Here is a 236,190-nt window from a genome sequence, read left to right as displayed (position 1 = left end):
TTATTTTTCCATTTTTTCTTTTATTTTCTCCTTTTTTCTTCGATTTTTCCTTTTTCTTTTAATTTTTTTCTTATTTTTTCTTTTTTTCTTCTAATTTTCATCTGTTTTTCTCTTTATTCTTTTTTTTTTCTTGATCTTTTTTCTCAGAATTTTTCCTTTTAATTTTTCTTGGGTTTTTTTCCTGTTCCTATTCTTCTGTTTCCCTTTATTTTTCTTTTTTCTTTGTTTTTCCTTTCCATTTTATTTATTTTTTTTCTTATCCATTGTTATTTTTCTTTTTGCTCTGCTTTTTCCACTTTTCTTCACTTGACTTCATTTATTTTAATTTTTAAATTTTTTCTTTTATTTATTTTAATCTTTCCCATTTTTCTTCATTTTTTTCATTTTTCTTCCTCTTTTTTCTCCATTTTTCTTTTCTCATTTTTCTTATTTTTCCATTTTTTTTCTCCCTATTCTTTTCTTTCCATTACTTCAAATTTTTTCCCTTTTTTCATTTATTTCAATTTTTTCAAATTCTCTTCATTTTCTCCCTTTATTTATTTCAATTTTTTCCAGTTTTTCTTCATTTTTTTTCCTTTTTCCACATATTTCAATTTTTTCATTTTATTCCTTTTTTTCATTTATTTCAATTTTTTTTTCAAATTTTCTTCATTTTTTCCTTTTTCATTTATTTCATTTTTTTCCCATTCTTTTTTTTTCCATTCTTCATTTTTTCCATTTTTCTTCATTTTTTTCCATTTTTCCTCATTTTTTTCCATTTTTCTTCATTTTTTCCCTGTTTTTCTTCATTTTTTCCATTCTTCATTTTTTTTCCATTTTTCTTTATTCTTTTTCCATTTTTCTTCATTTTTTTCCCATTTAACTTCATTTTTTTTTCCATTTTTCTTCATTTTTTTCCCCATTTTTCTTCATTTTTTCCATTTTTCTTCTTCTTTTTCCATTCTTCATTCTTCTTCCATTTTTCTTTATTCTTTTTCCATTCTTCTTCATTTTTTTCCATTTTTCTTCATTCTTTTTCCATTTTTCTTCATTTTTTCCCCATTTTTCTTCATTTTTTCCCCATTTTTCTTCATTTTTCCCCCCGTTTTTCCTCATTTTTCCCATTTTTCTTCATTTTTTCCCTTTCCCCTTCAACATTTTCCCATTTCCCCCAACCCTTCCCACTCCTTTTTTTCTTCCCCCACCACATCTCTCCATTTCCCTGGGGTTTTTTTGCTTTTTTTTTTGCTTTTCCCCCCATTTTCCCTGCTCCCCTTCCCTTTTCGTTCCCTTTTCCCCGCTCCCGGCGCTGCCCAGCTCCTACAGGGTATCAGACATGAATGTGCCTTCAGCGCTCTGCCCGCCGCGCAGAACCCACGAAACCACCCAAAAACACCCCAAAAAAACCCCAAAAAAACCCAAAACACCCCAAAAAACCCCAAACAAGCTGGGCTCCCCCTCCCAGCGAGCCCTTTGCTTTCCCCTCGGGGCGGGGGCGGCGCTTCCCGGAGGTGGAACCACATGGGAGAAAATTCAAGGAAAAAAAATTGCAAAAAAGAGTACAAAATGGAATAATAATGATAATAATGATAATAATGATAATAATAATTAATAAAAGCAGCCGCTGGCGGGCGGGAGCAGCCGAGCGGCGCCGGGGCCGTTCGCCGGCGGCGGCGCAGAATAAACTGAGAGCAGTGCAGACTGGGCTCGGACTGCTTCTTGGGGTCTGGGGCGCGTCCGGCCTCCCTGGAGCGCGTTTCTGGGGCCGCTTCCAGGGCCTGCGGCCTTTCGGGGGGGTTTTCAGGGTTTGGGGCCTTTTTGGGGTTTTTTTGAGTGGTTTGGGGTTTTTTTGAGGGGTTTGGGGCCTTTTTTGGGGGTTTTTTTGAGGGGTTTTGAGCCTTTTTTGGGGTTTTTTTTCAGGGTTTGGGGCCTTTTTTGGGGGTTTTTTTGAGGGGTTTGGGGCCATTTTTGGGGGTTTTTTGAGGGGTTTTGAGCCATTTTTGGGGTTTTTTTCAGGGTTTGGGGCCTTTTTTGGGAGTTTTTTTGAGTGGTTTGGGGCCATTTTTGGGGTTTTTTTTGAGTGGTTTGGGGCCATTTTTGGGGGTTTTTTTGAGGGGTTTGGGGCCTTTTTGGGGGTTTTTTTGAGGGGTTTGGGGCCTTTTTGGGGTTTTTTTTTGAGTGGTTGGGGGCCATTTTTGGGGTTTTTTTCAGGGTTTGGGGCCTTTTTTGGGGTTTTTTTTTTGAGGGGTTTGGGTCATTTTTGGGGTTTTTTTTTGAGGGGTTTGGGGCCTCTTGGGGGTGTTGAGGGCTTTTTTGGGGGAGGGTTTTAGGGCTGGTTTTGGGGTTTGAGGGTTTTTTGAGGGGTTTGGGGGCTTTTTTGGGTTTCTTTTTTGAGGGGTTTGGGGCCTTTATTGGGGGTGTTGAGGGCTTTTTTTGGTTTTATGGGGTTTTTTAGGGCTGGTATGGGGGTTTGAGGGCTGTTTTGGTTTTTTTGGGGGGGTTTTGGGCTGGTTTTGGGGGTTTGAGGGCTGTTTTGAGGTTTTTTTGTGTATTTTAGGGCTGGTTTTGGGGGTTTGAGGGCTGGTTTGGGGGTTTTGGGGCTGGTTTTGGGGGTTTGAGGGCTGGTTTGGGGGTTTTGGGGCTGGTTTTGGGGGTTTGAGGGCTGGTTTGGGGTTTTTGGTGTATTTTAGGGCTGGTTTTGGGGGTTTGAGGGCTGGTTTTGGGGGTTTTGGGGCTGGTTTTGGGGGTTTGAGGGCTGGTTTGGGGTTTTGGGGGTTTGAGGGCTGGTTTGGGGTTCCGTGGCCGGTGCTGGGTCCGCTCCCGCCTGTGGCAGCGCAGAATAAAAACTCAGAGTAGTGCAAAAAACCGGCTCCGGACTCCTTTTCTGGGGATTTTTAAGGGTTTTTAGGGCAGTTTTGAGGGCTTTTTTGGGTTTTTTTTTTTTTTTTTACTTTTTGAAGGGTTTTCTTGGGCAGTTTTCGGGGGGTTTGAGGGCTTTTGGTGGCTTTTTGAAGGGTATTTCAGTGGCTTTTTGGGGCCCTTTTTGGGAGCTTTTTCTTTGGCTTTTAGGGGGTTTTGTTCACCTTCTAAGGGGCTTTTTTTGGTCACTGGGAACCTTTTTTGGGTGGTTTTTTGGAAGGTTTTCTTGGGCCTTTTTGGAGGTTTTGGGGGTTATTTTGGCGGGTGGACAGGTTTTTTGGGACCTATTTGAGGTTGGGCTGGGCGTTTTGTCCTTTTGGAGCCTTTCCTGGGGTGTTTTTGGGGCCTGTTTTGGGGTTTTTTGGAGGGCTTTTTGGGGTGGTTTTGGTCTGTAGCTCAAGGAATTTCTTCCTCAAATCTGCCCCTCCTCGATCCCATTGCTGCCTGAGCATGGATTGAACTCTTCCAGCATCTTTTGGGAATTTTGGGGGGCTCTGCTGGACTGCATCACGAGGAATTTGGTGGTGCTGGAGATCCCAAAGTGCCGGAGATTCCCAAATTCCTGCGGGATCCCACATTCCCAGAGATCCCAGACTCCTGGAGATTTGGGAATCCCCGCTGGAGATTCCCAAATTCCGGAAGATTCGGCTCCATTTGGTGCCGTCAGCAGCACGAGGCCCCTGCTCCCACCCCGAACCCTTTCCCTCGGGATGAATCCCCCACAACCCCAAAACTGCAGCTCCACCTTCATTAATTAACCCATCAATCAACTCTATCAATTAATCAGCAAAGAAACCACCCTGGACGCTCCTCCAGCTCCACAAAAACCCTGGGAAAACCCCGGGCAGGATCCATTCGTTCGCCTCCCAAATCAGACATTAAAAACCCACTTTTATTTTGATTTTCCCCTAATTTTTTTTTTTTTTTTTTTTAATTTTTTTTTTTCCCTGCTGCTTCATTTCCCGGGAGCCTCTGCCAGGCTCCTGCCCCCGCTCGGAGACGCCGTGGGAGGGGAGTGCCGAGCTCGCGTTTCCTCTCCGGGGGAGCCGGGGGTGACAGCGCTGTGTCACCAGTGCCATCTGTGCCACCACCCCGGCCCGGGGACACGCCGTTATTCCCGGGATTATTCCCGGGGTTTATGCAGGAGTGGCCTGACGGTCTCTACCCTCCAAAAGAGGAGGAAAAGCTGGTTTTCTTCGGAAAAACTGGGGGAAAGAATCCACAAGTGGATTTTGGAGCCTTGGAGGTGACAGCGCTGTCACCAGTGCCATCTGTGCCACCACCCGGCCCGGGGACACGCCGTTATGCCCGGGATTATTCCCGGCATCAGCAGCTCCAGGAGTGGCCTGATGTTCTCAGATACCCCCTAAAAGAGGAGGAAAAGCTGATTTTCCTTGGAAAAGGTGGCAAAAATGAGCCACGAGTGCATTGTGGAGCCTCGGAGGTGACATCAGCCATCCGTGCCACACCCGGCCCGGTGACACCGCGATTATTCCCGGGATCAGCAGCTCCTGGTGTGGATTTATCCAGGAGCCTTTTCTGAGCGCTGTCCCAGCTGGAGGGGACAGGACAGCCTGGAGCCGGTGCCACCCTCGGGAATGTGATTTTCCAGCTGAGGGAATCCCGGTTTTGCCGTTTTTCTCTTGGTGGCCGAGGTGGTTTTGATCCTTGTGCTGGGCCCCGGGAAGTGTTGTCCTCATTCCTGTTCCAATTCCTGTCCTAATCCCTGATCCCATCCCTGTCCCCATCCCTGTCCTAATCCCTGTCCCCATCCCTGTCCCCATCCCTGTCCTAATCCCTTGTCCCCATCCCTGTCCCCATCCCTGTCCTCTGGGAAGGGAGGATTTTCCTGGTTTTCCAACATTTCCATGGGATCCGCCTGCAGAGGCAGCTCCGGAGCCGTTCCCGTCCCCTCAGCCCCTGCACCCCAAATGCCCGGGGGTGCTGCAATCCCCCCTTGGCCCTGGGGGGATCCCCTTTGCCGATCCCAAACATTCCAGAGGGTGTCCAAGGGATCCCCACCAGCCAGGGGAACTTCCCTGAGGCTGCCCTCGGCTTCAAACTTCCCAGAAAATGCTGGGAAGAGGGAAAAAGGACACGGGGGACAGAGCGGGGTTCCCGGTGCTCCCCTTTTCCCCCCGATGGGGCTCCACGGAAAACCCAGCCTTGGGAAGAGCAAGGAATCCCATGGGATGCCAGGTTGGGTCCAGCGCTGTCCATGGAGGTTCTGGGAACCCCAAATCCCCCAGATCCCAGGGAATGGCTCAGGTGAGGCAATTCCAGCAGCTTGGATCCGTCCTGCCTCCCTCTGCTCCTCCTCCCCGACCCTGCCACTGCTCCCGCGGTGGCTCCAAGCTTTGTCCCCAACCCCCGGGGACCTCCTGTGCCCCTCGAGGCGGGGGTCCCTGCATCCATCAGGACGCTGCGGGATGTTTTTGCTTCCAAATTAACTTCGGAGCTGCCGGGAATCCTTCATTTGCACTTCAAAGCGCTTCGCAGCGAGCCCTCGGGGGGAGCCGGGAGCGGCCGCTGGGGATTTTTTTGCCGGGGCCCTGTTTGCGGCACATCCCGTCCCTGCGGGTCCCCGCGGGTCCCACCCTAAGGTGACAATTCCAGGAGCTCTTTGCCTTTCCAGGCCACGCACCGAGGGCGACGCGCGATTCCCTGGTGGAAATTGCATCGGTGCCGCCCTGGCATTGGCCTCCCAGAATATTCCCGGCCGCGTGGGGCGTTTTTAGCTCCCTTGGGGTTCTCCTGGAATCTCGGCATCCCTGGGCGGTGCCCCCAGTGCCAGGGGTCTGTCCGTGCCCCCAGCTCAGGGTGCTGGATCCCCTCCAGCCTCTCCAGGATGTCCAAGGGAATCTGGATTGGGAATTTGGTGCTCCCAGTTTGAAGCTTTGCTCCCCTTGAGTTTCCTGGTGGGACCCAAAACCCCGAGCTGGATTTTTCAGCGGTTCCTTTTCCCCCACCGTGACAGAGCCATGGTCAGGGCCAGGACTGCTCCGTGCTGACATCTCCCAGCTCGGCTTTGGGGCCGGATCCCCCTCAGTGCCCATCCCTGGCGCTGCTCTTTCCCCCCCGGTTCCTCCAGAGGCCTTGGCAGGGATGTTTGGAATGTCGGGGTCCTGCAGATCCCCCCTGGGCCCGTCCCTGGGCTTCTGCTTCCCATTCCTGGTGGCTCTGTGGGGGTGGGATGAGGCCCTGGCAGGAATCTTGTGCCACCGGGGTCGCTCAGAGCCGTGGATGTGTCCACGGGTGTGTCTGTCCGTGCCGTGCGACATTCCAGGCTCTGTCCTCGGGCCCTGGGATGGCCGTGCCCCCCCGGGGGTCTGCAGGGGTCTGTCCATGCCGTGGGTCCGTCTGTGCCATTCCAGGGTCTGTCCTGGAGCTCTGTGGGCACTGGGATGGCAGTGGTCCCCACCTGGGGGTCTGTCCATGCCGCGGGTCATTCCGGGGTCTGTCCTGGGGTTCTGCGGGCACTGGGGTGGCAGAGACCCCCCCTGCGGGGGTCTGTCCATGCCGTGGGTCCGTCTGTGCCATTCCAGAGTCTGTCCTCGGGCACCAGGCTGGCAGTGCCCCCTCCTCCGGGGGGGGTTTTTGTCCCCCGGAGCCCCCGGCAGCCGCGGCGAAAGGAGAGCAGCTATTAATAACCCTGCGCACACAGGGAAAAGATGTAATTCCGTAATGGAAGCGGCTCCGAGAACAATTCAGGGAATAAAATGTGCGGGGAGGGGGGAGGGGGGGATTGGGGGGCGGGGGCAGGGGGGGAGCCCAGCCCCCACCGCGCGGGGCTGCGGCTCCGCGATGCCGGAGCCCCCCGGGGATGGAGGGAGAAGCCCCCCGGCCCCGCCGCCGCCCTCGGGGGGGTCCGCTGGGCACGGGGGGGGCCGGGGGTCGGTGGTGCCCCTCCCGGGGCAGGCCCCGGCAGGGGTGTCAGGGTCCGGGCTCCAGCGCGAGTGGCCCCCCCGGAGCATCCCCGGGACCGGCCGTGCCCCGGAGGGGGGGTCACAGCCCCGGGGGCGGCCCTGGCGCGTGGCGGGGGAGGGAGGGGCTGGCGGCCGCCCGGTGCCCACGTGGTTTGTCGGTGTCTCCGGAGCGGAAGAAACGGCGGCGGGGCCGGGGCTGCGGCGGGGACCGGGAACGGGAGCGGCAGCGGCAGCGGGACCCGGCGGGGCGGGGACGGAGCCGCATCCCGGCGGGCGCCGCCGCAGCGCAGCAGCAGCGCCGGTGAGTGCGGGGCCTGGGGACAGCGGGAGGGGCCGGGGGGGCAGAGCGGGCTGCCCCCGCCCCACCGGGCCTGTCCTCTCCCGCCACAGCGCGACCCCATCCCCGGGCCCAGCCCCATCTGCCCCCGCCGCCTTCACCATCCCCGCTTCATCCTCATCCGCGGCTCCATCCTCAGCCCCATCCTCATCCCCATCCTCACCCCCATCCCCATCCTCATCCCCATCCTCATCCTCACCCCCATCCTCATCCCCTTCTCCATCCCCGGCTGGATTCGCATCTTCATCCCCATCCCCGGTTCCGTGCCCATCTCCACCCCGGTTCCATCCCGCTTCCGTTCCCATCTCCTGCTCCATCCTCATCCCCATCCCCGGCTCCATCCTCATCCTCATCCCGTCCCGGCTCCGCCCCAGATCCCTCCTGCGTTTCCGTCCCCGTCCCCCGCCCGGCGACCCCCGGCGCGGTGCGGCCCCGGGCTGGGCGCGGGGGGGGCGGGCGGCACCGGGCCGGGCCGGGGGCGTTCGGGGACGGTTTCCCGGAGGCTCCGCGGCCGCCGCAGGCCGGACCCCCCCGCTCACCCTATTGCGACCCCCGTCCGCGCTCACCCGCGCACCGGGCCTGGCTCCCCAAGTCGGGGGCGCACTCGCCCCGTCCCCCTTTCCCCGCCGGTTCTCCCCCGGTTCCACAGCGGTTCCACAGCGGTTCCACGCCCGCTGCCCTCGCTCGTGGCCATGGCGGTGCCCCCAGCCCCTCCCCGCGGCCCCCCAGCCCCGCAGAACCGGGACAGCGCTCGGGTGGGATCCCAGCAATGAGGAGGGGGCTCGTCCCTGCCGCGGCCACCGAGGGCCGGGGCAGGGGGGCTTTCCTAGGCCGGGTCCTACCGAGTGCATCCTCCCGACCCCCAAAAGGTTTTTTGGGGGGCCAAGCCCTGTCCCTAACCCAGCCTGGTGCCAGCGGCCCGGCAGCACCCACAGCCTGGCACATCCCATCCCCATCCCCATCCCCGTCCCCATCCCCATCCCCATCCCCATCCCCATCCCCATCCCCATCCCTATCCCTGTTCCCATTCCCATTCCCATTCCAATTCCCATCCCCATCCCTGTTCCCATCCCCATTGTCGTTCCCAGTCCTGTCCCCATTCCCACCGGAGCCCTGAGCCGGCCGAGCCCTTCCGCAGTGTCCCAGTCCGGGGAATCTGCAGCCCCATTTCTGCTTTTTTCCAAGCCCCATTTTCGGATTTTTCCAAGCCCCATTTCTGCTTTTTTCCAAGCCCCATTTTCGGATTTTTCCAAGCCCCATTTTCGGTTTTTTCCCCAGGCATTTGCAGGCCTCGAGGAGGGGCCGGGAGCGCGGAGGGAACGTGGGGACCCCGCCTGGAACCCGATGAGAGCAGCTCCGGCTTCCGCCGATCCTCTCGTGGCCGATGTCCGGAGCTCCCGCACCTGAGACACGCCTGTGCCAGCCCCGTGACACGCCGGTGACACGCCTGTGACACGCCTGTGACACGCCTGTGACACGCCTGAGCCCGCGCCGCAGCCCTGCCCAGCCCGCGCCGCTTCGCCCCGCGCCTGGGGCCCGCTGCAAGGCAGGTGTCCCAGCAGGCTGGGGAAACTGAGGCACGGCAATCCAGGGAGCAGCAGGGATGGCCCCTGTTGGGCCCACTGTCCCCGGGTTGGGCACACACAGCTGCCTCCAGGCCCTGACTGCTGGGGACAAAGAGGGTCCTGTCACCTCGGTACCTCTGCTGGCAGGGCCTGGGACCCCCAGGGCTCCGGGGATCTTTATTTGGGGGGGTCAGCAGAACTCGGGGAGTCTCATCATGGCTTTGGGGGTGCCTCAGTTTCCGCAGGGGGGAGATGGCAATGCCCTCCCTGCCCGAGCAGAGGTGTGTCCCCTCTGTCACCACCCCGGGGGTGGATTTAAGACCCCTGGTCCACGATTTATCCTCCGTGTCCACGGGACCCCCGGGCTGGGGGTGCCAGCGGGGCCGGGCTGTTCCCAGGCTCCACCGGCGGCTCGAGGGGGCCGCGCTGTCCCCCCCTCTCCCATCACCCTGCAGATCTCTCCTCCCTCTGCCAGCTGTGTGCCATGAATTATTTGTGCGGCGGTGGCTCCCAGATCTCTGCCAAGCCGCCCCGCCGCCCGCGGGGTCCCCGCCGGGGACAGGGGACAGCGCCAGGCCGGGCCGCGCTGCCTCGAGGCGCTTCTCCGGCCGGGAAACGTCCCGGCAGCCACCGGAGACGGCGGCTTCGGGAGCCCCGGCCACCCCGGAGCCCCGTGCGGGGGTCAGCGCTGCGGCAGGCGGGACGGGCGGGGTGGGGTGCCCCGGGAGGGGTTGGGGACAGTGCCGGGAGCCAGGTGGCTCCCGGGGGGTGAGCGGCAGCGCCGGTATTTAGGGCAGGCTGCGCGAGGCGTGGGAGGCCGGGAAGCAGCTCGCGTGCGGCGCAGGGCGGGAGCCGCGGCACCGGCCGCTATTTCTGGTGCTCGTTCCCCGGGGGGGACGTGAGGAAAGTCACCGTGTGCCCCCCGGGGGGCTCTGCTGGGTGCTCTCTGCTCCCACCCTCGTGCTGATGGAGGCTGGGGGGGTGTGAGCACCTCTGTCCCCTCTTTCCCCGGTGGGGACGGAGGTGATGGCGTGGCCACTGTCCCCTTGTCACCCCAGGGTACAGCGTGGGGCTGGAGCTGCTGGTGGTGGCAGCTCCTGGGACTGTCACTCGGTGCCACTGGGATGGGCTGAGCTCCCGCAGACCCCACTCTGACCCACCTGGGCTGGGTGGGTCACCACCACCCCAGTGTCCCCACAGCCCGAGCGCTGCCCCGGCCGGGGCCTGGCGTCACCGGTGTGTCCCCGCAGGCAGGACATGGACTCCATGTTCGAGGACGACATCAGCATCCTGACGCAGGAGGCGCTGGGGCCGGACGAGGACTGGCTGGACAGCCCCAACACCGACCTGTCGGGCGAGATGTGCTCGGCCTCGCACTTCGCCCTCATCACCGCCTACGACGACATCAAGAACCGGCTCACGGGGCTGGAGAGGGAGAACTCCACGCTCAAGCGCCGCCTCAAGATGTACGAGGTCAAGGTGAGGGGTCAGGGGGAGCTCGGGGGGCGTGGGGCCGGAGGGACCCCGCTGACCGCCTGCCCCGCGGCCGCAGTACCCCCTGATCGGCGAGTTCGGCGAGGAGCACATCTTCTCCCTCTACGAGGCCAAGGAGAACTCGCTGCTCAAGAGCGAGAAGGCGTCGCTGCAGCAGCAGCTTAACCAGTTCCAGCACGAGGTGAGTGGAGACAGGGGGTCTGGGGGGGGCTTTAGGGGGTCCCTGAGCCACCCACCCACCCCACATCCCCTCCACTTTCCCCTGGCAGCTGCAGAAGAGCAAAGAGCGGGAGGAGCAGCTGGAGGAGATGATCCAGGCGTACGAGAAGCTGTGCGTGGAGAAGGCGGACCTGGAGACAGAGCTGGGAGAGATGGTGGGTGACAGCCGCCGGCGGGGGACAGCAGGGTCCCCGTCCCCTCTCCATGACAGCACCGGGGCCCGTGGTGTCCCCATCCTTGGGGATGCAGGGGGGGCCGTGGTGTCCTGGCCACGTTGGGGTTTTGGGGATGCTCAGATTTATCTGTCTTCCCGCTCCCGCCGTGCCAAGTGTCCCGGTGTCCTGGTGCCAGCCGGGCATCCCCGGCTCCCCTTTCCCAGCCAGGGAGCCACTCCTGCCATGCCACTGTCACCGGATCGATCCCGCTCCAAAAAAGCCACCCCAAAATCCGCGTGTGCCGGGCTGGGGAGGTGGGATGAGCCCCGGGGAGGGGGCGCAGCGCGGCCGAGGCTCAGCCCCATCCCCTCCCCGTGCAGCGGGCGCTGGTGGAGACACACCTGAGCCGCATCCGGAGCTTGGAGCAGCAGCTGCGGCAGCGCGACAGCGGCGCCTTCCCCGGGCTGGGCACTCAGGACGTGCCTTTCATCGCCCTGCACCCCAACCCCGGCCTGAGCCACGGTGAGCCGCCCCCTCCCCACCCTGCCGAGCCCCCCGGGACCCCGCGGCGGTGCCGGGGGCTGAGCCGAGCGGTGCCCGCAGTGCTGGAGCGCGCCGGGGGCTGGCAGAGCCGCGGGCTGGAGGCTGAGCTGGAGGCGGCGCGGCAGGAGAACCAGCGCGCCCAGCACCGCGAGGAGCACCTCAAGGCCGAGTGCGAGAGGCTGCAGGCGGAGCTGAAGCACCTGCAGGACACCCGGGAGCAGGTGCGGGGCTGGGCCGGCCCTGGGGACCACCCCCGTCCTGGGTGGGTGCGGTTTGGGTGCCGAGGGGTGTTTGGGAGAAGGAATGGGGCAAAGTCTGACCCCACAAAACTCCCCTATTCCCCCTTCCTGCTGGGAAGTGTCTGGGAGAAGGGTCTGACCCCTCGGGACCCCTCATTCCCGGTATGTGGGCTTTGGGTGCTGGGAAGTGTCTGGAAGCAGGTAATGGGGCAGGGTCTGACCCCACGGGACCCCCCATGCCCGGGGCGGGGGTCCTGGTGCTGAGCGGGGCTCTGCTGTCCCCAGGAGCAGTCGGAGCGGGACATGGCCTGGGTGAAGAAGGTGGGCGACGACCAGTAAGTGCTGGGAGGGGACTGGGCCGGGGGCTGGGGGAGCCCCGCGCTGGCAGGGCGGGGTGGGGACACCCGGGAGCGGCTGTGGGGCACGGCGGTCACCCCACACCTCTGGACGGGGTCCCGGGGGGTTCCCCGCATGGAAGTGCTGCAGTGGGGGGATCCCGCACCCCAAGATCACCAACTGTGCCCCAGGGGCTTGGGGCTGAGCGGGGCTGCGGGCACGGGATGCCCGGTGCCGAGTGTTGTCCCGGTGCCTGGTAGCCGGTTCCCGGTGTCCGTGCGTTGTCCCGGTGCCCGGTGCCCGGTGTCCGTGCGTTGTCCCGGTGCCCGGTTCCCGGTGTCCATGCGTTGTCCCGGTGCCCGGTTCCCGGTGTCCGTGCGTTGTCCCGGTGCCCGGTTCCCGGTGTCCGTGCGTTGTCCCGGTGCCCGGTGTGGGCTCGGCGCTGCCTCCAGAGGGCACTGACGGCTCGCGCCTGCCGAGAGAGCGGCCCCGAGTGGCACCGAGGTGGTGACGGTGTCCCCGGACCCCCCCAAACCCCGAAGGTCTCCCGGTTGCACCGGGTGGGGGGCGTTGTCCCCGCTCTAACTCGGCGCTGGCCTCGTTCCCCCCGCTGTCCCCACGCGGGCGGTGACAGCGGGGCCGAGCTGTGGACAGATCAGAGGTGACACGCGGGCCCGGGAAGGTGCTGGGCTGTTGTTCTGGGGGCTGGATCCATCCCCTCCTGCTCCTGAGGTGTTGGATGTTTCCTGTCGTCCTGGCGCAGATCAGAGCGAGGGGATCCGGGGGAGGCGGATCCCTCCCGGGGGGCTCCCGCCTCTCCCTTCCCCTCCTTAATTCCCTCGATTTCCATTAATTCCCTCGATTTCCATAAAATTCCGTCACCCCAGCTCACCCCCAGATGTCCCCCCACCCCTCTCACCCCCTCCCCACAACATCCACGGAAATTAAAACTCCCAAACATCTCCATTAACATTCCCCGATCACCAAAATCTTTAACTTTTAAGCCGAAATTCACCACGCTGGCGTGGGGAAACTGAGGCAGGGCTGGGTCCTCACCCCCTCCCCGGGCACAGCTTTTCCCTCCTCGCTCTTTTCTTGTCGATTCAGCTCTTTTTTGTCACCTGCTTCTCTCCGCCGCTGGTTTTTTGGGTGTGAAAAGCGCCTCATCGGCGTTTTCCATCTCCGGGTGATTTTCTGGTGCTTCTGCCGCGCTGTGCTTGGGGCGGGGGTCCCCCCGCGTCCCGATCTTCCTCTTTTTTTTCGTTTCTTTTCTGAGGTTTTGACTCTTTTTTTGGCTTTCTGAGCTCGCGGTTGTTCTCTCTTGCGCTGCCTCCCGGGAAAAAACGGGAGTCAAATCTTGAGGAAAGCCCTGGAAAGAGCAGGGTGGGATTCGGGGGGTCAGACCACCCCTCCCACCTCCCCGCCCCGCGTTTTTGGGGTGATGGTGTGGGTTTTAATGGCTCTTGCACCCATGGGTGCCAATGTCGGGCATGTCCCCACCCCTGGCTCCTCCAGCTCTGCAGCAAAAGTGGGTCTGGGGGACACAAAGGTGACATCCTGTGCGTGTCCCCCGCGGTTTTTGTTTTTCTTTTCCTTCTTTTTCTTATTTTCTTCCTTTCCCTCCTTTTCCTCCTTTTACTTCTTTTCCTCGTTTTCCTTCTTTTCCTCCTTTTCATTCTTTTCCTTTCCCCTCCTCTCCCTTTTCTTCTTCACCAATTTTTTTCGGTTTTTTCCCTCTCTCTATTCTTCTCCTCCTTTCCCCCTCCACTCTTTCCCCTCCTTTCCCTCACTCCTTTCCTCACTTTCCCCTTCTCCTCCTCCTTCCCCACCTCTCTCTCGGCCGCTCTGCCCCGGGGGGCTCGGCCGGCCCGGCGCTGTCAGCTGCGGTTACGAGCGGCGGCTCCGGGTCCCCGCGGTGTCACAACGGCTCAGCGGGACCGCGCCGGGACGCGCCGAGCTCCGGCCCCGCGGCTCCTTTCTCCCCTCGCGTCCCCGCCGAGAATCCCGGCTCGGAAAGCGACACCAGCTTGGGGCAGAATTGATGATTTTGGCAGCGCTTCCAAGCGCCGGGAGCTGGGGGGGAGCAGCACCCACCCCGTCCTGGCTGCCCCCGGAGCGCCGTCCGCGGCCACAGCTTTTCTCTTTTGAGTTAAAAAAAGGAATTTGGGTTGGTTTTGAGTTGGTTCTGGGGGGACAGCGGGTCTGTGTCACCCGCAGAGCCACTGTGGCCCCTTTGGGAATTGTCCTCTGGATCTGGTGGTGTTGGCCGGGGTGGAGGGAGGGAACTTCAGACACCCTGAGGTGGCTTTTTGTTCAGCGGGGGTCATGAATTCCTTAGGAATTTCCGGGAGGAATGCTGGAGGCACCATCCAGGCAGCAGCACTAAACCTTTTTTAGCTGTATTTATTAAAAAACCAACCAAAACCAAAACAAAAACCAAACCAACCGCAATTCCAGGGGGGAGGTCAAGCCCTAGTGAAGGATTTCACCCCCACTGGAGGATTTAACCTCCGCTGAAGGATTTAACCCCTCCTGAGGGATTTAATAGGATTTAATCCCTGCTGAAGGGTTTCTGCCTGCTGAATCCCGTGGATCCCGGGTGTGCTTTGCTCCGCAGGGTGAACCTGGCGCTGGCCTACACGGAGCTGACGGAGGAGCTGTGCCGCCTGCGGAACCTCAGCTCCCTGCAGAGCCAGATCCTGCGGGCGCTGCTGCAGGAGAAGAGCCTCAACGGGGGTGAGAGGGGCCCTGGGGGCTGCTGGGCGGGGATGGGGGGCACAAACACCGGGAAAAGGGGGTGGGCGAGCTCGTCCTGTGGATGGGAGTGAGCTCCGGCGGGTATCGGTCCCCAAGGGTGTCCAGCGCTGGGAGTGTCCCACACCAAGGGCATCCCTAGCTGGGAGCATCCATACCATGGAGTGTCCCATCCCAAAATATCCACACCTGGGAATGTCCCATCCCAAAATATCCACACCTGGGAGCATCCCATCCCAGAATGTCCACACCTGGGAGCATCCCATCCCAAAAGTATCCACACCTGGGAGCATCCATACCTGGGAGCATCCATATGTGGGATCATCCACACCTGGGAATGTCCCATTCCAAGGACATCCATACCTGGGACCATCCCATCCCAAAATATCCATACCTGGGAGTATTCACACCTGGGAGCATCCCATCCCAAAAGTATCCACACCTGGGAGCATCCATACCTGGGAGTGTCTGATGGTCCCAGGGATGGATATTTTGGGATGGATACTTGTGGTATTTACAGTCTCTGTTCAGAGATACCCAAAATATCCACCCCTGGGACCATCCATCCCTGGCTGCATCCCCCACAGAATTTCCAGGGGGGTCCCCACAGTCGGGGGGGGATGCCCCTGGATGCCAAGGCACATTTCCCACGTTTCCCACATTTCCCACACTTTCCACGTTGTCCAAGCCGCCGAGCTAACGCGGAGCATTTCCCGTGTGTCCCCCTTGTCCCGTGCCAGGCCAGCGCCACTCCCCGCTGTCCCAGTGCCACTCCCCGGCTCAGCAGCGCCGCTCGCCCGCCCCGCAGTGCCCCTCGCCCGTTCCTCCGGGACGCTCCCAGTGCCAATCTCCCGCCCTCCAACGCCGCTCGCCGGGACCCCCCAGCCAATCTCCGGCCCAGCAGCGCCGCTCGCCGGCCCCCGGCCCTTGCCAGTCGCCGGCCCAGCAGCGCCGCTCCCCGGTGCCACCCCCCAGCCAGTCGCCAGCCCAGCAGCGCCGCTCGCCAGCGCCGCCGCCTCCGCCCTGCCCGTCGCCGACCTCGGCGTCCCCGCACCGCCTGCCCGGCGAGAGGATGGAGCTGGGCTACGCCAAACCCTCGAGCCGCCACATCAAGGCCGGCTTCCAGGGCCGCCGCAGCTACTCGGAGGTGACCAACGTGGCCCTGTACCAGCAGAGCCGCTCGCTCTGGCTGCAGCCCGAGGCCTCCACGCTCCCCAAGCACCGGCCCTATGGCGAGGTCTACCTGGGGGGCGCGGGGGCCCCGCTGAGCGCCCACGAGCCCTTCGAGGAGCATGTCCGCTTCGAGAAGCAGTCCTCGGACGAGGAGGAGTGGGCGCTGCCCAGCCCGCCCAGCCCCGAGGCCGGGGCCATCCGCTGCGCCTCCTTCTGCGCCGGTTTCCCGGTGCCCGACGCCGACGCCGTGCACCGGACGGCGGCCGCCTACGCCCGGGCCGAGCACGCCCAGTCCTGGCCTTCCATCAACGTAAGGAGGACCCCCCCCAATCTCCCCGCAGGGTTTTGGGGTGGGTTTAGCGGTGGGGACCATCGGGGCACCCCGCAGCGAGGTGGCGTGCCTCAGTTTCCCCGTTTGTCACCCAGCCTCCCGGCTGGCTGGGGGCTGCGGGGGGGGGGGTCGGGGTGGGGGAGGTGACAGAGGGGATGTGGCCAGCGCGGGGGTCTCATCGCCCTGTGCCCCCCGCAGCTGCTGCTGGAGACGGTGGACTCGGAGGTGCGGAGCTGCCCGCTGTGCCAGCTGGCCTTCCCCATCGGGTACCCGGACGATGCCCTGGTCAAACACATCGACTCGCACCTGGAGAACAGCAAGATCTGAGCCTTGCCCCCCTTCCCCACCTTTGGATGCTGCATGGAAACACACCGGGAGCGCCCGGCTCCCGAAATACCTCCAAGTCTTCAGTAGCTACGGAAAGACTGAGCCCCCCCAGCCCTCGCCCCGGAGCCCCCCGGAGCCCCCAGCCCGCTCGGAGGGGGCTCAGCCCCGCCCGCCTCGCCCCCCGTGCTCCGGCCGGGTTACCAGGGTCACGCCGTGCCGGGTGGCGGCCGGAGGGGACCCGTCCGTGCCCTTGGCTGTCCTCTGTCCCCTCGAGTGTCGCTGCTCGATCTCAGGGAGGATCCGAGGGGCCGGGTCCCGGATCCGGCCCCCAGGAAGCAGGTGAGGGGAGGGGGCCGCCCTTCCCCGGCCCGTGGGGTCAGAGGTGGGGTCGGGGTTGGGAGTGGGGGGCAGCTGCTTGTTCTGGGTCCCCTTTGCCTTGTCCCGCCGGTTCAAGCATCCTTCCTCTCTTTTACATTAAAAGCACCCCCTACCCCCCAGATGTCCCCCGCTCCCCACAACGATGCTGCCGAGAAACGAACCCGGAGGAGCAGCATGGACCCCCCCACCCCCCCAACATTGCACTGGGCTCCCTGGGGCTCCCCCTGCCCCCCCCCCCCGCGCGGCGTGGGGACAGCGCAGCCCCCCAGCAGCCCCCCCAAATCCCCAGCCCCCTCCCCCTGCTTCAGCCGGGGGCTGCAGGCGGCTGCTCCCCCTGAGCCCCCCCGCCCTGTCACCCCCGTCCCCCCACGTTCGATCTACCTCAAAGCCGCCGGGAGAGGGGGGGTCCGCAGCACTGTCCCCCCTCACCGAGCCGCTCCGCGCTGCATGTCCCCCCCGTGTCACAGCGCACACCCCCACGCCACGCCGGGGGCTCGGCCGGGCGCGGCCCCCCCCGCCCCACGCCGGGACCCCCGGGACGAGGGACCCGCCCTCGCTGCGACGCCACCGACTCCAATAAAACCTTTCCAGCGCCCGAAATGCCTCGGGGGGCGGGGAGGCGTCTCCTCTCTCGGGGTCCCTGCGGAAGGAGGGGGGGGGTCTAGCTGGAGGTGTCCCCCCCCGGGGTGGGGTTGGGGTCTGGAGCGAATTTGGCTCGACAGAGCCAGCTCGCGCCGCCGGGGTGGCCCTGGGGGTGGCAGGCTTCGGGGTATCTTGCAGCTCCCGGTCCCTTTGGGGTTTATTGGCCAGGTGAGTGACCCAAAACGGGACAATCGGGGGCAAACCAGAACTCACCAGGCTCGTGGTGACAGAAGGGACACGGCCAGACCCGGGGGAGCGATGGATGGCGGGGGGCGGGGGGGATTCTCCCGGCTTTCCTGGGGAAGGGTCTGGGCAGGGGGGGCTCTGTCCCGCCCTCCCCTGTGTTTTTGTAGGTCCTACACCCCCTCCTGCGGGCTGGGGGGGCCGGGCCTCGCTGCGGGACCCCCGGGCGGGGGCAGACCCCGGCAGAGCCCGGCCGGGCCCGGAGCAGCCGGGCACGGGCTGAGCTCCGCTCTCCGGCCGGGGGGCTGCGGGGGGGTCCCGGCCCGGCCCGCCGAGCCCATCCCGGCCCCGAGCAGGGTGCGAGGGCGGTTCCCAGTGCCGCGGGGCGATGGTGTGAAGGAGATAAGGCGCGGTGCCGCAGCCTTATCGCCGCCTCATCTCCGCGTCTGCCCGGGCACGGGGCAGGAAGAGCAGCCCCTGCCCACCATCCGCCCCGCCGGGTGGGCACCGGCAGCTCCAGGGGGCCGCAGGGAGCGGGCAGAGCCGGGGGGGGACGCGGCGACGCCCCGTGGGGAGGTGATGCTGCAGGGACGGGTCCCCGAAGGCGCCCGCGTGGGGACGACGCCTGCGCTGCGCCCAGGGTGCGGCGGGGCTGTGCCCCGGTCCGGACTGGGGGCGCCCGGGGATGGAGGCGCAGCGGGGCCGGCCTGCGGTCAGGGGGTGCCCGGCCCCCACCTTCTCCCGGCGCCCGCCTTTCCCCCGGGTTTTGCTCTCTTTTTTTGAAATCACGTGATAAATGCCAAACGGCCGCTGCCGTTACTCATCCCGGCACCCTCCCGGCACCGCTTCCCCCCGGGGGCGGCTGCCGCTGACTCAGGACCTGCCGGGCCCCCCCCGGCACCGCGGGGACCCCTCCGGGCCCCCCAGAACCGCCGTCCCTTCAGGAGCCGTGCAGCAGCGTCCCCGCCGCGCTCGCGTGAGTCTGGGGGGTCCCAGCACCCCAAAGCCGCTGCCTGGGGGCTGTCCCTGCTCTTGGGGGTCCCGGGATGCTCGTGGCGGCCACGGGGCTCGGTGGTCGTCGCTCGGTGCCACGCTGGGCATTTTGTCGCCTCCCGCCAGCAGAGTGGGGGGCGCAGCACCCCCTCTGTCACCCGTGGGGACCACCCGGCCCCGTGAGGTGACTTTGAGCCCACTCCACTGCGAGTGGCAGCGGCTCCCACGGCTGCTCCCGTGCCTCAGTTTCCCTTTCCCACCCCGCCGCCTCTCACTGCCCACTGCGGAGGGAAGTGGGGGTGTCCGGGGAGGGCGTTTGTGGCCCCATTTCCTGTGACCCCCCCCCCCCCCCCGGAGCTGCACCCCGCCGGAGGGAGCTGCCAACCGCGGCGCTGGGCTGTGCCTTTGGTGACAGGACTGTCCCACGGGGTGTCCTCCCCACCCGGCCACCGCGATGCCACCCCCACCGTGTCCCCAAAGCCAGCCCGCAGCCCCCCCTCAGCTGCGCTGCCCCGAGGGGGCTGCGGGGGATGTGGCCCCGCTGTCCCCACGGTGCGGGGCAGGCGACAAGGTGGCGTTTGGTGGCTCTCGGTGGCGTCCCGAGTCCGGCTGGAGCCAGCGGGTCCCCCGTGTGGCCTGGCTGTGCCAGCTGCGGTGACAAGGGACAAGCCAGGCCTGCCTCAGCCATGACAGGGGCGGGCTGCGGGAGCTTCTTGCGGTGACAAGGGCTGGGGTTTGTCGCCTCCCGCCTGTCCCGAGGGCGGTGGGAGCATCCCCGGGGGAGCTGTCCCCTCTAAACACCGGGGATGTCACAGCAGCGGCGCAGGGCACTGTCCCCAGGGCCACCTTGGGGTGTGCAGCACCCTTGCACCCCGGCTGTGCCCCCACCCCTGGTGGGACACACCTGGCTCCGTGTCCCCCGTGTCCCCCGTGTCCCCCGTGTCCCCATGCCAGTGGGTCACACCTCGCCATTTCCTAGGCGACAACTTCATTTTTTTTGTTTTTCCCAGCAAAACCCCCTCTTATTTTGGGCACCTTTAAGGTTTCTTTTTCCAGCTTTCAGTTGGGTTGGTTTTTTTTTTTTTTTTTCCCTTTTCTCAGTGTTTTTATCATTTAGGGGAAAAATGAAATAATTCTCACTGCTCGGGCCCCGCTTTCCCCCGCAGGGGGGAGGGACACGGGGACCGGGGGTGCTCTGGAGGGATGGGACTGTCCCGGTCCCCCAGGCTGCAGGTGTCGCTCAGGGGATTCTCTGATGTCTTCTCAGGTGAGATTCCTCTGGAATCTCATTCCCGGCCGTTCCTTTGTCCTTCCAGGGATCACCTGCAAGCACAAACCCATCCCAACAAAGCAGCGAATCCAGGGGGGCTCCAGGGACCCCGAGCTCGGCTCAGGGCACACGGTGGCATCTCGGCGTCCCCTCCGTCGGGGTTTATAGGAAACGGCTCTGCGAGGAAGTGCCCGGCTCTGGTGCCCGGGTGAGCGTTTTTTTCCTGCCGTGGGCGCCCCGAAAGGCCCCCGGGTGTGGGGGATCCGGTGTGAGTCAAAGCCGGAGCCCTGGGGTTTAACCACAACCCCCAGAGCTGCCGTGTCATGGGAGAGCCGCGCCAGAGGCGTTTATAAGAAATGGAGGGGCTGCCCTCGGCGGGGAGGAACCCCCCCCCAGCTGGCACCGTGGCTGTGCCCACCAGCCCCTGGGCACAGCTCCTCCGGCTCCAGGGCTCGGATCTTAACCCGGGTTTTCTGCAAAGGGGCCGGAGCTGCTGCGCTTCAGCCTCGCAGCTCAGCCCCTCCCCGGGGAGCCTGGATCCCCCCAAAGTGCCCAAAGCACCCGAGGGTGCCCCTATCGCACTGAGGTGACCCCGGGTGCCTCATCCAGCTGGGTGCCTGCTGTCAGCATCACCCCTGGGTGGCTGTGTCCAGGCTGGAAATCCAGTGCCAGCATCACCCCAGGGTCCCCTTCTCACCCCTGGGTGCCTTCATCTAACTGGGGGTCCGGGTGCCAGCATCACCCCAGGGTGGCTGTGTCCGGGGTGGGTACCCACTGCCGCCATCACCCTGGTGTCCACATCACCCCAGGGTCCCCTGGTCACCCCTGGGCACCGGCGTCCCTGCACCATCCCTGTATCCAGCTGCGTTCCAGGTGCCAGCATCCCTCCAGGGTGCCCACATCACTCCCAGGTGCCTCAATCCTGTCCCCGCCTCACCCTGGGGTACCCACACCCCGAGCGGGGCTGCTCCTTGTGTCCCCCCAGTTCTCCTGCCCCCGACCTGTCACTGCCCTGCTGTCCCCACTGTCCCTGTCCCACAGCGGTGCCAGCAGCTCCTGACCTCTCACAGATGCTCTTCCTGGAGGTTTCCACACCTGGGGACGGGGGACAGCGATGGTGGCACCCACAGTGCCCGGGGACCCCCTGCCCTCCCCGCCCGGGACATCCCGGCCTGGGGGAGGCCGCGCCGTGTCCCCTCCTGGCCGAGCCACTGCGGTGTCCCTGATGCCCGCGGTGGGATCGGCTCTTTGCTGTGACCCCCTCCCCGACCCCAGCCATCGCGGGGGGCCGCGGCCTCAAATGACAGCGCCGGGGGGGGGGCACACAAACACAGCCCCGGCTGCCATGTGCCCAGCGCCATCACGGCTGCTGCGGAGAGACAAGTGCCACCGGGCCCCTCGGGGACCCGCGGGCCGCCCCGGACCCGCCGCCTCGCTGCGGGGAGGTGACGGAGCCAACGCGCCGTGACACCGGGCTCGAGGACCCCCCCCCGCCACGGCCAGCGCCTCGCCAGCGCCCGCCGGGGGGGACTTCTCGGCTGTCACAACCCATCTGCGTTGGGGACGGCGTCTGCCGGCGCCGTAAGTGGGGTTAAACTCGGGGTCACCCCGATCGAGCATCCAAAGGGGGGGTCTGCTGGAAAGGAACAGCCCCCTCCCCACATCCCTCCGCGTCCCGGCACCCCCTGCCCCCTGTTGTCACCAGGGTGGGACGCGGGGGGTGGCGCTCCGGGGAGGGACAGTAAATGTGTCCCCTGGTCCCTGCGTGGCTCTCGGGGACAGCAGCGGTGGTGGCCAGGCACGGTTCGGCGGTGGCCCCGTGGCTGACGTGTCCCCAGGGGGCAGCTCCTCAGCTCTCGCTGGGGGTCACCGCGGCCATGGGGACACGCGTGGCCGTGAGGGACATGACCCGCGGCTGGCCCAAACTCCCGGCGGCCACGGACAGCGGCGGCCTGAACTCCCGGCGACCCGCCGGGACCGTGGCTGCGGCCACCGCGGGGCCACCCCAGCACCGGGCCACCCTCCCGGGGTCACAGCCCAGCGGTCCCGGGTGGATCCTGCCCCGATCCCCCACGGGAACAGCGGGGCTGTCCTAGAGCCCTCCAGGGCTGCGACAGCGGCGATCTGGGGACAATCTGGCCCCGCCTGGTCGCAGGAGCCGGGTGCCAGCCAGGTGGGATTTGGGGCTGGGGTCCCACGGCCCTGGCAGAGGCTCATGGTGTGGGTGGCGTGTCCCCTTCCTCTCATCCCCATCGCTGCCCTCCCTCCTTTTCGTCTCCCCCGCCACCGACCGGGCTCTCGCGGTGCCGCCGGACCCGCGGGCGGCTCCTTTTAACCCGCGGCTGAAACGAAACCGGCTCCGGCTCCTTCCCCGTGACCTATTTTTAACATTTGATTGGAATTTGGTTTTTTTTTTGTTTGGTTTTTTATTATTATTATTATTATTATTTTCTCCGCCTTTCCTCCCTCTTCCCGCGCGCCGGCCCCGGGTGCGACCGCGGTGTCAGCCCCGCGTCACATCAATTAACGCGCGCGGGGCTTCATTTGTCACTTTGCATTTGCCCAGGGCCACCTCGCCGTCGCCGCGGCGGTGGCGGGGGGCGCACGCCGGGCTGGGGGTGACCCCCCCGGGGTGACGGGGACGAGGATTCTCCTCCTGCCCCGTGGTTTTGGGAGTTGGTTGGGGGGGGGGGCGGGACCCGGCTGCCGCCGCTGCTGTCGCCCACCTCGGTGGGGTCCCGGTGCTGGGTACGAGGGTCGCTGGCGGGGGCCGGGACACCCGAGTCCGGCCCCCCCCGGGCCCGAGCAGCCGGTGCCGACACCTCCACTTCCGTCGGCAGGGCCCCCACGGGTATTTTTAACTGCCGGCTCTGCCGCTTGGCACGCTCTGAGTGTCCGTCCCTGCCTCCAGCTGCCTGGCCCGGCCCCCGCCGCCCCCCGCGGCAGCACCGCACCCTCCGGAGCCGCAGCGGGCGCTCCGGGACTGCACGGGACAGGACTGGGACTGGTGGGGCAGGAATGGACCCTATCGGGGATGATCAGAGCAGGGTGCGACCCCACAGAGTGCGATGGGGATGTGCAGGACGGGGGGGGTCCCTTGGGCAGGACGGGATCCTATGGGGCAGAACGGGATCCTATGGGGGATATCAGCCCCAAAAAGCAGGGTGAGACCCCACAGAGTCCGATGGGACCCCGCTCCCCAGGGAGTCAGGATGGCAGGACAGGACCCTGCAGCACAGGAGGGGAACCCGTGGAGCAGGACTGGACCCTACAGGGCAGGATAGGGGGCTGGAAAGCAAGAATAGAGCCCATGGGGCAGGATCAGACGCTGTGGGATGGGACATGGGACCCTACAGCTCCTGCAGGGCAGGTCCTTCCAGATCGTGATGGATGCTGTGGGACAGGATGGGATCTGACAGGTGGGGCCGTCCCCTATGGGACAGGACTGGTCCCAGTAGGGCAGGACTGGTCCCAGTGGGTCAGGATTGCTCGCTGTGGGGCAGGACCGGTACCTGTGGGGCAGGATCTACATCTCCACCCCTTCCGCCGGGCAGGACCATCCTCATCCCCACCCCAGAGGGGTCCAGCCCCCCATGTCCCCACGTCACCCATGTCCCCTAGCCCGCGGGACCCCTCCCCTGGCCGGATCCCCGACCGGGGGGGGACTCTGGGGAGGGCGCTGGCAGCGGGGCGGGTGATCCCGCACACGCGCGTGCCCGCGGGGGCCGCGTGTTGTCAGAAGCTGTAGCCCGTGTCTCGCCCGCCGTGCCCCCGCCCGGGCAGCGCACATCACTCCCCGGCCTTCGCCTCCCGCTGACGAAGAGGAAGGGCCGGGGGCGCCAGCCCGGAGCCCCCCGCGCCCCCGTCACGCTAAGCCGGCCGGACAGGGGCTGCAGCCCCCCGGCGCTCCCCAGGGAGCCGCGGCTCTTCGCCGAGGATGCGGCTCCCGCTGAAGAAAATCGCCTCGTACAGGAGCGGGGCGAGGGGCCGGGGACGGCGGCGGGGGGTGAAACGGACTCCCCCCGGACTCCCCCCGGACTCCCCCCGGCCCGGCGGCGGCCTGATGCGCGCACACGGGCACAGCTGCGTCCTCGCACACCCGTGGCTGCCACCCTTGCACACCCACGGCGGTGCCCGGCACACCCCGACATCCACCCGGCCCCCTCTCACACTCGGGGACCCCCTCGCACACCCTGGCAGCCCCTTGCACACCCGAGCCCCCTCAGCCCCCCTTGCACACCCACCCAACCCCCCCCAGCCCGTCACACACCTCTGCACACCCGCGGACACCCCCAGCACGCTCTTGCACACCCACGCAGCCATTGATCCCCCCCGGTGTTCCCGCCCCACGCGCGGGGGGCACCCCGGACGCGGTGACACCCGGACGCGGTGTCACGGAGCGGGGACACGGTGGGAAGCTGCAGCCGCCTCCCACGCAGGCTGCCATGGCCAGGGTGAGGAAGAGGAGGAGGGACCGGAGCCGAAGCGCGGATCGGTCTCCGGGGGAGAGGGGACAGGAGGGACCAGTGTCCCGCCACCGCTGAGTCCCGGCAGCGGGAGCACCCCGGGAGGGGTTTTTGGGGGGATCTCATGGCGGGACCCCCGGTGCCACCCAACGCCAGCGCTCCCCGGGGGGACAGCGCAGTGACAGCGAGGACGGGGGACACGGGGGGCACGGGGGGCACGGGGGCTGCTGGCGGCGCGGGGCTCAGCACCAGGAGGGTTTTGGATGGCAGCGGCTGGAACGATGTTAATGACTTTTCTTCCTGTCGCTCTCCTTTTACACCGAGGGCAGCTCCGTAACCAGAGCCGCTTCCTTCCCCGAGATTAAGGAGCCGTCTGCTCGCCCTCCCCGGGCCGCTGACCCACCCCCCCCGCACGCGGAGCTGTCACCGAATTGTCACCCCCGGCTGGCCCAGGCCTGGCCCTGGTAGCGCTGGCGAAGGGACGCCCGCCCCTGTCACCCTTGGGTGCCCCTTCCCCGCGAGGTCCGGCGGGGCTGAGCATACTCCCAGCGCTGCTCAGGACTTGGCCAGGGGGTTCGAGGGTCCTTAAGGGGACTCGCCACGACCCCCCCGCTCCCCTCCTTCCCTCCGCCCCCGCCGTGGGGCTCCCCCAAAGCGGGGCTGCCCGGGGTGGGGCGCAGCGCCCGCCTGCCAGCGCGGGGTGGTTTGGGGCAGGAAGAGGAGGGTGACAACGCCGCGCTGCAGCATGAGGGGCCGCGGCGTGGGGACTGGGACCCTCCACGGGGGGAGCTGAGCCCCCCCAAACCCACCACTGGCTCTGCCCGTTGCCCACTCGGCACCACCCGTGACTCGATTTCCCCGCTGTGACTCAGAGGAGTTGGGGGACCTGGCCAGCTTCTGCGGGGGGGACAAAGTGCTTGAGGCGGCCTGGCTGTGGGACAGGAGGGGGCTTTGCAAGGTGGGAGCCCGAGGGAGGGTTTTGGGGGGGCTCCCAGCGTCTCTCTGCTCCGGGGGGAAGCGGGGATGCGGCTCCGTCCCTCCCAGCCGGCGCTGGCTGCAGGTGGGCGGCGGATGCGGCCCCGGGCCGGGGGTCCCCCGGGTGGGTGGCAGGTGGCCGGGCCGGCCCGGGGGCCCTGCGGTTTGCAATGCATGCTTCCATGAAGCGCTCGTCACCGCGCTGCCTTCGAGCAGCAGCGAGATGCAAATTCCTCTGGGGTGGGGGCAGTATTTTTGGTTTTCCCTGAGACCAAATTTAGCCCTCGCCAGTGCCCGGTGCCCTCGTGCTCATTTTAATAATGAAAACAGGAACAATGCCACTGACTATGAAAATTACCGCCAAGTTTCCCCTCGTTCCACAGAAGCCAAACTCCTGCCGCGTCCTTCCATGGCAGAGGCAGAACCTGCCTGGGGGCTGGGCTGGAGGAAGGGGACACTTTGAGGACACTTCGGGGACACTTTGGAGACTTCAGAATTGCACCCCCGGCTGGGTGCGACCCTCTGGCCAGTCCCTCTGCGGGGTTTTGGTCCCGGGATCAGCGGGGACATGTAGGATGGTGACATTCCTCAGAGGTGACAGGGGACAGCGGAAATCCGGGATAATGCCCCCGCGAAGGGTCCAACCCCCATCCCGGCGCTGGAGACCCCAAGGATGGGGGAAACCGAGGAACGGGGCGATGCCAGGCTTGGCTCGAGGATGTCTGGGATCCCGGCAATCCTGCCGGGCACGGCCACGGGCTTGGCGCCGCCACTCTGGAAGGGAGGTGGCCCGTGGTGACAAATGTGTCCCCAGCCCCGGGCGTATCCTGCAGCCGAGCCACTTCCTCCTGGCCCCTCTGTGAGGGCGTTCGGCGAGTGCCAAAGCCACCAGGGTGGCCACGAGGGACCGGGCACGGCGACCACAAGGTGCTGGCCTCGGCCACCACCGGCCACCCCGGGGACGCTCGGATGTGCGACGTGCGCGTGGCATCAGCCACCCGCAGAGGGGAAACTGAGGCACGGGGCTGGGGAAGGAGGGGATTTAAGCCCGGGGAGGTCCCGGAGCTCCTGCGCTCCTGGAAGGGCCCTGCGGGGGAGGACGCCCAGCTGCGGGGAGGGTTGGAGCCCCATGCCCGGTGGTCCCTCCTTGTGGAGGGCCGAGCTCAGGCTTGGAGTGCCCCATCCCAAGGGACGCTGTGTCCCAGAGGGGTCCGGGATGTCCCAGAGCATCCCTGTCGCCGTCCAATGGGACAGCTGGTGGCTGTTCAAGGTGACGGTCAGGACACGGCTCCCGGCCCTCCCGGCCCTCCCGGCCCTGCGCGAGTGCTCGCTGCGCGGGGACACTTGTGACAACCATCTCCCCAGGAGTCCTGCCGCGTCTTCCAGTGTCCCTGGTGTCACTTTACCGTGGCAGGGGGAGACTCAAGGGCGTGACATCCTGAGGACAGGGCCACGCTCCTTGTCCCGCCCCTCCGGACCCCGCTCGTCCAGGACCGGGACCCCCAGGGCGAGGGGGACGCGGGGTGGCGGTGGCAGGTCCCCAGCTGTGGCCACGGTGGGGACACTGGCGAGCCCGACACCCTCTGGGTGGCCACGCCGGCTGATCCCTCAGCGGGGGGGTGTCCCTGTGAATTTATCCTCGGCGGCGATGGCAAAACAGGAATGAATTAGCACGTGGTGACGTCAGGAGCACTTGTGCCTCAGCGCTCGCTCCCCCCCCGTTAATGAGTCTCTCCCCCCCATCCTTGACCCCCCTCCGGCCTTAATTTTCCCTCCTAGAAAAAAACAATTCTGGAATTTTCCTTGTTTTCCTTCTTTTTCTCACTTGAGAGCTCGGTTGGTGGGGAGAGGGTGGCAGCGCCCTGGTGGTCTGGGGGTGTCCCGGGAGGGTGGGGACAGCTGAACAGGGAGATGCTGTCCCCGCTGCCAACCTCAGGGAGCGGAAAAGTGTGGGGAGGGGGCGGTGGGGGTCAGCAGCGGGGGCTTTGCATAGGGATTGAAGGCCGGGCCCCCGCTGAACCATGGCAGCGCTGCAAAGCCGGCCCCAGTGGCTGCTAAGCTGCGTCTGCTGGGCCAATACACAACCCCCGGGACGCCCCCGAGCCCCCGCGTCTGCCCCGGCCCCACTCCCCGTGGGCACCCGGCGGTCCGTCCTCCCGTCCGTCCACCCCCCACGGCCTCCCTGCGCATCCTTAACTCCCCATTTCCTCCTGCCCCCAGCTGGGCCGCTCCGGGGAGAAGCAGCGCTGTCCCCATTCCTCGTCCTCATCCCTGACCCTGTGACCGACCCGTCCCCGTCCCGGGCCACATCCTCATCCCCGTCCCCATCCTTATCTGTGTCCCCATCTCCACCTCTGCCATCTTCATCCGTGCTCCTATCCCCAGTCGTGTCCCCACTCCCATCCCTGTCCCTTGTCCCCATCTCTATCCCTGTCTCCAGTCCTGTCCCATCTCCATCCCTATTGCTGTCCCTTGTCCCCATCCCTGTCTGCATTCCTGTCCCTTGTCCCTGTCTCCATCTCCCATCCCATCCCTTGTCCCCATCCCTATCCCTGTCCCTGTTCCTCTCACCACGTCTGTTTTTTGTCCCCATCTCTACCCCCATCGCCATTCTTGTCCCCTTTCCCAGTCCCATCCCTTGTCACCATCCCTGTTCCCTGTCCCCATCCCCATTCCTGTCCCCATCCCTGTCCCTGGGGGATCACCACCCGTGACCCTGATCCCAGGGGGGTCCGGTGCGGGTTCGGTACCGACCCACGGCTCCCCCTTCCCCTCCTCCCCCACCCCAGCTCCAGGGGTCCCGCAGGTGTGGGGAAGGAGCCCAGCTGCCAGGAGCGGGGACAGTGGCAGTGCCGCCCGTCCCCCTGTGCGGTGTGGCAGCGGCGGGGTGTCACCGAGCCACCGGGAATGGAAAGTATTGACGGGAGCCGAGCTGGGCATCTGCCAAGGCGAGCGGCCACCGCAGAGCCCAGTGCCTCGGTGATGGCTCCAGGGGACACCGGGACTTCCCCGGGCACAGCGGGGTCAAGGACGGGTGCCGGGAAGGCCTGGCCTCGGGGTGGGCACGGGGGTGGCACGGGGGGTGGCACGGGGGGTGGCACGGCTTGGCTGAGCTTCGCGGGGATCTCAGACCACCCCAAAACCGAGAAGGGGAGGGGGGACCAGAAGGGGCCGAGCCGTCAGCGCCACCCCTCAGGCGTGTCACCCCCCCACAGTGACTGCAGTGACACCAGAGCAGGGGAGGACCCGAATTGTCCCTTCCCTGTGTCCCCCCAGAGCCCCAAAACACCGGCAGGAGCGTGGCCCCCCTTGTCACTCTGTCCCCACACTGTCCCGTGTCCCCACCCCCGCTCCCACGTCCCCTCCACGTGTCCCCCGTCCCGTCCCTGGCTCCCCGCGTGTCGCGGTCCCCGCGTTGCCCCCTCCCCGCCCCCGGCCCGCCCCGGTTGGGGGTGGGGAGGGGCTGCAGGGCGGAGCTGCGGGCGCGGAGCCGCTTCTTTGGATAAGAGGCGCGGGGCCGCGGGGATGGGCAGGTGGAGCGTGTGAGGCACCGGCGCCAGCACGGGCACGGGCACGGGCACGGGCACAGGGCACGGAACCCCCCCTCGGCACTTCTGGGGGTTTTCCGGCTGTTTTAGGGTATTTTTTGCGGCGTTGGTTTTTTCGCCCCCGCTCCCTCTTTGCTGTCCCCGGGCCGCCTCCGCTCGTGCCCCCGCCCCGGTTCCACCGGGCATGGAGCGGGCGGCGGGAGCCCGGTCAGGCGGGCAGCGCTGACCGGCGCCGCGTCCCGGGGCCGCCGCCGGCGGGGACCCCCATGAGCGGCTGAGCGGGGCCGGTGCCCCCCGCCCGTCCATGGGCGCGCTGGAGCCGGGCACCGGAGCCCCCCGGCCCGCCGCCCCCATGCTCAGCGCCACCAGCTTCGCCAAGGAGCCGCCGGGCCCCCGGGACGCCGCCGCCGCTGCTTTCTTCGGTGATGGAGGGGCACCGGAACCGGGAGCCCCGCCGCTGCCTTACGGCGCTCCCGGCGGCTTCGGCGGCCGGTTCATGGGGCCGTGCCCGCCGTACCGGGCGCCGCCGCCTCCCGCCGCGCCGGTGGAAGGTTACGCGGGCGCCGAGGGCGGCTTCGGCGGCGGGGGGGGCCCGCTGTGCCCCCCGCTCTGTGCCCTGCCCGGGTACAGGGCGGCCGGGAAGGTGCAGGTGATGCTCAACAATTACCCGCTCTGGGCCAAGTTCCACAAGCACCAGACCGAGATGATCATCACCAAGCAGGGCAGGTGAGCCGGGAGAACCGGGGGGGCTCCGGGGGACGAGCGGAGAGCCGGGCAGCACCGGGGGGAAGCGGGACTGGGGGGCGGCGGGGCACTGGGGGGGACTGGAGGGGACTGGGGTGGGCTGGACGGAGCGGGACGGAGCGGGACGGGGGATGGCGGGGACCGGCGTGTGCGGGGACAGGCAACTGTCGCAGGACGCGTGAGGTAACGCAGGGGACGAGGTGGGGACACCGAGGGGAACTGAGAGTACCGGGGAAACGGGGACGGGGGCACCGCGACAGAGATGGGCAGCGCCACCCGGCACCGGGGATGGCGGGGGTCCGGTGTGGACACCGGGGGTGCGGGGGTGCGGACACCGGCAGTGAGGGGGGGGACAGGCCGGGGGGGCTGGCACGGTGAGGGGCTGAGGGGTCCTGCCTCGTCCCCCCAAAGGGCTGGAAGGGTGGGAGGTGTTTGTGGAGCTGGGGGTGCAAGAGGGGACCCCCATCCCCTGCTGGGTTTCAAGAAAAACCTGGGACGGGGAGGCAAATCATCCCAGATGTCCCCTGGTGTTGTTTCCTTGGGGAGTTGAGGCTTGTGGGAAGGAGAAAAGGGTCTGGGGGTGTCCCCACCTGTATCAGGGAGGGACAGGGGGGTCCGGACCCTCGGTGTCAGGAAGGTGGCGCTGCCAAGGGCCTGCAGGCAGCTTTGATCCGGCCTCAACCCACGGGCCGGATCCGGAGCTCGGCGCTGCAACAAGTGGTGAGGAGCTGCTGCCACCCCACAGCGCCGTGGGAGGGTGGGTGACACCCTGTCCGCTCCCTGTCCCCTCTCTGGGGTGGAAACCCCCCTCTCTGTGGGGCAGAGAGAGCCCGGCTGCCCCGCATGTGACCAGGGAAGGGGGAGCGTTTTGGCCACGTCCTGGCTGCCAGAAATGCCCTCGGTGACGCCACAGCCGGGCACTCGCTGTCCCCTCCGTGCCGGGCTGCAGGCTCCGGGGCTGGGAGAGGACTGGGGGATTTTTGGGGTGTCTGCCAAAGCGCCAGTTTGGGGGATCTGGGTGCCATAGAGGCCCTGTGGGGCCGTGGAGTCGCCACGACTTGCAGCAAGGGGAGCCCAGAATGCTAAACCCGTCCTTCAGCCCCACGTTGGGGTGATGAGGATGAGGGGAGCCCCACCTGGGCTGCACTTTGGGGGTCTCAGTAGGAACGGAAGGGATCACACACAGCTCGGCCGCCACCAGATCACCCCGAGGGGCCCCAAAACCCCGTGCCAAGGGGAAACAGGGCTGCCTCCCCCCGCTGTGCCCTCAGCAGCTGGCACAGACCCCCCCCAGCCCCTCCTGCCGCGCTGCCCCCCCTGCCCAGCCCCATCCCCGCGCCCAGGGGGTCCCTTTCTGCCCGGCGCCCCTCGGCTCGCTCGGCCGAGAGACAGATGGTGTCACTTCGATGCTGAGCCCAACCTGCTTAATGTGTTGGAAGTCTAAACACGTTAGGGCCGCTTGGTTTGCCACGGCCGTGCCCGGCCCCACTGCGCCCGGCGATGCTCCGAGCGAAGCAGCGCCGGCACGGGTGGGGTGTCACGTCCTCAGGGGGTGGCGGGGGTGGAGGGCACCCCAATTTGTTGTTTGTCACCCGCCACCCTTCAGGCCTTGGAGGAATGTGCTGAAATTCTGCTTTTCCCCCCGCTTTTCTCCGCTCCTCCCCAGCTGGGTGCTGGGGAAGTGCCCTCCCTGCTGTGTCAGGACCTGCTGCTGAGGGTCTGGAAATTGGGGTGGCCCCACAGATCCCATCCCACCCCACCCCGCCCCGCTGCACCTCTGCTTTCATCTCCCAGCCTGAAACCGCCAATTTTGGGTTTTTTCTCCCAACTCCATCCCCCGCGATGGAGGGGCTGCAGGCTGAGGGGGGTTTTGCTCTGCACAGGGGGGCTCACGGCAAGCCCAGCCCGTGGAGAGCGTCAAACCCAGAGCCACAAAACATCCGTTTCCCCCGACCCTGAGCTGCTTTTGCAGCGTGCAGGGCCGGGCTGCAGCGCTGCTGAGACAGGAAAAACCCCAGCGGGGCTCGAGGGGGACGTGAGCCCCAAACGGGGACCCGAGGGGGGACCTGAACCCCAAAACGGGGACCTGCCAGGCTGGGGGGCTGTGGGGAAGGGCAGGGGACACGTTCCCATCCCGCTGCTGGCTCTGCAGCCCCATCCCGCCGCCCGGGGAGGACTTGAGGCTGGGGGGGACATGGTGGCACTGGGGTGAAGCTGGCCAGGCACTGGGATTCACCCTGCTGGCACCGTTCCTGCTGTCCCGGGCCATCCTGAGCTGTCCCGTGCCATCCTGGGCCATCCCACCCTGTCGTGGGCCACCCCACCCCAACCACCCCGGTCCGGACATTTCCCGGCCGGTTTTCCACGCCTGTCCCCATCCCTGTCGCAGTCCCTGTCCCCGCTGTGTCCCCCGCGGCTCTCGGGGCTCGGCAGGGCAGCATTCCTAGGGAAACCCCCAAGGACTCGCCGGCACCCCGGCAGCGACGGGCACGGGGAATTCCTGCCGTGGGGTTCTGCGGCAGGGCCGGGGCTGGCTCTGCAGTTTTGGGGTGACACAGGGGCTGGTCCTGCCCTTTGGGGTGACACAGGGACTGGTCCTGCCCTTTGGGGTGACACAGGGCTCGTCTTTGCATTTTGAGGGGACGCAGGGGCCGGCTTTGGCTTTTGGGGTTGCGCAAAGGGCCAACACTGTGTTTTGGGGTTACACGAGGGGTTGGCTTTGCATTTCGAGGGGACGCAAGGGGCTGTCCCTGTCATTTGGGGACACAGAAGGGCTGTCCTTGCACTTGGGGGTGGCTCAGGATGGCACGACCTTGCTTCTGGGGGGTGCCAGGGACTCTCTCTGCATTTGGGGACACAAGGGACGGCTTTGCCTTCGGAGAGGACACTGGGGGTGGCTTTGGGGACACAAAGTCCAACGGGTGGCTTTGATTTGAGGGGTGCATGAGGAGGGACACCAGAGCTGGCAGCGCCTTTGGGGGACACTGGGGGATGGCTCTCGCGGGCTGGCAGTGGCTGTCCCCGTGCAGGCTGGGCTGGGGACACGCAGTGCCCGGCTGGCAGCTCGGCGGGGCTGGTGCAGACATGTTGTGACTTGTCACCGTGTCCTGCTGCGCTGTGACATTTAGCTGTGCCCTGTCACCCAGACGGGCAGTGCAGCTGTGCTCTGCAGATGTGCCGTGCCACGCAGCAGTGCCACCGGGTGTCACCGGCACTCGTCCAGCTGTGCCACCGTGCTGTGGCACCACAGCGTGCATTGCCATGTCACCGTGCCATGTCCAGCAGCTGCTCCATGTCACCGTGCCATGCGTTGGTGTGTCACCATGCCGTGTCACCGTGCCATGAATTGGTGTGTCACCACCGTGCCATGTCACCGTGCCACATCCAGCAGCCATGCCGTGTCACCGTGCCATGAATTGGTGTGTCACCACCGTGCCATGTCACCGTGCCACATCCAGCAGCCATGCCGTGTCACCGTGCCATGAATTGGTGTGTCACCACCGTGCCATGTCACCGTGCCATGCATCGCTCTGTCACCACCACCCCCTGTCACCATGCCGTGCACTGCCGTGCCACCCCTGTGCCATGTCACCCAGCCCTGCCCCTGGCCCGCGTCCCACGCGGCCCTGGTGGCTCCTGCGGTCCCCGCGCTGCCGCCGGGGGAGGGGGAGGCTCAGGAAGCCGCAGCCCCCCGCGCCTGCCGGGGGGCTCTGAGCCCCTGCACCTCCTCTCCTCCCACCCGGACACCCTCCCTGTGCCCCCACCGCCGCAGTGTCCCCGTGTCACCAGCTGTCCTCTCGGTGCCGCCGCGAGCCGAGGGGTTCACGCAGGGACAGACGCCGAGAGCGCCGAAACAAAACCCTCCGAGGGTGAAACCAGCCGTGCCCACCCGCCCTTTTGGGGCTGGGGGGCACCTCCCAAACCGCAGGGACCGAGCCGGGGGAGCCGAGTCCTGCCCGAGCCGAGCTCGACCGCCGAGGGGGTTTAAAAATAAAGGCGAGGCGAGCGCGGTTTCGGGTCTTGCCCCCACCCTGCCGTGACGGCCGGGCCCGTGCGGTTTCCCCGCGGCAGCGGCAGCGTGTGAGCGCCGGTGCTCCGCTGGCAGCGCCGGGGAACGCGCTGTGGGAGCGAAGGGCAAAAAAAAAAACACCAAACCAAAAAACCAGCCCAAAGAAACCTGTTTTCTTCCTCTCTGCTCCTTGCAGAGCTCGGGCTGGTGCAGCAGCCGCGCTGGGAGCTCGGCCCGGCCGTAGCCGGCGCCTCGGCTCGGCGCTCCGGCGGCTCCCGGCTGTTTTTAATGTGGTCGCGATTTTTTATCAGCGGCTGGAACCCCCCTGTGCCCGGCGCGGCCGCGTCGTGCTCGCTCCAGAGGAGATGTGAGCCCGCGGGGACGGCTCCTTTGGGGACACAAAGGGGAAAACGGGGTCTGCGAGGGCTCGGGGGGACCCCGGGGCACCCGGGATGCTCAGGGCCAGCGTCGGTCCTGGGCACGTGCAGCTCCTCGCCACGGCTGCTGCTTCGTCCGCTTCTTTCTCTTTTTACTTCTCTTTTTATCTTAATCTTTCTCTTTATCGTTTTCTTTATCTTTCACTTTTTCGTTTTATCTTCCTTTTATTCTTATTTTTACTATTTCATGTTCTTGTTTTTAGTCATTATCTTCTCCTTCTTTCTCTTCTCCACCTGATTATTCTTCATTTTTCCTCTTCTTTTATCCCGTTATTTTTCATTTTTTCTCTTCCTTTTTCTTCTTTTTCTTTTTTCTCTTCCTTTCCCCCTCCTTCTTTTTTCTTAATCTTCATTTTCTTCTCTTGTCTTTTTCTGGCTTTTTTTTTTTTTTTTCTTTTCTTCTCATTTTTTCTTTCTCTTTCTATTTTTTCCTTTTTTCTTCTCTTTCTTTTTCTATTCCTCACCCTCTCGCAAGGGCAATTTTGAGTCAGCCTCCACCCGCTGACTTTTCTTTCCGCTGCTCTTCCCCCGGCGCTGCCCCAGCCCCGCTTCCTGCGGGGGCCCGGACCCCTCCCTCTTTTCCCCTCGCGTCCCCTCTCCCCTCAGGAATTCGGGGCGAATATTCCCCGTGGGGAGGACACCCCCGTGTCCCCGTGCGGCTTTGAGGGGTGCCCGGTGGTGGCTCTGTGCTGGGGGTGACATTACCGGGGCGGCCGGTGTCCAGCTCCGGCCATCGGAGCTCCAGAAAGTTGCCAAAATTCCACGGCTGGGAGCCGCGTGGGGGCTGAACCGGCGCCCGCAGCCGCGGCTGGAGGCCCCGCCGCCAAGCTGAGCTGGCCACTGGGGGCTACTGGGGCTACTGGGGCCACTGGGGCTAGTGGGCGAGCGGCCAGTGCTGGACAGAGCAGGGAGCAGAGATCTCCCAGCGCAGCGCTGCGGTTGGAGGGGACACCCGGGGGGCACGCGGGGTGCAGCCCCCGGGGGGGTGGCAGCTGCCGCCCCGTGGTCCCCCCCGGTCCCACCGTGTCCCCTTCCTGCCCTTGGCGCGGGCTGGCGCCCGGCCCGAAATAGCAGCAGCGGTGTTGGTTTCCGATCCGGAAGGTGCTTGGGGAGGGGGAGGAAGATACCGGGGGGGGGGGGATCGGCCCCGACAGCATCCCCCAGCTGCCGGGGTCACTCAGCTCCTCACGGGCACCCAGCCGGCTGCGGGAGGGTGGGGGGAGTGGGCACCGCGCTGCCTCAGTTTCCCAATCACCCCCCCAAACTGCCCTGTGCGCCAAGGGCCCAGCGGGGAGGGGGGGGTGACAGTGTCTGTGCCTCTGTCCCCTCCCCAGGCGAATGTTCCCCTTCCTCAGCTTCAACCTGTCGGGGCTCAACCCCGTGGCGCACTACAGCGTCTGCGTGGACGTGGTGCTGGTGGACCAACACCACTGGCGCTACCAGGGCGGAAAATGGGTGCAGTGCGGGAAAGCCGAGGGCAGCATGCCAGGTACGGGCCCTTCGTCCCCGTCCTCCCCCTCCTGCTGCTGCCGGGGTGGGGGGTGACGCTGTGGCCGCTGTCCCCTCCCCAGGGAACCGCCTGTACCTGCACCCCGACTCGCCCAACACGGGCGCGCACTGGATGCGGCAGGAGGTTTCCTTCGGGAAGCTGAAGCTCACCAACAACAAAGGAGCCTCCAACAACGTCGGACAGGTGAGGGGAGGGTCCCGCCGCCGTGGCAGGTCCCTGTGACCCCCCCTGACCGCTCGCTGTCCCATTTTACCCCCCCCAGATGATCGTGCTGCAGTCGCTGCACAAGTACCAGCCGCGGCTGCACGTCACGGAGGTGAAGGAGGGCGAGGGGGAGGACGGGTACCCCTCCCCGCACACCCACACCTTCGCCTTCCCCGAGACCCAGTTCATCGCCGTCACCGCCTACCAGAACGCCGACGTGAGTACGAGACCCCCTGCCAGTCCCGAGCATGTACCCCCCCCAAAAAAAAAAGTCCCCCAACAGCACAAAAACTCCAGCAAGCCCCGCAGCGTCCTCCCAGAAACCAGATAGGATATCCCAGTGTCACCACAGCAACCCAAAACCGCGCCCAGAGCAGCCCCGTTAATCCCCCAGCGACATCCGGGGCGTCCTGAGCTTCAGGAAAACCCCACTGGCCTCCCCCCAGGCCAGCCCTGTCTGCCAGCACCTGCAGCATCCCTGCGACCTCAGCATCCCAGGATGTCCCCTGCATCCCTTCAGCATCCCAGCGGCCTCCCAGCGCCGCCCGTGTCCCCTGAGACTTCCAGAGCCTCCCCTTGGACCCCTTCAGCCCGCCCCGATCCCTTTAGCATCCCACCGTCCCTCCCAGGACCGTCCCACAGCATCCTGCAGCATCCCAGGATCTCCCCCTGCATCCCTTCAGCATGCCAGCGGCCTCCCAGTGCCCTCAGATCCTCTCAGATTTCCAGAGCCTCCCCCTGGATCCCTTCAGGCCACCCCTGGATTCCCCGCTACCCCCCCCAGGACCGTCCCACACATCCCAGTGCCCCCCCCCCCGAACCCCTTCAGCATCCCACAGCCCCCCAGCACCCCCCGCCCTGGCAAAGGGCGGGATTCTGGTGGGATGGGGGAAAGGAACAGCGGGGGGACACCCCGGAGGAGGGACAAGCTGCCAGCAGCCCCCCCAAACCCACGTCCCCCCAGATCACCCAGCTGAAGATCGACCACAACCCCTTCGCCAAAGGATTCCGGGACAACTTTGACTCGTGAGTGCCACCCCCTCTCCTCCCTCCCGTCCCCCCCGGTGCCCTCCCGGCCTCATCCGGCAGGAGCAGCCCCCCAAAACCCCACCGCGTTCCCCCCCCCGCAGGATGTACACGGCCTCGGAGAGCGACCGCCTCACGCCGTCGCCGCCGGAGGCTCCGGGCTGCCAGCAGCTGCTGCCGGCCCCGCGCTTCCAGCCCTTCCTGCCCGAGCAGTACCCGCTGCCCCCGGGCCGCTTCTTCGGGGGGGAGCGGGGGGCTGCGCTGCCCCTGCCCCCCAAAGACCCCCCCCACTGGTACTTCCCCCCGCAGCAGCCCCCCGCCCCCGGCGCGCTGGAGTGCGGCGGCTACGACGGGGGGTACGGGGGGGGCAAACTGGTGCCCTATGGGGTGAAGCCCTTCGCGCTGCCGCCCGCCCCACACCCGCCCCTGCCCTATTACCCCGAGGGCCCGGCGGGTTTCGGGGTGACGGGGGGCTGGAGCCCCGGGCAGTACGGCCCCAAGGGCGGCGCCGCGGCTCTGGGCTGGTACCGGGAGCCCCGCGAGGAGAAGGGGAAGGAGACGGAGGGCTGGGCCACCGAGCCGCCCGCCGCTGTGGCCTCGGGGGACTCGTCGGACTCGGGGCTGTACGAGTGCAAGCGGCGGCGAGTGTCCCCGTACCCCTCGAGCACCGAGAGCTCCTCCCCGCCCCGCAACGGCGACATCTACGACAAGGAGCCGGTCACCGACGGGGGCTACTACGGCTTCTACGGCAACTGAGCCACAGCGGGCGGGGGGAGCGAGGGGTCAGAGCCTCCCCGGGCACCCCAAATTTGCTCCTGTGTGCCCCCCCACACCCATATCCTGGGACGACTTGAGCGGAAGGGGGGGCTCAGCGTGACAATCAGCCCCCGGTGCCACCCCGGTGGGGCCGCGGGGGCGAGCGGGGAGGGGACGGGCGGGGAGGGGGGGGGGATGCTGGTGAGGTTATTTTTTTGGGGCCGGTGGTTTTTAAGAGAGGGGGGTTGATGCTGAAGTATTTATTGAGGCCCCCACCCCGCGCCCGGTGTGGGGCGGGGGGCAGCAGCATATCGCAATAAAGGGGACATTGTGGGACACGGCTCTGTGGGCAATTCTGTGCCTGTGGGGAGGGAAACTGAGGCACGGGGGGGTGGGGAGGGACTTGTGCATCCCCAGCTTGATTTGGGAGGAGGGTCCTGAGCCCCCGGCGGTGTTGTTGGTGGGGGGGGGGAGAAGGAATCTCTCTGCACACCCCAACTCTTCACAGCCTTTATTAGAGCAGCCCCTGTGCACAATCTGGGGGGAAGGGGGGGGGCAGTGGGGTCTCCCCGCCCGCGGGCACCCTGCGACCCCCTAAACCCCCCCTTATCATCCTGTGCCCCCAGGGCAGGGGGGCACTGCCAGCCCCTGCCCCAAAGTGCCTCAGCTGTCCCCAAGGCTCTGCCCTGGGCCGGGGGGAGGCATTGCCAGCGCCCCCCTCCCATTTTTGTATCACAGTTTTACTGAAACAGCGGCAAAATGGCTCGGGAAGGGGGGGTGGGATTCTGCACCCCCAGTGCTGGGGGGACCAGCCCCGCTGCTGGGCACTGCTGTGAGGAGCTGGGGGGCCCAGCACCCCCCGGGTTTGGGGGCGGCTACCAGAGCACTGCGCTGTCCAGGTGGGAGAAGCCGGGGTCCAGGCGCAGCTTCCAGTAGGTGTTGTTGGTGACCCACGACTCCTTGCCACTGGCATCTGTCACACGCCTGGGCACGGGGTGGGCACGGCTGGGACTTCCAGGGGGGGGTTTCCCATTCCCTGAGAGCCCCACGCTCCTCTGAACCATGAGGTCTCCAGAGGGCCTCACCATTCCCTTAATTTCCCACATCCCCTTGAGCCATGGGGTGCCCTCAGGACTCTCATGGGGGGTTTTCCCCATTCCCTGAAAGCCCCACATCCCCTTGAGCCATGGGGTGCTCCCAAGACTCCTAGGAAAGGTCTCCCCATCCCATAAGATCCTCACATCCCTCTGAGAGCCCCACATGCCTTGAACCAAGAGCTGCCCTCAGCACCCCCAGAAGGTCTCCCCACCCCAGCAGAACACCACACCCCCCTGCTCCACGGGTCCCCCCAGCCCTGGGAGCCCCCCAGACCTGAAGAAGCGGGCCTGGTGGGTGATGTTGTTCTCCTCCATGACGCGGCGCCGGTCCCGCTGCAGCTGCTCGATCTGGCGCTTCTGCGCCTCGGCCGCCGGCACGTTCCCCTCCTCCAGGTACCTGGGGGACACAGGACACACGGCTGTGACCAGCCGGCCGCCTCAGCCCGCCCCAGCCCGCGCCGCCGGGGCGCCGCTGACCGCTGGTCCGGCCGCAGGCGCGTGTCCGTGGAGGGCAGGACCCGGCGGAGCTCCGGCGTCAGCTCGTTCAGCTCCAGCGCGAACTGCGTGAAGCCGTAACTCCTCTCGTGGTTGCGGGGCATGGGGTCTGCGTGGAGGGGTGTGGGGGCAGTGAGAGCCCCCCCCGGGCTGGGGTAACCCCCCCAGGCCGGGGTAACGCCCAGGCCGGTCTCCCCGGGTGCTTACTGGCTTTCCAGACGCAGTGGCCCGGGGCGGGCCCGCGGTGCAGCCCCTCGTGCCACTTGCCGGCCAGGCGCTCCACGGCCGTCCCGCTGCGGCTCAGCACGGCCCCCTGCACCTCGTTGGCCCCCGCGCCCCAGTACCGAGCCTGCGGCCACCGGCACCTGAGCGGGGCGGCCAGGGCGAAGGGCGGGGCCGGGAGGGTGGGGCGGGGTGAGTGGGAAAGGGTGGGGCCGCTGGGAAGGGGTGGGGCTAGTGGGAGAGGGTGTGGCTAGGATGGGTGGGGTCATTGTGGAAGGGTGGGGCTATGGGGAAAAGGGCGGGGCCAGGAGTGATGGGAGGAGTTTTCTGGAAATTGGTGGAGTCACTGCGAAAGGGTGAGGCCATAGGAAAAGGGTGGGGCCATGGGGAGGAATCTTCTGTAAAGGGTGGAGCAATTGGAAAGGGGCGTGGCCACTGGGAAAGGGTGGAGCCACTGGGCAAGGGCATGGCTATTAAAAAAGGGAGGGGCAATGAGTGATGGGTGGAGACTTCTGGAAAGGGTGGGGCTATTATGGGTGGGGTCATTTGGAAAGGGTGGGGCTACTGGGAAAAGGGCGGGGCCAGGAGTGATGGGCAGAGTAATTGAAAGTGGGTGGGGCACTAAGGGGCGGGGGACTGGGGAAAGGGCGGGGCTGTCAGGAAGGGGTGGAGCCATAACTGAGGGGTGGGGTCAGACAAGGGGTGGGGCAACAACACAGTGTTTAATTACCAATTTGGTGATGGGGTGGGGCCACACCTGAGGGGGCGGGACCAGGCCGTGATAATGCAGAGGGGTGGGGGTCAGGAGCAGTGTGTGGGTGGAGCCTGGGCACAAAGGGGCGGGGCAGGGTGTGGCAGGGTGGGGCACACCTTGCAGAAGGTGAGCTTGCAGTGGTAGGAGGCGTCGCGGGTGTTGCGGATCAGCACCTCCCCGTAGTGCTCGATCCAGCGGGGCCCGCTCAGCACGTTGTGGATGCACGTGGTCACCTTGTTCCACTCGTAGTGGTCCCCGGTCCTGCGGGCACCGCCCTCGTGGGTGGGCACGGAGGGCAGCGGGGCACGGGGGTGGAGATATTGGGGGGCTATCTGTGGGGCTGGGGCCTCACCTGGGCAGCTGGACATTGACGGTGCCCATGGGGACGATCTCCAGGGATTTGCCCCAGAATTTGTTCTTCCACCTCATGTCTGGAGGAGGAGGAGGAGGAGGAGGAGGTGAGACCCCCCAGTCCCTCCACCTTGGGGGGGACTCTCCCAGTGCCCAACGCCCTCCTGGGCTCTCACCTTGCCAGAAGACAAAGTTGTCAGACTCAGCGTGGCAGGCGGAGATGGGAGGGTGGTGGGAGACCTGGGGGGACAAGGAGGGACATGGCAGCGCTCCGATGAAACAAAGTAAACATTTAACCGAATAAAAATCCATTTAAATTTAAGTAAAAGGTACCACATAGTAGCTTACTAGCATAAGTAAAATATACTATTTAATCTACTATACTCTACTGTACTTATAATACTGTCCCAGACAAAAAAAAAGAATGAAAATCTCCAAACTAAAAAGATAAGGAAGACCCCTTAACCTCTAAAACGAAGAAAAAATCCCAAAGCTAAGTCTAGAAAAGATAGAAAAAGAGATTAGAGAGTTCTCTGTACAAAGACTAATTGCAAGTTATAATGCAAAATCAGCAAAATAAATACGCATAAACCTATTGTAAAATTCTTTGCACATGCAAACTAGTAAGAAGCAACAAAAAAAGATCAAAAATTCTCAAAAGCACGCATGTCCTTTAAAGAAGAACAATCCCCACGTACACCCAGCACCGTAATAAACATACCGTCCCTACACATCTTTATTGAAATCCTCCAGTTTTAATTTCTCCCCGCACTTCACCGCCCAGCTCCGGGGTGCCCCCCAGGACCCCCCGGTGCCCACCTGCTCGCTGATGAAGCGGAAGCCGCGGTCGGGCCGCACGCACTCGTACGTCTCACCCAGCACGGGGTTGAAGGGTTTGCTGCCCGCCCGGTAGTAGGTGGAGGCGTAGGCGGACACGGCGAAGGCGGCCACGTACACCTGTCACCGCGACCACCGCGACGCTGTCACCACGCCCGGGACGGGCACACGCCTGCCCTCCCCCGTTCCCACAAGTCCCAGGAGTCCCGTGTGTCCTCAGGCACCTCTGAGCCCACTAAATCCTCACATTCTCCCTGTCCCCACATGTCCTCGGGCTCCCCCATGTCCCCAAAATCCTCAAAGTCCCCCTGTCCCCACATGTCCTCGGGCTCCCTCATGTCCCACAGGCCCCTAAATCCCCTAACTCCCCCGGTTTCCCCATGTCCTCAGGCTCCCCCACATCCTCAAAATCCTCCAACTCTCCCTGTCCCCTCATGTCCCCCAAACTTCCAGTGTCCCCTGAGCTCCCCCTACTCCCACGTCCTTTGAGCTTCCCTGTGTCCCCCAAGACCCCTCAAGCCTCAAACTCCCCAGGTGCCCCCGTGTCCCGCTGGGCTGTGTCTCCCAATTCCCCGACTTTCCTGAGCCCCCCACATCCCCTGTGCCCTCAACCTCCCAATGCCCACCCTGTTCCCAAAGTCCTTTGAGTCCCCAAGCCACGTCCCCTTGCTCCCCTGTGATGCCCTGAGCTCCTTCTACACCCCATGAGCCCCCTGAGTCCCCCAAGCCACCTGTGCCCCCCTTGTCCTCAAAGTCCCTCGTGTTCTCCTACCCCTAAATGCCCCTCATGTCCCCAGTCCCCCCAAGACCCCCGAGCCCCTTGTGCCCCTGACCCCCAGTCCTTCCTGAGCCCCCGTTGCCCCGGGCTCCCCCCGTTGCCCCGGCTCCCCCGTTGCCCCGGGCTCCCCCCGTTGCCCCGGCTCCCCCGTTGCCCCGGGCTCCCCCCGGTGTCCCGGCTCCCCCGTTGCCCCGGCTCCCCCCGTTGCCCCGGCTCCCCCGTTGCCCCGGCTCCTCCCGTTGCCCCGGCTCCCCCCGTTGCCCCGGCTCCCCCGGTGTCCCGGCTGCCCCCGGTGTCCCGCCTCCCCCCGGTGTCCCGGCTCCCCCCTCACCAGGCGCTGCCGGGGGTCGCGGGCGCGGCTGGCTCTGTCGAGCAGCTCGCTGTACTCCAGCTCCTCGCAGAGCCGCTGCAGGGTGTTCAGCGGCTCGTTCAGCTGCACGGGCAGCGCCACGCGGGACAAGTCCTTGCCCACGCTGCTCCGCAGGAGCCCCCACAGGCTCACGTCCCCCGAGGGCGCGGGGGGCGCGGGCAGGCGGCTCCTCCGCCGCGGGTCCGGCCCCGGCAGCTCCAGCGGCGGCTCCAGCGGCGGCGGCTCCGCCGGCACCCCCGGGCACTCCGCTCCTGCCGGGCAGCGGGCGGTGGGATGGAGCCGCCCCCGTCCCCGGTGAGCCCCTCCCTCCCCCGGAGCTGTCGGGGAGCAGAGCTGTCCCTTCCCCACGGTTCCCCCCGTCCCGTGTTTCCCTTTCCCGTGTCGGGAGGCAGAGCTGCCTCCGCCTCGGTTCCCCCTTCCCGCACCCGTCCGGGGGCGAAGCCGCCACTTCCAGCGGTGCCCATTCCCTGCCCGGTGCCCTCCCCGGTGCTCCCCGTACCTGTCGGGGGTCGGCCCGGCCCCCCGGGCTCGGTGGCCTCCTCGCAGACGCCAGAGGTGACCTCGCTGATGCACGACTCGTCCTCCGAGGGCTGAGGAGGCGCAGGGACCGTCGGAGGCTTCGGGGGTCCCGGGGGGATGGGGGGGATGTGGGGGGGACCCCATGGAGGGGGCGGGTGAGGCGCTACCAGGAAGGGCCCCCCCGAAAGGGTGGGATGAACCGCGGAATCCTGGGATGGGGATGTCGGGATAAGGGGGGCGGGTGCCGGGGGGGGAGCAGCGGCGGGTGGGGGGGCACCGGCAGCACCCGGCCCCCGCCACCGGGCTCAGAGACTGCGGAGACCCCGGGAGCGGGGAGGGAGGGGACTGCGGGGGGGTAGGGGGGACACTGGGAGCGGGGGGGATCCAGGGGCTGGGGGGAACACGAGGAGCGGCTCTCGGGCCGGCTGATGAGGTGGGACGGGGGAGAGAGAGGGGAGAGATGAACCCAGAGCAGCGAGAGGTGGCGGGGGGTCCGCAGAGCCCCCCACCAGCAGAGCCCCCTCCCCAGCAGAGCCCCCCCAAGCCCCCTCACCTCGTTCTCAGAGGAGCTGGCGGAGAGGAAAACCTCGCAGGCATCGAAGAACTCGGTGTGGGAGTCGGCTAGCGAGACGATGCTGCGGTTGGAGAGCTGCTGCTCCCGGCCCTTGGCGGGCAGCGCGTCCAGCTGCGGGGACAGCCACCGGCTCAGCCCCCATCCCTGAGGGGCCACGGCACCCCCAGGCCGCCCCATGCCACCCCCCTGACCTCATCCGGGTGCAGCGAGGCAAAGGAGTCCAGGGTGGTGTCGGAGGACACGGACAGGGAGTGGAAGCGGCGCAGGGCGGGCTGTGGGAAGGGCGAGGCTGAGCCGAGCCCCCCCGGCCGGTCCCCTCCAGCCAGGAACGGGCTGACGGGGACAGGGGACACCCAGCACCCTGCTGAGACCCCAAGAGCAGCACCCGAGGTCCCCTGTGCTCCCTCACCCCGGCGGTGCCGGCGCTGCCGGGGCGTGGGGCCGGACACTGCCGGTGCAGCGCCTGCTGCATCTCCTCCAGACGGGCCCTCTCGGCCACCAGCGCGGCCACCACGCTGCTCAGCGAGCCGTGCACTGCCGGGGGACACGGGCGGGAGTCAGCCTGAGGGTCAGCACCCCAAAACCCGCCCTGGGACCCCCGCCCAGGCTCAGCCCTCTGCCCCATCCCACCTTTCTGGGCCAGGACCCAGAAGCTGCGCTGCAGCTGGCTGTACTCCGGGGGGACGCTGAAGGGCAGCTGGCTCTGCGATGACTCCAGGTAGCGGGACAGGTTGGGGACAGAGCCGTGCAGGCGGCCCACCTGGGGGGACACGGGGCTCAGCGGGGTCACCTGGGGGGCTCCGTGCCCAGGCAGTGGCAGAACTCGGGGTGGGGGCTCCAGCTCACCCTCACCCTGCCGATGGTGTCGTCCTTGGCAAAGCTCTGCGTGCACCAGATCTTGGTGGTCCTCCGGCCCTTCTTCGGCCTCTCCGTGGCGGCCGAGGGCTGTGAGGGAGAGGAGGGGGCTGCAGCCGGACCCTCCCCAGGAAGGGGGATCACGGGACCCCCTCCCTCACCTGGCTGTCCCTCTCACCTGGCTGCCGGAGATGAGCGGGGCCGAGGGGATGCGGTGCAGGGCCTCCAGGTGTTGGAGCATTCCCGTCAGCTCCTGCAGCTTGGCCTGGCACTCCGACAGCTCTGCCAGGGGCACAGAGGTCAGGGAGGGGGCACAGGGACCCTGCCCGGCCCCACGCACCCCCTCGGGCCCCGCTCACCGGCCGAGCAGCGCTCCAGCGCCTCGCTGTCCTTCAGCCAGGCGTTCACCTTGTCCCGGGAGCTGGCCAGCGTGGACAGGGCAGGGGCACTGCCCGAGGGCAGCATCCGTGTCCACTGGCCCTGCAGCCGGGCACAGAGGGCATCAATCGCTGCCAGGAGCCACTTGCCCAGGTGCTGCCGGGCGCTGTCACCCCAAGCTGTCACCCACCTGCGTGTTGGTCCCCGTGGGACCCCCCGGGGGACACGGCGCCGGCCGCTCGCCGTGGTGGTGGGCGCACAGGCTGCTCACCCAGCTGGAGAACACCTCCGGGGACTTGATCTGGGGGACAGGGGCGAGTTGGAGGGGACAGGACCTGATGTCCCCAGCCCTGTCCCTCCCCAGCTCCAGTGCCCCAGTGTCACCTTGAGGTGATAAATGTTGTCCTCTGTGTCCAGGTCAACCCTCTGCGCCTTCTTGTTGACAGACATGACGGACTGCCGGACATCGATGGCACCGTGCAGTTTGCCCTTGAGGACCTGGGGGAGCCCAGGGACGCCTGTCAGGGGGAAGACCCCCCTTTCTCAGGGGGGCCAGGGGGGGTCCCCAACCCTGAGCCCCCGGGGGGGCTGCGTGGCCACAGCCTGGGCACACACTCACGTCCTGGCGCGTGGTGGAATATTTCAGGATCCCGTTCTCCAGCACGAAGTACCGCTGGGGATGGAGGGGAAAGGATTTTTTTGGGAGGGGGTGCAGACAGCAGCCCCTACAGCCAGCACCCCCTGCCCAAATCGTGCCAGGACCAGCCGGGATCACGGCTCCTGGTGCCAGCTCTGTCTGTTACCTTGTGCCAGCCCTTCAGGGGCCATTTCCTCTTCTTGAGCAGGTACCCCTCGTGCCGCTGCGGCTGCTGCCCGGGGCTGCCCCGGGCACGGGGCTCCTCCACCACCTCCCAGCTCTCCGAGCCCTGGGGGACGGGGGTCAGCGTGGGGGTCCCTGAGCACCAGAGGCTGCTGCCCACCTTGTCCCCAGGCAGGGACATTTGGTACCCACAGGGGCATCATCGTAAAGCAGGGGGAAGCCCCCAAAGCCTCCCTGTGGTCCTTCTGAGCCCCCCAAATCCAAACCCAAACCCTCCAACCTGCTGGACGCTGCTGTGCTTGGAAGACACGGTGCTGTTGGAGCGGGACAGGGCCTTTTTCGGAGAGCACGGGTCCTTCTCGTGGCTGCCCATGGCCGGCGAGCAGAGGGGGCAGGGGGCACCGGGCCGAGCCCCCCCTCCCGTCCGGGCTGCTGGGCCGGGGGTCCGAGCTCGGCCGTCACGGCGGGAGCCGCTGCGGGGAGGGGCCGGCCGGTCAGGGAGCTCAGGGATGGCACCTGCAGCCTCGCCGGGACAGGGGGCGGCAGGGCTGGCCCCCTCCCCAGCTCCCGGGGGGCTCCGCATGGCACCGCCGGCGGCACCGAGAAACTTCTGCGAGAGCCGGAGCCTTTGACCCTGCCGGCGTTATCTCGGCTGTGCCACCCAGTCCGGGTCCAGAGTCCGGCCCCGCCGCCCCATGGACCGGCTACCACGGGGCGAGCGTGGCACAGCCAGGAGGGTGACACCGGGGCAAGGGCCGGGATCAACCCCTGCTCCATCCGGCACCCCAAGGCAGGACACGACCCCTCCAAGGTCCGGCGTGGCCGCGCGCCCCCCCGGCACGGCGTTTGCTCCCTTTGCCCTTCACGATTCCAGAGGGGGAAACTGAGGCACGGGGAAGCTTCTCCTGGCCTTGCCATCCCCCCTGGCGCTGTCCCTGACGGGGTATCCATGAGTCCCGGCCGCTGCTGTAGGATGGATCCTGGGATAACCCCGGGACAGCGGCCAAGCCCCGGCACCGGTGACCACCGTGCCGGTAACCGCGGCACGCTCACCGCCGTACGGACGGCCACGGCGCCGGTAACCACGGCACCGGGCAGATAACCACGCTGCCATAGATAACCCGGCACCGGTAACGGCGGCTCCGAGGGGAGGGCACCGGGGGTCTCCCGGCTCTCTCCCGCAGGTGCTGCAGGGGATCGGCACCAGCCCCTCGCACCGGAGCGGGGCTGTGCCGGTACCCCCGGGGGTCTCCATCCCTCCCGCGGGGCAAAGCCGCCCATCCCTGTATTTCCCTCCGCGGGGGGTGTCAGCCCCCGGGGCAGCGGGGGCCGGCGGTCGCGGCGCCGGCCGGAGCCTCCTCCCGTGCCGGTCGCCGGTGCTCACCTGGGCGGGCGGCGGGCGGGCGGCGGGGGCCGGTCGCATCCTGCCCGGCGGCGGCGGCAGGAAGCGGAACACGGAGGGCGGTCCGGAGCCGCTCGGCTCTGCCCCCTGCTCCGTGGAGGACCGGAGCCGCCAGCGCCGGGAGCCGCCGGGACACCGGGAGCCGCCGGGACACCGGGAACGGGCAGCGCCCGAACGCCCGCACGGAACCGGGGCAGCCCCGGGGAAAGGGGTGGGGGGACCCCCGCGAGAGGCAGCGCCGCACGGGGGTCCCGGGGGTGGTCATCCCATGGGGGTCCCGGGAATCACCGACCCGCGGGTTCCCGGGAATCACCGACCCGCGGGGGTCTCAGGGTGGATGTCTGAGGGTCTCAGGATCATCATCCCATGGATGACCTGGGGATTGCCAACCCCCGAGGGTCTCAGGGATCACTGACCCACCGGCATCCCGGGAATCATCAGCCCACGGGGGTCTCAGGATCATCATCCCGTGGGGGGGTCTCGGGGCTGATCATCCCATGGGAGTCCCCGGGCTCACCACCCCATGAGGATCCCGGGAATTACCGACCCACGGGGTGTCAGGGACCAACCCCCAAGGTGGTCCCGGGGCATTCCCACCCTGGGATTTCCCTCTCCCACCCCCAGCTCTGCTCCCTCAGACCCCCTGGAGCAGCCCTGGCCTCACCCCCCACCCTCGGGGGACAGAACACCCCCAGCCCACCCCCCAAAATCCCAGACGAGGCCTCGGCATCTCCACGCAGACACTTTAATGGACAGGACAGCGATCCCGGGTGGGATCCGTGTTACAGCACACCCCCATTCCGAAGGCATGGGGCTTGGAGTGCCCAAAATCCCCCCAGGAGGGTCCATCCTGTGCTCCTCCTCCTCTGGCTGATCCCAGAGATCCCTGATCACAGCTGGAACGCTGCTGGGATGATCCCAAGGGAGCACAAGGGAATGGCCACGACTCCCTGTTGGGACTGGGGGGGCCACAAGACCCTCAGAGTCAAACCTCCAGTCCCTGACCCCCTCTCTGTGGAGCTGGAGAATTCCATGGGAATTGTGTCCATGATCCTTGAATCCCTCATCTTGGGGGGCTCCCCGTTTCCCACAGCCAGGCAAGGAACCGGTTCCCGGTTGCCAGCATCAGCGGCTCGCAGCGCTCTGGCCCGGGGGAGGCTCCGTGGCTCCCCCCGTGCCCCGCAGGCGCCGGATGTGCTCGTCCAGGAGCGCCGTGAGGTGAGCGGGACCCCGCTGGAGCAGGGAGGAGGTCTGCGAGGACAGCAGGGACAGGGCTGCCACCGTCTGCCCCTGGGACACCTCCAGCGGCGGCAGCTGCGCAAAGCTCTCCACCCCCCGGCGGCTCAGGATCCTGTCGTCGATGCAGGCGCCTGCAGAGCGGGAGCTTGGGATGGGCATGGAATTCCAGAGCCCTGCGGGGAGCGACCGCTGCCTCCTGCAGGCTGCCCACCCCTCGTTTGCATGGATGCAGCTCCATCGGGGGGCCTCATTCCCAGTCCTGGGCCCTCATTCCCAGCTGTGGGCCCTCAATCCCAGTCCTGGATGAGCCCACCAAGCCCTGGATGCCCATTCCCATCTCCATGCCCCCATTCCCATCCCTGGGCCCCCATTCCCATCTCCATGCCCCCATTCCCATTCCCATCTTCAGGTCCTCATTCCCAGCCCTGTGCTCCCATTCCCATCCCCATGCTCCCATTCTCATCCCCATGCCCCCATTCCCATCCCAGGGCCCCCATTCCCATCCCTGGGCCCCCATTCCCATCTCCATGCCCCCATTCCCATTCCCATCTCCATGCCCCCATTCCCATTCCCATCCCCATGCCCCCATTCCCATCCCTGGGCCCCCATTCCCAGTCCTGGATGAGCCCCCCAAGCCCCGTGCCCCCATTCCCAGCCCCGGATGATCCCAGCTCAGGGATCTGGGAGCAGGGAGGGCTCTCACCCAGCAGGTTGACCTGTGGCACCCCCTTGAGCACTCGCAGCATCTCCCTGGCCCGCGGCTCCGGGCTCACCAGCAGGATGTTCCGGCACACGAACAGCGGCAGCAGATTCCGGAGCTTGGACTGCGCCAGCACCGGCCGGGCAACCTGGGAGACAGCCCGGGATGAGGCCCGGAGCCACCGGGACACCCTGGAACCACCGGGACACCCCGGAACCTCCGGGACAACCCCCCCAGAACCACTGGGATACCTGTGGAACCACCGGGATAACTTCCACCAGAATGCCCATGGAAGCACCGGGACAACGCCCCCAGAGCCACTGGGATATCCCAGAACCACTGAGACACCCTCCCCACGCAATGCCCCTGGAACCACCAGGACAACCCCCCCCAGAACCACCAGGACACCCCAGAACCACCGGGACACCCCTAGGATACCCCTGGAAGCACCGGGATAGCCCCAGAACCACCGGGATACCCCTGGACCACCAGGATACCCCTGGACCACCAGGATACCCCTGGGATTCCCCTGGAACCACCAGGATACCCCTGGAAACACTGAGATACCCCAGAACCACCGGGATACCCCTGGGATACCCCTGGAACCACCGGGATACCCCTGGAACCCCGGGGATACCCCTGGGATTCCCCTGGAACCACTGGGATACCCCTGGAACCCTCGGGACACCCCTGGAACTACCAGGATACCCCTGGAAACACTGAGATACCCCGGAACCACCGGGATACCCCTGGAACCCCCGGGACACCCCTGGAACCACCAGGATACCCCTGGAACCACTGAGATACCCCGGAACCACCGGGACACCCCTGGGATACCCCAGAACCCTCCGGATTACCCCTGGAAGCACCGGGATACCCCCGGGACACCCCGAGCCTCCGTGGGGCTCAGCCCCACCTCGTTGAGGACGAACTTGACGTGGATGTCGTGCCTGCGCAGGAAGTGCCGCAGCGTGGCCACGTCCTCGTCCGCCATGGAGTTGTACTGGCACACGGCCACCATGCGGCTGGCACGCAGCGTGTCCTCCAGCTGGCCCCGCAGCACCCGCGCGTAGCCGTCCTCCTGGGGACACCAAATTGGGACAGGGTGACAGAGGGGACCCCCGGTGTCACAGCAGCCTCGCACAGCCATCCCCTGGGGACAGGGAATCTGAGTGTGGGGACAGGCTGGACCCCTGGGGACAGGGAATCAGTGTGGGGACAGGCTGGACCCCTGGGGACAGGGAATCAGTGTGGGGACAGGCTGGGACCCCTGGGGACAGGGAATCAGTGTGGGGACAGGCTGGGACCCCTGGGGACAGGGAGCGGGGGTGTGGGGACAGGCTGGGACCCCTGGGGACAGGGAATCTGAGTGTGGGGACAGGCTGGACCCCTGGGGACAGGGAATCTGAGTGTGGGGACAGGCTGGACCCCTGGGGACAGGGAATCTGAGTGTGGGGACAGGCTGGACCCCTGGGGACAGGGAATCAGTGTGGGGACAGGCTGGACCCCTGGGGACAGGGAATCTGAGTGTGGGGACAGGCTGGGACCCCTGGGGACAGGGAGCGGGGGTGTGGGGACAGGGGGACAGCCCCGGCGTCACAGCACCCACGTGCAGCCGTCCTCCTGGGGACACCAAGCGTGGGTGTGGGGACATGGGGGCAGGGTGGGACCCCCGGCGTGGTCCCACAGCGGGAGGTGCTGGGGGGAGATGGTCCCAAGGATTGTGAGGTGATGACGTGGATTTTGAGGTGCTGCCATGGACCATGAGGTGTTCCCTCGGATCTCGAGGTGTTCCCATGGACCATGAGGTGTTCCCATGGATCTCAAGGTGTTCCCATGGACCATGAGGTGTTCCCTTGGATCTCGAGGTGTTCCCATGGAGCTCAAGGTGTTCCCATGGACCATGAGGTGTTCCCTCGGATCTCAAGGTGTTCCCATGGACCATGAGGTGTTCCCTGGGATCTCGAGGTGTTCCCATGGATCTTGAGGTGTTCCCATGGACCATGAGGTGTTCCCATGGATCTCAAGGTGTTCCCATGGAGCTCAAGGTGTTCCCATGGATCTCGAGGTGTTCCCATGGATCTCGAGGTGTTCCCATGGATCTCGAGGTGTTCCCATGGATCTCGAGGTGTTCCCTGGGATCCCCAGGTGCCCTCACAGATCTCGCTGTCCCACACGTGGGGTCTCACCTGTTTCCCAGCCCCTGCCCAGGCCCTCCCAGCCCCGCTGCACGTCCCTCCCCATGGGATCACACGCTTCCCCGAGCCCGGCCGTGCCTCACCTGGCGCGCCCCGGGGCCGTGGCGGGGCAGGCAGCGCGGGGGCAGGGCCGGCCGCGGGGGCAGGTACTCGGTCAGGGCCAGCAGCTTCTGCCGCTGGAAGTGCATGGCCTTCCAGTGCCGCGTCACCGCCTTGGAGCCGCGCCGCAGCAGCTGCAGGGCGGGCAGCCAGGCTGCGGGGCAGCGCTCAGCACCGGCACCGCGCCAGGCCGGCATCCCGCCCCCGCCCCGGTCCCTGATCCTGCCCCGGTCCCTGATCCTGATCCAGTCCCTGATCCTGATCCGGTCCCTGATCCTGCCCCGGTCCCTGCCCCGGTCCCTGCCCCTGCCCCGGTCCCTGATCCTGATCCGGTCCCTGATCCTGATCCAGTCCCTGACCCTGCCCCTGCCCCGGTCCCTGACCCTGCCCCGGTCCCTGACCCTGCCCCGGTCCCACCCGCGTTCCCGGTCTCTGTCCCCTCCCGTTCCCTGGCCCAGTCACGTTCCCGCTCCCGTTCCCATTCCAGACCCTTGTCCCAGTCCCGTTCCCGTTCCCGTCCCAGCCCCGTTCCCATTCCCGTTCCTTTTTCCGTTCCCATTCCCGTTCCTTTTCCCATTCCCGTTCCTCTCCCAGCCCATTCCCATTCCTGTTTCAGCCCTGTTCCCGTTCCCATTCCCGTCCCAGCCCCGTTCCCGTTCCCGTTCCCGTTCCTGTCCCCGTTCCCATTCCCATTCCCGTTCCTGTCCCCGTTCCCATTCCCATTCCCGTTCCCGTCCCGTTCCAGCCCGTTCCCGTTCCCGGTCTCTCACCCCGCCGCCATCGCGTCCCGCCGCTCCCCAGCGCCGCCATCTTGGCCGCGGCCGCGCAAGGGCTGGTGGGAAGGTGGAGGAGCCGCCACTTCCGGCGCGCCCGTCTCCATGGCAACGGCGCGGCGCGGCGCGGGGGCCGCGGACACCCCCAGACCCGGGGGAACGGCCCCGGTGAGCCCCCCCGGCCTCTCCGGGGGTGTGTGAGCCCCAAACCCGCGGTGCCCGGTCCCGCTGAGCTGCCGTGGCTCCATCTCAGGGGTCTCTAAGAGCCCCCATCCAGTGGGGCCTGGTCCTGGTGACCCCCCCGGCCCCATCCCGGGGGTCTCTGCGGTCCGCACACCGGGGCTCCTGGCCCCACTGATCCCCCCAGTTCCAGTGCCGTAATCCCCCAGGATACAGAGCCCCTCTGCCCCGCCGTGGGGTGCCAGCCCTGACCCCCATCCCAGCAATCCTTTCCCCACTGACATCCCCAGCCCACAGCAGGGGACGAGGACCCTCAGGCCATGGCTGAGCAAGGGGCCAGCCTTTGTGGGGGTGAGTGAGGCACTGGGGGGCTCCTCCCGGGCAGGAGGGGCTGCAGCCCTGGCCTGGACCCCCACTCTGAATTCCCACAGGAGTGACCCTCAGTGACAGCCTCGTCATCGCCCGCTCCCGGTGAGGACCCCGCAGAGCCTGGGCTGGCAGGGAGGGGGCTCAGGGCACCCCAAAACCACCCCCCACCCCCGTGTCCCTTTAGCTCCACGGGGCCGCTGCCCACCTGCACCATCCGCCTCGACCGGGAGAAGATCTCCTCCATCGGGAGGCTCCGGAGGCTGGGGGAGATCCACAGCCTCTACCTGCAGCAGGTGGGGAGCTGGGTGGGGCCAGCCTGCTCCTGGGGGGCACGGACACCCCCGGTTCTGCTCCTGGGGGCACAGACACCCCCGGTTCTGCTCCCACAGACACCCCCGGTTCTGCTCCCCCGGACACCCCCGGTTCTGCTCCTGGGGGGCACAGACACCCCCGGTTCTGCTCCCACAGACACCCCCGGTTCTGATCCTGGGGGGCACGGACACCCCCGGTTCTGCTCCCACGGACACCCCCGGTTCTGCTCCCACGGACACCCCCGGTTCTGCTCCTGGGGGGCACGGACACCCCCGGTTCTGCTCCCACGGACACCCCCGGTTCTGCTCAGACACCCCCGGTTCTGATCCTGGGGGGCACGGACACCCCCAGTTCTGCTCGAGTTTTCCCTCCCCAGTATCCAGAAGGGAACAGTTTCCCTCCATCCCAGAAGGTTTTGTCCCAGTGACCCCCCCCAGTCCCACCACGGGGGTCTCTGAGCCTCCAACTCCCCTGGAATTCCAGTGTTCCCAAACCCACATGAGGACACTCAGCTCAGGGCCCTGAATTTTGGGTTTTCTCCATGTCCCCCCCAGCCCATTCCCTTTCCAGAATCTCCTGTGTTGCTCCCAGGATTGGTTGGAGCAATCCCAGAGCGTTCCCAAAAATGTGAATTTTCACTCAGTAGGCAAAAAAAAAACAAAACCAAAAAAAAACCCCCCAAAAAAAAACCCAAAACAAAACACCACCAAAAAACCAACCACACATTGGTGGGTTTTTTTTCCTGTTTTATTTTCCAGAACCAAATTGAGAAGATGGAGAATTTGGAGTCTTTTCCCAACCTGAGGTGCAGCTCCTCCTCCTCCTCCCAAGGATTTCCTTGGCCGGGGAAGCCAAGGGGGGCTGTGACTCCCCCCCCTCACCCTCCCTGTGCTCTCCAGGTTCCTCTGCCTGGCTGGGAATCGCATCCAGAGGGTGGAAAACCTGCAGGGCCTGCCCCATCTGCGCGCCCTGGACCTGTCCCACAACCTGATCCAGGTGCTGGACACAGGTGGGAAAGCAGGAACCCATCCAGGGACATGTGGAATCCCCATTCCCGCCCTGCCTGCCTCAGTTTCCCTGGATGTGGGGGCGAATTGCTGCTCTGGGGGGTTTGGGGGAGCAGGAATTTTGGCTCCCAGCCCCTCGGTGTTTTCCCTTTGTCCCGGCAGAGGAGCTGCCCCACAGCCTCCGGATCCTCGACCTGGCAGGGAACCAGTGCACCCGGCAGGACGGATACAGGTGGGTCAGGAGAGGCAGGACAACCCCCCAGAAACCGGGAGAAGCCTCGGGGTGACCTTACTGTGGCCTTGCAGCACCTCCAAGAGAGCTGGGAGAGGGATTTTTGGACAAAGGATGGAGTGACAGGACAAGGGGGAATGGAGTCACATTGCCAGAGGGGATTTTGGGAGGGTGGGGAGGGGATGGAATGGAATTCCCAGGGAAGTTGTGGCTGCCCCTGGACCCCTGGAAGTGTCCCAGGACAGTTTGGAGCACGCTGGCATAGTGGAATGTGTCCCTGGATGGAACTGGATGGGATTTAAGGTCCCTTCCCACCCAAACTATTCCATGAAACATCAAACACAGCCCATCCCACCAAACCCCAGGGATGTGAATCCCTGCTCTCCACACCCCAGGGATGTGAATCCCTGCTCTCCACACCCCAGGGATGTGAATCCTGCTCTCTGCACCCCAGGGATGTGAATCCCTGCTCAAACCCCAGGGATGTGAATCCCTGCTCTCCACACCCCAGGGATGTGAATCCCTGCTCAAACCCCAGGGATGTGAATCCCTGCTCTCCACACCCCAGGGATGTGAATCCCTGCTCTCTGCACCCCAGGGATGTGAATCCTGCTCTCCACACCCCAGGGATGTGAATCCCTGCTCTCTGCACCCCAGGGATGTGAATCCCTGCTCTCTGCACCCCAGGGATGTGAATCCCTGCTCAAACCCCAAGGATTTGAATCCCTGCTCTCCACACCCCAGGGATGTGAATCCCTGCTCTCTGCACCCCAGGGATGTGAACCCCTGCTCAAACCCCAAGGATTTGAATCCCTGTTCTCCTCTCTCAGGCTCTGGTGGGCTGAGGGAGGATGGGACACCCACTCCCAATCCCAGAGCTGCAGAAAATTTGGCTTTTCCTTCATTTTTCCCACAGGGATATGGTGGTGGCAGCCCTGCCCCAGCTCCTGCAGCTGGATTCCCAGCCCGTCCACGGAAACACGGCCGAGGAAGAGGCGGGAGGAGGCTCCTGCAGTAGCGAGGAGGAGGAGGAGGAGGAGGAGCTGCTCCCTGAGCTGAGGATTCCCTTCACTGTGGACAAAGGTGCCCGGATGGGGACAGGACACGCGGCACTCTCGCTCGCAGGGCTGGCAGTGCCACTTCTCCTGGCATGCTGTCCCCCCGTGCCTCCCTGGCAGATTTCCTGGTGGATCTGCGGCGGGAGCTGGCGGGGCGGGCGCGCTGCCGGCGGAGGATGAGCCTGGAGGAGCACCGGGCCCGGCTGGAGGAGCTGTGGGAGCGCCGGGCTCTGCTGCTGGCCCCGGGGCAGGACGGAGCCGCCGGCACCGGCACACCCCGGCCGTGTCCCCGGCCCTGTCCCCACGGGAACCCAGGGGCACAGCTGTCACCTCCGCCGGCATCCAGCGTGTCCCAGCGAGCTCCCGGTGCCATCCAGCCCCCAGGCGAGGCTCTGGAGAAGGAGACTGGTGCCAAAGGAGCAGGAAATGGGCAGTTATCCCAAATACCCTGCAGCAGCAGCCGGGAATAAAGACTTTATTCCCACCCCAGTCCGGCTGGATGCCACCCTACAGCCATCCTGAGGGGCTGGAAATGGGGGAAAGCACACACGGGGCTGTGGGCAGGACTCCCAATCCCGTCCCATACCCCTGTCCTTCCCCTTGCACCTCGTCCCAGGCTGAGGTCACCTCTCGGTGCTTTCTCCAGGGTAAACTGGGGGCTGGGACCCATGGAGGGAGTCAGGAAGAGTCAGGGTCGGACTCTGGGAATGTTTTGTGATTCCCTATCCGTGAAAAACGCCGTGGGGGAAGCCGAGCCCACCCACCTGTGTGGGGTTTAGGTGTAAAACTTCATCTCGGCCTCCACGCAGTCCAAGAAGAGGTCGGCCAGCTCCTCGGGGCAGGGGCGCACGGTGCCCTCCAGCAGCTCCCGCATCCCCTCCAGGCCCTGCTTCTCCAGCTCCTGCAGCGTCTCCAGGAGCTTCTGGCCCCGCTCCTGGTGGGATCAGGGTGGGGTCAGAGAGCTCAGGGAGTCTGGGCCAATCCAGGGTGGGGTCAGAGAGCTCGGAGCTTGATCCCATTGCAGGGTGGGGAAGGGTCAGTGAGATCTGTGGGGTCTGTGGGACCTGCAGGGTCTGTGGGATCTGTGAGATCTGCAGGGTCTGTGGGACCTGCAGGGTCTGTGGGATCTGTGAGATCTGTGGGGTCTGTGGGACCTGCAGGGTCTGTGGGATCTGTGAGATCTGTGGGGTCTGTGGGACCTGCAGGGTCTGTGGGATCTGTGAGATCTGTGGGGTCTGTGGGACCTGCAGGGTCTGTGGGATCTGTGAGATCTGCAGGGTCTGTGGGACCTGCAGGGTCTGTGGGATCTGTGAGATCTGCAGGGTCTGTGGGATCTGTGAGATCTGCAGGGTCTGTGGGATCTGTGAGATCTGCAGGGTCTGTGGGACCTGCAGGGTCTGTGGGATCTGTGAGATCTGCAGGGTCTGTGGGATCTGCAGTACCCGGTCCCGCTCCATGAGCTCCAGCGCCGCCTGATGCCGGCGGTACAGCTCGTGCCGCCGATCCACGGAGCTCTGGAATCTCGGGATCCGCTTGGCGGGATCCTGCAGGAAGGTCGGGGATCTCACCTGCGGCGCCGGCTTGACTCCGGCCACGAACACGAAGGGCTTGAAGACAGACCTGGAGGAGAAGCTGGGATGAGAGAGCAGAATTCCTGGGAGCGCGCCATCCCTGTCCCCACCGCCGGCCTCACCTGGAGGGGTCAGGGGTGGCGGTGAGGAAGTGGACGCAGGGCAGGGCGGGGTCGCGGGGCAGCACGGACACCATGCTGCCGGCCGTGCGGAACCCCTCCGCGTCCACGCAGATCCCGCTGTCCTTGTCCCGCAGGATGGACATCAACGTCTCCGCCGTGATGTGACCTGGAGGGACAGCCAGGGCCACCTCAGCACTGCCAGCTCGGCCGTGGGCAGCGGGGACGCGTTAGGGTGCGCCGAGGGTGCTGTCCCCAGGAACTGGGGGTGTGCCAGCACAGATGCAGCCCTTGGCGAGCCATGGGCGGCCATCCCTGTCCCCATCCCTGTCCCCACCTGAGTGCTGCCACAAGAGCTTCTTGCCAGTGTGGAATCAGCCCCTGGGGAGCCATGAACGGGTGTCCCCATCCCTGTCCTGTCCCCATCCCTGTCCCCATCTCTGTCTGTGTCCTATTGTCCTTCCTGTCCCCACCCTGTCCCCACCTGCGTGCTGCTGCAGCAGCTCCCTCCCGGCGTGGAACCGTGCCTTGGCCGCCTCCATGCGCGGGGGCTGCTTCTCCAGGGAGAACGCCTGGGCGAAGCTGAACTCGCCGGCCCCACTCCACCAGCCCTGGCTCCGCGCCCGCTCCCGCAGCCCCGGGTGCTCGGCCGTGATCTCGCTGCCGATGCTCAGCTGGTTGGAGATGTTGCGGCTGCCCTCTGCGCCAGCCGGGGCCCAGGGGTCACTCGGGGCGCTCCGGGACACCCCGTGCTCCCAGTCCACCCAGTCCCCGCTCACCGCGGATCCGCTGGGCCGCCCAGTAGCGCCCGGCCGTCTCCAGCACCCAGGCCTCGTTGCGGTCGGCCAGCAGGAAGGTGTTGTGGTACACGAAGGGCACCGGCTCCTCCTTGCAGCTGCCGCCTTGGCCGTAGCGCTCCAGCAGGGCCGTCATCACCTCCAGGGCCTCCCGGGCCGAGCCGCCCCGCTCCAAACCCAGCCTGCGCCGGGAGTGTCATCAGACAGCGCCGGGGCTGGACAGCGCGGACACGGGATTGTCCTCACCAGGGGGACACGGGCTGTCCTCACCATGGGGACACGGGGCTGTCCTCACCATCCTCACCCTCCTCACCATCATCACCCTCCTCACTTTCCTCACTTTCCTCACCATCCTCACCTCACCAGGTCCATGCCCAGCAGCGCCTCGGCCTCGCCCAGGGGCTCGCGGGTCCACACGCCCTCGTTGCCCACGCAGACGCCGCAGTCGTTGGCGCCCATCTCGGCACCCCAGAGCCAGGCAGGGCGGCTCAGCACCACAGCGTGCGTGCGCTCCGCCTGCTCCACCTCCACGTACGTGCACTGCAGGGACACAGCATGACACGGTGTGACACGGGGTGACACCGGGCACGCTCAGCGCTCTGTCCCTGCAGCCACCCTGGCACACTGAGGTGACACCGGGCACGCTCAGCGCTCTGTCCCTGCAGCCACCCTGGCACACTGAGGTGACACCGGGCACGCTCAGCGCTCTGTCCCTGCAGCCACCCTGGCACACTGAGGTGACACCGGGCACGCTCAGCGCTCTGTCCCTGCAGCCACCCTGGCACACTGAGGTGACGCCGGGCACGCTCAGCGCTCTGTGCCTGCAGCCACGCTGGCCCTGCACAGTGGGGGGACACACACGCGTGACCTGGCACCTGATGCACTGACCCCTACAGCCCCTTTGGCCCCAGCACGCGCTCACCTGGACTTTGTCCCCAGGACGGTGGGTGGCAGCGGGGACATAGACGATCTCCTGGACCTCGTCCCGGGGACGATCGGCGTTCTTGCCGAAGATGACGGCGGGGGACGCCGTGTGCGGTGGCAGTGCCACGAAGCAGTCGCAGGACGAGGGCACAGCACCGTGCCCTGCCATCCTAAACTGGGTCAGGGCGGGCACCGAGGGCGATGTCAACCCCCTGTCCCTGCCCCGGCTGTGTCCCCAGAGTCCCTTTGGGACCGGACGGGGGGAGAGTGGAGGGGCGGCTGGGGGATGAAGAGGTGCCTGGAGCTGGGGGGCACCAGGGACCCCATGGCGGGGTGGGCTGGAGGCACCGAGGGGGATGGCACCCCCTCGTCCCTGTCCTGGATGTGTCCCCAGGGTCGCTCTGGGGCTGGCCATGGAGGGGCTGTTGGCTGACGTGGTCCCTGAAACTTGGGGGACCCCATGGCGGGGTGACCTGGGGGGCACCCCCCTGCCCCGGGCCCCCGCGGCTCCGCACCGAGCGGAGCCACCCCCGTCGCAGCCGCGGTAACCGGGACCCTCCCAGCACCGACCGCGGACAGGAACCCCTCCCTCGCAGCGCCGGTGACCGGGACCCCGCGGGGGCCTCCCCTCCCCACGGACCTGCCGCTGCTTCCGCACCTCCGCCGCTGCCCGGGCCCGCCCCGGCCCGCCCTGTCCAGCCCCGGCCGGGCGACGGCGGCGCCCGGTGGCCGGAGGCCGCGCGGCGGCAGCGGCGGGCACCGGCACCGGCACCGGGACCGGCACCCGCGTGGGTCGCGGGGAAGTTCCCAAAAGAACCCGGGGACGGAGGTCCCGAATTTCCTCCCGTGGATCAGGGACGGCGGACCCGGGTGTGTCCTGCGGGGGTCCCGTGGGTCAGAGCCGCTCGTGGGCAACACCCCCGTGGGCATTCCCACACCTCCGTGGGCGGCACCGGCGTGGGTGGCACCGCCCGTAGACACCCCCGGCCCCCGTGGGCAGCACCGGCGTGGGCAGCACCGGCGTGGGCAGCACCCCGCCCGGCCCGCGGTATGCGGACGGACCAGCCGGGCAGCGCCCTGCCCGCGGGGGGACCCTGCGCGCCCGCCCGGCCCGGGGGGTGCAGGATGGGACCCTCGTGGGGGGCTCGGCTGGTCCCAGCCCGTGTCACCCCCACAGCCAGCAGCCCCCGGACTGTGTCCCCATCCTGAGAAGCCTTGGAGAGCCGAGGTCAGGCTGGGGGGACCCCTGAGCCCCTCCGTGGGGATGGTTTGGGGTCGGGATCTCAGACCCCTGAGCCCCTTGTTTGGGGTCGGGATCCCAGACCCCTGAATCCCTTGGAATGGATGATTTGGGGTCAGGATGCTGGACCCCTGAGTGCCTTGAAATTAATTATTTGGGGTCAGGATGCCCGACCCTTGGGTCCCTTGGTGAGGATAATTTGGGGTCGGGATTCCTGACCCTTGAGACCCTTGGTGGGGATGGTTTGGGGTCGGGATGCCAGACTGTGAGTCTCTTGGGCAGGGCTGATTTGGGGTCAGGATTCCGGACTGGGGCTGATTTCGGGTCGGGGTGCCTGAGTCCCTTGACAGGGATAATTTGGGATCGAGTTGCCGAACCCCTGCATCATCTGACAGCGAAAATTTGGGGTCAGGGTGCCGGACCCCCGCGTCCTTCGGCAGGGATGGAGCCGGAGAGCCGGAGAGTGGAAAACACGCGGCGTTTATTCCAGTACAAAACCCAAACCCCACAGCCCCGCAGCCTCTTCACAGCACAAACTCTCCCCTCGCCGGGCACCCCCGGGGCCACCCCGCTCCATCCCCCCCGCAGCCGCCCCCCAGCCCGGGGCCCCGGCCGGGCCGGTCCCTCCCTGCCCCGGGGAGGCGGCCCGGGGGTGGGTGGGGGACGCGGCGGTTCGGGGCGCGGGGCCGGGATCCCCACGCCGCAGCAGGCTGGACTGGTTTCCCGGCCGCCGTCCCTCCCCACCCGGTTTTACAGCCTTCATTGCCCCATCGCGGCAGGGAGAGCCCCGGGGCTGCGGGGGCTGAGCGCACCTGGGGGGGCTGAGCGCACCTGGGCCCCCCCTCGCAGCCCCCCGGCTCTGAGCCAGGCGGGGACAGCTCGCTGAGGCTGAACCCCGAGTCCCGGCGTGGCCGTGGGACCTCCCCAGCCCACCCGTGGGGTGCCCCTGGTGCAGCCCCCACAATCTGCGGCTCCCCAGAAGGCTGGAGGCCCCCCGATGCTGCTGGAGCCGGGCTCGGCCGCTAAAGTCCCGTCGGTGCCACGCTGTGGGACATTGTGGGGGGTCCTGAGCCCCCCTGGGGTCCCTTTGGGAGGTGAAATCCCACCTGGGGGACACGAGGGGGAATTTTGTGCTGGAAAAGGCAAATCCCGGAGTCGGGGACGTCCTTCGAGAGCTGCGGACAGCCCAGGTCACCCGAGTCCTGCGGAGGGACAGCGGTGGCCGTGCTGCGGCTGGGGACACGTCCTCGTGGACCCCCCCAGCGAGACTTCACCTCGTGCTGGGGGGGTCCCAGCCCCACGGCTCGCCCCTGCCCCACGGCGCGGGGGGGCTGCTGCCAGCCCCTCACGCATCCCTGGGGACGGGGACAGGGATGGGGACGGGGACAGGGACGGGGACGGGGACGGGGACAGGGACGGGACCCTTTGAGGGGTCCGACCCCTCCCCATCCGCACAGCCCACGGCCACGGCTTCGGCCTGGGACATCCACTCTGCCCGAGCGGCAAAGCCTGGCTTCACCTTAATAAAATAATAATAATTAATAATTAATAATAATAATTAATAATTAATAATAATAATAATAATAAAACACTCAAAACCGAAGGCCTCGGGGCGCCCTCTGGGCACGGACCCCACTCGACTTCACCTCTACCCCTTCCCCCCTGACCTCGGGGTGCTCCAAGCCTGGGCAGCCCCCCCAGAACCCCCAGGAGGGGCCATACCGGGGGGTCAGCGCCCCCCAAATCTCCACCCCCCTCCCCAGATTCCCAACTGGTTTGAACTGGTGTTGGCTGGGGGGCAGCGCGGGGGGGACCCCCGGGTGCCTTGAGCAGCCAGTGAACCCCACCCCCCCAAAACCCCCCTCCCCAGGTCCCGGCTTTAGCGTCTCCTGTGTCCGAGGGGTTCTGCCAAAATCGGGGTGTAAGACCCCAAAAGATCTAAAAACCGAGATTCACGGACCCCCAGCCAGGGGTGTGGGACAGATACGGGGTGCCCTGGGGACAGGGGGTGACCCCAGGGGAGGAAAACTACGGGGTCCCTGGTGGGGGAAGGCCCGGGGTGTCCCCGGGAGGTGCAGGGACCTGGGAAGGGACAGGCATGGGGTCCCCGGGGGGACGGGCAGCATGCACGGGGGGCCAGGCAGAATTCCCTGGAATTACGGGATCCCGGGGAGGGACGGCTACGGGGCCGCAGGGGGACAGGCAGCATGCACGGAGGGGACACGGGGTCCCTGAGGGGACAGGGGGATGGCTGCGGTCCCCAGAAGGGACAAGGGGGGCACGGGCAGCTCGCCCGGGGGTGGGGGATGCCCCGCGGGGAGGGGCGGGGGTCCCGGGGCGGCGGGCGGGCAGCGCGGCCGTGCCAGGCCGGAGGAATGCGGCCGTCCCGGCTCTCCCGGGCCCGCGGCCGCCCCGGTGCTTCCCGCCCGGGGCCGCGGCGGTGGGTGTGGGAAAGCTGCAGGTGTGCGCTTGGGCAACCGCCCGCCGCCCTCCGCTCGCCCGCCGCGGCCCCCGCAGCCCCCCGAGCTCCCCGCGGCTCACATTCACGCGAGACATCTTTCCCCCCCGCCCCTTTTTTTCCCCATTTTAGCCACGATTCAGGCCAAAAATGGGTTTCACATCCTCAAGCCCCACAGCCAAAACGGGGCTCCAAGGGGTGGGGGCCAGCTCAGCATCCCCAGCTGAGGCGGGGGACGTCGCCAGCCCCCGAGCCCCCGCGCGTCGCCCGTGGGCGGCTGTGCCAACACCTCGTGGGCGACGGGAGAACGGGGCTGGCACGGGGTGGGGGCTGAGCCCGGGGTGCCCCAGTTTGGAGGGGACCGTGGGGAGGGCGCCGGGGGGCTGCGGCCGCCCTCCCCGAGCGGAGGCTCCCGGGTTTCTCCTCTCCTCTCTCCCTTTCTCCTCCTTCCTCCCCTTTGGGCTGGACGTGCCCGGGCAGCTCCTGCTCCTTCGGCTCCCATTGATGTTCCTCCCAAACAGCCCCGCCGCCTGCCAGCAGCCTCCCGAAAAGAAAAAAAAAAAAGATTTGGGAAGCCGGGGGAGGATGAGTGTGGGGGGGAGCGGGAGGGAGAACCGGGGCGGGAGAGCGGGAGCGGGACAAGTGAAACCGCCGCGGGGCAGCTCCGGCTGCGGCGCTCCCCAGCGCCGCGGCGGGGGACGGGGCCGTGCCGCCAGCGCTGCCCCCGGCCTCGCCACCGCTCCCAGCACAAGGTGCCAGCCCTGCGCCCACCCCCGCCCTAAATCCCTTCGGAGACCGGCCCCGAAGGGTCCCCCCGGCCCCCGCCCCACCTCCATCCGTGTCCCCCCCCGGGGCTCAGCGGCTCAGTTTGTGGGGGCGGCCGTGCCCCCCTCCGGCTCCCTCTTGCCTCCCTTGGCGGCCGACGGGTCCCCGGCGCCTTTGCCCTCGGGCTCGGCCCCGTCCTTGCCCCCGTCGTGCGTCTTCATGTGCTTGCCCAGGTGGTCGCTGCGCATGAAGACGCGGCCGCAGACGGGGCAGGAGAATTTCTTGGCGCCCGTGTGGGTCTGGAGGTGCCGCTGGAGCTCGTCGGAGCGGGTGAAGCGCTTGCCGCAGAAGAGCCAGTTGCACACGAAGGGCCGGTCGCCGCTGTGCCAGCGCAGGTGGGCTTTCAGGTGGGAGGTCTTGGCGTACGCCTTCCCGCAGCCGGGAATGTGGCAGTTGTGCAGGTGCTTGCGCTTCACCCCCTCGGGGCACGGACCCCCCCTCTCCGCCTCCTGGCAGTTGGGGCAGCGGCACGCCGCCTGCCCCCCGCCCCTGGGCACGGCCCGCCGGGCCCCCTTGGGCCGCCCCCCGCCCTCGCCCTCCGGCCCCCGCGGCTCCGGGGGCGCCTCCAGCGCCTTCACCCCCTCGGCCGCCAGGAGATGCTGCGCCGGCGGGGGCAGCAGGTGGGCGGGGGGCGCGCAGAGCTGGTGCTCGCCCCCGCCGTACCCGCCCAGGCCCGCGGGCAGCCCGGGGTGCGCGGGCACCTGCAGCCCCCCGCCCTGCCCGGGGGGCAGCTCCATCCAGCTGGCTCCGGCGTGCAGCTCCCACCAATTGACACCTCCGCCCTCCTCGCCGGGGGCTCCGGGGTGCGGGGGCCGAAACCAGGGCTCGTAGGGATGCGCCATGTCCGGGGCGGCCGGCAGCAGCTTGGCGTAGGCTCCGGGGGCGGCGGGGCCGTCGGGGGGCAGCTCTAACCTCGGGGGGCCATGGGGATCGTAGGCGCCGGCGGCGGCGAAGGCGGCGTCGTCGGGCCCGGGCAGCGGCAGCTCGGGCGGGGGCAGCGGCGAGGCGAAGTCGGGGGCCCCCGGCGCGGCGGGGCCGTGGGGCTGGAAGGGCTGGAGCGGCTGCAGGTCCAGGTGGGTCGGGGAGGCGCGGGGCGCGTCCGAGGGCTGGGATCCCAGGGAGCCGCAGACCGCCGTCAGCATTGCGGGGCGGCGGCGCGCACAGACCTGCGGGGCCAAGCGGGGCGGGCGGGGAGGGGGGAGAAGAGCTGTGAGAGGAGGGGGGGGCAGCTCCGCACCCCCCGCCCCTGCGCGCCCCGGCACCGGCACCGGCACCGGCGGCGTCTGCAGCGCCCGGCAGCCGCGGTTTGGGGGTCGCTGAGCCCCCAGCGAGGGGGTTGCGCTGCTCTGTGACACCGCTGTGACACCGGTGTGGTGGCACCAGTTTGGGGGGGCACCCCTTACGCCCGTCCCCGCCCCCTGCGGACCCTGTGCCAGCCCCTGGTGCCGGTGGGTCGCGTCTGCAGCAGGAAGGGGTCGGTGCCTGATTCCGAAACCCGAGGAAACCTCCAACATCTGCTTGGTCACCCCCCGACTGTGCCCCCCAACACTGCCTGGGTCCCCAAGGGGACGTAGGTGGCATCCCCAAGCCCGTGGAGGGGACGCGGCACCCCCGAGGCCAACCTGTCTCTCGGGCATCGCAGCCGGGCTGGGAAAGCATCACCCCCCTCTGCTCCCGCCCCAAGGCCGGGGCCCAGCTGGGAGTCCTCGGGCTGTTTTTTGGGGGGGCTGCACCCCCGGGCTGGTTGGCAGCGGGATGAGGCAGCGGAGCCGCGGGCCGAGCCCCCGGCAGCGCTTTGAAGCCGGGCTCGGGACTGGGGTGCGCCCGCGGCCCCGCGCCCCCGGGGCACCCCCGGGGCACCCGCGGCACCCCCAGACCCCCGGGCACCCGCAGGCTCCCGGCAGGGCGGCCGTGACTCAGCGGGAGCTGTGCAAACCCCACGGGGCTGGGGACGGGCCCCACCCCGGTGTCGAAATCCACCTGCCGCCACCGGCTCCCGCCCCCCGGCTTCCCGCCGGCGCCGCGGTGAGGGGCGGCCGGGAGCCCCCCTCCCTGAAAGCCCCCTCACCCCTGGCCGCTCTCGTCACCATCCCCTTGTCCCGGCCACCCCCGCACTGCTCCCCCCAGCCCGCGCGGGACAGGGACAGTCCCTCAGGGACACACTTGGGGGTGCTGGAAGATTGGGGGTGCGGGATCCCCTGAACGGACCCCCAGTGCCCCCCGATGCCAACGCTGGGATTCCAGGGTCCCCACAATGCTGGAGACCCCTCAGCTGCGCGGGGACTCCGTTTTCCCCTGCCAGCCGTCACCCAGGAAGGCAGGGGGACCCCAAAGATCGGGGTGGGAGTTTGGGGGGGGTCCCAAAATCCCCCCGACGGGACCCGCCTGTACCTGTGCTGCCGACACAGGTGGGGGCTCGGCCTCGAGCTGGTGCCAGGATGAGCCCCCCGGGGTGGCAGCTGAGCAGATTTTGGGGTCCTGCCCCCCACCCCAACCCTGCGGGCGCCCTCCTGGGGACTGTCCCCGCCTCCTGGGGACACCAGCGGGCTCGGAGAGGGCTGGCACTGCCGGGGTCCATCGCTCCCACCCGCAGCGGTGCTCGGTGGGGTCCTGAGCCCCCCCAGCCCCTGCTCCCCAAATTGGGGTCGAACCCACAGAGCGCCGCGGTGCCAGCCCGTCACGGGGCTTTGGGGTGGCGGCTGGCACGGACAGGGCCCCCCCAGATCTGGGGGCTGAGGGACATCCCCCGGCCCCCCTAACCCCCGCGGGAGGGGAGGGGACCCTCCGCGCGGGCCGGGGTCGCTCCCACCCCATCAGATCCAGCACGGGGCTCTCCTGGAACACCCCAATCCCATCGATTCCCCCCCGGCTCGGGAGCGGGACCCCCCAGTGCAGCCCCACCGTGACCAGCGGCACCATCCCCCCCCATGCCAGCTCCAAACCGGGGCAAAAGGGCCACGACCGGGATGGGGGGAGCGCTGGGAGAAACCCCCCCCCTGCACGGGCCTGCCTCAGCCAGGCACGGAGCCTCCCAGGACATTTTTCCATCCGGGAATGATGACAAAAATCCCCAGGGGCCCCCAGCGTCCTCCCTCCCTCCCTGGCGGGGCTCAGCGACGCGTTGGCCATTTCACCGCAGGGAAACTGAGGCAGCGGCGGGTGAAGCGTCCCGTGAGTCACGGTCCGGGCTGGGCAGAGGCGGCCCGGCCCCGTCTCCCAGCTCCGCCGGTGCCTCGCCCCGCGGCGGGGCCGGGCGGGCGCCGCTGCCCCCAGCACCGGGAGCCCCGACGGGGGGCACGGGGGCGGCGGCGGGGCCGGGCCCGGGGGCTCGGGGGATGCCGCGGCTTTGGGGGGGATGCCGCCAGTCCCGGGGGATGCCCCGGGGCCGGGGGGACGATGCGGGGTCGGGGGCGTGCGGTGGGTTCGGGATTGTCACCCCCGCCCGCCCCGCGGCAGCGCTCCCCGGGGATGTTTCGGGAGGGGAACGGGGCCGCCCCGGTGGCGGCGGGGGGGTCCAGCCCCCCGCAGGACTCGGCACCACGGGAGGGGTCTCAGACCCACGGGAAGAGTCGCGGTCCCGAGGGGAGGGGGTCGCGCTGGAAATCGGAGCGAGGGGACACAGCGCGGTGCCCCGGGAGGCGGCGGGGCCGGGAGCCCCGGGGCTCGGTGGCCAGCGGACGCGGCGGGGTGGCGAGCAGGGACTTGCCGGGGCCGAAGCGGCCGCGGCCGCGTCCCTGCCGTCGGTCAGGGCAGCCACGTCCCCGGGACCATCCCGGGGGTCCCATCCCCGCGCCCGGTAGCACCGGGGGTACGTACGGGTCTAGCGGCAGCGAGGTCCCGGCGGGTCCGTCCTCATCGGCGTGGCGCGGGCGCTGCTTCCCGAGGGGACCCCGAGGGACCCGCGCGGCTCCCCAGGGACGGGGCACCCACTGGGCCGGGCGAGCAGGAATGGCCGGGTCCCAGCCCGGCGGCCGGCTCTTCCCTCCGCCCCCCCGCCCAGCTCCACCCCCGGCCCCGGTGATTTTAACCCTTGGAGGCAGAGCCGCAGCCCCGCCGCTTGACAGGAGCCGGCTCCGGTCCCAGGATCCGGCGGATGAAAGCGGAGGGAGGGGACGGGAAGTTCGCAGCAGACACCGCAAACAGGGGGGTAATTAAAGAAGAAAGCAACAACCGCCTCCCTCCCGCGCCCGTGGCCGCCTCCTCCCGCCACCCCCCACTCCCCGGAGACCCCCGGGCGCCCCTTTTGTCCCCACCCCCATCCAGGCACCGCAGCTGTCCCCCCCCTCGCCTGTTGGTGACACACAGGTGGCCGCCCTCTCCTCCTGCCACCCTCTTCGGAGACCCCCGGAGCTGTCCCCGCATCAAGGGGTGACACACAGGGGTGGCCGCCCTCTGCTCCTGCCACCCCCGCGGGGACCCCCGGTGTGTGTGCCCACGCCGGGGGTGACACACAGAGGCGGCCACCTGCTCCTGCCCGCAGGGGTGTCACCTGTCCCCGTGGGGGGCTCGGTGCCCCCCGTTGCGCCTCGGTTCTGCGCCGTGGGGTCAGTGGGACGCGGGTGGACACAGGGGACAATTTTGGGGGTCAGCTGGCAGGAGGGAGCGGGACACAGGACCCACCGTGACCCCGATGGATTTGGGGCAACCCAAAACCGCCCGGGAGGTGCTGGCCGAGCCTGTCCCCGCTCGGCCGGGGGTGTCCAACCCCCCTGTCTCCCGTGTCGCCCCCGAGGCCGCCGGGAGGGACGATCCCCGGGAGCTGCCGGGTGACAACGCCACGGCCAGTGGAGCCACTTAATCACCGCCGCGTCGTGTCCCCATTTCCAACCCCTGCGCCCGGCTGGCGGCCGCCACAGCCCCGTGGGGACCCCGGTGGGCACGGTGGGAGCCCCCAGGTCCCCAAATCCCACGGGAAAAGGCGCTGGCGGCCCCGCAGAGCCGGGACAGGGCTGGCAGCGCCGGGATCGCGGCTGGCGCGTGGGAGCCCGCAGCTCCCGGCCAGCCTGGCGAGCGCCCGGCCGGGCGGAGGGTGCAGGGAGCTCCTCCCTGGCCCCGGGGAAAACTCTCCTGGTTTTCATCATCCCGGCAGGGACGGCTCCGCCGCCGCCGCCACAGAAACGCGGCTGCCCTGTGGGCTGAGCGCGGCCCCGCGGCCCGGCCCCGCCGCGCTCCGGGAGGGGCGGCCCGGGAGGGGACACGGGGATGGGGACACGGGGATGGGGACACGGGGATGGGGACAGGGGGATGGGGACACTGGAATGGGGACACTGGAATGGGGACACGAGAATGGGGACACGGGGATGGGGACACGAGGATGGGGATTACGGGATGGGGACAGGGGGATGGAGACACTGGAATGGGGACAGTGGGGTGGGGATGGTGGGATGCGGACACCGGCATGGGGAGACGGGAATGGGGACACGGGGATGGGGATCCCGGGATGGGGACACTGGAATGGGGACACTGGGGTGGGGATCCCGGGATGGGGATCCTGCCAGGGGGATGCTGGGATGGGAAGGAGCAGGCCAAGCAGCTGATGGGGTTCCTGGTTGTGCAGAAATGGGGGCGGACACACACCTGGGGCTCTGTAGGGCACATCTGGGGGGATTTGGGTGCACCCCAATCTCAGGGTCCCACTGTGTTTCCTCTCCTCTGCCTGCCCGGGAGGATCCAGGGCTGTTCCTGTGGCTGCTCCAGTTTGGGGACCCCCAAGTGTTGCTGGGGTTGGGGTGGTGGCCTTGGGCTCCCTGGCTGGCCCTGGGGGCCGGACTGTGGCCATCAACAGCTCTCTGGGGCAGACTTGGCATGTGCAGCTCCAGCCATCCTAATTCCCATCCCAATCCCAATCCCAGTTCCCATCCCAGTCCCCATCCCTGCTGTGCCACCACAGAGAACAGGGACCGTGTCTCCTGGTCCCCAGCTGCCCCTCAGCCACCCTGCACGCGTGGCCTGTCCCCGTCCCTTCGCTCCAGGGGCTTCTCCCAGTGCTCCCAGTGCTCCCAGTGCAGGATGATCCCAGGCGCTCCCACCCCGGCCATTCCCCACTCCAGGAAGGGGCTGCAGGGTGGGAGGATGTGGGGGACATGTGGGGACAGGGATGGGGCTCTGGGAGGGCCACGACCACCTCATCCCAGCAGCACTGCAGCCCAAAACCCCCCTGGGACCCTCAGACCCATCCCAAAACTCAGATCCAGGCTGGGATCCTGCTTGGATGAGTCTGGGAGCAGCATGAGGTGGTGGTACAGGAATGGGGGCACTGGGGGGACCAGGATTTGGGGTCTGGGGGCTCCTGGAGCCCCCCCCCCCAGCAGAGCTGGGACCACCCAGGGCAGGGAATCACGGCGCATCCCAGGGGGGATCTCCTCTCAGCACCGAGTGTCTGAAACCCCGAGCCGTGCCTTGAAATTACTGCTAATTACAGAGCTCATTTGCATAAATTATAAGGCAAGAGGCAAATGCCTCCAATCCCTCCGAGTGAACAGGCAGCGGGGGAGGGGGGACCGAGGGGGGACAGGGGGGTTCGGTGCTCCCCAAAACGGCAGCGGGGTGTCCCCAGAGCCTGGCATGGGGGGGACACGGCCCTCGGTGGGTGACAGGGAGGGGGACAAGGGCAGGGTTGGGCGGGGGGTGGCACTGGGGGTTGGGGACAGGGGAAATGGGGGTGGGGGATGAAGAGGGACAGAGGGACAGAGGGATGGAGCAGCACGGTCACCTCGTGCTCCCCCCAGTCGGGGAGGTGTGCGGGGAAACAGAGGCACAGCGATGTCCCCCATGTCCCCGGGGGACGCTGAGGGGACAGAGGGACATCGCGACCCCCTGCCAGCCCCGGGGCCGAGCGCTCCGAACGCTCCCGGTTCCGGGAAGGCGGCGATTCCCTCCGGGGCCACCAAAATGGGTGCCCGTGTCGCTGTCCCCGTCCCGCTGTCACACGGGGGTGTCACAGCGTGGCTCTCGGCTCATCCCTGTCCCCGAGCACGTCCCTGCGCGCCCTCCCACGCGGGTGGGTGCCGATCACGCACTCGGGGTGCCCCGGGGGCGGCTCTGCCGCGGCTGCCACAGGGCTGCGCCGTCTGGGTCGCCCCGCGCCGAGGGGACAGCCCGGGGGTGGCCGCGGGGCCCCAGACGGGGACAGACGGAACTGCCGGGATCCTCCCCGCGGGTTTTGGGGGGCCCCACGCCCAGACGGCCCCGAGGGGGTGACGCTGGGGTGACGTTGAACCTGCTGAGCCTGGGGGGGACCCCGGGACTGCTGGAGGTGGCACGGTGGGGACGATGCCAGGTGAGGAAGGGATGGTGGTGGCACTGGGTGGGCACAGCCCTGCGGGGTGGTCGCAGTCCTAGGGGGGTGTCACGGCCCCCCGGGGGTGTCCCGGTATCCGCTAGGACACCACCCCCTCGCTGTCCTCCAGCTGTGCCACCGCGGCGACAGGGACGGAGCCCCGCGGCAGGCGCCGAGCCCGGGGCACAGCTGGCACGGCGCTGCCCACCCGCTCCCCGAGGACAGGGCCGCCTGCCAGCCCGGCAGAGATCTCTATCGCGATTATCGCGACGGGGTTGCCCTGCCCGCAGCGCGGCCGGGTCACGGCGCGCCCGGAGGCGGCGTTTCCTCAGCGGGAGCAGCGATTGCTGCCGGGACTCGACCTCTGCGACGCGGCGACGGAGCTGGCGGCTCGGCGGAGGGTTAAATGCGATTTTTAATTTGAGTTTTAATTAGTCCCGTGCTAATCTCGCTGCCGTATCTGCGCCCAGCCGGCCCGGCTGTCAGTCACGGCCTGGGGAAACCTGCCCGGCACGGGGCGGGGAGCGGCCGGCAGCGGGGCACGGAGACAGCGGGGACGGGGACGGGGACAGAGGGGACAGGGACAGGAACGGGGACAGGGATGGAGATAGGGACAGCGGGCAGACCCCGTGTCCCTCTGTCCCCGTGTCCCTGTGTCCCCGTGTCCCCGTGTCCCATGTCCCCGTGTCCCCGTGTCCCCGTGTGCCCGTCGCAGCCGTGCCGTGCCAACCAGCGCATCCCTGTCCCCCCTCACTGCTCACCAGTGTCACCCCCAGGACGGGGGCGATGTCCCCTTCCCAGGCACGGGGACACGGATCACTCCCTCCTGGGGAAACTGAGGCACGGAGCGACAGGCTGCCACTTGTCCCTGCAAGTTGTCACAGCCGGGTGGCGACCCCGTCCCCTCCCTCCCCGGCAGCCTGGGCTGAGCCCGCGGGGACCCCCTGGACCCCAGCTCGGGGTCCCCAGGCGGTGTCCCCTCCCTGGAGGGTGGCAGTGCCACATGGGATGTCCCCCCCAGGCCGGGCTGGTGTCGCAGGTCCCCACCCTGGGGGTGACAATGCCACTGGGGGACGTCCCCCCCAGCTCCGGGGTCCCTCTCGGGGGCTCAGACCCAGCACCGGGCTCCTGTCCAGGTGTCCCCAGGCCACCGCTCCCACACGTGGCTGTCCCCGTGTCCCCACCGCCGGGAGCCTTTACAGCCGCGCTGTCCCCGCGGGTGTCCCCGAGTGTCCCCAACGCCGCCACCCCTCCGCGCCACCTCCAGGCCGGGACAGAGGCGGGGAGCCCGGGGCCGGGGGGCGCCCGGGGCCGGGGGGCGCCCGGGGCCGGGGGGAGCCCGGGGCGGCTCTTCGGGGCGGGGGTCGGGGCGGCGCTGCGGGGCGGGTGAGTAAGCGGGGCGGGGATGGAGGCGGGCAGCGCCCGCCGCTCAGTTCCCACAAACCGAGGCCCCGCGGCCACAGACGCGGCGCAACAAAAGCGCCGAGCAATTATTTGGCTCCAGCGGGAGGGAGCTGCCGGGCCCGTGGGGGCTGCAGCCAGCCGGGCACCCCCGGGCACCCCCGGGCACCGCCGGGCACCCCCGGGCTGGCAGCGCTGGCACCGCCCCGGGAGGGGAGCGGGGAGGGTGAGGGACCCCCCCCCCAGTCGGTTTTGGGGACCCCAAAATCTGTGAGGGGACTGGGGAGCCCCATCCCTTCTCGTGCCTTGAACACCCAAAAGCCTCCGAGCAGACTGGAGCCCCGAATCTCTGCGAGGGGATCGGGGACCCCCATCGCTTTTGGGGACCCCGAAATCTGCGAGGGGATCGGGTTCCCCCATCGGTTTTGGGTGCCCCGAAATCTGCGAGGGGACTGGGGAGCCCCATCCCTTCTAGCGCCTTGGACACCCCAAAACTGTCCAAGCACCCCGAACCCCCAAACCTCTTCACGGGGACTGGGGACCCCAATCCTCTCAGGGAGCCCCGATCCCCTCTTAGAAGAGGATGGGGCACCCCCCCCCAATAATCCTGCACCCCCTGAACGCCCCAATCTCTGTGAACCTCCCGAGCACCCCAAAGTCTGCAGGGGCCTGGGGATCCCTAAAACCCCGGCACCCCGAACCCCTCCAGAAGCCCCCGGGCACTCCAACCTGTCTGAGGGACTGGGAACTCTCCCTGGGCACCCCAAAATTTCCTGAGGGATTGGGGACCCCCCCCGGGAACCCCAACCTCTGCTGGAGAGCCCCGAACCCTACATGAGAACAGGGCACCCCAATCCCTGCAGGCACCCCGATCTCCCCCAGCACCCCAACTCTGCCAGGGCGCTGGGGACCCCCATCCCCCCGAGGCCTGGGGGGAGGCGGGGGGAACCCCAAGTTCCGCAGGGAGCCCCCAGACCGCGCTGCGCCCCCTCCCGCGGGGCCTGGGGTCCCTCGGGGCGCCATCGCCCGGGACCCCCGGACCCCGCTCCGTGCCCGCCCCGAGGAGCCTTTGGTGCGCGGGGGGCGAGGGGGATCCCCGGGACTCCCCACCCGCCGGGGGACCCCGTGACGTCATCCGGCTTCATCCGCCCCGACTCCCCCTCCGCCAATCACAGGCGCAGATCGTGAGCATCCCGTCTTCCATTGGTTCATCTATCTGTCGATCAAGATCTTGTGACCAATCACAAGGCGGGTCCCGCCCACGAGGGCCTCCGCCCCTCCTTGATGGCTGTCAATCAACAAGCGGATGGCTACCGGCTGGGCTTGCGCCCATTGGCTGTCTGCGCCGTCAATCAGAGATCTGCTCTTCTATTGGCTTTCCGCTGCCGTCCGTCACCCCAGAGCTCCGCGCCCATTGGCGGAGCCATCCCTCCATCACGATCCTCACTGCTCGGCGCAGCTGCCCATCAACCCCCATCCCACCGCTGATTGGCCGCCGCTCCCTCATCTCCCCGTCCATTGGCCAGCTCGCAAAGCAGCCGGGCGGCGATTGGTCTAAAGCCCCGCAGGGGGCGGGCGCAGCAGGGCGGTGCCCGGCGGAGGAAGATGGCGCCGTGAGCGGGTCGGAGCCGCCGCCGCCGGCCGGTCAGTGCCGGGGGAGCGGGGCCGGGGCGCGGCCGCCGCGGGTCCGCCGGGGCGGGGGGCGGCCCGCGGCCTCCCCGAGCCGCCGTCCCGCAGCGCCCGGCGGGCGGGCGGCGCTTCCGGCGGCGGGGCCCGGTCGGGGGCGGGCCCGGCCTTTGGGACCCGCCTCCCCCGGGACCGCCCGGGGCAGCGCCGGGGAGCGCCGCGGGGGCGCCCCGGGGGTCGCCGCCTCGTCCCGGCCCGGCCCGGGGGTGGCGGGGGCCCCGCCCGGGGTCCCCGGGGATGCTCCCGGGGCAGCGGGGTCGGGGCGGCTCGGGGCAGCGGGGAGCGCCCCGGCTTTTGGGGCGTTCGGGGGGATTCGGGCCGGGTCCCGCCGCGGGATGCGTCCCCGTGCGGGCGGCCGGGCTCGGGTCTCCCGGGAGCGTTCACAGGGCGGGGGGTCCGGGCACGGGTTTGGTTCATTTCCCTGCGGGATTCGGGGGTTCCCGAGTTTCCCCGGTGGGTTCAGGATGATTCCCGAGTTTCCCTGATGGGATTCGGGATGGTTCCCGAATTTCCCTGATGGGATTCGGGATGGTTCCCGAATTTCCCTGATGGGATTCGGGATGGTTCCCGAATTTCCCTGATGGGATTCGGGATGGTTCCCGAATTTCCCTGATGGGATTCGGGATGGTTCCCGAATTTCCCTGATGGGATTCGGGATGGTTCCCGAATTTCCCTGATGGGATTTGGGATGGTTCCCGAATTTCCCTGGTGGGATCTGGGGTGGTTCCCGAATTTCCCTGATGGGATTTGGGATGGTTCCCGAATTTCCCTGATGGGATTCGGGACGGTTCCCGAATTTCCCTGATGGGATTCGGGATGGTTCCCGAATTTCCCTGGTGGGATCTGGGGTGGTTCCCGAATTTCCCTGGTGGGATCTGGGGTGGTTCCCGAATTTCCCTGGTGGGATCTGGGGTGGTTCCCGAATTTCCCGGATGGGATTTGGGATAGTTCCCGAATTTCTTTGATAGGGTCCAGGATGGTTCTCAAATTTCCTTAATGGGATTCATTTTCCTGGTGGGGTTCGGGATGGTTCCCAGATTTCCCTGGTGGGATTTGGGATGGTTCCCAAATTTCCTTATGAGATTCATTTCCCTGGTGGGATTTGGGCTGTTTTTCCTGGTGGGATTCATTTCTCTGGTGGGATTTTGGATGGTTCCCAAATTTCCTTGATGGGATTTGGGATGATTCCTGAATTTCTTTGATGAGATTCATCTCCCCAATGGGATTTGGGTTCTTTTTCCTTATGGGATTCATTTCCTTGGGATTCATTCCCCTGGTGGGATTCGGGATGGTTCCCAAATTCAGGGGGCTCTGCTTCACCACGAGTGGGAAACACACGGGGGGATCAAACCGGCCTTCCCTGCGCTAATATCCCAATTTGATTTTCTGGGAAAATGGCATTTCTCCTGGGGAAATGGGATTTCTTTAGGGAGAATGGGATTTCTTTTGGAAAAATGGGATGTCTCCCAGGAAAATGGGATCTCCCTGGCCGGCTCAGCCCTGCTCTGATTCACAGCTGGGGCTGTTGATCCTCAGCTCTGCCCTAAATTCCAGTGGAAGGGAGGGAACAGCTGCACAAAATCCCTGGAAGAACAAGATTTCAGGCTGGAAACAAGAAGATTTGGGGCTGGGAATGGGGAGATTTCAGGCTGGAACTGGGAAGATCTCAGGATGGGAATGGGAAGATTTGGGGCTGTACACAAGACGATCTCAGGCTGGGAATGGGGAGATTTCACGCTGGAACTGGGAAGATTTGGGGTTGGAACTGGGGAGAGTCCCGGCTGGGAATGGGGAGATTTGGGGCTGGAACTGGGGGGATTTTGGTTGGAACTGGGGAGATTTGGTGCTGGAATTGGGGGGATTTCAGCTCTCTGGGCACACCTGCTCTAAAGCTGGGCTCTGCCAGTTTTGGGGGGCTGGTGGGGGGGGGCTGCTCCTTCAAGCCGAGGCTGTGCTGGAATTCACACAAACGGTGGAAGCCCGGGAATGCTCCTTGGGATTGCCGCGGGGAAGCCAGCAAAGACCCAAACCGTGGGGACGGGGTGGGGGAGCGCTCTGGGGGACACCGGGCAAATGAATCCCTTGGGGCCAGCACCTGGGGCTGGGCTCCCAGAGGAGCTGATCCCTGCCTGCCCTGTCCCCACAGCTCGAGGGACAGCATGGCTGCCACTGCTGCCGTCAGCCCCAGTGAATACCTGCAGCCCGCCGCCTCCGCCGCCCAGGTGAGCCCAGCCCCGCCTCGGGGCTTTTCCCGGGATGCCGGAGGAGCCAGGGGGGCAGCACAGCCCCTGGAGCCCCTGGAGCCTCTCTCAGGGCTTTTCCCGGGATGCCGGAGGAGCCAGGGGGGCAGCACAGCCCCTGGAGCCTCCTCAGGGCTTTTCCCGGGATGCCAGAGGAGCCAGGGGGGCAGCACAGCCCCTGGAGCCTCCTCAGGGCTTTTCCCGGGATGCCGGAGGAGCCAGGGGGGCAGCACAGCCCCTGGAGCCCCTGGAGCCTCTCTCAGGGCTTTTCCCGGGATGCCGGAGGAGCCAGGGGGGCAGCACAGCCCCTGGAGCCCCTGGAGCCTCTCTCAGGGCTTTTCCCGGGATGCCGGAGGAGCCAGGGGGGCAGCACAGCCCCTGGAGCCCCTGGAGCCTCTCTCAGGGCTTTTCCCGGGATGCCGGAGGAGCCAGGGGGGCAGCACAGCCCCTGGAGCCCCTGGAGCCTCTCTCAGGGCTTTTCCCGGGATGCCGGAGGAGCCAGGGGGGCAGCACAGCCCCTGGAGCCTCCTCAGGGCTTTTCCCGGGATGCCGGAGGAGCCGGGGGGGCAGCACAGCCCCTGGAGCCTCTCTGGGGGCTCCTTCCCAGTCCTGATCCCGCTGGTGTTCCTCCTGCCTGAGGATCTCGGATGTTCCCAGCTGATGTCTCGGGGTGGATTTGGGGTTTGAGCTGCCTGTGCTGTTCCGACGGGAAATCCCAGGAAGTTTCCAGGATGTCCGCAGCTTTAGGATGGTTTTAAGGGTGGTCTAAGCTTTAGGATGATTTTAAGGATGGTTCTAATATTTAGGATGACTTTAAGGATGGTTTTAAGCTTTAGGATGGTTTTAAGGATGGTTCCAAGCTTTAGATGGTTTTAAGGGTGGTTTTAGGCTTTAGGATGATTTTAAGGGTGGTTCTAACTTTTAGGATGATTTTAAGGATGGTTCTAAGCTTTAGGATGATTTTAAGGACACAAGGATGGGGTTTTAAAGGATTTGAGGACACAAGGACGGGATTTTAAATGTCACCACTGCAGAAAGCCGCGGGGTGCTGGACGTGGGGAGGAAATCCTTCACAGAAAAGTTGGGAATTGGGGTGAACTGCCCAGAGAGGTGGTGGAGTCACCTGGGGGTGTTTGAGGAAAGACTGGACATGCTGAGGGGTGACCAAGTGTCCCCCAGGTCGGACTGCACAATCCCAAAGATCCTTTCCAGCCTGATTTATTGGGGAGTTCCACCACATGCGGGTAATTAATCCGCTCCCTTAATCAGGGCTGTCTCATGAGCTCTGTTGTTTTGATTTTTAAAAGTGTTAAGTTTTCTTTTTGTAGCTTTTTTGAAAGTTTTAAATTCTTGTAAAGCTTCTTTAGCCTTCTGACAATGTTTACATGTTTGAGAGTCAGAGCTCCCACACAATTTCATGTACAAATAGAATAGCTTACCTGTTTCTCTGTGGGTGGAGAGAAATGATGGGTTGATCTTTGGACCAGTGTGGTTGGAGAGGTGGTGATTCCATCCTCCAATCCACGGTCGCCTCTGGAATTCTGTAAACACCAGGTGTGTGAATAAAACTTTCTTATTTCTCTTTTGAACTTAAGAAAAAAAAAACAGAAAAAACTAAAAAAACTAACAAAAAAAAAAAAAGAGCAAATGAAAAAACCCAAAACCCCAAAAACTATAAGAAAAACCCTTAGCACTTTTAAAAATCAAATCAACAGAGCTCTTCCTGCTTGGCACTAAGTGGCCTCTCTCCCCAGGACTCCCAGCCCTCTCCCCTGGCCCTGCTGGCAGCCACATGCAGCAAGATCGGTCCCCCCGCCGTGGAAGCCGCCGCGGCGCCGCCGGCGCCCGCCCAGCCCGCCCCTCGCAAACTGGTGCCCATCAAACCCGCCCCGCTGCCCCTGGGCTCGGCCAAGAGCAGCATCGGCATCCTGTCCTCCAAGGGGAGCCTCTTCCAGATCCAGGGCTCCCAGGTGGGCGCCTCCTACGCCGGGGGGCAGCTGGTTTTCGCCATCCAGAACGCGGCCGTGCTCAACAAGGGCTCGCGTTCCTCCTCCTCGTCCTCGTCCTCGTCCCCCTCTTCCTCCTCCAGCATCCAGTACCAGGCGGTGCCGCAGCTGCAGCCTGGCGGGGCTCAGACCATCCAGGTGCAGCCTAACCAGATCCAGATCATCCCGGGCACCAACCAGGCCATCCTCACGCCCTCCTCTTCCTCGCACAAACCCGTGCCCATCAAACCGGCCCCGGCGCAGAAAGCGGCGGCACCGGGCGGCGTGGTCAAACTGCCCGCGGGTGGCAACGTCACCCTGACCCTGCCCGTCAACAACCTGGTGAGCCCCGAGGCGGGCGGGCAGGCCCAGCTGCTCACGGACAGCCCTTCCAAACCTGGCAAGAAACCTCGGAAAAAGGCCACGTCCCCAGCCCAGCCCGCCGCCGTGGCCGTGGCCGAGCAGGTGGAGACGGTGCTGATCGAGACCACGGCGGAGAACATCATCCAGGCCGGCAACAACCTGCTGATCGTGCAGAGCCCCGGCTCGGGGCAGCCGGCGGTGGTGCAGCAGGTGCAGGTGGTGCAGCCCAAGCAGGAGTCGCAGGTGGTGCAGATCCCGCAGCAGGCGCTGCGCGTGGTGCAGGCGGCCTCGGCCACGCTGCCCACCGTGCCCCAGAAATCCTCCCAGAACTTCCAGATCCAGCCGGCCGAGCCCACCCCCACCCAGGTACGGCCTCCCTGGGGTCTTCTCCCTCTTGTTGCCCTCTGGTGCTCGCCCAGGATTTAGGAGCTGGAGGGTTTTGTGAGATATTCCCAGTTTGGAGGGGGGTTCAGGCGTTGCTGAGTGGATTCTCTGGAGGCTGGGGGTGCAGCCTTGCCCTCTGCAGGGATTTAGGAGCTCCAGCTGCTTTTTCAGTGTCCCTGAAACCTCCCCGGTGCCACAGCTGGGGTTGGGATGAGCCATCCTGCTGGGAGCTCCTGGGACACGAAGGGAGGGGGGAGAGGGGTTGGTGTCTTTGTGTTGCCTTGGGCAAAATCCAGGAGCTTTCTCCTTTCTCCAGGGGTCCCACAAAGGTCCAGATTTACTTCCCAGTGAGGGTGGGGAGGGACTGGGATGCATTTCCCAGACAAGCTGTGGCTTCCCTATCCCTGGAAGCGTCCAAGCCCAGCTTGGACCACCCTCCTCCAGAGGAACGAAGTTAAAACAAGACAACCTCCAAAATCCCACCAACCCAAACCACTCCACCATTCCCGAGCTGCGCGGGCCCATCCCATCCCCGCCAAATCCCGCTCCTCTTCCCTCCTCCCCTCCAGGTCTACTTCAAGACCCCCTCTGGCGAGCTGCAGACCGTGGTGCTCCAGGAGGCCTCGTCCATCCCCATGATTCCGCCGTCGGGGACGTCCTGCGGCAGCCCCGTGCCGCGCAGCCCCGGCCCCGGGGCCGGCCCCGGCCGCAAGCCGGCCCCACGCAAGGAGCGGCCGCTGCCCAAGATCGCCCCGGCCGGGGGCATCCTGAGCCTGAACGCGGCGCAGCTGGCAGCAGCTGCCCAGGCCATGCAGACCATCAACATCAACGGGGTGCAGGTGCAGGGCGTCCCTGTCACCATCACCAACAGCGGAGGTGGGTGGCACCGCCGGCCGGAATCGGGGACGGGGTGTGCGAGGGTGTGGGGGGATCACTGAGCCTCCCGAGGATGGGGATGGGCAATGGAATCCCCCCTGGAGCAGATCAGATTGGAGCAGATCAGATTAAATCAGATCCCTCGTGCTCTTGCGGGGGACAGGGAGAGGACAGAGCTCACTGAGCCTCCCGAGGATGGGGATGGGGAATGGAATCCCCCCTGGATCAGATCAGATTAAATCAGATCCCTCGTGCTCCTGAGGGGGACAGGGACAAGGAGCAGCTCCCTGAGCCTCCTGAGGATAGGAATGTGGAATGGAATCCCTCCTGGATCAGATCAGATCCCTCGTGCTTCTGAGTGGTACAGGGACAGTGGGCAGCTCCCTGAGCTTCCTGAGGACGGGGATGGGGAATGGAATCCCCCCTGGATCAGATCAGATTAAATCAGATCCGTCGTGCTCCTGAGGGGGACAGCGGGCAGCTCTCTGAGTTTCCTGAGGATGGGAATGTGGAATGGAATCGCCCCTGGATCAGATCAGATTAAATCAGATCTGTCGTGCTCCTGCGGGGGACAGGGAGAGGACAGAGCTCCCTGAGCCTCCCGAGGATGGGATGTCCCCAGATCAGATCAGATCAGACCAGATCCCTCTTGGCCCCCAGGGGCTCTGCAGTGTCAGCACCTTCTGCAATCGCTCCCACAAGCCAGGAGTGTTTCCCAAAGTGTCCTTTGGGTGGTTCCAAGCACATCCTGGAGAGCTGTGGGTGACGGGAATGGCTGCCTGCCCAACCTGGCCATGCCAAGCTGCAGGAAGCACCTGAGGTTTCCTGGGACTGGAGCATCTCCCTTGGATCCCATTCCAGATCCCGTTCCCGGGGCTGGAACATCTCCCTTGGATCCCATTCCAGATCCCATTCCTGGGGCTGGAACATCTCTGTTGGATCCCATTCCAGATCCCATTCCAGATCCCCATTCCCTGGAACATCTGCACCCCTGGGAACGAGGAGCTCTCCCAAGCCCAGGAGAGGCACATTTCACACACCCAGCTCCATTTTTCCAGCTCCACATCCAGGGATCACCATTCCAGGGAGTGAACCCTCACTCCAGGGATCTTCCCGAACCCCAAACCCACCGGACACGGCCCCGCTGCTCCCGGTGCCGGGAGCGTCACGTCCCTGCAGCCGCCCCGTCCCTGTTCCACGGCCAAGCCCTTCCCAGGGAGCCGAGGGGAGGGAGCTGTGTCTGCAGGGAGTTCTGTCACATTCTGTGGGAGATAGAGCCACCTGCCGTGGTTTCTGGCCCTGGCCCTCTGCTCCTCCTCAGCAGGAATCCCAACCCCGGCGCGGTTTCCCGCTCCGCCGTTCTCCCAGGACTGGCTTTTGTGGGGGGGATTGAACTTAATGAGATACTCCAATTAATAAAGAACGGAGGGGACCGGTAGGACCTGCTGCCCACGGGTGTGACGAGCTGAGCCAGGCCTCAGCCAGGACATTCCCACCTCCTCCCATCCCTCGGCTTCGCGCTTCCCTGCCGCCGGATCCCTCGCTCCGCCTGCTCTCCCTCCCTCCCTGCTGCCTCTGCTCCTCCGCTGCCAAACCCCACTTGTTCTTCCCCTCCTCCTCCTCCTCCTCCTCCTGCTGCTGCTGCCCTGGGAGCAGCAATCCCAATCCTGATCCCGATCCCAATCCCAATCCCGACCCCGCTTGCTGACGCTGACCCCGTCTTCTTCTTTCCAGCCCCTGCCACGGCTGCCAGGGACGCCCGAGCCTGGAGCGGCCCTTAGGCTGCTGGGGTAAGTCCCGTTTTTTTGCTCAATATATTGCACGTTTTTTCAAAGTTTCTTTTTTGTTTCCTCTTTTTGAGCCTTTTTTTCCCCGCCCCCCTAAAAGGGTCGAAAACTTTTTGAAAACTTTGAAAAACCGCACAGTATATTCAGGAAAAAGGGACTTACCGGGAGAGGCACGTGGCAAAGGGGGCTGTGCTGCATGCGGGGATAAATCTGGGGTATTCCCTGCTCCGGAGGGTCCCGTGGGAGGAGCGTGGATGGATCCTGACTGCCCCTTTTCCCTCCCCAGGCCAGCAGCAGCTGACGGTGCAGAATGTGTCCGGCAACAACGTGACCATCAGCGGGCTGAGCCCCACCCAGATCCAGCTGCAGATGGAGCAGGCGTTATCCGGGGACATCCAGCCGGGCGAGAAGAGGAGGAGGATGGCCTGCACCTGCCCCAACTGCAAGGACGGCGACAAGCGGTGGGTTCAGGAAGCGGGAAGGGCTCATCCCGCTGGGATCCGCCTCTCCTGGGTATGGCTCAGAGCAGTTGATCCCTCCGGATCCGCTCCTCTCCCGGGATAACCTGGAGCGGCTCGTCCCTCTGGATCCGCCTCTCCCGGGCTGACCCGGAGCGGTTCATCCCTCCGGATCTGCTCCTCTCCCGGGAGAGGTTCATCCCTCCGGATCCGCATCTCCTGGAATAACCCGGAGCGGTTCCTCCTCCGGATCCGCTTGTCCCGGGAGCGGTTTCTCCTCTGGATCGGCCTGTCCGGGAGCGGTTCCTCCTCCGGATCCGCTTGTCCCGGGAGTGGTTCCTCCTCCGGATCCGCTTGTCCCGGGAGTGGTTCCTCCTCCGGATCCGCTTGTCCCGGGAGTGGTTCCTCCTCCGGATCCGCCTGTCCAGGAGCGGTTCCTCCTCCAGATCTGCTCCTCTCCCGGGATCGGTTCCTCCTCCGGATCCGCCTGTCCCGGGCTGACCCTGCCTCTCCCCGCAGGCCGGGCGATCCCGGGAAGAAGAAGCACATCTGCCACATCCCCGAGTGCGGGCGGACGTTCCGCAAGACGTCGCTGCTGCGGGCGCACGTGCGGCTGCACACGGGCGAGCGGCCCTTCGTGTGCAACTGGGTGTTCTGCGGCAAGCGCTTCACGCGCTCCGACGAGCTGCAGCGGCACGCGCGCACCCACACAGGTCTGCGCCCCCGAGGGGCATGCCCGGGGAGCCTCCCTGTCACGGGGCTGGGACAGCCCGGGATATCCCCCATTCCCAGGGAACCTCCACATCACAGGGCTGGGACAGCCCGGGGTATCCCCCATTCCCAGGGAACCTCCACATCACGGGACTGGGACAGCCCGGGATATCCCCCATTCCCAGGGAACCTCCACATCACGGGACTGGGACAGCCCGGGATATCCCCCATTCCCAGGGAACCTCCACATCACGGGGCTGGGACAGCCCGGGGTATCCCCCATTCCCAGGGAACCTCCACATCACGGGGCTGGGACAGCCCGGGGTATCCCCCATTCCCAGGGAACCTCCCTGTCATGGGACTGGGACAGCCCGGGGTATCCCCCATTCCCAGGGAACCTCCACATCACGGGGCTGGGACAGCTCGGGGTATCCCCCATTCCCAGGGAACCTCAACATTACGGGGCTGAGACAGCCCGGGGTATCCCCCATTCCCAGGGAACCTCCCTGTCACGGGGCTGAGACAGCCCGGGGTATCCCCCATTCCCAGGGAACCTCTACATCACGGGGCTGGGACAGCCCAGGGTATCCCCCATTCCCAGGGAACCTCCCTGTCATGGGACTGGGACAGCCCGGGATATCCCCCATTCCCGGGGAACCTCCACATCACGGGGCTGGGACAGCCCGGGGTATCCCCCATTCCCAGGGAACCTCCCCGTCACAGGGCTGGGACAGCCCGGGGTATCCCCCATTCCCAGGGAACCTCCACATCACGGGACTGGGACAGCCCGGGATATCCCCCATTCCCAGGGAACCTCCACATCACGGGGCTGGGACAGCCCAGGGTATCCCCCATTCCCGGGGAACCTCCACATCACGGGACTGGGACAGCCCGGGATATCCCCCATTCCCAGGGAACCTCCCCGTCACAGGGCTGGGACAGCCCGGGGTATCCCCCATTCCCGGGGAACCTCCACATCACGGGGCTGGGACAGCCCAGGGTATCCCCCATTCCCAGGGAACCTCCACATCACGGGACTGGGACAGCCCGGGATATCCCCCATTCCCAGGGAACCTCCCCGTCACAGGGCTGGGACAGCCCGGGGTATCCCCCATTCCCACGGAGCCTCCACATCACGGGGCTGGGACAGCCCAGGGTATCCCCCATTCCCAAGGCAGAGCCCCCACACGGGGCTGGGATATCCCCCATTCCCAGGGAACCTCCCCCAGATGGGGCTGGGGTATCCCGGGATATCCTCCGTTCCCAGGGCAGAGCCCCCAGACGGGTCCCAGCGGGACCCCCAGGTGTCACCATCACCCCAGGAGCCACAGGGGAGGGCTGGGATGATCTGGGCAGGTTCTCCCTGGGTTCTGGGGCACACTGGAGGATTTTGGGGGATCTCTGGTGACAGAGGTGCCATGGGAAGGGGTTGGGGACATGTCCTGGAGGTGCCACCACCCCAGGATCCACAGGGATGATCTGGGCAGGTTCTCCCTGGGTTCGGGGGCACACTGGAGGATTTTGGGGGGATCTCTGGTGACAGGGGTTGACGGGGACATGTCCTGGGGGCGTCACGGCCGCCCTGCCCTGCTGGCTGTCCCCTGAGGCGGGCACAGGTGCCAGCTGAGCGTCCCCTCTCCCCGCAGGTGACAAACGCTTCGAGTGCGCGCAGTGCCAGAAGCGCTTCATGCGCTCCGACCACCTGACCAAGCACTACAAAACCCACCTGGTCACCAAGAACTTGTAGGGTCTGCGAGAGCCCCCACCCCAAACGCCCCGGGGCCAGGGCCGGGGCGGCCGCAGCGCTCCGGGGAGGGACCCTGGGGACGTCCCCAGCCCCCGACCGCGCTGAGCACCCCGAAAATCGGAGTGGGGGGTGCTGTCCCTGGGGGCCCGCCGGCTCAGGGGGAGACCCAGAGACCCCCCCGTGACCCCACAGGCTCAGGGGGTGACCCAGAGACCCCCGTGACCCCACAGGCTCGGGGGTGACCCAGAGACCCCCGTGACCCCACAGGCTCAGGGGGTGACCCAGAGACCCCCGTGACCCCACAGGCTCAGGGGGAGACCCAGAGACCCCCGTGACCCCACAGGCTCAGGGGGTGACCCAGAGACCCCCGTGACCCCACAGGCTCAGGGGGTGACCCAGAGACCCCCCCTGACCCCACAGGCTCAGGGGGTGACCCAGAGACCCCCGTGACCCCACAGGCTCAGGGGGTGACCCAGAGACCCCCGTGACCCCACAGGCTCAGGGGGTGACCCAGAGACCCCCCGTGACCCCACAGGCTCAGGGGGTGACCCAGAGACCCCCCCCTGTGACCCAGAGACCCCCAGCCCCTCCTTGTGGCCCCACAGATTCAGGGGGTGCCCCCAAGCCCCCCCGTGACCCCACAGATTCAGGGGGTGCCCCCGAGACCCTCCCTGTGGCCCCACAGATTCAGGGGGTGCCCCCAAGCCCCCCCGTGACCCCACAGATTCAGGGGTTGCCCCCGAGACCCTCCCTGTGACCCCGCAGATTTAGGGGGTGCCCCCGAGACCCTCCCTGTGGCCCCACAGATTCAGGGGGTGCCCCCGAGACCCTCCCTGTGACCCCGCAGATTTAGGGGGTGCCCCCGAGACCCTCCCTGTGGCCCCACAGATTCAGGGGGTGCCCCCGAGACCCTCCCTGTGGCCCCACAGATTCAGGGGGTGCCCCCGAGACCCTCCCTGTGACCCCGCAGATTTAGGGGGTGCCCCCGAGCCTTCCCGCCGACCCAGAGCCCCCCACCATGGCCCCAAAGGCTTGTGGGGTCAGCCTGAGCCTCCCCCAGACCCATGGGGTGCCCCAGACCCTCCCTGTGACCCCACAGCCCCCCCGTGACCCCACAGGTTTAGGGGTGCCCCTGACCCCCCGTGACCCCACAGGTTTAGGGGTGCCCCTGAGCCCCCGTGACCCCACAGGTTTAGGGGTGCCCCTCACCCCCCCGTGACCCCACAGGTTTAGGGGTGCCCCTGACCCCCTGTGACCTCACAGCTTTAGGGGTGTCCCTGAGCCCCCGTGACCCCACAGCTTTAGGGGTGCCCCTGACCCCCGTGACCCCACAGGTTTAGGGGTGCCCCTGAGCCCCCGTGACCCCACAGCTTTAGGGGTGTCCCTGAGCCCCCGTGACCCCACAGGTTTAGGGGCGCCCCTGACCCCCGTGACCCCACAGGTTTAGGGGTGCCCCTGACCCCCCGTGACCCCACAGGTTTAGGGGTGCCCCTGACCCCCCGTGACCCCACAGGTTTAGGGGTGCCCCTGACCCCCCGTGACCCCACAGGTTTAGGGGTGCCCCAGCCCCCCGTGACCCCACAGGTTTAGGGGTGCCCCTGAGCCCCCGTGACCCCACAGGTTTAGGGGTGCCCCTGAGCCCCCGTGACCCCACAGGTTTAGGGGTGCCCCCGAGCCCCCCAGAGCCCCCCAGGAGGTGGGGCAGGAGCCGGGCCCCGCGGGGACGCCCGGGAGAGGCTCCAGAGCACATTCCTACTTTATATTTAAAGTCTATAAATAGCTATAAATATCTCTATGCCCCCTTTGGAAAAATCCCTTTTTTTCTATGGAATCGTTGCCTTACACTCCCCTCCCCCAGACCCCCCGTGCGTCACGAGTGCTTTTTTAATCTATTTAATCCCCTGACTTCTCGCCCAAAACTCCATTTTTCCCACCCCCATGGCCAATTCCTCTCTCCCAATTTTTATTTCCGAGCAATGTTGGCGTTTCCCCCTTTTTTTTTTTAGTTTATTTGCAATTTTGGGACTCCATCCCTTTTTTTTTGTTTTTCTCTTCTTCCCTTTTTTTTTTCCTATTTCTCCCCTTTTTTTTTCTATTTTTCTCCCTTTTTTTCTTTTTCTCCTTTTTTTTTCTTTTATTCCCTTTTTTTTACCCCTTTTTTCTTTTTCCTTTTTTTCCCCCTTTTTAAAAATTTTTCCCCCTTTTTTTCTTCCCCTCCTTTTTCCTATTTTTACCCTTTTTATTCTTTTCCCCCCTTTTTTCTTTTTCCCTTCTTTCCTCTTTCCCCCCTTTTTTCTTTTCCCCTTTTTTCCTTTCCCCCACTTTATTTTAATTTCCCCCCTTTTTTTTTCCCTTTCCCCCCTTTTTATCCTTTCCCCCCTATTTTTTTTCCTTTCCCCCTTTTTTTTTCCATTTCCCCCCCTTTTTTTTTTCCATTTCCCCCCCTTTTTTTTTTCCTTTTCCCCCCTTTTTTTTCCTTTTCCCCCTTTTTTTTCCTTTTCCCCCCTTTTTTCCCTTTTCCCCCCTTTTTTCCCCCCTTTCCCCCCAGTGTGCATCCCCTCCGTGTACAGTGTACATTGTATCATAGATTATATTGCTTGGGAGCTTTTAAATTAAACAAAGTCCACTTTATTTTGTAGTTGTGCCCAGCTGAGGGCGTTTCCCTGGATTATGTGATGGATTTGTTCCCAGTTTTCTGAGCTCCACCCGGGGGCAGCCGGGAGCTTCTCCTTGCTAAATAAATGCAGTCACCAGAGGCAATTCCAGGCTCCTTTTCCCTCTTTTCTTTTTTTTATTTTTTAATTTTTATTTTTATTTTCCTGGGAATTTTGTGGATGTGGCGGGAAAAGTGGGAATGGAGGGGATTTGGAGGAGTTGATGGAAAATTGAGGAATTTCTGCAGGAAATTTGCTGCTCTGCCTCTGCTGGTTCTGCTCCCCCCTGTGAGCTGCTGGGTCAGGAGTGGGGGTTTGTCCCCCGATCCCTGTCCCCAGATCCCTGTCCCCAAATGTCCCTGTCCCCAGATCCCTGTCCCCAAATCCCTGTCCCCAAATCCCTGTCCCCAAATGTCCCTGTCCCCAAATGTCCCTGTCCCCAAATCCCTGTCCCCAAGTCCCTGTCCCCAAATCCCTGTCCCCAGATCCCTGGCCCCAAATCCCTGTCCCCAGATCCCTGGCCCTAAATCCCTGTCCCCAGATCCCTGTCCCCAAATCCCTGTCCCCAAATCCCTGTCCCCAAATCCCTGTCCCCAGATCCCTGGCCCCAGATCCCTGGCCCCAAATCCCTGGCCCCAAATGTCCCTGTCCCCAAATCCCTGTTCCCAAATCCCTGTCCCCAGATCCCTGTCCCCAGATCCCTGTCCCCAAATATCCCTGTCCCCAGATCCCTGTCCCCAAATCCCTGTCCCCAAATGTCCCTGTCCCCAAATCCCTGTCCCCAAATCCCCCTGTCCCCAGATCCCTGTCCCCAAATCCCTGTCCCCAAATTCCTGTCCCCAGATCCCTGTCCCCAAATGTCCCTGTCCCCAAATCCCTGTCCCCAAATCCCTGTCCCCAAATGTCCCTGTCCCCAAATGTCCCTGTCCCCAAATCCCTGTCCCCAAATGTCCCTGTCCCCAAATGTCCCTGTCCCCAAATCCCTGGCCCCAGATCCCTGGCCCCAAATCCCTGTCCCCAGATCCCTGTCCCCAAATGTCCCTGTCCCCAGATCCCTGTCCCCAGATCCCTGTCCCCAAATGTCCCTGTCCCCAAATGTCCCTGTCCCCAAATGTCCCTGTCCCCAAATGTCCGTGTCCCCAGATCCCTGTCCCCATGTCCCCACATCCCTGTCCCTTGTCACAGCGCCCCAGACATCCCATATCCACATCCCTGTCCCCAATGTCCCCAAATCCCTGTCCCCACGTTTCCCAGACCCTGTCCCTTGTCCCAATCCCCCCCACCCATCCCCACCGTCCCTGTGCCGCTGTCCCCCGGTCCCCGTGTGTCCCCCGGTCCCCGTGTCCCCCCGTGTCCCCCCGTGTGTCCCCGTGTGTCCCCCCGTGTCCCCCGGTCTCCCCGTGTCCCCCGGTCCCCGTGTGTCCCCCGTGTGTCCCCCCGTGTCCCCCGGTCTCCCCGTGTCCCCCGGTCCCCGTGTGTCCCCGTGTGTCCCCCGGTCCCCGTGTGTCCCCGTGTGTCCCCCGGTCCCCGTGTGTCCCCGTGTGTCCCCGTGTGTCCCCGTGTGTCCCCCCGTGTCCCCGTGTCCCCAGGTCCCCGTGTCCCCCGTGTCCCCGTGTCCCCCGGTCCCCGTGTGTCCCCTGGTCCCCGTGTCCCCTCCCGAGGTCGCGGCCCCTTTAAGAGCCGCGCGCACCTCTCCACACCCGCCACTACTTCCGGGTCTCTTGTCCCCGCCCCTTCCGCCTCCTCCAATGAGCCGCCAGCTCCTCCGGAGGCGCGCGCGCTGTGCCGCTTCCTATTGGCTGTGTCGGACGGGGGGGCGTGTCCTTGTCTAGCCCCGCCCCCGGCGCGGTGTGAGGGCTCCGCGAGGCCGCGATGGAGCTGGAGCAGCTGCGGAAGAGCTACCGGGGGGACAGCGAGGTGACACCGGGACACCGGGGACAGCGGGACAACCGGGACACCGCGGGGACAGCGGGGACAGCGGGGGGACACCGGGACAGCGGGACACCGCGGGGACAGCGGGGACACCGGGACAGCGGGGGGACAGCGGGACAGCGGGGACACCGGGACAGCGGGGGGACAGCGGGACAGTGGGGGGACACTGGGACACCGGGACACCGGGACAGCGGGGGCTCCTGGGGGGGACCGGGCACGGGGGGACCGGGGGGACAAGGCCTGGGGACAGCTCCCAGCCAGGGTGACCCCCCAGAGTGTCCCCAAGCCCTGGGGTGTCCCCACCTTCCCCGTGCTGTCCCCCGGGGCTGTCCCCGCTGTCCCCTGCGCTGGCCGTGCCCTCCAGCGCCATGTGTCCCCGTGTCCCTGACCCCTGTCACTGTCCCCGTGTCCCCCGTGTCCCTGACCCCTGCCCCTGTCCCTGTGTCCCCCGTGTCCCTGACCCCTGCCCCTGTCCCCGTGTCCCCCGGTGTCCCTGACCCCTGACCCCTGTCCCCTGTCACTGTCCCCTGGTGTCCCTGACCCCTGTCCTGGTGTCCCCCGGTGTCCCTGACCCCTGCCCGTGTCCCCAGGCGTTCGAGGAGTGTCCCCCTGTGTCCCTGAACCCCGTCCCTGTGTCCCCCGGTGTCCCTGTCCCCTGTCCCCCGGTGTCCCCTGACCCCTGCCCAGTGTCCCCGTGTCCCCCGGTGTCCCGGTGTCCCCCGGTGTCCCTGACCCCTGCCCGTGTCCCCAGGCGTTCCAGGAGTGTCCCCCGGTGTCCCCTGACCCCTGCCCGGTGTCCCCGTGTCCCCCGGTGTCCCTGACCCCTGCCCGTGTCCCCAGGCGTTCGAGGAGTGTCCCCCGGTGTCCCTGAACCCCGTCCCCGTGTCCCCAAGTGTCCCTGTCCCCTGTCCCCCGGTGTCCCTGACCCCTGCCCGTGTCCCCAGGCGTTCGAGGAGTGTCACCTGGTGTCGCTGGAGCCGCTGGCGCAGCTGCGGGCGTGGCTGCAGGAGGCTCTGCAGTGCCCCGGCATCGCCGAGCCCAACGCCATGTGCCTGGCCACCTGCAGCAGGTGACACGGGCTGGGACAAGTGACACCGGCTGACACTGGGGTGACGCTGAGGCGTGAGACAGGTGACACAAGTGACACGGGGGGACTCAGGGAGTGACACGGGGCGACACGCAGGTGACACTGAGGTGACACAGGTGACACAGGTGACACTGAGGTGACACTGAGGTGACACTGAGGTGACACACGGGTGGCACACGGGTGGCACTGAGGTGACACAGGTGACACTGAGGTGACACTGAAGTGACACAGGTGACACACAGGTGACACACGGGTGGCACAGGTGACACACAGGTGACACAGGTGACACTGAGGTGACACAGGTGACACACAGGTGACACTGAAGTGACACAGGTGACACTGAGGTGACACAGGTGACACACGGGTGACACAGGTGACACACAGGTGACACACGGGTGACACGGGTGACACGGGTGACACACGGGTGACACACGGGTGACACTGAGGTGACCCGTGCTGTCCCCGCAGGGACGGGCGGCCCTCGGCCCGCATGGTGCTGCTGAAGGGGTGACACACAGGTGACACGGGTGACACACGGGTGACACACGGGTGACACGGGTGACACGGGTGACACACGGGTGACACACGGGTGACACACGGGTGACCCGTGCTGTCCCCGCAGGGACGGGCGGCCCTCGGCCCGCATGGTGCTGCTGAAGGGGTGACACACAGGTGACACGGGTGACACACGGGTGACACACGGGTGACACACGGGTGACACACGGGTGACACTGAGGTGACCCGTGCTGTCCCCGCAGGGACGGGCGGCCCTCGGCCCGCATGGTGCTGCTGAAGGGGTGACACACAGGTGACACGGGTGACACACGGGTGACACACGGGTGACACACGGGTGACACACGGGTGGCACACGGGTGGCACACGGGTGACCCGTGCTGTCCCCGCAGGGACGGGCGGCCCTCGGCCCGCATGGTGCTGCTGAAGGGCCTCGGGCCGGACGGGCTGCGCTTCTTCAGCAACTACGAGAGCAGGAAGGGCCGGGAGCTGGTGAGGGCTGGGCAACCCAAAAACACCCAAAACCACCCTGAAATCCCAAAAAATCCTGGAAAATCCTGATAAATCCTGAGAAATCCTCAAAAGTCCTGAGAAATCCTGGAGCTGGTGAGGGCTGGGCAACCCAAAAACACCCGAAACCACCCTGAAATCCCGAAAAATCCTGATAAATCCTGGAGCTGGTGAGGGCTGGGCAACCCAAAAACACCCGAAACCACCCTGAAATCCCGAAAAATCCCGAAAAATCCTGATAAATCCTCAACAATCCTGAAAAATCCTGGAGCTGGTGAGGGCTGGGCAACCCAAAAACACCCGAAACCACCCTGAAATCCCGAAAAATCCTGATAAATCCTGGAGCTGGTGAGGGCTGGGCAACCCAAAAACACCCGAAACCACCCTGAAATCCCGAAAAATCCCGAAAAATCCTGATAAATCCTCAACAATCCTGAAAAATCCTGGAGCTGGTGAGGGCTGGGCAACCCAAAAACACCCGAAACCACCCTGAAATCCCGAAAAATCCCGAAAAATCCTGATAAATCCTCAACAATCCTGAAAAATCCTGGAGCTGGTGAGGGCTGGGCAACCCAAAAACACCCGAAACCACCCTGAAATCCCGAAAAATCCCGAAAAATCCTGAGAAATCTTGAGAAATCCTCAAAAATCCTGAGAAATCCTGGAGCTGGTGAGGGCTGGGCAACCCAAAAGCACCCGAAACCACCCTGAAATCCCGAAAAATCCCGAAAAATCCTGAAAAATCCTGGAGCTGGTGAGGGCTGGGCAACCCAAAAACACCCAAAACCACCCTGAAATCCCAAAAAATCCCAAAAAAATCCTGATAAATCCAAAAAAATCCTGAAAATCCCAATAAATCCTGGAGCTGCTGAGGGCTGGGGAACCCCGGGAACCCCAGAAACACCCAGAAATCCCAATAAATCCTGATAAATCCCAATAAATCCGGAATTCCTGGAGCTGCTCTGGGCTGGTGGAGGGGGGATTTTGGGGTAAATCCCGAGAAATCCGGAATTCCGGGATCCGCCAGCTCCCTCCTCTTCCCGCCAGGACTCCAATCCCTTCGCCTCCCTCGTCTTCTACTGGGAGCCGCTCTGCCGGCAGGTGAGGGGGTCCTGGGCCTGGGATTTGGGGCTGGGGTCAGCCCTGGGGGAGGATTTGGGGCTGGGGTCACCCCCTGGGGGGAGGATTTGGGGCTGGGGTCAGCCCTGGGGGAGGATTTGGGGCTGGGGTCAGCCCTGGGGGAGGATTTGGGGCTGGGGTCAGCCCTGGGGAGGATTTGGGGCTGGGGTCACCCCTGGGGGGAGGATTTGGGGCTGGGGTCACCCCCTGGGGGAGGATTTGGGGCTGGGGTCACCCCTCAAGGGGAGGATTTGGGGCTGGGGTCAGCCCTGGGGAGGATTTGGGGCTGGGGTCACCCCCTGGGGGAGAGGATTTGGGGCTGGGGTCAGCCCTGGGGAGGATTTGGGGCTGGGGTCACCCCTCAAGGGGAGGATTTGGGGCTGGGGTCAGCCCTGGGGAGGATTTGGGGCTGGGGTCACCCCCTGGGGGAGAGGATTTGGGGCTGGGGTCACTCCTCAAGGGGGGGTATTTGGGGCTGGGGTCACCCCTGGGGCTGGGATTTGGGGCTGGGGTGAGACCGGGAGGGGGTGGCTGCGGATTTTGGGGTAAAAGTCAGGGAACGGGGCAGTCCCGTGCTCGGGGGCACCTTTGGAGCCGCTGGCCAGATCCCCGGGGATGGTGGTCCCCAGCAGCGACACAACCCCTGCGGTTTTTGGGGTAAAAGTCAGGGAATTGGGTGGTTTTGTGCTCAGGAGTCCCTTTAACACCGGTGGCCACATCCTAGAGGATGGTGGCCCCTGAGTTTTGGGTGGAAAATCAGGGAATGGGGCAGTCCCGTGCTCGGGGGCACCTTTGGAGCTGTGCTGGCCCAGGTGCTGGCCCAGGTGCGGGTTCAGGTGGGCTCCAGGGCTCGGTGCCGCCCCACAGGTGCGGGTCGAGGGCTCGGTGCGGCGGCTGCCCGAGGAGGAATCCGAGCGCTACTTCCAGTCCCGGCCCAGGGGCAGCCAGATCGGGGCTCTGGTCAGCAGGCAGAGCTCCGTCATCCCCGACCGCGAGGTGAGCGGGGTCGCGATGGGCCCCGCGCCCTTTGGGATCGGCCGTGGGATCCCTGTTCCCCTTGGGATCGGCCGTGGGATCCCTGTTCCCCTTGGGATCGGCTGTGGGATTGCCTCACTGCCTCTTTCCCTTTGGGATTGGCCATGGGATCTCTGTTCCCTCTGGGATGCCCTCACGGCCCCGTTTCCTCTGGGATCCCCGTTCCCTCTGGGATCCCCTCACGGCCCCGTCTCCTCTGGGATCCCCGTTCCCTCTGGGATCCCCGTTCCCTCTGGGATCCGCTCACGGCCCCGTCTCCTCTGGGATCCCCGTTCCCTCTGGGATCCCCTCACGGCCCTGTTCCCCTCCTGCCCCGCAGTACCTGCGGAAGAAGAACGCGGAGCTGGAGGAGCTCTACCGGGACAGGGCAGTGCCCAGGCCGGACTACTGGTGAGCACGGGGGGCTGAGCCCCCCCTGAGACCCCCTGAGCCCCCCCTGAGACCCCCCTGAGCCCCCCCAGAATCTCTCAGAGCCCCCACAGAACCCCCCCGAACCCCCCCGAGACCCCCCTTAGCCCCCCAGAGCCTCCCAAAACCCCCCAGAACCGCCCAGAGCCTCCCTGAGCCCCCAGGACCCCCCAGAGCCTGCTCTGAGCCCCCCTGAGTCCCCCCAGAGCCCCCAGATCCCCCCTGACCCTCCCCCGAGCTCCCCCGAGCCCCCCTGAGTCCCCCAGAGCCCCCCCGAGCCCGGTGACCCTTGCAGGGGCGCGTACCTCGTGGAGCCGGAGGTGGTGGAGTTCTGGCAGGGCCAATCGAACCGGCTGCACGACCGGATCGTGTTCCGCCGCCTGCGGGACCCCGCGGCGCCGCTCGGGCCCATGACCCACCGGGGCCACGGCGACTGGGTCTACGAGCGCCTCTCGCCCTGAGCCCGCCGCTGCCCCCGCCCCGGGAGGGCCCCAGGTGTCGCGGCCGCCCCGCCCCGTCCCTCGCCGTGTGCTGGGAAATGGGGCCGGGGCTGCCCTCACCCCGGTGTGTCCCCAAATCCGTCTGCAGCCGCTCCTGGTGGTTAATTAATCGTGTTAATGATTGTGCAGCGTCCGGCTGTGACCCCAGTGACCCCCGTCCCTGTCCCCTTCCCTGTCCCTGTCCCACCACTGCCACCCCTCTCTCTCTCCATGTTTTAGCTGGAATCGTGGAATGTGCTCAATTCCCAGTTCGTTACCGCTGTTGTTTAATTAACTTAAATCGTGTCGCTGCTGTCCCTCAGCCCGTCCCCTCCTCCAGCTGCCTGGGAAAAAATAAACCGGGATTTCTGTGGAGGCTTTGGGTTAATACCGGGTTAATGTTTACCCAGGCAGGGCCGGGCTCTCCCGGGACAGCCGGAGCTCGGAGCTGCCGCGAATCCCGGCCCTGGACCCGGCCCTGGGGGAAACCATCCCCAAAAACGCGCCCCCGTTCCGTGCTTGCTGTCCCGGAGCGGGATCGTGCCGAGGGCACCCTGACCTGGGAGTTCCCGTCCTGGGTGGTGACAGGGCAGCCCTGGCATGCCGGGACGGTGGCCACGGGGCTGTGGCCCCCTTTGTGCCACTGTCACAACCCCCGGAGTGGCTCTGGACCCTCCCGGCTGCGCCCGTGCCTTGGCAAGGACACGAGGGGACAGGGCGATGGCGCAGGAAGGGGCACAGAATTGTCCCAAATCCCGGGGGAGGGGGGTGAAAGGAGCGAGGGGCTCCGCTCCCCTCCCGGTGCCGCCGGGACACGATCCGGGATCCCAGCGCGACAAGGGACGGGCTGCGAGCAAACAGAGCCGAGGGAGAGACCGGGAGGAGCTGGCACCGGCCCCGTGCCGGGAAACCGGGGCTGGGCTCGGGCTCTTGGCACCCTCCGGCTCCGGGCGCAGCTGGGGAGCGGCTGGAGCCCAGGAGCAGCCGCGCCCTGGAGCCAGGATCCCGGGATCGCGGATCGTCCCTTTCTCCGCGGGCTCCGGGAGCTGGGAGGGCTCCCCGGGCTCCGGCCGGTCCCGCGTGTCCCCTTTTCCAGGGGGTCACGGATATTCCCGGGGGTCACGGATATTCCCGGGACGGCGGCGCTCCCAGCGGGGTTGCAGAGGGATCCAGACCTGCCAGGAGGGGTCCAGGGATCCGCAGGAAATCCCTAGAGCTGCCTCTGCGGGGTCAGGGATTCCTCAGGATGGCTCCCAGAGGGATCCAGACCTGCCAGGATGGATCCCGGGATCCGCAGGAAATCCCTGGAGCCGCCTCTGCTTCCACCTCCCGCGTGTCCCCTTTTTCCTCGGGGTTAGGGATTCCCCGGGATGGCTCCCAGTGAGATCCCAGAGGGATCCAGAGCCTTCCCACCCTTCCATGCCGGGTTTCGGGATCCGCGGAGCTCTCCCGGATCCGCCTCTGCTTCCTCGTCCTTCACCGGGTCAGGGATTCCCCGCCACGCCCCGCTCCCCCCCCTCCCCAGTCCCGCGGCGATCCGGAGCCTTCCCACCCTTCCAGGCTGGATCCAGGGATCCAGCGGAGCTCTCCCGGAGCTGTCTCCGCTCCCAGGCTCGGTTTATTAACCACAGTTAATTAGCAGCAGGCGCGAGCGCTTCCAGCAGGGCGGGGCGGGATCCCCGCTTCCAGCAGCGGGGAGCGATTCCCGGGGGAATTGCGGCTCCTCCTGGGAGCGCTCCGCGCCCCCGCGGGGGGATCGGTCCCGCAGGGTCGTTCCCTCGGGACAGGGAAGTGTCGCATCCCCTCCCGGGGGGGGACTCGGCAAGGACGCGGCACGGGCGGCTCTGCAGCCCCTCGGGACTGGGACACGAGCGGGGCTCGGCCCCAGAAAGTGCCGGAGGAGGGGATTGGGAACGGGATTGGGAACGGGATTGGGAGTGGGATTGGGAACGGGACTGGGGCAGAGCCAGGCGGGCCACGGGGGGAGCGTCCTCATCCCAGTACGAACCAGTCCGCGCTGGGCAGCGGGAGGGACGGGGAGCGCCGGCCCCGCTGTGCCCCGGGGTCAGTCCTGCAGGTCACGGATTATCCCACAGGTAAATTCCATCCTGAGGCCTCCCCGCTCCGGCGGCCCCGCGGATCGGCGTCCCCGGCGGGCGACAATCCGCCCGGGTCACTTCTCCTCGCGCTCGCCGGCCCCGCACAGGTTGGGATGCTCGGCCAGCGTCGCCCTCACTTTCTTCTTCTCCTTGAAGCGCCCGGAGTGCGAGACCTTGACGTGTTTGCCCTTGGTGCTCTTGTCCACGATCTTCTCCAGGCGGGCGGCGAAGCCGGGTGTCCCCTCCGGGCCCGTCCCCTCCGCGCTGTCCCCGCCCGGCGCCGCCTGCCCGTCGGGGCTCTCGTACAGCACCGTGGGCGCTGCCTGCCGCTTCCGCAGGAACGTCAGCTTCCACCAGCCGTGCCCGTCGGCCATCCTGGAACGGGATTCGGGGGTCGTGCTCCCTCCCGGAGCTCCCTCCGCCCTCCCCGGGGCTGCGCTCCCGCAGCTGCATGAGGGGTGCGGCGCTTCCTTCCCGTGGGATGCTCGTGGCGGGATCCCCCGGGAGCTCCGGGACGGGGCGGCTGTTCCGCGGCTCGGGAATCGCGGAGAAAAGCCGGGAAAGGGCCGCTGGCAGCGCCGGGAGCTGCCCTTACCAGCCACGTGTAGCGGCCGGGCAGGCGGGGAGGGAGCGCGGTGAGCAAACAGGAACAGGAACCGGGCCGCAGGTGGCACCGGGGAGGTGCCGGGGGCGCTGCCGGGGGGTCCCCACCTGCCCCACCGCGGGCTCGGGGCTCGGCCGGCCCCGCTGGGGCCGGACGGCAGCGCTGCAGGGGCCGGGGAAGGTTCCGGGAAGGCTCCGGAGCCGAGCGTGGCCCCGGGGCAGGAGCCGAGGGAAGGCGGCTCCCGAGCCCAGCGCGTCCCCGGCCGCGGGCACGGAGGGGATTCCCAGGGCCCGGTCCCGGGGCCCGGCGCAGCCCCGTGTCCCCATCCGTGTCCCCGTGGCGCTCAGCCAGCAGCGATCCCTCCCGATGTCGCCTCGGGCATCGCTTTGGGGATAAAACCCCCGTTTCCCTCTGCGACACGGGGACAAGGGCGCGGAGACTGCGGCCCCCACCCCGCTGGTGGCCCCGGTGTCCCCAGCGCCCCTTGCCCGTGCCAGAGCCAGGTGGGACCATCCCCGGCCGTGTCCCCAGAGTGTCCCCGGGGGTCCCACAAACCATCCCCAGCACGGACACCGCACCCCGGTACCTGCTCCTGCTGCGTCCGGAGGTCCCGGGGGTGTCCCGGGGGTCCCGGGGGTCCCGGGGGGTCCCGGGGGGGGCAGCGCGGGCAGGTGCCGCTCACCTGCCGCTGTCCCGGTGTTCCCGTCAAGGTGAACCCGCTCCCAAACCCCTCCTGCCGGAGCAAACAGCGGGGCCGGGCCAGGCACGGCTGAATATTCATGACAGGGAGCGGTGCCAGCCCCGGGAGGGTGGCCCTGAGTGGCCCCGGGTGGCTCTGGACGGCCCTGAGTGGCCCCGGCTGGCTCTGGGTGGCCCCAGGTGGTCCCGGGTGGCCCAGGGTGGCTCCGTGTGGCTCTGGGTGGCCCCAGGTGGCTCTGGGTGGCCGCGGCTGGCTCTGGGTGGCCCCAGGTGGCTCTGGACGGCCCTGGTGGCCCCAGGTGGCCCCGGCTGGCCCTGGGTGGCCCCAGGTGGCCCCGGCTGGCCCTGGGTGGCCCCAGGTGGCCCCGGGTGGCTCTGGGTTGCCATCACCGCCACGGGCCGGCCGTGGCAGCGCTCGGGGCACGGTGGTCTCGAGGCCCGGTGGCGGCGGCTCGGTGGCCCGGGCAGATCCCCGGGGGGCACGAGGGTCGGGCACCGGGAGCGGGGGAGCCGCGGCTCCCGCTGGGATCGGCTCGCGCTGTCCCCGCCGCGTCACCGGCACCGTGTCCGCAGTGGTCACCCCCCGGCCCCGCCGGGACACGGGGACACCGCGGGACCCCCCGGGGCCGGAGCTGCTGCCCCGAGCGGATCCGGGGGGATGATCCCAGCGGCTCCCCAGGGATCCCGGCTCTGGGGGGGATTGTCGGGCCCGGAGGGATCTGGGATCTGCTCGGGAGCCTCCTGGGGATTCCAAGGGATCTGGGATCTGCTCCAGGGCCCCTCCCAATGTCCCCGAGGGAATGGGGTTCCTTTGGGGCGGCTGTGAGGGGTCCCGGGGGGATTCTGGCTCTGTTCTGGGGCCCCCAGCGGTTCCCAAGGGATCTGGGATCCTCTCTGGGAGCACCTGGGGGTCTCTGAGGGATCTGGGATCTGCCCCAGCCCCTCTCTCCAGGGATGCCCAAGCAAACTGGGATTCCCTCTGGGGTCTCGGGGCTTCCCAAGGGAATTCTGGCTCTCCCAGAAGTCCACGACGGATCCGGGATCTGCTCTGGGGGGTGCTGGGGATCCCTGAGGGATCTGGGGGGACAAGTGAGGATCCGTGCAGGGATTGGGATTGGGATCTGCTCGGGAGCCTGCTGGGCATCCCTGCGGGACGGCTGGGGGGGATCCCGGGGATCTGGAGTACCTGGGACCGGGATTGGTGCCAGGTTTGGAACCGGCACTGGCTTTAGGGCTGGAATTGGGATCGGGACTGGGACCAGGTTTGGGACTGGGATTGGGACCGGGACTGGGATTGGGATTTACACCGGGAACGGGATCGGGACCGGCACCGGGATTGGGATTTACATCGGGATCGGGATCGGGACCGGGACCGGGATTGGGATTTACACCGGGATCGGGATCGGGACCGGGACTGGGATTGGGATTTACACCGGGATCGGGATCGGGATCGGGATCGGGATCGGGACCGGGACCGGGATTGGGATTTACACCGGGATCGGGACCGGGACCGGGACCGGGATTGATGCCAGGTTTGGAACCGGGACCGGGATGGGGATCGCTATCAGGATCGGGATCGGGACCCCTAAACTCCCACCGCCCTCTCCGATTGGTCCGGACCGTCCCCGCCCCTTTCCCCTCCAGCCAATCGAAGCACAGGGACGTGGCGCTGCTTCCGAGCTGCCGCCTTCTGATTGGCGAGAGCGGGGACCTTTGGGCGGAGCGCGTTGTGATTGGTCGAGGCGCGGGCGCTGAGGCAGGCGATTGGCTGGGGCGGGGAGGGCGGAAGTGGAGGGGCGGTGACGGGAAAGATGCAGGTGCGGACCGGGAACGGGAACGGGGAAAGGACCGGGACCGGGAGCGGGGAAAGGACCGGGAACGGGAACGGGGAAAGGACCGGGAACGGGGAAAGGACCGGGACCGGGAACGGGGAAAGGACCGGGAACGGGGAAAGGACCGGGACCGGGAACGGGGAAAGGACCGGGACCGGGAGTGGGAACGGGGAAAGGACCGGGACCGGGAGCGGGGAAAGGACCGGGACCGGGAACGGGGAAAGGACCGGGAACGGGAACGGGGAAAGGACCGGGACCGGGAGTGGGAACGGGGAAAGGACCGGGAACGGGAACGGGGAAAGGACCGGGACCGGGAACGGGAACGGGGAAAGGATCGGGACCGGGAGCGGAGAAAGGACCGGGACCGGGAACGGGGAAAGGACCGGGAACGGGAGCGGGGAAAGGACCGGGACCGGGAACGGGGAAAGGACCGGGAACGGGAACGGGGAAAGGATCGGGAACGGGAACGGGAACGGGGAAAGGACCGGGACCGGGAGTGGGAACGGGGAAAGGACCGGGAACGGGAGCGGGGAAAGGATCGGGACCGGGAACGGGAACGGGAACGGGGAAAGGACCGGGACCGGGAACGGGAACGGGGAAAGGACCGGGAACGGGAACGGGGAAAGGACCGGGAGCGGGAGTGGGAACGGGGAAAGGATCGGGATCGGGAACGGGAACGGGAACCGGGAACGGGAGCGGGAGCGGGGAAGGGAACGGGATCGGGATCGGGGTCGGGGTCGGGACCGGGGAAGGGCCGGGAGCGGGTCCGGGCCCAGGGCAGCGGGGACAGCCCGGGGCTGGCGCTGGAGCGGAGGGTCCCGACCCCCGCCCCGCTCCCGGCGCCGCTCCCGGTGCCGGTTCCCGCAGCCCCGCTCCTGCCCTGTGCCCCCGCAGGTCGCTCCCCAGGACTACCGGGACGTTCCCATCGACATCCAGACCAGCAAGCTGCTGGGTACGGGAACGCATCCCGGCTCCGGCCTCTCCCGGCTCCGCGTTCCCTCCGGACTGGGGAGGAGCCGGGAATTTATCCCGATTTCCCAGCCCAATTCCCCCTTTTCCCTCCGGACTGGGGAGGAACCGGGAATTTATCCCGATTTCCCAGCCCAATTCCCCCTTTTCCCTCCGGACTGGGGAGGAACCGGGAATTTATCCCGATTTCCCAGCCCAATTCCCCCTTTTCCCTCCGGACTGGGGAGGAACCGGGAATTTATCCCGATTTCCCAGCCCAATTCCCGCGTTTTTCCTCCTGCCCTGGGGCAGAGTTGGGATCCATGCCAGGGGTTGGGACAGCATTCGGGAATTCCTCCCGCTGTTTGTGCCCCGTGTCCCCGTACCCGGGCTGTCCCCGTACGCGGGCTGTCCCCGCGGTGACACGGGCCTGTCCCCATAGCTCAGGGCTGTCCCCAAAACTGGGCTGTCCCCAGAGCCGGCTGTCCCCGGGGTGACACGGCGCTGTCCCCGTCCCCGGGGTGACGCGGCGCTGTCCCCGGGGGTGACACGGCGCTGTCCCCGTCCCCGGGGTGACGCGGCGCTGTCCCCGGGGGTGACGCGGCGCTGTCCCCGTCCCCCGCGCAGACTGGCTGCTGGACCGGCGGCACTGCGGGCGGCGCTGGCCCGCGCAGGTGGCGCAGGTGCGGGAGCGGATCCGGGCGGCGCTGCAGGACATGCCCGAGCACCCCGAGATCCGAGCGCTGCTCCAGGGCTCCTGTCAGTGCGGCAACGGCAACGGGGTCTGGGGTCTGGGATGTTTGGGGTTTGGGATATTTGGGGTCTGGGGTCTGGAGTTTGGGATGTTTGGGGTTTGGGATTCGGGATATTTGAGATTTGGGGTTGGGATATTTGGGGTTTGGGGTCTGGGGTTTGGGATGTTTGGGGTTTGGGATTTGGGATACTTGAGATTTGTGGGTTGGGATATTTGGGGTTTGGGAATTGGGGTCTGGGGTTTGGGATATTTGGAGTTTGGGGTGTGGAGTTTGGGATATTTGGGATGTGGGGTGTGGGCTTTGGGAACTGGGAACTGGCATTTCATATTTGGGGATTTGGGGTTTGGGGGGTTTGGGGTCTGGAATTGGGCTTTGAGGTTTGGGGTTTGGGATTTGGGGGTCTGGGGTTTGGGGTTTGGGGATGGTTCCCCCCCTGCCGAGAGCCGGGCTTTGGGGTGGTGGTGGCAGCTCAAGAACCCCCCAAAACCTCCTGGGGATCCCCAAAAACCTCCTGGGGATCCCTCAAAATTCCTGGAGATGCCCTAAAACCTCCTGGGGATCCCCCAAAGCCCCCAGGCATCCCCAAAGCCCCCCAGGAATCTCCCAAAGCCCCCCAGCGTCCCCCAGCCCCCCAGGGAACCCCCAAAGCCCCCGGGGACCCCCGAAGCCCCCCAGGGTCCCCCAAAGCCCCCTGACCCCGCTGCTCCCCCAGACCTGCACTACTTCCACTGCCTGCGCATCGTGGAGATCCTCAAGGGCACCGAGGCCTCCACCAAGAACCTCTTCGGGCGCTACTCGTCCCAGAGGATGAAGGTGGGAGCGCCCTCCTCTTCCTCCTCCTCCTCTTCCTCCTCATCCTCCTCCATCCTCCTCCTCTCCTTCCTCCTCTTCCACCTCCATCCTCCGTTTCTTCCTCTTTCTCCTCATCCTCATCTTTCTCTTCATTCTCCTCGTCCTCCTCTTCCTCCTCTTCCTCCTCTTCTTCCTCCTCCTCTTCTTACTGCTGTTCCTCCTCATCCTTCTCATCTTCCTCATCCTCCTCTTCCTCTTCATCCCCCTCTTTCTCCTCCTCTTCCTCCTTTCCATCCTCCTCTTCCTCCTCTTCTGCTTCCTCCTTTCCTTCCTCCTCTTCCTCCTCTTCCTCCTCTTCCTCCTCGTTCTCTTCCTCCCCATCCTCCTCCTCCTCCTCCTGCTGCTGCTGACCCCGGTGTCTGTCCCCAGGACTGGCAGGAGATCGTGTCCCTCTATGAGAAGGACAACGCCTACCTGGGTAAGGGGGGAAAATGGGAATAACAGGAAAAGTGAGAAAAATGGGAATAACGGGAAAAAGGGGAAGAACAGGAATCATGGGAAGAATGGGAACGGGAAGAATGGAAATGGGATAATGGAAATAATGGGAATGGGAATAATGGGATGAATGGGATAGTGGGAATGGGAATAAAGGGAGTGGGAATGGGAAGAATGGGAATGGAAGTGGGAACATTGGGAAAAATGGGAAGAATGGGAATGGGAATAATGGGAATAGAAGTGGGAACATTGGGAATAATGGGAATAATGGGAATAATGGGAATGGGATAATGGGAAAAATGGGAAGAATGGGAAAAATGGGAATTCACCGACGTGTCCCCCCTGGGCGGGTGGAATCCAGCCCCCAAACCGGGACGGGATTTAAAGGGGAATTCAGCCCCCAGACCGGGACGGGATTTAAAGGGGAATTCAGCCCCAAACCGGGATAGGATTTAAGGCACAGGGTTTATGGGAACGCCCGATCCCAGCCCGAGCCCCCTGGGATGTCGGGGACGCCCCGAGCCCCTCGGGGTGACCCCGCCGTGCCCCCAGCCGAGCTCTCGAGCCTGCTGGAGCGCAGCGTCAGCTACGAGCTGCCGGCGCTGCGGCGGCAGCGGGGCCGGTGGCAGCAGGCGCAGCAGGAGCTGGCGCGGCGCGAGGACGAGTGCCAGCTGCGGGCGGGCGAGCTCCGCGAGCGCTTCCTGGGCTCCTGCCGCCAGTACGGCATCGCCGTGAGTGCCCGCGGGGAGCCCCGGGCGGAGCTGGGGCGGGCCGGGAATGGACACGAACACAGACCGGGAATGGCCCCGAACACAGACCGGGAATGGCCCTGAACAGCCCGGGAATAGCCCCAAACACAGACTGGGAATGGCACCGAACACAGACTGGGAATAGCCCTGAACAGCCCGGGAATAGCCCCAAACACAGACCGGGAATGGCCCCGAACAGAGCCCGGGAATGGCACCGAACACAGACCGGGAATAGCCCCAAACACAGACCGGGAATAGCCCCAAACACAGACCGGGAATGGCCCCAAACAGAGCCCAAAACAGGCCTGGAATAGCCCTGAACGGAGCCCGGGAATGGCCCCGAACACAGACCGGGAATGGCCCTGAACAGCCCGGGAATAGCCCCGAACACAGACCGGGAATGGCCCTGAACAGCCCGGGAATAGCCCCGAACACAGACCGGGAATGGCACCGAACACAGACTGGGAATAGCCCCGAACACAGACTGGGAATGGCCCTGAACACAGACCGGGAATGGCCCTGAACACAGACCGGGAATGGCCCCGAACACAGACCGGGAATAGCCCTGAACAGAGCCCGGAACAGGCCTGGAATAGCCCCAAATGAGGCAGAAATAGCGCCAGATGGGCTCTGGGATAACCCCAAACAGACCCTAAAACGGGTGTCCCCACAGTGTCCCCAGGTGGTCTCCTATGTCCCCAGCGTGTCCCCAAGTGTCCCCAAGTGCTGTCCCTTGTCCCCAGGGTGTCCCCAAGTGTCCCTGTGGTGTCCCCTTGGTGTCCCCAGGGTGTCCCCAAGTGTCCCCTTGGTGTCCCCAGGGTGTCCCCAAGTGTCCCCTTGGTGTCCCCAGGGTGAGGACGTGCGCCAGGAGCTGCTGGCTCAGGCGCAGGCGCTGCCGTCGCTGCTGTCCCGCGTCGGGGACGGCGCCAGCGCCCTCGGGGACGCCATCGAGCTGTACCAGGCCTGCGTGGCCTTCGTGTGTGACAGGTGGGGACAGCCCTGGCACCCCAAAGTCAGCCCCAAATGAGCCCTGGCACCCCAAAACAGCCCCAAATCAGCCCCAAAACAGCCCCCAAACCACCCCAAATCAGCCCTGGCACCCCAAAACAGCCCCAAATCAGTCCCAAAACAGCCCCAAAACCACCCCAAATCAGACCTGGCACCCCAAATCAGCCCCAAAACAGCCCCAAAACCACCCCAAATCAGCCCTGGCACCCCAAAACAGCCCCAGATCAGCCCCAAAACAGCCCCCAAACCACCCCAAATCAGCCCTGACACCCCAAAACAGCCCCAGATCAGCCCCAAAACAGCCCCAAACCACCCCAAAACAGACCCTGCCCCCCTAAACAGCCCCCAGACATCCCTCAGCTGCCCTAGAACCGCCCCAGCTCCCCAGGCAGCCCCAGAACAGCTCCTGGGCCCTCCCAGCCCCTGGCACTGCGGATGCTGAGGTGTCCCCATCCCCGGTGTCCCCATCCCCGGTGTCCCCATCCCCGGTGTCCCCATCCCCAATGTCCCCATGTCTCCACCGCTGTCCCCATGTCCCCGCTGCTGTCCCCATGTCCCCGCCGCTGTCCCCATGTCCCCGCCGCTGTCCCCCTCCATGTCCCCACCGCTGTCCCCGTGTCCCCACCACTGTCCCCATGTCCCCGCCGCTGTCCCCGTGTCCCCACCACTGTCCCCATGTCCCCGCCGCTGTCCCCATGTCCCCACCGCTGTCCCCATGTCCCCGCTGCTGTCCCCCTCCATGTCCCCGCCGCTGTCCCCATGTCTCCACCGCTGTCCCCATGTCCCCGCCGCTGTCCCCATGTCTCCACTGCTGTCCCCATGTCCCCACCGCTGTCCCCCTCCATGTCCCCGCCGCTGTCCCCATGTCCCCACCGCTGTCCCCATGTCTCCACTGCTGTCCCCATGTCCCCACCGCTGTCCCCATGTCCCCACCGCTGTCCCCATGTCTCCACTGCTGTCCCCATGTCTCCACTGCTGTCCCCATGTCCCTGCCGCTGTCCCCATGTCTCCACTGCTGTCCCCATGTCTCCACTGCTGTCCCCATGTCCCTGCCGCTGTCCCCATGTCCCCGCCGCTGTCCCCATGTCTCCACTGCTGTCCCCATGTCTCCACCGCTGTCCCCATGTCCCCGCCGCTGTCCCCATGTCCCCACCGCTGTCCCCATGTCCCTGCCGCTGTCCCCATGTCCCCACCGCTGTCCCCGTGTCCCCGCCGCTGTCCCCCTCCATGTCCCCGCCGCTGTCCCGTGTCCCGCAGCCCCGGGGCCGAGGCGCTGCCGCTGCTGCAGCACGCCGTGGCCAACGGGAACTCCTCGGTGTTCCGGTGGCGCACCGGGCGGGAGCCGCGGCGCCTGGAGCGGCCCGAGCCGCCGCGGGCACCGGAGCCGCCCCGGGAGGACACGGTGGGTGCCGGCCGGGGGGCGCGGGGGACGCGGGGGACCCCGGCCGGCTCTGCCGGGCGGGTCTGGGGTCGGGCCGTGCCTCAGGGTTTGGGGTTTTGCCCGCAGATTGACTGGGGCGATTTCCCCGCGGAGCCGCCGCAGGGCGAGGACATCGACTGGGGCATCACGGTGGAGCCCAGCCCCCAGGTGGGTGACATCCCTGTGTCCCCAACCCCCCGTGTCACCCTTTGTCACCTTCCGTTCCTCAGGGGGATGGTGGCACTGACTGGGGCGATGTCCCTGTGTCCCCAAGCCCCCCGTGTCACCCTTTGTCACCTTCCGTTCCTCAGGGGGATGGTGGCACTGACTGGGGCGATGTCCCTGTGTCCCCAACCCCCCGTGTCACCCTTTGTCACCTTCCGTTCCTCAGGGGGATGGTGGCACTGACTGGGGCGATGTCCCTGTGTCCCCAACCCCCCGTGTCACCCTTTGTCACCTTCCGTTCCTCAGGGGGATGGTGGCACTGACTGGGGCGATGTCCCTGTGTCCCCAACCCCCCGTGTCACCCTTTGTCACCTTCCGTTCCTCAGGGGGATGGTGGCACTGACTGGGGCGATGTCCCTGTGTCCCCAAGCCCCCGTGTCACCCTTTGCTCCCCAGGGGGACGATGGCATCGACTGGGGTGACGGAGAGAAGGGGACGATCACAGCAGAGCCCAGTCCCCAGGTGGGTGACACCCCCAGGGCCAGGGGTGTCCCTGTGTCCCCAAACCCCCCCCGTGTCACCCAGTGTCACCCTTTGCTCCCCAGGGGGACGATGGCATCGACTGGGGTGACGCAGGGGGACAGGAGGGGACGATCACCGTGGTGGAGGCTGGAACTGAGGGTGAGCAGGGCTGGGGGTTCCCGGGGGGCGCAGGAAGGTCCCAAATCCCCCAAATTCCCCGTTCCCAGTGCCCCTGGACACCCCAGAGGGGTTTGGGGTGGGACACAGGGCAGGATTTCAGGGGTGGGCAGGGATTTGGGGGGGTGGGCAGGGATTTGGGGTGCTGGGCAGGGATTTTGGGTTCTGGGCAGGGTTTTTAGGTTCTGGGCAGGGATTTTGGGTTCTGGGCTGAGATTTTGGGTTCTGGGCAGGGATTTTGGGTGCTGGGCAGGGTTTTTGGGTTCTGGGCAGGGTTTTTGGGTTCTGGGCAGGGTTTTTGGGTGCTGGGCAAGGTTTTTGGGTGCTGGGCAGGGTTTTTGGGTTCTGGGCAGGGGTTTTGGGCCCCCTGGGGTGCAGCTGGGCTGGCTTTGGGGTCCCACCCGACCGTAGCCCCCGAGGACGTCGCCCGCGGCTCGGATGCGCTGACCCTGCTGGAGAACCCCGAGACACGGAACCAGTTCATCGACGAGCTGATGGAGGTGGGCGCCAGGGGACACCGGTGGCCCTGGCAGTGACCCTAGAGGTGGCCCTGGTGGTGACCCTAGTGATGGCCCTGCTGGTGGCCCTGACGGTGGCCCGTCGCTGTCTCCACAGCTGGAGCTGTTCCTGGCGCAGCGGCTGCTGGAGCTGGAGGACGAGGCCGACGTGGTGGCCATGAGCCAGCTGCAGCTGGCCCCGGCCGTGCTGCAGGGCCAGAGCCGCGAGCGGGTGCAGGCCCAGCTGGCCACCACGCGGGAGCTGCTGGCCCAGCTCTGCTCCCGCAGCGTGCAGCACCTCTGCATGATCCTCGCCTCGCCCAGGTGCCTGAGACTGCCCCAAACCGGGCCAAACTGCCCCAAAACAGCCCCAAAACGGCCCTAAACTGCCCCAAAAAAGCCCCAGAACAGACCCTAAACAGCCCCAGAACAGACCCTAAACAGCCCCAGAACAGCCCCAAAACAGACCCAGAACAGCCCCAGAACAGCCCCAAAACAGACCCAGAACAGCCCCAAAAGAGCCCCAAAATGTCCCTAAACCAGCCCCTGAAATAACCCCTGAAACAGCCCTAAAACAACCCCAAAACGGCCCCCAAGCCGGGGGGCCGTGCAGGGTGACCCCGCTGTCCCCGCTGTCCCCCGTCCCGCGCTGTGACCCCGCTGTCCCCGCTGTCCCCAGGTACGTGGAGCGGGTGGCCGCGCTGCTGCGGCAGCAGCTGCTGCAGGCCGAGCTGCTGCTGGCCAAGAGAGCCGCGCTGGGCCAGCGGCGCCGCCAGGCCCTGGCCGAGCAGGCGGCCCTGGAGCCCAAACTGCAGCGGCTGCAGGAGAGGACCAAGGAGCTGCAGGAGCTGGTGAGGGACGGGGGCACCCCCAGAGCCCCCCGTGTCCCCCGTGCCCCCGGGCGCTGAGCCCCTCCCGGTGCCGTTGCAGATCGAGGCCGACATCTCCAAGCGCTACGGGGGGCGCCCGGTGAACCTGATGGGCGTCAACCTGTGACACTGGGGACCTCAGAGTGTGACACCTGGGGACATCAGAGTGTGACACTGGGGACATCAACGTGTGACACTGGGGACATCAGCCTGTGACACTGGGGACATCAACGTGTGACACTGGGGACATCAGCCTGTGACACTGGGGACATCAGAGTGTGACACTGGGGACATCAGAGTGTGACACTGGGGACATCAACCTGTGACACTGGGGACACAGCCTGTGACACTGGGGACATCAGAGTGTGACACTGGGGACACAGCCTGTGACACTGGGGACATCAGAGTGTGACACCTGGGGACATCAGAGTGTGACACTGGGGACATCAGAGTGTGACACCGGGGACATCAGCCTGTGACACTGGGGACATCAGCGTGTGACACTGGGGACATCAACCTGTGACACCTGGGGACATCAGCCTGTGACACTGGGGACATCAGAGTGTGACACTGGGGACATCAACCTGTGACACTGGGGACACAGCCTGTGACACTGGGGACATCAGAGTGTGACACTGGGGACATCAGAGTGTGACACTGGGGACATCAACCTGTGACACTGGGGACATCAGAGTGTGACACTGGGGACACAGCCTGTGACACTGGGGACATCAGAGTGTGACACTGGGGACATCAGCCTGTGACACCTGGGGACATCAGCCTGTGACACTGGGGACATCGGCCTGTGGCCCCCGTGGGACACCATCCCGTGACCCCAGAGGGACACCAGTCTGTGACCCCCAGGGACACGGGGGGTCCCCAGGGTGTCCCACCCCTCCCCGTCCCCCCTGCCCACCCGGGGGTGCTGCGGGGTTTGGGGGTGTCGGTGAATAAACCCAAATTTGGTGTCACATGGAGCCGCGTGTCACCGAGGGGGGACGGGGACAGGGATGGACAGGGATGGGGACAAGGACAGGGACAGGAATGGGGACAGGGACAAGGACAGGGCAGCGGTGCCGAGAGCTGGAGCCGGGCGGGGACCCCTCTCAGCTCTCCACGAGGCACTCGGGGCTCTGCCCGGCATGGGGACAGCCCCGGGGACAGCCCCGAAACCCGCGGCTCGGCGGGCTCGGGGCCCCCAGCGCCCCTCCTTTGGGTGCCCTGGGGGGGGTCCCTGCAGCCCCCGGCCCCGGGGGGGGCTGCGGTTCCCATTTCCCAGCAGAGCGGGTGGCTCGTGGGCGCTGTCGCCGCCGGTGGCTGTCCCCGGGCGCGGTGACACCGCTCGGGACCGCTGCGGGGAGCGCCGGGACCCCACGGGTCACCCCAGGCCCCCCCAGACCGGCACAAACCGGGACGGACTGGGCGGGAGCTCCGCTGCGGCTTGGGGGCGGGGCTGCCACGCCCAGTGACGTCACTGACGACCACACCCACCCCGGCAGATTATTGGATGGTGTTGCTATATGTTCCCGCCCCCTTGAGACGTCACGGCCGCTCATTGGTCCGGCTCTGCTGTGGGACCGCTCCCACACAGGGCTGGGGGTCCCTAATGGGGCTGGGGGTCCTTAATGGGGCTGGGGGTCCCAATGGGGCTGGGGGGGTCCCCAATGGGGCTGGGGGTCCTTAATGGGGCTGGGGGTCCCAATGGGGCTGGGGGTCCTTAATGGGGCTGGGGGTCCTTAATGGGGCTGGGAGGGTCCCCAATGGGGCTGGGGGTCCCTAATGGTGCTGGGGGTCCCAATGGGGCTGGGGAGGGTCCCTAATGGGGCTGGGGGTCCCAATGGGGCTGGGGGTCCCTAGTGGGGCTGGGGGTCCCCAATGGGGCTGGGAGGGTCCCTAATGGGGCTGGGGGTCCCTAATGGGGCTGGGGGGGTCCCCAATGGGGCTGGGGGTCCCTAATGGGGCTGGGGGTCCCAATGGGGCTGGGGGGGGTCCCCAATGGGGCTGGGGGGGTCCCCAATGGGGCTGGGGGTCCCTAATGGGGCTGGGGGTCCCAATGGGGCTGGAGGGGTCCCCAATGGGGCTGGGGGTCCCCAATGGGGCTGGGAGGGTCCCTAATGGGGCTGGGGGTCCCAATGGGGCTGGGGGTCCCAATGGGGCTGGGGGGGGTCCCCAATGGGGCTGGGGGGGTCCCCAATGGGGCTGGGGGTCCCTAATGGGGCTGGGGGGGTCCCCAATGGGGCTGGGGGTCCCTAATGGGGCTGGGGGGTCTCCAGTGGGGCTGGGGGTCCCTAGTGGGGCTGGGGGGTCTCCAGTGGGGCTGGGGGTCCCTAATGGGGCTGGGGGGTCTCCAGTGGGGCTGGGGGTCCCTAGTGGGGCTGGGGGTCCCTGATGGGGGGCACAGAGAGCCCCGTTCGCAGGGATCTGGGGGGTCCTGGTCCCATGGGGTCTCGTTGTGGGGCTGCGGGGTCCCAGCCCGGCTCCAGCTCTCGCTCCCCACTCTCCCGTCCCTGTCCCTGTCCCTGTCCCCACTCCTGTCCCCACTCCTGTCCCCGTCCCCGTCCCCGTCCCCGTCCCCGCTCGGTGACAGCCGGGCTCCGGGGAGCCCCTCGTTACGCCGCTGACGGTGATTAACGGGTCACTAATGACCCGCCTCCTGTCACTGCCGGCCGGCCGCGCACGGAGCCGGGAGCCGCGGAGGGTCCCCCGGGGGGGAGGGGGGCTCCGGGGGGGTCTGGGGTCTTCACCATAGCCAGGGCACTGGGGGGGGGCTCGGGCCATAAAGCGCCGTTATCGTCCGGCCGGACCCCCCCCGCCGCGGGGCTCGCCCGGTCCCGACCCCTGAGACCCCCCGAGACCCCCGGACCCTGATCTGGGGACCCCCGACCCCTGAGACCCCCCGAGACCCCCGGACCCTGATCTGGGGACCCCCGACCCCTGAGACCCCCCGAGACCCCGATCCCTGATCCCCTCCGGGACCCCTAACCCTGATATTCCCCCGGGACCCCCGGCCCCTGATCCCCCCCGGGACAGGGACAGAAGGGACAGTCCCAGGGGCAGTCCCAGCCCCCCCAAAAAGCCGGGGTCCCTCGTGTGTCGCTGTCCCCCGCTCGGCTGTCCCTGCCATGCGGCGACTGTCCCCAGCCTGGGGGGGCGGTCCACACAAAGCGATGGACCGGGAACGGGGACCCCGGCGGTGCCACCTCCTCCCCATCAGTGTCACCTCCCCCGGCGGTGCCACCTCCTCCCCATCAGTGTCACCTCCCCCGGCGGTGCCACCTCCTCCCCATCAGTGTCACCTCCCCCGGCGGTGCCACCTCCTCCCCATCAGTGTCACCTCCCCCGGCGGTGCCACCTCCTCCCCATCAGTGTCACCTCCCCCGGCGGTGTCACCTCCCCACCCCGGGCCGGCTGCCGCTCCGTCTCACCTGCCAGGAGGGATTTAATGACCAATTAAGGTCCCTCCATCTGTCCCGCGCCGCTCGCTCCGTTAACGCCGGCAGCCGCTGCGGGGGCAGCCCCGCGGCCCCGCCAGCTGCGGGGCGGCTCTGCGCCCCCTCCCGCTGTCCCCAGCTGTCCCCGCGGCCACCCCCAGGGCCACCCGGCCCTGCCTGCCCTGTGCATGCCCCGCCCGTCCGTCTGTCCGCCCGTCCGTCCGCCCGTCCGTCCATCCATCCATCCATCCATCCATCCATCCATCCATCCCTGTGTCCCTCCAGCTCTCCCGGCATTGTTTCCCACATCCCTCTGTCCATCCCTCTGTCCATCCCTCTGTCCGTCCCTCTGTCCATCCCTCTGTCCGTCCCTCTGTCCGTCCATCCGTCCCATCCCCTGGGACTGGGGGTCGCGGTGTTCGCGGGGGGTGTCACGATTTGGGCTTGGCGCCCCTCAGGTGTCCCTCTCTCCATTCTCGCATCCTTTCCTCCGTCCCTGTCCCCATCTCTCCGTCCACCTGTCTGTCCGTCCCTCTCCCCATCTCTCCGTCCATCTCTCTCTCCCTCCTTTCCTCCCTGACCTCTCCTTGCATCCCTCTGTCCGTCTGTCCGTCCCTCTCCCCATCCCTCTGTCCGTCTCCCTCTGTCCGTCTGTCCGTCCCTCTCCCCATCCCCCTCTCCATGCTTTCCTCCCTGATCTCTCCCCGCATCCCTCTGTCCATCCCTCTGTCCATCCCTCTGTCCATCCCTCTGTCCATCTCTCTGTCCATCCCTCTGTCCATCCCTCTCCCCACCCTTCCCTCCCCGCACCCCCGAACCCCCAGATCCTCTCCCCGCTCGGGGCTCTCCCCCTCTCCCCCCTCACCCTCTCCACGCCCTCTCCCATTTTCACGTTTCCAGCACCAGGGCAGCCGCTCCCGAGGTCCCCAGCGTTGGGGGGCACAGCCGAGGGACCCCCCCGAGCCCCCCCAGGCCCCGCTGCCGCTCTTTGCCCCGGCCGGGCGCTGCAGCTGCTCCGCGGCCTCCGCATGTCCCCGTTAAAGCCGCGCGGGACCGGGCGGCAGCTGTCCCGGGGCCCGGGGACCGATGTGTCACCGCGCCGGCGACAGCTCCGCGCGGGCGGGGGGACACCGGGCCATCATGGGGGGGACCCCATCATGGGGGGCACCCGGGTCTTGGGGGTCCTGAATGCTCTGGGGAGTCCCCGGTCTTGTGGGGCCCCGGGAGTTGGGGGGTCCCGGGAGTTGGGGCGGGGTTCCAGAGGTTGGGGGGGTCCTGAATGCTTCGAGGGGAGTCCCGGGTGTTTTGGGGCGCTGTGGGGCGTTGTGGGGTGTTGTGGGGTGTTGTGGGGTGCCGTGGGGCGCTGTGGGGTGTTTTGGGGCGCTGTGGGGTGTTTTGGGGCGCTGTGGGGCGCTGTGGGGTGTTGTGGGGCGCTGTGGGGTGCTGTAGGGTGCCATGGGGCGCTGTGGGGTGTTTTGGGGTGCTGTGGGGTGTTGTGGGGCGCTGTGGGGTGTTTTGGGGTGCCGTGGGGCGCTGTGGGGTGTTTTGGGGTGCCGTGGGGTGTTTTGGGGTGCCGTGGGGCGCTGTGGGGTGTTTTGGGGCGCTGTGGGGTGCTGTGGGGTGTTTTGGGGTGCCGTGGGGTGTTTTGGGGTGCCGTGGGGCCCTGTCCCCCAGCCCTGTGCCCCCCGCTCCGCCCCTTTGTCCCCGCCGCGGTGCCTTTGTCCCCGTGTCACCCGCGGGGCACCAGCTGCCACCGCCGGGGACCGCGGGGCCTTCGCGCTCCTCCTCCTCCTCCTCCTCCTCCTCCTCCTCCTCCTCCCCCTCTTTGTTCTCGGGCTGCGGAGGGGGGGACACCCGGGGGGACACGGAGGGGACACGGGGCCCCCCGGGGATGGGGACACCCCCGCGGGGACACGAGGGGCCCGGGCTGGGCTTTGGGGGGCGCCCCGTGCCCTGCCTCAGCCCGGCCGGCTCCGCTTTGGGGGTGCCCAGGGGGTGACCCCCGCCCCAGCGAGCCCTTGTCACCCGTTCGGGGGGTGGCACCCAGGCCAGGGGACCCCAGGGGACCCCAGGGGACCCCAGGGGACACCAGGGGACACCAAGGGTTCTCTGGGGGGCCATTTGGGGGGTCCCCCTGGGTGGGGACACGGCCGCTCCTGGGGGGGTCCCGTCCATCAATGTCTGCCCGGGGTCGCCCCCCGAAGCCCCCCAGTGCTGGGGACAGTTTGGGGTGTCACTCGCCTTTTGGGGGGGACAACTTTGGGGTGCGGGTGACACAGGAGGGGGTGGGGCAGGGGGTTTGGGGGGCAGAGTTTTGGGGGGTCTCGGGCACGGGGTGGTGCCGATTTGGGGGGGTCAGGAAGGGTCCCGGAGGGGGGGTCCCGGTGTCGGGGGGTCAGGAAGGGTCCCGGAGGGGGGGTCCCGGTGTCGGGGGGTCACGGCGGGGTCCCGGAGGGGAGGTCCCGGTTTTGGGGGGTCAGGAAGGGCCCCGGAGGGGGGGGTCCCGGTTCTGGGGGGTCAGGAAGGGTCCCGGAGGGGGGGGGTCCCGGTTTTGGGGGGTCAGGAAGGGTCCCGGAGGGGGGGGTCCCGGTTCTGGGGGGTCACGGCGGGGCCCCGCGCGCTGCCGCGGAGCCGCCGGCAGGTGACGCTGCAGGACCGCGAATGCGCGACACGGGGCGGGGCATGAGGGGGCGGGGCCACGGCGGGAATGGGTGTGGCCACACACCTTATAAGGGTTGTGCGTGCCGTACGGGGCGGAGCTATGCAAATAAAAGCCCGGTGTCGCAAGGAGCGTTGGGAAAGAGGCGCGCTGGGGCCGCGGCGGTGGGGGCGGAGCAGGGGCGGATTTTGGGGAGCCACGGGAGCGTGGGGGGCCCTGGACAGGCTGTGCCAGCCTGGGGGGCTCTGTAGGGTTGGGGTTACCCGGGAATGGGGCAAAACCCGGGTGGGTGGGGCGGTTCCCAAGAAGGGGGGTGACCCCAAAGTGGGGAGGGGTCTGTGGGGTTGGGGTTCCCAAAAAGGGGGTGATGCCAATGTTGGGGTGTCCTTAGGATGGCTGTCCCAAGGTTTGGGGGGGTCTGTAGGGAACATCCATGGGGAGTGGGGGGTCCCAGCCCCACGGGCCCGCTGTGCTGGAGCCATGGAAGTGATCACTCCATAGAGATTGGGATTTAACAACAAAACCCCACAAATATCCCAAAAATCCACCCCGGCAAGGAGGGAAAGAGCCAGGTCCACCCCGACACCGGACTGGGCAGGAAAATCTTTAATTGCGGCTGGATCCAGCTGGAAGGACAAACTTCATTAGTGCTTAATTAATCCCTGGATATTATCAACGCTGGGGGCGGATCCCAGACCTGGGAAGGGGCTCCTGGATCCATCCCAAATAATCCCAGTCCCTGCTCCCATTCCCTGAGCCCTCCCAGCCGGGAATTTTCTGGTGACTCACCCAAATCTTCCCTTGTTTGCTTTGATTTTTGGGGTGGAGCGTTTCCCTGGGGTTTAAAAAATGGGGAAGGGGCTCCTGGATTCCAGGGGATCCTGGATTTGGGGATCCCAAATAATTCCAACCCTTCCATGTCCCTGCTCCCATTCCCTGAGCTCTCCCAGCCAGGAATTTTCTGGTGACTCACCCAAATCTTCCCTTGTTTGGGAAGATTTTCCCTTTAATTTTTGGGGCTGGAGCGTTTTCCTGGGGAGAAAAAAACGGGGAAGGGGCTCCGTGCCCCCCTCAGTGGCACGAGGTGGGCCCGGGGACAGGGCCAGCTGTCCCCAAACAACCCTGGGGACACTAAAAATAACCCGGGAGGGACAGCCCGGCTCGGGTTCCCAGCTGGAAACTGCCCCGGGCAGTCACGGGAGGGGTTTGTGGGGGCTGCCAGACACCCCCTGTTCCCTGGGGGTTCAGGGTGGAAAACACCCCCAAAATCCAGCCCGGGGGGTTCAGGGTGGAAAAAAAACCCCCAAAATCCAGCCTGGGGGGTTCAGGGTGGAAAAAAAAAAACCAAAATCCAGCCCGGGGGGTTCAGGGTGGAAAACACCCCCAAAATCCAACCTGGGTGGGTTTAGGGTGGAAAAAAACCCCAAAATCCAGCCCGGGGGGTTCAGGGAGGAAAAAAAAAACAAAATCCAGCCTGGGGGGTTCAGGGTGGAAAAAAAACCCCAAAATCCAGCCCAGGGGGTTCAGGGTGGAAAAAACACCCCAAAATCCAGCCCGGGGGGTTCAGGGTGGAAAAAACACCCCAAAATCCAACCTGGGTGGGTTTAGGGTGGAAAAAAAAACCCCCAAAATCCAACCTGGGTGGGTTTAGGGTGGAAAAAAAACCCAAAATCCAGCCCGGGGGGTTCAGGGTGGAAAAAAAAAAAACCAAAATCCAGCCCGGGGGGTTCAGGGTGGAAAAAAAACCCCAAAATCCAGCCCGGGGGGTTCAGGGTGGAAAACACCCCCAAAATCCAACCTGGGTGGGTTTAGGGTGGAAAAAACACCCCAAAATCCAGCCCGGGGGGTTCAGGGTGGAAAACACCCCCAAAATCCAGCCCGGGGGGTTCAGGGTGGAAAAAAACACCCCAAAATCCAGCCCGGGGGGTTCAGGGTGGAAAAAAACACCCCAAAATCCAGCCCGGGGGATTCAGGGTGGAAAACACCCCCAAAATCCAGCCCGGGGGGTTCAGGGTGGAAAAAAACACCCCAAAATCCAGCCCGGGGGGTTCAGGGTGGAAAACAACCCCAAAATCCAGCCCGGGGGGTTCAGGGTGGAAAAAAAAAACCCAAAATCCAGCCCGGGGGGTTCAGGGTGGAAAAAAAAACCTAAAATCCAGCCCGGGGGGTTCAGGGTGGAAAAAAACACCCCAAAATCCAGCCCGGGGGGTTCAGGGTGGAAAAAAAAAACCCAAAATCCAGCCCGGGGGGTTCAGGGTGGAAAACACCCCCAAAATCCAACCTGGGTGGGTTTAGGGTGGAAAAAAAACCCAAAATCCAGCCCGGGGGGTTCAGGGTGGAAAACACCCCCAAAATCCAGCCCGGGGGGTTCAGGGTGGAAAAAACCACCCCAAAATCCAGCCCGGGGGGTTCAGGGTGGAAAAAAAACCCTAAAATCCAGCCCGGGGGGTTCAGGGTGGAAAAAAACACCCCAAAATCCAGCCCGGGGGATTCAGGGTGGAAAACACCCCCAAAATCCAACCTGGGTGGGTTTAGGGTGGAAAAAAAACCCAAAATCCAGCCCGGGGGGTTCAGGGTGGAAAACACCCCCAAAATCCAACCTGGGTGGGTTTAGGGTGGAAAAAAACCCCAAAATCCAGCCCGGGGGGTTCAGGGTGGAAAAAAAAAACAAAATCCAGCCTGGGGGGTTCAGGGTGGAAAAAAAACCCCAAAATCCAGCCCAGGGGGTTCAGGGTGGAAAACACCCCCAAAATCCAACCTGGGTGGGTTTAGGGTGGAAAAAAAAAACCCAAAATCCAACCTGGGTGGGTTTAGGGTGGAGAGCACCCCCAAATCTCCATCCCAGGGGGGTTGAGGGTGGAAAACACCCCCAAAATCCAGCCCGGGGGGAGTTCAGGGTGGGCAACACCCCCAAAATCCAACCCAGGATGGGCTTAGGGTGGAAAACACCCCCAAAATCCCTCCAGGGAGGGTTTGGGGAGCACATGACCCAAAATCTCCAGGATCTGGGCACTTCCAGCCTCTCCAACACCTTCCTTTGTCTCCCTGGACTCATCCGTGCCTCCCTGGATCTCTGAAGGTTTTTGGGGTGCACGAACAGCCTGGAGAACCCTGGGAGAACGCTGGGAGAACCTGGCCAAGCTCACCGTGCCACGAGGCGTGGATCCCACGCCGATTTTTTCCGTGTTTGTTTTTTTTTTTTTTTTTTTCCCCTGGGATGAAGCAGCGTCTGTGGCATCCTGTTTGTCCTGGCAGGTTTCTGGGGCAGGGAAGAGCAGTCTGGGATGGGCAGGAATGGCAGGATCGGGGTGGTGCTGCCAGGGCCTCCCACCTGCTGGCACGGGTTTGGGCAGGAATCCCACGGGGAGCAGGGACGGGCAGGAATCTCGCACAGATCCACGTGGGAAGGGCAGGAATTCCGTGTGGATCCGCGTGGGAAGGGCAGGGATCCCGCAGGGATCCGTGTGGGAAGGGGAGAACAGGCAGGGATCCCACAGGGAGCAGGGACGGGCAGGAATCCCACGTGGATCCATGCGGGAATGGGAGAAGGAGCAGGAATTCCGTGTGGATCCCTGCGGGAATGGGAGAAGGGGCAGGAATTCCGTGTGGATCCACGCGGGAATGGGAGAAGGGGCAGGAATTCCGTGTGGATCCATGCGGGAATGGGAGAAGGGGCAGGAATTCCGTGTGGATCCACGCGGGAATGGGAGAAGGGGCAGGAATTCCGTGTGGATCCATGCGGGAAAGGGGCAGGAATTCCGTGTGGATCCATGCGGGAATGGGAGAAGGGGCAGGAATTCCGTGTGGATCCACGTGGGAATGGGAGAAGGGGCAGGAATTCCGTGTAGATCCACGTGGGAAGGAGCAGGAATTCCGTGTGGATCCATGCGGGAAAGGGGCAGGAATTCCGTGTGGATCCATGTGGGAATGGGAGAAGGGGCAGGAATTCCGTGTGGATCCACGTGGGAAGGGGCAGGAATTCCGTGTGGATCCATGTGGGAAGGGGCAGGAATTCCGTGTGGATCCACGTGGGAATGGGAGAAGGGGCAGGAATTCCGTGTGGATCCAAGTGGGAAGGGGCAGGAATTCCGTGTGGATCCATGCGGGAAGGGGCAGGAATTCCGTGTGGATCCATGCGGGAAAGGGGCAGGAATTCCGTGTGGATCCATGCGGGAAAGGGGCAGGAATTCCGTGTGGATCCATGCGGGAAAGGGGCAGGAATTCCGTGTGGATCAATGCGGGAAGGGGCAGGAATTCCGTGTGGATCCACGTGGGAAGGGGCAGGAATTCCGTGTGGATCCATGCGGGAAAGGGGCAGGAATTCCGTGTGGATCCATGCGGGAAAGGGGCAGGAATTCCGTGTGGATCCATGCGGAAGGAGCAGGAATCCTGCGTGGATCCCTGTGGGAAGGGGAGGACAGGCAGGAATCCCACGGGGATCCGCGTGGGCAGAGGTGAAGGAGCCGCGGCCGGTTTGGCGCCCGCCCCGCCGTTGCTGGATCGCGTTTGGGGTTTGGGGCGCACCGGGGGCCGCCGGCCCCGGGAGGGGAAGGGACGCACCGGGCCTGATGCCGGCAGCGCTCTTCCGCCTCTCTTCCCACAGACCCTGGCCCGGAGCAGGTTTTTGGGCAGCTGAGGCGGTTGGGAAGAGCCCCAGCCTGGCCCTCGCCTCCTGCCCCCCGCAACAGTCGCTAAACATCGGTGCAGGCCGAGGCCGCGCCCGTCCCGGTGTCCCCGCGGCGGCAGCGCCCCCAAATCTCCCTCCGCGGTCCCCGCGGGGACGGGGCGCGTTCACCAGCACCACCAGGGCCAAGGGCGGTGGCGGCCCGGGGCGCTCCCGAGGGCAGCAGGGCTGAGGAGCCAGCTCGGCAGCGGCTCCCGGCCGCGCCGCCGCCCCCTCAGGGCGCCGGGGGCGCCATGGCGGCCTCACCCCGCTGAGGGCCCGGCCCGCCCGTTGCCCCGGCAACCGCTGCGGGGCGAAGGGGGCGGTGCCGCCGCCTCGCAGCGATTGGTGCGCGCCGCTGCCACTCAAGCGCGCGAGCCCTGCGCGTCGTCTCATTGGTTCGCGCCTCTGTCACTCAGTGAGGGCTTTGCGCGCCATTGGCTGGGCGTGCCGTCAATCAGTCACGTAGCGGGGCGAGCCGCGCCTCCCGGCTTCTCATTTCCCATTGGGCCGCCCGCGCCCCCTCGCGCGCCCATTGGTCGGTTCGCCTGCCAATCAAAGCGGCTCCGGGGAGGCGGGAGGCACTCCCTGCCGCCCGCTTCCCATTGGTCCGCGCCTCGCTCTCGCCTCCCCTCGGCGGGCGGTGATTGGCGGCGGCGCCGCGCGAGGCGGGCCGGGGGGGGGGGCGGTTGGGCCGGGGCGGGGAGCGGCGGCGGCGGCGGCGGCGGGGCCGGAGCGGCGGCGGCGGAGCCCGGCGGGTACCGGAATCTGTGGCGGAGGGCGCGGGGAGGTGGCGTGCGGGAGGTCGCGGTGGGGGGCGGGAAGGGGGCGGCGGCGGCGGCGGCGGCGCGCGCGGGGCGGGGCGGGGCGGGGCGGGCGGCGCCGGCGGGGACGGCGAGGCCGCGGGAGCGCGCGCGCGCGGGCGGGCGGGGCGGGGTCACGTGGCCGCGGTGGGGTGGGGTGGGGGGGGCGCGGTCACGTGGGGCCTTAAAGGGCCCCGGGAACGGCGAGCGGGGAGCGCGCGCGGCCCGCACCGGGGACCCCCCCCCCCCCAAAACAAAAAAAACGGGGACACCCCCCCCCCACCCCCACCCCTCCCTCCCCACCAGAAACCGGGGACCCGCAAGCCCGGGATCCCCCCGCCGGCTCAGGGCTCCGCAGCGCGGGAGCCGCCCCGGCGCGCTGGGGGCGGGCCGGGCCCGGGAGCATTCCCGGTGTTTTATGGAAAAGCTCCGGCCCGGCTGGAAACCGGGCTAGGCAGGGAAAGGCAGCCGGATTCCTCCGGCCGGCGGGAAGTTGACGCAGCGGCCTAAGAATAGCTCGGGCAGGGGGAGCGCGGCCAGCGCTGCCGCCGGAGGTAACTCGGCCGGGGCTGGGGAGCGGGGAATTCCAGCGCAGTTCCCGGCTGCCGGCGGGGGGAAGGCGCTGTGCGAGCGGGGAGGTGCCCCGGTGTCACCGTGTTTGCTCTCTGGTTGCATCGCAGCTGCTGATGAAATCGCAGCCGGGAGCGTCGGAGTCTTTGGACCTTCCCATGCTCGGGACCTTTGACTCATAAGCGGCTCCTGCAGAAAGCGTCGGGAGCGGGGCAGGGGAGGCAGAGGAGCCGGAGGAGCTGCTGCAAGGAGCAGGGCCCGTCGCGGAGCGGGGGCAGCTGCGCGGGCGCGGAGAAAGCCGCTGCATGTGGAGTTTTCGGACAGTGAGTCCCATGGGATGGGGAATTCCGCGGCCCCGCGTGCTCTGCGGGATAAAAACACAGGGAAGGAGAGGGTGGAGCTGCCGGGGGGAGCTCCCACGCCTGAACTTTGATTCTCCCCACTTCTCCACGCACCAGTTTCCTGACTTTTGCACAGAAAAGCGAGCCTCGTTGAACTAAAAACCTTTCGAGCGTGCTTTAAACTTTTCTCCTGGCTTTTAGCTCTGCCCCGAAGGGCAGAAACGAGAGCTTGAAAGTGGGGCAGAGCAAAGCCAAACCCACCCGACCTGTCGTGGAGGCTTCACCCTCCCTCGCTGTCCATCCCCAGCCTCGACCTTTGTTGTGTTTTTTAATTTTATTTTGTTTTTCCCTCCCCCAGAGATGCTCTCTCTGAAGAAATACTCCAGTTCACCATCCTGCCTCTCCCTCGCTGTCCATCCCCAGCCTCAACCTTTGCTGTGTTTTTTGTTCATTTTATTTTGTTTTTCTCTCCCCCAGAGATGCTCTCTCTGAAGAAATACTTCACGGAAGGCCTGATCCAGTTCACCATCCTGCTCAGCCTCGTCGGCGTGCGCGTGGACGTGGACACCTACCTGAATTCCCAGCTCCCTCCCCTGCGGGAGATCATCCTGGGCCAGAGCTCTGCCTACACCCAGACCCAGTTCCACAACCTGCGCAACACCTTGGACGGATATGGCATCCACCCCAAGAGCGTCGAGCTGGACTATTACTTCACCGCCCGCCGCCTGCTCAGCCAGGTGAGGGCTCTGGACAGGTTCCAGGTGCCCAGCACCGAGGTCAGTGCCTGGCTGGTGCACAGAGATCCCGAAGGATCCGTGTCCGGAGGGCAGCCCGGAGCCGGCGGCGGGCTGCAGGATGGCGGCACCAGCGACGGCGGCGTGAGGGAGAGCGGAGCCGAGCAGGGATTCGGGGAGGAGCTGGAGGATCTGGGAGCCGTGGCAGCGCCTGGCAATGGGGATCTCACCAAGGAGGTAGGGAAGAGGGGGATTTCTGGGGGTGTTTCCATGGAGGGTGTTTGGCCTGGGATGGGATGTTGCTGTGCTTGATGTCGCCATCCTGGATCGGGGCTGGGCTCCAGCGCTCCCGGGGTGATTCCGGGGTGGTTTTCCCTTCTTGTCTGCTCTGTTCTGGCTCCAGAGGAGCAGTGAAAGGAGGGGGAAGGAGCTGGGGGCCCCCTCGTGACTCTGAGGATTGGGAAAGCGAGCGATCCAGCTGGGAAATAAACAGGAGTGTTGGGAAAGAGCCCTGGCCCAGGTGTGGAGCAGGTGGTTGGGCTGCCGGGCTGGAGCCTGGCCAGGAGCCTGTTCCTCCCTCAGTTTTCCTCCCCAGGAGCCTGTTCCTCCCTCAGTTTTCCTCCCCAGGAGCCTGTTCCTCCTTCAGTTTTCTCCCCCAGAATTCATTTCCTCACTCAGTTTTCTCCCCCAGAATTCATTTCCTCACTCAGTTTTCTTCCCCAGAATTCAGTTCCTCACTCAATTTTCTTCCACAGAATTCAGTTTCTGTTTTCCTCCCCAAAATTCAGTTCCTCACTCAGTTTTCCTCCCCAAATTTGGTTCTTCCCTCAGTGTTCCTCTCCAGGAGCCTGTTCCTCCTTTAGTTTTCCTTACCAAAATTCAGTTCCTCGCTCACTTTTCCTCCCCAGCTGGCTGGGCAGAGCTGGGCTGGGAGGGGTTTGGTTTTCCTCCTTCAGCCATAACCTTTGGGAAGGCTGGGATGGGATTCCAGGCCCCGGGAGCTGCTGCTGTGGTTGTGGTTCCTCACATCCCAGGTTCTGTGGGGCCTTGGGGGCTGATCCATGGCCCCAGGTCCTTCCAGGGTCAGGGAATGGTGTGGTCCGTGCTGATCCATGGCCCCAGGTCCTTCCAGGGTCAGGGAATGGTGTGGTCCGTGCTGATCCATGGCCCCAGGTCCTTCCAGGGGTGTGGAATGGTGTGGTCCGTGCTGATCCATGTCCTTGGGTCCTTCCAGGGGTGTGGAATGGGGGCGGTCAGTGCTGATCCATGGCCCCAGGTCCTTCCAGGGTCAGGGAAAGGTGTGGTCTGTGCTGATCCATGTCCTTGGGTCCTTCCAGGTCTATGGAATGGGGGTGGTCAGTGCTGATCCATGGCCCCAGGTCCTTCCAGGGGTGTGGAATGGTGTGGTCTGTGCTGATCCATGTCCCTGGGTCCTTCAAGGGTCAGGGAATGGTGTGGTCTGTGCTGATCCATGTCCCTGGGTCCTTCAAGGGTCAGGGAATGGTGTGGTTCGTGCTGATCCATGGCCCCAGGTCCTTCCAGGGTCAGGGAAAGGTGTGGTCCGTGCTGATCCATGGCCCCAGGTCCTTCCAGGGTCAGGGAAAGGTGTGGTCAGTGCTGATCCATGTCCTTGGGTCCTTCCAGGTCTATGGAATGGGGGCGGTCAGTGCTGATCCATGGCCCCAGGTCCTTCCAGGGGTGTGGAATGGTGTGGTCCGTGCTGATCCATGTCCTTGGGTCCTTCCAGGGTCAGGGAATGGGGCTGTCAGTGGTAACTCCCAGCCTTGGGTCCTTCCAGGATGAGGAATGGGGCTGTCAGTGCTGATCCATGTCCTTGGGTCCTTCCAGCATGGCTCTGCCCTCCCAGCAGGACAGGGGGAGCTGCTGGCATGTGCTGCAGCAGGGATCGGGATCGGGATTGGGATCGGGGTCAGGATTGGGATAGGGATTGGGATCGGGATTGGGATCAGGATCGGGATTGGGATTGGGAGGAGGGTCAGGATTGGGATTGGGATTGGAATTGGGATCAGGATTGGGATCGGAATTGGGATGAGGGTCAGGACTGGGGTCAGGATTGGGATGGGGGTCAGGATCGGGGTCGGGCTGTGGGGAGCGCTGGGAGCGCTGCAGCGACAGAGCTGGAGGTGATGGAGCCGGCCCTGGGAATGTCATCCCCATTTCCCTGCCCGTTCCCGGGAGAAATTCCCACCCTGGGCTGGCAGCTCGACCTTGGAGGTGCCAGAGGGACACGAGGCTGAACGGCCCCACCTTGTGCCGGTCCCTGGGGATTCCCAGGGAGGCGATTCCCAGCCTTGGGAACGGGACGGGAACGGCAGGGCTGGATCCTTGCCTTGTGCAAGGTCACTCGGGAAAGGCTCCGTCGCCCTTCCCGAATTTGGGATTCCTGGCTCGGAGGAGCTTTAGGCAGGAAAACCGGGATCAGATTTTGGGGGGATTTGCAGGGAGAGAGGCTGGGAGCTGCTGTTTTCCAGGATTTTGGGGGGATTTGGGGGCAGAGAGGCCAGGAGCTGCTGTTTTCCAGGATTTTGGGGGGATTTGGGGGCAGAGAGGCCAGGAGCTGCTGTTTTCCAGAGGTCTCCATGGGCCTGGATGTGCTGGGAGTGGAATCCAGGCTGGGTGGGGGAGACCTGCGGCCGCACCTTCCCCGATCCCGGCCCTTCCCGTATCCCCCCTCTTCCTCGGGGCTCTGTTTTCCTTAATTTCCTCCCTGGTCCCGGCTTTTCCTTCATCCCTTCTTGTTCTCAGGGCTCTGTTTTCCATGATTTCCCCCCAGTCCCAGCTTTTCCTTCATCCTTGCTCACTCCAAGGCTCTGTTTTCCATGATTTCCCCCAAAACCATGCCGGACAGGATCCCTGCTCTTCCTTAGGGCTCTGTTCTCCCCGATTTCCCCCAATCCTGATTTTCCTGCTTGCTCCCAGGCTGTTTTTTCCATTATTTCCCCCCAATCCTGATTTTCCTGCTTGCTCCCAGGCTGTTTTTTCCATTATTTCCCCCAATCCTCGATTTCCCTGCTCGCTCCCAGGCTGTTTTTTCCCCGATTTCCCCAATCCCGGATTTCCCTGCTCGCTCCCAGGCTGTTTTTTCCCCAATCCCGGATTTCCCTGCTCGCTCCCAGGCTGTTTTTTCCCCAATCCCGGATTTCCCTGCTCGCTCCCAGGCTGTTTTTTCCCCGATTTCCTCAATCCCGGATTTCCCTGCTCGCTCCCAGGCTGTTTTTTCCCCGATTTCCTCAATCCCGGATTTCCCTGCTCGCTCCCAGGCTGTTTTTTCCCCAATCCCGGATTTCCTTGCTCGCTCCCAGGCTGGTTTTTCCCCAATCCCGGATTTCCCTGCTCGCTCCCAGGCTGTTTTTTCCCCGATTTCCTCAATCCCGGATTTCCCTGCTCGCTCCCAGGCTGGTTTTTCCCCGATGTCCGCAGGCCGAGCCGCCGTGGCTCCAGGAAATCCTCTCTGGCTCGCACGTCACTGCTCTCCCCATCCCGCCGCTCTCCTCCCCCAGCTCGCTGCTCCCTCCCGCATTTTCCTTTTGGGTTTTTTTTTTTTTTTTTTTTCCTTTTTTTTTTAGGGTGCGATTTTTCACCCCGACTCCCCGGAGAACGCGGGGCAGCCGCCAGTCTTCCCCCGGGAGCTGCGCGGGGCTGTCCCCGCCGGCCCGGGCGGGGATGGAGCTGCAGATGGCTCCAGGGGCCGGGCTGGGAATTTTTCCATGACTTTTCCTGGCACATTGCGACTGCCGGTGGGTTGTGCGCGGTCCAGGCGCGACCTTGCCGGGGGAATACGGGCGATATAAATAATTTTGGGAAGCTGGAACTCGCTCCAGGAATGCTGTGCGGGATTTTTTTTTTCTCTTAATTTTTTTTTTAATTTTTTTTTTTTTTTGCTTTTTTGGGCGTTGCAGCACCCGGAGAGCGGGCGGGGCGGGAGCGGGGGTGGGGGGGGGGTTCAGGGGAATTATGAAATCCACTTGATTTTTATCCCACGGATAAAAAAATGCCCACGTTGAGCCGGGACTAAAGACAAAGCTGGGATCAAATCCCGGCGCTTCCCTCTGCAGCATTGGGGGTGGGGAGGGCGGCGGAGGCTCCGTGCCCGGGGCCGTTTCCACAACACGAGGATAAAAATACGTGGGGCATGTGATGAGCTGCGGGGGCTCAGCGCCGTCACCCCCCCCCCTCCCCGGCCGGGGGATCTCCTTACACTTGGCCGCGGTTACCGGGGCCGGGGCGTGCCCGGCCCGAGGAGCACCGCGGGCGGCAGGGGAAGGGGCTCAGCGGGGGTCGCGCGCTCCGGGCCGGGCTGTCCCGGGGGACGGGGCCAAGGTGACCCCGGGCTGTGTCGGCTCCCGGGCCGGGGGGTCCCGGTGTTCCCCGCCCCCGTTCCCATTCCCGGTGCGGCGCGGGCGGGGCCGGGGGGGGGGGGGGGGGAGCGGCCCCGCTGCGCCAGGGCGGGGGCGCGGCCCGGTGGGCGCCGCGCGGGCGCTGATTGGCTGAGCCGGCGGCCCCCGCCGGCGCTGATTGGTCAGGGCGGCGGCCCCCATTGGCGCTGATTGGTCGTGGCCACCGCCCGGGGCGGGGCGGGGCCGTCGGCGGAGGGGGCGTGGTCCGGCAGCGCCGCATCCCGGCGGGGAGGGGGCGTGGCCTGGCGGAGGGGGCGGGGCTCGGCGGCCGCCGCAGCCGGGAACGGCGGGGGGAGGGTTGGGGGGGGGGGCGGCCCCGCCGAGCCCCTCCCGGTCCCTCCCGAGCCCCTCCCGGTCCCTCCCGAGCCCCTCCCGGCCCCGCCGAGCCCCTCCCGGCCCCGCCGCCCGCCCGGGGCCCGCCGCCGCAGCCACAGCAGCATCCTCCGCACCGGGGGCGGGGGCGGCTGCTGCCGCCGCAGCGGGGCCGCGCGGGCACCTGTGGCCGGTGGGGCGGAGCGGAGCGCGGCTCCCCCCGCCGCTGCCGCCGCCGCCGCCGCCGCCCCGGCCGGCGATGCGTGCGCGGCGCCGCGCCCCGGCCAGCCCGCCCCGCCGCCGCCTCCTCCTCCTCTTCCTCCCCCGGGGACCATGATCGGCGTGCGCCGCGGCCCGGGCGGCAGCTGGGGACATGAGAAAGGTACCGGGGCCGCCCCGAGGAGCGGGGGGCTGCGGGAGGTGCCCGGGGGGCTGCGGGCAGCCCGGTGCCGGCGGGGAGCGGGCAGGGGCCCGGCGGAGCGGCGGCGGCGGCGGCTCAAGTTGCATCAGGTGGGTGGGAATGCGGGGATTTTCCTGCCACCCCACCCCTTATGCAAATGGCCGGGATGGCACCACGGGCTGATGCAAGGCGGGCACGGCGCAGCCACCGCCGCGACGCGGGCCCGGGCGGCCCCCGCCGCCTCCCCCGGCGGCGGGCGGGCGGCCATGGGCGGCGGGCAGGGCAGCGCCGGCCATGCGGAGCCCGCAGAGCCGCTCCCGGCCGGCCCGCGGGGCTCCGGAGCCCCGGCGGCGGCCGAGGGGCGCCCGGCGGGTGGGCTGCGGGCCGGGCGGGGGGTCCCTGGGGAGGGGCCGCTGGGTGGGGACCCCCCCCAGGCCAGGGGGGCTGAAGGAAATGTGGTCTGTCTTGCAGGACATCGATTTGATTGACATCCTGTGGAGACAGGATATTGATCTCGGCGCTGGGCGAGAGATTTTTGACTACAGCCACCGTCAGAAAGAGAGCGAAGTGGACAAAGAGCTGAGCGATGGGAGGGAGCGCGGGGACAGCTGGAGGAGTGCAGGGAATGAGGTCTTGGATAGAATCCCGCTAGTTGATGGAGAGACCGGGGAGAGTTTCCCTGCGCAGGTAACGCCCGGGGCCGGCCGGGCTGGGGCTGCGCTCCCGGGGCCCTCCGGCGCTGCCGGGGCCGGTGCCTGTGCGGGGGCTGCTCCAGCAGCAGCAGCAGCAGCAGCAGCAGCAGGGTTTGCCCAGGTGGGCAGCAGCCTTTGGGCAGGGCCGGCCGTGTCCCCTTGGGCAGCCGCAGAGTCCCCCCGGCCTGCGTGGCCGGAGGGGACGGCAGGGGACGGCAGGCTGGCCGGGAGCGGCGGCGTTGGCGCTTTCCCGTAGCCCGGAGCGGGAGGATGGAGCCAGCACAGGAGCACTGGGTGGGGCTCTGGCTCTTTTTTGGATGCGCTGTGATCCAGCCCTGCTGGAAGGGAGCTGGTTCCTCCTCAGCAGCACCTCCCAAAGCCCGCGGCGCCCACCCCGTGCGTTTGCTGTCCCCCCAGGTGCCCGGAGCGGAGGATCAGACAGCCCTGTCCCTGGAGGAGTGCCTTAGGCTGCTGGAGGCCACCTTCCCCTTCGGGGACAATTCCGAGGTGAGCCCCCGGGGTGGATCCCCAGGCTCTCCCTGCCTCGCTCGCTGGGGTTTCGGTGCCTGCCGTGCTTCTCCCGCAGCAGCAAATTGGGTTTGGCTGCTCCAGGAGGCTCCAGGCCCCCTGCGAAACCACGCGGGGAGGGGGGGCCGCCGTTAATTAAAACCTCCTGCCTTTGCTCCTCGTTAGCTCGCGGCAAAGCAAGCGGGAAGGGCGCTGGGCTGGGGGCTTGGCTGCATCCCTGAACATCCATGTGCATTCCTGAGAACCCATCCCTGGGAATCCCTGTGCATCCCTGAGAATCCCCAAACATCCCTGAGCACCCATCCCTGAGCACCCATCCCTGAGCACCCATCCCTGAGAATCCATCCCTGAGAATCCCTGAGCACCCATCCCTGAGAATCCCTGACTGTTCCTGAGAATCCCTGAGCCTCCCTGAGTGTCCATCCCTGAGCGTCCCTGAGCATGCCCGAGGTGCCAGCCCTGACTCCCTGGCGTGCTCAGTTCCCAGCTGCGGATGTCCCCGCCCTGAGCGACGCCGTGCCCGGGCAGAGCCGGGCCCCGGGCGGCCCCCCCAGCCTGCTGTCCCCTCTCCTGGCCGAGACCGAGTCGCCCTTCGACCTGGAGCAGCAGTGGCAGGACCTGATGTCCATCATGGAGATGCAGGTGAGGTCCGGGAGGGGCAGGAAGGGCCTCATCCCTCCAGGTGTGGCGGCGTGACTTCGGCTCCTGGCCCACGCGGTGACGCCGCGCCGTCCCGGAGCTCCTTGTGCGGGATCCGGCAGCGTCCCCGGCGGCGCGGCTCCTCCGCCGAGCCGTGCCCGTCTCTTGCAGGCCATGGAGGTGAACAGCACGAGCGCCGAGAGCCTCTACGGCGGCAGCGGCGGGGACCTCCTGGCGTCCAACTACAGCCTGGCCCCCGGCACGCCCATCAACCAGAACGTCAGCCTGCATCAGGCCTCGCTGGGCAGCTGCTCCCAGGACTTCTCCCTCTTCAGCTCGGACATGGAGAGCCCCTCCATGGCGGGCGGCTCGGCCCTGCTGCAGCTGGCGCCCGACAACTCTACCGGCCTCAACAGCACCTTCGGCTCCACCAACCTGAGCGGGATCTTCTTCCCGCCCCAGATGAACAGCACGGGCAACGAGACGGCCGGGCCCGAGCTGCCCGACCCCCTGGGAGGGCTACTGGACGAGGCCATGCTGGATGAGATCAGCCTGATGGACTTGGCCATCGAGGAGGGCTTCAACCCCGTGCAGGCCTCGCAGCTGGAAGAGGAGTTCGATTCCGACTCAGGTCTTTCCCTGGATTCCGGCCACAGCCCCGCGTCCCTGAGCAGCTCCGAAGCCTCGTCCTCATCGTCCTCTTCCTCTTCATCCTCTTCCTCCTCCTCGTTTTCCGAGGAAGGCGCCGTGGGCTACAGCTCGGACTCGGAGAACGTGGACTTTGAGGAAGCGGAAGGGGCGGTTGGCTACCAGCCAGAGTACAGCAAGTTCTGCCGCATGAGCTACCAGGACCCGGCGCAGCTCCATTACCTGCCTTACCTGGAGCACGTTGGCCACAACCACACCTACAACATGGCCCCGGGCGCCTTGGACCCCGAGGAGCCCAAAGCGCCTGGCGCCGGCAAGAAGAGCGGCAAGGAGAAACCGTCCGAGCTGCTGGACAAGCAGCTGAGCCGCGACGAGCACCGCGCCAGGGCCATGAAGATCCCCTTCACCAACGACAAGATCATCAACCTGCCCGTGGAGGAGTTCAATGAGCTCCTGTCCAAGTACCAGCTGAGCGAGGCCCAGCTCAGCCTCATCCGCGACATCCGCCGGCGCGGCAAGAACAAGATGGCCGCCCAGAACTGCCGCAAGAGGAAACTGGACACCATCCTCAACCTGGAGCGCGACGTGGAGGAGCTGCAGCGCGACAAGTCCAAACTGCTCAGGGAGAAGGTGGAGTTCCTCAAATCCATCCGGCAGATGAAGCAGAAGGTGCAGAGCCTGTACCAGGAGGTGTTCGGGCGGCTGCGGGACGAGCAGGGCCGGCCCTACTCGCCCAGCCGGTACGCGCTGCAGTACGGCAGCGACGGCAGCGTGCTGCTGATCCCGCGCGCGCCCGCGCCCGCCGAGCCGCAGCCGCGGCGCCAGGAGCGCAAGCAGAAGGACAGGAGGAAGTGAAGGCGGCGGCGGAAGGGAGAGCTGGGATGAGGGCCGAGCCTGGAAGTGCTTGCGGAGGGAACTTTGATGCCTTCTTATCCGATTCTGTCTTCTCCAGCCGCACGCGGCGCGCGCCGGGGACTCTGCGGGAGCGGCCGTCCCGAAATCGAGGGGGTGGGGGACGGAGCCCACCCCAAGCCCAGCTGCCACCGGCCACCCCCGGGGTGCTGGGAGAGCAGGGACGAGCTGGCATCGCTGCTGGGGAGGTTGGCACGAGGTGGATAAAACGTTAAAAAAAAAAAAATACAAAAATACAAAAAAAAAAAAAACCCGACAAAAAAAAAAATCCCACAAAAAAAAAAAACAAACTACTGTTAGGAACTGGCTTTAAGTAAGAGAAAAAAAAAACAAAAAACAAGAAAAAAAAAAGAGATTTAAGCGAATGGACTTCAAAGCAAGTTATAGGAGAGACGTTTTTCTGAACTTCCAAAGTTCTGTGATTTCAGGTAGTTGGTTGTTTTTAATTTGTTTTTCCTTTTTTTTTTTTTTCTTCTTTTGGTTCTTTTTTGGTTTTCCCCCCCTTTTTCTCCTTTCATCCCGACCCCGTTTTTGCCATCGGTGTGTGTGAGATATTCCAGATTTCTCCTTCCTCGATGGGAGAGCAGACCAGGGCACACGTGGAGAGAGACTTCCATTAACCCCTTCCAGCCCGAGGAAGAGCAGAGCCAGGGCGTGGCTCCCATTAACCCTTTCCTGCCTGGGGAAAGGGCAAAAATCCATCCTGGGAGAAAGGACAACGCGGGGGGACGCACGCGGAGCTTTGGCATGGGGAAGGGAGGGAGGAGCAGCAGGATCCCTGCCTGAGCACTCAGCCCCCGCCTGCTTCTCCTGGGGAGGAATTTTGGGTCAGGAACAGCACAAGGGGAGCGCTGGGACCCCGATCCCAACCTCAGCCCCGGCCTTGGGGTGTCACCTCGAGCATTAAACAGCTGCAGGTCCCCGTCCCGTAACCACGCTCGGGTTTTATGGGGGTTCCAGCCTTGATTTTTTTTTTTTTCCCTCCCCCATTTTAGGGTCTAGAAATGCTTGTGTTGAGTAAGAAATATATAAAAAAAAAAACCTTTAAAAATTAAAAAAAAAAAAAAAAGAAAAAAAGCCAAAAAAAAAAAAAAAGGGAGAAGCCCAAACGTTCAAAGCTGCTCAATGTTCTCTTTGCCATAAAGATTCCGTGTAACCGTGTGATCACATTATAGGATTCTCTTCTGTCCCTAGAGGTGTTGGTCTGACTTCCTTTGTTTTTCAGGAGGGGGGTGGGGGTAGTGCCTTGATCACTGTCAGGTCTCCACACCTCGGAGACCATCCTAGAGCTGTATCTCCATATAGCACAGCTGGGAGTGTTCTGACTTTACCAGCAACCAGAAAAAACAAAAAAACAAAAAAAAAAAAAACCACAAAAAAAACCAAATAAAAACCAAAATAGAAATGGAAAAAAAAATAGAAATAATAAGTAAAATTTAAAAAAAGCTTAAAAAAAGAAATAAAATGAAATAACGGCTTTTCCGAGCCAGTCCTGTGCACGGGATCCAAGGAGGATTCCAGGGTGGTCCTTCCACCTGGAAAAGCAGCAGGGAAGGCCCGCTGGCAAGATGTGTGTGGGTTTGTGGGAATGTTTTCCAGGTTTTTTTGGGAATGCTTGGAGCTGGGATTGGCTGGGTGGGACCCTCGAGCCCCCTCCGGCTTCCCGGGAATGAAGCACAAGTTGGGATGTGGGGAGGTTGGAATGGAGAGAGAGCCCTGTGCGTGTGGTTTAAATTATTTTTTTTTTGTTTCCTCTTAGAAACTTTTTTTGATTTGAATGATCTGTGACCTGTCAGGGAGAGAAGAGAGATTGTTGTGAGCACAGGACAAAAAAAAAAAATAAAAACGGCTTATTCACTGTACCAGCCTCGGCTCCGAGGGGTTTTATTTGGGATTCGAGGGGGTTTGGGCATGAAATTGTGGGAATTCAGGGGATTTTCTGCCATCACAGCTGCTCCAGATCCAGCTTGGATGGGAGGGAGCTGTTCCAGCCCTGCAGGGGATAGAGAAGGAAAAAGAAGGAAAAGGAAAAAGAAGAAAAAGGATAAAGAAGGAGAAAGAAGAAAAACTACAAGGAAATTGAGAAAGAAAAAGGAGAAGGAAAAAGAAGGAGAAGGAAAAGAAGGAGAAGGAAGAAAAATGAGAAGGAAAAGAAGGAAAAAGGAGGAGAAGGAAAAAGGAGGAGAAGGAAGAAAAATGAGAAGGAAAAGAAGGAAAAAGGAGGAGAAGGAAGAAAAACGAGAATGAAAAAGGAGAAGGAAAAAGGAGGAGGCAAAGGAGAGGCAAAAGCTCCTCTGTGGGAACAGCCGGCTCTGGCCCTTTTTTCCTTTGCTCCTCCTCAGATCCCAGGAAAAGCGAGCTCCTGGGTGCATTCCCAGCTCTGTGGGGTCCTGGGGCCGAGCCCCCCAAGCTGCTGCAGGCCCAGATCCCTCTCCTGGGAATTCTGACTGCCAAGGTCTGGCTTTCCTGCTGGGAATGGCCTGGGACCCTCCTGTCCCTCACGTCCCCGCAGCCGGAGCTGGTCCTGTCCCGAGGGTGGGATATCCCAAATGCTGCCCCAAATCCTCCCCGGGAGCGTTTCCAGTGCTCGATCCCGCCCGGATTTCCCCTGGACGGGAGCAGCGAGCCGCTCTTTGTGGGCTGGCTGGATGGAAGGAGAGCTGCTGGGATAGCAGGATGGAATTCTGTGGGTCCAACCCCTGCTGGTCCCGGGGTTTTGTCCTTTGGAGCCCCAGCCGAAAATCCAACCCAAGTCCCCCTTCCAGCCAAGGGTTCCCAAATCCCTTCTCCTCGGGATGGGAAGGGGCCGAGCGCCGCTCCCGGCGTCAGATCCGGATCTGAGCTCAGCCAAGGGGAGGAGGGGCGTTAAATCCACACAGGGTCCACATGGGATCCACAGTAAATCCACACTGGATCCACACCAGATCCACTGTAAATGCACATCAGATCCACAGTAAATCTACATTGGATCCACATCGGATTCCCAATAAATCCACATTGGATCCACATCAGATCCACACTGGATCCACATTGACTCCACACTGGATCCAAGGTGCCCCCTGCTCTCCCCCCCTGGGTGATGACTCCAGACATTCCTTAGGGGCTGGATCCCAGCTGGCAGAAAATCCCACAAGGATTCCCTGCGATGGTGCAGGGAGCTCATGGGGAAGGAATCCACCGAAGGGATCCACTGCTCCTCCCAGGATCTCTGCTGTCAAGGAAGGGATCCACTGAAGGGATCCACTGCTCCTCCTGGGATCCCTCTCAGCTCCTGTGCTCTCACAACTCCTTCCCCGTGCCCAAATCCATCGGGAAGCTCCAGCTGAGCCTGGGGCCTTTGGAGCCTGAGGAAGCTCCGGCTTCCATCCTCTTCCTCCAAGAGCCACCATCCTCCTCCAGGGGCCATCTTCCTCCTCCAGGAATCATCATCTTCCTCCAAGAACCCTCCTGCTCCAGGAATCATCATCTTCCTCCAGGAACCCCCATCCTCTTCCAGAACCATCTTCCTCCTCCAGGAACCATCATCCTCCAGGAGCCATCCTCCTCCAGGAACCACCACCCTCATCCAAGAACCTTCCTTCTCCTCCTCCAGGAGCCTCCATCCTCTTCTTCCTCCAGGAACCTCCATCCTCCTCCTCCTCCTCCTCCTCCTCCTCCTCCAGGAACCTCCATCCTCCTCCTCCAGGAACCTCCATCCTCTTCCTCCTCCTCCTCCTCCAGGAGCCTCCATCCTCCTCCTCCTCCTCCTCCAGGAGCCTCCATCCTCCTCCTCCAGGAACCTCCATCCTCTTCCTCCTTCTCCTCCTCCAGGAGCCTCCATTCTCTTCTTCCTCCAGGACCCTCCATCCTCCTCCTCCTCCTCCTCCTCCTCCTCCAGGAGCCTCCATCCTCTTCCTCCTCCTCCTCCTCCAGGAGCCTCCATCCTCCTCCTCCTCTTCCTCCTCCTCCTCCTCCAGGAGCCTCCATCCTCCTCCTGCAGGCCCAGAGGACCCCGCTCTCCTGCCCAGGACCTCGCCTCCACTCCAGGCTAACAGGAGCTGCCTCCTCCACCTCCAGCCCCAAACCTCTGCCAGATCCTTCAAAGCCCCCGGAGCGCCCGGCGCGGGGAACCAACGGTCACTTACCCACCCGAGGTGCTGGCAACGCCCTCCACGCTCCCAGTCCTGGGCTCAGGGCTCTGGCTGAGCCTCTCTTCTGCAGGTGGAGGCCAAAATAAACCCAGAACCTGCTCCAGAACCTTCTCCAAAGCTCTAACCTGGCTCAGGGCTCACCTTCCCTCCGTGTCCTGCTCTACCTGGTCACTCATCACTGGAGGAAAGGGAGCAAGGTAAAGATTAAAAAAAAGGAAAAAAAAAATTTACAAAAAAATTTTAAAAATCAGGATTATAAATCTAAAATTTTATTGAGACAAAAAAAAAATCGAAACAAACAAACAAAAAAAAAACCAAAATAAAAACTGGACAGAGCTCGGTATGAAGTTAAAATCCAAACACGAACTTTTACATTTGCACACGGATTTTTGCACAGGAACCCAAACACATGCTCATAAAAAAGGTTTGTACAATGCACGTCGAGATCCCACCCCTGGAGTCACTTAAATAGTTCAGGATTTGGGAAATAAATCTGATTTCGAAAATGAAAAAAACCCCCCCGAGGGTCTGGGAAAGCAGCTCCCAACCTCGCTTTGGGGAGAAATTGGGATTGACTGGATTTTCCCTTGTGCTGCTGTTGGTTCCTCTCCCTCCCACATTCCCCCCCTGCTGGCAGGAAAATCCAGAGTGGGCAAAAGAACAAGTGGTCAGAAATTCAGGAAATATCTTTTTTTTTTTTTTTTTTTTTTTTTTTTTGGGGGGGGATTTTTTCCCCCCCACAATTTGGAGAAATAGCACCTTAGAACGGAAAAAAAAAAAAGGGTTAAAAAGGCAATAAAAGGGTTAAAATCCACCTTCCCCCCCTTCCCCTTACAATGCACGTGTCAGGAGTGGCAGTTCTGCTGCAGGACGATACAGAATCACAAAGTTGCATTTTCACAAAGTCTCCCCTTCGTCCCCTCCCACCCCAAAAATTCCCTCCCCCTTTCCCCCAAAAATTGCCCCTAAAAATCGCTCGGGGATTAGCTCCGGAGATTTCGGACATTCACAGTTTCAGTGTCTCTGTCCCCAGTTCTGGCAGCAATTCTGGGATCTTCTCCCTCTCTCCCTTAATATTTTTTTATATTTTTTTTAATACATTGTTTTTCTTTACTGAATTCAAGGTTTTTTTTTAGAAAAATGACCGAGTTCAGGTTCTTTTTTTTTTTTTTTTTTAAAAAAAAAAACAACCCCAAAAATATGGAAACAACCTGGGAATGTCATCACCAAACCTCCTTGATTAAAAGTGACTGAATTCCCCCCAAAATTCCTCCCTTCCCTCCCAAAGGGCAACACCAGGAAATAGCAAAAAAAAAAAAAAAGAAAAAAAAAAAAAAACAAAAGGGAAAAAAAAAAAAAGATAAAAAAAGGAAAATAAAAGTCCGAATCAAAAGACCTACACACATGCTACGCCTTAAAAATGCCGAGTTAACACTACTGGGGACAAGGCTGGGGGCTGTGGGATGGGCTTTGGGGGAAGCAGGATCCATCTGCATTCCCAGTCCCAGTCCCAGTCCCCAGCCCGGCCATCCCGGCGAGTCCTTCACGGAAGGGGCTTTGCTTCCGCTCCCACTGCTTTGAGACCCCTCCCCACCCCAAAATTCCCACCCGACCCCAAGCTTTCCATATCCCCCTTGATTCTCCCTCCCCCCCTCCCCGATGGAATCTGGAATTCCATGGGATTCTGCTGGGAACCTGGACACGGCAGGGAGCAGAGGAGTGGCTGCAGGGCACAGAAACCGGGCTGGGGGGGCTCTTCCAAGGGCACCTCCAAACCCCTCCTTTGCTCACACCCCACGGAAGTTCGGATCGTCTTCCCAAAAAAACCCCGAAAGCTGCCCGAGGAGGGGACAACCAGGGCTTAGTTCTTGTCCTCCTTCTTGTCATCGTCCTCTGAGGGGTAGGAGTGCCATGTCAACCTCTCCTCGTAGAACGAGATCACCACCTGCGGGCACTTGATGTTGGCTTCCTTGGCGGGCACCAGGTCGGCCTCGTCCGAGTTCTTCCTGTGAGGGAGAGGAGAGGAAAGGAAGTCAGGGAGGGGGAACAGGAGGAATGGGGGAGCAGCAGGAGAATGGCATTCCTGAGGGGCTCTGGATGTCCCAAAGACCCCTAATCCCTGACCCTAAACCCTAACCCCTAACTCTTAAAGCCTAACCCTGAACCCTAAACTGAACCCCGGACCCAACCCCAAATCCCTGACCGTTCCCTGGGATCAGAGCCTCATGTCCCACCCTGTGCAGACCCAGAAGGTCCCTCCTGATCCCCCTTTTCTCCAGGACCAACATTCCCACTCCCTCAGCAGCTCCTGGAGCTCCAAACCCTTCCCTGGCCACGCTCCAGCCTCTCCAGAAGCGGACACGGCACAGAGGGACAATCCCCGATCCCACGCAGTTCCTGATGCCATGGGTGCAGTGGGATGATCCCCTGGGAATCAGGGAGGAGGCGCCAGCCCCCCGCAGCCCTCACCACTTCATCAGGAACATCAGCTCCCCGCTGGAATCCGTGGCTCCGATGATTCGCTCCGGCTCGAAGCCTCGGGCGAAGCCTCGCGGTTTCTCCGACTGGGAAAAGGGGGGGAAAAAAGGGAGAAAATTCCATTTGTGAATCCCCAGAGTGACATTCCCGGCTCTGGGATGGGCAGGGAGGATCAGGCTGGAGCTCCGGGGATGTGGGGATGTTCCCAGGGCTCCAGGAGAGCTGGGAATGTTCAGCTGGAGAAGGCAAGGATCCAGGGAGAGCTGGAGAGGGACTGGGAGAAGGGATGGAGGGACAGGACACAGGGAACTGGTTAAACTGGGAAGGGGCAGGGAACAGACTGGGAAAGCAAACTGGGAAACTTGGCAAGCCAAGCTCAGCCATCACCTCCTTCCTCCTTCCCAAACCTCCAGCCTCCCGCTCCTTGAAAAACCCCCTTGGAATGGCTTTTCCAGGGACCAAAAAATGGCTTTTCCAGGGATTTTCCTCAGAATCCTTTTTCCAGGATCCCACTCCAGCCTCACCTCTTCCTTCTTTTTCTTTGGTTTGCTCTCCTCCCCTTTGTCCTCCGTGTCCGACTCGGCCTTGCGCTTGCTGCCCTCGGATTTCTCGCTCTCGTGGGCGGTTTTCTGGGATTGCAGGAATTCCGCGATCAGGTCCGGGCAATCCAGGTTCTCCTCGGGCTCCCAGGTGTTGTCCTCGCTGCCAGCAAACACAAATCCCTCATTTTTCCCAGTTTTCCCAGAAAACCCCGGATGTGACATCACCGTGATGCTGGGGAGGCGGAATTTGGGACGTTTGGACTGATCCAGGTGGGAACGCTGGATCCAATTCCCAGATCCCGACCTCCCCATGGACATTCCCCTTGCTGGGTCATAGATCCTCTGGGATATTTATCCAGCTCTTCATCCCAGAGTTTTTCTCAGCTTCCACAGCTGTTTAGGGAATCAGAAATTCCTGAAAATCCATCCAGTACTGGCTGGGAAAACTCTGGATTCAGAGCTGGGAAAATCCTGGAGGAAAGGGAGGAAATTCCCTTCTCAGGAGAGAATTCCTTGGATCCCACACTGGGATTGAGGGGGGAAATCCCTCCAGGATCTGTTTCCAGGTCAGAATGGGATTTCCCACCCTGGCACACTGGGATTTTCCAGGATTTTCTCTCCCTGCTCTGCTGGAGCTCCTTGGAAACACTGGGATTTTCCTTGGGAACATGGGAATTTTCCCACCCTGTAACACTGGGATTTTCCTTAGAAGCACTGGGATATTCTCACCCTGGAACACTGGGATTTTCGCATCCAGGATTTTCTCTCCCTGCCCTGCCGGAGTTCCTTGGGAACACTGGGATTTTCCTACCCTGGAACACTGGGATTTTCCTTGGGAACACTGGGATTTTCTCATCCAGGATTTTCTCTCCCTGCCTTGCCAGAGTTCCTTGGGAACACTGGGATTTTCCTTGGGAACACTGGGATTTTCCTACCCTGGAACACCGGGATTTTCCTTGGGAACACTGGGATTTTCCTTGGGAACACTGGGATTTTCCTACCCTGGAACACTGGGATTTTCCTACCCTGGAACACTGGGATTTTCCTTGGGAACACTGGGGTTTTCCTTGGGAACACTGGGGTTTTCCCATCCAGGATTTTCTCTCCCTGCCCTGCCGGAGTTCCTTGGGAACACTGGGATTCTCCCCTTGTCCTCTCGCTCTCCCTGGCAGGACAAACCCCCAGGACCGCCCCCCCCCCCCCCGCCCCAGCTCCCGTTTCTCCCGGGAAAGCCACGGATCCGGGCGGGAACTACTCACTCGGAGAAGCCCTTCCACTTGAGCAGATATTCCACCTTTCCCTTGACCACGCGCCGATCCAGGACCTTTTCCACCACGTACTCCTCCTCCTCCTCCTCCAGCACCTCTTCCACCTTTTTCTTGTTCTGCTTTTTTCCCATTGTGCTGGCCAGCTTCTCCGCTTTCCCGGGCTGCTGCAGGGGGGGAAGATCCCGGATGTGGCGTCACCGGGATGTTGGGAATGTCGGGATGCACAATTCGGGATGTTTGGCCTGATCCAGGTGGGATTGTGTTTCACTCTCAGGAGAGAATTCCTTGGATCCCACACTGGGATTGAGGGGGGAAATCCCTCCAGGATCTGTTTCCAGGTCGGAATGGGATTTCCCACCCTGGCACACTGGGATTTTCCAGGATATTCTCTCCCTGCCCTGCTGGAGCTCCTTGGGAACACTGGGATTTTCCTTGGGAACACTGGGATTTTCCTACCCTGGAACACTGGGATTTTCCTTGGGAACATGGGAATTTTCCCACCCTGGCACACTGGGATTTTTCAGGATATTCTCTCCCTGCCCTGCTGGAGCTCCTTGGGAACACTGGGATTTTCCCTGGGATGGGAAATCCTTGGGAACACTGGGATTTTCCCCTCCCAGGTATTCACCCTGCCCCACTGCAGCTCCTTGGCAAAACTGGGATATTCCCACCAAAAACAGGGAAAAAAGCTGGGATCAGGGAAGAATCCAGGTGGGAATTCCCAGAGCAATCCCAGTGGATTTACACCAGGATTTTGACACAAAAATTTGGATTTTTGCCTTCCCCACTCTTTAATTTCAGCAATTCCATACAATTTTATTTTTTCCCAAAAGCTGCTCCTGATTTTTTTTCCAGCCTTTCCCAAATTTTCCCAGTTCATTCCTGACCTCCCAGAGCTGCCCTTCAGCCCTTGGGAAAAGTGGGATTTTCCCATCCAGGATTTTCTCTCCCTGCCTTGCCTGGGATGGGAAATCCTGGGGAAAACTGGGATTTCTATGAACTCCAGGGGTTTGTACGGACTCAAATTCCATCAGTTGTTATTCCCAATTAATCCCAGGGCACATTCCCAGATCCCGGCCTCTCCGTGGTCATTCCCTTGCTGGATCATGGATACTCTGGGATATTTATCCAGCTCTTCTCCCCACAGCTGTTTAGGGAATCAAAACTTCCTGAAATTCCATCCAGTGCTGGCTGGGAAAACTCTGGATTCAGAGCTGGGAATATTCTGGATTCAGAGCCAGGAAATCCCTGGATCCCGAGATGGGAAAAGCCTGGATTCTGATCATTTTGGGGCATTTTGGGGGGCATTTTGGGATCCATTTTTCCCAGATTCCCACAAGGAATTCCCAAGGGCTGCAGGGCTGCATTCCAAGCCCATTCCCGGTTTTTTGGGGGGATTTCCCAGCGGCTGGAGCAGCCCCAGCTGAATTCCGTGGATTCCAGGAGCCCGACCCTCCCCTCTCAATTCCCTGAGGAATTTCGGGATGTATCCCTGTTCTTTTCCCGCATTTCCAGCCTGTTTCACAGCAAACCCCAGAGTTATCCCGCCAGAATCCCAGTTTTTTTCCTGGGACCCCTCAGTTCTGTAGGAACACACGGGAGCTGCTTCCAAACCCATCCCTGGCGTCCCCCCCATCTGCATTCCAGGGAGAAGTCCCTTTTTCTCGCCCCCCAAGTCCCCCACGGGACACAGGGAAGATTCCCGGGATAACCCCGCCTCCAAACCCGCTTTTTTCCTGGGAAAAGCTTTCCCAGCTCCTTCTCCAGACACCCAAATCCCGCTGGGATTCCGAAAACGTTTTCCAGCTCCCAAAAATCCCAGAGCTTTGGCTGCCCCAGCTCCCGAAATTCCAGCAAAACTCCCCCAAACCAGCCCCTCCTCCCTTCCCAGCACATTCCCGACCCCAGCTCCGCCCCAAATTCCCGAACTTCCTTCCAAGCCCGGATTCCCGGGATTTTTCCTGCTTCCCGCCAAAAGCCGACGCTTGTCCCTCCCGGATCCCGCTCCCTGCCCGATTCCCGCTTTTCCATCGACATCCCCTCCCCTCATTCCAAGGGGGTTTGAAAGCCCCGTCCCCCCAAATCCCATTTTCCCTTCACAATTCCCCCTTTTCCTCCACAAATCCCAATTTTTCCCTCACAAATTCCCCTTTTCCCCTCGCAATTCCCTTTCCCTCACAAATGCCACTTTCCCCCTCATAAATCCCATTTTTTCCCTCACAAACCCCACTTTTTCTCTCACAATTCCCCTTTTTCCTCCACAAATCCCAAATTTTTCTCTCATAAATCCCACTTTTCCCCCCTCACAAACCCCCCCTTCTCTCTCCCCTCAAACTCCACTTTTCTCCCTGGTAAAATCCCACTTTCTTCCCCCCCCAATCCCACTTTTTCCCCTCACAAAATCCATTTTCCTCGCCCCCAAAATCCCCTTCTCTCCCTCGAAAATCCCACTTTTTCCCCCCTAAGAAAACCCACTTCCACCCCGTAGCTGCCCATTTTCCCAACGTCTCTCCCCCCATGGGATCTACCTCACCCCAAAACTCCCGGACCCCAAAACTCCCCTTTCCCCCGTGCAGCTCCTTTTTGGGATCACAGCCCCACCGGCACCCCCAGAACCCCTCTCCCAACATTTCACACATCCCATCCCACTGATTCCGCTTTCCCATCGCCCCAAACCCATCCCATCACTGACCCCATCCCAAAACCCATCCCTACACTGACCCCATCCCAAAATCCATCCCTACACTGACCCCATCCTAAAATCCATCCCTACACTGACCCCATCCCAAAACTCATCCCATCACTGACCCCATCCCAAAACCCATCCTATCACTGACCCCATCCCAAAACTCATCCCTACACTGACCCCATCCCAAAATCCATCCCTACACTGACCCCATCCCAAAATCCATCCCATCACTGACCCCATCCCAAAACCCATCCCTACACTGACCCCATCCCAAAACCCATCCTATCACTGACCCCATCCCAAAAAACATCCCTACACTGACCCCATCCCAAAAAACATCCCATCACTGACCCCATCCCAAAACTCATCCCATCACTGACCCCATCCCAAAACTCATCCCATCACTGACCCCATCCCAAAAAACATCCCATCACTGACCCCATCCCAAAAAACATCCCTACACTGACCCCATCCCAAAACCCATCCCTACACTGACCCCATCCCAAAATCCATCCCTACACTGACCCCATCCCAAATTCCATCCCATCACTGACCCCATCCCAAAATCCATCCCATCACTGACCCCAACCCCAAATTCATCCCTACACGGATCCCATCCCAAAACCCATCCCTAAACTGACCGCATCCCAAAATTCATCCCTACACTGACCGCATCCCAAAATCCATCCTATCACTGACCCCATCCTAAAACCCATCCCTACACTGACCCCATCCCAAAACTCATCCCTACACTGACCCCAACCCCAAATCCCCTCCTCAAATCCATTCCTACACTGACCGCATCCCAAAATCCATCCCTACACGGATCCCATCCCAAAACCCATCCCTACACTGACCCCATCCCAAATTCCCTCCTCAGGACCCCCAAACCCATCCCTACTCTGACCCCAACCCCAAATCCCCTCCTCAAATCCATCCCAACACTGACCCCATCCCAAAACCCATCCCTACACTGACCCCATCACCCCAAAATCCCTCCCTACATTGACCCCAGCCCCAAATCCCCTCCTTATCATCCCAGATCCTCACCCCAAACCCATCCCTTCACCGACCCCATCCCCAAACGCCCTCACTGACCCCAGCCCCAAATGCCTCTCTACACTGACCCCAGCCCCAAACCCCCTCCTCAGAATCCCAAATCCCTCTCTATACTGACCTCACCCCAAACCCCCTCCTCAGCACCCCAAAATCCCTCCCTACACCGACCCCATCCCCAAACCCATCCCTACACCGACCCCATCCCCAAACCCCCTCACTGACCCCAGCCCCAAATCCCTCCCTACACTGACCCCAGCCCCAAATCCCTTCCTCAGCACCCCAAACCCATCCCTACACCGACCCCATCCCCAAACCCATCCCTACACGGACCCCATCCCCAAACCCATCCCTACACCGACCCCATCCCCAAACCCCCTCACTGACCCCAGCCCCAAATCCCTCCCTACACTGAGCCCAGCCCAAGCCCCATCCCCAAAGCCCCTCACTGACCCCATCCCCTCCCCGCCCCCCACCCCTCCCAACCCCCCCAGCCCCCCTTTCCCCCTCCCCTCCCCCATCCCCCCTCACCCCCTCCCCTCCCCTCCCCCCACGGCCGCCCCGCCCCCCCTCGCCCCCCTCAGCACCGACCCCCCCCCCCCACGCGGCCAACCGCCGCCGCGCCCCCCCGCAACCCCCCCGCCGCCGGTGCGGGTTCCCCGCTGACCTTGCACAGCCCCGCCGCCGGTGTCCGAGGGAAGGGGCGCGGGGGGCGCGCTCGGGGGTCGGGGGGGGCCCGGGCCTGGCCGCGCTCCGTCCGCCGCCCTGAACAAAAGAGCCCGGCCAGCGCCGCTGCCCGCCGCGCGCACCGCGCCTGCGCCGCGCCCGCGCGGGGCGCGCCGGGAGGTGTAGTCCGCGCCGCCGCCGAGCCGCAGGGCGTTCCGCTGTGGGGCGCGGGGTGTGATGGGAGGTGTAGTCCGTGCAGTGCGGCGGCTCTGCGTGAGGGGCGGCCCGGGATGCTCCGGCCTCTCCGTTCCGCCCGCCGTTAATGAAATAATTAGAGTCATTAACGGTGGGAAAGTCTTCGAGCTCAAGCCGTGACCCAAAAGCGCCTCGTCCCTCAGTCAGAGCCCCGAGCGCCACCTCCAGGGGGCTGTGCCCAACCTGTGCCAGAGCCCAGGGAAGGGTCCCGCTTATGGGCTCCATGCATAATCTTATTTAGGGAATCTTGGAATCGCTCGGGCTGGAAAAGCCCTCCAAGATCGCCAAGTCCAACCCTTCCCCCAGCACTGCCATGCCACCGCTGAGCCGTGTCCCCCAAGGGCCGCTTCCTCGTGTTTTTGGGGACGGGGACTCCAGCACCGCCCCGGGCAGCTGCGCCAGTGCTGTATTCCCATTTCCAGGGAGAAATTCCTGCTGACGCCCAAGCCGAGGCCGCTCCCTTTCCCCCTGTCCCCGTCCCCGGGAAGCAGAGCCTGACCCCCACAGCTGCCCCGTCTATCAGGGACTTGTGGAGAGCCAGAAGGTCCCTCCTGATCCCTCTTTTCTCCAGGATAAACACCCCCAGCTCCCTCAGGCCCTCCACGCCCCCTCCTTGTCCCAGGGCGGGGGTGGTGCCTGGGACTACAGCGGCGCCCGAACTACAACTCCCAGCATGCTCCGCACCGGAAGTTCCTGCACGGCCCGCTCTATAAAAGCGCGCGGCGCCGCCGCCGCTTAAAGGGGCCGCGGGCTGTGCGAGGTGAGGGGGCCCCGAGGGAAGGGCGCAGATTCGGGGCATCCCCGGGTCCCCTCGGGGCGCCCCGGTGTCCCCAGGCCCCCGGGAGGCGGCGGCGGCGGCGCTGGGCCGGGCCGGGCCGGGCCGGGCCGGCCCGGCCTCACCCCCGCTCCGCGGCCTGTCCCGGCGGGGCCGGCCCGGGGCTCGCCCTCAGCGAGCCCGGAGCTCGGCCGTGGGCTCGGGCCGCGGCCCCGGTCCCTGCGCCGAGAATTCCCGCAGCAGCCTCGGGAGCTGCCCCCGCGGCGTTCCCCGGGCGGCGCGGGAAAGGAAGAAATGGGATTCATCCCCGCTTTTCCCTGGGCTTTTGGGACTCGTTGCGGTCGCCGGCCGCGGCCTCTCCCGGCCCGGGCTCGGGCCCCGGCCCCGAGGAATCTTTTCCTTCCCTGCAAAGGCGAAACAGCCTCGGGAATTCCCCCCGCGGTGTTTTCCAGGCGGCGTGGGAAAGGAATAGTTGGGATTCGTTCCCGTTTTCCCTGCTTTTCCCGGGGTTTTGGGCCTCGTCGTGCTGCGGGACGTCCCCGGGAGGGGGAATGGGGTGGGATGAGGAATCCTTTTCTTCCCTGGAAGGCAAAAGATCCTGCAAAAGAATTCCTGAAAAAAAACCACTTCCGATGTTTTAGTGTGCCCAGAGAAAATGGGGAATAAATGGGGTTTATGAACATCCTCAGGAACTCACCTGCCACAGGGAAAAGCGGGAATAACTGGGATTCATTCCTGTTTTTCTGGCTCTGGAGGGTTTTCCATGGATGGGAATGAGGATTTCTGCTGTTCCAGAGGGTTGGGAAAGGTTTTCAGGGATGGGTCAGGATAAAAGATAAGGAGCCCGAGATAACAATGAGCGCTTTCCCTGGCAGGATTTTCCCTGGAAATGAGGAATTTCCCTGGAATTCTCTCCTTGAACCCAAATCCCGGGCAGGTGAGAGGCAGCAGAGCCTTGGAAAACCCCGAATTTGAGGAAAATAACCCCAAACTGGGAATCCCAGAGCACCTTAAACTGAAGCTTTTCCCAAATTCTGGGGATTTCCAGTCATCCCAAAAACTCCTGTATCCCAGAATTCTGGGGGATGCAGAATCCGTGGAAAACCCACAGAATGGATTTCTCAAAATCCCTTTTTTTTTATTCCCAGATGTTTCCAGCTGGGCTCTGGCTCTAGGATGTTGGAGAACCGAGAGGAAGTGAGGAGCAGTCCTGGTTGATTCCCAAATTCTGGAATCGGGGCGAGTGGAATCCTTGGGAATTCCATCTCCGTGGATAATTCCTGGGAGTCCATGGGGCTGAGTCCAGGGCCAGCCGGGAGTGGGAATGGGAATGTCTGGAAATGCAGGGATGGGAAACGGGAATGTCTGGAAAAGCAGGAATGGGAATATCCGGAGCCCTCAGTCCCATTCCCAGGAAGCTGGAAAAGCAGGAATGGGGTGGATCCCTGATCCCAGAGCCCCTGATCCCGTTCCAGGACAGCAGGGCCGGGTGGATCCCTGATCCCGATCCCGGTGTCCCGCAGGAGCTGACCACGGTGCGGGTGCAGGATCCGCGCGTGCAGAACGAGGGCTCCTGGAATTCCTACGTGGATTACAAGATCTTCCTGCACGTGAGCCGGGAGCGGGACACGGAGGGGACGGGATCGGGATCAGCCCTGGGAGAGGCTCCGGAGCGGGATTGTCCCGAGCCACGGAAGGGAATCCTCAGGATCCTGTCCTGGGTTGGCTCCCGGATCCGGCATCGAGGGGATCCCGCAGAGACGGAGATCCTGATCCTCGATCCCAGGGATAATTCCCATGGAGAATTCCCATCCTGGATCCCTCAGTGACTGAGATCCAGCCCCTTGATCCCATGGATGATTCCCATCCTGGATTCCTCAGCCCCTGAGCTCTGTCCAGGCAGATCCAGCCCCTTGATCCCAGGGAAGATTCCCAGGGATCATTCCCACCCTGGATCCTCAGATCCAGCCCTCAGTTGTGTGGATGATTCCCAGAGATCAATCCCAGCGATCATTCCCATCCTGGATCCCTCAGCCCTCAATTCCCAGTGATCTCTCCCCAGTGATCCCTCCCATGCTCATTCCCAAAGATCCCTTCCAGTGATCCCTCCCAGGATCATTCACAGTGATCTCTCCCAGTGATCCTTCCCAGGGTTATTCCCAGGGATCCCTCCCAGGGTCATTCCCAGTGATTCCCCCCATGTTCCCTCCCAGCGATCCTTCTCCAGATCCTGCCCAGGGATCCCTCCCTGCGATCCCACCCAGTGATCCCTCCCCGGGATCCCTCCCAGCGATCCTTCTCCAGATCCCACCCAGGGATCCCTCCCCGGGATATCTCCCTGGGATCCCCCCCGGGATCCCTCCCACCCCGCTGCTTTTCCCAGACCAACAGCAAGGCCTTCACCGCCAAGACCTCGTGCGTGCGGCGCCGCTACCGCGAGTTCGTGTGGCTGCGGCGGCAGCTCCAGCGCAACGCCGGCCTGGTGTAAGAGCCCCGGGATTCCGCCCCCGCTGCCGGCATCTGCGGCCGCCCGCGGCCCAAAGTCCCAAAGTTTTCCCCCCGTTTTCCCAGGCCGGTGCCCGAGCTGCCGGGAAAATCCGCGTTTTTCGTGGGAAGCACGGATGAGTTCATCGAGAGGCGGCGGCGGGGGCTGCAGCACTTCCTGGAGAGGTGGGAGCGGAGCTGGGGGTTGGGGATGTTTGGGATTGCTTGGGATTTGCGATGGTTTGGGATATTTGGGATTATTTGGGGTTTGTGATTATTTGGGGTTTGGGATGTTTGGGGCTTGGGATATTTGGCATATTTGGGGTTTGGGGATATTTAGGATTTGGGGTTTGGGATATTTGGGATTTGGCATTTGGGATATTTGGGGTTTGGGGGCTGCGATTTGGGAAGGGCTGAGGGGAGGGTTCAGTGCCCAGGGGTGGCCGGGAGGTGGCAGCAGGGAGGGCTGGGTGACCCTGGTGACCGTCCCTGCTGTCCCCCTGCTTGTCCCCCTGCTGTCCCTGCTGTCCCTCGTGTCCCCCTGCTTGTCCCCCTGCTGTCCCTCATGTCCCCCTGCTGTCCCTGCTGTCCCTGCTTGTCCCCCTGCTTGTCCCCCTGCTTGTCCCCCTGCTTGTCCCCCTGCTTGTCCCCCTGCTTGTCCCCCTGCTGTCCCCCTGCTGTCCCCCTGCTGTCCCCGCTTGTCCCCCTGCTTGTCCCCCTGCTTGTCCCCCTGCTGTCCCCCTGCTGTCCCCCTGCTGTCCCTGCTGTCCCCCTGCTGTCCCTCGTGTCCCCCTGCTTGTCCCCCTGCTTGTCCCCCTCCTGTCCCCCTGCTGTCCCTCGTGTCCCCCTGCTTGTCCCCCTCCTGTCCCCCTCCTGTCCCCCTGCTGTCCCTGCTGTCCCTGCTGTCCCTGCTGTCCCTCGTCTCCCCCTGCTGTCCTCGCTGTCCTTCCTCCCTCTCTGCCCAGGGTGGGAGGTGCCAGCAGAGGTGACCTGTCCATGTCCCCAGGGTGGGAGGTCACAAGGTGCCAGCGGAGGTGACCGTGTCCCTGCAGGGTGGGAGGTGCCAGCAGGGGTGACGTGCCCGTGTCCCTGTGTCCCCAGGGTGGTGCAGAGCGCCGTGCTGCTCTCCGACAGCCGCCTGCACCTGTTCCTGCAGAGCCAGCTGCCCGTGCCGGCCATCGAGGCCTGCGTGCAGGGCCGGGGCCCGCACTCGGTCACCGAGGCCATCCTGCACTACGCCATGGCCGGCCGCGCCTGGGGACAGCGCGAGGACAGCCCGGGGCTGGCCGCAGCCGGGTGAGGGGACAGCGCGGGGCTGGCCCGGGGACAGCGCGGGGACAGCGCGGGGCTGGCCGCAGCCGGGTGAGGGGACAGCCCGGGGCTGGCCCGGGGACAGCACGGGGACAGCGTGGGGCTGGCCGCAGCCGGGTGAGGGGACAGCGCGGGGCTGGCCCGGGGACAGCACGGGGACAGCGCGGGGCTGGCCGCAGCCGGGTGAGGGGACAGCCCGGGGACAGCGCGGCCTGCAGGGGAAGGACCTGCTCCGGGCCGGGCATCCCGGGCTGGGATTGTGCCGTGGGAAACGGACACGGGACACGGGGAGCAGCCTGGGGCAGCCCTGGGACCTCGGTGTGGATCCCAGGGCATTCCCAGCTCCTCCCTGTGGATCCCAGGGCATTCCCAGCTCCTCCCTGTGGATCCCAGGGCATTCCCCGCTGCTCCCTGTGGATCCCAGGGCACTCCCAGCTGCTCCCTGTGGATCCCAGGGCATTCCCAGCTCCTCCCTGTGGATCCCAGGGCATTCCCAGCTGCTCCCTGTGGATCCCAGGGCATTCCCAGCTCCTCCCAGAGCACTCCCAGCTCCTCCCTGTGTATCCCGGGACAGGGGAGCCCAGGCCAGGGGGTTGGAATGTCCCTGGGGGGTGGGAACATCCCCCTTTTCCAGCTGGGATGGAGCTGTCCGGAGGGGGGGCTGTGCCCAGGAAATCCCGACATTCCCTGGATAATTCCCTTTTCCTGCTCTTTTCCAGCTGTGCCAGCCTGGGGAGCGCCCAGGGCTGCCTGGAGAGCTTCCCCTACTGGAGTGACTTCAGCACGGACGAGGCACGGCCGGAGAGCCCGGAGAGTCCGGCTGGACAGCGAGTGACCCCTCTGGATAGCCCGGAGAGTCCGGCTGGACAGCGAGTGACCCCTCTGGATAGCCCGGAGAGTCCGGCCGGACAGCGAGTGACCCCTCTGGACAGCCCGGAGAGTCCGGCCGGACAGCGAGTGACCCCTAAGGAGAGCCTGGGACTCCCGGAATTCCCAGCTGGACACTGAGTGACCCCTCTGGACACCCCCAGGCCCCGCAGCCCTCGCTGGGAGAGGGATCAGCGCAGAGCCACTGGGATGGCCGGACTGGATGCACTGGGAGCACTGGGAGTGTGGCCCCAGCTGTGGCCGAGCTCTTTCCCAGCACATTCCTGATATTCCCTGATATTCCCAGCAGTGTTTTCTTCACTCTGCTCCTGCTCAAATCCCTCTGGAATCCCCAAACTGGGCTCAGGTCCCCCTGGAATCCCCAAACTCGGCTTAGATCCCCTGGGAATCCCCAAACTGGGCTCAAATCCCTAAACTGGGCACAAATCCCCCTGGAATCCCCAAACTGGGACAATCTGAGCAGAGCTTCCCACTGGGAAAAGGGAGGGATGGGGCTGGAGTCTGTGTCCCCTTCCCTCTGGAATTCCAGGGATTTTTGGGAAAGCGGGAGCAGCTGGGGTGGTTTTGGTGTCTTCCCCTCCCTCAGCACTTGGTGTGGGCAGGAAATAAAAATAAATAAAAATAAAATAAATGAAATTCAGACGGAAGTGGAGGAGCTTTTCCGGGTTCTGCCGGGCTCGGGGGTGGGAGAAGCGCCGGGAGTTTCGGGATTTTGGGAATTCTTCACCCCCAGCCAGGGCTCGGGGTGGGTTTTGGGGAGGTTTTGGCTCCAGGGAAGGCCCGGGAATGTTGGGAATCCCTTGGAGGGGCAGCAGAAATGGCAGGAGGAGTTATGGGACTCGAGTGCAGCTGTGATTGGCTGAGCCTCTCATTAATATGCACGAGAGTCATTAATATTCATGATGCATCGCTGCCATGGCACAGATGTGCCCGGGATCTGATCCAAATCTAGGGATCCACTTGGAATCCAGGGATCTGCTCGGAATCCAGGGATCCACTCCAAACCCAGAGACCCACCCAGATTCTTTGGATCAGCTCGGAATCCAGGGATCTGCTCTGAATCCAGGGATCTACTCTGAATCCATGGGTCCACTCTGTGCCCAGGGATCCACTCCAGAGGGCTTGGAGCCAAATTCCAGAGGGATCTGAGCCCAGTTTGGGAATTCCAGAGGGATTGGGGCCGGCAGGGCCCTACCACCGTCTATCGGCCCCGCAGCCAAGTGCGGGAGAGGAGGGAGACCCGGAGCAGCAGGAAAAGCAGGAGGAGGATGTGCTGGATTCACCCTCACGGCAAAGGGGCCGTTCCCTTTTTGACCATTCCCAGCCATTCCCGACCATTCCCGATAATTTCTGATCATTCCCGACCATTCCCAATCATACCCGATCATTCCAGATAATTCCCGGTCATTCCCGATCATTCCCAGTCATTCCCGATCATTCCTGACCATTCCTGGTCATCCCTGACCATTCCTGACCATTCCCAATAGTTCCCAATCATTCCCGGCCTTTCCAGATCATTCCCGATCATTCCCAACCATTCCCGGTCATTCCCGATCATTCCTGATCATTTCTAATCATTCCTGACCATTTCTGATCATTCCTGGAGCAGCAAAATTTGGAGAGGAAAAAGGGATTTATTGAGGGACAACATCTGGATTTGGGATTGGGAAACACCTGGATATGGGATGGGGAAACACCTGGATTTGGGATAGGGAACATCTGGATCTGGGATCTCCAGGGAATTTGGGATTGGCCCAGGAAAAGCGGGATAACGAGAGTGGGAGATCTCATGGGGATTTGGGATTTTTGGGAAAAGCAGGATGCATGCCTCAGTTTCCCCACGGAATGGCTCCAGGAGGGATTTTTGGGATAAATCCGCTCGGTACCAGCACTGGGTCCTCCACGCGTGGCTCCGATACGTGAATCCCATGGGATTTGTGGGATTTGGGATCCAGGGAATGCCACGGGCCGGGCTGGCGTTGTCCCCGCGCTGCCATTCCCGGTGCCGCCTGCTCCAGGGAAAATGGGGGATGGAGACGAGGACACCGCAGACACTGGGGATGGATCCGGGACCCCAAATCCCAAATCCGAAACCCCACAGCCCAAACCCCAAATCCCAAACTCCAAACCCACACCCCGCACCCCAAATCCCGCATCCCAAACCCCCAAACCCAAAACCTGACCCCAACCCCAACCCCAAACCCTGAACTCCAAACCCCACACCCCAAAGCTGACCCCAAACCCCAAATCCCAAGCCCTGGACCCCAAACCCCACACCTGACGCCAAATCCCAAACCCGAAACCTGACCCCAGCCTCCAAACCCTGCACCCCAAAACCCAAACCCCCAACCCCATACCCCAAATCTCAAACCCCAAATCCCAAACCCAAACCCCAAAGCTGACCCCAAATCCCACGCTCCGGACCCCACACCCCACACCTGACCCGCACCCCTCACCTGTCCCTGTCCCGCTCACTGCTCCAGGTCGAAGGCGGGCGCCAGGTATTCCGTCGGGACGATCCCAATTTCCTGGCCGAGCTCCCCGACCCACCAACCGTACCCGGGGTACTCCTGTGGGACCGGGACTGGGGTCAAGCCCTTCCTCTGGGGCTCAGAAATCCCCCAAATCCCACAGAAATCCCCCAAATACCACAAAAAATACCCCGAATCCCACAAAAATACCCATAATCCAACAAAAAGTCCCAAATCCCACAAAAAACCCTCAAAATCCTGCAAAAATATTGCAAATCCCACAAAAAAAAATACCCAAATCCCACAAAAACACCCCTAATCCAAGAGAAATACCCGAAATCCCACAAATAGTCCTCTAAATTCCACAGAAATCCCCCAAATCCCACATAAATCCCCCAAATCCTCTGGGTCAGGGTTTGGGGCCATGAGGGGAAAAAATAATTTTTTTCTTATTACCCCAAATTTATCCCTAAAATCCAAATTTATCCCTAAAGCCCGAATTTATCCCTAAAACCCCGCAGGCCGGGCCATTCTGCAATCCCAATCCCGATTTTAAACCAATCCTAATTTTAAACCAATTTTAAACCAATTTGAATCTTTCTCTGCTGAATCTCAGGATAAATCCTGAGATAAATCTCAGGATAAACCTGGGGCTAAATCCCGGGATTTTCCAGCATCCAAAAGCATGGAAAAAACCCCAAATTTATCCCCAAAATCCAAATTTATCCCTAAAACCCGAATTTATCCCTAAAACCCCACAGGCCGGGCCATTCCGCAATCCCCAGTCCCGATTTTAAACCAATCCTGATTCCTTCTCTGCCGGATCCGGGGGTAAACCTGGGCCTAAATCCCGGGATTTTCCCGAAATCCCAGGGCCGGAGCAGAACCCCGAACTCTCGCCAGCCCAGCTGGAATTTTCCCCCCGCGCGGCGCCGGAAGAATTAAAAGCGCATTAAAAACCCGCGGCAGCCGCGCTCGCGCCTCGGCTCGCGCTGCCAAATTGCCCCGCGCCGCCTCGTGCAGATGTTCGTTAATTATGCTAATTTTTATTAAATCATTAACGCCGAGCCCTGGCACGGCGGAGCTGCCTGAACTCTGCTCCGCTCCTTCCCGGCCTGCTGGAATTCCGGGGTTTTGGGGAGCGGGAGGAGGAGGAGGAGGAGGAGGAGGACGGGGTTTTGTTGGAATTTGGTTAATTAGGGCTTAATGAGGGCTCTGCTGCGCTGGGCGGGGAGGGGGTTTCGGGGATTTTATTGGAAGGACTGGAAAGGAGAGGATGGGCGGATAAAGGGATCCTGGGGGTGGTGAGGGGGGCACTGGGATCACTGGGAGCAACTGGGAACAACTGGGAAACGGAGCAGCGTCCTCCCCATTCCCAGGAATCGGCAGGAATTGGGAAATTGGGAATCTGGCGCCCTTTCAAGGCTGGGAATGGATTTGGAGTGACTGGGAATTGGATTTGGGGTCACCCCGACTCCATCTCCCCATTCCCAGGAATCAGCAGGAAGCAGGGAATCGGGAAACTGATTCCCTTTCAAAACTGGGATCTGGATTTGGGGTCACCCCAACTCTGTCCTCCCCAGGAATCCTCAAACTGGGAATCCCATCCCAACAGGATCCATGCCATCCCACCAGGGTCTCCATGTCCCATCCCACCAAAATCTGTCCCATCCCACCAGGATCTGTCCCATCACCTTGGGGTCTCCATGTCCCATCCCAATGGGGTCTCCATGTCCCATCCCAATGGGGTCTCCATGTCCCATCCCACCAGGATCAGTCCCATCCCAATGGGGTCTCCACGTCCCATCCCACCAGGATCAGTCCCATCACCTTGGGGTCTCCATGTCCCATCCCAATGGGGTCTCCATGTCCCATCCCACCAGGATCAGTCCCATCACCTTGGGGTCTCCATGTCCCATCCCAACAGGATCAGTCCCATCCCAATGAGGTCTCCACGTCCCATCCCACCAGGATCACTCCCATCCCAATGGAGTCTCCACGTCCCATCCCAACCCATCCAAATCCACACGTCCCAAAGATCCAAGACTTATCCAATCAACCATTCCCCATAAAAACACCCAGCCACAGCCCTGCCACCACCCCACCCTGCCCGAGGGACCCCGGGGTGACACAGGAGCGACACCAGGTCCAGACTCCATCCCTGGATCCCCTCCAAGGCCTCGGGAGCACCGGGCTGATCTTTATTCCACGGCTGAGCGCGGCGCCGAGCCCGAGGCGGCGAGCGCGGCTGGGGGACGATGTGAGGGAAATGTTTCATCTGCCGGGCCCATCTGTGCCGCGCGTTCCTGCCGCTCGCCCCGAGAGAGGCGCCGCCGAAGCTCCGCATCGCCTTTAATATTCTCCTAAATCACCTCCCCGGCGCGCTTCAAGGGCCATTGCCGCCACCGCGCCGGTTCATCTGGAGTGCACGGCGGAACGGGGGGCACGGGGAGGGCAGGGGGAGGGCACGGGGTGGGGTTTGGGAGGAATTCCCAGGGATTTGGGGTCCTGAGTTGCTGGGATTGCGGGGGTGGGGGGGAGAGAGGAGGCGTGCAAAAAAAAAATAGAAATAAAAATCTGCGGGAAGTTGCTGGGAGGGTTTGGGGGTGCAGGAAATGTCGGATTTGGGGGTTCAGGGGTGCAGGGGCTGGGGGATGCTCGGGATCCAGGAATTTTTGGGACGCTGGGAGGGTTTGGGGGTGCAGGAAATGTCGGATTTGGGGGTTCAGGGGCGCAGGGGCTGGGGGGTGCTCGGGATCCAGGAATTTTTGGGGCGCTGGGAGGGTTTGGAGGTGCAGGGAGGTTTTGGGGGTGCAAGGATGAGCAGGGACTGGGGGGAATTGCAGGATCCATGGGATTTGGAGTTTTAGGGATGCAAAAATTGCGGGGAAATATGCCGGAACTGGGGGGGGAAATGTGCAGAAATTGGGGGGAAATGTGCCAGAATTGGGGGGAAAATATACTGGAATTGAGGGGGAAATGTGCAGAAACTGGGGGAAACGTGCTGGAGTTGGGGTGAAACATCCCAGAATCGGGGCTTTCACATCTCCAGGAGAACCCAAGGGATGAATTCAGGGATTTGGAATTTCAGGGATGAAGAAATTGAGGGGGAAACGTGCCAGAACGGGTGTGAAATGTGCCGGAATTGGGGGGAACGTGCAGAAATTGGGGGGAACGTTCAGAAATTGGGGGGAACGTGCTGGAATTAGGGGGAACGTGCAGAAATTGGGGGGAACGTGCAGAAATTGGGGGGGACGTGCAGAAATTGGGGGGGACGTGCCAGAATTGGGGGGGGACGTGCCAGAACTGGGGGAAAACGTGCCAGAATTGGGGGGAACGTGCAGAAATTGGGGGGAAATGTGCCGGAATTGGGGGAAGCATGCAGAAATTGGGGGGAACGTGCCAGAATTGGGGGGAACGTGCAGAAATTGCGGGAACCTGCTGGAACTGGGGGGAACATGCCAGAATTGGGGGGAATGTGCCAGAATTGGGGGGAACGTGCCAGAATTGAGGGGGAATGTGCCAGAATTGGGGGAAACGTGCCGGAATTGAGGGGGAAAACTGCAGAAATTGGGGGGAACGTGCAGAAATTGTGGGAACCTGCCGGAACTGGGGGGAACATGCCAGAATTGGGGGGAATGTGCCAGAATTGGGGGGAACGTGCCGGAATTGAGGGGGAAAACTGCAGAAATCGGGGGGGACGTGCAGAAATTGGGGGGAACGTGCCGGAATCGGGGGGGAACGTGCCGGAATCGGGGGTGCAGCATCCCAGAACCGGGGCTCTCACATCTCCGGGAGTAGCGGCGATGAACCCGGGGCGCTCCAGCGCAGCTCGGGGACCCCCGAGGACGCGCTCGGGCTCTGCCGCATCCCCCGCGTTGCCGCGGCAACCGGAGCCGGCCCCGCCGCCGCATCCCCGGGGGCCGCTCGGGCGGCTCCACCTGCGCCCCGCGGCCCCCGGCGGGGTCAGCGCGGGGTCGGCAGAATTAATGAAGGCGGGCGCTAATGAGGTGTCGGCGGCTGTTGATGCTCTCCGTGTGTCGGGGGCACTCGCATTTCCAGAGCTCATTATGGGCTGCAATTAGGCTGCGGCACCGCCAGATATTTAGCTCGTTTTTTTTTTTTTTTGTTTTGTTTTTTTTTTTCTTTTTCTTTTTTTTTTTTTTTTCTTTCCACTCTTAAATTAGCATTTTAATAACGCCGCTGCCGAGCGGGGAGAACAACACCAAAATTGGCCGTTTTTCACGGGGAAAAAACTTCCCGGCTCGAGTTTAATGGCAGAGTTGTGAGGGAGAGAGAGAGAAAAAAAAAAAATGAACCTCTCCCGCCTATCCCAGCGGGGGAAAAAAAGGGGAAAAATATGAAATTAAATGAAATAAAAAAGCGGGAGTGATTTTTATTTGGTTTATCGCACGCTCCGGTTCCGAAATTTGCTCTGAGGCCGATTATCTTCGGCTTTAAAGCCGCGCCTGACGGAGAGCAGCGGCCGGGGGAGGTCGGGGCTGCGGGCAGGGTTTGGGATAATTCCATCCATCCATCCGAACCCCAAATCCCAAATCCACGGAGAAGGGAGCGGGGTGCCGGTTCCGGGATAAAATCGGAACAAAAATCCCATCAAAAATCGGATCAAAAATCAGATCCAAAATCCGATTTAAAAATCAGATTAAAAATCCCATTAAAAAAAAATCTGATCAAATTTCCATTTAAAAATCCCTTTAAAAATCCCATTAAAAAATCCCATCAAAATCCTATCAAAAATCCCATCAAAAATCGCTTTCCAGAGAAAACCCCGGGGCCGCTTCTCCCCCCAAAATTCCCTGGGATTCCCTGGATTTGGGGCAGGGAAAGGGGATTTGGGGACACCGCAGGGCTGGGGATTGGGATGGGGGACACGGACAAGTCAGAGCTTTAGAGGGAATTGGCAGAACCGCCCCTTTCCTTCCCAGATTTTCAACCCAATCCCAAATCCAATCCCAATCCCAATCCCAAGCGCTTCCTTCTCCAGCAGGATTCCTGATCCCGATGTTTTGGTGATCCCAAACCCCCGGAATTGGGAATTTTTGGGGAGCTACCCCATTTTCTTTCCAGATTTTTGGCCAAATCCCAATTCCAGCCCCAAAGCGCCGCATGCTCCTTCCAGCAGGATTCCTGATCCCGATGTTTTGGTGATCCCAAACCCCCGGGATTGGGAATTTTGGGATTTTTCTCTCAGGACTGGGAATTTGGGAATTTTCCCTCAGGATTGGGAATTCGGGGATTTGCCGTCAGGATTGGGAATTTTGGGGATGTGGGAAAAGGGGGAGGGACCCCTGGTGGGGGAACTGGGAGAGAGGCCTGGACTGGGATGGGGAAACTGGGAGAACTGGGATGGGGTTACTGGGATCGGGTTCCCCACTCTGATCCCAAACTGGGGGGCACTGGGAGAGGGTTCCCATTGTCATCCCAAATTGGGGTTACTGGGATTGGATTCCCAACTCTGATCCCAAACTGGGAGTTACTGGGATCGGGTTTTCCTCTCTGTCCCAAACCGGGCGTTACTGGCGGGGTTGAATTCCCGCGGTTTTCATTAAATCCTAAATTACTGGGGGCAATTCCCGGAATTCCAGCCTTTTTTAGGGCTCCCAAATTCCCTTTTCCCTTCCATAAACCCGGGATTTTGCTCCATTTCCAGCTTGGAAAAAGGATTTTAAAAACCGGGAATACAGGCCGGAGCCAGCGGGATCAGCGGGATTTGGAGCTGGGGAATTCCCATTTTTCCCCCAAATCCAGGCTCCCCCAGCCCGGATTTAGGGGTTTTTTGGGGGATTTTTTGGTTTTTTTTTGTTTGCTTTCTGTTTTGGGATCGCTTTAAACTCGGGATTTCTTTGGGATCGGGAATTCCATGGATTCTGGAGGGAACAGAGCCCGGGAATCTCCGGAATCTGCAGAATTCCCGCTGGGATTTGGGGTCAGCTCCGGGAAAAGGAGCCCGGGGATTTCCGGGGATTTCTGGGATTTCTGGAATTTCCGGAATTTCCAGGATTCCCGGGATTTCTAGGATTTCTGGGATTCCCGGGATTTCGAGGATTTCCGAGATTTCCAGAATTTCCAGAATTTCTGGGATTTCCGGGATTTCTAGGATTTCTGGGATTTCCGGAATTTCCGGAATTCCCAGGATTTCTGGGATGTTTTTGGGAATTTCTGGGGTTTTGGGGATTTTTGGAATTTCCAGGATGTTTTGGGATTTCCAAGATTTCTGGGATTTTTTGGGATTTCCGGGATTCCTGTGATTTTTGGGATTTCTGGAATTTCTAGGAGGTTTTGGGATTTCCGAGATTTTGGGATTTCTGGAATTTTTGGGATAGTTTGGGATTGTTTTTTTTCCAGCAGTTTCTCTGTTTTTCCTGTGTTTTTCCAAGGAAAAATTCCCAAATCTGCTGTCAGGGGTGGGTGCGGATGGATGGGATGGAGGTAGAATATAAAATATAAAGTATAAAATATAAAGTATAAAATATAAATTATAAATTATAAAATATAAAATATAAAATATAAAATATAAAATATAAAATATAAAATATAAAATAAATATTAAAAAGAGAATTTAAAATATACAAAATAAAATAGGAAGTGGACAAATTACAATATATAGGATATAAAATATAAAAATTCAAATGTTGAAATATAAAATATAAAATAGAAAATGTAAAATGTAAAATAAAAAATGCAAAATATAAGACATCAAATATAAAATGTAAGATATAAAGTATAAAGATGTAAGATATAAAATGCAAGATACAAAAATTAAAAAAAATAAAGTGTAAGCTATGAAATGTAAAATGTAAAATATAAAAAATAAATTGTGAAATATAACAATTAAAATGTAAAATGCAGAATATAAAAAGTAAACATAGAAAAAATAAAATGCAACATTTAAAGTGTCAAATGTAGAATATAAAAGTTAAAATACAAAATATAAAATATAAAAAACCAATATAAATATTAAAACTTAAAATAAATTTAAAACGTATAATATAAAAAAAAAAAATCTAAAGATAAAAATTTAAAAATTAAATTTAAAAATAGAAACTAGGATTTACAAAGTACAAAATACAAAGTATTGAATATAAAATATAAAATTAAAACAAAAAAGAAATCCCAGAGAAAAAATCCCAGTTTTAATGCGGGGTTAATCCATTGAATTCAATTAATTTAATTTAATTTAATTTAGTTTAATTTAATTTAATTTAATTTAATGAATTTATTTAATTTGCCTTTTTATTATTAATTCAATTATTTTTATTATTTATATTAATTTTATTAATTTTATTAATTTTATTAAAGTTCCATTTATTATTTAAAATTATTAATTTTTATTAATTGCAATTTTATTTATTTTAATTTCATTTATTATGTACTATTTATTATATATTATTTATAATTTACCATTTACTATTTATTAATATTTATTATTGACAATTCACTGATTATTTATTATTTACATTATTAATATGATTTAGTATTTATTATTTAGTCTAAATAATATATTGTTTACTGTTAATATTTATTATTATTTATTAATGATTATTTATTATTGATGAAGACGAATTCACCTCTTTGTTTGCATGTTTCTTTAGTAATTTATAATAAATTAATTTCCATTTATTTACCTCTTTGTTTACAAGTTGATTTACTAATTTATAATGCATTAATGATTAATTAAGGACTTCATGTACCTGTTTATTTAGTATTTGATAATGAATTAAGTCACATTTACTTATCTGTTTGATTACATGTTTATTTATTAATTTCTAATGGATTTAAATATCTGCTTATTAATTAATTACTATTAATTTTCCTGTTTGTTTACATGTTCATTTATTCATTAATAATCAATTTATTTCCCTGTTTTTATTATCATTAGTTTATCTGATTATTTATTAATTGATTAACGTTAATTTACCTGTTTGTTTACCTGTTCATTCATTAATTTATAATTGATTTATTTCCCTGTTTATTTATTAATTAATTAACGTTAGTTTCCCTGATTATTTATTAATTGATTAACATTAATTTACCTGCTTATTTATTAATTTATAATTAATTTATATCCTCTATTTAATATTAATTTATAATTAATTAACGAGTACTTATTCAATATTAATAGCAATTTATTAATTAATTTATCAGTAATAAATTATTTAATATTTTAGAATTAATTTAGAATTGATTCATGTCCCTATTTATTAACTAATTATTTTATTCCATTAATTAATTAATTAAATTCATTGCCTTTATTAAATTAATTCATTTTCCCACCCGAGGCTCATCCCAGGACATTCCCAAGGCGCTGATCCCAAAATCCCTCCCGCTTTTCCCAGCTCCTTTGGAATTCCCAGCGACGAATTCCGAAGGAAATGTGGGAATATCCTGGAATTCCTGGGAATTCCGGCCCCGAGGGCCTCCCGGGGTTCACGTGATGAGGAAGGGACGGAACTGATCCCGGAATTCCGGGAGCGGGGACGGAATTCCGGCTTTTCCCGGGGGGTTATCCCGGGAAGGGGCAGGTGAATCCTTGCAGAGGAGGGGAATTTGGGATGGAGTGTCTGGGATTTGGGATGGAGCACCAAAATTCGGGATGGAGCATCCGGAGTTTGGGATGGAGCACGAAAGTTTGGGATGGAGCACCAAAATTTGGGATGGAGCACCAAAAGTTGGGATGGAGCGTCTGGGATTTGGGATGGAGCACCAAAATTCGGGATGGAGCATCCGGAGTTTGGGATGGAGCACGAAAGTTTGGGATGGAGCACCAGAATTTGGGATGGAGCACCAAAAGTTGGGATGGAGCGTCTGGGATTTGGGATGGAGCATCAAAATTTGGGATGAAGCATCCAGAATTTGGGATGGAGCACCAAAAGTTTGGGATGGAGCATCTGGGATTTGGGATGGAGCATCAAAATTTGGTTAGGAGCAGCAAAGTTTGGGATGAAGCGCCAAAGGCTGGGATGAAGCACCAGGAATGTGCAGGTGAGGATGGATGAGGGGAAATTCGGGATTCAGGATCAGGAACGCCCAGGATTCCTTCCTGGGGATGAGGAAAATCCGGGGTGCAGATCCGGGGATGCGCAGGTGAATCCCTGAGGATTGGGCAGAGTTTGGGATCGGCCTCGTCCCTGTCCCTGTCCCAGGGAGTGACCAGGGGTGACCAGGAGTGACCAGGGGTGACCAGGAGTGACCATGGGTGACCAGGGTGACCAGGGGTGACCAGGGGTGATCAAGGCGTGTCTGGGGGTGACTGAGAGTGACCAGAGGTGACCGGGGTGACCAAGGTGACCGGGGTGACCAGGGATGACTGGGGCTGTCCAGAGGTGACCAGGGCTGACCTGGGAATCACGGGGGGTGACCAGGAGTGACCGAGGTGATCGGGGATGACCAAGGTGACCAGAGGTGACCAGGGGTGACCAGGGAGTGACCAGGGGTGACCAGGGAGTGACCAGGGAGTGATCAAGGGGTGACTGTGACCGGAGGTGACTGAAGTGACCGGGGGGTGACCAGGGGTGGCTGGGGAGTGACCAGGGGTGACCAGAGGTGACCAGGGGTGACCATGGGTGACCAGGGGATGACCACGGAGTGATTGAGAGGTGATTGGGGGTGACCAGGTGTGACCGGGAGTGACCAGGAGTGACCAGGAGTGACCAGGGTGACCAGGAGTGACCATGGGTGACCAGGGTGACCGGGGGTGACCGGGGGATCACTGGCGGTCACCAGGAGTGACTGGAGGTGACCGGAGGTGACCGGGGATAACAGGGGTGACCAGGGGGTGGCCAGGGGTGACTGGGAGTGACCGAGGTGACCAGGGATGACCAAGGTGAGCAGACGTGACTGGGGGGTGACCAGGGGTGACCGAGGGGTGACCGGGGAGTGTCCGGAGGTGACCAGAGGTGGCCGGAGATAATGGGGGGTGACCAAGGGGTGACCAAGGGGTGTCCGGATGTGACCAGAGGTGACCGGGGATTGTCCGGGGGTGACCAGAGGTGACCGGGGATAACCGGGGGTGACCAAGGGGTGACCGGGGAGTGCCCGGGGGTGACCAGAGGTGACCGGAGATAATGGGAGGTGACCAAGGGGTGACCGAGGAGTGCCCGGGGGTGACCAGAGGTGACCAAGGGGTGACCGGGGATAACCGGGGGTGACCAAGGGGTGACCGAGGAGTGCCCGGGGGTGACCAGAGGTGACCAAGGGGTGACCGGGGAGTGCCCGGGGGTGACCGAGGGGTGACCGGGGAGTGCCCGGGGGTGACCAGAGGTGACCGGGGATAACCGGGGGTGACCAGAGGTGACCGGGGAGTGCCCGGGGGTGACCAGAGGTGACCGGGGATAACCGGGGGTGACCGAGGGGTGATCACCCCTCGGGGTGTGACCGGAGGTGACCGAGGTTGATCGAGGGGTGACCAGAGGGTGACGGAGGGGTGACCGGGGGGTGACCGCGGGGTGACCGGGGGTGACCGCGGGGTGACCGCTGCCTCCCAGCTGCCGCCATCGCGGCGCTCCCGCCATTCCCAGCGGGATCATTCCCGGGATCCGAGCGCAGCTGAGCCCGGACCGAGCTCATCCCGCGCCGCCTCCGGGGACGGAGCGGGCGGGGAAGGTCAGGGCTGGTCCCCGTCCCCAAATCCATGGAAAATGCCACTAGATGTCACTCCGCGCCTTCGGCTGCCATGTGGGATGCGGGAATTCTCTCCCGCCACTTCCCTCTCCCGGTTTTCCCAGGCAGGGATGGAGGGAATGAACGGATCCCGGTTTTAGAGCGCCCGCCACATCCAGCTAAAGCCACAGAAAGCAGGAATTATCCCGGAGGAGGAACCGCTGGGATGGGAAAGAGGGAGCAGGAACGGGGATATGGAATGGGGTTTTGTTGGGATTATGGAATTTCAGGATGGGGTGGGTGGGAAGGAGCTCAAACCCCATCCCATTCCCAGTCCTGCCATGGGCAGGGACCCCTCCCAATATCCCAGTCCAGCCTGGCCTTGGACACTTCCAGAGATGGGAATTAGGGATGGGAATTAGGGATGGGAATTAGGGATGGGAGTGACTCTTCCCTTTTCCTAGGTGAATTCCCAGTGTTTTCTCCCAGCGAATGAGCTGTTGGCACCTCGGGTTGTCACCCTGCACCTCCCAGATCCAGAGAGGCCAGGATCCCTTGGGATCAGCATTCCCGGGATTCCTGGGATCAAACAGGCCCCAATTTCCCTGGAAGTGCCCAAGGAACACTGGGACAGGGTTGGTTTCCACATCGGGGATCATGCCCAGATCCAGCCTCAACAATTCCATGATTCCCTGGCCCCATTCCGCTCCCGGTGCCCAGTTTTCCTGGGAATGTCGGGCCGGGAAGGCGCCAGATGGGATTTTATAGGAGCCACTATTCCGTGGTTGGAGACAGCGGGCGCCGCGAGATTAATTCCGCGAAATTAATTGGGACAAGATTGAAAAGGAAATTAAGGCGCAGCTGAGTGAACATTCCCAACCTTTTCCCTCCTCCTCCTCCTCCTCCTCCTCCTCCTCCTCCTCCCATCACTGCCTCTTGCTCCCTCCGCTTCCCGCATCCCGAATTTACAGGGGAAAAGCCCCCAGGATCCATCAGTTCTGAGCTGCCCCTGGAGCCCCCGGGATTCCCACCAGGATCATGGGATGTGGCCCCGAGCTGCTCCTGGGGCCACCCCCTGGACGAACACGGCCTGGGGGGATCCCACTACAGGCAATTCCCCAAATTCCCAAATCAGGATTCCCCCCAAAAATGCGGAATTTGTAGGTTTCCGGAGCAGGGTGCAGGACAGGAGGGGGAGCTGCTCCTCCGACCCCAAATCAAGCCCCAGATAGGTCCCAGTCCCAGTAAAAACCAGTAAAAAACAATAAAAACCCAGTAAAAACCAGTAAAACCAGTGAAAACCCAGTAAAAACCAAAAAAGACCAGTAAAAACCAGTGAAAATCCAAGAAAATCAAGTAAAAACCAATAAAAAACCAGTAGACACCAGTAAAACCCAGTAAAACACAGTAAAGACCAGTCAAAACCAGTAAAACCAAGTAAAAACCGGCAAAAAAGAGTAAAACCCTATAAAACTCGCTAAAAGCCAATAAAGCCCCCTCCTGACATCATTAATTTAATTTTAAATCTTCATTTTGAGCGTTTTTAGCACCTTTTGGTCTTGAAAATGAGCCCGAATGCCAAAAAATTCCTGCTCCTACCTCCCCGAGGACGTGGATGAAGTCAGCCCTTTGGAAATGGGAAATAAAATGGGAAACGAGCCGAATTTCCCAAAAAAAGGCCCCCAAAAAAATTCCCAGAATTCCGGATTCTACCTCGCTGAGGACGCGGATAAGGCCGTACCAGTGGGAATGGGAAAACAAATGGGAAGCGAGACAAATTTCCCAAAAAATTCCCCAAAAATTCCCAAAAGATTCCCCAAAAAATCCCAAAAAATTAAAACAAAAACAAAAACAAAATATTCCCAAAAAATCTCGGCTCCTACCTTGCTGAGGATGCGGATGAGGTCGCCCCGTTGGAAGGAGAGCTCGTCAGGATTGTCCCCGTGGCAATCCCACAATCCTTGGTAATAATTGGAGTAATCCCAGTTGGAATTTTCTGGGAAAAAGGGGGAATAAAAGGATCAGGGTGGTGAGAGATTTATAGGGACAGGATCATGGAGGTGATTCCAGAGCTGAAAGTTCTCCTGGCGCTCCTTCGGGATCGGAAAGGCTCCAAATCCACTGGGAATGTTGAATGTTGAGGTTGGGAATGCCGGGAATTCCATGGGACACCACGATGGCCACGGGAATTGCAGGAAATAATGGGAAAAGGGGATTACAGGAAATCAGGGAAATGGAAAAATCTCCCTGGAGGCGATTCCAGTGCTGAAAGTCCTCCAGGATGGGAAAGGCTCCAAATCCATCGGGAATGTTGAATGTTGAGGTTAGGAAATGCAGGAATTCCATGGAATTCCATCATGGACTCGCCGGCCAAGGGATTGGTGCTCCCCAAAGAGTTTGGTCCCAGTTTTCCAGGAATTCCTTTCCCAGGAATTCTCATCCCAGCTCCTTTCCTGCTTCCCAGAGGGACTGGAGGGTGTGGGAGGCATCCTGGGAATATCTGGTGGGATCCTGGGGGGTTGGATCCCAAAATTCCTGCGGGATTCCTCCCTGGCCTTTTAGGGATAAAAATCCTGCTTAAAACAATCCCAAATACCTCCTTTATCCCAGGAGTTTTGGGAGATGTCTCATTTTCCCATTGGGAAGAGTCTTCCCAAATGGAATTCCACCACTGGGAAGAGTCAAATCCCAGGAATTCTCCTGTTCTCCACATTTTCCACAGCCCAGGATGCTCCAAAGTGGCAAAAATCCCAAAATATTCTCCCCATCCATATCCTGGAAATCTTTTGGATTGGGATCTTACCCTCCTCGCTCCCGAAATCCTCCTCATCCTCCGGGAATGGCGGCTCCTGCTCCTCATCTGGGGAGGGAAAAAACAGTGGGAAAAATCCAGGAAAAACAGAGGAAAAATCAGGGAAAATCCAGAAATGTTGCAGCTCCGGCAGGCCCAGGGCTCCGAGAAAATCCTGGGAATAAAAAATTCCCAGATTGATTGTGGTGAGAGAAAGATCGGAGAAGATTTTCATGGAAAACCGGAATTATTGTGGACACCGGAAAAAACAAATCCATGAATCCTGTGGGAAGAGAGGTGTCCTGGAAAAAGGAGATTCCAGAGGGGAAATTCCGGGCTGGGAATGCGAGGAAGGAAGGAGGAATAAAGGAGAAAATTTGGGAAGAGGAGGAGGAAGGGATGGAAGGAGTGATCCCAGGGAAAAAGAGGATTCCAGAGGGGCTGGGAAGGCTTGGAAAAATGGGAAGGAAATGGAGCTGAGTGGAGCATCCCAAATTTCCATCCTCATCCGTGGAAAAGCCATTTCCCATCCAGGGAAAAGCCCTTCCCATCCCACGGACATCCCTGCCCACTCCCTGTCCCGTTCCCAGGCACATTCCCGGAGGATTTGGAGCTGGGAAATCCGGGAATGGGATCCATGGGGACAGGAGGAGCCCCTCCCCACCATCCAGGGCTTTTCCTGGAATCCAGCCCGATGGATCCAGGGATTTTCCTGGAATCCAGCCCGAAGGTTCCAAGAGTTTTCCTGGAATCAGGCCTGGAAGCGAAGCTCTGCCTTCCCAATCCCACCCAACACTTAGATTCTCCAGGACTGATTCAAAGCAAAAAAGCTGGAAAACTTTGGAAAATTCCACTTCTCCCCCCCACCCCACTTTTGGGATCCTCATCCCGGGGGTCCGGAGCCGCCGGCGCATCCCGGGAAGCTTCGGAATCTCTGCGGAGCAGAGTTTTTAATGGAGCAATTTGATTCAATTTTCCAGTCGATAAAATTCCCCGGCAGCGCTCGGCGCTTCCGAACGGACACCTTCACTCCTGATTTAACATTCCCATCGAATCCTTCCCGGGAAATTGGAAAAATTTATCACCTGTGAAATTTTATTTGGCCTCGGCCGCGTCTGTTTTTGTAAAACTTCATTAACGCCGAGGAAATTATCTCTCCGCGGCTTTTCCCATTTTTTTTTTTTTTTTTTTATTCCCGTCTCACGGGTTTTTTTTTCCCGTGGTTTTTGGTCAGGAGGCAAAGGAGGGAGAAGGGGGCGGAGGGATTTGGGTTTCTCCTGGGGATTTTGGGGATTTGGGATGCAGGAAGATCTGTGGGTTGGGCTATCCCAGGAGAGCTGGGAAGCCTAATCCATGGAAATCCATGGAAATCCATGGAAATCCATGGAAATCCATGGAAATCCATGAAAACCCATGAAAATCCATGGAAATGCATGGAAATGCATGGAAGTCCATGGAAATCCATGGAAAACCATGGAAATCCATGGAAAACCATGGAAATGCGTGGAAATGTGTGAAAGTCCATGGAAATCCATGAAAATCCATGGATTTTTCCTTGCCAGGCTATTTCAGGAAAGTTGGAATACCTAATCCATGAAAATCCATGGAAATTATTGAAAATCTGTGGAAAACCTGTGGAAATCTGTGAAAACCCATGGAAATCCATGGAAACCCATTAAAATCTGTGAAAATCCATGGAAACCCATGCAAATCCATGGAAATCCATGGAAAAACATGAAAACCCATGAAAATCTATGAAACCCCGTGAAAATCCATGAAAATCCTTGAAAAATCCATGAAAATCCATGAAAATCCATGAAAAATCTGAGAGATGCTCCAGCAGAATCCCCAGATCCGAAATTCCCAGAAAAACAAGGTTTGGGTTTGGGAAGTCCATCAAAAGCTCGGGATAAAGAAATGGGAAAAATCCTTGGAATTTTGGGGGGGTTAAAAGCAGAGATGTGGGAATGGCACCGGTGTGGGAACGGCCGAGGTTTCCTCATGTTTTTCCAAGGAAAATTGGGAATCTGAGAGCTCACCTGGCAGCACCTCATAGATGTCATCACCTTCCAGCTCCAGATCCTCCGGATTCAGGGTGGAATTTTGGGAATTGTTCATGGAATCGGAGCTGTCCCGGTCCTTGGAGAGCTCTTCCTCCTCCTCCTCCTCCTCATCACAGGGAATGGTCAGGGAGCTCAGGTCTGCCGGGAAAGAGGGAAAAAGGGATGGAAAAGTGGGAATTCTCCCCATTCCAGAGGGGTGGGATGGAGATCCAAATCCTGTGCCTGAGAACGGGCAAAAAACCAAGGAAAAACCCAAGGAAAGAGGAAAAAACCCAAGGAAAGATGGAAAATCCCAGGGAACGACCCCAAACAGGCAAAAAAACAAGGAAAAACCCAAGGAAAGATGGAAAATCCCAGGGAATGACCCCAAATTCCATGTGGGCCTGGAGGGATGGAGCCTGGGAAGCTGCCTGGGGATTCCAGAGAATTTCTGGAATTTTCTCTGTCTCCAGCTGGAGCAACTCCCCACAAATCCGGGCGTGGATGGATGGAAAGCCCTGATCCAAGTGAGAAAACGCTTCCCAAACATCCCCAAAACCGGCAGCCGCTCCGGACTCACCCTTGAGGAGGAACTGGATCTGCTCCACCCAATCCTGGGCCTCAACCGGACTCGGAGCTGTGAACTGCCGGGAGAATCCGTTATCCCGGGATTTGGGATTGGGGATTTGGGATGAGGGGACTGGGATCCTCCATTCCCAACCCTGAGGCACCGGGAAAGGCAACTCCCGGGATTTATCTCCCGGCTCCAAGTGGGAGAGGAGCACAGTCAGAATATCCCAGGAAAGCTGGAAAACCTAATCCACAGAAATCTGTGGGATTCCATGGAATTCCATGAAAACCCAGTGAAATCCATGGAATTCCATGAAAATCAATGGAAACCCTAGCCAGGCTGTCTGATCTAATCCATGGAAATCCATGGAAATCCACTCCCATTTCCCCCCTGCAAACTCCCATTTTTTGCCCTGAAATTCCCATTTTTCCCCCCAAAAAAATCCCATTTCCTCCCCCAAATTCCCATTTCCCTCTCAAAATTCCTGTTTCCCCCTCAAAATTCCCACTTTTTTACCATTAAATTCCCATTCCCCCCCCCCCCCCAAATTCCCATTTTCCTGCCGTTTCCCACCTCGTAGGAGCGTTTTCCGGGACAGAGCAGCTGGAAGCAGCATTTTTTCCGGGAATCTTTCCGGAGCTGGGAGTCCAGGTGGGCCTGGTAGCGCTCAATGGGAAAGGAGCCTTTGGGCTGCTTGCCTGGGAAAAGGGAACTGGGCAAAATTTGGGATTTTCCAGCTTTTTTTCCACCCCCAGATGCAGCTCAGGGAGGTTTATCCTTGAAGGGAAACTGAGGCACGTGGCTGGAAAATTCCAGGAAAGGGGAATGTCTGGAAAATTCTGGGAGAAAGAAACAGATGGAAAATCTGGGAAACGGGAAATGGCCGGGAAATATCTGAGAAAGGGAAACAGCGGGAAAATTCTGGGGAAGGGGAAACGGCTGCAAAATTCCAGGAAAGGGAAATTCTGGGAAAGAGGAATGGCCAGAAAATTCCCTTTGCTCCAATGGAAAAAAAACCCAAATTCAGCTGGGATTTCCCCTTTCAGGAGCTGGGAATTGCAGTTTTCCATGGTCACATCCCTCTTTTTCACCCAAAACTTGGGAATTCTTTTCCCACTCACTTTTCTCGTTGGCGTAGTAGAGGAAATTCCGTTGGGTGAGGACACACCAGCGCTTGTGCCACTCGGAGCCGAAAAAGCTGGGCTCTGGAAAAGAGGGGAAACAGGGAAAAATGGGAAAAAAACAGGAAAAACAGGGAAAATACTCCATTTTATTCCTTTGGGATGTGCTTCTCATGGATTCCATGCGGCCAGGGAAGGCGTTTGGGGTTAAATCTCTGGAAAATGTTGTTAAAGCAGAGATTAGCGGGAGTTAAGCCAGGCCTAACTCCAAGCTGAGCTCAGGGAAAAATCAGGAGCTGTTTCTGCCTCTTCCCATCAATAATTCCCGAGAAAATCCCATTAGGGAAGGGAATAATTTGTGGCTTTCACGGGAAAAGGGAGATAAGGCCCAGGCTGATTCCGAGCCCGGCTCTTATCTCCGCATTAAATGTGGGACGATCCTGAATCCCTGGAGCATTTCCCAGCTTTTTCTCCTCATTAGTTTTGCCCTCCAGGCCTGGGCTGGGCTTAATTTAATTCCAGTATTTAATTTGGATGATCTGGAAAAGGGAATGAGCCCGGCAAGGCATTGGAAAAACCTGGAAGCTCCTGCCAGTGGAAATCTGTGGATTTCCTGTCTTTTCCTGGTTTTTTTAGGCTGGAAATTTGGGGTTTTCCCAAATTTTCAGGTGGCAGCCTCGGATCTTCTCCTGGAATTCCAGGTTTTACCTCGGGATCTCTTCTCCAGATATCCTTGCTTCAAAATATTCCCGGAATCCTGGATGGGCCGTGGGACCTCTTCCAGGCCTGCAGGGAGCAAAGTGAAGGAAAATCTTGGAATTTGCCATTCCCATTCCCACATTCCAAGGTTTCCAGCCCCTTTCTTTGGGGAAGCAGCATTGGGGTTCGGTTTATCCCAATCCCGCGGATATTTCCAGGATTGGGAACAGGGAAGAGGGTCTTGGAATTCCAGGATGCAACGGGATGAGGCTGGAGCTGCCCCTTTTCCCTGGTATCTGGTTGGGTTATGGACGTGGAAAACCCAATTCCTATGGAAAACCCAGTTCCCATTGTGGATCTGCCCATGGAATCTCATCCCGGAGCCTGGAAAGGCTCTGCCATTCCCACCTCATCCCAAAAACCTGGGAATCCTGGGACAGTGGGAGGTGACCCTGGATGAGCTTTAGGATCCCTTCCATCCCAAATGATCCCCTAATAAATCCACATAAAAATGAAAATAATGGAAATAAAAATAGAAAAATAGAAAAAAAAATTAAAAATTAAAAATTAAAAAAATAAATATATAAAAATATGGACCCATAACTTGAATATCCCTGGAATTCCTTCCCTGTTCCCCAGTTCTTCCCCAATCCCAACATTCCGACCCCGGCCGAGCCCTCCCTGATCCACAATGAGCCGGAAAATCCTAAATCATTCCCTAATGGAGCATCCATCCCATCCATCAGCGGGCGGGAATTCATCCCCATTAATTCCCTAATCCATGATAAACTTCCCGTCCTTTCCTGTCTGCGCGGGGACTCCGTAAATCCCGACTTTTGCTCTGGCTCCACCGGAGCGTTCAGGTGTGCTCCGACCATTCCTCGTTAGCCCGACGGCCTCATTTTCCCGGGAATGGCCTTGGAGGCCTCATTTTCTGGGAATGGTGAGGCCTTGGAAGCCTCGTTTTCTGGGAATGGCCTTGGAAGCTCCATTTTCTGGGAATGGCCTTGGAGGCCTCATTTTCCTGGAAATGGCCTTGGAGGACTCATTCCTAAGGCAGTAAACTTGGGAATTCCGCAGGTGGCAAACTTGGGGAAAAGTTCAGAATTCTGGGAAAACTTGGGAATTCCAGAGGCAACAAATTTGGGAATTCTAGAGGCAGCAAACTCAGGAATTCCAGGGGCAGCAAAATCTGGAATTCCAGAGGCAACAAATTTGGGAATTCCAGAGGCAAGAAACTTGGGGTAACTCCCTGCAGCGGGGCAAATCCAGGTGGTATCCAGCATTTTTTTGGGATTCTACTGAAGATGAGGCTTAGCAGAGCTGGGGAACAGCTTCCATAAATCCCGGCTCATCCCGGGAATCTGCGGAACTCTGGGATCAGCCCCCGCATCCGGCTGGGAAGTGCAGCCGGAGCTCGACCACGGCTTTTCCATGTTCCCGATAAGGAACTCATCCATCAGGGCCGGGGGAAGGGAGAAGGGCGGGAACGGGGTTGGATTTATCGGGAATGTGTCATTCCCTCCACACGCCCCGCAGGATAAATGGATCCTCCATCATTCCCGGCCGCTCCGCACCTGCGGCCGCGTGCGCTCCGGGATAACCGGAGCCAAGGGTTTGATGGATTTTCCCAACTTTAATGAACGTAAACAAACAAAGGAGAGAGGGAAACATCAAATAATTCCCGTGACAGCTCCCAAAAGGAGCCGGGCGAGTGGGAAGCGCTTCCCAAAGGGAGCCGCGTTTGATGTGGGACCGGGATTTGTAAACAGCGGCAGCTCCGGATCGCGCCTTATCCAAATATTTCCCTTTCCCAGCGCCGGCTGAAAGTCGGGATTGACGGCTTTGGACTCTTCAACTTTCAGCTTTCACCCCGCGGCTCCGGAGGGAGGGAGGGAGAGCCCACCCCCCATTCCCGCTGGAATTTGCTCCCTAATTTCCCCTTGGAAAAGCTGATATGGGGCAGCTGGAGATCAAAGTCCCAGTGTTGCTTTTCCCCAGCATTCCCGGTTTTCCTGAGGGTCCCAAGCCCCTCCAAGGACCTCTCGGCCCCAAAGGAGGAAGGAGGGGGGAGTGACCTCAATTCCTGTCAGATTTGTTCCCTAATTCCAGCTTGGAAAAGCAGATATGGGACACCTGGAGATCAAACTGGCCCCACTGTTCCCACTTATTCCCGGTTTTCCAGAGGGTCCTGAGCCCCTCCAAGGATCCTGCAGTCCCAAAAGGAGCCACTGGAGGAGGGAGAGAGGGAACGGGAGGGATGAGCCCCATTCCTGCTGAGATTTATTCCCAATCTCCCCATGATCTCCCAGCTGATCTGGGGCACCTGCAGATCAAACTGGAGCCATTCATTCCTGGTTTTCCAGAGGTTTCCTGTTTTCCTCCGGTCACAGGCCTCATCCATTCCATCCCTTTTTTCTGTCCGGCAACAGGAGCCACCAATGGATCAATTCCAGAGGGATGAAACTCCCCTGGCCATGGATAAACAGGATTTGGGATGCTGAGCCACGGGAACAAATCCCAAATCCCAAAACCCAAAACCCAAATTCCAGCCCAACCACCCCTTTTCCCCCAATGGGGGCAGCGATCCCAGGTAAAATCCCAAATTTTGGGGAGCTGAGGGTGTCACAGAGCAGGAATTCCATGTTTTATCCTGAGCAGCAGCAGCGCTGAAATTCGGGAATAAAAGGAAGGGACTGAAAGGACCTTCCTGCCATAAATATCCTGGGAATTGCCACCGGGACTCCGGGGTTACATCCTGGCTCTTTAAAAACGTATCCCAAGAAAATCAAGCACCTCCATCACCTTCCCGGGAATATTTACGGCCTCTGGGAAGGGCTGGCCAGCAGAATTCCCACTTGGAATTCTCCAGGACCCGGCAAAGGTCAGCGCAGGGATGGAGGCGGCTGAAGGATTTCCCTCCCGAGATTCCAAGGCCGGGAGATCCCAACCCTGGAGCTGCTCCCAAGGGATTCTCCCGGGGTTTGGTGTCCCGTCCCGGGGCAGGAATTCAGGGAAAGGCCGTGTCATTCCAAGATTTTGCCACAAGGAAGCAGCAGAAGCTCAGGATTGGAGCCGGGAGTGGAAGCGGCCCCGGCGGGAGCGGCAGCGGGGGGGCTGGGATCCCAAATGCCACATTTCCCACCCCAAAAAGGGGCTGTGCAGATCCCTAAAATCCCCTGTTCCATGGGGGTCCAAACCCACCCTTTTCCCCAGTTTTAGGGTAGCAACTCCAAGCCCCATTCCTGCTGGGAAGCGGATGGGGGTTGGCAGGTCCCTATCCCTGTCCTTGTCCCCATCCCTGTCCCTTTTCCCATCCCATCCCATCCCATCCCATCCCATCCCATCCCATCCCAGTCCCTTTTCCCACCCTTGTCCCCCCAAACCCCTTTTCCTGTTTTAGGGTGGCAGCTCCATGCCCCATTCCTACTGGGAATTCCAAGGGAAGCGGATGGGGGTTGGCAGGTCCCTGTCCCCATCGCTACCCCTTTTCCCATCCCATCCCATCCCATCCCATCCCATCCCATCCCATCCCAGGCACCCAAACCCCTTTTCCCAATTTTGGGGTGCCAGCTCCGTGCCCCATTCCTGCCGGGAACACCGCGGGAAGCTCCAGCCCCACTCCCTCCCTTTCCCTCTCCTGACCTCATCACTTTTCCCCCCCTCTCCAAAAGTGCTGAGCGCGGCTTTCCCGGGAATTATTTATCCGCGGGAGAAATGATTAAAAAAATTATTGGGAAAAAAAGGGAGATAAAACAAAACATCGATCGCTCCGGCCGCATCCACCTCTGGGAACGCTGGGAAGTGACAGCGGATAAAGGATGGCCGGGCCGCAAAAACAGGGAACTGCTTTTTATGGCAGCTCAGATTCCCACAAAGCCATAAATCCGGGATGAGATGGGTCAGGAGCTCCAGATGGGGTGGGGTTTGAGGATCTTTGGGTAGGAATCCTGGTGGGATCAGAGCTCTGGGACCCCAAAATCCAGCTGGGATCAGGGCTCCAGGACCTCAAATCCAGGTGGGATCAGGGTTCCAGGACCCCAAAATCCCAGTTGGATCAGGGGTTTGGGATTCCAGGGGGAACATTCAGCATGCATCCCAAAATCCCAGTTGGATCAGGATTCCAGGACCCCAAAAATCCAGTTGGATCAGGGTTTTGGGATCCAGGGGGGACATTGGGACCTTATCCCTAAATCCAGGTGGGATCAGAGCTCCAGGACCCCATATCCAGGTGGGATCAGGGCTCCAGTGTCCAGGGCGGACATTGGGCCCTTACCCTAAAATCCAGGGATTTGGGATTGAACAGAACCCTAGGAATGGGATCCCATGGGAACACAGCCTCTTCCCAGCCCGGATCTGATCCCAAACTTTCCCCTCATTCCCTCATTCCCTGGGAAGGGAGGGACGGGAACATCGCCGGGAATTTGTAACCCCGCATGTGGAGCTGACATTTATGGGAAATTGGGAAAGTGAGGATTTTATTGCCCTCTCCGTCAAAACCCGCGGCTCCATCCGAGGCCCGGGAAATGTGGGATCGATATCCCGGCCTTTAATATCATCCCAGAAAACCAAAAAAAAATCATTATCCTGTTATTTTTATTATGGAGTTACGGCTGAAAAATGGGACCTGCGGGTGGTTTCCATTTCCTCGGCGATATTTTACAGGATTTTTTCCAGGGTTTTTCCCCCCCACTGCTGCCTCTGGATCAAATCGTGCCACGACAGGAAGTGGGATTTGGGTGGGGATTTTGGGAAGGGCCTGGCTCTGCTCTGGGATGGGGTTTTGGGAGCCGCCCAAAACCTCCAGGATGGGATTTTGGGAGCCCCAGAGTTGCAGGATGCAATCTGGGAGCCCCAAAGCTCCATGATGGGATTTTGGGAATCCCAGAGATCCCCACAGCTCTGAGATGGGGATTTTGGGAGCCCCAAATCTCCAAGATGGGATTTTGGGAGCCCCAGGCCACTCCTGACCCTTGGAAAGACAAACTCATGCCCGCAAAGTCCCAGACCTGGAGCAGATTCCCGCTGAGACAGAATTCCCAATGTCCTGCTGGGGTCTTGGTTCTGCCTGTCCCCATCTCCCTGCCAGGCACAGCCGGATTCCTGGGATTTATGGAATGACGGAACACTAGGAGAGCCAAATCCTCAACCTGACTTCAGAACGAGGGGTGGGACGGATCCCGGATGGCTCCTGGGATCCATCCTATGATCCCACTTCCCATTCCAGCTCTTGGAGATCGATCCAGTGGCCTCTTTCCCAGCCTCAGGGACATCCCGGCATGCGTGGATGCCTGAAATTTATGGAATGGGGAAACTCCAAGCCAAAACCTCGACTCCACTTTGGAACCAGGGATGAGACAGAGCATCCAAAGGGAGTGATGGTTCCTCAGGATCCATCCCATGATCCCACCTCCCATTCCAGCTGCTGGGAGACCGGGACTGGGACAGGAAATCCCAGCCGGGAGCACATCTGGGACATGTGGATTCCCGGGATTTATGGAATGGGGGAACACAGAGCCAACACCTCGACCTCACTCTGGAACCAGACAGATCTGTGATGGTTTCCAGGATCCATCCCATTATCCCAACTTTTCCCAGCCCCTATGGGGGTCTCTGCAGCGCCCAGAACGCCGGGATCAGGGCGGTAAATCCCAGCCTGGAGCAGCATCCCGGCAATCCCCGGGAATCCTCTCCCTGCCCTCTTCATTATCCCATTCCCAGCGGGAAGTTCTGAGCTCCTTCCCAGCTCCCGCTATAAAAAAGTGATGGATGGCCAGGAAAGCTCCGGGAGTTCATCCATTCTCCCATTAAATTTTCCTTTAATTGGTCTCGGAGTCAATCAGGAACTCGCCGGGCAGTGAATTAAGGAAAATAAAAAGAGGGAAAAATCCATGGAGCGGGGGGAGTCTTTGTGTTGTTCCTGGGTTAAAAAATGCTGGATTTGCTTCCAGAGGGGCGGGAATTCCTCACCGGGAGGGTTCTGCATGGATTGAGGGATCTCCAGGAGTGGGGAATCAGCCAAGTGCTGCCAAATCACCAAAAAAATCCTTGGAAAACACGAGGAAATCTGGGTGGGAGCGACAATAAAGCGACAGCAGAGGGAGGATGGAAGGGCTGGATAATGAATCCACACTTCCTGGGATTGGGACAGCATTCCCAAGGCATGGAAAGCTCTGGGAATACACAGAAGGAATTCCTGGATTGGCGGCTGGCTGGGAATGGGCCGGGACAAAGCCAAGAGCAGCACTTGGAAGCGCCTGGAGACCCATCCCGAGTTTTCCAGGAATACTCAAGGAAAGACCAATTGACCATGGAGAATTCCTGAAATTCCTTTGGAAACCTGGAGAGGGGAAATCTGGAATGGGCCATTTCTAGGGCCATTCCAGAGTCATTCCAGAGTCATTGCAGGGCCATCCCTGTGGGATTCCAACTCCTTCATCCCTTTGCCTATGGATTCAAAGTCTGGGATTGACACATCCCAACCCCACCTGAGCCAGGGCAGGATTTTCCCTCCTGGAATTTTCTTCTCTTCCCACTTTCCCTATTTCATGCAGAATTCCAAGGAACGGAATTAAACCGTGTTCTCTTCCCCATTTCCTGTTTTTTATGGAATTTCAGAGTAAGATCAAACCTCTCCCTGCCCACCTCCCACCCCTTCCCACCCCTCCATCCCTCGGGAACACCAGGATTGGCTCCATTCCTCAGAAACACTGGGATCAGCTCCATCCCTTGGGAACACCAGGATCAGCTCCATTCCCCCTTCCAGGAGCACCAGGGTTGGCTCCATCCCTTGGGAACACTGGGAACGGCTCCAATCCCCCTTCCAGGAGCACCGGGATGGGCTCCATCCCTCAGGAACACTGGGATCAGCTCCTTTCCCCCTTCCAGGAGCCCCAGGATCAGCTCCATCCCTCAGAAACACCGGGATCAGCTCCTTTCCCCCTTCCAGGAGCGCTGGGAACGGCTCCATTGCCCCTTCCAGGAGCCCTAAATCTCCCGGCGGGAGATTTACGATTCCCATTCCCGTTCTTTACTGCAAATCCAATCGGGCAGTAATGGTGGAACACGGGAACGCCGTCACCCAGGGCTGATGGCTCCCATAAAACCGATGTCATTCCAAACGGATGAGTTTATAAACGGGAACAAACCCTCGGCGCTGACAGGAACATGAAACCCATTCACCATTTAAGCGCTTCCCATTTTTTATTCCCAGGATTCGCGGCTGCCGGGGAACGCGGCACGCGGCCGCGGGGAGGGGATGGGCTCGGAATCCTAAAGCTGGGCTTAAAATCACCCTGGACCTGCTCGGTACCCAGCAGGATTTGTCCACTTCCCGCTTCAGAAAAGGTCTCGGTGACCCCAAGGTGTCATAAACCCCAAAAACAGCCCTAAAATCAGGCCTAAAAACAACCCTAAAATCAGGCCTAAAACCAGCCCTAAAACCATGCTGGATCTCAGTATCCAGCAGGATTTATCCCTTTTCCACTTTGAAAAAGCTCACAGAGAGCCCAAGATTGCCCAAATCCTAAAACCATCCCTAAAACCATCCCCAAAACCATCCCCAAAACCAGCCCTAAAACCATCCCCAAAACCAGCCCTAAAACCATCCCCAAAACCATCCCCAAAACCATCCCTAAAACCAGCCCTAAAACCACGCTGGATCTCAGCATCCAGCAGGATTTATCCCTTTGCCACACTGGAAAGGCTCCCAGTAATCCCAGAATCCTAAAGCCAGCCCTTAAGCCAGCCCTAAAGCCAGCTCTGGACCTGCCCAGCATCCAGCAGGATTTATCCTTTCCCACTTCGGAGAGGCTCCCAGCGATCCCGCAGGATCCCACGATTATCGCCATGGCGACGGGCGCGGATCAATCCCCGCTCCAGGTGTATTTGGATTGCTCCTCCCGGAGATTTTCCAGCCGCTCCGGGGCTCTTTCGGCACCTCCTCATTTCCCAGAGCAAATATTTATGGAATATTGTCCTGGAGCTGAGAGGGGGGAAAGGGGGAGAGCTCCACCTGCTCCCAGAAATCCCTGCTGTTTTTCTCCGGGATTTTTTTCTGGAAAACCAGGGAAAATCCCAAATCGTGGAATAGTTTGGGATGGAAGGGCCTTAAATCCCATCCCATTCCTATCCCATTCTCATCCCATTCCCATCCCGTTCCCATCCCGTTTCCATCCTGTACCCATCCCATTCCCATCCCGTTCCCATCCCGTTTCCATCCTGTACCCATCCCATTCCCATCCCATCCCATGGGCAGGGACAAATCCCGTTATCCGCTCCAATGAGGCCTGGGAGAATTCCAGGGATCCAGGGAACCCCAAAATCCCACCTGAACTCCTCCTTTTCCACTTGGAACACATTCCCTGTGTCCTGTCATCGCAATTCCTGATGAAAATATCCGGGATATCACCCTAAAGCATGGGGAACGTCCCTGCCTGGAGTCAGATCCCAGGAAAAGATGGAAAATCCAAATTTTCCCTGTCCAGTGATGGATTTTATCCTTCTGGAAAACCAGGATAACACTGGAGATCTTCTCCTGGGAAGGGCCTGATGATCCTCAGTGCCAGCAGGAAAATGGCTGGAATTTTTCCCTGGTATTCCAGGAATTAGGATGGGAATGATTCTCGATCAGTCGGATCCAACTCTTTCCTTGGGAAAAAAGAGCGGGAATATCTTTGGCTCCATGGGAGGATTCCTTTGGAGCGATCTGTGATCCCTGAGGATCCACGGAATCACGGAATGGGATCGGGATAGTAGCGACCCCCAAGCCCAGAATTCCAGAATTCCAGAAACTGCGAATCCTCAGGGATCTCCCCTCCCACCAGACCAGGCTCAGATCATTGATCCATGGATAAAACCACGGAAAACTGGGAAAAAGAGGGGGAAAAATTCCCATACAAATATCCCAGAGCCGACTTTTCCAGGCGTCGCCATCTCGGATCCAGGGGCGTTCCCAGTGCCCACAGATCCCACCGGGATCTCCTCCCTTCCTTCCTTCCTTCCTGCCCTGGGAACAGCCTGGAATCCCATCCCGAAGGGAAGGAAGTGCCACCGGAGCCTCTGGCCATAAAGCCGGGCCCATCCCATGGAAATTCCGGAGCCGGGAACGTTTCCTCCTTCCCTGAGCAGATTCCGAGCCTTTGGCTCCATCCTTGTTTTTATTGGGAATGGGAGCAGCCCCTCCCCTAAAAACCCCATTCCTGCCTCCAAAAAAAACCAGGAAAAGCTGGAGCAGACCCTGGATCCCATCTCAGGAAAACCTCTGGAATATTTGCAGCAGGGATCCCAAAATCCTGGGATTAATTAAGGCCCCTAATTAATAATAATTAATTAATGACAGGCTGGCATTAATTAGGACAAGAGGCCTCGGCTTCCAACAGTTTTCCAAAGGTTTTCCCGTCCTGCCCAGGGAATGGATGTCCTGGGATGGTTTTGGCTGGGATTTAGAGGGATCCGGGATAAAAACAGGGAATTTGGAGGAGGGATTGAGCTGAAATCCGGGATTTGGGATGCTCCAGTTCCTTCCCAGATTGCAGGAACACAGGAGCTTGGGAATCATCCCCAAATCCCATTTTTTGGGGCTTCAAGCCCATTTATCCCACCACAAATCTGGAAAACCACGAAAAACTCGGGAATCATCCCTAAACCCCTTTTGTGAATCATGGAATCATCCCTAAATCCCTTTTTTTTTTTTTTTTTTAGGGGACTGAGGCCCAGTTTTCCCACCCCAAACCAGGAACACGCCAAAAAAACCTGGGAATTTTTCCAGGCTCATCCCTTGAATATTTAACGAAGGCATTTTTTAAGGAAAAGCTCCAATCCCGAGGGATGGATTTTTATCCTTTTCCATGTGGGAGCCGATGCTTTCCAGGATGAACGGCCCCTGTTTTCCCAAGCCTTCAAATCCCACTAAATTTCTGTTTCCCTGGAAGAACTCCGCAGAATCCCATAAAATTTGATTTATCCGCCTGCGTGAGCCGCACGGAACCGCAATTTCCAGGATAAATGCCGGGTGTAAATTTTTGTTTATGTCGGATTCCGACTGGCTTTACGAGTTTTCCCGAGAAAACGGGATCTTCCCGCCTTTATTTTTTCCATCGGAGCCTCTCCTATCCATGGAGAAATTCTCGGGACTGGGGGCTCGCCTTCTTCCCACTCTTTTTTTTGAGGGGAATTGTGGAAGTTCTGGGATTTGGGATTGGTTTAAATCAGGAGATTTTTAAGGGAATTTTTGATGCCATTCACAGGGTTTTCATTCAAAGATCAGTCAGGATTCTCTGGAAGATCCTGGTTGGGAAAAATGCTCATTCCCATCAAAGTTTGGACACAGCAAGGGGAGAATTCCTTGGGAATGTGGGCGGGAAAAGCCCCTCATTCCCACCCAAAATCTGGGCACAGCCAGCGGAGAATCCCTCTGGAATTCCCTTGGGAAAAACCCGAATTCCCACACAAAATCCAGCCCCAAAGAGCAGAGAATCCCTTGGGAATCCTCCTGGAATGCCAGGCTGGGAAATGAAATGGGACAACCCCCGAGAAATCCCGGGAAAAGCAAATCCCAAAATCTTCTGTGTCAAGAGAATGATGTCCAGGGGTGGGAAATGAAATGAGACAATTCCCAAGAAATCCTGGAAAAAGCAAATCCCAAAATCTTGATGCCATGGGAATGCCAGGATGGGAAATGAAACGGGACAAGCCCTGAGAAATCCCAGGAAAAGCAAATCCCAAAATCTTCCACGCCATGGGAATCACCCAAAACCCTTTCCATGGGGCCGCCAATCCATCCTTTCCCAGCTTCCAGAGTGAAGGGACCCAACCCATTCCCTGTATTCTCCCAAAAAATCCTCACTGCCATCACAACCCCCAGATCCAAGGCAACTTTTCCTCCAGCGGAAAGCCGGGAAAAGGTCAGGGAGCGGGAAAAATAATAAGATTTTCTAACGGCTTCCTTCGGAGCAAAATATTATCCGTTCTCCCGCTTTTTTTCCGGCTTTTATGGAAGGAGATTCTGCCAATTCCAAAGAAAAAGGAGGATTAAAATGAGCTTCTGCACCTTCGGGGGCCCATTTGGAAGTTTTACTGTACGGAGCTGACAGGAAAAATCGGGAATTAATATCCCGGAGCCGCTTCCGAGCTGCAATAGCAATTATTGGACTCCGTGTCCCTGGATAAATAATGGGGCCATTCCGCTAATTAGCTCCGACGATCCCGGCTCTGTGGAAATCCTCCCCCGCCCAGAAAAACAATGCCGGGTTTTGGGGAATGGCGGCTTTTTCCACCTGGAAAAATGGGGGGGAAATGCTGGGAAAATGGGGGGAATATGGTGGAAAAGGAGGGGGAAATGGTGGAAAAATGGGAGAAAAAGGGGAAAAATGGAGGGAAAATGGTGGAAAAATCCAGGAGTTGTTCCCGTGTTTGGGTGTGGAATGGGAGGTGTCGGTGGAAAAATTGGGAATGTTGATAGGGAATTTAAATTGTTACGGATTTCTGATTCCCACTCCATGGAAATCCTTCCCTGCCCAGAAAACCAATGCTGAATTTTTGGGAATGGCAGCTTTTTCCACCTGGGAAAATGGTGGGAAAATTGTGGAAAAACAGTGGGAAAATTGTGGGAAAATGGTGGGAAAATCCAGGAGTTGTTGCCATGTTTGGGTGAAGAAGTGGAAGTGTTGGTGGAAAAATTGGAAATGCTGATATGGAATTAAAAATGTTATGGATTTCTGGTTATTCCTAATAAAATTATCCCGGTGATTCCCGCTCCCATGTGACTCCATTAATTCCAGAGGTGTTAACTGGGAGCAGATCTTGGAATTAATTAATTAATTAATCAATCAATCAATCAGTGTTCTGGGATGGTTTTCCCACTTCAAATCCTGGGTTTTTTTCATTATTCCCTAATTATTTTCCAGCCTTGGGATTGCAACAGGAGCTGCTGTTCTCCTGCATATCCCAATTTATTCCAAGGAAAAACGGGATCACCATCTCCAGCCCATCCTCAGCCCCCAAATTCCCAGGATCTACCGCTCCCAGGGATTGCAGCCTCATCCCGAAAATTCCGGAATTAAAATACCAAAACCTCGGATTTTTCCGGATGTTAAATCCCTTTTTCGCACTCTTTTCCCATGTCCCATCTGTCCTGGATTTTCCATAGGATCAGATCCCACTCCAAATGCTCCTTGGGATTATTGGGATCCTATTCCAAGCTCCCTGAATTCCCAATAACCCCCTGATCCCTGGGATTATCCCAAATCCACCTTTTCCAGAGGGTTTGGAGGAGGGAAGCAAAACTTTATCCCAGAAATTCCTTTTGTTTTAACGCCTTGATGATCCAAGAAATTCCAGGTGCTGAAACATTCCTGGCTCATTCCATGCTTGGAATTTGAGCACTTCCTTATTCCCTTCCCAGCCCATCCAGATCTGTCAAAAATCCCAAATCCCACATCCCTTATCCCAAATCCCTCATCCCAATCCCATATCCCAGTCCTTTATCCCAATCCCATATCTCAAATCCCACATCCCTTATCCCAAATCCTGTATCCCACACCTGTATCCCAATCCCATATCCCAAATCCCGTATCCCAAACCTGTATCCTAATCCTGTATCCCAAATCCCATATCCCAATCCCCTATCCCAAATCCCGTATCCCAAATCCCATATCCCAAATTCCATATCCCAGTCCCCTATCCCAAATCCCATATCCCAAATCCCAAATCCCGTAACCCAATCCCGTATCCCAAATCCCGTATCGCAGTCCCGTATCCTCGTCCCTCCCAGCTCCGCAGGCAGGGGGCAGTGGCGCCATTTCCCGGAGAAGATTCCCAGCTGGAAATCTCTAAAGCGGGAAGAGGAGAAGGGCCGGGAATGAACCCCCCAAAAACCACTGGGAATTCTCCCCCTCCATGGATCCACCGACCCCAAAAAATCCCTCTGGGGGGCAGGGACAGAGCCAATCCCTGAGAAAATCTGGGAATGGGAATTGGATGTGCCGGGGTTTCATCCCATTCCCAGAAAAGGATGGATCAGGGATTGCACCTCAAAAATTCCAAGTGGAACCTCCAATTCCCTCCCATTCCAAGAATTCCTGTTTTTCCAAAGGCACCGTTGGAAAACCCCACAAATACAAGGATCCACGGGGGGAAATCCCACTGGGAAAGCCATTCCCACTCCAATATTCCAAGGAAATGATCAACCTTTGGAATAACTCCTTGATCCCTCCTTGGACCCTCATTCCTGGGAATCGGAATTCCCGGGAATGGCATTCCCTGCTCCCAGCTTGCTTTTGGGATCTGCGCTGCCTCCTCCCCCTCTCCCGGTGCTTTTTTCAGGGTTTCCGGTGCCAGATTCCAGCCTGGAATTTCCAGTTCCGTTCCATGAGGAGAATTCCCTGCCCCTTCACTCTCATTAGCTGGAAAACCGGGAATTCATCCCGGTGCTGCTCCCACTGAGCTTGGCGGGGAAATTTCCCAGGATTTATGGCAGGGAAACATGGAAAAGGTTCCATTTTCCATGGAAAAAAGTGGGATGTTGAGCTTTAATCCCATTTCAGAGGCAAGGAAAAACCGGGAAAAGCCATTCCCAAGGATTTAGCCCAGACCAGGGATTGGTTATTCTCAATCCCGATCCAAAGGGATGAGTCAGGTGGAGAATCCTGAGCTTGGGAATTCTGGGAAAACTCCTGAGTGGGATCCAACAGCATCAAAATTTCTGGGATAGACCTGGGAAAAGCAAGGATAGCACCAGGATTGAGGAATGCAGGGATCGGGAAGAGGGAAAATGAGCAGGGAATTCTGGATCCTGAAGCAGGAATGTGACAAATACACAGAATTTTTAGGGAGAGAAACCCAAATCCTGAGATTTCAAGAATTCCCAAGAATCTTGGGACCTTGAAAATCCCAGATCCTGAAGGTTCAAGAATTCCTGAGGATCTTGGAAATTTCAGAATCCCAAAGGTTCAAGAATTCCCAAGGACCCTGGCACCTTTAGAATCCCAAATTCTGACGATAGAAGAATTTCAGGAAAACCCTACTCCAGCCCTTCCCAGAAAACAATATCCCAGATTTTTCCCACCCCAAATTCGCCTCCTTTCCCAAATCCGGAAAGGGATTCCTCCGTGTGTTCACCTTTCCCAGAAAAACCCTTTCCCTTCACACTTCCTCTGGAAAAGGAGAGGAAAAGCTGGATTTTCCCAATTTTTTCCTGGATTTATTCCTTGATTATTTTTAGGGGGAATGAATCATTCCTGTGGGGTCAGGGCTGGAAAATCCTGTGGGATCAAGGATGGGAAATCCCTCTCCCTGCCCCAAACAGAACCCTTTTTGTTGTTTCCTTTCCATTTCCCATCAGAATTCCACGTTTTTGACAGGTTTTCCCTTAAAACCCTTCCCAAATTCCCCCAAAACCCGCGCTGGGAGCTCCAGCCCCGTGCAGTTGCCAAGGAAAACCCGCAGCGTTCCCAATCCTTCCTAGAATTCCCAATAAAAGCCTGAGGCCGTGAACTCCAGGCGGGAATGGCCTGGATTTGACCGCGGGATGACCTCGCCCGACGGACACCGGCACCATCCGTCCTTTTTTACAGCATTCCCATTTTTTTTCCTTGGAAAACGGATCCCTAAAGCATCCCTGACCCTGCCCCAGGCGCCGGGAATTCATCCTGGGAAAAAAGGGACGGCTCCCCTTTCACACAGCCCCCGGATTCCTGGGAGAACTCGGGGAGAATCCTGGAAAAAAAAAAGGGGGAAAGAGGATGCGGAGCTCAGGAAAAAAAGGGAAGAGGGGAATCTCAGATCTCCTTCTGGTTCCCACTGCTGGGATTTGGGGTTTTTGGAAATAAATGTTTAAAATCTCAATTTAAATATTTCTAAATATTCCCAAATATCCCTGTATAAATATCTTTAAATATCCCAAAATATCTGTCTTTAAATATCCCCAAATATCCCTAAATATCCTTAAATGTCCCTAAATATCCCCAAATATCCCATTTTAAATATTCCTGAGTATCCCTAAATACCCTAAATAAATTATCCTTAAATAAATTTTAAAATATTCCCTAAATTTTCTCAAATATCCCAATTTAAATATCCCCAAATATTCCCAAATATCCCAGTCTAAACATCCCCAAACATCCCCAAATATCCCAATTTAAATATTCCCAAATCTTTATTTTCCAGGATGAATTCCCAGCTCCTTTTTTCCCCCTCTCCTCTCTCCTTCCCTCCTTTCCCAGGCAGAATTCTGGATCCGATCATTCCAGGGAAAACAAACGGGGCAGAACAATCCGTGAATCCCGAGGAAAATACCAGAGCGCAAAGGTTGGGAAAACTGGGAGCTTCCCCCTTTTCCGCTGGAGCTTTCTGGCTTTTTAATGGAATTTACATCAGAAAATTCCAGCCCAATCCCAAGCCTGGAATCATCCAGAGGCACCTTTTTCTGGGAAAAGCAGAATTTTGGGAATATCTCTCATTTTCCTGCCATTTTAGGGACTGCCGCTGCCTCAGTTTCCCCAGCTGAAAAATGGGAATAAGGATTCCCATTCCTTCCTCCATCCTCCCCCAAAACCCATCCCTGGAGCGCTCCAAGATTCCCAAATGGAAAAGAATTCCCAAAAATTCCTCCGAATGCTCCAAATTTCCTCTCCCTGGATCCGTCCTTCAAATTCCAATGGGAAAATGAAACCAAAGAAACAAAAGGAGGGAAAAACAACAAAAAAGAGGGAAATGGGATTTTTTTCCCTAAAAAAAATCCAGGTCCAAGGCTATGGAAAAATGGGGAAAATCCAGTTTTTCCTGTGTTTTTCTAGAGGCTGCAGCTGGCAGAGCCTGGCCTGGCCCAGTCCAGCTTCAATTCCATTTGGGATGAGGGAAAAGCTCAAGGAGGAAACACCCGGATTCCTCCCCAAAAGTTGGGAATGCCACATTCCCAAATTCCGGTCTCTCCGGGGTTGAAGCTCTGGATTTTCCTGCTCCTGGAAATCCAAGCCGTGTTCTCCACATGTTCCCAAATTTGGCTCCAAATATCCCCAAAAATTCCCCACATTCCCAGAGGAATTTGGCTCCAAAGTGTCTCCAAAATTTCTCACATTCCCAGAAGAATTCGATTCCAAATGTCCCCAAAATTTCCCCACATTCCCAGAGGAATTCAGCTCCAGATGGTCTCCAAATCCAGAGGGTCTCCCAAACTTCCCAAAATCCCAGCCCACAAAATTCCCAGCTCAGCCACGGAACTGAACCTCGCTCTTCTCTCCCAGAATCTTGAATTCTCCTGAATTCTCCTGAATTTTCATTAATTTTTCCTGAATTTTCCTGAATTCTCCTGAATCCAGATCCAGGAGCTTCCCGGCTCTGGGATCTTCAATTCCCAACTTCCCACCCTCACATTCCCACAATCCCAGCCCACAGAATTCCCACTCCCCGAGAAGCTTTTCCCAGATTTGTCTTTCTTTGGATTTTTCCTCTTCCCAGATGGAGAACCCAGGGAAAAACCAGAGACTGAAATTCCAGAGGGCAGGAACTGATGGGGGTCCTGCTCCGACCTCCGGGATTTGAGGGAGGAACTCAATTCCCAGATTTTCCCTGATGGGAATTCCTTGGGCTGGGTTTAAACCAGACCTACTCGATCCCAGCTCAGTCAGGTTGAGCTCATCCCAAAATTCCAACAGGGCCGTGGCTCCTCCATCCCTCCAACTCCCAAACCTCGGCTGAGCCATAAAAATCCCAATAAAAATCCAGGATTTTCCAAATCCCTCCTTTCTCCCATCCCAAAATTTTCCTTGAACCCCATTCCTGGGCTTTGCCAGGAAGGAATTTTTCCCAAATTCCCAATCCAAATCCTTCTCTTCCAGCCAAAAATCTCTTTTCTCCCATGCAAAAATTTTCCTTGGACCCCATTCCCAGGATTTCCTTCAAGGGAAGGGATTTTTCCCAAATTCCCAATCCAAATCTCTCTTTTTCCCATCCCAAAATTTCCTGGGCTTTGCCGGGAATCTGCTCCCGGGGTAGGATTTGAGCTGGCCCAGCTCTGGAATTCTCTGGAAGAACCCTCAGAATCCCTGAGGAAAAGGAGAAAAATGTGAGACTGCCCCGGGAATGACAAAGGTGGGGGAAAATGGGCAATAAAATCCCGGGAATTGTCGGGAAAAGCAATTCCTGAGTTAATCAAGGCAGAGGTGCCAAGAAAGGGACTTTTCCCATGGATCTGGGATATTCCACATGAAGGAATTGCCCGCTCCTGCTCCATGGCCCTGCGGGAAATGGAACATCCGCCCCTTTCCCTCTCCGGCTTTTATTCCTGACATGAATCCAGGCTGGAAAAATCCCTTTTCCCTTTTTATTTTTAAGCGGAAAAAAAAAAAGAGAAGCGAATTTTCTGGCAAAAAGGTGGGAAAGAAATGGAGTTTTTTTATAGCTGGGGATTTTTATTTTAATTTAAAAAATCCTGGGGTTTGGAATAAAATTCAGCAATAAATCAAAATTCCTACAACGAGCCCAGATCAAAGGTTAAAACCTGGGATCATCCCAACAATTCCTCAGGAAAAGCTTTCTTCGGATCAATTTTGAAAGGAAAAACCTGGATATTTTTACTGGAAAGATGATTTTTATGGGGAAAGAAACCAATGCACAGAGGTTTTCCCGGGAGCTGGAGCATCCCCAAATCTCAAATGTTTGGAATTCCAAGGTGGGATTGGATATCCACGGATGGATCCCAAGCCAAAGCTTTCCCAGGGCTGGGATATTTGAGCTCCTACAGGATCCCTGTGCCCATCCCAGGGATTTATTCCTTCCCTTGTCTCTTGCAATTGCGCAGAAATCCAAGGAAATTCAATCCATGGAATTCATCCAAAATCAAACCCCCTGAAAATCTGGATAAAAGCCAAAATTATGGAATTTCTCCCAAATCAGAGGTGGAAAAATCAAAGTGAGGAGGGTGCCGAAAGCCCCTGAAAATCCGGATAAAAGCCAAAATCCCGGAATTCCGGGCAGGAATCCAAGCCAACACTTCCCCCCCCGAGATCCCCCAGGGGGGTAAACAAATTCCAGCGGCGCAAGGACCACGGAAAATCGGGATGGAGGCCACGGAATGACCCCCGGGGAGGGCCAGGAATGTCGCCACGGCCTGGCGCTCGCGGTTCCACCTGGGCGGGCGCGGCGCACCTGGAGAAATCCATCAAAATTCCGGATCTAAGGAATGCGGGGGGGGATTTAATCTTTAACCAGACCCCGCTGGAAGCCTCGGAAAATTCCCAGGAGCTGCTCCTGGGCGGTTTGGGAGTCACCTCGGGAAGAAGGAGCCGGAATTGCGCGGCTCCATCCAGGATTTGCCGCTCGGAGGTGGCCGGGAGTGAGGTGGAAAATGGGAAAAGAGGAAAAGGAAGGGATGGGATTGAGGGAGAGCGGCTCGGGAGGGAATTCCTGGAAATTCCCACATTCCTGGAAATGTGGGATTAGTTGGGAAAAGGGAGGGAAATGGGAAAAACAAAATCCCTGGATTTTGTATGAGGATGGGGAAGACGCCTTGGCCTCACCAGAAATTCCATCAGCCGGAATCCCTGAATCCTTGAATGCATGGAATCCCTGAAATCACTAAATCCCTGAATCCCTGGAATTTGGGAATCCCTGGAATTCTTGAATCCCTGGAATCCCAAAATTCCTGGAATCCCAAAATTCCTGGAATTATTCCAGGGGGAAAGAGGGAATTCCTTCTGAGCTCCAAGGAAGGTGGGAAGAGGAAAAGATAAAAATGAAATGAAATTAAATAAAATGAAATAAAACAAAACAAAAGGAAAAAAATGAAATAAATTAAGTAAATAAAATAAAATAAAATAAAAAATAAAGTAAAATAAAATAAAGCGAAAATAAAATAAAATCAGACAATCTGGCCATCCCAGGCTGTTTCCAACCCCAGGAATTTTCAGGCACACCCAAGCCCTGATTGGCTCCGGCTCCCTGAATTTCCCTGGATTTTCATATTCCTGATTTTCCCTTTCCACCTTTTTCACCTCCCACATTTCCATACAGGCCAAAAAAAAAACCAAAAAAACAACATAAAATGGGAAAAATCTGCACAGCTCCAGGGCTGAAAGGACTTTTGAGGAACTTTTGGAATCCAAAAAGTGTAAAACCAAAAAACCAACCCTGGCAGCAGCGAAGCCCTTTGGATTCCCTTTCATTCCATTTTATTCCCTTTTTTATTTCTTTTGATTCCCTTTGATTCCCTTTCATTTCATTTTATTCCCTTTTTTATTTCTTTTTATTCCCTTTGATTCCCTTTTTTATTCCCTTTTGATTCCTTTTGATTCCTTTTTTTATTCCATTTTTGATTCCCTTTGATTCCCTTTTTATTCCCTTTGATTCCCTTTTTTATTCCCTTTTTAAATCCCTTTTGAGTCCCTTTTTGATTCCCTTTGATTCCCTTTTAGTCCCTTTGATTCCCTTTTTTTCCCTTTTTTAGTCCCTCTTTATTCCCTTTTTTATTCCCTTTTATTCCCTTTTTTATTCCCTGCTCCGCCACCACCGCGATTCCCGCTCCAAAATTTCTCCCCGGAAGTGTTTCCCAGCCCGGATTTATTTTTATTTTTTATCATTCAAGAAATCATTTTGATTTTTATTTCCCAGCCCGGATTTATTTTTTGGTTTTTGCCTTTCACAAAATAATTTTGATTTTTATTTCCCAGACCAGATTTATTTTTGGTTTTTATAATTAAAAAAATAATTTTGATTTTTATTTCCCAGCCTGGATTTTTTTTGGTTTTTACCATTAAAAAATCATTTTGATTTTTATTTCCCAAGCCTGGATTTCTTTTGGCTTTTTTTACCATTATAGAAACCATTTTCATTAAAGAAAAAATGAAAAACCATTAAAAAAACCCCAAAACGAGGCACGAGTTGGAGTAGAAAAGCAACGGGAACGACGAAGACGAGCGGGAAAAATCCGATTTCTTTCTGTTCCCCATAAATCGATGGGGAGAAAGGGAATTTTCTCCACGGATGAGGGGACGATGCCGGAGTCGTGGCCGGCTGTTTACACCGGGAGCCATCTGGCAGCGGAGATATAATAACAATTATTCCGCGGAGATTCCGCTGAGGAATCGCGGCCCCGTAAATCAAATTCCCACCCCCGCCTCTCCCGCTTTTCCCTTCCTTCCCTGCTCCCGTTTAACCCCGGGAATGCTCCCGAACAAGGCGCCCTCATCGTTAAAAATTGATTTTTTATTTATGGCCGCGCCATATCCCGCCGGAATTCCGCCTTTGGAAACCCCACGTTTACGCTGAGATTTGTGTTCCCGTTCCTTCCCAAATCCCTTTTTTTTTTTGGGTTTTTTTCCCCCTCCCCCTCCCCCGGCGTGGAAATATCCGATATCCTTCATTAGCTCGATTACATGGGATAAGGGGTTTATTCCTTTAAATTATTTAACCTTGGGAGAACCCGCTGGGACCCCATAAATTCCGGCCCCGCTAATGAAAATCATCCGTTAGGGCCGTTCCGAAGACAACGGGAAAAGGGATTAAAATATCTCGGAAAATCAACTCCTTTTTTTTTTCTTAATCCTTGGAATCTTTTGATAATTCACCAAAAACCTCCTTTTTTTTCCTTCGATAATTCACCAAAAACCTCCTGTTTTCCCCACCTCGGTGCTGATCCCGAAATTTCTTTTTTTTTCGGTAGGATATCTGATTTTTCCCGGATTTTTGGAAAAGCACCTCTGGAAGGAGAGAGGGTACTGAACTCCTTTTTTTTTTTTTTAGCTGAATTTGGCAGAATTTAGCTCCTAATTCCAGAAATAAACATCCAGCACTTTTTGTGGCTTTCCCTGAATTTCCTGGAATTTTGATCCATGGGAAGGGATGGGATCCAGACACGGAAATGGGAAGGGATGGAGCTCAACCCCAAAAATTGGACTAAAAAACCCAACCCAGTGCACTGAAAAAAGGGGGGAAAAGCAAAATTCAGGAGTTTTGCTTCAAGTTTGGATCTATTTTATTCATTAATAAACCTAATAAATTAATTTAAGCTGTGCCCCCCTTGTGGGGACATTTTTAGGATCCAGGTCCCTCTGATGGGAGACGTTGTCCCATAAATTCAATTATTTGGCATTGTTTTGGCCTTTTTTTGCTAAAACGGGGTTTTTTACACATTTTTTGGGGTATGGGGTTGGTGGACCTCCACACAGGACGAGCACTGAGAAATTTCAGGAAGGTCTGAGGAAAAACAACGGGATTTGGGGTGGATTTTCAAGGAAAAAGGTCAAAAATGCATCATTTGCCCTCTTTTCCTCATTGGGTTTTTATACTGTTTGGTTTTGGGATTTTAGGGGGGTTTTTAAAGCAGTTGAGAAGAGTCAAACAACCCCAAAATTCACCCAGCCGACCCTAAAGAAGACTCAGGGAATTCAGGCACGGAATAAAATTCTGAATTATCTGGAATTCTCCAGGTTTCTCACAGGAGATTCCAAGCAGGATGGAATTCACCAGGGGAAGAACCAAGATCTGAGCAAGGAGAACCAACCACCCCCTCCCCTTCCCAAGCCAAGCAACTCCAGAAAGCCACAAAAATTCCAATAATTGAAGGTTTGGAGACGGAAATATCCCATTTCTGTGGCGCTTCAGAAGTGGAACCGGGAGCTGCCAGATTTACGGAGCTCCAGAAGTTCCGTGGAGGCACCAGGAAGGACCTGCCCACTCTTGGGCCACTGGTGGCCACCAGACCTGGCAGTCCTGGCCAGAGGTCTCCAAAAAGCGTTGATAAATTGGTTTTAAAGGGATTGGAGCTGGAGCTGGGATTTGCCCAAATCTGGAGCAACCTCACAGAGATAACACCGGAGCTGAGGGAAGAGTCCAGGATCAATGCCAGGAGGAAATCAAAGGCTCTGGAGCCTCATTTTTGCCTGGATCCCATTTCCAGAGTGTGCATGACCACCCTGACCCCGAGAAAATCCCAGGTTTAAAACCTCAGTTTAAGGGCGGCTCCTCAACTTCCCAGCTCCAGCAGATTCTAGTTTCCAACCTTCCTGCCCTAACCCGGAGCGAAGATGAAACCGGAGCCAAGGGAAGAGTTCGGGATCGAATCCAGGGAGGAATCAAAGGCTCTGAATCCTCATTTTTCCCTGGATCCCTTTCCCAGTGTGAACACGACCACCATGACCCCACTAAAACCCCACATTTAAACGGGGGTTTAAGGTCGTCTCCATTTCCCAGCTCCGACAGATCCCAGCTCCAGTCTGGGATAAAACCAGAGCCAAGGGAAGATCTGGGGAGGAACCAGAGGCTCTGGACCTTCACCTTCCTGGGATCCCATCCCCAGAGCGTGTAGGAACACCCTGACCCCTGGAAAACCCCACATTTAAAGGATGATTTAAGGACGGCTTCTCAATTTCCCAGATTCCCAACGCTCCTGGAAACCAAACCCAATTTCCCTGCTTTAATCACCGCGCCTCGCTTTGTCTCCAAGCCCTTTCTTTGCCTTTCTCTCCCTTTCTTCTCCATTTATTTCTTTTTTTTTTTTGGTGCTAAACCTGTAAAAGGCGCTGGGCTCGGAGTTCATTTGGCCGCGGAGCTGATAAGCCATGAAAAACACGGAGCCGGCGATGGAAGCGCTGACAGCGCCGGTTCTGCCGCCGGGCCCAGCTGCAATTTGCCTTCCAGGGCTGTCTCCGAAAACAAAAACGCTCCACACGCAGCATGCAAAGAAGTTCCGAGTGCGTTGGGGGGCTCGGGGAAAGAGGAGAAGGGGGTGGAAAAAGCCACATGGAAGACGAGAAGGGCGGGCGGCACTGGGAGCAGGGAGAGAGCTGCAGATCAATCATTTATAATTAACAAAAATCCGATTGGGGCTTTAAATAGAGATCAATGTGCGGCGGGGCTGAGTGGATTGCGAGGATGTATTCACCTTCTCGTAACTCTCCTCGCGAGCTGTCACACCTCCCGAACCCCCATTTGTTTTGTTAACAAAGCTTCAGGGGGCGCCGGGCTCTCATTGAAATTTCATTAATCTAATGGAGTAAAGTCCTGGAGAGGGGAAAGAAAAAAAAAAAAAAGGAAAAAAAATCAAATTCTCGTTGGGCGAGATGGTACCTGGGAAAGATAACCTCTGGTTGAACTCCCCGCCTCGGCGGGCTCTGCCATCAGTCTGGGAGCAGACAGCAGCGGGATGATTGCAGCCACCGGCCGCAGATCCTTCTTCTGCTGCTGCCGCTTCTGCTGCCGCTCCCCCCCGCGCCCCCCGGGCTGAGCGCCGGCGCCGCCGGCCACGCGCTGGGACCATGGCGGGGTCACGGCGGGGACTGGGACAGGGTCAGGTCTAAAATCATCCTGGGTTCAGGTCTGGAACCACAGCGGGGTCACGGCGGGGACTGGGACAAGGTCAGGTCTAAAATCATCCTGGGTTTGGGTCTGGATCTGCAGTGGGGTCACATCTGGGACTGGGACAGGGTCAGGTCTAAAATCATCCTGGGTTTGGGTCTGGATCTGCAGTGGGGTCACATCTGGGACTGGGACAGGGTCAGGTCTAAAGTCACCATGGGTTTGGGTCTGGATCTGCAGTGGGGTCACATCTGGGACTGGGACAGGGTCAGGTCTAAAGTCACCATGGGTTTGGGTCTGGATCTGCAGTGGGGTCACATCTGGGACTGGGACAGGGTCAGGTCTAAAGTCACCATGGGTTTGGGTCTGGAACCACAGCGGGGTCATGGAGGCAACTGGGACAGGGGTCGGGTCTAAAACCACCACAGGCTCGGTTCTGGACCTACCATGGGCTCGGCTCTAAAACCATCACAGGTTCAGTTCTGGAACTGGACATGTCCATCCCAGATGTCCCCTCATGGAATCCTGGAGTTGTTGAGGTTGGAAAAGACCTCCAAGATCAAGGCCAAACTTCAACCCAGCGCTGCCACGGAATCATGGAATGGTTTGGGTGGGAAAGGACCTTAAGGCCCTTCCACGGACACCTCCCGCTGTCCCAGGGGGCTCCAAGCCCCGTCCAGCCTGGTGTGGGACACTTCCAGGGATCCAGGGGCAGCCACAGCTGCTCTGGGGCCTGTGGCACCCCTCCCACGTCCCCACGTGCCACATCCACACACCCTTTAAATCCCTCCGACGGCTTCACCTCTGCCCTGGGAAGGAAACGGGGTCGTTTTTGGGATATCGCCATCCTCCCTGCAGCTAAAAATCCCAAACTCTCTTCTCCTCCCCACCCACCCCAATCCTCAACTTCTTGAAACCCTCATGGGTTTTGAGGAGCTTTCCAAGGGAAAATTTGCTTTCAAGGGAAAACTGGGGGGTTTTCTCTTGAAAACCTCCGCACTCCTCCCGCTGCTGGATGCATGACCGTCCCAGCAGCTCCCGCTAGCTTTTCGGGGATGTTGTATTCCGAATATTCCAGGAATCCCAACAACTGGAGTAACACAGCCACAGGAGACTCTCAACTTTCAGTTCACGCTCCCGGCAAATTCCTCGTCCTCCTGGCTGTGGGAAAGAGCAGGAAACTTGAATCCAAGCGAGGAAAGGCCGTTAAAAATGCGGAAATCTCACGGGTTCCTCAATGCCTGGCACAGCGGGCGGGGCAGGAATTTTTGGAAAACTCCAGGAATTCGAGAGGATGGTTATAAAGCTGAGCACAGACATCTGCACAGCCCCACTCTGCTCCGGCAGTGGCAGTTATTCCACAGATTCTTCCTAAATTTATTGGGAAAATGAAATCGTCTGTTCCCCCGCTCCAAAATCCAGGTGGCGGATAAAATCCAGCTGCAATTTTTATTTGGGATAATCCCAGGCAGCGCCAGCTGTGTGGTGAGCACTGCCAAGGCCTTGGCTGCAACCCCAAATGCTGCTTTGATTCCCAATTAAATCCTGCCTTGATTCCCACAGAAATCCAGGAAATCAAAGCTGGAAAATCCCGATTAAATCCATTTAATGGCCACGGTGACGGGTCCTGGCTTGTCCCCACGCCAGTCCCACTGTGGTGGCACTGAGGTGGCACCGAGGGGACACAGAAGATCCAGATCCCCCTCAGGACATCCCCATGTCACTTTTTGGCTTTTTCCTTCCCCTCATTCCTGTTCTCCAAGGTCTTTCCTCCCCCAGTCCGGAGTTTTCCAAGTTTTTCTGTGATGGGTGGAGAGGGACAGATCCTCCCTGTCCTGGGAAAAATGGGATCGGCGATTCCATGGAAAACCCCAGCTCCTTCTCCCGCTCCACAGGCACCTGGATTCGTGTCCTTGGACAAGCTGCTCCTCCTGGTGGGACTTCCCTCAGGGATGGAATTCCGAGGGAATCCGTGGCTGCTCACTCCCTGGAATTGTCCCAGGCCAGGCTGGAGCAGCCTGGGATAACGGGAATTGTCCCTGGATGGGACTGGAGAGGTTTTAATGTCTTTTCCACCCCAAACCATTCCAGGATTCTGGAATGCTCTCCTGACCCACCCCAAGCCCCTCCTTCCAGCTCTAGGCTTCCCAGGCCATGATCCTGCCTGACTTCAGGAGATCAGAGGGAAAAAAGCAGGAAAAAGATGAAATTGAGGGGAGGAGGAGTGGGAGGGCAGCGGGACAGAGTGACCAGGACAGAGTGACCAGGACAGAGTGACCCTGCCAGGTGACCCTGCTGGACCAATGGACACAGCCAGGCCAGGAGGCGCTGAGCCAGCGGATCCCAGCCTGGAACTTTCCAGGAGTGAAAACAGGGAATTTTGGCACATTAACACTGATTTCTCCATGGCCACAGCCCCAAAAAATCCCGTTTATTTTGCACAGAGACAACAGAATTCCAAGAACATCCAGGGAGGATGGAGTGAGCCAGGGATTCAAGGAGAGGGCAACACTGGGCCAGGAAAATTCCCAGAGGGAATTCTGGAGCTGAGATCCCACAGATATCCCACATTCCCAACCCTCTGCTTTCCCTGGAAATCCTCTCTTGGCCCCACACTGACCATGGGTGTCCCAAATTCCCACGCTGACCACGGGTATCCCAAATTCCCAAGCCCTCAATTTTCCCTGGATCTCCCCTTTTGGCCCCACAATGACCACAGGTGTCCCAAATTCCCAACTCCTTGGTTTTCCATGGATCTCCTCTTTTGGCTGCACACTGACCACTGGTATCCCAAATTCCCATGCTGACCATAGATATCCCAAATTCCCACCCTCACCACGGGTACCCCACATTCCCAACCCCTCTGTAGTTGGATCCCACACGGATCCACCTGCAGAATCCGCCCCCATTCCTTCCTGTTTCTCTCATTCCAGCCCTGCTCTGGAATCGCCTTTCCCTTCCTGATCCAACCGGGATAAAGGACGAGCAGGGACAGAAGAAGAAAAATCTCTCTCACAGAACATTCCAGACAGAATAAAAAAAATCCCTAAATTAAATTTTTTTGGTTTTTGGTTTCTTTTAAAGCGCAGCACCTTTTTGGGAATCCATGCGGGAGCAGGGAAGCAAGGAAATCTGGGAATGAGGGAGAGGCGCACGTACAGCCCCGTTTCCAAACACACACACACGGACGAGCCTTGGGGGAATTGGGTGAACTTTTGAACCAGAGCTGCGCAGAGACAGAGCCGAGAGCCTGTTCCCACTTTAATAAACAATTCCCTCTTTTTTTTTTTTTCTTTCCTTTTTTTTTTTTCCCTCAATTAATTAAGGTTTGGGAAGGAAAAAAAATGGCAGGAGAGGAGTAATGGAGCAGGCGGCGCGTTCCTTACAGATGGATCCTACCTTTGGCTGCTTATTAAATCTCTGCATGATTGCGCTGCAGAAAATTAATCGCATTGTTTTCCCTTTTTCCGAGGGCTCTGCAAACAGCTCGGGAAGCGTTGCTTGGCTCCCGCTCCCTACCCCCATTCCCGCCTGGAAAACGAGGCCGGAGCCGCGGATCCGCGTTGGTTTCGCGCCGCGGGTTTCTGACGCTGGGGTTGGGGGAAATTTGGAATTATCATGTTTGGGTGAGGCAGGATCTGGTGGGAAAGAGGGAAAGGTTGGGAAAGGGGAGGGATCTGGATCCCTGCAGGGTCTGTGGAAGGATGTGGGATGGTGGAGATGGAGCCCAGCTCCGACCTCCTCTTCCTCCTCCTCATCCTCATCTTCATCCTCATCCTGGTCCTCATCCTGATCCTCACCCTGATCCTGATCCTCAGCTGCCTCCTTTTCCTCCTCCTCCTCCTCATCCTGATCTTCATCCTCATCCTGATCCTTACCTTCATCCTCAGCTGCCTCCTCTTCCTCCTCCTCATCCTGGTCCTCACCCAGATTCTGATCCTGATCCCAATCCTCACCTTGATCTTCATCCTCATCCTCACCCTGATCCTGATCCTCAGCTGCCCCCTCTTCCTCCTCCTCCTCCTCCTCCTCACCCTGATCCTGATCTTCATCCTGATCCTGATCCTCAACCTCCTCCTCCTCATCCTGATCCTGATCTTCATCCTGATCCTGACCCTCAGCCTCCTCTTTCTCATCCTCCTACTCCCACCTCCAAAGGCACCACCACTGACCCAGAGGTCCCAGTTTGAGCCCCAAACTGGAAGGGGATGAGGAACAGCCCGTGTCCCGAGACCTTTGGCCGAGTCCAGATTTGCATTCCCATTGTTTGGAGTGAGCTGAGCACTTCCACAGCTGCTCCCAGGCCTCTGGAATTCCCATCCGGGACCTTTGGACACCAAAAACCGGGAGAACAATGGAGCAGGTGTGGGACCGAGGGAAATCCCTCCGTGTTCCTGTGGAGAGGGACAGGGCATGGCCCCATTCCCAAAATAACCCCGGCAGCGCTCCTGGGAATTTCCCAAGTTCAAAAACGGGATCGAGGCCAGTTCTGGGATACGGGGGGAGCGGGGGGTCAGCAGGAAGGGAAAAGGGGAAAAGGGGAAAAGGGGGAAGGGAAAAGGGGAAGGGAAAAGAGAAAGAGGAAAAGGGGAAAGGGAAAGGGAAAAGGGAGAAGAGCAGAAAGGGAAAAGGGAAAGGGGGAAATGGGAAAAGGGAAAAAGAGGGGAAAAGGGGGAAGGGAAAACAGGGACAAGAGAAAAGGGGAAAACGGGAAAAGGGAAAGGGAAAAAGGAAAAGGGAAAATGGAAAAGGAAAAAGGGAAAAGGGGAAAGGGGAAAAGGGAAAAGGGGAAAAGGGAAAAGGGGAAAGAAAAGGATGAAAGGGGAAAAGGGGGAAAGGGGGAAATAGAGGAAGGGGGAAAGGGAAAAGGAAAAGGGAAAAAGGAAAAAGGGAAAGGGGAAAAGGGAAAACACGAAAATGGGAAAAGGAAAAAGGAAAAAGGGAAATGGAAAAGGGGAAAAGGGAAAAGGAAAGGGGAAATGGAAATGGGAAATGGGAATTGAAAAGGGGAAAGGGAAAAGGGTGAGGGAAAAGGGGAAAGGGTGAGGTGGAATTGACCTTTCCCACACCTCTCCTGCTGCTCTGTGGCAGAGATCCCTCACCCAAATTCATCCCAAACCTCCAGCTTCCCATGTGGAATCTCAGGATGGGAAGGAATCCCTACCCGGGCACAAAAACCAGCAGTTGGATGCCAGGCTTCAAAATGCCCCAGGATCTGGAATTTCCAACCCCCAAATCTCCCACTTCAGGGCCCTCCAGCCCATCAGGGTCTGCCCGGAGATGGATCCCAGCTCAAATTTTTAGGAATTTTGCCTTCCATAAGGCCAGGAAGAGCAGGAGCAGCCCCCAGCACTTTGTACCCAAAATGCCAACCAGGAAACCAGGAACGTTCCCAATTAAACCCCAAGGAATCTGCTCCAGAGGAGGAGGGATGATGGGGAAACTGAGGCACAACGCAGAGCAAGGATACGAATCCAGAACTGGGAGTGCTCTGCCTTCCCCATCCCTCTTTTCCTTCCACATTCCTCTTATCCCATCCCTCTTTTCTGAATCCTCCATTTCCCATCCCTCTTTTCTCATCCCTCTTTTCCTTCCCCTTCCTTCTTTTCCCTTGCCATTCCTCTCTTCCGAATCCTTCTTTTCCCAATCCCTCTTTTCCCAATCCCTCTTTTTCCACCCCTCTTTTCCCACCCCTCTTTTCCCTCCCCACCTCTTCCCCCCATCCCTCCCCACCCTCCCAACCACCACCCCAAAACACCTAAAACCTCCCTGGGAACAACCACCAACACCCCAAAAACCCTCCCCAGCTGGAGAAACCCCAACTTCATCCTCCCAAAAACCCCGCGGGCCGCGGGTAAACGGGAATGATCCTTGGACGATCCTCGGATGATCCGTGGGTTGCCATGGCTGCAAGGTGACCCCTCGGAGCCGCGGCCGCACCAGCCGGGGGCAGCGGGGTCAGCGCGCGACCGCTCCGACCCCCGGGGTGAAAAGTTCAGGCATCCCAGGAAAAACCAATACGGCCGCTTCCCGATTTATTTCCATTCCCAGCAAGCCATGCATAGAAAATCCAGATAAATCCCATTATAAAATCCCAGATAAATCCCATTCAGCCCCACCGGGACGCGACACCCAATGGATGCAAACAGATGTCCACAGGGAGCGGGCGGGGGCGGGCTGCCGTTAATATTTATTCGCAATTTATATCAATCCCGCCCCCAAATCCCTTTTGTTGTTTAAAACAAAAAAAAAAAAACCCTTGCCCTCCCTCTGGAATTTTTTTTTTTATTATTTCTTTTTTTCCCCGTTGGTTTTTCCCAATCCGGTGTAGAATTAGGGGGGATAATGAGTATTTACGGCGTGTCGTTAGCACCGCGATTTATATCCCGAATATGCCGAGCGCTTTTCCCGGAGTTCTGCTGACGGATGGATCCCATTCCCAGCCCGGCCTGGATTTTCCACCCTTCCCAAGCTCTCCTTGAGGTCCCACCTCGGGAGAAGCTGCCACGAGGTGGCCACGAGGTGGCTCCTGGAGCCCTTCAAGAAAGTCCGGAATATTCCAAAGGGATAACGGGAATTTAACGGGAACTGGGGCGCGGGGGGTGGGAGGAGGCGACTCAGCAAATCTGGGCTTTGCAGGCAAAAATTTATCTTTTTTTTTTTTGGTGGGATGGTGGGAGGGGAAAAGCAGGAAATCTGGGATTTTATATTAAAAATATTTAAAAATAAAATATGCCCAAAATTCCCTGGAAAATGGATTTTTTTGGCTGCTTTTTAAGAGATGGTGGAGGGGAACAGGAGGAAATCTGGGATATTATTTTTTAAAATGGGGCTTAAAATTCCCTGGGAAATGGGGTTTTGCGGCTGTTTCTAAGGGATGATGGAAAGGAAAAGCAGAAAATCTGGGATATTATTTTAAAATATTTAAGAAAAAACAGGAGCCAAAAAAATCCTTGGTAGAAGAGATGGTTAAAGGGAAAAGCAAAAAATCTGGGATATTACATAAAAATATTTTTTAAAAAAGGAGCCCAAAGTTCCCTGGGAAATGGGATTTTTCTCGCTGCTTTTTAAGGGATGGTGGAAGGGAAAAACAGAAAAGTTGGGATATTATTGAATAAATATTTAAGAAAAAACGGGAGCCAAGTTTCATTGGAAGAAGGGATGATTAAAGGGAAAAGCAGGAAATCTGGGATATTATTTTTTTAAAATGTTGCCTAAAATTCCCTGGAAAATGGGTTTTCTGGGATATTATATAAGAAATATTTTTTAAAAAGGTGTCCAAAATTCCCTGGAAAATCGTTTTTGGGTTTTTTTTTTTTTTGTTGTTTTTTTGTTGTTTTTTTTTTTTTTTTTTGCTGTTTCTAAGGGATGATGGAAGGGAAAAGCAGAAAATCTGGGATATTATTTAATAAATATTAAAGAAAAAACAGGAGTCAAAATTCCTTGGTAGAAGGGATGGTTAAAGGGAAAAGCAAAAAATCTGGGATATTATATAAAAAATATTTTTAAAAAAAGGTGCCCAAAGTTCCCTGGGAAATGGGATTTTTCTCAATGCTTTCTAAGGGATGGTGGAAGGGAAAAGCAGCAAATCTGGGATATTATTTAAGAAAAAACAGGAGCCAAAATTCCTTGGAAGAAGGGATGGTGAAAGGGAACAGCAGAAAACTTGGGATATTATATATAAAATATTAAAGAAAAAAAACTCTGCCCAAAATTACCTGTAAAAGGGGATTTTTATAGCTGCTTTTTAAGGGATGGTGGAGGGGAAAAGCAGAAAATCTGGGATATTTTTTAATTAATATCTTTTTTAAAAAGACGCCCAAAATTCCCTGGAAAATGGGATTTTTGTGGCTGCTTTTTAAGGGATGATTAAAGGGAAAGGCAGAAAATCTGAGATATTATTTTTAAATATTTAAGAAAAAACTGGAGCCAAAAATGCCTTGGAAGAAGGGATGGCTAAAGGAAAAAGCAGAAAATCTGGGATATTATATAAAAAATATTTAAAAAAAAAAGTTGCCTAAAATTCCCGGGAAAATGGGATTTTTCTCAATGCTTTCTAAGGGATGGTGGAAGGGAAAAGCAGCAAATCTGGGATATTATTTAATAAATATTAAAGAAAAAACAGGAGCCAAAATTCCTGGGAAAAGGGGATGATGGAAAGGAAAAGAATAAAATCTGGGATATTATTTAGAGGATTTTTTTTTAAAAACAGTGCCTAAAAAAACATGGAAAAGGGGATTTTTGTGGCTGCTTTTAAGGGATGGTGGAGGGGAAAAGCAGAATATTTGGGATATTATTGAATAAATATTTAAGAAAAAACGGGAGCCAAGTTTCATTGGAAGAAGGGATGATTAAAGGGAAAAGCAGGAAATCTGGGATATTATTTTAAAATATTTAAGAAAAAACAGGAGCTAAAAATTCCTTGGTAGAAGGGATGATTAAAGGGAAAAGCAGAAAATTTGGCGTATTGTATTTTTTTTAAAAGGGGATTCAAATTTCCTTGGAAGAAGGGGAAAAGCAGAAATTCTGGGATATTATTTAGAGGATTTTTTTTAAAGAGCAGTGCCTAAAATTCCCGGGAAAAGGGGATTTTTGTGGCTGCTTTTAAGGGGTGGTGGAGGGGAAAAGCAGGAAAATGGTCGGGAAGGAATAGGGTCGGGAAGGAAAATCCCAATCCTAAACCTGACCCAGCGCTGATCCCAGCCCAGGGATTTTTTTTCCAGCTTTGGCTGCTCCTGCCCAGGATTGGGATCAGGGATCGGGGCTGGAATTGGGATCAGGGATGGGATTGGGGTCGGGGCTGGGATTGGGGTCGGGGCTGGGATTGGGGTCGGGGATTGGGATTGGGGTCAGGGATTGGGATTGGGATCAGGGATTGGGGCTAGGATTGGGATCAGGGATTTGGATCGGGTCAGGGATTGGGGTCAGGGACAGGGATTGGGGTCAGGGATTGGGATCAGGGATGGGATTGGGGTCGGGGCTGGGATTGGGGTCAGGGATTGGGATTGGGATCAGGGATTGGGGCTAGGATTGGGATCAGGGATTTGGATCGGGTCAGGGATTGGGGTCAGGGTCAGGATCGGGGTCAGGGCCGGGGTCAGTCCCTGGTCCCGTTTCCGCTGTGGCAGCTCCACCACAGAAGGGCAGCAGGACAGAGCCAGGGCTGGGATTTGGGATTGGGTTTGGGATTGGAGGTGCAGGAATGTGGGACAGGGGGAGGGAAAATCCCATTTTTCCCTTTTCCCTCAAGATCCCTTGGCATTCCATTGAATTCTAAAATAAATAAAATTTAAGTGATTTTGATCCATTTACCCCAAATAAAATTCCAACATAAATCAAATTTAAGTGGTTTTGGTCCATTTATCCCAACTCTAACCCAAAATCCAAATTAAAATCTTCCATTTTCCATGTTTTTTTCCCCAGATTTTCCCAGGTTGGGTGGGACGAGGACCAGGGAATTTTCCCCCTCAAACCAAATGGAATTTTTCAGGAATTGCCATCGAGAAATTCCCAAATTTGACCAAATCCTCGATTTTCCTGGAGCAGAAACACGGGGAGGGGCAAAAAAAAACCTCAAAAAAAAAATTTCAAAAAAAAAAGAGCTTAAAAAAATTCCAAATGAATGAAAAAGGAAGAAAATCCTGGGATTTTCCTGGGGAGGGACCAAAATTCCCGAGGAATTCCCCCAGAGCGGCCCCAGCCAAAGGCCCGGGTGATGAATGGGGGGTTGGGGTTAGGCCGGGGTTTAGGCCCAGTTTCATCTAGGCTGGGTAAACAGCTCATTAATCCCGAGACTAAATGAGGTGGGAATGCAAATATCGGGAGGGGATGAGGGCAGGGGACAGCGGAGGGGGAAAAAAGGGGGAAAAGGGGGAAAAATGGGATTTGTTTTATAGGGGATGGAAAATAGAAATGGGATTTTTTTAATAGGGGAAGAGGAAAAAATGGGATTTGTTTTATTGGGGCAAGGGGGAAAATGGGATTTTTTTTATATGGAATGAAGAAAAAATTGATTTATTTTATATGGGAGGGGGGGAAAATGAGATTTATTTTATTGGGGAAGGAGAAAATAAAGTCAGGGAGGAAAAAAGGGAGAAATTCAGGAGCTGGAGTTTTGGGATTTCCAGAAGAATGGGTGGCACAATAAATGAGCCACCCCAAAAGTTTCATTCCCTAAAGAGAATTGGGGCAGGTTTGGGGTTTTGACATATTTTAAAGGGTCTTAAAAATCTTTTAAAGATTTTAAAGTGGTTTGTAGGGTTTTGAAGAATTTGGAAGGATTTTAGAGAGTTTTGAACTATTTTAAAGGATTTTAAAGGGTTTTGAGGGGGTTTAAAGGGTTTTAGAAGATTTTGAAGGATTTTAGAGAGTTTTGAACTATTTTAAAGGGTTTTGAAGGTGTTTAAAGAGTTACAGAAGGTTTTAAAGGGTTTTGAAATATTTTAAAGAGTCTTGAAGGGGTTTAAAGGGTTTGAGAAGGTTTTGAAGGATTTTAAAATATTTTAAGGGTTTTGAAGTGTTTTAAAGGATTTTAGAGAGTTTTGGACCATTATAAAGGGTTTTGAAGGATTTGGAAGGATTTTAGAGAGTTTTGAACTATTTTAAAGGATTTTAAAGGATTTTGAAGCGGTTTAAAGGATTTTAGAAGGTTTTGAAGGATTTTAAAAGATTTAAAATGGTTTTAAAATATTTCAAAGGGTTTTGAAAGGTTTTGAAGTATTTTAGAAAGTTTTGAACTATTTTTAAGGGTTTTAGGAGGTTTTGAAGGATTTTAGAGAGTTTTGAACCGTTTCCAAGGACATTTTTGGGGGTTTTGAAGGGTTTAAAGGGTTTTTAAGGCTGACCCTGCCCCCGTGGCCGCTCCAATCCTCCCCATCCCACCCTTCCCGCACACCCCATGCATCAGGTGTTTATCGGGAATTCCGGAGCTCTTCCCCAGCTTTTGGAAGGAGTTCAGAGAGCACCGGGAGTTCCCCTGCCCCTAAATTTGCTCCTCCCTGGCTTCCGGTGCCTCCCGACCCTAAAATCAGGGCTGGAAAAATCCCAAAAGCCATCAGTTCCCAGTTAAAATAAACTTCCCGTTTCTCCCCCAAATTCCAGGGGATTTTTTTTTGGGTTTTGTGCCTTTGATCTTCTCCGGGTTGAGGCTGGAGCAGCTCTGTTCAGCTGATTAATGAATGAATTAATTAATGATTAATTAATCAGAAGGCGTTCGGAGGATTTGGGATGGCTGTCTCCGGTGGGAGATATCCCTGTCCACGGCACGGGGTTGGAACTGGGGGATTTTTAGGGTTTTTCCCACCCTAAAACATTCTGGGATTTCTGAGTCAAAACACCCGGACCCCACAGCAGCATCCAACAGATAAATGGGATCCAAAGGATAAAAATTCCCTAAATCCAGCTCAGTCCTTCCCTCCTGCACCTCTTGGCTCTGCCAAAGGCTATTTGGGATTATCCAGGCCAGGAAAATGAGGAAAAAATCCCAAAAACTCTGCCCAAACCCAGGGGGTTCCTGGCTGGGAAGGTGCCACAGTGAGGGGAAAACCTTAACCCCAAACCAATCCCGAGCCCAAACCAATCCCGAGCCCAAATCATCAATCCTGACCCCAAATCATCAATCCTAACCCAAATCATAAATCCTGACCCCAAATCATCAATCCCAACCCAAATCATAAATCCTGACCCCAAATCATCAATCCCAACCCAAATCATCAATCCCAACCCCAAATCAGTCCCAATGGATGGGACGTGTCTGTGGGGTGGGATCGGTTTATTTGGGATGTGTTTGTGGGATGGGATTTGCTTGGGATGTGTCTGTGGGAGGATTTGGGGTTTGGGGGAGGATTTGGGTTTTGGGGGAGGGTTTGGAGGCTGGGTTTGGGTTCTTTGATGGGGTTTGGGGATAAAACGAGAGGAAGAAGCGGCGCCTGCGCATGATCCTGGCCGGGCGCGTTCCCAAAGCCCCTTCACAAAGCCTGATCCCAAAGCCTGATCCCAAAGCCCGTTCCCATTCCCAAAGCCCCTTCCCAAGACCTGTTCCTAAGCCCCATTCCCAAAGCCCCTTCCCAAAACCCCTTCCCAAAGCCTGTTCTCGTTCCCAAAGCCTGTTCCTCTTCCCAAAACCCATTCCCAAAGCCCCTTCCCATTCCCAAAGCCCATTCCTAAAGCCCGTTCCCGTTCCCAAAGCTCCTTCCCTTTCCCAAGGCCTGTTGCTAAACCCCATTCCCAGAGCCCGTTCCTAAAACCCCTTCCCAAAGCCCCTTCCCAAAGCACGCTCCCGGGCCCGTTCCCAATGCGCGCTCCCGGGCGCGCTCCCGACGCCGCGCGTTCCCGGCCGCCCCCACACGGGGGCGCTGCAGAATTCCGGAGCCGCCGCCGCGCCCGGAGGGAGCGCGGGACCCCCAAACAAACCCTAAAAACACCAAAATTACCCCAAATAGACCCTTAAAACACAAAATGACCCAAATTAGACCCTAAAAACACCAAAATGACCCCAAATAAACCCTAAAAACACCAAAATAACCCAAATAAACCCTAAAAACACCAAAATGACCCAAATTAGACCCTAAAAACACCAAAATGACCCCAAATAAACCCTAAAACCACCAAAATAACCCAAATAAACCCTAAAAACACCAAAATGACCGCAAATAGACCATAAAAACACCAAAATGACCCCAAATAGACCATAAAAACACCAAAATTACCCCAAATAGACCCTTAAAACACCAAAATGACCCAATTTAGACCCTAAATACACCAAAATGACCCCAAACAGATCCCAAATCGACCAAAATAGCCCTAAATAGACCCTAAAACTACCAAAATAACCCTCAATACACCAAAATCACCCCAAATAGACCCCAAATGCACCGAATAGATTGCGATGGATCCCAATAAACACAGACACGTCCCAATATTCACCGACAATCCCAAAAATCCCCCAGTAAACACGGACACACCCCAATATTCTCTGACAGCCCCAAAAATGCCTCAATAAACACAGGCAAGCCCCGAATATCCATGGACAGCCCCAAAATCCATGGACAACTCCAAAAATGCCCCAATAAACATGGACACACCCCAATATTGACTGAGCAACGGGAATAAAGGATTATCAAAAGGGATGGAGCAGGATCCAAAGGGATCAATCAATATCGCAAGGGATCAATCAATATCCAATAGGATAAATCAATATCCAAAAGGACTAATGAACAACCAAAGGGATCAATCAATATCCAAAGGAAACAGAGGAATATCCCAAGGGATAAATCAATAACAAAAGGGATTGATCAATATCCAAAGGGATCAATCAATAACCAATAGGATAAATCAACATCCAAAGGGATAAACCAATAAACAAAGGGACTGATCAATAACAAATAGGATCAATCAATATCCCAAGGGATTGATCAATATCCAAAGGGATCAATCAATAACCAATAGGATAAATCAACATCCAAAGGGATCGATCAATATCCAAAGGGATCAATCCATTGGGAATGGACGAAGCGCTGAGAAACCCCAAAATCCCCTCCTGAATTCTGGGATGGATGGAACCCAACGGATTCCGGATTTATCCTTGATCTTCTCCCGAAGATCAAATCCCAAGAATTCCAAGAAACACCAAAAACATCCCAGAATTCCAAGAAATCTTCCAAAACATTCCCAAAAAATCAGCGACTCACCCTCATCCTGGAATTCTGTTGGGAACGAGGCTGGGGAAATGTGGGAAGGGCCAAAATTCCAGCCGGGATTTTCCTCGGAGCCGTCGTGAACATCGCGCTCATCCCCACCTGGATGGATGTGGGGAAAATTTGAGGAATTTGGGAGGAATTTTTGAGGATATTTGAGGACTTTTGAGGAATTTTGAGGAATTTTTGGGGGAGATTTGAGGAATTTTGAGGAATTTTGGAGGGAAATTTGGGGAATTTGGAAATTCCTAGCCCCGAATATCCCCGTTTCCTTCCAGTTCCCTCTGAAATGCAAGCTGATTTTTCTGGGATTTCAGGGGTTTTAGGGCAAATCAGGGTGGACAAGGGAACTCCCACTGGAAAAAGCCAGGAATGCCAAAATTCCAGAGGCAAACCCAAATCCTCGGCCCTGCCCTCAGGCCGTGACCTTGCCGGAAATCCAAGTGGGAAATAAAGGATTGCACTAAAACAGGGAATTTCCCAGGATTTTAGGGAAGGAGAGCTTGGAAATCCTTCAGGAGAGAGGGGAAAATGATAAAAACATGGATTTCCTATCAAAAATTACAGGGAAAATTATAAAAACATGGATTTCCTGCAGAAATTTACTGGGATTGAGATAAAAATATGGATTTCTTGCACAAATGATAAGGAAAAAGGATAAAAATATGGATTTTCTATATAAATTTACAAGGAAAAAGGATAAAACCATGGATTTTCGATATAGATTTACAGGGATAAAGGATAAAAGCATTCATTTCCTACACAAATTTATAGGGATTGGGACAAAAGCCTGGATTTCCAGCAGAAATTTACAGGGAAAAAGGATAAAACCATGGATTCCATGCACAAATCATAAGGAAAAAAGAATAAAACCATGGATTTTTGATATAAATTTACAGGGAAAAAGGATAAAAACATTAATTTCCTGCACAAATTTTAAGGAAAAAAGGATAAAACCATGGATTTCCTACAAACAAATGACCCAGTCCGGGCTGTGGAAAGAATCTTTCCGCCCCTGAAATTAATTTCTGTTGAATTTTCCAGGGAATTTCCGTGGGATTTTCTGGAGAGGCCGCCCTGTGCCAGGTGCTGAGATCGCTTTTAACAAAAAACCCAGCGGCGATAAAAGATTTTTAATTGGGTATGAAAGGGTTTTTAATTGGACATCAAAAGGTTTTTAATTGGATATTCGAAGGTTTTTAATTCAATATTTGCTCCGATAAGGGAGCGGGGGCAGCTGCTCCTCACTCAGCGCCCTCCAAACAGCCCCAACACGGAATTTCCAGCGGCTCGGCGACGATTTCCAAAGAAAGCTGGGCCAGAAAATGCTCCAATGGCAAGAATTCCCGTTTTCTGGGAAAAAAATTGGAATGATAAAAGAAAAAAAGTGGGGTCATCAAGTGATCTGACGTCAGTGACTCCCGTTTTTAAGGAAAAAAATGGGAATTATAAGAAAAAAAGTGGGGTCATGAAATGATCCAGCATCAAGAATTCCCTCGTTTAGGGACAAAATGGGAATGATAAAAGTGGGAATGGAAGACAATGGTGGGAAAATCCTCAAAATTGGGAATGGATGAGAATTATGGGAAAATCCCAAAAACTGGGGATGGATAAAATGGTGGAACAACCCCAAAAAGTTGGAATGGAAGAGAATCATGGGAAAACCCCAAAAATTGGGAGCGGAATAGTTTGGAGCTCCTGGGATTTGATAAAAGCACAAAATTTATAAATTTGGGCTGGGTTTGAATCCTATTTTTACCCAAAACCCTAAATTTTTGCCTTCAAATCCTATTTTTTACCTTAAAATCCCTTTTTTTTTTGCCTCCAAACCCTATTTTTCTATTCCATCCCCATCTTATCCCACCACAATCATCCCCCAAAAAATCCCAAATAACCCCAAATCCCTCCAGCATCATTTCTCTTTTTTTCAGGATGCAATCCCAGCCAGGAATCCCAAAAATTCCTCCCCATATCCATCAGGAGCCGATTTCCCTTCGCTTCCCAAACCATCCCAAGCCTCATTTTCTCCTCTCATTCCCATTTTTGGGTTTTTTTTGTTAAGTGGGTGTAAAAAATCAAATTCCCAGCGCACTAAAAAGGGAAAAATCTTTGGGATTGAGGCTTTTTTGGCGTTTTTTTTTTTTTTTGCTTTATTGGGGGGGGGGGGGGATTTGGGGGGGGGGCTTTTTTTTTTAATTTTTTGGGTTTTTTGGAATTTTTTGGGGGATGTTTTGGGGATTTTTTTGGGGGGATCTTTTGGGGTTTTTTGGGGATTTTTTGGGGTTTTTTGGGATTTTTTGGGGATTTTTTTGGGGGGGGAATCTTTTGGAGATTTTTGGGGCATTTTGGGGGGATTTATGGGGCTTTTTGGGGGCTCTTTTCGGTATTTGTTTGGAATTTTTGAGGGGGATTTTTTAAAGTTGCTTGGGGATTTTTTGGGGGTTTTTTGGTTTTTTTGGGGATTTTTGGGTGATTTTTTTGGGTTTTCTTTTTGTTTTTTTGGGATGGAGCTGCTGGAGCTTGCAGTGATTGCCGGCGCCCAGCAGGTCGGGCTGCAAGGCAGCGGCAGCCGGGAATGCGCCTCTGGAATTTCCCTGCCGTCCCCTCCCCCAGGCACGGAAAAAACATGGAATGTCTTGGGAATGTCCAAAGCCAATCCCTGGAAAGGATGGGGAGGAAACAAACAGGAATTTCTTGGGAATACCCAAAGGCAGCGAGGATGGGGGGTATAAAACCAGGGAATTTCTTGGGAATAGCCAAAACCAGCAAGGAATAATCCCAGGAAAGGATGGGGAGGAAAATCTGGTGGATTTGGGGCTCATGGAGAGGCGGCAATAATTGAAAATATTCCAAAATTGGCAATCCTGCAGCGGGTCGGAGTTTAGGGTGGAATAAACCAGAAAAGCTGAACTTTTGGGATTTGGAGAATAATTCCAAAAGAAATTCAGCAGCTCAGGGGTTAAATTATTCCTTGTCCCAGGGCCGAGAAAATTTCTGGATACAAAATCGGGGAGCGTTATTGGAAATTATGAATCTTTTTTCCCATTTTTTTGGGGAAGCAGGAGGGGCTGTACCCACCGGGAATGATCTCAGGTGAGGGGATCCATGAAATTCCAGCCCCAGGAGGGGAATTTTTGGGGAATTTTCCAACAATCCCTAATCAGGACAGGCTCCCACCAAAATAATTCTACAGAACGGGCAATAATTAATCAATAATTCTATAAAAACCACACGTGAAGCTGGGAAATAATTAGTTAACAAATCGGCAGGATTGCAGGCAATTAATTAATTAATAATTCTGCAGAAGGGGCAGTAAAGAATAAATAATTTTATATATATATATATATATATATATATATATAAAATATATACATATGTATATAATATATAGAAAATATATAGACTATATATGGATATATTTAAAATATATATAATGTATATTATATAATATAAAATAGATCATATATTATATTTATTTATATATTATAGAAAATATCTATATTAAATATTGTATTATGTGTAAATGCATATATATTTTCATAAAATAAAAATATTTCTTGTGTATTAAAAATATATAAATATAAATAAATTAATATAATATTTATGTAGTAATATACAGTATAATTAATATGTATATCCTGTAATATAGAATGTTTCTAATATATCTAATATATGTATCTAATATATATAATATGTAATATATATAACTCTAAAAATTATATAGTATATAGGATATATAAATATAGGATATATAAATATATAAATATATAAAATTATTTGCTTTTCTTTCCATCTCCGCGGTGTTTTGACATCTCCGGAGCCGGAGCGTTGTTGTTTATAACCGCGGGGCCGGCGATTTGAGCCTCGCGTTCCAGTTCTTGTCAATCCCAAGGTTTTTTTCCTGCTTTTTTCCCAACACTTCATAAATCTAAGCCGGGCTTGTGAGCCTGAGCCCAGCTCAGCAAAGCCGGAGCCTCCCGGCATGAGCCCAAAAGGGCTTTTTATAAATAAAACTTCCTAAAATCACCCAGCACTCCATTAATTCCCGGCCACTCCGGCTCGGCTTCAAAGGGAATCTTTGCAGCAAAAAAAGGAATTTTTTTTTAGGTTTTTTTTGTTGTTGTTGTTGTTTTAATGATTTGCTACTTGGCCTTGTCATAACTACACGGAGTAAAAAGGCAGCGGCGGGGAGAGGGTTGGGGAAACGCCAGGTTCCGGCTCCCAGGCGGCTGCAGCTCCCTGGACTGGGGGTTTTAAAGGGAAAAAAGGGTTGCAAAGATTTGGGTTTGGGGTTTTTTTGGGGGATTTTGTTCCTGAAGGGAGAGGACAAGGATGGACATGGCGGCATGGCTCCAGCGGGATGGAGTTCTGTTCTCCAAGGCAGAGTGATAAAGAGATCAGAAAAATGGATAAAAGGGAAATAAAACAATCAAACAAAATAATGCCAAAAAAGTTATACCAAAAAATGAAGCAAAAAATTGATAAAAATATCAGCTAAACCGGGCCTGCTATGAGGTGAGGCCTGCTGAGGCCTGGTGAGGCCTGCTGAGGCCTTCTGAGGCCTGGTGAGGCCTGCTGAGGCCTACTCCAACTTTTTTCTTTGTTAATGAATCCCTTTAATTAACAAAGCTCCCATTTTTTAAATCACAGTTCATCCCATTTCTATTAACTATTCCTGACTCCAAGAGGTGGGAATTTTCTGGGGTTAAGGCACGGGGCTGGGACAAGCAGAAGTTATGGCTCCAACCCACATTTTTTGAGCCTCAATTTTCCCAAATTTCCTAAAAATGGAAGAGCCATTCCGTGACTCTCTGATTTTTTGGCACTCAGGAGCTCGGGTGACTCCGTAACCTCTCTTGAAGACCCTCAGAGATGGACAAGGTGGCCATGGAATTTCCCATTTTCCCATGGGGTACCTGGCTGTGCATTCCCTGAGCACTCCAAGGATTCATTCCCACTAAAATTGCCAAATTTCCTTCCACATCCCGATTCTCCTACTTTTCCTTCCACTTCTGACTCCATCAAAAGAATATCGCGAGGAACAAAAGGCTCCCTCCTCCTCCATCCCTGAAATTCCATGAATTTCCCAATTTCAAAACCTCATTTGGAGCCTTTGACGCGCTCGGCTCTTCCCTTCCTTTCCATTTTTTTGTTAATTTTTCTGCCCAGCTGTCCACTGGACTTTTCCAGAGGGTGCCAGATGCTGGATTCATGGGGAAAACAATGCTTGGGAAGCAATTAAAGCTTGGAGGATCCGACTGAAATGGGAGAATGCCACTCCAGCTGGGAATCGCGAGTTCCTGGCCTCGCCAGGATGGGCTGGAAGCCAGCCTGGAGCCAGGAGGGGCCACTGAAATTTGTTCCTGGGGAAAAAGAAGGATTGGAGGAATTGGAATGGCAGGAAGGGATTTTATTCCTGGAATAAAGGATTGGAATGCTGGGAAGGGATTTTATTCCTGGAATAAAGGATTGGAGGAGTTGGAACACTGGGAAGGGATTTTATTCATGGAATAAAGGATTGGAGGAGTTGGAATGCCAGGAATGGATTTTATTCCTGGAATAGAGGATTGGAGGTGTTGGAATGTTGGGAATGGGTTTAATTCCCAGAGGAAAGAAGGGTTTGGAGAAGCTGGAATGGCAGGAAGGGATTTTATTCCTGGAATAAAGGATTGGATGGGTTGGAATGCCAGGAAGGGAATTTTTTTCCGGTAGCTTTCACCTCAGTGGAACTCCAGGAGATCCCCATGGATCCCAACCAATTTTTAAGGAAAAAGGACAAATACACCAATCCCTGTGCTGTCCCCAAGGCTCCGAATTGGGAATTCCATCCCTTGATCCAACGGAGCCGAAGGAGCTCCAGCTCAGCTCCGAGCCACCCACACCCACCGATTGTCCTGGAGATCCAGAATTCCCTCCTGGTGACCCTCAGGAATCCCAGGAAGTTCACATCCTCACTGTCATGATGGAGGAAATGAGGACCAAAGCCAAAAATTCCCGAATTTTTAACAAGGAATTGTCATTCCTGGAAAATTCCCATCCTGATCCTGGGCTCTGCTCCCATTCCAAGCTCAGGAAAATTGAGGGACACACCGGAATCTTTGCTCCCACTCAATTCTCCATGGGAATACGCTGCCCTTCCCAAGCTTCCCAAACATTTCCAAATTCCTGGAAATTCCCAGCCCAGGAATCAATGCCAGAGCCACAGAAATTGTGGGATTTGCTCTCCGGGATGAGATTCCTGCTGCAGAATTTTCCCACCCCAAGAACTGCCCCACATATCCATAAAAGCTCTTTTTCCTGGGAATTTGGCACAGGGAACGTCCCCCAGTCCAACCCTTCCCAGCTGGACTCACCTCGGCATGGGAATTCCAGGTGGTACCTGAAAAAGAAAAGGGAAAAGAAGCTGTAAAATCCCAGATTTTCCTCAAGGATTCTTCCGGCCTGAGGAATTAGGGGTGGATGGGAGAATCTGGGAACCCAGGGAATGGGAAACACAAGTAATTCCAAGAGGAATTGGGATGGGCCAGCCCTGGAGTACAGGAATGTATGGGATTTAAGCCCTTCCCAACCCGAATTCCATGGTTTTCCATCTGTTGGAGCAGATCCTTCTCCAAACACAAAAATTCCTGCGACCTTTTTTCCCCTCAAATCCTTTAAAAGTCATTTCCAAGCCCAAAATATTCCAAGATTTTCACTGAGCTGATTCCCAGCAAGTGGAGGGTGATCCACATTCCACCCATTCCCAAAAAATAAATAAGGATTTAATATTAAAAAATCGGGATTTATTCCTCTCTCCCACTTCGGGCAAATCTTGGGGATCATTTTAATCCATTCCAAAAAAAAAAATATCAAATATTAAAAAATCAGGATTTATTCCTCTCTCTCACTTCAAGAAAATCATGAGAAATCATTTTAATCCAGGAACAGCACCGGGAAATTTGGGAATCCCACCAAGGATTGGGAATAAAGCACAAAGAGCCCCTTCCAAGATGAGCACCGGTGGCAGAAATCCAGCATGGGAAAATCCAATTAATTAATTTGGATCCTCATTAAAAGATTTCCTGGAGAAAACGAATCCTGAGGAACATCCCAGCTCCCAGCACAGATTCCTTGGGAAACAACCCCGGAATTCCCATGAAGGGCCTGGTATTTATTGGAGTTTTTTCCTTTGGATTAAAAAAAAAAAAAAAAAAAAAAAAAAAAACAGGAAAAATTCAAAATGTGCGCAAATTTCCCAGGATATTGGGTTGGGAAGATCCTTCTGGAGGAAAAATTGGGAATTTTTCGGGATGCTTTTGGGGCTGGTTCCCCAGTTCCACAAAGAGTTTTTTCTCCATCCCGTGGCTGCTCCATTTTATCCCAAAAATCCCAAAAATCCAGCCCCACACGAGGGCAGCTGGAAAAGCAGTTCCAGCTTTTTATTCCCATTTTCTTTTTATCCTTAAATCCCAACATTTCCATGGAGAATTCCAATTATCCCACATTTAAGCAGAAAAACATCAGCTCTAAGAGATCCCTGCATTCTCCCAATCCCAAAAAATCCAGATTGACAAAACTGGGAATATTTTTCCCTCCTGGACAAAGAAGAAGAGCAAAAATCCCTTTTTTTTTCCCAGAATTTTTGCCTCAGGAGCTTTTCCCGGCCATGTTTTAGCGCCAACATTTCCTGAATGATTTTCTGTCACTCGCAATTCCTGCTCCATGAAAGCACCGGGGCTTTGTTCCCGACCTCTGTCATTTTTAATCCCAGGAAATGGCCTAAAAAAAAGGGGAAAATTGAGTTCCGTTCCCTCCCGGAGCAGCTCCGGGGATTCAGATGGAAAACGCTAAAAAAAGCTTGGATCTTCCTGCTTTTTCTCATTTTTTAGGATAAAAAAACAGCAAAAAAAATTTCTAGTTTCAGCTCAAGGATTTGGTTTTTATTCCATGGTTGGATAATTTTTACTCTGGGAAGGAAAATTTGGGAGAAAATGGAATTAGGGATGGGGACAGGAGAGGATTTTAGTGAATGTGGAAGAGTCATGAGCTCATTTCTGCCAACAGAAATCTTGGATAAATCCCATAAATGCCGGATTTTGGGAGCCCTTGGATTTCCAGGAAGTTCCCCCATGGAATTTTGCTCTTTTCCCAATATTTTCCCTAAATTTGGTGTTTCCCCCACCCTTTCCTGCATAAAAATTAATCCCAAATCCTATTTTTCCAATATATTCTTGGAGTTTTGGGCCTGCAACACCCAAAAAATGCAAAAATTTGGGCAAATGTGGGTTTAATGGGATTTGAGCAGCTGGAAAAATCCCAAAATCCAAACCCTCTGAGCCGGATCCATAAAATCCAGGTCGCTTCCAATCAAATTCCCAGTTTTTCCTCATTAATTAATTAAATATTCCCAAGGGATGGGGTGGAATGGAATCTTTGGAGCCAGGATTTTAATGTCTGGGAAAATAAATAATTTTTTTTAAAAATCGATGCTGGATGAGATTTCCAACAGAGGAAAAAAAAAATGGGAGCTGGGAAAATGGGATTGGGAATTCCCCATTAGGGGAGAAATGGATTGAAATTCATTTTTCAGCTCAGTTGAGGCTCTCAGGTTTCAGGTTAATGATGGATCCAGGAGGAAATGGATGGGAAAATTGGGATAATTCCATCAGCCGGGCTGGAAAAGGCTGGAAAATTCCGGAAAGGAACAACCCAGAAGGCTCCAAAGGGAATTAGTGGTGGGAGTGAGCTCAGGGATAAAAGGAGGTGAAAATGGGATGAATTTAATTTGGATTAATGTGAGAAATTCCTTCCTTGAACGAAAAAGAGGGGAGAAAATCCCCATCCAGAATAAATCAGGAATATCCCAGAATTCCTTCCTTTAAAAAGAGGCAAAAATCTTGAAATTGTAGAATAAATCAGGAATATCCCAGAATTCCTTCCTTTAAAAAGGGGAAAATCCCATCATGAAATTAGGGAATACATCAGGAATATCCCAGAATTCCTTCCTTAAAAAAGGGGAAAATCCCATCCTGAAATTCAGGAATAAATCAGGAATATCCCAGAATTCCTTCCTAAATTCCTCCTAAAAAAGAGGGGAAAATCCCCGTCCTAAACCAGAGAAAATCCAACCAAAACAACGACAACTCCCCAGGATTCTCCCATTATTCCGAGCCTGGAATATCCATAAAATTCAAAACCATGGGGGAATTGCAGCAGAAGGAGGAATCCCCAAAATCTGCTGGAATTCCGGAGGTTTGGAGCGGGAAATCCAGGAGAACCCACCTGGCTTTGAGGCGCTGGAAGGCGCCGAGGATGGTGTCGCGCTGCTCCTGCGCCCGGGCGCTGAGCGGCTCCTCCTGCAAAGCCTGGCTTAGGTAATCCTCAGCCTCTGGAAAACCGCGAATGGGAAAGGGAAAAGCGGGATACGCGGCCTTGCAGAGGGAAAGTGGCCATGGGAAGGGGAAGGAAATGTGGGAAGGGGGTTCAGGAAATCTGGGAAGGGTCAGGAAAACTGGGGATACGCGGCATTGGAGAGGAAAAGTGAATGTGGGAAGGGGCAGGAAATCTGGGAAAGGGGTTTAGGAAATCTGGGAAGGGTCAGGAAAACTGGAAAGGGGTTTAGGAAAGCTGGACTTGGGAAAGGGTTTAGGAAATCTGGGCCTGGGGAGGGTCAGGAAAATCAGGGATACGCGGCCTTGGAGAGGGAAAGGGGTTGTGGGAAGGGGCAGGAAATCTGGGAATGGGAAGGGGTTCAGGAAATCTGGGAATCAGGGAGGCCCCACGGCCCCCTTGTTTGTGGGGTCAGGGAGGCCCCATGGCCCCCAAATCTTTGGGGTCAGGGGGGCCCTGTGGCCCCCAAATTTTCCTCAGGGTCAAGGAGGCCCCACAGACCCCCAAATTCTCCGTGATGTCACCCCCAAATTCTCCCCGTGGTCAAGGCCCAGGAGGTCCCACAAGCCCTGAAGAGCCCAAAGCACCCCAGAAAAAGCCAGCCCAAACCCTTCCCAGCTCCACCCCATTCCCTCACGGGGCTGGAAGGGGGGCGAGGAGGGATCCGTTACCTTCCAGGAGCCTCTGGATCTCCTGTGGGATTGGGGCATCCATGGGATCCACGGGATCCCTTCCCACGGGTGCCGAGCCGGCCGCGATGGCTGTGGGGTGACGAGGAGGAAGCCGCGAGGGTGGGGACGCCCCAAAAATGACGAGGAGGAGGAGGAACCTTTGGGGTTTGGCTTCCTCCTCCTTTTAAACCCCAGCAGATCCCCGGGATCATTCCCAGCTGTCCTGGGTGATCCCAAAAATTCCAGGTGGGGAAAGCTGAGCTCCGGCCAAGGAGCTCCACTTGGAATTCCCAGCTGGAATTTCCTCCTGGAGCTCACCTGGAGCTTCCTCAGGCTGTTCCTGCCCCCAAAATTAGGATTTTTCCAGGTTTTCCACCCCAAAAATTCCAGGTGGGGAAAGTTGAGCTTCGGCCAAGGAGTTCCACCTGGAATTCCCAGGTGGAATTTCCTCCTGGAGCTCACCTGGAGCTTCCTCAGGCTGTTCCTGCCCCCAAAATTAGGATTTTTCCAGGTTTTCTACCCCAAAAATTCCAGTGGTGGAAAAAAGGGGATGTTCTGGGATGAAATTTCCAATTTTCCTGTTTTCTGCGTGGAAAAGAGGTTGGGTTGGGAAAAAATCACCTGGAATGGGGAAATATGGAAAAACTCCTGGAAATCTGGAGATTTCCACATGGAAATACTCCTGAAAATATGGAGGTTTCCTCCATAAGGAAATATGGAAAATATTCCTGGAAATATGGAGATGCTCCTCCATAAGGAAATGTGGGAAATATTACTGGAAATTCAGAAATTTCCACATGAAAATATGGAAAATAATCCTGGAAATCTGGATATTTCCACGTGGAAATACTCCTGGAAATCCGGAGATGCTCCTCCAGGTGGTTTGGGCCCCACTTTTCTGAGAAACAAAGGAAAAAAAAATTCCAATCTTTTTTTCATTTCTCAGCACAAACCAGACAAGGAGCAGGTGCCAGGAGGATCCCGACTCTTTGGGGTCGGGATTTGGGGTCGTGGAGCCAAAGGAGAAACCCCAAAGCAGCTCCAGAGTGCTTTTGGGGCCGTTTTGGGTTGGGATTTGCAGGGCCAGCACCTCATAAATCCCATTTTTCGATTTTATGGAGAAGGGCCCAGAAAAGGCAAATTTCCCAGGAAATTCCCTGCTGGATTTGGGAATTTTGGGTTTTTTTCTCTGGGGACAGAGGGAGCACCAGGGGATTCTCCAGATCTGGGACCTGAAAGCTCGGAGCTGTCGCTGACACGTCATTTCCAAACTTTCCCATCCGGCATTTCCTACCCGACTTTAACCGTTTCTGTCTCAGGTTTGAAACTCAGGTTTTGCCCCTCCCCCTTCAGCCTTGTTAGGCTCAGCTCAGCTGCAGCGCGAGCTCGGTTTTAGGACCGAAACAGCCCCAAAAATGGAGATATTGCAGCGGATGCTGAGGCCTCAAAGCACAGGAAATGCAGCTCGGGGGCCCTGAGCAGGAGATGGAAAATCAAAATATCACAGGAGCTGCTCCTCTGATCTTTTTGGGGCCCCAAGCCTTTTTTTGGGGGGCAAAATGTGGATTTTTCCTCCTCAAAAGCTGCTCCTCAAATCTCCTGGCCAGGTAGGGCAGGGATTTAGGGAATTCAGAGCCTTTTTTGGGGGGAAATTTTGGATTTTTCCTGGTCAATACCTGTTCCTTAAATCTTCCAGCCAGGTAGGTCCAGGATTTATGGAATTCTGAGCCTTTTTTGAGGGCAAAATGTGGATTTTTCCTTGTTAAAAGCCGTTCCTCAAATCTCCTGGCCAGGTAGGGCTCAGATTTATGGAATTCTGAGCCTTTTTTGGGGGCAAAATTTGGATTTTTCCCTTTCAAAAGCTGATCCTCAAATCTCCCGGCCAGGGAGGGTTTTCTGAACCAGGATTTAGGGAATTCTGAGCCTTTTTTGGGAGAAAATTTTGGATTTTTCCCTGTCAAAAGCTGTTCCTCAAATCTCCTGGCCAGGTAGGGTCTCCTGATCTGGGATTTAGGGAATTAAAGCCAGGAAATAAAAAATAACAGAAAATAAAAATATCACAGGTAGGGTGTCAGGAAAGGGGAATTTCCAGGGAAATTACCTTTTTTTTTTCCTCTATTTGCTCTCCCTTCCCTTTTTTTTTCTCATCACTTCAATTTTTGGATGCGTGGAATGGTCACAAATTTGGATTTGGGATCAGCTGGGAAGGAGAAGGGGGGAGTCTGGCACCGTTCTTGTTCCCCAGCATCCCAAATTTCGGGATTCTGGATTCAAAACCTCCTCCCTGCTGGAGAAAATTCCCACCTGGATCCTCGCAGGGCCCACAGCCCAGCTGAGCCCTGCTGGCATCCTTGGGAAATCCGATTTCCAGGGAAACGGAGGTAGGATTGGGAGTAACCATGGAAACGGAGCTGGAGGAAAACGGGAGAGGCAGAGCCCTGTTCCTATCATCTGGAATATCGGGAATATCGGGAATACTGGGGGGGAAATGGGAGAGGCAGAGCCCTGTTCCTATCTGGAATATCAGGAATATTGGGGGAATATTGGGAATATCGGGAATATTGGGGGGGAAATGGGAGAGGCAGAGCCCTGTTCCCGTCGGGAATATCGGGAATATCAGGAAAACTGGGAGGAAGGAAGGAAGGAAGGAAGGAAGGAAGGAAGGAAGGAAGGAAGGAAGGAAGGAAGGAAGGAAGGAAGGAAGGAAGGAAGGAAGGAAGGAAGGAAGGAAGGAAGGAAGGAAGGAAGGAAGGAAGGAAGGAAGGAAAGAAGGAAGGAAAGAAGGAAAGGAAGGAAGGTCCCAAATTCTGGATTTTCCAGCACCACCGCCTCCCCCTTTCGATCTCATTCCCCCCAGGAACAGTGGGAAGCATTTCCATGGTAACGGGATGCAGGTCACAACCCCTGGCGATGGAATCAGCTGGAATTGTGCGGCAGCGCCAGGATGTCGCGGGGACAGCCAGGGTGACACCCCAGGGTGGCAGCGCCCGGTGGTCCTGAGCCGCTGCCACCAGGATCCGGCATGGATGGGCAATTCCTGCTGGGACTGGGGCATGGATGGGAAATTCCTGCTGGGACTGGGGCATGGATGGGAAATTCCGGCTGGGATCCAGCATGGACGGGGTGATTCCTGCCGGGAAAGGGTGATTCTGAATCCTGAAATCCCGAAATCCCAAAATCCTGAAATCCTGAATCCCGAAATCCTGAATCCCAAAATCCCTGCCAGAGGCAGATGTCACCAATCCGGGTGGAGGTGACCCCAAGGGCTGGGACCGACCCCATGGAAAAACCCAAAGGAAAAGGGGAATTTTACCAGCGCCTGCCTCGCCCCCCATCCAGGCGGGATTAAATTAAATTTGTGACCTCGGGGCCCTCCTGTCAGGTGTCCTTAGGGAATTTATGGGAACGCTGGGATGCAGATGGGGCCCTGTTGGCTCCGGGCTGGGATTTTCCTGACGTTTCCAGAGATTTTCATTAAAGCCTCATGTCCCAGTTTGTCACCAGAGCCGGGCCAGGAGCAGGAGAAGCTCAGCGTGACCTCGGCTTGGGGTTTGGGATTGAGTCAGCTGGGGAATCCTAAAGGACAGGGGAAATCCTAAAGGACAGCCCTGCTCGGGATTTGGGATTGAATTAGTGGGGAAATCCTAAAGGACAGTCCTGCTTGGGATTTGGGATGGAATCCAGCCCTGCTGTCCTTTAGAATTGTTTTTTCCAACAATTCTTCCCTGGGATGGGCTGGGATGCAATTCCCGGGGAATCTGTCCCAGAATTGTCCCTGGAATTGTCCTGGGCCAGGCTGGAATTGTCCCTGGATGGGGCAGGGTGGAATTTCAGCTCCTTCCCACCCAAACCATTCCTCGGCTCTGGAATTCCGCAGTTCCTGGCACCAGGATTGGGAAAGGCCAGGCCGATGTTCCCAGTGGAACATTCCAGGCTGGAAAGGGCTGGGAAAGACTGAGCTCCTGGGGGAAGGAGGAGCCACAGTCCCAGCTGGAATTACAGCCCTGGAGCAGGGATCAGGCAGGAATTCCGGCAGCATTTATTGGGAATTGTCATCACTCCAGCGGGAATAGGATCCAGATGTTGGCAGGGAAACTGGGAAGGTGAAGGGTGGAGATTCTGGATCCGTTCCTGGTGATTTATTGGGGTTTAAAAGCCACAGGATTTGGGAATGGGGGGAGGATTTTTTTTTTATTTTATTTTATTTGGTTTGGTTTGGTTTGGTTTGGTTTGGTTTTATTTGGCTTTGTTTTGTTTTGTTTTGTTTTTTTCCCAGGAGAAGATGGGGATGAAGGGAAGAGAAACTTCCAGATCCATCATCCCTCCTCCCTCTCCCTTATCCCAACTGCAATCCCAAGGATCTCAGCCCTTTCCCAGAGAGGTTTGGGATGAAGGGAAGAGAAACTTCCAGATCCACCATCCCCTCTCCAAACCTTTTTCCCCTTATCCCAGCCACAATCCCAGTGATGTTAGCCCTTTCCCAGAGACTTAGGGATGAAGGGAAGAGAAACTTCCAGATCCATCATCCCCTGTCTATCCTCTCTCCCTTATCCCAACCACAATCCCAAGGATCTCAGCCCTTTCCCAGAGAAGTTTGGGATCGAGGGATGAGGAGACTCCATCTCCACCATCTCCTCTCCAAACCCTTTTCCCATTATCCCAGCCATAATCCCCAGGATCTCAGCCCTTTCCCGGAGACTTTGGGATGAAGGGAAGCGAAACTTCCAGATCCATGATCCCCTCTCCAAACCCTTTTCCCAAGGATCTCAGCCCTTTCCCAGGGAGTTTGGGATCGAGGGATGAGGAGACTCCATCTCCACCATCCCCTCTCCTGCTCTCCCAGTGCCCCCCCCTCCACATCTGTCCCCAGCCTCTGGATGAATTAATTAATCACTTTGATGAGGATGTTAAAGCTTCGCGCCTAATTAGGGGCTGATTGATGGCATGGCGCTGGCGGTGATTTACCGCGCTCCCTCCAGCGCTCCGCAATTCCCGGAATTCCCGGATTTTCCCTCTTTTCCTGCCTCTCCCGGCTCCTTGCTCCCCGGTGAGGTCCCGGTGAAACCTCGATCCCTCGGCCTGCGACGCTTCCAGGTGGAAAAGCTGGGAAAGCCTGGAAAGACAGGAAATATGGGAAATATGGAAAAGCTGGGAAAGCCGGGAAACGTGGGAAGGCGGGAAATATGGAAAAACTGGACAATATGAAAACAATGGAAAAGATGGAAAATATGGGAAAGCTGGGAAAGCTAGAAAAGCTGGGAAATATGGGAAATATGGTAAAGCTGGAAAAAATGGAAAATATTGAAAAGCTAGCAAACTGGGAAAGGTGGGAAATATGGGAAAGCTGGGAAAGCTGGGAAATATGGGGAATATGGAAAATATGGATAATAAAGCTGGGAAATATGGAAAATATGGAAAAGCTGGGACAGCTGGGAAAGCTGGGGAATACGGGGAATATGGAAAATATGGATCATAAAGCCGGGAAAGCTGTCAGGGAAGGGAGAGCCTCAGGGTGCTGAAATTCCCGCAGCTCCATGTTTTCCTCCTGGGAACAGCTCGAGATTCCCTCAGGGAATCTCTTCTCCCCTTCCCTGTGGGAGCAGAGAGAACAGGCCGAGGCTGAGGGAATTCAGGGCAGATTTGGGGTTCTGATCTGAATTCCCAAATTTTGGCCTCTTCCCGCTAGAAAAATCCCAATCCTGAGCCCAGGAGGGTGTTCCCAAATCTCAGGAAAAAACCTGGCTCAAAAAAAAGCCCCAACATTGTGGAAAGCGAAATCTTTATGGCCACGGAACTTCTGCTCCGTGCCTTCCAGCAGGAAAAATTCCTGCCAGGAGAAGTTTCCGGCGTGGATTTTTTGGGGCCAGAAGTAGGATTTGGGTGATCCCTGGGAATATTCCATGATTCCGTGACAATTTTGTTAAAAGCAAAGCCCGGTTCCCCCTTCTGGGCCTGACTCATCAAAACTCAGCTCGCACGCATCGAAACGACTTCAAAAAAACCTGAACTTTGGAGCCGCACGGGCGATAAGAGCGGGAAGCACAGATCTGGGGATTTGGGATGCTCAGGATTCCACGGCACCCCTCAGAACCCAGGCCTGGCTTGTGGAAAAGCAGGATCCTGGCTGGTGAGGGGTGAGAATTCCCTCTGGACTCCATAAAAATATGTAATTCCCGGACTGGGAGCCGCATTCCCAGCCAGGGAAGCAGCCGCCTGTCCCTGGTGGAGATGAAAAGCCATCCCTGGAGCCCAGCAGAATTCCATCGGAGCAGCAGCAGCAGCTGCTCGGAATAAAATAAAATAAAATAAAATAAAATAAAATAAAATAAACTGAAATAAAATTAAATTAAATTTAAAAATAAAATAAAAGGAACAAGAAATTCCTCATGGATAAATATAAGAAAAATTGAGGAGGGGGGATTAAAAAAACAACGAAAAATGTTCATGAGAACAAAAGAAGAGAAAGTTTGGGACAGAGGTTTTTGAGGTTTTGGGGGAATAAAGGCTATTTTTGAGGGGGAAAGTGCCCTGTTTTGAGGGGAAAAAATGTATTTTTGAGGGAAAAAGCCCATTTTTGAGGTGAAAAAGTGCCCAGTTTTGAGGGGAAAAGCCCATTTTTAGGGGGAAAGGGTCAGGTTTTGAGGGGAAAAGACCTGCTTTTGAGGAGGGAAGGGGCCAATTTTAGGGGGAAAAGAGACATTTTTGTGAGGAAATGCCAATTTTGAGGGGATAGAGGCCATTTTGAGGGGAAAGTGTCATTTTTGAGGGAGATGGGCCCATTTTTGTGGAGAAAGTGTCATTTTTGAGGGAAAGGTCTCATTTTTGAGGGAGAAGGGCCCATTTTTGTGGAGAAAGTGTCATTTTTGAGGGAAAGGTCTCATTTTTGAGGGAGAAGGGCCCATTTTTGAGGAGAAAGTCTCATTTTTTGAGGGAGAAGGGCCCATTTTTGAGGGGAAAAGTGCCATTTTTGAGGGGAAAGAGCTCAATTTTGAGGAATGCAGTTTTTGCCTCTGGCCCAAGCCGATCTGATTGGAGATTCTGTGTTTAAAAAATACCTCAACAATTACCCAGTCCCAGAGCTCCGGTATCTCCCAGCAGACAGAGGATCCAGATTTCCTGCCTGTGGAATTCCCTGCCATTATCTCCTCCTGGGCTCGATCCCTTATCTCTTAGATAGGAGGGATTCCCGGGCTTACAAATTCCGGGTGGGGGGACAGAAATGGATCAAAGGCTGGGAATGGGTTTGGGAATGCTGAGAGACCCAAGGGAAAATCGGGAATGTTTAGGGCAGAAGACGCACCTTGAGAGCAAATCCTCGATCCAACGGGGTGAATTTTTTGGGAATCTACAATCCCTCGGCAGGACCGGGATGGTTCTGCTCGTTCGGGTTTGGGTGTTTTTGGGTTTTTGACGTGGTTTCCCTTTCAGGAGGCTGGGTGATCCACCAGGGAGCACCTGTGGGCCAGGAGATCTGCAGGGGTTTTCCAGAGCCAGCTCCGGGCTTTGGAATGGTTTCCACTGGAGCCATAATCAGGGAAAGGGGACTCTTTGTTTTTTTAGGCTGAGAGCTCCGAGATAAATGACAGCTCCGAAGATGCTTTTCAGCACTTCATAAATCAACCGCCAGCTGGGCAGTTTCACCTCAGAAACGTCTCCTCCTTTTTTTCTTTCCCTCTTCTTTTTTTTTTCTTTCCTCCTTTTTTCTTTGTTCCATTTTTTCTTTCCTCCTTTTCTTCCTCCTTTTTTTCATTCCTCTTTTTTTCACTCCTCCTTTTTTCTTTCCTCTTTTTTTCACTCCTCTTTTCTTTCTTTCTTTCCTCCTTTTATCTTTCCTCCTTTTTTATTCCTCCTTTTTTCTTTCTTCTTTTTTTTCTTTCCTCCATTTTTTCTTTCCTCCTTGTGCTGTAACTCCAATTCCTGATGGAAAAAACAGGTTCTGGATCCTAAATAGGATAAAACAAGGTCTGGACCCCAAATAGGCCAAAACAGGCTCTGGATTTGTTCCTGGATGGATAAAGCTGCTGTGAATTTGGGGCAAAATGTGCATTTTTTGGGACATCTGAATTTCCCCATGGATGGAGCACCAGGAACACAGCAGAGACAGAAGAAAGGAGCAGAGAGGGAAGGAAATGGGATAAAAATGAGATTAAAAAAAGGTGCAGATTTCAGACAGGGGGCTGGAAAATTGGGAATCCAATTTTGGTTGTGGGTCCCAACATTCCCTAGAAAACTGCCCCAAAATAGGCCCAAGCCATGGAGTGGAAAATGTCATTCCTGCAAGGAAAAATGTCATTCCTGCACAGAAAAAATGTTGTTCCTGCATGGAAAATGTCATTCCTGCATGGGAAAATATCGTTCCTGCACAGAAAAATGTCATTTCTGCATGGAAAAATGTAATTACTGCAAGAAAAATGTCATTTCTGCATGGAAAATGTCATTCCTGCACTGAAAATGTCATTTCTGCATGGAAAATGTTGTTCCTCCAAGAAGAAATGTCATTTCTGCAAGGAAAATGTCATTCCTCTATGGAAAAATGTAATTCCTGCATGGAAAATGTCATTCCTGCATGGAAAATGCCATTTCTGCATGGAAAAATGTAATTCCTGCACAGAAAATGTCATTTCGGCACTGAAAATGCCATTTCTGCATGGAAAATGTGATTTAAACATGGAAAATGTCATTTCTGCACAGAAAGTGTTCCTGCTGAGGGGCTGAGCCTCGCTCAGGGGAGTCTGCAGGGCCGTGGTTTGGGAAAAATATGCCTTTGAATGTTTGAAAAAGGAATTTATGGAACAGAAATCCGGCCGGCAGATGGGGGTTGGGAATGTGGGGGTAGAGAAATGGAGAAATACAGAAATATAGAAATAGAAAAATGTAAAATTCTATAAATATAGGAATATAAAAATAATAGAAGATGGGAATAGGGAAAAGTAGAAACGGAGAAATGGAAAAAGACAGAAATATAGAAATATGACAATACAGAAAATTGGAAATGGAGAAATATAGGAATATAAAAATATAGAAATGGAGGAATGGATAAATGGAAAAACAGAGAAATGTAGAAATATGGCAAGACAGGAAAGTAGAAATGGAGAAGTGGAGGAATGGAGAAGTGGAGAAATATAGGAATATAGGAATATAAAATTATAGAAATAAAGAAATAGAGAAATGGAGAAATGTAGAAATAGAAAATGTAGAAATAAAGAAATGGAGAAATAGAAAATGGAGGAATGGAGAATTGGAGGAATAGCAAAGTACATTTGATATTCAGGATTCCCAGCAGCAATCAGAAACTCCGTGCTGGATCCTGGAACCACGCCAGTCTCCCAAAATCTGGAATAATTCCCAGCTTTGTGCATCCTGACCCTGCCAGGGTGGACCGAGTGGAGCAGCCTCATCTCTGCTTGGCCAGAGCTGGGATTCCCTGAAATCCACGTCTGGAATGGTTTCCGTGGGGTTCAACTCGGGGCACTTCCAGGAGGGGAGGAGGGGATGGGTTTGTCCGATCTTGGAGGCGTTTCCTCACCGAAACAAGTGGAGACGGATGATCTGGAGCTGCTGCCCTTTATCTGCCCCAGGGCTGTGGGGTCAGTGCCCAAAACCCCAAATCCCGAGTTTTTATGTCTCTGTAGGGTCAGAAAACCCCAAATCCCGAGTGTTTATGTGTCTGTAGGGTCAGGTCCAAAACCCCAAATCCCGAGTGTTTATGTGTCTGTAGGGTCAGGTCCAAAACCCCAAATCCCGAGTGTTTATGTGTCTGTAGGGTCAGAAAACCCCAAATCCCGAGTGTTTATGTGTCTGTAGGGTCAGAAAACCCCAAATCATGAGTGTTTATGTGTCTGTAGGGTCGGGTCCAAAACCCCAAATCCCGAGTGTTTATGTGTCTGTAGGGTCAGTGCCCAAACCCCAAATCCTCAGTGTTCATCTGCCCCAGGGCTATAGGGTCAGAATTCTGGGGGAAAAAATTTCCCTCAGAGATCCCAAAATTCCAGACATTCACATGTGGGACAGTGACAACTATTTTCCTGCAGAAATCCCCAAATCTCTGACACTTCAAGGCCACAAAATTCATCTTTTTGAACAAGGTCGGGCTGGATTTTTGGGGTAAAAATCTCCATTTTGTCACCCCCCACACACTTTTCTCCCTATGCAAACAAACATTGCGGCCTGCTCTGCGGATTTGCCTTTTTCTCCCCAAAAACACCAAAAAGTGATAAAATAAATAAATTTCTGAGCTCCTCCAGCTGCCAAGAGTACTTGTGGAGAAAAGGGGAAATCAATATGATGAGAGAAGCGATGTGGGATGGAAATAAAACGTTTTAAGTGTTTTATTTCAAAATAAAAACGGGGGTTTAGGCCACTGCGGCCTTGTCCTTCCTGGGGGATCTGTTTTTCCAAGGGAAAATGAGAATTTCCAGGATAAAAATGGTGTCAGAGAAGGAAGAGACAGCAGAGTCCTCAAGTTTGTGGATGCTTTTAATTACTGGAAATATAAAACATTTTAAAGATTTTATTTAAAAATAAAAAGATGGGTTTTAGGCGTCTGCAGGACCTGGGCCTCTGCGGCCTTGTCCTTCCTGTGGGATCTGTTTTTCCAGAGGAAAATGAGAATTTTCCGGACAAAAATTCTGTCAGAGAAGGAAGACACAGCAGAGTCCTCAAGTTTGTGGATGCTTTTCATTGCTGGGGGGGAAAAAGGGAAAAAAGTGGGAAAAGGGGGAAAAATTAAAAAGGGAGAAAGAAGGGGAAAAATGGGGGGAAAAGAGAAAAATGGGGGAGAAGGGGGGGGAAGTGGGGGAAAGAAGGTTAAAAATGGTAAAAAAGGGAGGAAAATGGGAAAATAAAGGGGAAATGGGGCAAAAAGGGGAGGGGAAATGGGGAAAAAAGGTTGTTTGTTTTTTTTTAAGGGAAAAAATGAAAAAATCAGTGAAAAGGAAAAAAAATGAAAAAGAAGGGGAAAAAAGAAAGAAAGAAAAAGGAAATAAAAAGGAAAAATGCGGAAAAATATAAAATTACTCCTATTCATTATCTCTGGCTGCCTGGAACATAAGAACCACTTGACCTCGTGGCACCCAGTGCCTGCCCCCGGTGTGGGGGGGAAAGGGGAAAGAAAAGGGGGAAAAAAGAGTAGAAAATGGTTAAAAAGGGTAAAAAAAGGGGGGAAGGGAAAAAAAGGGGGAAAAAAGGGGGGAATAAGGGGGGAAAGGGGGAAAAACGGGGGGATGGGGGAAAAAACAGGAAAAAATTAAAAAATTGAAAAGGGGGCAAAAAGGGGAGAATGGGGGGAAAAGGGGAAAAAATGGGGAAAATAAAGGGGAAAAGGGGGCAAAAATTGGGGGAAGAGGAAATAAAAGAAAAAATAATTTTAAAAGGGGAAAAAATCCCAAATTGCCCCAATTCGCTATCTCTGGCTGCCCTGAACACAAGAAGCACTTGACCCCGCGGCACCCAGCGCCTGCCCCTGGCGCTGGGGGAAAAGGGGAAAGGAAAGGTGAATGGAAAGGGGAAAGAAAAGGGGGGAAAAGCGGGGAAAGGGGGAGAAAAGGGGGGGGGAAATATGGGGAAAATGGGGGGGAAAATGGATTAAATCGGCCCTATTTGCTGTCGGTAGCTGCCCGAACACAAGAAGCACTTGATCCCCTGAGCCCGAGTCCAGCTCGACCCCGGCACGGAGGGGAAAAGGGGAAAGAAAAGGGGGGGAAAAGGGGGGGGGAAGGGAAAAAAAAAAGAAAAAAAAAATCAAATCGGCCCCATTCGCTCTCTCTGGCTGCCCTGAACACAAGATGCACTTGACCCCGCGGCCCCCAACCGAGTCCCGCCCGCCCCGCGCGGGGCTCCGCGAGAAACCGGCACCGGCACCGGCACCGGCACCGGCACCGGCACCGGCACCGGCACCGGCACCGGCACCGGCACCGGGAGCGGGAGCGGGAGCGGGGGCTGCCCCCGGAGCGGGGCGAGGAGAGGAGCGGGGTGAGGAGTCGATCAGGATTGGGGTGAGGGGAGGAGCGGAGTGAGGAGCGGGGTGAGGAATGGGATGAAGGTCGGGATGAGGATCGGGGTGAGGAATAGAATGAAGATCGGGGTGAGGAATGGGATGAAGGTCGGGGTGAGGGGCGGGGTGAGGAATAGGAGGAGAATCAGGGTGAGTCAGGGTGAGGATGGAGTTGAGGATCGGGGTGAGGAATGGGATGAAGATCGCGGTGAGGATCGGGGTGAGGAATGGGATGAAGATCGGGGTGAGGAATGGGATGAAGATCGCGGTGAGGAATGGGATGAAGATCGCGGTGAGGATCGGGGTGAGGAATGGGATGAAGATCGCGGTGAGGAATGGGATGAAGATCGCGGTGAGGATCGGGGTGAGGAATGGGATGAAGATCGCGGTGAGGGGCGAGGTGAGGAATAGGATGAGGATCAGGGTGAGGAGCGGGCCGAGCCCCGGCACGAACCCGGCGGGCAGAGCTCCTGTAAACAAGCCCCGGAGCGGCTCCAGGAAAGGGCAGCGCTGGCCAAAGGTGGCCGCGGGGACGGGGCCATCGCTCAGCGAGCTGGCAGGGGAACATCGGATATCTAAACACTCCCCGAGCACTCAGAACGCTCTACATGAAATATTTGATGGGCTCGTTTGATAATGTTTATTTGGATTTTCTCCCCACCTGCGGGAGGGGCGGGGAGAACACAAATAAGAGATAAAAAAGCCCTCCCGGGGGATCTCTGGGGATTTGTTTATGATTTATGAGGCTGAGCGGGGAAAAAGGAGAAGGGGATTTGTTGCAGGGAGGAGTTCAGAGCTGGTTTAACGCCAGCAGGGAAAGCCACGGGTTTGTGGTTTGGGAGAAACTTGTGCAGATCGTGGGGCACTCACCTGAATTGTGATTTAATACCTTTAATTTAATCGTGGTTAAATCGGCTCCTCCACCTCTGCCGGGACCGGGAAAAGGGGGAAAAGGGAATTGAAGGAAATGGGGGAAAAGGGAATTGGGGGAAAAGGGAATGGAAGAAAATGGGGGAAAGGGAATTAAAGGAAATGGGGAAAAGGAAATTAAAGGAAATGGGGAAAAGGGAATTGGGGGAAAAGGGAATGGAAGGAAATGGGGAAAGGTGGATGGAAAGAAAAGGGGAAAAGGGAATGGAGGGAAAAGAGGAATGGAAGGAAATGCAGAAAAGGGGAATTGAGGTCAGCCTCGCTTCCCTGGGTCCGGGCTGGCCCCGCTCCTGCTCCCTGCTGCTCCCTGAGCCAGAGCAATCCTGGAGCACCCCTGGAGTCTGGGGGGTCCGAGCTCTGCTCCCCCCCGGGGTGGCTTTGTAGGAATCGGTGCTCCAGAAATGCTCGGGAGCCAGCAGAGAGCTGCTCAAATCCAGAGCAGGCCTCCACTTCCTCAGGCCAGGCCTCCACTGGTCAGCGAGATCCAGAGGTCATTCCCTGTCCACTCCCCTGGTCAGTGAGATCCAGAGGTCATTCCTTGTCCACTCCTTTACTGGTCAGTGAGATCCAGAGGTCATTCCCTGTCCACTCCCCTGGTCAGTGAGATCCAGAGGTCATTCCTTGTCCACTCCTTTACTGGTCAGTGAGATCCAGAGGTCATTCCTTGTCCACTCCCCTGGTCAGTGAGATCCAGAGGTCATTCCCTGTCCACTCCTCTACTGGTCAGCGAGATCCAGAGGTCATTTCTTGTCCACTCCCCTGGTCAGTGAGATCCAGAGGTCATTCCCTGTCCACTCCTTTACTGGTCAGTGAGATCCAGAGGTCATTCCTTGTCCACTCCCCTGGTCAGTGAGATCCAGAGGTCATTCCCTGTCCACTCCTCTACTGGTCAGCGAGATCCAGAGGTCATTTCTTGTCCACTCCTCTACTGGTCAGTGAGATCCAGAGGTCATTCCCTGTCCACTCCCCTGGTCAGTGAGATCCAGAGGTCATTCCCTGTCCACTCCTCTACTGGTCAGCGAGATCCAGAGGTCATTCCCTGTCCACTCCTCTGGTCAGTGAGATCCAGAGGTCATTCCCTGTCCACTCCTTTACTGGTCAGCGAGATCCAGAGGTCATTCCCTGTCCACTCCCCTGGTCAGTGAGATCCAGAGGTCATTCCCTGTCCACTCCTCTGGTCAGTGAGATCCAGAGGTCATTCCCTGTCCACTCCTCTGGTCAGCGAGATCCAGAGGTCATTCCCTGTCCACTCCTCTGGTCAGTGAGATCCAGAGGTCATTCCCTGTCCACTCCTTTACTGGTCAGTGAGATCCAGAGGTCATTCCCTGTCCACTCCTCTGGTCAGTGAGATCCAGAGGTCATTCCCTGTCCACTCCTTTACTGGTCAGCGAGATCCAGACGTCATTCCCTGTCCACTCCTTCTCCGGACAGAATTTCCCCTGGAATACAGGATTCTGTAGGAAAAGCGTTTTCGGGGCAGCTCGGACCTTCCAGCCTGGCCAGAATTGGGAATTTGGCCAGAATTGGGAATAATTCGGGTTTTTTGGGGCTCTGCCCCCTCCCCACCCCAAATCCCAGGATTTGGGAACCAAACCCAACCTGGCCAGAATTGGGAATTTGGCCAGAATTGGGAATAATTCGGGTTTTTTGGGGCTCTGCCCCCTCCCCACCCCAAATTCCAGGATTTGGGAACCAAACCCAACCTGGCCAGAATTGGGAATTTGGCCAGAATTAGGAATAATTCGGGTTTTTTTGTAGCTCTGCCCCCTCCCCACCCCAAATTCCAGGATTTGGGAACCAATCCCCCCCTGGGTTTTTGGATTCTGCTCCAGACCCCAGCAAACCCGTCCCGGGAAATAAATTAATCCAAATTCATTTGATTTGAACCCAAAAGAAGCCTTCGGGGACCAGTTCCTGGAGCTCCTGTGCCCCAAAATCCCCTTGGAAAAATTCCCGTGCCCCCCAAACGTTCCAGAACCTTCCACGGCCCTTCTGCCACGGGAATAAAAAGGAAAATTCCCTTTTTTTGTCCTTTCCCTGCCCGCAGTTTCTGGGAGCTCTTTTCTCTCTCGGCCTCCTTTGAAAACTTTGGTTTTGGGTTGGTTTTTTTTTGCTGTTTTGGACAGAAAATCTCGACCTCTGTACCTTTGCAGACAGAAATCCTCCGGGAAATTATCATTATTTAATAATCCCTCAAAAAAAAAAAAAAAAAAACACCAACATAAATATTTGCTTTTCCTTCTCTCCCCCCCACCCCGTACTGAAAATTTCTTGATTTTTCCTCAATCCCCCTTCCCAAACCCCGAATTCCAATCCCCAAATTCACATTGAAAACCTCTTTTTAACAACAACAAAAAAAAAAACTCATAAAAATTAATTTATTTCAAAAAACCCAACAAACAAACAAACAAAAAAAAAAAAAACCAACTCGAATAAGAGGCGATCGCGGAGATAAAACCGGGTTTATCTCCGGGCGATTAGGAGCGCGCCTGGGCTTGCCAAAGCCGGGCTTAAATCGGGATAAAAGCTGGCGAGGAGCGAGGTTTAAATCTTGAAACCTTAGCAGAGCTCGGTGTTTACACTCCGATAACCTCTTGGTCCCGAAAAAAAAAAAAAACCAAAAAAAGAGAATTTTGTGCTCCTCGGGTTTCAAAATGTGATAAAAACTGAAAAACGCGGAGCCTCCCCGGGAACAAGCCCAGGCTGCTTTTATTTTTAATTATTTTTATCATTTTTGGTTTTTTTTCCCATTGAAAATCCTCTTGCCACTCGGAATTTCTGGGATTTATTCTGGATTAAATTCGGTTTTTTGGCGCCAGAGGAGGAGGGGAAGATTTGAGGGTGGGGAAAATGAGAAAAAAGGAATTTATTCCGAAATTTGGGGGTTTTTTGCCGCCTTTGAGCTGCCGCTCTGGTGGGTTCCTCCCTAAGGCAGATCAAGGAGGATTTTTATCTGGGATTTTTTAATTAAAATATCTTTTTTTGTGGTTAAAAAAAAATATCCGTTTTTTTTTAAATGTTCTGAGTGAGGAAACGCCCTCGGAATGTTCCCTCTGAAGTGGCCGCATCACAGAAAAAGATAATAAAAATAAATATAATAATATATAAAAATAATGTAAAATAATAATAGCATTATTATTATTGCATAATAAGAGAAAATAAAATTATATAATAATATGAAAATCATAATATAAAAATAGTAAAATAATTAATTAAAATAGTGATATAAAATAATGAAATATTATGTATTTTATATTTTCATTGTTGATATATTTTATATAAAATATTAAAATATAAATAATAATTAAAAGCAGAATAATTCAGGAATGCGGCAGGGAATTTAAAAGAAAAATCTCATTTTTCTGCTGGGTTTTTGCCCAGGGAGGGAATTTCTCTGATTTTGTGCAAAATGAGCTGAAAAATCAACAAATAAATGGAAAAAAACCGCATTAAAATTGGGAATTGCGGGGTTCCCGCTCCTGGAAATCGGGAACAATTTCCCTGGGAAAATCGGGCAGAAATCAAGGGAATTCTGCCCCAAAAATCGACATTTTCCTCCAAAATGAGAAAATCTGAGGGGTTTGAGCAGGTCTGGGTTTCAGATTTGAGGGGAGGAAAAATAAAGAAAAAGGAAAATGAAAACAGGAGAAGAAAATTAAAGCTAGGAAAGGAAAAAGGAAAGGAAAAAATCAAAATAAAAAGAATGTAAAATAGAGCATATAATAAAAATGTAAAAAAAGAAAGTGAAAAACAACATGGAAACAAAATTTAATTTAATTTCGCTTAAAAACTGAACAGAAAATAGAATGAAATTGTTGTGGAAAAATACAATAAAATAAAATCAAATTAAATTAAATTTAAATTAACTTTAATATAAAATAAAATAAAATTTTAGATTAAATTAAATTAAATTAAATTAAATTCGGCCTCAGAAACGGCTTTTCCTGTGAAAACTCCCCCCCTAAAAATAATGACGGGGTGAATTTTATTGGGTTTTGTAATATTTTATGTTTATTGAAGAATTTTCCTATTTTTCCCCACATTTTCCCCAATTTCCCCAAATTTTCTCCATTTTTTTTTCTATTTTTCCCCATTTCCCCTCATTTTCCCGAGGCAGATACAAACAAAACCGATTTTTGAAACAATTTATTTTTATTTTTTGGCTGATTTCCCCCCCCCGGAATTCAGGAATTCCTTAGGAAAACCGGGTTTGGGGTTTTTTGGGTGGTTTTAATTTCTGAAAAAAATTAAAATTCTACCCGGTAAGAAATGGAAATTCTGAATTTTGAATAAAAAAATCTGAATTTGAGTAAAAATTCTGAATTTTGAAGTAAAATGATGAGGGCAGGGACGGATTTTTGCAGCTTTTTGGGGCCAAACTCTGGGATTTCAGATCAAATTTGGATTTTTCCGCTGGAAAATCCTTTTCCCATTTTTCCAACAAAAAAAATTCGGGAATTCTGGAAAATAAACCCCAAGCAGCGCCTGGAAAAGCGAATTTTTGGGGTGGAATTGGTGAAAAAATCCCAAGGAAAAAATCCTAAATTTTATGGGTTTCATTCCAGAGGAAAATCAGGGAAAATCCCGAAATTTGGGTTTTTTTGGGTTTTTATCCTGGTTTTTGGGGGATTTTTTTTTTGGGGGGGGGGTGGGATTTTGAGGGTTTTGGGATTTTAGGGGGTTTGGGGGAAGTTGGGGTTTTTTTGGGATTTTTGCTATTTTGGGATTTTGGGATTTGGGGGATTTTTTGGGGTGTGGGTGCTTTGGAGGTTTGGGGGGATTTTGGGAAATTTGGGAGTTTTGGGGGATTTTTTTGGGTTTTGGGGGATTTTTGGGGTTTTGGGGTGTTTTGGGGAATTTAGGGGTTTTGGGGTTTTGGGGATTTGGAGGATTTTTTTGGATTTTTGGGGGGTTTTTTGGGATTTTGGGAGTTTGGGGGATATGAAATATATTATATTCAATATATTAAAAATATGGGATACATGGAATACATGGAATATATTAAATATATTGAATATATGGGATATATGAAATATATTGAATATATGGAATATATATTAAATATATGGTATTCAAAATATTAAATATATGGGATTATATGGATTGTATGGAATGTGTGGAATATATGGATTATACTACAGATATGGAATATATGGGATATGTGGGATACATAGGATATATGGAATATATATTAACTATATGCATTATATGGATTATCTTGATTATATGGATTATGTGGAATGCATTAATTTTACTGGTTACATGGAATGTATGAGATATATATGGATTATATGGATTTTATTAAATAAAATATTTATTGAAGTAATATAAAGTTTATTAATTCTATGGATTATGTGGAATATATTCATTATATTGATTATATGGAATGTATGGGATACATGGATTATATGGATTATGCGGATTAGATGGACTTTGTGAATTTTATGGATTTTGTGGAATATGGATTATATGGGCTTTGTGAATCTTATGGATTTTGTGGAATTTGAATTGCTGCCTATCCTTTCCATAAAATAAAGGAATGTGTGTAAATTTAGGATTCGTGATAAAACCCAGCCATGGCGATGAGGCCAAACCGCGCTGGGGCTTCTGCACCCTCTGCGCACCCACTCCTGCCCCACCGGGGTGCACCTGCGTCCCGGAATCCCGGATCCCCAAATCCCCAAATCCCGGGTCCCCAAATCCCCAAATCCTGAAATCCCGGGTCCCGAAATCCCAGATCCCCAAATCCCCAAATCCTGAAATCCCAAATCCTGAAATCCCGGGTCCCGAAATCCCCAAATCCCGGATCCTGAAATCCCGGATCCCGAAACCCCCAAATCCTGAAATCCCGGATCCCGAAATCCCCAAATCCCGGGTCCAAAAATCCCCAAATCCCGAAATCCTGAAATCCCGAAATCCCGGATCCCGGCCTTTCCCGGCCGCTCCCGCGGCTTCCCGGGATGGGTCTGGGGCTCCTGGGACAACAAGGAGCGAGAGAAACCCCGGGGGAAAAACGGGATGAGGTGAGAAAAATGGGATGGGGTGGGAAAAACGGGATGAGGTGAGAAAAATGGGATGGGGTGGGAAAAACGGGATGGGGTGGGAAAATGGGATGGGGTGAGAAAATGGGATTGGGGTGGGAAAATGGGATGGGGTGGGAAAAACGGGATGGGGTGGAAAAAACGGGATGGGATAGGAAAATGGGATGGGGTGGAAAAAACGGGATGGGGTGGGATGGTTGGAAAACTCCGGGGGAGAAAGGGATGGGATGGAATTGTTGGAAAATTCGGGATGGGAAAATGGGATGAGGTGGGAGCGCTGCTGATTTTTGGAGAAATTCCAAGGAAAAAGGGATGAGTGTAGAGAGCTGCTTGATTTTTGGGGAAAAGAAAAACCAGGGCTGAGCTAGGAGCGCTGCTGGATTTTGGGAAAAGGGACTGAGCTGGGAGCGCTGCTGGATTTTTGGGGGAAAAGGGGCTGAATTGGGAGCGCTGCTGGATTTTGGGAAAAGGGACTGAGCTGGGAGCGCTGCTGGATTTTTGGGGGAAAAGGGGCTGAATTGGGAGCGCTGCTGGATTTTTTGGGGAAAAGGGGCTGAATTGGGAGCGCTGCTGGATTTTGGGAAAAGGGACTGAGCTGGGAGCGCTGCTGGATTTTTGGGGAAAAGGGGCTGAGCTGGGAGCGCTGCTGGATTTTTGGGGGAAAAGGGGCTGAGCTGGGAGCGCTGCTGGATTTTTGGGGAAAGGGACTGAGGTGGGAGCGCTGCTGGATTTTGGGAAAAGGGACAGAGCTGGGAGCGCTGCTGGATTTTTGGGGGAAAAGGGGCTGAGCTGGGAGCGCTGCTGGATTTTTTGGGGAAAAGGGGCTGAGCTGGGAGCGCTGCTGGATTTTTGGGAGAAAAGGGGCTGAGCTGGGAGCGCTGCTGGCCGGGCAGCCCCGGGGGCACCGGGCCGGGGGGTCCCGGCGGTTCCGGGGGGAACGCGGCGGCGGCGGCGGCTCCGGGGGATCTTCCGGAGGGTCCCTTTGAGTTTCAAATGAGGGCTGCGAGCCTTTGTAGTGCCCGACGCAGCCGTGCCCTGCTTTTCACCCCGGCCTTGCCCCCTCCTCACCTGGCACCGCGCCTAATCCCGGGCCTAGCCCGGTCCCCATCCCGCTTCCTGCTGCCCGCGCGTGGTTGTTTTTGGGTTCGTTTTGGTGTTTTTCTCCTGACCTTTTGCAAATCGCGACTGCAAGAAAATCCCCTTTTCACCTCTTCGCCTCTGTTTTCCCCCTCTCTTATCTCGGAGCTAATTGGGTTCTCTAAAATCTTTTCTTGGCAGCAAATCCCGGTCCTATCCCTGCCCCACTCCCAGTCCCTGCCCCATGGCCCAGGGATGCTCCGAGGCCCAAATCTGGGGGCTTTCTGAGCCTTTTTTTGGGTTTGGTTTAATGTTTTCCTCCTGACCTTTTGCAAATCGCGACTGGAAGAAAATCCCCTTTTCACCTTTTCCCCTGGATTTTTTTCCTCTCTTATCTCGGAGCTAATTGGGCTCTCCAAAACCCTTTTATTGCCGAGAGAAAGGAGTGTATTAGACCGGGGACAGATTTTATCTGCGGGCCAGAGCGGTGCCCGGGGCTCTGCAGAAGCCGCAGCAGGTACTCGATCCTTCATCCCTCATCCTTCACCCCTCATCCCTCACCCCTCATCCCTCACCCCGCGTCCCCCGGCCGCCCCCGCCGAGCAGATTTGCAAATTTACCCAAGGCCGAACAATGGATCCTCCTGGCAGCCCCTCTGTTGACTTGTTTAGAAATCCCAGAGGCGTTTCGAGGTAAAAAGGTCAGAGCTGCACCGGGCCCGCTCTTCCTCCCTCCCCTCCAGCCCCGCTCCCGGAGGTAAAACCCCGAAATTTGATTTATTCTGGGCCAAATCCCCTTTTAGGGCCGGCCTTGGGGGAGCTGAAGGGGGTAAACCACGTTTGGCCCTTCGTTTTTTGTTTTTTTTTTTTTTGGTGGGGGAGAGATTTGAGGCGCCTGAATTGGGAATAAAACGGAAATTCAGGGGGAAAAAAAATCAGAAAATCAGAAATTCCTCCCATCCCCAGCCCGTAGCCCCAGCGCGTCCCGGTTTTTGCGGGATTTTCACGCCGGGAATGATTTCCTGCTCTCCTCAGGTCGGGAAATGAGTGCAGAATTCCAAGAGGGAAGCGCCTTTGGGAAGCCAGGCCCGACTCCAGGAAAAGGGATAGGCGCCTTTGTTTGGGGTCGTTGGAACTTTTCCTTCCTCCTTCCTCCTCCTCCTCCCTCCCAGGCCGGGCTCCCCCCGCACCCCGCAATTCCCAGAGATTCCCACTGGGCTGAAAAGACGGGAATTGCGGGGGAAA

The 236,190-nt window shown here is 58.4% G+C and overlaps 15 protein-coding genes across 32 annotated transcripts; 8 read left to right on the top strand and 7 right to left on the bottom strand.

Annotated features, from left to right (window-relative positions):
• Nucleotides 1–8,468: 8,468 nt before the first annotated feature.
• On the top strand, nt 8,469–16,467 carry TBKBP1 (TBK1 binding protein 1). 2 transcript variants are annotated; one of them, XM_068211898.1, is made up of 10 exons: nt 8,469–8,711; nt 9,981–10,205; nt 10,279–10,401; nt 10,490–10,594; nt 10,975–11,116; nt 11,198–11,358; nt 11,668–11,711; nt 14,330–14,448; nt 15,207–15,949; nt 16,169–16,467. In XM_068211898.1, exons 2-10 carry the CDS (start codon nt 9,984–9,986, stop codon nt 16,295–16,297), a joined length of 1,788 nt encoding a protein of 595 aa, XP_068067999.1. In that variant the 5' UTR covers nt 8,469–8,711; nt 9,981–9,983; the 3' UTR covers nt 16,298–16,467. The 2 variants fall into 2 exon arrangements, with proteins under 2 accessions (XP_068067999.1, XP_068067998.1); XM_068211897.1 differs by having other exon boundaries at nt 11,662–11,711; nt 16,169–16,466.
• Nucleotides 16,468–28,922: 12,455 nt separating this feature from the next.
• TBX21 (T-box transcription factor 21) lies at nt 28,923–37,446 on the top strand. The gene is made up of 6 exons (XM_068211905.1): nt 28,923–29,478; nt 35,277–35,431; nt 35,514–35,635; nt 35,715–35,873; nt 36,621–36,682; nt 36,787–37,446. The coding sequence occupies exons 1-6, from the start codon at nt 29,057–29,059 to the stop codon at nt 37,436–37,438; spliced, it is 1,572 nt and encodes a 523-aa protein (XP_068068006.1). The 5' UTR covers nt 28,923–29,056; the 3' UTR covers nt 37,439–37,446.
• Nucleotides 37,447–37,934: 488 nt separating this feature from the next.
• On the bottom strand, nt 37,935–46,947 carry OSBPL7 (oxysterol binding protein like 7). 6 transcript variants are annotated; one of them, XM_068211860.1, is made up of 24 exons: nt 46,873–46,947; nt 45,769–45,961; nt 45,472–45,594; nt 45,288–45,341; nt 45,053–45,166; nt 44,859–44,969; nt 44,650–44,770; nt 44,469–44,572; nt 44,282–44,380; nt 44,066–44,195; nt 43,845–43,969; nt 43,627–43,707; nt 43,415–43,546; nt 42,842–42,932; nt 42,304–42,593; nt 41,177–41,314; nt 40,534–40,597; nt 40,359–40,437; nt 40,123–40,267; nt 39,238–39,379; nt 39,013–39,139; nt 38,810–38,932; nt 38,295–38,422; nt 37,935–38,258 (listed from the first exon to the last, which is right to left on the bottom strand). In XM_068211860.1, the coding sequence occupies exons 2-23, from the start codon at nt 45,859–45,861 to the stop codon at nt 38,314–38,316; spliced, it is 2,595 nt and encodes an 864-aa protein (XP_068067961.1). In that variant the 5' UTR covers nt 45,862–45,961; nt 46,873–46,947; the 3' UTR covers nt 37,935–38,258; nt 38,295–38,313. The 6 variants fall into 6 exon arrangements, with proteins under 6 accessions (XP_068067961.1, XP_068067964.1, XP_068067963.1 ...); XM_068211861.1 differs by having other exon boundaries at nt 38,169–38,422; nt 44,288–44,380; XM_068211863.1 differs by lacking the exons at nt 39,013–39,139; nt 39,238–39,379.
• Nucleotides 46,948–47,619: 672 nt separating this feature from the next.
• MRPL10 (mitochondrial ribosomal protein L10) lies at nt 47,620–160,586 on the bottom strand. Of its 2 annotated transcripts, none has more exons than XM_068211990.1 (5): nt 160,545–160,586; nt 51,111–51,281; nt 49,746–49,910; nt 48,833–48,977; nt 47,620–48,260 (listed from the first exon to the last, which is right to left on the bottom strand). In XM_068211990.1, the coding sequence occupies exons 1-5, from the start codon at nt 160,584–160,586 to the stop codon at nt 48,016–48,018; spliced, it is 768 nt and encodes a 255-aa protein (XP_068068091.1). In that variant the 3' UTR covers nt 47,620–48,015. The 2 variants fall into 2 exon arrangements, with proteins under 2 accessions (XP_068068091.1, XP_068068092.1); XM_068211991.1 differs by lacking the exon at nt 160,545–160,586 and adding an exon at nt 51,897–51,978 and having other exon boundaries at nt 51,111–51,280.
• LRRC46 (leucine rich repeat containing 46) lies at nt 52,400–55,689 on the top strand. The gene is made up of 8 exons (XM_068212698.1): nt 52,400–52,430; nt 52,511–52,550; nt 52,633–52,741; nt 53,519–53,565; nt 53,660–53,769; nt 53,930–53,999; nt 54,916–55,082; nt 55,178–55,689. The coding sequence occupies exons 1-8, from the start codon at nt 52,400–52,402 to the stop codon at nt 55,525–55,527; spliced, it is 924 nt and encodes a 307-aa protein (XP_068068799.1). The 3' UTR covers nt 55,528–55,689.
• SCRN2 (secernin 2) lies at nt 55,328–59,173 on the bottom strand. Of its 3 annotated transcripts, none has more exons than XM_068211944.1 (8): nt 58,467–58,716; nt 57,903–58,084; nt 57,527–57,726; nt 57,232–57,447; nt 56,751–56,916; nt 56,500–56,677; nt 55,822–55,991; nt 55,328–55,449 (listed from the first exon to the last, which is right to left on the bottom strand). In XM_068211944.1, the coding sequence occupies exons 1-7, from the start codon at nt 58,635–58,637 to the stop codon at nt 55,833–55,835; spliced, it is 1,272 nt and encodes a 423-aa protein (XP_068068045.1). In that variant the 5' UTR covers nt 58,638–58,716; the 3' UTR covers nt 55,328–55,449; nt 55,822–55,832. The 3 variants fall into 3 exon arrangements, with proteins under 3 accessions (XP_068068045.1, XP_068068046.1, XP_068068047.1); XM_068211945.1 differs by lacking the exon at nt 55,328–55,449 and adding an exon at nt 59,109–59,173 and having other exon boundaries at nt 55,744–55,991; nt 58,467–58,643; XM_068211946.1 differs by lacking the exon at nt 55,328–55,449 and adding an exon at nt 59,109–59,166 and having other exon boundaries at nt 55,744–55,991; nt 58,467–58,638.
• SP6 (Sp6 transcription factor) lies at nt 63,015–67,226 on the bottom strand. The gene is made up of 2 exons (XM_068211961.1): nt 66,808–67,226; nt 63,015–64,157 (listed from the first exon to the last, which is right to left on the bottom strand). The coding sequence occupies exon 2, from the start codon at nt 64,131–64,133 to the stop codon at nt 63,030–63,032; it is 1,104 nt and encodes a 367-aa protein (XP_068068062.1). The 5' UTR covers nt 64,134–64,157; nt 66,808–67,226; the 3' UTR covers nt 63,015–63,029.
• On the top strand, nt 73,291–84,063 carry SP2 (Sp2 transcription factor). Of its 2 annotated transcripts, none has more exons than XM_068211895.1 (7): nt 73,291–73,315; nt 75,504–75,579; nt 77,352–78,311; nt 78,899–79,205; nt 81,279–81,453; nt 81,970–82,163; nt 83,808–84,063. In XM_068211895.1, exons 2-7 carry the CDS (start codon nt 75,517–75,519, stop codon nt 83,906–83,908), a joined length of 1,800 nt encoding a protein of 599 aa, XP_068067996.1. In that variant the 5' UTR covers nt 73,291–73,315; nt 75,504–75,516; the 3' UTR covers nt 83,909–84,063. The 2 variants fall into 2 exon arrangements, with proteins under 2 accessions (XP_068067996.1, XP_068067997.1); XM_068211896.1 differs by lacking the exon at nt 73,291–73,315 and having other exon boundaries at nt 75,437–75,579; nt 78,899–78,954; nt 78,997–79,205; nt 83,808–84,057.
• Nucleotides 88,435–93,706, top strand: PNPO (pyridoxamine 5'-phosphate oxidase). Its single transcript, XM_068212026.1, has 7 exons — nt 88,435–88,479; nt 89,439–89,563; nt 90,487–90,586; nt 91,652–91,705; nt 92,591–92,719; nt 93,078–93,148; nt 93,462–93,706. Exons 1-7 carry the CDS (start codon nt 88,435–88,437, stop codon nt 93,625–93,627), a joined length of 690 nt encoding a protein of 229 aa, XP_068068127.1. The 3' UTR covers nt 93,628–93,706.
• PRR15L (proline rich 15 like) lies at nt 95,796–110,743 on the bottom strand. 4 transcript variants are annotated; one of them, XM_068212023.1, is made up of 2 exons: nt 110,724–110,743; nt 95,796–96,119 (listed from the first exon to the last, which is right to left on the bottom strand). In XM_068212023.1, exon 2 carries the CDS (start codon nt 96,116–96,118, stop codon nt 95,819–95,821), a length of 300 nt encoding a protein of 99 aa, XP_068068124.1. In that variant the 5' UTR covers nt 96,119; nt 110,724–110,743; the 3' UTR covers nt 95,796–95,818. The 4 variants fall into 4 exon arrangements, with proteins under 4 accessions (XP_068068124.1, XP_068068121.1, XP_068068123.1 ...); XM_068212020.1 differs by lacking the exon at nt 110,724–110,743 and adding an exon at nt 101,297–101,420; XM_068212022.1 differs by lacking the exon at nt 110,724–110,743 and adding an exon at nt 97,031–97,083.
• CDK5RAP3 (CDK5 regulatory subunit associated protein 3) lies at nt 98,803–107,620 on the top strand. 2 transcript variants are annotated; one of them, XM_068211906.1, is made up of 15 exons: nt 98,803–98,864; nt 99,774–99,831; nt 100,455–100,586; nt 101,295–101,395; nt 101,804–101,852; nt 102,422–102,600; nt 103,469–103,605; nt 104,884–105,028; nt 105,134–105,214; nt 105,668–105,733; nt 105,817–105,892; nt 106,322–106,410; nt 106,526–106,731; nt 107,087–107,258; nt 107,338–107,620. In XM_068211906.1, exons 1-15 carry the CDS (start codon nt 98,859–98,861, stop codon nt 107,401–107,403), a joined length of 1,563 nt encoding a protein of 520 aa, XP_068068007.1. In that variant the 5' UTR covers nt 98,803–98,858; the 3' UTR covers nt 107,404–107,620. The 2 variants fall into 2 exon arrangements, with proteins under 2 accessions (XP_068068007.1, XP_068068009.1); XM_068211908.1 differs by lacking the exon at nt 105,668–105,733 and having other exon boundaries at nt 107,338–107,619.
• Nucleotides 120,221–130,425, top strand: NFE2L1 (NFE2 like bZIP transcription factor 1). 2 transcript variants are annotated; one of them, XM_068211884.1, is made up of 5 exons: nt 120,221–120,714; nt 126,079–126,294; nt 126,717–126,806; nt 127,308–127,469; nt 127,638–130,425. In XM_068211884.1, the coding sequence occupies exons 1-5, from the start codon at nt 120,223–120,225 to the stop codon at nt 128,967–128,969; spliced, it is 2,292 nt and encodes a 763-aa protein (XP_068067985.1). In that variant the 5' UTR covers nt 120,221–120,222; the 3' UTR covers nt 128,970–130,425. The 2 variants fall into 2 exon arrangements, with proteins under 2 accessions (XP_068067985.1, XP_068067986.1); XM_068211885.1 differs by lacking the exon at nt 126,079–126,294.
• On the bottom strand, nt 133,390–142,012 carry CBX1 (chromobox 1). 2 transcript variants are annotated; one of them, XM_068212005.1, is made up of 5 exons: nt 141,857–142,012; nt 137,436–137,608; nt 136,159–136,336; nt 135,626–135,720; nt 133,390–135,162 (listed from the first exon to the last, which is right to left on the bottom strand). In XM_068212005.1, exons 2-5 carry the CDS (start codon nt 137,573–137,575, stop codon nt 135,018–135,020), a joined length of 558 nt encoding a protein of 185 aa, XP_068068106.1. In that variant the 5' UTR covers nt 137,576–137,608; nt 141,857–142,012; the 3' UTR covers nt 133,390–135,017. The 2 variants fall into 2 exon arrangements, with proteins under 2 accessions (XP_068068106.1, XP_068068107.1); XM_068212006.1 differs by having other exon boundaries at nt 137,436–137,605; nt 141,857–142,004.
• On the top strand, nt 142,778–148,214 carry SNX11 (sorting nexin 11). 2 transcript variants are annotated; one of them, XM_068211987.1, is made up of 8 exons: nt 142,778–142,870; nt 143,761–143,822; nt 144,034–144,082; nt 144,409–144,495; nt 145,269–145,369; nt 145,457–145,555; nt 146,471–146,665; nt 147,400–148,214. In XM_068211987.1, the coding sequence occupies exons 3-8, from the start codon at nt 144,062–144,064 to the stop codon at nt 147,686–147,688; spliced, it is 792 nt and encodes a 263-aa protein (XP_068068088.1). In that variant the 5' UTR covers nt 142,778–142,870; nt 143,761–143,822; nt 144,034–144,061; the 3' UTR covers nt 147,689–148,214. The 2 variants fall into 2 exon arrangements, 1 of the variants encoding a protein (XP_068068088.1); XR_011005757.1 differs by having other exon boundaries at nt 142,782–142,870; nt 146,471–146,731; nt 147,400–147,518.
• On the bottom strand, nt 149,947–214,955 carry SKAP1 (src kinase associated phosphoprotein 1). The gene is made up of 12 exons (XM_068211970.1): nt 214,907–214,955; nt 214,128–214,233; nt 211,220–211,245; nt 204,861–204,968; nt 167,893–167,970; nt 167,185–167,268; nt 166,637–166,761; nt 166,073–166,136; nt 165,490–165,651; nt 163,463–163,519; nt 162,543–162,655; nt 149,947–150,138 (listed from the first exon to the last, which is right to left on the bottom strand). Exons 1-12 carry the CDS (start codon nt 214,947–214,949, stop codon nt 150,040–150,042), a joined length of 1,065 nt encoding a protein of 354 aa, XP_068068071.1. The 5' UTR covers nt 214,950–214,955; the 3' UTR covers nt 149,947–150,039.
• Nucleotides 214,956–236,190: the final 21,235 nt, after the last annotated feature.

This window comes from Anomalospiza imberbis, chromosome 22 (assembly GCF_031753505.1).
Source record: "Anomalospiza imberbis isolate Cuckoo-Finch-1a 21T00152 chromosome 22, ASM3175350v1, whole genome shotgun sequence".
Lineage (NCBI taxonomy): Eukaryota > Metazoa > Chordata > Aves > Passeriformes > Viduidae > Anomalospiza > Anomalospiza imberbis.
The sequence above is the reverse complement of the archived record's forward strand: the minus strand, read 5'-3'. Positions and strand labels throughout refer to the sequence as shown.

What these genes read in the sequence shown, in the direction of transcription:
- OSBPL7 (XM_068211860.1), bottom strand. Translation starts at nt 45,861, where the DNA reads ATGGGCAGCCACGAGAAGGACCCGTGCTCTCCGAAAAAGGCCCTGTCC. An exon ending in CCCTGAAGGGCTGGCACAAG is followed by an intron (nt 45,342 to 45,471) that starts GTAACAGACAGA and finishes CTCCATCCCCAG; the next exon opens with CGGTACTTCGTGCTGGAGAA. An exon ending in CACCAGGCCCGCTTCTTCAG is followed by an intron (nt 38,423 to 38,809) that starts GTCTGGGGGGCT and finishes CCCCGTGCCCAG; the next exon opens with GCGTGTGACAGATGCCAGTG.
- SCRN2 (XM_068211945.1), bottom strand. Translation starts at nt 58,637, where the DNA reads ATGGCAGGGCACGGTGCTGTGCCCTCGTCCTGCGACTGCTTCGTGGCA. An exon ending in GTCCTGGGGACAAAGTCCAG is followed by an intron (nt 58,085 to 58,466) that starts GTGAGCGCGTGC and finishes GTGTCCCTGCAG; the next exon opens with TGCACGTACGTGGAGGTGGA. An exon ending in AGCTCATGGAGCGGGACCGG is followed by an intron (nt 55,992 to 56,499) that starts GTACTGCAGATC and finishes TGATCCCACCAG; the next exon opens with GAGCGGGGCCAGAAGCTCCT.
- MRPL10 (XM_068211990.1), bottom strand. Translation starts at nt 160,586, where the DNA reads ATGATCCCGCTGGGAATGGCGGGAGCGCCGCGATGGCGGCAG. An exon ending in TCAAGTTCGTCCTCAACGAG is followed by an intron (nt 48,978 to 49,745) that starts GTGGGGCTGAGC and finishes GCTGTCTCCCAG; the next exon opens with GTTGCCCGGCCGGTGCTGGC. An exon ending in GCCACAGGTCAACCTGCTGG is followed by an intron (nt 48,261 to 48,832) that starts GTGAGAGCCCTC and finishes CCCGCTCTGCAG; the next exon opens with GCGCCTGCATCGACGACAGG.
- SP6 (XM_068211961.1), bottom strand. Translation starts at nt 64,133, where the DNA reads ATGCTGACGGCGGTCTGCGGCTCCCTGGGATCCCAGCCCTCGGACGCG.
- LRRC46 (XM_068212698.1), top strand. Translation starts at nt 52,400, where the DNA reads ATGGCTGAGCAAGGGGCCAGCCTTTGTGGGG. An exon ending in AGGGGCCAGCCTTTGTGGGG is followed by an intron (nt 52,431 to 52,510) that starts GTGAGTGAGGCA and finishes GAATTCCCACAG; the next exon opens with GAGTGACCCTCAGTGACAGC. An exon ending in GAGTCTTTTCCCAACCTGAG is followed by an intron (nt 53,566 to 53,659) that starts GTGCAGCTCCTC and finishes TGTGCTCTCCAG; the next exon opens with GTTCCTCTGCCTGGCTGGGA.
- PNPO (XM_068212026.1), top strand. Translation starts at nt 88,435, where the DNA reads ATGGAGCTGGAGCAGCTGCGGAAGAGCTACCGGGGGGACAGCGAG. An exon ending in CCGTCATCCCCGACCGCGAG is followed by an intron (nt 92,720 to 93,077) that starts GTGAGCGGGGTC and finishes CCTGCCCCGCAG; the next exon opens with TACCTGCGGAAGAAGAACGC. An exon ending in GTGCCCAGGCCGGACTACTG is followed by an intron (nt 93,149 to 93,461) that starts GTGAGCACGGGG and finishes TGACCCTTGCAG; the next exon opens with GGGCGCGTACCTCGTGGAGC.
- SP2 (XM_068211895.1), top strand. Translation starts at nt 75,517, where the DNA reads ATGGCTGCCACTGCTGCCGTCAGCCCCAGTGAATACCTGCAGCCCGCC. An exon ending in CCGCCGCCTCCGCCGCCCAG is followed by an intron (nt 75,580 to 77,351) that starts GTGAGCCCAGCC and finishes CTCTCTCCCCAG; the next exon opens with GACTCCCAGCCCTCTCCCCT. An exon ending in CCGAGCCCACCCCCACCCAG is followed by an intron (nt 78,312 to 78,898) that starts GTACGGCCTCCC and finishes CCTCCCCTCCAG; the next exon opens with GTCTACTTCAAGACCCCCTC.
- SKAP1 (XM_068211970.1), bottom strand. Translation starts at nt 214,949, where the DNA reads ATGGATGCCCCAATCCCACAGGAGATCCAGAGGCTCCTGGAAG. An exon ending in CTACTACGCCAACGAGAAAA is followed by an intron (nt 166,762 to 167,184) that starts GTGAGTGGGAAA and finishes CCCTTTTCCCAG; the next exon opens with GCAAGCAGCCCAAAGGCTCC. An exon ending in TCATCCGCATCCTCAGCAAG is followed by an intron (nt 150,139 to 162,542) that starts GTAGGAGCCGAG and finishes CCGGTCCCACAG; the next exon opens with GAGTACCCCGGGTACGGTTG.
- TBKBP1 (XM_068211897.1), top strand. Translation starts at nt 9,984, where the DNA reads ATGGACTCCATGTTCGAGGACGACATCAGCATCCTGACGCAGGAGGCG. An exon ending in TTAACCAGTTCCAGCACGAG is followed by an intron (nt 10,402 to 10,489) that starts GTGAGTGGAGAC and finishes TTCCCCTGGCAG; the next exon opens with CTGCAGAAGAGCAAAGAGCG. An exon ending in CAACCCCGGCCTGAGCCACG is followed by an intron (nt 11,117 to 11,197) that starts GTGAGCCGCCCC and finishes CGGTGCCCGCAG; the next exon opens with TGCTGGAGCGCGCCGGGGGC.
- CDK5RAP3 (XM_068211906.1), top strand. An exon ending in GAAGGACAACGCCTACCTGG is followed by an intron (nt 101,853 to 102,421) that starts GTAAGGGGGGAA and finishes CCGTGCCCCCAG; the next exon opens with CCGAGCTCTCGAGCCTGCTG. An exon ending in GGTGGAGGCTGGAACTGAGG is followed by an intron (nt 105,893 to 106,321) that starts GTGAGCAGGGCT and finishes ACCCGACCGTAG; the next exon opens with CCCCCGAGGACGTCGCCCGC.
- NFE2L1 (XM_068211884.1), top strand. Translation starts at nt 120,223, where the DNA reads ATGCTCTCTCTGAAGAAATACTTCACGGAAGGCCTGATCCAGTTCACC. An exon ending in GGGAGAGTTTCCCTGCGCAG is followed by an intron (nt 126,295 to 126,716) that starts GTAACGCCCGGG and finishes CTGTCCCCCCAG; the next exon opens with GTGCCCGGAGCGGAGGATCA. An exon ending in CCTTCGGGGACAATTCCGAG is followed by an intron (nt 126,807 to 127,307) that starts GTGAGCCCCCGG and finishes TGGCGTGCTCAG; the next exon opens with TTCCCAGCTGCGGATGTCCC.
- CBX1 (XM_068212005.1), bottom strand. Translation starts at nt 137,575, where the DNA reads ATGGGAAAAAAGCAGAACAAGAAAAAGGTGGAAGAGGTGCTGGAGGAG. An exon ending in AAGTGGAAGGGCTTCTCCGA is followed by an intron (nt 136,337 to 137,435) that starts GTGAGTAGTTCC and finishes GTTTGCTGGCAG; the next exon opens with CGAGGACAACACCTGGGAGC. An exon ending in CAAAGAAAAAGAAGGAAGAG is followed by an intron (nt 135,721 to 136,158) that starts GTGAGGCTGGAG and finishes CCCTTTTCCCAG; the next exon opens with TCGGAGAAACCGCGAGGCTT.
- PRR15L (XM_068212023.1), bottom strand. Translation starts at nt 96,118, where the DNA reads ATGGCCGACGGGCACGGCTGGTGGAAGCTGACGTTCCTGCGGAAGCGG.
- SNX11 (XM_068211987.1), top strand. Translation starts at nt 144,062, where the DNA reads ATGTTGGAGAACCGAGAGGAA. An exon ending in ATTACAAGATCTTCCTGCAC is followed by an intron (nt 144,496 to 145,268) that starts GTGAGCCGGGAG and finishes TGCTTTTCCCAG; the next exon opens with ACCAACAGCAAGGCCTTCAC. An exon ending in CCGGGGCTGGCCGCAGCCGG is followed by an intron (nt 146,666 to 147,399) that starts GTGAGGGGACAG and finishes GCTCTTTTCCAG; the next exon opens with CTGTGCCAGCCTGGGGAGCG.
- TBX21 (XM_068211905.1), top strand. Translation starts at nt 29,057, where the DNA reads ATGGGCGCGCTGGAGCCGGGCACCGGAGCCCCCCGGCCCGCCGCCCCC. An exon ending in CCGCCTACCAGAACGCCGAC is followed by an intron (nt 35,874 to 36,620) that starts GTGAGTACGAGA and finishes ACGTCCCCCCAG; the next exon opens with ATCACCCAGCTGAAGATCGA. An exon ending in TTCCGGGACAACTTTGACTC is followed by an intron (nt 36,683 to 36,786) that starts GTGAGTGCCACC and finishes CCCCCCCCGCAG; the next exon opens with GATGTACACGGCCTCGGAGA.